The 284,033-nt window shown below is 46.5% G+C and overlaps 10 protein-coding genes, 2 long non-coding RNA genes and 1 other non-coding gene across 22 annotated transcripts; 9 read left to right on the top strand and 4 right to left on the bottom strand.

Moving 5' to 3' along the window:
* Window positions 1–30,794: 30,794 nt before the first annotated feature.
* LOC104697954 (cbp/p300-interacting transactivator 3) lies at window positions 30,795–32,989 on the top strand. The gene has a single exon (XM_010413024.3). The coding sequence runs from the start codon at window positions 31,108–31,110 to the stop codon at window positions 31,729–31,731; it is 624 nt and encodes a 207-aa protein (XP_010411326.3). The 5' UTR covers window positions 30,795–31,107; the 3' UTR covers window positions 31,732–32,989.
* Window positions 32,990–43,060: 10,071 nt separating this feature from the next.
* Window positions 43,061–45,402, top strand: LOC109146413. The gene is made up of 2 exons (XR_002048403.2): window positions 43,061–43,636; window positions 44,184–45,402. It is a non-coding gene; the product is annotated as an uncharacterized LOC109146413 (long non-coding RNA).
* Window positions 45,403–47,279: 1,877 nt separating this feature from the next.
* Window positions 47,280–91,300, top strand: PPP1R8 (protein phosphatase 1 regulatory subunit 8). Its single transcript, XM_039564496.1, has 14 exons — window positions 47,280–47,417; window positions 50,946–51,015; window positions 52,814–52,913; window positions 54,690–54,827; window positions 55,702–55,745; window positions 57,578–57,683; window positions 58,130–58,202; window positions 58,373–58,455; window positions 77,029–77,089; window positions 83,723–83,876; window positions 84,458–84,678; window positions 86,412–86,556; window positions 87,670–87,734; window positions 88,830–91,300. The coding sequence occupies exons 8-14, from the start codon at window positions 58,388–58,390 to the stop codon at window positions 89,181–89,183; spliced, it is 1,068 nt and encodes a 355-aa protein (XP_039420430.1). The 5' UTR covers window positions 47,280–47,417; window positions 50,946–51,015; window positions 52,814–52,913; window positions 54,690–54,827; window positions 55,702–55,745; window positions 57,578–57,683; window positions 58,130–58,202; window positions 58,373–58,387; the 3' UTR covers window positions 89,184–91,300.
* Window positions 80,262–80,426, top strand: LOC120411228. The gene has a single exon (XR_005603610.1).
* A 3,651-nt stretch (window positions 91,301–94,951) lies between the features above and the next one.
* Window positions 94,952–101,329, bottom strand: SMPDL3B (sphingomyelin phosphodiesterase acid like 3B). Its single transcript, XM_010413027.3, is given in 8 exon segments — window positions 94,952–95,933; window positions 96,989–97,122; window positions 97,697–97,877; window positions 98,023–98,195; window positions 98,762–98,905; window positions 99,425–99,522; window positions 100,979–101,128; window positions 101,130–101,329. Coding segments are annotated over 8 exon segments (1,395 nt in total). The 5' UTR covers window positions 101,261–101,329; the 3' UTR covers window positions 94,952–95,549.
* A 235-nt stretch (window positions 101,330–101,564) lies between these two features.
* RPA2 (replication protein A2) lies at window positions 101,565–106,087 on the top strand. Of its 2 annotated transcripts, none has more exons than XM_039564700.1 (9): window positions 101,565–101,646; window positions 101,798–101,910; window positions 101,983–102,084; window positions 102,164–102,277; window positions 102,965–103,039; window positions 104,094–104,207; window positions 104,493–104,603; window positions 104,692–104,786; window positions 105,467–106,087. In XM_039564700.1, exons 1-9 carry the CDS (start codon window positions 101,631–101,633, stop codon window positions 105,549–105,551), a joined length of 825 nt encoding a protein of 274 aa, XP_039420634.1. In that variant the 5' UTR covers window positions 101,565–101,630; the 3' UTR covers window positions 105,552–106,087. The 2 variants fall into 2 exon arrangements, with proteins under 2 accessions (XP_039420634.1, XP_039420635.1); XM_039564701.1 differs by having other exon boundaries at window positions 101,566–101,646; window positions 102,025–102,084.
* Window positions 106,088–108,882: 2,795 nt separating this feature from the next.
* XKR8 (XK related 8) lies at window positions 108,883–116,969 on the top strand. 3 transcript variants are annotated; one of them, XR_005603581.1, is made up of 4 exons: window positions 108,883–109,212; window positions 109,835–110,031; window positions 110,757–111,693; window positions 116,508–116,594. XR_005603581.1 is itself a non-coding variant. In XM_039564552.1 (4 exons), the coding sequence occupies exons 1-4, from the start codon at window positions 108,917–108,919 to the stop codon at window positions 116,615–116,617; spliced, it is 1,164 nt and encodes a 387-aa protein (XP_039420486.1). In that variant the 5' UTR covers window positions 108,883–108,916; the 3' UTR covers window positions 116,618–116,969. The 3 variants fall into 3 exon arrangements, 2 of the variants coding, with proteins under 2 accessions (XP_039420486.1, XP_039420485.1); XM_039564552.1 differs by having other exon boundaries at window positions 110,757–111,317; window positions 116,508–116,969; XM_039564551.1 differs by lacking the exon at window positions 116,508–116,594 and having other exon boundaries at window positions 110,757–111,801.
* EYA3 (EYA transcriptional coactivator and phosphatase 3) lies at window positions 114,025–172,558 on the bottom strand. 5 transcript variants are annotated; one of them, XM_039564546.1, is made up of 19 exons: window positions 172,475–172,521; window positions 154,209–154,336; window positions 151,758–151,852; window positions 145,498–145,541; window positions 143,366–143,445; window positions 140,717–140,783; window positions 139,791–139,933; window positions 134,368–134,505; window positions 129,682–129,764; window positions 128,093–128,276; window positions 125,460–125,599; window positions 124,030–124,113; window positions 123,311–123,400; window positions 121,917–121,975; window positions 120,785–120,942; window positions 119,098–119,212; window positions 118,586–118,707; window positions 118,227–118,327; window positions 114,025–117,365 (listed from the first exon to the last, which is right to left on the bottom strand). In XM_039564546.1, the coding sequence occupies exons 3-19, from the start codon at window positions 151,788–151,790 to the stop codon at window positions 117,285–117,287; spliced, it is 1,722 nt and encodes a 573-aa protein (XP_039420480.1). In that variant the 5' UTR covers window positions 151,791–151,852; window positions 154,209–154,336; window positions 172,475–172,521; the 3' UTR covers window positions 114,025–117,284. The 5 variants fall into 5 exon arrangements, with proteins under 5 accessions (XP_039420480.1, XP_039420479.1, XP_039420481.1 ...); XM_039564545.1 differs by lacking the exon at window positions 154,209–154,336 and having other exon boundaries at window positions 172,475–172,558; XM_039564547.1 differs by lacking the exons at window positions 134,368–134,505; window positions 154,209–154,336 and having other exon boundaries at window positions 172,475–172,558.
* A 1,764-nt stretch (window positions 172,559–174,322) lies between these two features.
* PTAFR (platelet activating factor receptor) lies at window positions 174,323–181,685 on the bottom strand. Its single transcript, XM_019293974.3, is given in 4 exon segments — window positions 174,323–177,847; window positions 177,849–177,896; window positions 181,579–181,599; window positions 181,602–181,685. Coding segments are annotated over 4 exon segments (1,212 nt in total). The 5' UTR covers window positions 181,671–181,685; the 3' UTR covers window positions 174,323–176,773.
* An 11,683-nt stretch (window positions 181,686–193,368) lies between these two features.
* DNAJC8 (DnaJ heat shock protein family (Hsp40) member C8) lies at window positions 193,369–204,807 on the bottom strand. The gene is made up of 9 exons (XM_039564640.1): window positions 204,703–204,807; window positions 203,652–203,753; window positions 201,822–201,878; window positions 200,140–200,206; window positions 199,412–199,506; window positions 198,506–198,577; window positions 197,286–197,377; window positions 196,242–196,317; window positions 193,369–194,149 (listed from the first exon to the last, which is right to left on the bottom strand). The coding sequence occupies exons 1-9, from the start codon at window positions 204,772–204,774 to the stop codon at window positions 194,027–194,029; spliced, it is 756 nt and encodes a 251-aa protein (XP_039420574.1). The 5' UTR covers window positions 204,775–204,807; the 3' UTR covers window positions 193,369–194,026.
* A 50-nt stretch (window positions 204,808–204,857) lies between these two features.
* On the top strand, window positions 204,858–205,850 carry ATP5IF1 (ATP synthase inhibitory factor subunit 1). Its single transcript, XM_039564578.1, has 4 exons — window positions 204,858–204,871; window positions 204,907–205,129; window positions 205,335–205,447; window positions 205,573–205,850. Exons 1-4 carry the CDS (start codon window positions 204,858–204,860, stop codon window positions 205,706–205,708), a joined length of 486 nt encoding a protein of 161 aa, XP_039420512.1. The 3' UTR covers window positions 205,709–205,850.
* A 10,289-nt stretch (window positions 205,851–216,139) lies between these two features.
* HNRNPR (heterogeneous nuclear ribonucleoprotein R) lies at window positions 216,140–244,814 on the top strand. 3 transcript variants are annotated; one of them, XM_039564719.1, is made up of 11 exons: window positions 216,140–216,251; window positions 222,449–222,617; window positions 224,902–225,020; window positions 225,444–225,551; window positions 226,102–226,215; window positions 234,094–234,270; window positions 236,196–236,331; window positions 237,422–237,627; window positions 238,331–238,480; window positions 240,560–240,681; window positions 240,874–244,814. In XM_039564719.1, exons 1-11 carry the CDS (start codon window positions 216,177–216,179, stop codon window positions 241,484–241,486), a joined length of 1,989 nt encoding a protein of 662 aa, XP_039420653.1. In that variant the 5' UTR covers window positions 216,140–216,176; the 3' UTR covers window positions 241,487–244,814. The 3 variants fall into 3 exon arrangements, with proteins under 3 accessions (XP_039420653.1, XP_039420654.1, XP_039420655.1); XM_039564720.1 differs by having other exon boundaries at window positions 222,452–222,617; XM_039564721.1 differs by lacking the exon at window positions 222,449–222,617 and having other exon boundaries at window positions 216,142–216,251.
* Window positions 244,815–246,685: 1,871 nt separating this feature from the next.
* On the top strand, window positions 246,686–261,374 carry LOC109146412. Its single transcript, XR_002048402.3, has 2 exons — window positions 246,686–257,902; window positions 260,025–261,374. It is a non-coding gene; the product is annotated as an uncharacterized LOC109146412 (long non-coding RNA).
* The last annotated feature ends 22,659 nt before the right edge of the window (window positions 261,375–284,033 follow it).

Here is a 284,033-nt window from a genome sequence, read left to right on the forward strand (position 1 = left end):
TCTCCTGCCCACAGCCATTGCTGGCCTCTCTGCCTGCCCCATGGAAACAGGGAGTGGCAGAGAGTGCCTGGATTCCATAAGAAGCTGAGATCCTCATATAGGCAGCATTAACTGCAACTTTTAACCTTTAATTATAGGTTCCCTTGGTTTCCACGGTGTATTTTCAGCTGATTGCCTCTGTGTTTCCATAGCTCAGACATGAACTCACAGTCTAGCAATGGCAGAACCACTCCAAGTGACCCAGGCCAGTTTGTGACCTTAATGATCTGCCATCCATTTACGGGCACCTAGAGAGAGCCCAGGTGAGGAGCCAAGTGTTCCCCACCAATTTCATCCCCTGTTACAGCATCATGTCCTCAAAAATGGCCTCAAGTGGTTTAGGAGAAAAAGAGTCTCCTTGAAATCAGCAGAGTTGGAGAGTTGAGGCTTTGGGGCCAGTAATCCACAGGGAAGATGGGTTTCAGTCACACAAGATACTGGTCCAGTGGAGCTCCTTCTAAATGGACTGCCAAAAAGATCTGATCATATGCAAAAATATGCAGATGGAGCTGATTGCTCTGAGTCACACCCTGTGTGCTTCTCCCAATGCCTACAGTTTCACAGGAAGGCACGAGGCAGGGACAGCACAGAGACTTACCTGTGAGAACTGAGTCATATCATGACAGGTCCCATCCACATTCCTTCGCTGCAGCTCCCTGCTCCCTTGCCAGTCTCTGCTGTATGGAACTGTTTGGGGGTGATACAAGCTGCCAGGATGGGTTTGTACTCCCCTTGGAGCAGCATGGCTCCAGGCCTGGAGGGAACCAATGGCAGGGCCCAGCAAGAAGGGAGTATCTTTGTTTCTGCACTAATTCCAGCACTCTTCCAGGAAGCTGGACCTGCAGATCTGGGCCTTAATTAGGACTTTGAACACCCCTCTGAGCACTGAATGTCCATTATCTTTGCTGTGAGGGAGGCAGCTGCTTCCTTCAGATGAATGATGGGTTGTGTGACCCAGAACAAGAGCCTGTGGCATATTTTGTAAGATCAACCATTTTCCCCTGAAGATCCTCCCTCAGAGCTTGCCAAAGGGACAGGTCCGACTGGACAGGAGGCACCTGGCCATTCCCAGAACCAGGCGTGATCTGCACAAATGTGCCCTGTCCTGCCCTCCCAAACACAGCCTCGTGCAGAGCCACTCCCTGCCTTCCCTGGAAGTGAGCTGCCATGGCAAGGACGTGCCTGTGGGATGAGTGCACAAGAGCTCCATGCTACAATGGTGAGGAGCAATGAGCTGAATCCACCTTTAGAAGGCAGGAAGCAGCACTCAGCCTTACCCAGCTTCCCAGGACAGCCTGGCCAGGCCCTAGCCTCTGTAAGCCTTTTTCACCCTGGCATTGGGCATCACAAAATCACCTGCAGATGCTTCCTCCAGTCTTTTCCCATGGGTTATACCTACCCCCACTGCAGAGGGCTTGGAAACCTCCTTCTATCTTATCACATCTCATGCACAAACACCAGCTGGCTCAAGGAAAACAGCAGAAAAGTAGCCCAGCTGCCCGTGCTCCTGAGACCACCCGTGCTGCCAGGAGCACACGTGTTCCCAGACTGGCAACCTGCTTCCCACAGCAAGACCCCCCAGGGCCCCATAGCAGCCCTGTGATTCCCATTCCTCCAGCAGCACCAGAGCTGCTGCATTAGTTAGGGCAACTTGGAAAGAGAAAGAACCAGGGGAGTTCATCTCATGGGGCTTAGCGCTCTGTGGTTCTGGGCCCCCTGAAGCCTGCACATCACAGTACCAGTAGTTACAAAAATGACTTCATTTCTTTGAGGGAAGAAGGAGATACAGCACAGTAGAAATGTGACTGCTCCCTCCAGCACTCTGCCCTACTTGGAGACAGACAAGATAAATCCTACTGGCTCCCAGCTCCCTCTCCTCCTGCTCTGCATTTGCTCAGGCTGGCACACCGATACCAACACGCAGCAGTCTGCACTGCCTGCTCACTGTCAGCTGCAGCTGCATAAGGCTGGCCTCAGAAGAGCTACAATATCCCTGCAGCTGGGGTCTTTTATCTAAACTACTTTACAAACCACACAAGGATCCATCCCCTCCAAGATGGTAGGGGACAAACCCCACCACTGGGGTGTGTAGGTGGGAATGCAACAGCCTCAGTCCCATCACACTGTGCAGCAAAGGTGGTGGATGAGGCCCAGAATCTCTGCCAAGAAGCATGGTCCAGGCTGATACCACATTCTGCAGCACCATGTAAGGGGACAAACCCAAGCCCCTCTGCATGCCTCAGGTTCTGTCTCCTAAAAATGGGGACAATCATAATTAACTGCTTTGGGAAAGTTCCAGCCTGGGTATGAGGTTTTGTGTGTGAGTCTTGTTAGCCTTCTTGAAACATCTCCTGGGGACTGTCTCCTAAGACTCAAGCATCTTGAAGGGGAGTGTGGCTGCCGCCTGGAGCAGGACCCAGGACAGCTTGCCTGGAAACCCTAGCCTCTCCTCTCGGTGTTGGTCATCTGGTGGCACCAAGTAGCGGGGTTGTCTGATACCATCACTGGTATTACGAGCCCTTCTTCTCACTGCAGAAACAAGCTGCCGCAGAACCATGACACTCGAGAATCCACCTCTCCTCCATCACTTTCTTGTCCAAGTCAGTCAATGACAGGCCCCAACGTAGATGGTCGCAGCAGGACATTGCTTAACCCCTCTGCTGTTCCCCAAGGACAGATCCTTTGCATTCTGGCTTAATGTCACAGAATAGTCATCCAGGGAGTCATTCAGCCTTGGGCAACACCTGTCCAAGCACAGAGTTGGTGTCCAGTCCTTAGGGCAATATACAGCCATGCCTGGGAGACAGAGTAGGACATGCTGGGGCACAGCACATAGACCATCCTGTCCTTAAACATCAACCAAATAACGGGCCCAGGGACAGGTGTGTCTGCCCCTGGCAGGTGGCACCAACTGGCTCCTCTGCAGCTTGGAGGCAAATGTCCACACGACTGTGAAAAGTCATCTCAGCCCTGACGACTGGGTGGAGAATAAAGGAAGAAAGTATCAATCCCATCCATCAGACTGGAGCCTTCTCTCCTGTTAGGCCTCCATGCATTATCCCTTGGCCAGGTTATACAGGCGTGGGGGCATCAGGGGCTGCTGCTCTGCTTGCACAACCAGCCCTGCATGTGCAGGGGCAGGGACAGGGGGCTCAGGATGGAACCCCCTCCAGCCTCCTCTCTCTGGCTGTGCCTGGTAATGCACAGGCTCCAAGTGCCCCAGTGCTGTTTGCATCTCACCTCAGCTGGTACACCAGCCAGATGCCTCCCAGCTGGGATGCAGCCCACAGCTCCTGGCAGAGCCATATTCCTGGGGCAGGCTGCAAAGGGCCAGCAGCACAGATGGGTGACAGAATCACAGGATCATTTAACTTGAAAAAGACCTCCAGGATCATCAAGTCCAACCTGTGACCACTCCCCACCTTGTCACCCCACAGTGAGTGCCCCATTCAGAGTTCCTTGGACACCTTCAGGGATGGGGACTCCACCACTTTCCTGGGCAGCCCCTTCTAATGCCTGACCACCCTTTCGGTGAAGAAATTCTTCCTGCTATTCAACCTGAACCTCCCCCGGTGCAACTTGAGGCTATGTCCTCCTCTCCTGTCATCAGTTGCCTGGCAGAAGAAGCAGACCCACACCTTGCTACAATCTCTTGTCAGGTAGTCATGAGAGTAATCCCCAAACCTTGTGGGACCTGAGTAGTGACTCCACTGGGTACAGCAGGTCTCCCTGGCTTACCAGAGACCTGTACCTGGGATCAGGCTGTTGGCATCACCACAGAAAGGCCAGCCTGAAAATTTCTCACCAGAGCTGATAACAAGGTGCACAGGCACACATGGCTCCCTCCCAGAGAACCGCCCCAGGGCAGCTCCACATACCGTGTGTTCCAGCAACACATCTCACAGGACAGCAACAGGGCTGGGGAGGAACCAGAGGAACCACACCAGCCGTGCCATGCCAACTCTTTCCTGGCTGCCTCACCCCAGCCACTCATCCCAGCTGCTGCTGGGACATCCTGAATCACTGCAGGACACCACCCAAGGGGCACTTTGCAGTGTGACTATCCATGTGATGGATGTTTCTGCTACACCTGCCCAGACTCTCCAATTCCCAAGGGCTTTCTCTTTCTTCTGCCCCGCCAGTAACTCCAATGCTGAGCCCTGCAGCCTGTGGTCCCTGGGAATAGCCAGGTCTTCCCCATCACAGCACCTCATCCCTCATCCCAGCCCTCTCATGCACAAGCTTTAAACTACTTCCCTGTGGCTCAGCCTGTTTACACTCACCATGGCCACAGACTTCACTCAGCTCCTTAACTCGCACCACACTGGGTGTTGCTTTGTATCCAAAATTGCAGGATGCTTTTAAGCGAGGTGTTGTCCAGCTCTCATTAGAGCCAGAACAAGAACCACTCTGGCCTTGGGAGGATCCAGATGAATCCTCTCTGGGTTCTCTGTCTATACACAAGCTCATTCTTTAGCTCAGCCAGTCCCAAGGGGTTTCATTCCCATGTAGGGAAATTACCACATTTGCCTGCGTCTGTTACAAACATCAGAATAAAACTCTTCAAATTCCATCTTAATGGGATCATGCCCCTAAGGGCCTAAAACCTTTTCTTCACAGCCGTCTCTGTCTGAGCCATGCATGAGCACTTGGAGACCTTCCCAGTGTTTAACCTGAATCTGGGAATAGCTGCCATTCAGTTGGACTGTATGAAGTTAAAGCCCTTATTAGACATTTCACCAGAGCAGTCCATGGAGGCTGATCTACTCTGGGTGCGTTCTGCCCACCCAACCTGCCCGGGTTGCAGCCCATGGAGGAGCTGGTCCTTTGCTCTGTCTCCTGCTCCCACTGGGCAAGCAGGATACCAGAGTCTCTGCAGAGAACAGGGGTCAGACCTTTGGCCCTACAACTCTTAGACCTCTGTGTTGCTTTGGCTTGAACCAAACTCCGACCCATCACATTACATAATTCAAACTCCACGTGTGATTTTCCAGGGTAATAAAAGGGGAAACTATGGACATTGGTATAATCCAAGTTGATCTGAATGTTGAGAAACTAAATCGCACATGAATATTATCCCTGACAGCCACAGGACAACATAATTATTATTATCAATAATCAATATCAATTATATTGATTGTACTAATGGGACCACTGAGGCCCAGAGCATCACATGCCTGCAATGGTGGAGACCTCTGATTCATGTGCAGCAGCAGCCAAATACTCCATCCCACAGCTTCAGCAGAGAAGCCACCCCCAGGGGTTAGAGTCAGAGAATGGCTTGGGTTGGAAGGGACCTTAAAGCTCATCTCGTTCCACCCTCTGTCATGAGCAGGGACGCCTTCCACCTTCCACTATCCCAGGGTGCTCCAAGCCCCGTCCAACCTGGCCTTGAACACTGCCAGGGAATGGGGCAGCCACAGCTTCTCTGGGAAACAGAACCACAGGATCACAGAATTGTTAAGGGAACCTCTGGAGATCATGCAGCCCAACATCCCCCAAGGCAGGGTCATCTCGAGCAGGTACACAGGAACACATCCAGGAGCATTTGGAATGTTTCGAGAAAGGGAGACTCCATGACCTCCCTGAGCAGCTGTTCCAAACAGAGACTGGCTTAGCAACAACCTCTGCCAGCTCTGTCAGCACCCATGGGTGAATCCCAGGAGGGCCCACGGATTTAAGGGTGTCAAGTCTGCCTGGCTGATCTCTAACCCAACTGTCTCTGCCCAAGGGGAAGTCTTCCTTTCTTAAGCCTTCTTCTCTAACTCTGAGGTCTGCGACTCCTGAGAGCCAACCTCAGCAGTAAAGACTGAGGCAAATGAGGCATTCAAGAATTCCACCTTCCCTGTGTCTTCCCTGTGCCAGGGCCTCCCCACTCCCACAGGGAAGAATTTCTTCCTAATATGTCATCTAACCCTGCCCTGTCCCAGTTTGAAGCCATTCTCTGTTGTCCTATGATGGGGTTCAGGCACTCCTGACTGTTCAGGGCATTTCCTGGAAACCAGCATACAACCATCTGGCAAAGACAGAAGCAGGGGCTTGAAGGGTGTCAGACACCTCCCACCTAGGGCAGGTCAGGGTCAGGCTGCCAATGACTGAGAGACTGAAAACGATGCCAGTTGAGGAGGGGCCTGTCCCTGCCCTGATTCGTGCTGTGCATTTCTGAAAATTCAAGGAGCCACTGGCTGGACAGTGAAGAACCCCCATTTCCTTGCACCTCACTGGTGCCTCTGCTTCCCGAGAGGCTCATGTCTTTTCCTAGCTTCACCTGATGAACAACTGCCCCTTCCCAGTCTGTTTCTCAGCAGCAAAAAGACAGCAGATGATTTGTAATGAAGGAATTAAGGACAAGATTTTAAGTGAGCCAGAGGGAATTTGCAATCCACAGTCCACTGCAGTTCAAACCTGTTGCTTTCAAGCAGAAAAATCCTTTCAGCAGCACCAGCACAGTGTCTGACTTTGCTTCCAGTGATGAGAACAAGCCCTTTGCTTTCCCCATGGGGGTCAGTCCCATCGACACCACACCCCGGCTGTGCAAATGGGGTTCAACCTGTGCCCAACTTCTACCAAGTGCATTCAAAACCGACATGATAAAAGGTTTAGATGTCATGTTCTGCTGCATTATGTCACATTAAGTCATGTGTTGTCACCCCACACTATGTCAGCTCACAAAGCAGCTGTGTCCTGGTGACTCAGTCATTTAGGCTGAAATACAGTCTGCTCTCCCAAGGGGACATTCATGTCTGGGTGACATCTGAAGAACACATAATATTCTGTAATTCTCTGAGTAACTGTTTTCTAGGTGCAAAAATGAAATTTCTGAAAATTTACAAGAAAATTATTTATTAGCACATGAGATAACATTAACACAGAGAATACCCATTATAGAAGTGTCTGACTGGTGTCAGGGAGCATGTCCACCACTGATCCTATGAGTGAAACAGCACACACTCGCAGCCTCTGATACAGATGAAATTCTCTAGAATCTCAGGGAGACATCACATTTCAATAATATTTTCTCAGAAATAACAGACCTTTCTGCCTCTAGTACTCTCTGAGAAATTTCCTTCTGCAACAGCTATCACTCTTCCTGACATTCACTGTGTCACTCCTTCTTACTCTCAATTAGTGTGAAGCCATTGCACTGTTATTAGGAAAGCTCATCTCTCAGAAGGGTCACTGCAATTTAAACCTAACTTTAGCCCTGACTTTCCCATTTACTACAACTGAGTATAAGTAACTTCTGAAAATGTTTTATCATCAATTTTTGAATCTGGGCACCCCATCTAAGCAGACTTTCCTGGATGGTCCCCATCCAGAGGTCTTTACACCCCCGCTGTTTGTGCTGGCCTGTGCAGTGCTGCTCTCACAGGTGGGATTGCTCTGTGGGTAGGTGAGAGTTGCTCTCACTTTTCACATGCTGCACCAGAGCTGCCTGAGCACAGCCAAGGAGCATTGGCACTGCTGATGAGCTGGAAAAGAGTCACAAAGCTGATTATAGTCTGTCAGCCTCCCTAACCACTTCCAGCAATTAGATTTAAGGACTTTCTTACTAAATTTACAGAAATTGCTTCCTTTCCTCCTGTTCCTCTGAGCAAAATCAGCAGAGCCTGATCCCAGATCTGCCCACTTGCATTGTCAGGACAAACAGTCCCAATGCATCCTGGTCAAACCACACATCCAGGCTGCTCAGGCAGACCTAGAATCAACTCCCCCAGGACCCTGACCTTTACCAAAAACCCAAGCAAGAAAGCAAGGTTATTTACCTTCAAGCCAGGTGCATGTCATTCAGCAGTTGAAGCAGCCTCAGCTCACAGGTGGTGGGTGCAGGACTCGGGTCAGGGACTGCTTGGATTGATGCCAGCCAACTGGCACAAATCCCACAAGGGATTTGTGGACTAATTTCTTCCCCTTTCTCCTCAACCCCATGCAGTCAGTCCTCTTGCAATTTAAACCCCTCTAATTCTGCCAAGGCAGGACATGCCTTCCCAGCCTCTGTGAAACAGCCCCTTCCCTTGCACCAGGCACTGTCTCTGGCCATGCAAACAGCCATCACACGGGGCTGATTTGGCCCAAGGCAAAGCACATTTGCAAGGTTATTTTTCCCTGAATTAGCTCAGCCAGCACTGGCACAGGGGCAACCAGGAAGATGCCACCAAGGGCAGGAGCCCTGGCAGGGTCATGGAAGCCTCCACTCGGATTAGCTCCAGCCATGGAGTGAAATGGAGGCATGAAAAAGAAGATCTGTGTAGGGGACAGTTCATCCCCTCCCTGCCACACTCAGTGTTCCTTCCCTTCATTCTGTCCTTGGCATAACACAAGCTGTTCCTTTCCACTGCAGAACACGTATTTTTTTCCTCTTGCAAAGAACCAGGCAGCCCTGTGACACCAGGCAGGAGGCAGAAGCTGTACCAGAGTCCTTGTCCCCAGGAGACAGACCACCTGACACCCTGCAGAAGAGTACAATCCATGGTGTGTCCTTTGCATATCACACACAGAGAATGAAGAAACAGAGCTTCTAGAAACATTCCCAAATCACGGGGATGGCAGAAATCCACCCAGAGCCTGAGTGGATGAACAGGGACCTGCACGGGCAAGAGCTTCGGGGACCTTTTGGGCTGGAGAGTGTGGGGAGGAACCTAAAGGTCTGTCCTCCTGCTCAGTTTTCCAAAGAAAACTGCAAGTCTAACAAAGCTGTCTCTCAGCTTATCCTGTTTCTTGCAAGGCAAGTGGGAAGCCAGGAGTGATTTCTCATGCACTATTTTGCCATCAGCTACTCTGCAAAGAAGAGGCAATGGATGTCTGAGAAATGGGGCTGTATGGCAATGCGCAGAGAAGACCAAGTGCTGCTACCACTTCCCAGAAGAGAACTGTAGTTACAGCAGTTCTCATTATTTGCTTTTTAGCTGTTTTACTTAGCACATATGTTCAGCTGGCAGGAAAGCTCTTCACCCCAGAGTAACTTAGTGATGGGCTCAGGAAACCTCCCATCCTCTGATCTTGACAAAACACAAGCAGAGACTCAAATTGCCCTCCCGTCTCTTCAGCTTTCCCTCAAAGGGAACCTGGTCAGTGGAAGAGTTCTGGATGGTTTCTTCACACTTCCCTGGCTCCTGTCCCCATCTGACACATTTGTCCCACTTCATGGGGAAACACAACCAGGCTGGACCACAACCACGACTGAAGCCCCAGCACAGGGGCCTTCTCCCCATGAGGGCTATGCTGTGGATCAGCTTTTTTTCCTCTCTGTGCCAATTCCCCACATTCCCTTGTCTTAGGAAATGCAGTACTTACAATCTAGAAACATTCTGTCAAACCATATCAATTTTGGCAGTTTTTCAATTTAAAAATCTGTCACTTTCTTCCCCCTGCCTCACCTGATCCCTGCTCCCATGTCAAGTCTGCTTTTTAGCTGCAAACAGAACGCTGCCACTTCCAGTCAAACCAAAATATCCTCTGTATCCTCAAATTGGCTTGAAGATAATTTAGAGTATAATTTTAAAAAATTATGGGGAAATTAGCTTGGTGTACTTTGCCATCTATTCTTGAGCCTGAAAAGGTTCGTTTCTGTCCAAGTGTCTCCACCCAAGACCCTTTATCATAGGTGACAGCTGAGGCTCAACTTGGCATCTGCTCTGGATGGATCTTCCTTGGGGACCAGAGCTTGCATGAGTACAGATTTTGTTTTCAAGTTGAGCCCTGGGGCTTCCCAAGTGCAAAACCTCAGGCAAGTTCCTCTCACAATGGCATGCAACATCAGCTGGGTGCTTCCTTCTGACTTGGGTTCTGCCTGATGTAGGAGAACCCAGAGCACACCCATGCAAATACGGCAAACCATGAGCTGGAGAGCAGGAGACGCGATGTGCTTGGCAGGCTGAGGAAAGGGATTATCTGCCCTGTGTGGGACTACACCTGGAATATGGGGACCAGTGGACCCCAGTTCAGGAGGGACATGAAGAAACTGGGGAGGGTCAGGTCCAGGAAGTCAGAGCACAGAGCTCAAGGAAGAGGCTGAGCAAGCGAGGCTGAGCCAGCGTGGCAAAGAGAAGGCTGAGGGCAACCTAACCGCCCACATGGAAAAAGGGAGATCTTCATCCCATCCTCATCTCAGAATTTTTCAAAACTAAGCAAGGCAGACACAACCAGCTTGACCCAGTGCTGGGAATAGTCCTGCTGTGGATAGTCCTGCTCCAAGTGTGAGGCTGGGCTGAAGACCTTCAGACACTGACATCACCACTTCAGTGATTCTGCAAGCCTCCTTACCCCTGCTCTGAACCACTCAGTGACACTCAAAAATGTTAGAGAGGAACCCAAACAGCTGTGTCCCTCAAAAATGCTGTCAGGATTTTATCAGTCTCCCAGGCTGCAACACTGCTCAATAGGTACAAAATATTGCAGAGAAATATTGGAGAGGCATGAAGAGTACAAAAACTTTTTTTGTGGTGTCCACAAATGGACCAGGCAGATCTCCCCAGCCTCTGGGGGATGAAGGGCAGGGGAGAATTGAAGAGACCGAGTGCTTCCCACAATCCCAGCACATGCTCACCTGGGCAGTGCATCCTGAAATACCCACAGCAGCACCACCATGGGGACAGGGCTCTGGCCAGTCCTTTTACCCAACCCAGTTCCCAAGAGAGAGATCCCGTTTGAACACATCCCATGTGCAACATGGGTCGCACAGTGGGGCCCAGTGCCCGCCCTGGAGCGTGCCCACGTTCCCCAGTCTGCCCAGCAGCAGTAGGGCTCCTCCACACAGCCCAGTGGCAGCAGCACCAGCTTCCCCTGAGGCCCCAGGTCAGCTGCTCTGACAGCCTGGACATCACTGCAGAAACAACTGTGCAAAGCCAAAGAGCTGGCAGCACTGGAAGCAGACAGAGGAGATCGCAGAGACTATCCAGAACCTGGCTGGAGCCTTCACACCATCAGTGTAGCCCCAGAGAACATTCAGCAGCCTTGGAGTCTGCTGAGGACAGCACGGGGTGGCCTGGGGATGTCTCACCAGGTACTTCCATCACCAGTTCGTAGGCTGGGAACAATCACCCCTGACACATTGTCTGTTCCTGTCTGGGAGCAATGCTTCCTCAACAGCTGTCAGAGATATGTGCAAGTCAAACCCATTGCAGCCACCCTAAAAGCCTCTCTCCAGGAGTGCCACCTCCTGCATCATTCAAAGCATCTTCTCACCCTCGGTCAGACAAGGGCTGCGACTGCCCCCAGCAGAACCTTGCTGTCAGCTCCTGAATGCTCACCCTCCTCCCCCTGCCTCGACTCCCAGAAAGACCCCATGGCTTCCCCACATGCTGCTTTCTAGAAATGCTGAAATACAGCCAGTCCAACATGGAGCAACCGGGCCTGGCTCTGCCACTTGGGCTGGATGGAAGTGGCCAGTCCTGCCTGGGGAAGAGGGGGGCTCTGTATGGTACAGTGTGCCTCCCAGTCCCTGCCCCCCAACTCACGCACTGCCTGCACCCTGAGGCTGCTGCTGCCTCCTCCCCAGCGGGGAAACAGCTTCCTCCTCACAGAGCCCACAGGAAGCACCGTGGTATTTATAGAGCCCTGAGAGCGTCGTGCACAAACTCGGGGAAAAACCTACACTCAGTCAAAAACAACCTCCTGCACCCAGAGCTGCACTGGAAGTTGGTGCCTCGGGACTTGTTCCCAGCACTTTCCTGGGCCCACAGGTCCTGGAAGGAGGTTATAGGACCTTCCCCACCATACAGACGGGATGTGGAGCCTTTCCAGGACTATTTCTGACTTTCTCTGCTGTCTCTTCCTCATGTGTCTCCTTCCATCTCCCACCATTTTAGTCATATTCCTCCCTCATCCATCTTTCTCTACTTTTCTCCTCATGATCTGTGTGATCAAAGCTGCTCCCACCTGGCCACATGCACTAAGCAAGGAAAGCAACCACCAAAACACAGAGGACTCTGCTGCACAGGAGGGGAGAACAAATCTGCTGCCCTGCACGGGGTGAAGAAAAGCAGAAGAGTCAGAGCTACTCATTGACAAGTGGCAACATGTGCTCATCTCTCTGGAACATCTCTCTGTAAGTGGCATAGAGTGCAAAGAACCCTTCCACCAGGAATTTCAAGATGTCAGAGTTTGACTTCCATCTCAATTTTTGAAAACAAAATTTTGCATTCATTATTTTAGAGAATTCCAAGTTTCCATTTCTGTTCTGAACTTGAGGTCATTTTCTACTATCACAAAAAGCAGGAAAATATTGAGATTTCAAAATATCCACTTCAAAACAAAACCTGGAAGTGTTTAATTCTGAAAGAGCTCTGAAACAGGTTCAGTTACAACCCTGAACTTTCCTGAATCAATTCTGATTCATCTGGCCAAGTTCCATGACTTCTTAGTAAGTTTGTATAAGCCGAGGCAATAGCAGTTCCAGGAAATTTTTCCCAGCCACTTCTGGTCCTAACATGAGTCCACTTACAAACCCAGTAATGTTCATTTCCATCTGACCTGGAGGTATCCTTGCCCTTGGCTTTGTCCTGCAGTCAGCCCTCTAAGCAGCCTACAAGACAGAACGGGTGATGGTCTTCCTCGCACCTCACTGCAGATGACCCCACCGGTACTTTTGCTCCGCTTCTTTCAGTCAGCTAGCCAAGTGTGCCCAGCAAAGCTCTCCTGTGGATGGGAGAGGGACACAGCCAAGATTATCCGCCTTCCATTCCAGAGGGATGCAGGGGCACACAGATCCCAGTCTGGGTGTGCTCGGAGCAGCAGACCCCTTGGAGGAGCTAAACTGCTGGATCCTTCCCAAGGCTGTCCCTCACCAAGAAAGCTGCAAGCCAGAGGTGACCCATTGGTAGCTGGCTGTGCCAAATCTGTGTCTGGCAGTGCTGCTGTTACCTAAAAATCATTCAGGGAACCAGTGCTGCCTCAGGCACAGGAAAGTAGAGCCTTTGCTAAATCGCTCCGCTGAGGAGACAAACCACTTATTCCTTGTTCCTCCACCATGAATGTGGAATTGGTTCTCCCAGATGAACTGGAAATGGCCAGCATGGGCTGGGTCCACTGGAGCCATGAGCCTTCCTGAGCTGTTCCACAGGAATCAGACCTATTTTTAGGGACAGGCAGGCTCTCATGTTTAACAAACCTGCTGTGGTTGAAAACTTAGTCCACCAGAAAAGTGCTCTTTGCTCACCTCTCCTGTGTCCCACCTCTGCAGCAGCACAAGGAGAGTAAGCAGAGAGAGCTCTACCAGCATCAGCCCAAGGGGCAGAAGCAACAACAGCATCAGTGAGCAGCTGTGCAGAGACCAAGGCTGGAGTTTACCTTCCAAAAAGGATCTCTACAGCCAATGTGTGTGCAATGGGGAAAATGTTTACTTTAAGGTCACTATCTGCTCTGCAGAGCTTTCAAACAGTGCTTTCTGCAGAGCAGAAGGCAGAACAGGAGAAAACTCTATCTTCCCATTCCAGGGCACGAACAATTCCTAAGAAATCAGCAGCATTGAGTGAGACCAGGCATTTAGTAACAGTCTCTGCATTCAGCTGGCATGATTGTGGTGGTATAAGATTTGTCCCATCTCTCATGGCTCCACTTGCTCCCTCCCAAATACCAAGGTGGCGCATCCGTGCCCAGCAGAGGTCAACCAAGCCTTGCTCTGAGGGATTAACATTCATCCCATGTTTCTCCATCAGCATTCCCAGGCACTGGCAGCTTGGCAGTGCAGCTGGCTCCTGGCAGTGTGGTCAGACACTGAGCACAGCCTGCCTGTCCGTAGCCACACCAGGACTGGGTGCAGTGCTCATGAGCCTCCCACAGACATTTTGGAAGTGCCACTGAGCTGATTTTGGATGTCAGATCATTACAGCACTGCTTCTGAGGATGTCAGACCTAAAGCAGTGCTGCTGGTTCAGGAGTGAGCCCTAACAATCTCCCATTCTCATGTGAAATCAGACCATGCTCAAGGCCCACCAGGACAGGTCCAAGAGTTTCATTTCTGGAGGGCTGCAATCTTCAAACTTGTTTACATGCAGTTTTTGTTTGCACTGAAGCCCAGAGCTGGTTCCAGCCCACATGGCTGGAAAAGAAACACATTCACAAGATCACCAAAGATGAGAGAGAAAAAGAAATCAACTCAATTGCTTTCTCAAGCAGGAAAGGAATCAGGAACAAAAAGCCAATCAATGCAAGCCAAGGGCCAGCCAAGTGCAGGCAGCTCTAACAGCTCCACTCTTTCCCCAGGGCAGCAAGAAGTAACAGTCACAGCACTCAGCCCTGCAAGGGGACAGTGCAGGCACACAGGGACCGGCTCCCACCTCTGCACTGGTGGCTCCTGGACCTTCACACGACCACCAACACTTCCATCACCGCTGTATCCCCGCCAGGCAAGAAAGAGTTTCTGTTCCCACTCACACCTCAGATCCTGGGGTCAGTTTTGGGCCCCTCAGGACAAGACAGACATTGAGAGGTTGGAGTATGTCCAGGGAAGGGAACGGAACTGGGCAAGGGTCTGGAGCACCAGGAGCGGCTGAGGAAGCTGGGAAAGGGGCTCAGCCTGGAGCAAAGGAGGCTCAGGGGGGACCTTGTGGCTCTCTATGACTCCCTGACAGGAGGGGACAGGTGGGGATGGGTCAACCTCTTCTGCCATGTCTTAAGTGAAAGGTCAAGAGGAAACTGCTTTAAGTTGCACTAGGGGAGGTTCAGATTATATATCAGATATTAGGGGAAAAATTTCACTGAAAGCAGAGTCAGACACTGGAATAAGTTGCCCAGGGTGGTGGTGGAGTCACGATCTCTGGAAGTGTTCAAGAGCTATCTGGATGTGACACTTGGGAATATGGTTTAGGGGTGATTGTGGTGGTGCTGTGTTGACAGCTAGACTTGAAAGTTTCTTCCAACCTTGATGATTCTGTGATTTCATGATATTGCAAGATGCTGGGTCCTCAGGAGGATCAAGGTAAATGTTCAGCACTGGGGCATCTTGTCTTAAAATACGCAGCTGCATAACTCCTGACACCATTGCCTCAGTCCACAGGGCCACTTAACTGTGACACCTGACACTTTCAGCAGCCATAGATATGGGAGAACTGGACAAGCTTTGGCAAGGACCAAGCATGTTCAAATCTGAGCCACCCTCAGCTATCTGCTCTGGCTGATGATTTCCTCCTTGGTACCTCTGAATGGTCATTCACAGAGTGAATTCATCTCCAGGGGAGCCCCCAGGCTGCACGATTTCGTGACTGCCTCTGACAGCACCACTGCAGGAAGCCCTGAGGCTTGCGCTGCTTCAGAGAAAGGAGGTGGCAGATGACTAAGTCCATCTGCACTCTCTCCACTCATCCCACCCCACCACATCCCATCCCAGCCCATCACATCCTATGCGATCCCACTCCATCCCAGCCCATCAATAGTGTCAGGGACACAAACAAGGAAACCAAGAAGGACTACACTAAATAGCATTTTACTTTACAGGCACAATGCATGAAATATATATTAAATCTGTGCTACAGCTCCATATTCAGGACTTTTTTTGGATTAGCAGAACCCATTGTCATAGCTGCAATGAGCTGTCAGTTCCAAAATACCAGCAGGGAACATGGAAAAGATTTTTGATGTGACAGAACTCAAACTGGCATGGATTTTGCCATTTTGCTAGTGCCATTCCTCAAAGCTGAGCCCACAGGGACTGTCAACAAACACACCATACACCCTGCTTTAGCCTGCTGCCCTTCTCTCTGTGTATATGTGCAGATGTGTTGCCTGAAAATTCTTGTTTGTGTCTGGGAGATGCAGAGGATGAAGCACTGGAGCACAGGAGCAGCTTTCCCTGACCCCAGGTTCTCCTGGCAGAGTGCTGAGATGATCCATCTTTGCCTGTAAACCATTCTCCATCCTCTCTGGGACACCCAAGCTGTGGCAGCATCTTGGAGATAACTTCTAATAGGAATATTTGTAGAGTTCTCTCTCCTGGAGCCAGGCCAAGCTGCCTGCGGTTTGTGGCCAGCAATAACAAACGTTACAGCAGAAGACAGTATTTGTTTAACTGCTCGTTCTGTCAATACTGCAGCTTGCAAAAGCCCAATTGCACAGCCAGAGCTGGCAACATGTTGGAAATCATCTGTTCTTGCACCAAGAGTAGGGGCTATTTTCCTGCAAGGTGGGATTCTGCCAGGCTCCACTGCTCTGGAGACCAGAGGGTGAGAGAGTGGGATGGGAAGGGGGTGTACCTCCTTTCCAGAAGAGGTGGCTCTGCTTCCCTGTTACACTCTGAGCTTGCAAGTTTCCAGCACAAAACTGTGCCCTGCCCTGCCTGCATCTGACCATTCCTTCAGCAGAAGCTTCTGCACCTCGGGTCTTGCCTTGTGGAAACCCAGAGCTCTGGCTGTGGGACAGTCCGTGAGCCAGGCAGCTCCTATCCAGCTGCATCAGTGTGAAGCCGACAGCAGCAACCCCCAAGATACATGGCAAATAATGACAAGTCTTGGGTGGCACAGCTATCTGCACAGACTTTTTTCTGCCCTCAAGGAAGCTCCCTCAGGATGTTCCATGTGGCAGCAAGCAGCTTGGTCCTCTCTGGGCCTGAACTGTAAAACTACGCACAGTGACTTGCAAAGGGCAGGTGCTTCACTCTGGATACTCAGCACACCCTGCCACAAGAGACCCTACAGACCACAGAATCTCACCTGATGTGGCATCACCTTGAGACTAGAAGGGACTTTGGATGAAGACAGGCCTGCCCTCTAGTTTCAGGTAGCTCAGCTATCCTTGCATTGTCCTATTTTAAAGTTCTTACAAGATGAAGAGCTGTCTCCAGGCAGGAGGATCCTCCTTGAGATCCACCTGAGTCCTCCTTCCTGCAGCTGAAGCCTCTTAGTCATGATGCACACCATGATCATGGCAGAAAGATCCATCCTCCACCTTCCCTGTAGATTTGAAGACTTCTCCTGCCTTTGTCTGCTGTCCATTCTCCAGAGTAAACTTCAGCACCTCCAGCTGTCAGGGCTCTGCTGATGATTGCTCACCTCAAAATACTCTCCAGTCCATACAATGCGTATCTTTCCCAAAGTGCTGAGGTTTCGGCAATTCCCTTCCCGAGGGCTTCCCCATTCACAGCCATCCCATCAGATCTGCTCCACTGTGCCAGGACAACACTGAGCCAAAAATCACCACACATGTTTGTGGGGTTTCAGCACTGCAGCACAGTTTGGCCCAGGTTCATACCCCAGAGCAGGGAAGGAGCAGCATCCAGAAGTCCCAGTACAGGGCTGACACTTTGGCCAGAGGCACAGGGTGAAGTCTGAGAAAACCTACAGCAGATACCCCTGCACTCCTTTCAGCTCCTGCTCTCCTGCTAAGGGTTTCCTCAGCATCTGGCTGAGATACAACACAGATCCAGATGAAGTGTTATCCATTGGTATTAGTACAAAGCCTAGAGCCCTGGAATGGCACAGGTTGCAGAAGCAGAGGAAATCAGAAGCCATGTGTTTTCTGGCATAGCAGGTGTAGCAGGTAGCTGTGTCTGTGTGCTCCTGCCGCGATGCAGGTAGGTTTGCTGGTGGAGCTTAGGAGTTCAAGAAGCACTTGGACAACACTCTCAGGCACAGGGTGAGATACTTAGGCCTGTCCTGTGCAGGGCCAGGAGTTGGACTCGATGATCCTTGTGGGTTCCTTCCAGCTCAGGAGAATCTCTAGGAGGAGGTAAGCACAGTGAGGGAGGCAGGCAGCCCCTGGCACCCAAGACCCTGACTCTGTACAGCACTTCCATGGCCGGCTTTGCAGCCCAGTCCCACTTTCCTCTCTGTAAAAGGCTTCAGGTTTCTTTTTGTGATGGCTCAAGTTTGTTGTGAACCAGAATTGAAGTGTTGAGCTGGAAAAGCTGCTGGATTCATTGCTCCTCAGAATAGCAGTTCTATTTCCTAAGCCTTATTTATAAATTGCTGCTGTTTGGGGTTTTTATGACAAAGATAGTGAGTTCAGGAAAGCAGCAGTGGTTTTTGTTATCTGGAGCACAGCCACATGAAAGAGGGAAGAGGGTGTCACACTCCAGGAGCCTGTTCATGGAAACTAGTATCTCATTGCTTTGCCCCTTGAGCACCAGATATTTATAATCCCTCACACTTCCTCTTCCTGCTCCTTGCTGTCACCAGCTCCAAAACTTGCTCATACTTTTCAACCCACAAAAGGACTAGCATGGGAAGGCCACCTCTCTCCACTTCCTTCACTTCCATGTGTAATTCATTGTTCACACATTGCACAGAACAACACAGAACAGTTGCAGCAGCTCAGGTTGTCTCCAGTGGACCTTCCCACCAGTGGTGTGCTTTGTCCTGGCCTTTGGAGTTCCCCCATCAACCCAGGTACACCTCTCATTCCTGCCCAGGCACAGCTCAGGTCCACACAAACCCTGACATGCCCCACACTTCTCGGGCAGCTCAGAGCCCACAGCAGGAGGGTACAGTGAGAAGCAGTAGGGGAATGCACAGCACATGGGGCACCTGGCTGCCCCAGGGCAGGCAGATCCCAAGGATCACGGTGGTTGCAGCATAAGGACATGGGCACCCATAGTGGCTCCAGCTCCCCAATGCAGATTGCAAATATAACAGTGAGACATCAGCAGCACAACCCTCCAAGGCATTCCCAAAGGAAGAGGAGGTGCTTGGAAGCCCAAGGGGATCTCAAGATCTCCAAGAAGCCCAGAAACTGATGCACAAACTGCAATACAGAAAAGATGTGGAGTTACTGGAGCAGACAGGGCCAAAAAATGAAGGGATTGGAGCATCTCCTCTATGAGGAGAGGCTGAGAGAGCTGGGACCCTTCAGGTCGAAGAGATGTCCATTCCCTGCAGCACAGAGTTGATGAGGACAGATGATCTGGCCCAAGTAGAGTAGCTCATGGAGGCAAAGGACAAGGCAGGGATGCCACTGCAAGGCTTGTCAAGCTGGAAGACTTTAGAGCTCACAGCAGGCTGCCTCTGCCTGTGAGACTTGTGCACCCTGTCCTGCCATCACAGCGAGTGTGGGCAGCCCCAGTGAGCAGTGCAGACCTTCGCAGTGATTCAGACCTTGATCTGCAGGTTTGGAGCAGTTTGTTCGAACGCAATGCTCCAGGGTGCAGCCACAGGATTTGCCATATCCCAGGTACAATATCCTAAGGCAACTGCTCTGGGGACAACACTTAAGTGGGCGCCCTGAGAGAGTGGCAAGTGCATTCAGCTACCAGAAAAGCTACCTGTGCACAGACCCCCTCATCTGCCTCATCCTCCCCTTCCCCCAACATCACCTGGTCCAGCACACACCCAGAGCTGAGGAACCCAAAGGCTGCACAGTCCAAAACATGGGCAACACCTGCCACATTCCTGAGCAGTGACACTGGGTCACCCAGTCACAAGCTCAGAAGCATTCCCCTGTGGCCATGAAGCAAAAACTATGAAACACTTGCTGAAATCTAGATGAACCCATGGAACACATGCATTTCCCATCAGTGAATGCTGATTATTCCAGGAGTGCCTGCAAAGTCTGTGGGCTGTGTCACCTGCTCCCACACCTTGAGAAGGAAACTGCATTGCTCATACAACTTTGGGAAAGGGGATCTTAGCTGGGAATGCTGCAGAAACCTGTGCAGCTTGGATCAGCTCCTCATGTGGGCAGAGCAGCAGCAGTTCTCTGCTGCCTTGGGCTACTTTGCAGGGCCCACATCCATGCCAGACCTTGCCAGTCCTCTCGAGTCCAAACCCAGTCCAAATCCTCCTACCTGACAACAACCAGCTGAAAATGCCCAGAGGAGATCTCAGACACTAGCAGGGCTGCACTGCTCTGGACACAACATGGCTCCTGCTGTTTCTCCTCCTGGTTGCTCCAGCCAGGTGCTCCTCTTTGCTCAGCTCTGGGGAAGCTCAGCTCCTGAGGCACAAGGCCCTTGGAACTTCTCATTGAGACTCTCATGGCTGAAGCACAGCTGGCAGGGGACTGCGGTGCCACCAAGGTGGAAGCTTAAAGCTGGTCCAGATTGCTCTCCAAGGGTGCATTGCATGAGATATAGTGGACCAGATTAATGCCACATATCCATAGCAAGAAGGAGACCTTGCTTCCCACCCCAATGCCCTTCTTCCCCGCTTATCAAGAGCTCCAGCACTAGATGAACTCCTGTGTGTGCTGCTGGAAGTCCCTAAAGCATCAGATAACTACACCAGCGAGAAGGCAATTCAGCTGCCTGCAGAAATGCAGCCATGGAGCACAATTCCACATGTTGTTTCCTCAGGACAACACTAACACAGCCACCTCACTCCAAGATACGGGAATGCTTTCACAGTGCTGCTGAAAAGTGCAGCACAACCAAGCCACAGCCAGGAACACAGGAAGAGTTGTGGTAGCCTAAATCTCACCCAAAACCTCCACCTTTGTCCCAGGTGAGAGGCCTGTAACTCCATGCAGAGCTGTCCCCCAGCCTTACGCTGGTGTCTCTAGGGAGCTGCAGTTTTTAAATGTGGATTTTCCCATTTCAGACCCTCAACTTTTCCCTAAACTTATTTCATGTTTTCAACTGCAGAGCCCAACTCAGACCTTGCCAAGGCCAGAACTGGCAGCACTTGTGGTCACTGGTGTCAGGAAATGAGATATTTAAAGGGTGCCAGTATATGACTGGCACCATCTCATGTCTCTGCTGGGTGCATCAGGGAGAAGCCAGTGACAGGAGAACCTCAGAGTCTGGCCTTGGCACTTCTTCACTGAGATATGCAGGAGCACCCCTTGAGACAACCCTGCCATGTACAACCCTGTCCATAGACTCAGCAGCAGAGAGAGATGGATGGGACAAGTGGAGGAGGGTGGGAGAGGAGTGAGGGATGCTGCTCCAACTCCTCCTGTACCCCCCCATACCCATAGCACCAACTATCCCAACACCACTGTCCCTGAAGCCCAGGCAGGAGGCTTCTACAAACTACAAACACCTTTCACAAGCCCACAGCATGGCCATGGCAGCAGGAGGAGGGTTCCTCTCCCACCTGGCAATCATCTACTTTCACCAGCTTGTCCCTTAGACAACAGATGCCTTCAGCAGTCAGTGTTCCCAAAAAGGGCAATTGAGTTTTAATCCTGACAATGGCAGCAGCAACAAGAGCTGTTTTCCTAACATCACATATGCCAATAGCTCCCATGGATTTCAGTGGATACCGGCCAGCAACATGCATTTTCGGATAGCACGTATTTTCAGTTTACTCCCAATAAAAGAATAATTCAGACTGTTTTCTTCATGTAAAAAGAAAACCTGTCCACATGAGAACTGGCCTTCCTTCAGCCACAAACCCCTTTGCTTTGTCTGATCTCCATGTACACCGCACCAGGCCAGCAGTGCTGCCTGAGCCACTGACACACAACCCTGGTGACATGACAAGATGACTAAAGCTCAGGCGGGCAGCAGCAGCAGGGCTGCTCAGTGAGATAGGCACAGCTATGCTTCTCTCACCACAAACACCAACAGCTGTTTTTTTCTGTATTTCTAAGATCAGAAGCAGGTCCTGCTCCCTGTCAGCTTTTACCATGATAAAAAGGAGAACAGATGATGCAAGAAAAAATTGTTTCTTTATTTCTTCAAAATAGAACATTTTCCTGTAACTGGTTTGCTATTAAGCAAAAAATTACCTATCAGTTAAACCCCTGGTTTAGCTGGCAGGTTTTTCTGCTGAAGCTTGGCCTAAAAAGAAATGTCCAGCTCCAGAAAGATGTTGCAGATGAAGGAAACAGCATTGTCCTGCCACAAGTACCTTCTCCCCAGAACTGTCTGCAGCCTCCCGAGGTTGTTCAGGCTCTGTCATCAGCCTGTTGCCAGTTCTTTCTCTTCTCCATATAACCAGCAGTTTCTCACACATCAGTGACTCTGTCCTGTCCTACCCCAACACAGTGGCAACTCAGGGATCATCATCAGCCCACAGCCTGAGCCAGGGGCCAGCAAAGCTCACCTCTGCTGCAGGAGGAGGCCAGCTGGAGAACAAAACCCAGGGGCTTTTGTTCCAAAGACCAGTGAAGGGTATAGAGGAGAAGCAATATGAGGAGCAGCTGAGGTCACTTGACTTGTTCAGCTGGACCAGAGGAGACTGAAGGCAGAGCACACAGAGAGCTGCTCACAAGGGGCAGAGCAGGGGCAGCTCCAATCTCTGTACTCTGACCAGGGACAGAACCCAGGGAACAGCTGGAGCTGGGCCAGGGCAGGCTCAGGCTGGAGAGCAGGGAAAGGTTCTTCCCCCAGAGGCTGCTGGGCACTGCCCAGGCTCCCCAGGGAATGGGCACGGCCCCGAGGCTGCCAGAGCTCCAGGAGCGTTTGGGCAGCGCTGCCAGGGATACCCAGGGTGGGGTTTGGGGTGTCTGTGCAGGGCCTGGAGATGGGCTCCATGATCCTTGTGGGTCCCTTCCAGCTCAGGAAGGTTCTACAGTTCTATGAAGTCCCTGCTGCAGGCTCAGCCCACAGCCACCACACACAAAACACAGACACACATGACAGAGTCTGAAGGTCTCCTCTGACAGCAAAGGCTGTGGTGCTTTGCCCTGGCTTTGGAGGAGCTGGTGGGGGGCAGGTCTCCAGACAGTACCAGGGCTCTTGCAGGGGCACAGCCCAAGAGGAGCAGCTCTGGCTGGAGGCAGCGACAGGACTGGCACAGCTGCACGTGGCCACAGCAGAGTCAAAATGCAGTCACTGCAGAGCTGAGATCCAGCCACCCAAACAGGCTCTGCACGCAGGACACTCTCCATGCTCTGATGCCTATGATGCCAATCAGGTGACAACAACACAATTTGTTTTCAGGAATACTGAGCTAGTGAATAACAAAAATAGGAACCTGACAAACAGGTCCCAGCGACCTGGATCCCAGGCAGCTCTCCCAGGACAAAACTTTCAGTTGCCCTGAGTCACCCGCCCTGATCCTCCCCTGGCCACGCGAACCAGAGCTGCCAGCACCCAGCCCATTCACAAGCTTGCATCTTCCCAGGGCTTTGCTGTAGTCCCTGCTCAACACCTGGACTCATTACTGGAGTGGAAAAGTACTCGGGGATCCTAATACAGTCAGGGGAGTGAGAGGGGCAGGTGTGACATTGGATCTTACAGCCATGAGGGTCTGGAAATACCAGGAAGAGTTTTGTTGCTACATCAATCCTGGAAAAACAGCCACTGACATCTCAAAAGGAGGTTGCATAACATGAAGGAAAGAGAAGGCAGATAAACAGCAACAGCTATTCCTAAAGATAATGAAAGAAACACCACTCTACAGCCCCTCCAAAGACTCACCACCACAGGCCCAACTACCCCAAACTTCAAATGCAAGTCAGTTGCATGAGGCAACAGCAGACCAGAGAAACCGCCACAGCTAATCTGCCTCAGCACAGCAGCAGTGCAGGTGCCCAGAGATAACAAGAAATAACCCCAAGCCTCTCTGGCTCCCTGCCCCAGAGAAAGGTGGGTCTCACAGGAGCAGCACTTGAGTGAAAAAGCCCCACTGCTGTCCATCTCCACTGACCCCACCAACACACCGGGTCCTGGGAGCATGGCAGGGGGACCCAAGAGGAGGCAGTCTTGACCCATGATGAGACAGGACACAGTAGGCTTCCTGCCAGAGAAACCACAGCCCTGCTCTGCCCACCTGTGCCTCAAACCCAGCCTGAGGGAAATCATGGTGACCAGGACATCCAGAAAGGCCATGCAGTGATGACCATAAGCCTGGGCAGCGACATGAGCCAGGCCTTGGGCAAAGCAGCTTCTCACCCTGAAGCAGATCTGCAGGTCACTCACATGAGAGGGGATGACTCCTTTGCTTGTCTTTAGAAGGGAAAGAACATGCTGGGGGACCTGGGAAGGACAGCCATGGGACTGATGGGACCATGCAAGAGCAGAGCCCCATGACTTGGCAAGTGGACCATCCCTTGGACACCAGAGCCAGCTAGTTGATAATCTGTGGACCACAGACTCCATACAGAAACCTGGAAAACTCCCAGGTGGAAAGGAAGAATAGAAGTGGGAAACACCAAGAGAGTACAAGCAAGGCCTGTGCAGGCCGGTGGCCCAGCTGTGGCCAGCAGCAGGACAGGGTCAGTGCCTCAGTTTCCCCAGCTGCACCAAGCCACAGAACTGTGCTGGGGAGGGATGACAGCACGGGGAAGAGGTGAATGGTGACACGTGCACCACTCCCGCTGAGGCAGGAGCTGGTGACACTTGTGGCCCTGTAGCATGTGAGAGGCTGTGCAGGCAGACTGGTCTGGCAGGCTGCCTGTTCCTACCATGCTTGGAGCAGCACCTGGAGCCCTTTGGGCCGGGCTCAGGCTACACATCCATGGCTGAGTGGTGCTTGGGCTGACAGCCCTCTCCAAAGCAGGATGGATTTTCTGTTGTCAGATCCTCTATGGAGGTCCCTGAGGGCTCAAGGGGCAATAACTAGAATCTCTGGGCAGAGTAGGGGCAGGCAGCTGAAAGGGCTGGGGCTCAGGTACCACACCACCTCTATTGGGGTTGACTCTGCCACAGGACAAGAACCCCTTTGGGCCTTTGAGGCTGAAGTGCAGCCCACGCCAGCCCTAAACCCAAAGCAGCTGCCCTGGCACAAGTGCTGCCAGGAAAGAGCCAGGATGCAGAGCAGGAGCTCACCAAGTGCCAGCCCTACTCTGCAGGGCATCAGTGAGGAGAGCCCAGACCCCACTGCCCCTCCTGCTTCCTGCCAGCATCCCAGCCCCAGCCCCACAGGGACATCCCAGGAAGCACAAGGTGGTGCTGAGCTTGGTCTGGTCACTCTCCTTGAGATCAGGAACCAGGAGCAATGAGCAGAGCAGGAAGCAGGCCCAGAGGAAAGCAAACAAGAGAAAGCAATTGAGGAAGCTCGTGTCTCATTCATGTGCGTCTCAGCCAAAGTCCAAAGAAGGAGGCTCTTGCAAAGGACACTGGAAAAATTCCAGTGATGTTATCTGCCCCCACAGAGCAAGATTAGCCCAGAGGAAAAAAAAAAAAAAAAAAAAAAGTTGTTTACAAGCTGGGCAAGCCAGCTTGGTGGTTGGAGCACACAGGGTGCTGGGATCAGCTGCATCTGCCACTCCCGGGGGAGCACCAACCCCTCCTGCCTGGCTCTGGCCTCAGTCACCTCTGCACTCTTTAGTGGCCCTGGCGGGTGAGGTGCTGCTGAGGGGCAAGTGGGCCCACATCAGTGCATACAGGAAGCTGTGTGCCCAGCACACATGTGCAAGGAGCTTGCACACCCACCACCTGCACATTTGGCAGGCTCCCACAGAGCTGAGAGGAGGCCCAGCCTTCCCATCCTTGGCATCCCAGCAGGGTTAATGGCTCCCCAGAGCTGGCCATTGGCTGCAGACCAGTCCCTGCACCCAGTGGGGCTGTCAGGGTTCAACTCACCTTTTGCCCCCTCCAGCGGGCTGTTTGCATCCCTTGGCTCTGCCTAGCACCTTCTGCCTTTTATGAAGTGTTTCCATCTAAATGTCGATGAGAATCACAGGCTAATGTAGCACCCAGATTCTGCTCTCCTGGAGGACCCTTTTACCAGGCAGAAATCAGGGAGAGGAGATTTGGGGTTGCTGTTGGGTGAATGCTTGTGTGGCTGCTGTGTGGCTGTGCAGTTACTTGTTCCCAGAGAGGAGCCACACCTGAGCTCTTTCCTTTTCCTCCTTAATATCTGGGGGGTTTTTAAGTCTTAATGAAAAATCTTTCCTGCTGCATACCCATAGATGTTCTCAGAGAAACCCACACTCATCCTATCTCCCTCATCAAGAGGCATTTGCTCAAAGAAGCTCCATGCTGGCACGAGCCTGTTCCTGCCCTACATGTACTGAGGGATGGTACAACACCATGACTATGCGGGCAAAGTCCTTCCCTGTAAATCACCTGTGGGGTGACAACTCCACAGACCCATCACCAGGCAGGCAGTGTCTGGGGCACCTTCCCAGGAGATGTTGCTCTGCCCTGTTCACAGCCACCAGGGAGCCCAGATCTACCACACCTCCTTACTGGGCCATGCTGGTACCCACGGCCCTGATGGCACCACAGACTACCCACATCCTGCCCAGTGAATGGTGCTTGTCACTTTAATTGTCCATGTCAGACCCATCTGGGGACAAGAAATAGGTTTGGTAACAGGGTGTCTCAAAGAATTTGCTGTTGGCCAGTTCTCTTTCTCAGAGACATCTGTAAGTGTAACTCAGTGTCAAGAAGATTAATATTTAATTTAACTTCTAAATCTTGCCTTGTTGACATACTTATTTAAAGCCAAATTGAAGACATTCCATCAGAATTTGCTCCTGGTTCAGTATTTATAGCACCATAGTCTCTGCTAGACATCTCAACTTCAAAACTGAGGTTTGCAAACTGTGATGGTCCTTAAACAAACAAAAAATGACAGTGCATTGCAGCCCCTTCTCATCTCCTGGTTGTCAATAAACGAATCTGCTGGGAAAGCATTAGATGTGCAGCACAGACTCCCTAGGATCCTTTCAGATCTGGTATAAAAACCTATAGCAGCTGATAGTGAATATTTTATTAGAGTGTATGTCCCAAAATAGTCAAACATTAGGTAGACAAACTTTCAACCCCTTGGCAGTGCAGGGAGGGGCAGCAGATGTGCCCCCAGGAAGGACTTAGAGGAATCAGATTGTGTCAACCCTTCCACCAGAAAGGGAAAAGCAGGCCTTGTGGGGTGGGCAATGTGGGCTCTAGGACTCTCCAAGTCCAACAGATCTGTTTAGCCTCCCTGTGCCTGGTTAATGGCCCCTCTTTCCTCCCAGGAGCCTGAACCACCAGCAAGGAGCTGGCTACAGGCTGGTGAGCTGCTGTAGCATCTCCACCACCTTCCTCAGGGACCCCTCCTGCCCTTGCTTTTCCAAGTACCCAAAATGTAGGTGCCACCTTGGCATGATGAGGACAGATCAAGTGAGGACAGAAAGTTTATGGAGAAAAAGGCAGGTGGGAGTTGGTTGCTGCCGCACATGATGACTGCCTGGTGTTCAACAGCTGATCTTGCCAGCAGTGTGTGCCATTGACATTCTCCACCCCTCAGGGAACAGTGAGTGCTTTAGCAAAGCAGCTCTGGACTCATCTAGCCCAGGATCTTCCCAAATGCCACAGTCTACCAGCTGCTGGGCCCATGGGAGCTACTGCAAGAGGAGCATCTTGCCTGACACCCACCATGTTCTGGAAAAACAATACTTCAGGAATACTTCATTGTGATACAGCAGAGAGCTGCAAGGAGTTTAAGCGGATGTGGAGGTGAGTTATGCACATGTGCCCACAGCAAGACCCAGGTACAGCAACATCAGCCAGTTATACCTGATGGATCTCAGTCTAGGTCACACTTCTACAGACTTCCAGTCTCCTACTGTGCATTTCTACTCTCTGTATTTGTCCCTCAGTGAGTGGGGACTGCAAAGGGGCTTCTGCTGGACATTTGTCCCTCAAAGCCAAGCTTCTCCCCTAACATGATATTCCAAATTGCTTTAGCACTTATCTGCACACCTCAATTGTTTTGAAACCTGCAGGAGCTCTGTAGGACCAAGCATTGACTTAACTGGGCATCCAGGAGTCTTTGAATAATGAGGGTTCTCAGATCCTTCCATGTACACCCAAACACATAGCTCACATCACTCCTCAAATTCTTCTGCAATCTCCACACAAATCAAATTCTTCTGCAATCTCTCACACCCCACAGCTGAGGGTGGGTTGTAAACTGAAATGCATAGTAAGAATCGTTTGGTCTGAGGTAAAAAGTCCTCCTCCCCAAAAAGTCCTTTACCCACTCTCCATTCATCACTACATCTTGCATTCTACAAAGCTCTTTATAAAAATGTTCTTCCAACCCCCTGCCCCAGAACTAAGCATCTCAGACTCTTGCAAAACAAAAGATTTTGTACTTGAGATCAGCAACTGCAATTAGCAAGAACCAGTTCTGATACACACAAAACCTTGCAAGATAAAAGTCTTTGCATCTCTGCTTACAAAAAGCACATGCCTATGCCACCGCTCATCCCTGGGGAGCTTGGGGGCAGGATTTTACCACCAGAATACCACTGGAGCTGCACAGTCAATGCATGATGATCAGGGATCAAATATGTGGAGGAACATCTCACATAAACAAAGTCTAGGTAACACGGAGCTGTGCATCAGGCTGCCTCCTAAGAGGGAAAAGAGAAGATCTGCAATGTGTTGGTGGTCAGATCCCTGAACTGCTGCCCACCCACATGGATGCCTTGACCTGGGACACAGACACATGGGCAGTGCTGCCACATCCCCAGTCATACTGAGGCAAACTGGTGCCACTGGAGCAACAATCTGATTCATTCCCAGCCTGGGTAATGCACCCTTGATAACACAGGGCTGATGATACCAGTACAGCCAGCCTGGGGAAGTCCCATGTCAGGAAGCCATGAATGACATGCTGCTGGAGGTGGCTGATGTGGTGACTTCAATCAGGGCTCACTGACCAACAGCCCAAGGGCTGGTTCTGGCAGTTTATCTGCTTTCCCAGAAAGACCAGTCTGTCCATGGGCTGATGACAGATGGCAGGGCAGAGGGGAGAGACACAAGCCTGAGGTTAGATGGGTCACACGCAGTATAAATATGGCTGCAGTGGTTTGGGTCCTTAATGCTCAAGACCTCAGCACAACAAGGACCCACTGGTTGTTCTGGGCCAAAAAGAGCAGTGAGAGGGATGCTACCAGAACTGGTCAGCCCTTTCTCAGCTCTGCCCCCAGCCACCAGCTGGGCAGTGTGAATTGCAGCAGGCCAGTCTTAGCTGGTCCCTGTGAAATAAAACATTAATAGTTCAAGAACAGGGAGCCCTCAGGACACAGAGCACAGGAAGTTGGCACACATGGCAAACAGGGAGGCTGTGGATCTGTGGACACCTCTGCCCACTGCAATGCTTCCCATCCTCCCATCCCCCTGTGCCCTTCCATTCCTGCAGGCACTGGTTCTTCTCAAACACCCCAGGTCATGCTGGGGAAACATTTAGGGACAATGGCACAAAGCTGGCACATAGCTCTATTTCTGGTCAAACTATTTTCAAACTGGATGAGTAGCTGATTGGTCTTACCCTTCCAGGAGACAGGCATGAGTGAGGATAGAGATAGAGGAGGCCTTCCCATTTGTGTTCAGCAAGAGTGCTCTCTCATCTACTAATTTGTTTCCAAAATGAAGGGCAATTTACTACCTTTGGGGTATTCTGTTTCTCTTTCCCACCTGTTACACCTGTCCAAGAATTCCTGCCCCTGCCCAGGTCTTGCAGGACACACCACACCTCTCCTCCAAGTGAGAGATGTTTTCATGGCTGGATGCCTCTGAAAAGACAAGGGCAGACACTCCCCTAGCATTTATTCCTCACCTGGGTGTGCATCTGCATGTGAGCTTATAGGAGGCAGGTATATGTATGTGAGTGTGTGTTTATTTGTACTAAAAATGCATTTGTCAAAATCTCCACAGTTAAAAAACAATCATTAGGTAATTATATTGAACAATTAACCAACTGATTCATCAGCTAGAGGCTCACCAACAACACCTGAAATCTATCCCAGCCACTTAGCAAGGCAGAAGGTGGCACAAACAAAAGCAACTCCCAGAATGTCCTGGAGATTTATGGCCCTCTGCTCTGTCCTGGTAAGAGAAGACACTTTCCATTCCTGGCTGCTGGCATCTCAGAGCTGAAGGCTCCCAGGTGTTATCTGCTCTGAGCTTCTGGTTTAAAGTGTTTTGATACAAAAATTTCCTTATAAGTAACCCTTCAGGTCAGTACCAGGGCTCAGAACTCACCTAAGGTGCCCACACTGCCTGTCTTAGTCCCTTCGTGGTAGCATGTACTTAGACCTTTCCTCTGCTCATCAGGGTCTGCAAGCACCACAAACATGCAGAACACTTAAAACTCCATGAAACAACCTGCTCCAAGCAGGCAGGAAAGATCTGTCTGTCACTGCCAGACCCACGGTCTGTAATGCTGTGGTTAAGGGTTGTCTGGGAGAGGACAATGAGGAGAGGAATGAAGTTGGGGAAGCAAGCTGAACTTTGTCATTCCCTGCCTTCCAAGCAGGTAACTATGCAACACTAACATCTTTCAAAAGGAAGTCTCTAGGTTCCTTCAAAACACAAAGCAGACAAGGAAGATCACCACCGTTCTTTCATACACTACTGGAAAGCATCACGTCCTGCAGAGAGCACCAGAGCTGCTGTAGTCTAGGCCCATGGTGAAATAATTTGGCTAGCAGAGCTCAGCAGGTAGGCATGTGGACTGCATCGGGACCCCGTGAGACAAAGCTCACCTCAGAGGTGAAAAAGACACTGCTGCAGACAGTTATACCAGCAAGCCCCTGTGTGTAACAATACCCTCAGTACCATCTGTGTTTGGAAGGTTGGCACATCCTTGCTAGGAAGATGCTGCCGGCCGAGTAACCAACCACCCAGCTGATGCCACCCATCTTAGCCCTGGGAGCACCTGACAAAGGCGCACCCTTCAGCATAAACAGGGAGATCAGCACAAGCTCCGCGGTGGGACCTGAGGCCCGGCCAGCCAGCGTGTTAGCGGGTACAAAGACTTGGGCAGTGGCACTGTGAGGAGGAAGGTGAGGAGAGCTGACAGCGCGCCGTTTGCAGTGTCAGAGGGGTGCGGTGCCGCGCCGCCCCGAGCCGGGCACGAGCCCGCCGCACGCCCTCCCTCCTCCGCCCCCCGCCCACGGGGCCGGGCCGCCCGCCCGCGCTCCAATGGGCGCCGGGGGCCGCCCCCACCCGCCCCGCCCGCAGCGCTATAAGTGCGGGAGCGCGGCTGAGTCGAGTTGCGGGAGTTGAGTTCAGCTCGGCTAAGTTAGCGGTGCTGCCGGAGAGGGGAGCCACTGCCCGCCAGAGCCCCGGACCGGTGCGTACCGCGCAGGCACTGCCCGGCTTCTGCTGGGGCCGTGCCGAGGGTCCCCGCGCTCCACGCAGCTTCCCCCGCCAGCGGACTCCTGCGGAGGGAGCGGAGCGGTGCCTTGCCCCCGGGCGGAGGTGGGGGCTCTCCGGGATCTTCTGTCGGAGCCGGCTCGGCGGGAGCGGGACCCGGTGCCCTCCCCGGGAGCCGTGCCCGAGCCGCTGTTATCTCCCAGGGACCTGGGGCCATGGCCGAGCATATGATGATGCCGATGAGCCACGGTGGCGCCGGGCTGCAGAGCTACCGCATAGGAGTGAGCGGGCTGCAGGGACCCCCGCAGCACGGGCAGCATGTGCTGAGGACGCTGCCTGCCGCCGCTCAAATGATGCCCTACGGAGGGGCCGGCATGGATGCACCGGCCGGTGCGATGAGGCCAAGACCCAGCCTCAGCGGACAGATGGGCCACCACCAGATGCAGAACTCAATGATGTTCAATGGCCCAGGTCAGCAGCAGCAGTACATGGGGCCGGTGGGCACCCAGCAGCTCATGGCCAGCATGCACCTACAGAAACTCAACACCCAGTACCAGGGCCACCCGCTGGGCATGAGCAACGGGCCCATGGCAGCTGGTGCCCAGCAGTACAGAGTGGGGCCGGGCCAGCACCCAGGCATGCAGCACGTGCCCTCACCAGCGCTGACATTGAATGTTATGGACACTGATCTCATAGATGAGGAGGTCTTGACATCCCTTGTCCTGGAACTGGGGTTGGACCGGATTCAGGAGCTGCCAGAGTTATTCTTGGGACAGAACGAGTTCGACTTCATTTCAGACTTTGTTAGCAAACAGCAGCCCAGTGCCATCAGTTGCTGAGGGGCTTTGAGCTCCTCCTTGTGTCTTGGTGGTTTTGAGTTTGTTTCTAACTTTTCCCCACCTGCCGCTCTCGTCCCTTCCCCTGCCTTGCCTTGTCCTGGATTCCTGCCCTCCCCAAAGGGACAATCATCGGACACTGACTTGCAATGGATTGCTTTTCTCTTCTGTGGTTTGTTTTTTTTTTTTTTTCTGTGTGGGAGTTCCTGGAGAGGGGTTTGGTGCACCCCAAACAGAGAGCAGATCAAGAGCTCCTGCTGTAGAACTGCCTCTAAATGACATTAACAGGATTTCTGGCTTAAGTAGAAATAATGGACTTACGACTTTCCTCAACTAGGCTTGGAGCACAAGAAGCGATAGGCAGCTGGCAGCCCTGCTGGTAGCTGGATTTGCTCATGGATTCTGTGGTGCCAGTGGAGTTGAAGGATCCTGAGAGAGGATTGTCTCCCTGGTGCACGGTTTGAACCAGTTTCCCCTTGCAAACATGGGTGGGGTTAGTTATTTGTTGGGATGTTTTACTGTGACAGTAAATAGGTCTTCAGTTCATGTCTGTTCAGCTCGGGAGGGGGCACTTCCCCATAGCAGGCTTTTTTCTAACTTGGAAAAATAAAGTATGCCTTGGGGAAGGGTGTGCATATGTGGCTAAATGTTCATCTCCGTGGAACTTCAGATCTCTGACCTGTACTGCTAATCAGCTGTAAAATTTACCAAGTGTTTGAGGTTGATTCAGGCATGAGGCTTAAAGCTGCAGTCTGGCTCCACTTTTTTTCCACCTCTGAAACCAAATAAAGACCATGTAACTGTATATATCAGTTCTAATCTTATTTATTTTCATGTGATTATTTATTTGCAAGGACTTCTTTTGTTATTTGGCTTTGGGACTGCTGGGAAAGATGCCTGGAGAGTACTGCAGCTTTAAGATGCTGGCTTTGGGAAAAGCAAGCCTGGGGTAGTTTTCAAGCCGCTCTGCAGAATAGTCACTTCAACTCAAGATAGTTATGCTGAACGCACAGGACTCTAAATCCAACACCTTTCTGAATGTGATAAAGATGACTCGATTTCCAATTCCCTTGCTCAGAGAAGGTGAGATGTAAAAGCCGGCGGCGTTTGGTTTCCTCCGCTGGCTCCTGTTTCCAGGCGCTGGGGAAGCTCCGGTGACTCCTGGTTGCTGCTGCCCCCTGGTGCTGCCGGCCCCGGGCAGCTGCCACTCGGCGAGTCGGAATGTACAGATGGGTTTCCGAATAAAAGCTGAAGTATCTCCCGTGTGCGTTTGTTCGGTGCCCGTCTCCGGACTGGTGCAGTGTGGACCACTGGGAGAAGTGTTGCCTTTGCTCCTGCTGGTGGGCTGTGGGCCCCGGTCGCTTGTGTCCCCCACCTGATACACTAGTTGTGGAAGGATTGGGTTTCTAGTTTAATGTTTGGAGCTAAGTCTCTGAAGTGTGGTTGGGATGATGAGATGCTCCTTCTGTGTACTGAGGAGAAATTACAGATGTGGATGGTGTTGCTCTGTTGCAGAATGGCTGCTTTTGCTGGCTGACCCAGATCACAGAATCATGGAATGGTTTGGATTGGAAAGGACTTAAAGATCATCTAGAGTTGCTTGGACAAGCGGGTGGTGACTCCTTCCATACTGAGTGCACATCTGACAGCTGGGCTACAGCCCTGCTAGCAGCTCTCTGCTTCTATACCACAAAGGCTGTAAAAATCAAGACAGTCTTTGCTCTCCTACTCTTCCAGGGCTTAGATTTTTCTTTTTAAAGGGTTTCCAGCCAGTTCCTTTGCAGAGTTCAGAGATATTCCCAAGTGTTCCTTCCCTGCCCTGTAGTAATGGGGCTGTGGATGCTAATATTGGAATGGCTGAACCACTTTGAACTGTCTGTCAATGGTCCCCTGGCTTTCTTTGCACAACTCAAGACCAGTTGTTAAAGTCCCATCCTTTTGGTGGTTATGCCTGTACAGTCTGAAGAGCTGGTCAAAAAATAACTGGTGTGGCTTTTGTTGAAGGTGGAAGAGCCCTGCTCAGGCTGTCAGCTCTGTGGCAATGGGCTGTTGGAGTCCTGGAAGAACTGTGTTGTTTCTGTGCAGCTGCAGGTTTTAGGTAAACAGTAAAGAGTTGGCAACCTCAGAATAAAAGTAATTCAATCACAAAATAAGAATGTTCTGGGCTGTCAGTTCTTGTTGGGGGGGTTGTAGGCTCTCAGGTACACACCACTGTGACCTACAGTCTCCCAGTTACAAGTGGGGAGCTATGTCCAGCCCACAGATGAGGACTCTCAACTCAGCAATTTCTGCAGAGCTTTCCCAGGAACAGTTTCTGTGTGATAAGCGCTTGGCGTTTAATGGCCAGAGGAACATGTCTGTATATCCTCTCAGAGGGCTGTGCAGTGCACTGGGAAAGGCACTGTTGATTTAAGTCAGAGTATGTGAACTGATAATACTGGAGATGTGGAATGACTGGGGGTTCGCAGTCAGGATTTTCTTGGGAGTCTGTCCCAGCAGGCTCAGTTGAGATTATTTTCAATGCTTCTTGATGCCCCTTCACTTCCCCAAAAGACCCTGTTAATTGTGGTCAGTCTCTGTGATTTTTCTAGAAAACCCAGGCCAAAACTACTTATTATACTAAAGTTCTATTGCTTCTGTCTGGGTTGGACTGGACGAGTGTGCTGTGATCACCTCCTTTGTAATGCTTTCTTAGTTTAGGTGTGGTTTGCCCCCCTGCACCTTTGTGCTGCAGGCTCTGTATGCCTTTTATCAGGCACACAGGACCTGCTACAGCAGCACAAGCTGCAGCTTGGACAGCTCAGGTCTCCCTTTCCACTCAGCTGTGTGGTGCAACCTGCCTGCCCGGGTCCCCTGGCAGGGTGATTGGCCCCACACTGTGAACAGAGGTGCCAGGTGGCACAATGGGGCAACCCAGCTACCTGGGTCTGCAGGTGAGTTTCTCAAAGGTCACCAAAAACATAACAGGGTTGAGTTCTGCTTTTCCCATCCAGCTGACACTGAGCTCTCCATCCCATACCAGGCAGGAGGGCAGCAGGATGATCCCCAAAACTCCGGTAGGAGCTGACAGGCTCTGCAGCATACCTTACACTGCTGTTGAATGACAGTGCCCATCAGTTTGGGAGCTTTGAGGACATATAAGTGAACTCCTCACATGGAGAGTTTGTGTTTACAGACAAGCACCTCTCCTGTGAGGTACCAGATTATTTTCTGTATTGTGGAAGAAGGAAAATTCTCAAACCCCACCCTGTCCCCTCACCTAGACCGGATCCTCTGTAATGCTCCAAATAGGTTTTGTAGCTATTTGTGTATTGTCCAGGGCTTGAAGCAGCCTCTGGGAGCACGTGAGTGTAAAAGCACAGAAAGACAAGGCCTTTCTCTACATCCCTGTCTCTGACCACGTGCTCTTGGGTGATGAAGTTTGTTGATAGCGCAAGGTGAAAGTATGGTGCAGAGCTGGTGAAGGATCTGCTAACAGTGAGTGCCCAGGCAATAACATCAGCAATGCCTGGTAAATACAAAATGAAGGCTAGAGGGTTAATCTTCCTTGACTTCACACAGTGCTGGGCTCTAAACTAGCTACAGCCACTCAGCAAAGATCTTAGTGTTACAATGAATGTTCCTATGAAAAATCTCAGCTTGCTGTTCAGGAGGAGCCAGACAAGCAAAAGGAAGGCTAGAAAATCATTAAAAGAGGAATGAAAAGTAAAATCAAACAGTGAATGCCCTACAGAAACAACAGACAATTCAGCTGCATCCTGTGCACTGCCCATGATGGTGAATTGTCAAAAATTCTGGTCTGTTTATAGAAAAATGATAATGTAAAACTAGAGAAATGGTAGAGAAAGGAGAAACAGCTGAGGCAGAGTAATGTTTCTCAAAAGAAGCCATAGAATAGCTTGGTAGTCCTCAGTCAGGAAGAAGCTGGGCAACAGAAGTTTATAATGTAAGTGAAAGGGGAAGGTGACAGGAAATTATTTTCCACCAGTGTGATGGGAGATATCTGTTGATCTCTGCAAATTTAGGTAGCAGAGGCCAGGGTCAAACCCAAGTGAACAGAGGTGTTTCTGCAGGCAATGTGTAGCTCATTGAAGCTGTTTCTGACAGTATGGGAGGTACGTGGACACTCGGGGATACCTGAACATTTCTGTATGACCAAAACCACTGATCTGTGGCTCAAAAGATCTTCTGAATCAAAAGTTCATGACTCAGAAACGGGGGTTTTTTTGTTGTTTTTTCTTTTTACTTCATAGAAACATTTTCCTTCAGTGATGTCTTGTGCCACTGAAATCCACAGGGGAGAAATCAAGGTCTTTGTAAGAAGCTTAACCTCTCTAAGCTCCTCTTCATTTTAAACCTGCTGCCCCCTTACTTTTTTTGGTGTCTCCAAATTCCCAATCATTTCATGTTCATCTCCACATTAGTAATGATTTTGTAGCTCTTGAGATGTTCCCTCCTGAATGTTTCCCTGTTCAAAAATCATTGTGTGTTGTAGATCATAGATTGTGATCACCTTTTTCTGCCCTGTCTCTGGCTTTATGGGATGGGGGAGGGAACAGCACTGGTTTAAGCTGTAGATGTCTCATGGATTTCTCCAATGCTATAATTAGGTCTGGTTGTTCTATATTTCAAACATCCATCACAGAACCACAGAAATATTTAGAGTGGAAGGGACCTTTGGAGGTCACTCAGTCCAATCCCCCGCTCCAAGTAGGACTGCATTCAAAGGCAGGGCAGGCTGCCCAGGGCTTTGTCCAGACAGATTTTGAAAATGTGAGTGGATGGGATTTCTCTGGAACCTTGTTTCAGTGCTGTACTGCTCTTATTTCTTTCCTAATTTCTCCCTTTCCCTTGGCTCCTGGCTGGCACAGGCACTTACCTACTATTTTTGGAGACCTGTGCAGAGATTCCAGATATCTCTCCCAAGGGTTAATACTGTACTGTAGCCATGTTTGCATGTATTGGCGGGGTTCTCTCTTACTCTTGGCCTAGGAGGTGGTGTATGGCCACCTCCACATCTAAAATACAAGTGCCAGTGTTGCCCAAATAGCCATTTCCTAAAAACTGTGCCCTAGTGCTTCCCTTGGTTTCCTCACAAGCTGGACAACTCCCAGGGTCATCCTCAATGAAGACATTCTGCCACCCACACTGCAGCTGCCAATGTGCACAGACCAACCCATCTTGCCATGAGCCATTCCTCCCTCTCTGCTGCTCATGGGGTGGTATGACACAGTTCTTCCTTGAGACTCCCCTCAACGAACCTTCCTCCCTGTGCCCTTCCACCCTGGCTTCAGGAGACAGCGCTCTTCCTGTGAGATCGTGGATGGCTTCCATCATGTGATATGTATTCAAGGAACGAGTAGTCATACCTGTCACATTCAGGGTGACACACTCCTGAGCTCAAGGCTGGATTTCATTTTAGTTTTAGGGCTCAATTTCTTCATTCTTTTAAGCCCTGTATTGCTGGGTTTACATTTGCCTCAAAAGTTTGGAATGAGGAGTCCCATCTGCTCCTCTTCTTCATGCTGCCATCTTGGGACCTCAGAGTTTCTGCACTGCTGTCTCCTCAAGCCTTTAGAGAAAAGCCTGAGTTTGCTTGAGCAGGGGTAAGCTTTGCTCTGTTTCTCTACAGCACAGTTCTGGGGGTGGTTTGTTCCTACCCCAAACAGCCAGAGTAAGAACACAGTTTGTTCTTGTGACATCTTGACTCTACTCCAGAATCTTCTGGACTACCAGAGTAGTGAGGTAGAAAGGGGATTTTACAATTTACTTCACCCTCAAACTCCAAAACACAGTTACTAAGAAATATTCAGTCAAATAGCTTTCACATTCTTAGCTACAACAGAACTGTCTCAGATGTGGTTTTCTCCTCTAGAAAACTGGAGATGCTCCTGGTCAAATACTGGTGACTTGTAAAAATAAAACTATGGCTATGCCTGATATCATCCTGTGCAATTCCCAAAACAAGTCACAGCACCTGCCTCGAATACAAGCTGGCTGCTAAGGACACCCATCACACAAACACTGGAACCTGCAGCAGGGTCCAGGGAATGCGCTGCACGTCAGCTCCAGTCCTGTCTTACAGGTAAGTCCCTCCCTATGTCCCAGCGCTACTCCTGGGGTATATAGCAAGAGGCAGAGTCAAGTATCAGCTCCCAAGGAAAGCATTACTCCACCACCTCCAACTCCATCACACCGTGTTTGGACAGCACTGAGCCCCTTGATTATTGCCTGTTAGCATGAGCCCTGACAATCACATTGCCTCACTGCATTGTCAAGGAAAAGGAGCAATTTGGATTCAAGAAGCCAACGGCAAAGAGAAGACAAAGGTCTCACAGCCTCTACAATGAGGCAGAATGCCTTCAGGTGAGGGGACCAGGCAGGGCATCCCACATACCTTTATTGTTCACAACAGGAACCAGAGTTAAGTCTGGCTATATGAATGCCAGAAACATCTGTTGTTCCCTCTTCCAGATCCTCAAGTCACAAGCACATGCTGATGAGGATATCTCTGAGATCCTACATGCGATTAGCTTTGGTAGACCAGTGGAATAAGAGGTCTGTGATTGTAGCAAAGGATGCCAGAGGCTTTCTTGGCTCCTTCTGTAAGAGCTGAATCTTTAGAATGGAGGGCTTGGGGCTTTCCAGCAAACAGCTTATTTCAAATAAAAAAAACGTATCTGCCTGGTGCAGTGGACTGTGAGGGCTGGTGACTGCCATGGCTCTGGGTAGGAATGAGAAAGCCAGAGGCAGGCAAAGGTCATAGATTGAACATACCCAGGAGCATCCTCCTTCAGCTGCTGATACATCCAGCAGCAGCCTGAGGCTGACAATGTTCTTTTCTCCTTTTCCTGACCTCTGCCATCCATGGAAGTGCCATGTGTGAGGAAATTCCCCATGCTTGGATGCACCTCATACACTGCATTCAAAAGGCAGCCTGCTCCTTTCCTTTCCTCTTCCTGGGTTTACCCTGCAATGCCAGCAGCAGGGCAAAGAACCAGGCAACAGGGGTGTCCAGGGAAAACAGCATGAGAAATAGGTAACAATTCACCTCTTTGTTATTAACAATGCACCAAATGGAATCTGGAGTTACAACAGGGCAGATCTGGCCCTTTGCAAAACATGGGCTCTCAGGTAGGAACCAATACACAGTGAAGTGCAGTATCTGTGTGTGACACGGGGAAGAGCTGGCACACATCTCTGGCACATCATAGAAAGTGCCCCATGATGCTCAAGACTGGGGACAAAGTGGGATGCCCTCCTCCTGCACCTCCTCCACCATCTGCACAGAGAAGCAATGCTGTAGGGGCGGGGGAAGCTCAGCTACAGCCTGCCACCACTCATCTATGTGTGCCCATCTACCATCCAGAGGAGCCAGCTGAGGCCTCAGTGTATGGATACACAGACAAGGCTCTGGCTCATGCTTGCTGACTTGCAGTTTCATCTCTCAGGTGTCTGGATCGTGGGGAAGGACATCCCAGTTAGAAAGAGCAATGCAAGGGGCTCTATATCACTTCCCAGGGCCAGGCAGGCTGGCTGGAGGCCCTTGAGGATCCCACTGGGGAGTATTCCCACTTTGCTGAACCCAAGTCCCTAGGGCAGCAGGGATTCCCAGGAGCCTCCACGTGTCTCTGCATGAATAGGGATTAGGGAAAGTAGCTCTTTGCCAAATCCAAGTGATATTCCAGAGAAAAAGGACTAAGCCCATAGTAAAAGCTTTGCAAGTGACTGCTTTTGAAAGCATCTGATCCCAGCCCAATTCCCAGATCAGCCTTTGCCCTGAAGAAGAGGGAAAACGGGGATCTGCACCTCAAGTCTTTGATAACATGCTGTTGTTTAGAAAGCCAGCGGTCACAGTGTGCTCCATCTCAGCAGTATTTGCATGCTGAGGGCTCTTCTGGGGCATGTCGTTGTTCAGCACATTACAACACTCCTGATTTCCAGATGCTGGTTACAGTCTGCCGTTAGGTTGCTTCATAATTGCTACACCAAGGTATGGACCAAGTCCTGCTTTTCCTGTTTCAACTGTAAATACAAAAGTCAGTTGACTGCAAGGCACTGTAGCGAGTTGAGGACAGTTTTGACAAGTCAGCCAAGTTGTATGTGTGCAGCTCAGAGGCAATGGGACCTTTCCATGTGCAGGGGCTGTGCTGCATCCTGCAGCCTCCGGATGGATTATTATTTCCTTTCCAGATTTGCCAGAAATATCCCTGAGTTCACATCTCCAGGGAATTCTGCAAGTTCAGCCTGCTACAAACATTCATGACCTGCTCATGACCACTGAAATATCAGGGGGGTGAAGAGACCTCAATGCAACAGTTTTCTGATCTCCCACACTGTTGGCTCTGAGCCATGGTCCATCCTCTCTGCTTCAGCCGTATTTGGAGTGCAGAACCCCATGGAAATCTGTCTCTCCCTGAATGGCTGAAGAGCTGTGTGTCTGCCCCATCCTCTCCCCATCCCTCTGCACACCTCTGCCTTTCTTCAACAGCACAAAACAAACTCCAGAAGGGGACAGAGGGTTTTATTTAATTCTTTAATTCTCGGCCAAACCCCTGTGCCAGGAGTTTTGCCGGGCACACTGGCCTTCTATGCCAGAGCCACAACCAAAATCCATCACATCTCTACAGGCAGGAGAATACAGGTAATGCTGCAGTACTGTAAGCAGTGCCAAGAGCAAACCTGGTTTGTCAAGAGGGCACAGCTATGTAAGGGAAGGATCAGTAGTTTTAATAACTAAACCTAGCTGTAGCTTCCTCGGAGTTTCTGGCAGGGTTCAAAAGAGGATCCCAGTGCCCCTGAAGAGGAGCTCGGCACTGTTCACAGAGCCACTGGCCTGCTGGGGGGAAAAAACAGGGAGTGAGGGAGATCCCAACACAAACTGGGTAAAATCCAAAGAAAGGCATCTCATGGAGAAGAGATTTGAAGGTGCCTATTTCTCTCCTTTCATAGGTGTTGGGAGGAATGGGTTAAAAGAAAAAAACTGGTGAGGAGGATTGTAAAGGCTCAATTGACCTTGCAGCTGGGAATAAACCTTGATAAAGCAGTGTGAGCAGCAGACCAGTGTTCCTCCAGCATGGACCAAGTTTATGTACCTCTGCCTGGATGTTGCCTTCGGGATCCCTGGGACAGCTCAGTAGTGGGAATAAATTTGGTCTTTGTGCTTGAGCCATGGGTTTGTGGCTGTCCCGGCTGCCTGCATGTGCTGACTCACACAACAAAGAAGCAAAGTTAGCCAAGGCTCCAAGGCTGTGTTTTAGGCATCTTGGAGCAGCCAAATCCCACCTCTAATGTGTGGATGCAGTGAACACTGCACTGTTCAGCAGCTTGGAAAGATAGAGCTACAAGTGCTCCTGATTTCTGCCCATGCACCAGAGGTACATGTCCCTTTGGACAAGCCCAGCTGTGTCACAATTTAAAGGCACGACTGCCACAAATGGCCAATTTCTCCTGCAAAGCCTTTGTAAGAATTCAGGGCTGTGAACAGCACCAACTGCAAGGGATTTAGGGCTGAATTAGGTACTCGCTGGAGACTGACATTTCCAAAGAGTTACTACAAGCTGTCGGTACTGGAGCATGCCTCCAGCAGATGGGCAGCAAGACCTGCTCTATTCACTCCTGTCTGAAGGATGTCTGGGTGAGCTCAAGGCAGCAAAAGAAAAGCTGCAAGAGTCCCTGCCCCCCTGCAAGGGAAGGCTCGGCACCACAGGCTGTTTATAAATAGCCAGTTTCAGGAAAAGGCCCTTTCCGTTCTGGTGTCAGTACGCTGTAAAGAATAAACAGCTTTCAGAGCTGAAAAAAGCCCTCCTTATCTTCCCATGCAAAACCTGCCTCCATGTGCTCAGCAAGCTCCAGCATTTAGGGCACAGCTGGGGTCCCCCCAGCCAACGGGGAGGCAGGCAGGAGACCCTGAGTCACATCCTCCACAGAAATGTTTGTGGCAGTTTTGATGTGGCCACCAGGCAGAAGACAAGCTCGTTAGCACAGGATGTGCAATCAGGGACCTCATTTCTGGACTGCTGACCTGGGTTACCTGGGATCTCAGAAGAACAAGAGGAGTTGAGTATGCTGGAATAGTGCCCAGGGTGTGAGGGCACAGCCTCTCATTAAAGAACATTACCACACTTCCACAAATCACCTGAGCTGGACTACGGGCTAAAATACATGGTATTCCAGAGGAAAAACAGATGAATACTCTGCCAGTGTGAGACTGGCAACAACAGAGGTAGGAGCAATGGGAGGGAGCCTGCAGCTTCTGCTCTGAGAACTGGGCAGCTCAGCCCAGCAGAGCCCCACGGGAACTTCTTTATGGACTTTGTCTAACTCAGAATAGCTCTCAGACCTCTCCAGTGAAGACAACAGTTTCTGGAATCTTGGCAGTTTCTGGAAAGCACACCCTGACTTTTCCGTTTGTCTTTATCCCCGGGAACCCAGGCCTATTCTTATGCCCAGTGCAAAGGGGTTGGAAGGGACAGGAGAGGAATGCCATTGGTAGGAGTGGAGGGGAAGCAAAGCCCTGTATATAGCTGGGTCCAATTCCAAGGCAGCATCTTGAAGTCAGCTCTTTGGAGTAGCCAGTGTAAAGCAGAAAAGAGTATGGACAGGGTGTGGTCAGCCTGTCCTCCCCATCCCAGCATAGCAGTCCCCAAATGAAGAGGGATGCCCAGGTGCTGCGGAGCGATTGCTTGGGGCCCATCGGCGGTGACCTCGCCCTCGTACAGGCACCGCTAATCAGCCGGGGTGCTGACAGAGCCAGCGTGGGCAGGAAGGGTCCCCGACACCCGGGACCACCCGGGACCACTCGGGGCCAGCCGGGAACTCCCACGGGGCGCTGCTGCCCCCTCGCGGTACTGGGCGAGAAGCACCGCCCGGTCCGGCCCAGCGCTGCGGAAGCGGGAGCGGGGAGCGGGTGAGGGGAGCGGGGAACGGGGTGAGGGGAACGGGGAGCGGGGTGAGGGGAGCGGGGAACGGGGAACGGGGTGAGGGGAGCGGGGAGCGGGGTGAGGGGAGCGGGGGAACGGGGTGAGGGGAACGGGGAGCGGGGAACGGGGTGAGGGGAAGGGGGATGCGGGGTGAGGGGAGCGGGGAGCGGGGAACGGGGTGAGGGGAGCGGGAGCTGGGTGAGGGAACGGGGAGCGGGGTGAGGGGAGCGGGGAGCTGGGTGTGGGGTGTGGGGAGCGGGGTGCGGGGAGCGGGGAGCTGGTGCGGGGTGCGGGGAACGGGGAGCGGGGTGCCAGGTACTGGGTGCTGAGCGGTGGGTGCGGGGAGCTGGGTGCCAGGTGCTGAGCGGTGGGGTGATGGGTGCGGGGTGCAGGGTGCTGGGTGCCAGGTACTGGGTGCTGAGCGGTGGGTGCGAGGTGGTGGGGTGCAGGGAGCTGGGTGCCAGGGACTGGGTGCTGAGCGGTGGGTGCTGGCTGCGGGGTGCAGGGTGCTGGGAGCCAGGGACTGGGTGCTGAGTGGTGGGTGCGGGGTGCAGGGTGCTGGGAGCTGGATGCCAGGTACTGGGTGCTGAGCGGTGGATGCTGGGTGTGGGGTGCTGGGTGCCAGGTACTGGGTGCTGAGCAGTGGATGCGGGGTGTGGGGTGCAGGGAGCTGGATGCCAGGTACTGGGTGCTGAGCGGTGGATGCTGGGTGCAGGATGCTGGATGCCAGGTGCGGGATATGGGGTGCCAGGTGCTGGGTGCCAGGTGCTGAGTGCTGGGTGCGGGGTTCGGGGAGCGGGGTGGTGGAGTTGGGAGCAAATCCAAATTAGATTTATCTCGGTGAAGTTTTTTGAAGACTCTCATGAACAGGCATTACAGGCACTCTGGACCTGCTAGTTGTTTTCTGCTATGATTGGACTTAGCACATGAAGAAGAAAGATCCTAAATTCATGCCAGCAGCATGCAAGCTGGTGACTTCTGTTATGGTAATGCAGTGCAGATAACTCTGTGTGATCCAGCCTATCCTTGCTCATCTCACATGGATATGTTCTTGCTGCCACCCTCTGTTGCTACCCACAACAGTTTCTCGGGGGAGAATGATCCCATCAGTCCCAGGAGAAATCTGCCACTGAGAAAGGACTAATCTCTCCTGGAGGGCTGGGGAATTTTTTTTTAGGATGAATCTACACTGCTGAGTCCATAGGTAGAAATGCAGTGCAGGTGCAGTCCCAAAGGGATTGTGAAGCAGCAAGTGCAGGTGAAGGACTTGTGTGTCACCCTGCACTGCATGTGCCGTGAACTGCCTTGCACTTTAGAGTGACCTCGGTGGTCTGTGAGTCATTCCTCTTCTACTGCTCATTTGTCTGCAGGATTCATTTCTCTGTAGCTGGTCCCATTTCATTGAAGAAGCGTGAGAAAAAAGATACTGCAATTCTGCATTTAAAGAATTGGTTCTTCTAACACTGAATAAATCCCTCAACTTAAAACCACTGTAAACCTTTTTCTTATAACCAGGCTTTACTTCTTCTACAGGGATGGACAGAATTGGAGCTGGGAGATCCAGGAACACAATGCAGACTGATTTTGCCTGCTGGTGATGGATGTGTATAGAGTGGGAAATAGCCAGCATGAAGCTTGAACTGTGCTCCTTTCCTCCCCCATAGGTCAGTCCATGTTGCCATGAAATCATGACCCAGACATTTCCTTCTTTTAGAATTAACGTTTTTATTAACCTTCCCAAAAAACCCTCACCAAACCCCAACTTCCAGGGCACAAAAGCACCTAGAGAAGATGCTGGTGCTGTTCAGCCAAACAATACTGTGTGCAAATTATTAGGCCAGAAATTTGCACAATAAAGCATGCCCATCTTCAAGCAACTGGCTTTGTGTCTGCCACCTCTTCTAAGGTGACACTGAAAAAGCAGATGAAAAGAGAAAGAAAAAGATCTCTTCTTCTTACAAATGAGTGTCATTATTCTTCAAAGCAAGGGAGGAGTGTGGGACTTTAGCACCACAAACGTACCACACTAACATGGACACCCTTTCAGAGGAACAGCTCATCCAGGAGAACATACTGTACATCCAGTTGCAGCCAAACAATTCCAGCCTCATTACATATCTTCAGGAAGCATGAATCCAATGCAACCAAGACAGGGATCTGGATTTTTCCAGTAGCCTTCTGTCAAGAGATAAAGCTCCACTTTTAAAGTGCAACGTCTTTTCTTTAACGTGTATTTTCATCTCCTGACAATAGTTTGTTTATTTAGTGTATGTAAGAGACCACTTGCAGTCCAAATTACTTGCTACTGCAGTCCAAAACCCCCACACGTTTCTTTTACTTCCATTTATTTTACAAAGCTTTCCTTAGGAATATAATTTTTGAGGAATGAGCATTATTTCTTCTAGAATACTTCTGAAGCTGAAAGCAAATTCCAGTTTGTTAATGCAACTTCTAGTTTTTTAATGCTCTTAAACAGAGTAAAACGCATTGCCTCACTAAAATGTGTAGTACTGTTTATTGGGATTTACTACATTCTATTTCAAATTAGTTTCTGTCCCAAGTGGTGCCCTCTCCAATGCTGGCCTTCTTTGTAATAAACCCTATTTGTGCTCACCAAAGATTTGTTGAATTTGAACAAGTGTTTTAACAGTTCAGGATGTGAAAATATTTCCCTCCAGGCTGCTTCAATCAAACCAGCTTCAACAAACTGCCCATGTGCATCAAGTTGAATAAATACCTATTTATACAGTCACAGAATTGTTTGGGTTGAAAGAGACCTTAAGATTCATCTCATTCCCACCCCCTGCCATGGGCAGGGACACCTTCCACTGTCCCAGGCTGCTCCAAGCCCTGTCCACCCTGGCCTTGGGCACTTCCAGGGATCCAGGGGCAGCCACAGCTTCTCCGGGCAGCCTGTGCCAGGGCCTCCCCACCCTCACAGGGAAGAATTTCTTCCTAATATCCCACCTAACCCTGCACTGTGACAGTGGGAAGCCATTCCCCTTTGTCCTGTCCCTCCATCCTCCACCCAAAGTCCCTCTCCAGCTTTCCTGGAGCCCCTTCAGGCACTGGAAGGCCACAATAAGGTCACCCTGGAGCCTTCTCTTACTCTATTATACAAGTTTCATCCATGGCCCTGCTCCATATTTACCATCATTTTGACCTGTTGTGGATGCTTCTGGAATTAGAAATTTGTTGTTGTATCAAGCATTTCTCAAAGAAATATTTACACTCTACTCACGCTGACTTCTTAAGTTCTTACAGGGCATGACCCCAGGTTTTTTATTCAAAGATTGGATGTACTTTCCTTAAAATACTACAACTCCTGCAGCAGGGAGCAGAAAGGGATCTTCTCTTAAATTCCTTTACTCTTGATTTGCAAGCATTTGCATTATTGCTGGTGGGACTGCTCGGTACTGGAAGCACGGCTCCTCCTCACCCCAGGCCAGGCTGTCACTCCAGCCCTCACCCTGGCTGAGGTTGTTTGTCCTGTATCAAGAACAGTGTACCCAGCAGGGCCAGGGAAGGGACTCTGCCCCTGCACTTGGCCTTGGTGAGGCCACACCATGAGTACTGTGATCAGTTCTGGGCCCCTCACTTCCAAAAGGACATTTAGGTGCTGGAGCGTGAGCAGAGAAGGACAACAAGGCTTGTGAAGGCTCTAGAAAAACATGTCTTATGAAGAACTGGATTTGTTTAGCCTAGAGGAGGCTCAGGGGGATGACATCGCTCTCTACAACTCCCCAAGAGGTTGTAGTGAGGTGGGTGCTGGTCTCATCTGCTGTGCCTGCAGTGAGAGGACAGGAGGAAATGGCCTTAAGCTGAGACAGTGGAGATTCAGATGAGATATTAGAAAAGATGTTCTCACTCTCAGGTATTGGAAGGGGCTGCCCAGAGTCGGGAAAATCCACAAACGCCAGAGGCTTATGTCCAAAAAAGAGACAGAGGAGTCCTTCAACTTTATTCGAATAAAGGGAGAGAGTCCACCAGGGCACGTGCAAGCACAGATTTCTCTCGGGATTTCAGAGGGTGCAGCCTCCTTTGATCCTAAGCTCCCGGCCGCATGTTGCCCTCTTCCTTTCCCCATCGGCTGAGGTACCAAGAAGGTACAGCCTTCCTGAACCGCCTACCACATATCCCCCCTTGAACCTGTCATTTTACCCCAAAGTTCAGAAGTTCAGGCTTGTGCAGACCATTGTCTATTTGAGGAGCCAAGCTGTCTGGGAGCTGCAACAAAGCTGCTGCCCAAAGTCAGCAGAGATATTAAGGCCCATTTCAAAGATGTTTACACCCATACCTTCACCCATCAAATTATTTGTAAAGACATTAGTATACATCTTTCCTATCCCCAGGGAGGTGGTGGAGTCACCACCCCTGGAGATGTTCAAGAGCCGACGTGATCTGGCGCCGAGTGATGTTTTAGTGATTTAGAGGTTACAGTGGCAGTGCTGGGTGGACGGTGGGCCTGCATGATGTTCCAGAGCTCTTGACGACTCCCTGGTTCCTCACTCCAGCCCTCGCACCCCTCACGCCGGCCGCGCCCGCGGCTGCCCGCGCTCTCAGTCCCCCACAGCACGCAGGCGCGGCGGCCGCGCAGGCGCGGCGTGGCCGGGCGCTGTCAGCGGGGCCCGCGGTCGCTCCGCTCCGGCCCGGCCATGTCGTACGGGCCGCTCGACCCGCGCGGCCCCGGGGCGCCGCCGCCGCCCCGGGACTTCGGCGGCATCATCCAGACATGCAGCGGCAACGTGCAGCGCATTGCGCAGTACAGTGAGTGCGCGGCCGGGGAGGGACGGGGCGGCCCGGCGCGGCAGCGCCCCGGGGCCGGGAGCGCGGGGGTGCGGCAGGAGCCGGGGTGGGCAGAGGCTCCCCGGAGCGGTTCCGGGCAGGGGTGCCCGGGGCAGGCGGACTCGGGGCGGGCTCCCCCCCCGGGCCGGGCACACGGCGGGTGCTGGGCGCGGTGATGCCCAGCCCGGCTGCAGGGCGGGGTGAACGCTGCGGGCGCTCTCGGTGAGTGTCTGTCCCTGTCACCGAGCGTCCCCTTCCCTGCGGCAGTGGCACTACGGCCAGTCCGGCCGCTCGCTGGCATTGGATGTCCTCAGTGAGGGGCTCCGGGGGCAACAGGAGCCCGAGGTGTCACCGCGCTCGGGAGCAGCTGCTGTCCCAGGGATCTCGAATGGGGATGAGAACGTGCGGCTTCCCCCCTCGCTGTGCTCGCAGCGTCCTGCTCCCGGGCAGGATGTGCCTAAGGTGTTGCAGTTTCTTGGTCGCGTGATTGTCATTAGAGAGAGTTACCGATATTGTATGATAATCACAGAAATCTCAGTACTGATCCCTGAAATGCTGCTCATAAAAGCAGTCACGTCCTGAAGAGTCTTTGATAAAATGCTTCCTAAGGATACAGTCTTTGCTAAAAGAGACATTAATTGTTTGAGTGCCCATGCAATTTTTTTAAGGGCAAGATCAGTTGAACGTGTTGGTTCCTTAGAAAGTTGATGACTTCTCTGATGATACAAAGCTATTTATGTTACTGAAAATGCTTTGTTCAGTCATGTTCATTTCCCCTTGGTGTAGGCATTGTTAAATTGCTTCAAAGTTTGCCAAATAGCATGGCGTGTTGAGTTTTTTTTCCTTTTGTCCTCTTTTTATTTTTTCCTTTACCCTCCTTCTTTCTCCCTTCCACAGCATTTCTTTAAGCCTCCTGTTCTAAGCAGCTCAGCTTCTCTCTCTCATAGGACAGGCTTCCGCTGTCTCATGACCTGCAGCCATCCTATCTTCATGTGCTGCCTATCTCAAATTAAACAAATAGCCTTACAGTTTTATCGAGGTGGGTGGGAACACACAGAATATTTGTAACATCATTAATGTTACAGTAGTTAACTTTATTACACACTGTATAAAAGCTTTCCATTCAAGCCTAAGAGAAAAAGATATATTGAAGCCTTAAGGCTGTCCTCATTTCTTCTTCCCCTATAAGGAAAAGAGCAAACAGTATGCACAGCTGAGTATTATTCACTTCTTTGGGGAGTCTGTGGAGTGAGCATTTCACACAAAATGTACAGAAAACCAGTGGCCTGAGCTGGCTAAACTGTTGTTTGCTCAGTAATGTAACAGTCTTGCAGCTAGAGCAAAGATTGAAGCGTTTCAAGAAATCTTAGCTGTCAGATAGTGAGTATGTGGAAGGCTCTACAGCCTGAAATTAAAAGGGCTTGGAGACAGAAAGCTGTTGACTGAGGAGGCTCCGTGTGTTGGTACATACCCCCTATCCAAAGAATAAAGAGCTCCATCCTCTTCCTTTCATTTCCCAGACACTTTCCTCTCATTTTCTGTAGACTGTGTGTTGCTGTTGGCTGAGATAAACTAAGAAAAGCAAACTGCTGAACCTGGCAAGGGCAGGACAGACAGCACATTGCCTGGCCTGCAAATGGGACTGTGCAAGAATCTCCCCATGCAGAGAAAAATAAGTCCCAGAGTGCCTGAACATTATGGCACAAATGCTGTTTGCCAAGTCCTCGGCATCCGCACTCAGAGTGCAGTCCGTGTGCCGTTTGTCACCAGCTTGACTATGAATTTTTCTGACCTTCCTGTGTCTGACAGAGCTGTGAAATATGTGCAGTCTTGCTTGCTGGAAGCCAAGCTCAGTATACGAGGAGTTGCCAACCAGCTCTTCTCTGCATAACCTAATAGAAGTCTGAAATTCTAGGTTAGGATACACTTGGTGGATGTAAAAGCTAATTACTGGCTAATTACTGATTAACTCATATTGCAGCTTTAGCTGAGATGCACTTGTTATAAGCCACTGGACATCCCTTTAAAAGAAGTGGCCGTGGTAGGGATCAGATGCTTCTCCAGCAACATATTTATTCAACTGCAGAGGCTCCGGGCTGAAAGTAGAAGTTACACAGAAGGGTGTCTCTGAATTGGAAGAAACTCTTGTTAAACTTGTGGGATAATTCAGTTCAATTCAGTTGCCTGTGGAACTGTATTACGGTGTTCCTCCTTGGCCTTGCCTCTCACTGCATGATGCGACAGTATAGATTTCATGATCGATTTGGGACAATCAATCTTTGTGCTGCTGTTATGAGTGCTGAGCCCAGCATGTCAGTATTGATAAAAACTGTGCTGCTGCAGAATAAAGTGGATCAGCTTCTTGATCTGTCAAAGAAGTATTCTAAGATAGAGGGAGTGGGAAGAGAAAATGTACTTGCTTTTCAGGTAGATTAATGGTTTGATGTGATTCATTGTGTGGTTTCATGATCAGAGTGCCTATACAAGGAAAATAGTGGGAAAACATTGGAGATAAGGGAGAAGGAGGTCTAAAATATCTCTCTGCGCTACAACGTGATTTCGAATTGACAAAGGCCAACTGTGAGGTGCACATTGCTATCTGTTGTTCTTGAAAGACTGTTTGTGCCAGTATTATGAAAGGTTTGGACTATCATGAGTAGAAAAATGCAGGTCTGGGGGAGTTTTTTGAAACTAATAGCAACACTTGTCATTTTCTTTTTATTTTTTTTAACAGAGCACTAATAATTTAAGTAACTTTAAAATAATGTAAAAGTGGCAACACAGCATAGTGAAGTTATTCTGCAGCAGTGATAGCCTAAAATACTGAAATAGCAAGGCTGGTAGAAACAGCTCTGTTAGTTGGTCTAAAAAGGTTGAGGAAGAGGCGTGCATAAGCTTTTAGCTCCACTGACTTCTCTTCAGGGTACCTATGCCTCACTATCACTTTCTTGTCTGAAAGTTAGTTTGTTAGGCTGGATCATGTATAGGTGGGGATGTTTAAAATACACTTTGCATTTCACAGAATCCCAAAACTATTGAGTTTGGAATGGACCTCTGGAGTTCATCTGGTCCAGCCCCTGGTAAAGCAGGTTCCCCCCAAGCAGGTTGTGCAGGATGGCATCCAGGCAGGGTTTGAATACCTCCAGGGAAGGAGACTCCACAGCTTCTGTGGGCAGCCCATTCCAGGGCTTTGTCACCCTCTCAGCAAAATAATTTTTCCTCATATTTAGATGGAACTTCCTGTGTTTCAGTTGTGGCTGTTGTCCCATGTGCTGTCTCTGGACACCAGTGAGAAGAGTCTGGTCCACATCCTCTTGGCATCCACCAATAAATACTTGTATATATTTAAAGCAAAGAATTTAAGTGTTGCCTTACTAGGTTAAGTCAGACATTGAAATAAATTTAGCTTTTAGCTTTCTTTTGGGGAAAGCTAAAAGAATACATTCAAGAAGGAATAAAATATATTTGAACTTGTCTTACTAACTCATCCTGTGATCTCTTTATCTTCAGCTGCTCAAATAAAGAATTTGATGAGCCAGCTGGGAACCAAGCAGGATTCCAGCAAGCTTCAGGAAAATTTGTGAGTATTAAATGAGCAACCATTGGTATAGATGTTCTTCCATTTCTGTCTGTGTTCTTAGGGAAAGTGGGTTACTCGCTTTGGGGAGATGCTTTATTAGATAAATTTAATACAGTCCTACAAACCCAGAATGACTAGCTGCATTAAGTAGTTTACTGGACAAATTAAGGTGTTTCTGCAGGACTCTGGAGAAGCCATTCAAAACTTCTAAGTAGGAACAGTTCTTTCTATAGTTTCTATATAGTTTTTCTATAGTTTCTTTAAAAAGCAGTAGTACATCAGCCATGCATTAGCATTAGCTGTCCTCTGAGGAGTAGTCATAGTAGCTTCACTCATGGTTTAGAAGAAATGAATGCCATACCAGGTATTTGGTCCTCACATGAGACAAGTAAGGAAAAACAGTAAGGAAGCCCCATAACTGGTGAAAAAGTAGCTTGTAGTACAGATCGATTTAGGCAGCAGAAAGATTAGCAATCATATATAGCAGCCAAAATGTCATATGTAATTTCAGAAGAATAATATGCCAGTGGGGGACAATGTAGAAGACATTTAAACAGGTATAGTTCAAACTGACCCCTGGAGAGACTGTACAGGGGCTCTCTGTGTCTGAGCATCTTTTACAAATTCGTGAAGCATAAATAGCACGTTATGGAAAGAATAATTTTTGAGGTCGTCAAAGAAAACTTCAAAGTACTTTCTTCCACTCTATTCATGTGACAGTACCTTGAATCTCTGAATGCACAATTATTCTGGTTTTTATAATGTCGATTTTTTGATAAGTTCATGACTTGTGGTGGAAGATATACATACTTTATTTGAAGGATGAGATCAGAGTCCAATTGGGAGAGAAAGGGATTTGTTTCCTTGAGCTGCTCAGTTGACTCAATCTCTGTTTAATCAGTAGATTAAAGAACTAATCACTGGTGACCAAACAAATGCCTGCCCATTTAACATCACTGTAGAAATTGCATAATCTCTCCTCTTTGGGGTGAGTGGCTGCACCCCACAAATTGTCAGCTGCCATACAAACTTAACAAAAGGCATGGATGTTTTGTTCAGTTTACATATACAGCTCATACAATAATGGTACCTGAATGCCTTGATTTGTGTGTCTGTTGGGCCAAGTAAGTGACTTTCACTTAAGCATCTTGTACCCACTGAATGCAAAAGAAATTGCTTCTGGTTTTAGTATTTTTTTTCCTAGTTTACAGTATAGTTTTTATATATTAGTATTAGATACTTCACAACAATAGCTTCATATTGCAATGTTGTTGGACACCATAAAGGCTCAAGGGAAAGCCTTGCGATTCTGAAGTAGAAGCTGGATTGTTCTTCTTTCTGACCACCGTTTTTCACAAAAGTGAAGAATTTTATATCAGAATCTCTGTACTTTTATCAAATGTACATTTAACCAATGAAGTTGGTGGTTGTCAAGTGAAGAGTTAGTTACTGATTGGTATCATAAGGAATTCACCCTAAAAGAGGTATTATATTCACTAAATAAAGTTGTTTCTCTCTTATGCCATTGGAGAAAAAGATATTTTTAAAGCTATTGAATTATACTAGTTAGCAGGGAGCAAAGAAGTTATTTGAATCTTTTTTTAAAAATGTAGTCCAGAGTCAAGTTGATTTAAAAAAAAAAAAACAAAGTACATCTCTGATCCTTTAGGTTGGAAAAAACCTACTGTAAGGCTGTGTGATCTCAGAACCCCTATTTAGTCATCATTCTGGACACTAAATGCTCAGTGGCTGCTTTTTAGGTAGATCTTGTATAATTGCCTTTGAACTTCTATTTCAGACAACAGCTGCAGCACTCTGCAAACCGCCTTGCCAAAGAGACCAATGAATATCTAAAGGAGTTGGGGTCTCTGCCACTTCCCCTGTCTGCTTCTGAACAGGTAGGCAGGCAGAATTTTCTGGACATACTTCTAGATGACTCATTTCATTAATCTAGGGTAGACTACAACCTCACAAATCCTGAACTGGCACAGCTGAAGAGACAGCAGCATTTTGAAATGAAGGATGATGGTGAAATAGAGAAGCTCATTAAGCTGGCTGCATCCTGGCTGCTTATATGACACTGGGAAAACTATGTTTCCCAGGAGCAAATAGGTACAAAACTTTCCCACATGAGAATAAGAGGCCCTAAATGTTTGGGGAGAACTCAGTGTGCAATTCTGGTGTTCTGAGTAAATTTCTGAAAAACAATCTTGTTTACAAAGCGCCTGGTGGTGCAAGGTAGTGTTTTAGGATAAGAATTCAGAGCACACTGCCTATCAGTATGAAATGTGAGCATGCCAGTAAGCTTTCTCTTGCATGTGATTTATTGGGGGGGCGGGTAGGGGAAGCTGGCTCACTTTGCTTATATTTGAATAAAGCAAAATATGATGAGGCAAAGATTATGATTGTCTCTTACCAAATAATAGTTTGAGTTCCTGCTCCCTGTGGGAAAGGGAAGGAACAGTCCTCTGCTGCTAGTGTCAATTCACCACTGCCTGCTTTTGGGATACTGTTGTAGGATGATCTGGGGATGTGGGTCAGCAGATGTTGTCTTGGTCTAATTCTGTATTTAAGGTTTATATGTCAGTTGGAAGCATGTCCATGTTTTGCTGGTTTGTTCAGCAAATATTTTTCAGTTAATCTTCTGTGGTGAACAAAATCCTGTCATGTGCATCTCACTGAATGTAACCCACGGAAAGTTCAGTCAAAATCTGCAGGAGCTGGAATCAGAATGCTGAGGATCTGCTCTGGCAGAAGGGTTGTTGCTTCCAGAGGGTTCAGATGGAAGCTTCAATGTATTATGAGGCTGCTGTAGTGGCTTTTTATAGAAAAAAAAATAATTGAAAATATTTATTTCCTTGAAATGATTGTTGAATTGGTACAAGCTCATTGCAGGATTACAGTCCTGGAAATCCCACAGTTTGAGCCAGCTGTTGCAAATCTCTCTATCAGAAAACATAGGACCTGACCTAGCATTGTCCTTGGGACAAGCTTTTCCACAACTTCTTATTTCACATTACTGGAATGTCACAACAGTCAAAGAAGATGTCCTGTGGAGGCTAAATAAATTGATATTGTAAAACGAGGATGAAAAGGATTATTGCAATTAATGTATTTGGAGAAAAGATAAACTGAAATGGTTATCAGGACTAAGGATGTTATCTGATCTAATAATAACAGGCTTGTAGTGTGGCATGGTTGGGAGAGACACCTTAGGAGACTGGGACAGTGGGTGTTGTCATTAGCTCTGGAAGTGTGGGGTTTCCTGTGTTTGTGAGAAGTTTAAGTACTATGAGGTTGGCTAAGTGAAGGAATGGTGGGAAAAAGCACTGTAGGTAACCAAATGGTATGTAGTTAAATGTGGTGAATTATTGGAATGTGATTAGAATAAAAGTAATGGCATACTTCAGACTTTAAAACTAGATTGAAATTGGAGAGCCTTGTTGCACAAAACTGTCCTGCATTTGGCAAGGCATGGAGCATTGGTTTAAGGAATTAAAACATGGTGGGCTTTTTGTTCTATCCAGCGCCCCAGACCGCTGGCACCAGAAGATCACTGAATGCCAGCATTCTTTGTTGTTGTTGTTGTTGTGGTTATGATGGTTTTCTAAGGGTCTGACAGTCACTTTATAATGAATGGGAATGTCTAAACTCTTTGTGTTTCGATTCTTCAGCGCCAACAGAGGCTTCAGAAAGAACGATTAATGAATGACTTCTCCACAGCCTTAAATAATTTCCAGGCAGTACAGAGGCGAGTGTCAGAGAAGGAAAAAGAGACCATAGCAAGGGCGAGAGCTGGCTCCCGTATCTCTGTAAGTATTATGGGAATTTGGAGTGATATAGTGAGCTACGAGTCTTCTGAGAGATCTTGTACTTGCCTTCCAACCTCATACCTGTCTACTGACACCTTACTGAGTGCAGCTGAGGCATTGGTGCAGTACTTTTGCCATTGCAGGTGTTGGAAGTAACCTCTCAATTCAGTGTGCTCCAGTGTCAGTATAGAGGAGGGAAGGAATCCTGGTAGTTGCAAATGTTGCAGGAGATGAGATGGGAAGTCAAAGTATAGTGAATAGGAAAGTATTTTAGGCTGCTCTTCACTTGGTGTCAGCCCTATGCTATAAATTTTAAGAGTTCAGATGGAAGCTTAACACACCTTAAATTACACTCACAGTGTGTTGCTTTATATTCCTATAGCTTCTGTCCTGCTAATATCTCCAATGTATGTTCACTGTTACGTTTTGACAAACCCCTGTGGCTACTAAGAATTCATAATAAAATGGCCAGTGAAAGCATTTCTCTCCTTTTGCCTCAGGGCTTTCTGCTAGTTCTGCGTTCTTAATTTCTGCAAGGGAACACATTTATCCATTGGATTATGCTCTAAATTTTTTGCTTCATGTTGGGAAAGGAGATTACAGACATTGACAGCTGATTCGAGAACTGGACTGGCTGCTTTTGATCATTCAGTTGCCTCTGATTGGCAGAGACAATCTGAATCTAAAAATTAAATCTAAAGATGAAGCTAAAACTAATCTTACATAACCCGAGTTTAATCTGAAAGCTGCAGTGACAGTGGCATTCTCCAAGAACTCTCTGGACAGTATATGCCTTGGTCTTCAAGATACTGCTGGTGATTTTGTGCATGGTCCTGGTAGTCTGTGAGAGTAGTGACTCCTTTATCTCTTCCAGGCTGATGAGCGGTTCAGAGAAGAACAGCTTGTTTCATTTGATAGGTAATAACTTTGTACTCTTGAGGATTTCATTACATATAACTAAAGTTTGTATGGTATGGTATGTTACTGTAATTCAGGCCAGACTCTGCTGGCTGGATGCAAAGCAAAAAGAGTTGAAAAGCAATTATTACAGCACATGTAATATACTATGTAAGAAACTGCATATGACAGTATTTTATCCTCCTTAAGTACAGACTCTGTGATTATTACCCTGAGGGGAATAGTAGTGCCCTTAGGATGTGGCAGCTGGAGCTCCTGGTGTTCAGGCCTGTAAACACAAGATTACCAGACAGGATTTCACTCACTGTGACTCTTTCCACAGAGTGCTGTGTATTTATATCATGGGTTTAGATGTTCTCTAGCAGCCCAATTGAAGCTACAGCAGAATAGCAGATGAGGCTGCCTAAAATTCAGAAGTCCTGGACATTGTGCACTGGCAAACTAATCCTAGAATGTGCACAACAAGACAGCATTACTGTCACCTGTCAGACAGTTGTACTGCTTCTGCAGTAACAGTGTGCCTGTGTGGTAGACGGCTTTGTAAAATGTTGCATCAACTCTACAGTGTGGTAAAGAGAGTCTGAGCCCCTCCAGAAGTACCTGTGATTAATGTGTCAACTGGTCTGAAATCTGTTGGCCCTGTCTGTATAAATCCTTTCACTTTCTGAATCAAGAGACCTTGGTGACCTGTCTTATCCTCCCTCTGCAAACTGCCCTTCATCTGCTCAGCTGCTTGGTGTGTGTCCCTTCATTAGCCCTGGGCTTTCACTCTGAGCAGGGGTGAAACCCCAGGTGTTCAGTTATGCAGGTGCTGGGATGGGTTTGAAGGCCTTGCACACTAAAGCAGTGGGACCCAGAGGCTCTTAGCACAGTGAGAGATGATGGCACACAGCAGCTATTCCACTTTCAAAGCTGTTCTTGTGTGCTATGTGTCAGAAACTTCTGCTTTTGAGATCTGCAGACCCTATGGTCATCTCAGAGCTGAATTACTGGAATGGTCAGCTGTGTCTGACCTACTCATGTAGTTTATTTTCATTTCTTTAGGCACTTTTAAGACTTTAAAACTTACTATTTAGTGTTGTACCGAACACTGGACTGGTACACTGCTTTCTGGTGCACTTCTCTATTGAAAAGATGGAGATGTTGCCCTTGAAGAACTTTTTAAGCTGAACATAGAGATGGCCTTGTATTATAGGTGCTGGCTCCACTCTAATTGGTGTAACTTCTGCAGCAGTTGTGAAGAACCAGCTCATCAGGAGAGGGGTAGACTGGGATGCAGAGTTACTTGAGTTTTAATACCTCTTTTGGTGGGTAATTTAATTCAAAGTTCTTACTAGACTAATGAATTGAAATACTAAAACACTGTAGTCTTATCTCCAAATGCCAGATAAGCAAGAAGCTTTGAATCCAGAGGTTTGTCAGGTGTTCTTCTGTTCTGTTAATGTGCTTGCAGGCTGCTCTCTATCAGAACTTTCACCCTGATTTCTCCTTTTTGGAGGGATGGTAAGAAGCAAGGAATGTACAAGTATTTCTTAAAAAAGCAGAACTGAAATAAGCAGGTTTCTTCTATAATGCTGTAGATAACTGTTACATTCTTGAACTGAGTGTTCTATGCATGTAACTGCTTTCCAGTTTCTTCACATTGCCTGATCTGTGCCTTTTTTCAATTGTCACAACAGTCACAAATTGGTCCTGCCCTTGTACACAGTGACAGGGCCAAGAACCTGGGGGTTGTTCTGTAGAAAACTCTTCAAACTTAATTCATTTTGCCATAAAATGCAGCATTGAAGTACCTACAGTCAGGGAGAGACTGACTTTCCCTCTCTTTCTAGTGGTGAAGATTGGAATCAGATGCAGTCTCAGGAAGAAGATGTGGCAATAACTGAACAGGACCTTGAACTCATTAAAGAAAGAGAAACCGCAATCAGGCAATTAGAGGTGACCAGTCGATCCTGCACAGTTAACAGTACTGGGAGATAAAGGAGTCGTGCAGTGCTAATTAATGGGATGGGCTGAGGAGAGCTGATGGTGGAGGAATAGATTCTTGTAGAGAGGATTGATGCGAATATAATCTCCCTGCTCCTGTTGAAGGAGGTATATTTTCCCTCAGTGTTGACTGGTGATCCTTCAGAGATGGCAGGATCAATTCATGTTACAGCGTTCATATTGTGCTAATTGCTAATGTGATGAAACAAATATTCAGTAGCAGGAGTATTGTAGGCTCCCATTGTTAATCCCAAGGTGGTAACATCAAGTCACCTCAGTCAGTGAATGCTGGTGTCTATTCTGATGCTTTGAGTGATGGTCAGAAGAGGTGCTAAGAGGGAGGATTAGAAAAAATTGTACGCAGTGTTTGTTGTAACTTGTTAAACTGTTGTCTTCAGGCAGACATTTTGGATGTCAATCAGATATTTAAGGATTTAGCCATGATGATTCATGACCAAGGAGATATGATTGGTAAGTGCATTTGGATAATAAGAAGTTTTTTCTTGATTCAGTTACATGTTTTGTGTACATGGATTAAATTTTTCAGTATTTTGCATTAAAAATATTGTATTTCTGGTTATAATTTTTAAACACTGAAGCTCTGAAATATTTTGCAATGAGTTCTCCTGCTTTTTCCATAGATAGCATAGAGGCAAATGTGGAAAGTGCAGAAGTCCATGTGGAAAGAGCCAGTGAGCAGTTACAGAGAGCTGCCTATTATCAGGTAAATTCTATGTGCTTGCTTGATTGTCAGTGTATAGTTGAGCAATAATGAAACAGGCTGAGCAAGACACTGAGGACTGCAGCACACCAGACTAGTTATTAAAACCAGCTCGTGCAAGCTGGCATTCACTCAAAATTGACTGCAAGGAATATATAAAGCACTTGAGTCTAAAACATGATACTGAAATTCACCTTGTACTTTAGAGTAGATAGAGTCTGGCCTTTCACAGTTTGCAAGCCTAAGTGTTTACCTGTCTTTGTTGTTGTTAGGAGTTAGCAGAAGAAACAAGAACAAATTCTGATGTTGTATCCAACTTGTAAACATATCAGCCAAGACACTGATATGCAAAAATTTATGCCCAGACTCAGGTAACTTCTGGTGACCAGGATTTGCAACACTTCTGTCCAGCTGCTGAGTTTCTATCCCATAGTCTGGGCTCCCTGTCCCATCACATCTCTTGCAGTGGGTCTCACAGCTGTATAGTAGCCAGTGTTTTCTGTAGCTTCCTTTCAGCATCCTTGTCCCTGTAGGTCTGACTTCTGTGAAGGGGTAAGGGTTCTGCTTTAGTCAGTCCCATTACTGCTGGGACTTCAGGCTTCCACACAAGATAAATACTGGACTCTTCCAAGCTGTTAAGTGGGAGATACTGGAAGGCAATAAAACTCCAATGCTGTTGAGTGCAAGGGTCGGAAGTTGCCTTTACCATCTGGCAGCGTGTAGTAGTAGTCTCTCTCTCCATGGCTTCCTTACCAAAGTTCTGAGGTATTTATAAATCTAAGTTTGGGAGCTGTTGGACATGTTTTGCATGTGGTTTTTTTTTTCTGGATGGAGAAGGAAGTGGTTATATATAACTACCCTCAAATCCTTAGATGCCAAGTTAAAAATGTTTGGTGTATATGGATGGTAGTTTCCTGTGATGAATAAAGTGAGGAAAGCTGTAAAATCCAGGTCCATGTACATGAAATAATTTAAAATGTACAAATGCAACACCAAGCCCAAGTGGCCATGGGAAGATTGTGTCGGAGAGCTGCTCAGGAGTTTGATTAGGATTACCTGAAAAATCTAAATAGCTAGAAAGGTTTGGTCTTCTCTGAGACTTGTATTTTCCTTAAGAGAAAAGAGAAGCAAAACCTGTCACATTTTGACTTAACTGCATCTCTCAGACCACTGAACTCCTAAAATTAACAACATTCATCTGTAGAATCATGGAGTTTAAGAAACATATAAAAGCGTTCAGACCACACTAGTTACTTCTCTCAAATAACTGTGGGTATCAAGTGCTCTTGTTCACCCAAGTTAGTAATGTGAATGGTAGCCTTGCTTTTTCCTCAAGTGTTTCTGGTGTCAGTGGCTTTTTTTTTTCTCTTATTAGAAGAAATCCCGTAAGAAGATCTGTATCCTGATTCTTGGCCTTGCTGTGGCCTGTATAATCATAGGACTCCTTATCTGGCTGACAAAAAAATGAAATCTTCCCATGGAACCCAGTCTCACTGCTGAGATATTTTCTCTCAGAGCAAACAGGCTGACTAGTCTCGGAGATGAATTGACCACCCTGAGAGAGCACAAGCTGGAACTCCTTCTAGTAATAGATATTAGCAACTAATGTGCAGATAACTAGTATTTGGAATTAGTGACCCATGGAGACAGTATTTATCAGTTAATATACAAATTATATTGCTTTATGTAACTAAAATCTTGTGGTTTTGCTTTCTGTAATGTGTTATGCCCTGTCCCAGCTGTATGCTGAAGTGTGATCAATAATTGGAGATGTCTTGTTTTTGACAAGTCGCACAACTTTAACATTTTGTATGTGTAGGTAAATTTGTTGGACTGGAATGAGAATGACACTCAAAAACAGCACACCACCAAGTCACATTATGTAAATCCAGCAGTTTCTAAAGTCTCCAGTATCTGCCCCATGGTTTTATTGTCTCCAGGTGGCTGTGGTTATAGATTCTCTTGAAGAAAAGGATGTTATTACAGATTTGAGAGGCAAGGAGGGTATGCATGGATGATAATTTGAATCTCTGCATGCTGGTCAGTTTAGCCTTGAGACTCATAACTGTGTTGTTTAAATTTTTTGGGTGTGGTTGGGGTTGTTTTTTCACAAAATGCATCACTTGAGGAGAGAATGTTCTTTGACTTAGAATCTCACAGTGCAACCTCCTTAGACAAACTAGCTGGTCGCTTACTAGTGGAGAAATAAATCTCTTCCGATGCTGACTCAAGCGCTAAGTATAAAAAGTTCAGCTGCTCACTCTCAATTGTTTTTAGAAGCTTCCAGGGAGAAAAACACTTAAAAATGAGGAAGTGGGCACCTAAGTTTACAAGCTAGCAAGATTAGTGAAGAGTGTTAGCAGAAATCTTGCTTCTGAAGAAGTGCTCTTGAAGCTCACTTGTAGTGTTCTAGTAAGTATTATGTGTGGCTTGTGAACATTTGGTATTTTCAATTCTTTATGAAACAGAAAGTGCAGAAACTGGCTGAGTGAAGTGCTAGGATTTTCAGACTGAGAATGTGTGTGCAAATGAAAAAGATTGCTGCTTCCAGCTCATAGGGTTGAGCAGAACAAGCAGCCACTCCCCACTTCGATGTAGCTCTGAACTGACGTGCACTGAGGGAACAGTAATCTGTCCAAAGCCCAAGGGGGGGTGGTAAATGCAGCATACTGACCCATTTTGTATTTAATCCTTAATCCTCATTCCATGTCTCTTCTGTAATAAAGTAAACGTGAAAGCTGGGAAGGGAGTGTTCTCCCAATTGCACAGTGGTTTGCACTATTGCGCCATCATTCCATCTAATAATCATCAATAAACACTTTTAAAAGCCTCTGTCAGAGCTCCTTTCTCTTGCAGTTTAGACATTGGCACATGTGTGTTTGCAGTTCCCTCTCTAAGCAGAGTAGAAGACTTTATATCAGTACAGTAGTGTTTCCTGCAGCTTTAGTTCTGTGGTCCTTGATTTTTCAGAATGAAACTACCTGAAAACACAAAATTCATTTCACAAGGACATACACAATACTTCTATGCAGAGTCCTGTACAATAGCTGATGCCAGGAAAATGAATCTCTTACCTCAGCAGCATTGAGTCAGCTCTTGAGTATTTGCCTTTTACTAGAATGTGGAGCCATTGGTGATCTGACTTGAAAGCAAGGGAACTCAGTGTTGTTCTGCTCCTTTTTTGAAGTTTTCCTTGGAAATGGTAGAAGCTATTGATTTGTGCATGCCCACTGCCAGGCAGAATCCTTTGGGTGTCACGCTGCCGTATAAGAACAAAAACACTTAGCTCCTCACCAGGCCTAAAAGGGAGCATTATTTGTAGGCTCTATCCTTCTTCTAGCCTGTTTTAGTCCTCTGGAAACTGGAATTGAGGACACAGCTACAGGTGGCTGAGCTCAGGGTTTCTGTAACTGCTTGACTCCTCTCTCCTCTCTGCACATCATTGATCGTGGCAGTAGAACTGCTGCAGACACTATTTTTAAAGTCTTCACTAATGTTCCCAAGGTTGAAAAGTCACCGTCAGAAACTCCCGTGCCTGTTGCTGCAGTATTCTGGCACGGTGTGCCTGGCTCTCGGATGTGTGTTCTACCGCTCCGGAGTTGCTGGAAACATTCTGGGGAGCCTGGCTTGCCGTGAGAGCCCGGGCAGTGAGCGAGCGTGGCTGTGCCTGCGGCGCTCGGGGTGGGGGCTCCGAGCACAGCCCTGGGGCAGCTGCGGCCTCCGGGCTGATACCGGAGAGAGGCGGCTTTTGGCTCGTACCGGCTCAGCTGTGTCTGCTTGTACCGCAGCCGTACCCCGGCTCTGCTTGGCCAGAGGCGCTGTCCCCGCGTTACAGGGGCGGGACCGGGGCTGTCCTCGCCTTATAGAGGCGGGACCGGGGCCGTTCCCCCGTTACAGAGCCGGGACCGGGGCCGTTCCCGCGTGACAGGGGCGGGACCGGGGCCGTTCCCGCGTGACACGGGCGGGACCGGGGCCGTTCCCCCGTGACAGGGGCGGGACCGGGGCTGTCCCCGCCTTACACGGACGGTACCGGGGCCGTTCCCCCGTTACAGAGCCGGGACCGGCGCCGTTCCCCCGTGACACGGGCGGGACCGGGGCTGTCCCCGCCTTACACGGACGGTACCGGGGCCGTTCCCCCGTTACAGAGCCGGGACCGGCGCCGTTCCCCCGTGACAGGGGCGGGACCGGGGCCGTTCCCCCGTGACACGGGCGGGACTGGGGCCGTTCTCCCGTTACAGAGCCGGGACCGGGGCCGTTCCCCCGTGACACGGGCGGGACTGGGGCCGTTCCCGCGTTACAGAGCCGGGACCGGGGCCGTTCCCCCGTGACACGGGCGGGACTGGGGCCGTTCCCCCGTGACACGGGCGGGACCGGGGCCGTTCCCCCGTTACAGAGCCGGGACCGGGGCCGTTCTCCGTTACAGGGGGGCCCGGGGGACCGGCGCTGTTCCCGCGTTACAGGGGCGGGACCGGGGCCGTTCTCCTTTACAGGGGCGGGACCGGGGCCGTTCCCGCGTTACAGGGGTGGGACCGGGGCCGTTCTCCGTTACAGGGGCGGGGCCGGCTCGAGCCCTCGGGGCGGGGCACCATTAGGCCCCGCCCATCACGGCGCCGCGCGGGGCGCGCCGGGATAGCCGCGCGCCGATCCCCGCCTCCCATGGTGCCCCGCGCGGGCTGAATGGGGCAGAGCCAAGATGGCGGCGAGCGCGGCCTCGGCGGGCGGTGGGTCCCTGTTCGAGTGCCCGAGCTGGTGAGCGGCGGCCGAGGGGAATGAGGGGTGCGGGGCTGCGCTCCCTGGGGCCGCAGAGTGCTGGCCGGACCGATGGGGTCTGGGCCCGGGCGCGGCCCTGCGGGTACCGCCATCGACAGCATCGGGGGTGGCCCCGGGCCCTCCCCGGTTTGCCGGGGCTTTTCCCAAGAGCTCAGACAGAATATGCGGTGTGGTAGAAATTAAATATCCTGCTCAAGGGATGTATCTGGTGGGGGAAATCTGTCAGGTTGAAAGTAGCCTGGGGGGTTTATTATCGTGAGTTAAGAACTCAGGGCTGAGTGAGGTGTCGGAGAAGAAGCATCGCGACCATGCATTTGGCTGGGTTAGAAGTGGGAAAGCCCGCGGTGGAAGGGATCCCTGAAAATGTCCTGCCTCGCCCTCCTGCCGGGAGTAGAGCTTTGGATCAGGGTATCCTTGTTCGTTTGTGATGCATCAGTGAAGAGATCTTGGCTCTGCTGTCTTCTTTGGGTGCCAGAGCATTGGGATGGCTACCCAGTGCTCTAGCACTTGTATTTTAAATCGCACAGGCACACCACTGCACCTGAGAACTAGAGCAGTTTTGTGGTCCAGCTCTGCCTGTCCCTGCAGAGCCCGGGCTGTCCCTGCACACTCAGCTGTGTTATGCCTCTCAGTGCTTTGTGGTAGTGCTCAGTGCATGAGTGCGTTTTAATTTAGACCTGGTTTATAAGTGCCTGCTTTAGTTAGTACAGCCATTTAACTCTCTCATGGAAAAGAAATCGTCATTATTTTAAGGTCTTTCTTGTGCTGAATATACACAATAATAAACATCTACATGAGACAGGATGGTGTTCCATAAGATGATGACACAGTTGACTAGATAAAGCCAAAAATTATTCTGGGTATTCAACTTGCAATTTAAAGTATCATCTATTTTACTTTTTTCCTAGTGTTTTTGTACAACAGTAATCACAATATGCGTTATATTCCGTGGTAAATTGGAATTACTTGTACCTTTGAAAGCTGTAGATGGAGCAGCTGGGGAAGTACAGCTTGTGAAATGCTCAGTCTCAGCGGCTTGCGTGCTATTGCAGAAGAATTCGTAAAGAAATCCCATCTGGAAGGGAGAACTCTAACACCTGTAACTGTGAGGGCCTCTTCAGGTACCTGTTTTATGTCTTTAGCTGCAGCAGGGCAGGGTCTGACAGAGAGAGTTTTCCTCTGTTCCTGCCCTGATTTGGTTCTGAAGCACAATCTTGTGCTGGATGAGAAATGAGGTTGAATCTGGGAGATGATCCAAACCCAGGAGTAAGGGGAGCGTGTTTGGGTGCCAGGTCCTGTTCTGTTCTCACATTTTTAAGATTTTTTTGTAATTCACTTATTGCAACCTGAATGTCCTTTTACAATAATATTCCAAAATTGTTCTCAGGTACAGCAAAGTTCCTGTCTGGACTCTCTCCTTATACATTGTAAGGAAACTTTTCATTTTCTCTTGGACTCAGTTGTATGTTTGTGCATTGTAATGGTTTTAGGGACCAAGTTGGGCCATTTGTGTGTTTTTACCTGTGAAGTAAAGGAGTGCCTGATACAGTTTGATCTTGGCCAGCTGGCACGTGCAGACATGGCAGCTAATACCAGGGAAAGCTTTGTGGTTTTCCTTCATGCTCCTTTTGAAACCCAAAAGCTGTTGTTTCATAAGAATAAAAATAAAAGAGTGAACTAGCAGGGAGCCAGTCTGGAGAGCTTCCAGTCACAGTGTTTGTGTTCTGCTGAATAGTGAACCCAAAATGGGAAGTGTTGGGTGATGCTGGCTGCTGATAACCATGGCCTCATCCTGTAGAAGTGAGGAGCGCTCCTACCAGGTAGATTTATTTATTTCTGGTTATTTTTCTGTTCTGCAAAATAAGTAGACTATATTTCACACTAAAGCTCTGGATGCCTTCTGCTGACATCTACTGAGCTGCAGATTCCAGCTCATGGTTTTAAAGTATTTGTTCCTTTCAGAGCCAACCGAAGAGTGCACAGGTATAAGGTGGAATCAGTGATGGGCCTTTCCCAGGTAGGATTCTCCAGAGTGGAGGTGGTTTGCAGTAGCAGGTGCCAATAGTGGTGTTACTCAAAGCTCTGACTTAAAAGGGTGTAAAGGGTATCCTGCAGGAAGCTTAGTCTTGCACAAGCACCAAAAAGTATCCTGTGTAGGCAGCATTGTAGGGCTTCATTCCAAGAGCTTTGGGTGACCAAAAGCATGGAGTTGCAGAGAGTCTTCACAGTCAGAAGCAGATTCTTCTGTAGTGAATTATCTTCAGCCTCATCGACCTTTATTAAAATCAAAATCACAGTCTTCACCTATCTATTTGTTTTCCTGCTTCTAAGGAAAGCTGGCTGGGGCCTGTGAACACCAATCATATGAGAAATACATTTCAGATATAATCAAAAGGAGTAGCTTTTTTCCTTGCCTTTAAGTTATTGCCCATGCTTTTGAAATTTGCTTCCATCATTGTACCTGTTCTCCCATAACTTGGATAGTATTTGAGAAAAGACTTCTGCACTGAAATTCCCAGTTTTCTTCAGTTTTAAGTTGTGGCTTTGATTTAGTTTTGTGCTGTTATAGGTTACTTCTTCATAATCCATAAAATATTTATTATTTCTTTCCTTGTGTTTCCAGCAGCTAAACTTGCTTAAGACAGATGAAAAACAGTGGTTGCCATCTGAATAGTGCTTGCCGATGCCAGAATGTGTCTGTGCATGTACTGTAACTCCTCTGTACACGTTAGCGAAGATTTAGGCTGTGCATTTACAGTTGGAATAAAGATGGTGCCCATACTTCCTGTAGATTCAAATGTAGCTATACCATGAGATGAGAAAATGTCTTTAGATAACAATTACACATCTTAGTTTGATTAAGACTTTTGCGAACCTTCTGAGCTGGTTTTAGGGAGTAAAAGTGATTTTTCTGAGGTACAGAGTATCTGGTGTATAGTTTCAAAGTGACCATCAGATGTTTAATGGATACTGCCTGGCTGTACTTTTGTCCTAATGTAACTTGTGTTTGGAATTGTGACTCTTTCTTTACTCTGTCTTGACACACCAGTAGTGGGGATGTCAGGTTTGTCCTGGAATGGACATACATTAGAAATAGTTTGTTTGAAGGCAGCAATTCTTTCTCGTTAGTTTCTTTGGCCAAGAACTGGCTATTCCTGGCAATGCTTTTACACAGATTTCTGGAGAGTGTGAGCTTCAGACTTCTGCAAATTCCACCCTGTCCTTGAAGTTGGACATGAAGGTATGTACAGTAGTCACAGAGGCCAAGATTTTTAGGAAGTGGCTAAATTTAGGTTCTGAGTCCACATTTAGAAACCCAAATAATTGACCTAATTTTAAGCTAACACAATAGAATTATGGCTGTCCTGTCTATGTCCTTAATAGCAACAACTCAAAATTTCTTGTAGTAACTTACTTCAGTCAGGCTTCTGAGTTTCAGCTGGATTTAGATATTGTAACCTTGTTGGGCATGTCAGCATTGAATCTGCCCTGTGGAAGAGATCCTGATTTGTAAAACTTCAGTTCTCTTCCTTGGCACATTCCAAAGTGTTAATGGCCTTGGCCTTCTTTTCCAAAATGGTTTTTCTTTGTTACATGGATACGGCCTGGCCTGTGGAGCATGAGGTGAAGAAAGCAAGGAAACACAATTTTCTGTTTCTAGTACAGAAGAAAGATTTCTTTGCTTGTGGGTATTTAAATGTTTTTAAAACCTGTGCCGAAACTTGGTTTTGTTCAGTGGTATCCCTTGTAAATATTTAATTGCTGATCATTGTAAGCAGTTGATGTCTTCTATAAGGCCAGCTAATCCATGCATGCAGCTGCTGTGGGAAATCTCCAGCGTCACCATGTCCAGCTGCTCAGGCATGTAGGGAAGGGACTAATTATTCAAAGCAGGGAAGCAGAGGTGCTGTGTCTGCGAAAGGCTGTCAGATGGACCATCTCTCTTCAAGACTGTTTCTCACAGGACACACAGGAGATGATCATTTTAAGACACAGTGGAGGATTCATACAAGAGCCATGCACTTATAAAGAATTGACTTTGAAGAGTTGAATAGTCTGTGGGCCGACCCTATTAGTATTGGGTTTCTTTATTACTTACCTTGACAAAAGTGACTACAATACTTGTTAGTGACATAAGTGTGATCAGCATAGAGACCAGAGACTTATCCAATCCTTTTGGTATAATATGAAGACCAGGACAGTAAAAACAAGATAAAATGCAGAAGTGTATAGTGGAAAATGGAGACTAAGAGCAAGAACTTCTTGAAGCCAGAAAATAACCATTCAGAAGTAAAAGGAGCCAAGTTTATATTCAGAAATAAAAGAACAGATACACAAGTATATAGTCTAAGCACAGGGTGACCATCAGTCACCAGCAATACACAACTGTTCAAAAACCAATGAAAACACTACTACTGTACCTGATGGATAATAATTTGGGGCAGTCCCAAGCACATCTACAGGCTGGGTGGAGAATGGATGGAGAGCAGCCCTTAGGAGGACTTGGGGGTGTTGCTTGATGAGAAGCTCAACATGCCCCACCCATGTGTGCTGGCGCCCAGAACCACCCCACCGTGTCCTGGGCACATCCCCCAGCGTGGGCAGCAGGGGAGGGGAGATTCTGCCCCTCCGCCCTGCTCAGGTGAGACCCCACCTGCAGAGCTGCCTCCAGCACTGGCATCCCAGCGCAGGACATGGAGCTGTAGGAGCAAGTCCAGAGGAGCCCATGGAGATGCTGCAAGGGCTGGAACCCAGCTGCTCTGGAGCCAGGCTGGGAGAGCTGGTAGTGTTCACTTGAAGAGAAGGCTGCAGGGAGACCTCAGAGCCCCTTCCAGTGCCTAAGGGGGGACTTTGGACAAGGGGTGGAGGGACAGGACAAGGGGGAATGTCTTCCCACTGCTAGAGGGCAGGGTTAGATAGGATTTTGGTAAGGAATTCTTCCCCGTGAGAGTGGTGAGGCCCTGGCACAGGCTACCTAGAGAAGCTGTAGCTGCCCCATCCCTGGAAATGTCCAAGGCCAGGTTGGATGGGGCTTGGAGCAACCTGGGCTAGTCCCTGCCCATGGCAGGGGGTGGGACTGGATGATCTTTAAGGTCCCTTTCAACCCAAACCATTCTGGGATTCTGCATGTGAGCTAGAGAAGTGTCAGTGCTGTTGTAAAAGATGCTCATGAAAATGCGTAGTCTTGTGTTACATGTACTTAATGAAGCTTACCTTTACTTTAAAAAGGGAATATTTTTTATAACTGAAGGGAAAGAATAAGAAGAATTATGTGATAAAAAAATTGTGTGGAAATCCAGCTGTCAGAATACAAATGTCTTCCTGGTAGGCATAAACGCTACAGTCCTGTCTCCCTCTGATTTCTGCAAGTGAGTTACACTTCCAGTATATCTGCTCTCGCTCTGGAAATGTAGGAATAATCTTATGAAACAATTGTTCCATTGTTGCTCACTACTTAATACTAATTTTCCTATTTAATTCAGTGTAATTTGAATTAATTTTTGATGTCATAAAACCTGAAGTTGTCTCTAATAGAATATTTATGGCCTTGCTCTCAATTAAATTTTTTATACAATTTCCAAATTTCACTGTATTCCATGAAGACTTTGTTCCTGAGTAAGTAACCAAGGGAACCAAAGCAAGCTAGTAAAACCTAGTTCTGTGTGGAACTGCACTGTAACAAGAAAAGGTGCATACTGCCAAAGTGAAATTGGGCAAATGCTTTAATCCAAGTGGAATGCTTTGTTCAATCGAAGCAGGCACGTTTCTAATCAGAAATCTTCCTGAAAACACAGTGCAATTTATTTTTGTTTGTTTGTTTGTTTTAAATTCAGGGAAGGTCTGTAATCATCCAGTCTGAACCATAGGCTTTTTAAGCTGTGTTTCTTGCAACTGGAAGTTTAGCAAGAATGATGCTTCTAAGAAGCAGAGGAAATTGTCACCTAATCCAATTCCAGTGCTGGCTTGGGCTCAGTTCCTGTGGTGTGTGTTGTGCTTTGAGAAGGGCACATCACTCATTTCCATTAGTGGTGCACACGATGAGCAACAGCTTTGTGATCAACAAATATCTTGGTAAGAGGAGAATTTTATTTATTCTGATTTCTTTTTATAGAAAAGAGCATAAAACTGGCTGAAATCTTTGAAAACAACAGCTTAGAGGGTTTCCTGTCACAGTGTGGTAGTGACCAGTAACTTACGCATGTCTGAAGTATTCCGTCCTCTTGTGTGCACTCTGGGCTTTGGCCATCAGGCACAAAGGGATTTGAGGACCTGAAGGCTCTGTCTGGGTGATCATGTTTAACATTAAAACCAGACCTAATCTCCACAAATTTTGTAAGTTTCCTTTGTTAAATTAAAATTTTATCCCATCACGCTGAGTGACAGCGCAAATGATGTAAGTATTGGAAAAGACACTCAGATCCAGAGCTGGTTTTTGATCCAGGGCTCCTTGCTTCTTGTGTTTCACATGACAGTGTATACTCTAGTTTTGCCCTGCTCATTGAGGGGACAAAGAGAATGGATACTTATCATGTTTTTTCCAAGCTTTTGAAGGTATGTTCTCCATTATTTTTTTCTCTCTTGCCATCCATGAAGCCATCCATCCTGGTTATCACCCTAGCATCTCCTTCTTCACAAGAGAACAAGAGCTAATACAGCATTCATGATGTTAAATCATTACGCATTTATAGTTTCTTCCTTCTGATACCATTGCTGTGTCAGCTGTTGAGGAGTGTTCCTCTGATTCCTTCTGAACATGGTCACACGGCTCTGGATCTTTCCTGAGTGGCAGTAAGGAGCCTGGAACTTCTGTTGTGTTTGTGTGGTTCAGGTGGTGTATTCTAGCATGGATTCAGCAGTGCCAAATCCCAACTACTTGAGGATGTTATCTCAAGCAGTAGTTCAGTATCATGAGATTCATTTGTAGCATTTGAATCTGACTTGAGTTTCCCGCATAACTGTTGTCATCAGTGATTTTCCTCATTTGTTTGTTAGCTCTTTCCTTTCAGACTGCATATAAAGAAACCAGAGCCCTCACAGAGCCCTCCTTTTTCCTGACTCTAAGTAATTTGCATTCGCCTGCTGGTCTAGTCTTTCCCCATCACACCTTAATTTCCACAGGACCATTTCATAATTTGGTCAAAAGCTTTTTTTAAAAACAACAGTGTAGAAACCTTGTTTACATCCTCCTGTTTGTCTTCAGTAATTCTGGTAGATTCATAGTGATGCCTTTTCTTGGTCCTAAAATCAAGAGTCAAACATGGTTAGAAGGGAAAAAGGGATTTTACCTTGGTATTTATTTTAAGGATCTTTAGGTGCACACGTCCAGGTCGAATGCACCAAAATGCACACCACAATGCACCCCCAAAAGATCTGGTATATCATTATAGGTCTTACTAATTAGCATATCTATCAAAAATTCCCCAATGAGAAGCTTGAATGAGCCCCCCTCCCCAAGGAGCCTTCCCCTGGATGGTTCTATCTGAGTTTACAGAATGTGTTCTGGAGAGGACCTTGGGCTCTGGGGCACACTATCCTCTACCTCCGAAGCTTCTAAAATGTTGAGTCTCTCAGCTTGGCAAACAAGTCCAAGAATGGAGGCAAAAAGCACTAAGAATACAGAAGTTGTAACAAGGTATAACAGGGGTGTAAAAGAAAAGGTAAAAAAAACATCATGGCATCAGTAGAATCCCAGAATGGTTTGGGTTGGAAGGGACCCTAAAGTTCATCTTACTCCACCCCCTGCCATGGGCAGGGACACCGTCCACTATCCCAGCTTGCTCCAAGCCCCGTCTAACCTGGCCTTGGACGCTTCCAGGGATCCAGGGGCAGCCACAGCTGCTCTGGGCAACCTGTGCCAGGGGCCCCACCACCCTCACAGGGAACAGTTTTCTCCTTATACCTAGTCTAACCCTGCCCTCCTTCAGCCTCAGGCCATTCAAAACCCGTGTGAATGCCTTTTCTCAAGTATTATTTTTAAGTATTATCTTAATCAGAGATACAGGAAGCTGTACTAGAGATACTTAGCCCAGCCTGCTCTTCAGTCTGGAAAGGAACAGCTGAGAGAGGTGTTGGGTGTCTTGAATAGTGAGCTGAGGTTCTGCAGGAAATGCGTTTCCTGTCCTTTTGAGGAGAAGGACAAGAGTTTGCAAAATGAAATTAATAGCAAGCAGATCTGTGGCCAAATAGTGGAGAAGGTGCTTCAGCTATTGCTAGATGATCTATGAAATTATTTGCGTAAAATTCTGTGAATGCATCGTTTACGTGGTTTCTAAAAGCAGTTCAGTTACGTGGCTGTTTTAAGTGGTTGGCAAGCATGGCTCAGGAAGTCTTTGAGTTGGTAACTGATGGAAACTGGGAGAGTTTCCCTGTGTGAGGCACCTGATACTGGTTACTGAAGGCAGTTTTTATTTTGCAGAAGGTTCCTTGCTCTGAGTTTGTCACTTTCATCTGCTTGATACAATTCCACAAGAATGTGAAAGATAAGTAAAGTTCTTGACACCCCACAGCAGCAGCACTGCCCTCCTGATTGAATAGTGCTTTCCTTTTCTAGGAGAAATGGTGTTGAGAAACATGAATACAGGATTATGGGCCACTGTGTAAATAGTTTGCCACTTGTATGCAGGTTTTGAAGAGTATAATTTTAATCAAAGTTCATCTTGCAATAAGAAAACAAAAACAAAATGCACACACAAAAAAAAAAAAAAAAAAAAACACAAAAACAAACACCAATAAACCACGAAAAAACAACACCAAAACCTCAACACCCCATTAAAAATATTTAGAGTATGAAAACAGCCCATTTTGTAACTCCCCATCCATTGTACAGATGGGGAACAACAGTTCTGGAGTAGATGCCAGTCTCAATTCCCTAGTCATTTCTCCTCATGCATGAATATGCCCACTTTCTCTTGCAAAAAGTCAACTTACTTGGCTAATAAACATCAGTTTTACCCAAATACCATGTCAACTCCTTTCCCAGGGCATTTAGCTCTTCTTAAGTAGAACAGAAGCTCATTCAATGCTTGGTTGTATTCTGTCAAACAAGACGTTCTTCCAGCACGGTCATTGTCATCTTGGGATTTTTACCAGGACTGAAAGGAACAGATTATGTCTTTTCCAAAGAAAGGTCCATCTTTAATCCAATAAAAAATGTTTCTCTGGCTTTTGAAGAACCATCATCCCCACGTATCATCAGTTTCCCAAAGGATAAGAAGTGCTGAGTGTTGATGTGCAGACAAGATAGATCCCTGTCCTGGGCTGGCTGTTAATCATTTCCTGTCTCTGCTGGTTCTGCTCAGCAATGCAACCCCTACAGTGTCCTGAGGAGGGAGCATGGAGAGGCAGGTGCTGATCTCTTTTCCCGGGTATCCAGTGACAGCATGTGTGTGAGGTCACATCTGCAGTGCTGTGTCCAGCTCTGGGCTCCTCAGTACGGGAGAGACAAGGACTCCTGGAGCAGGGCCAGCAGAGGCTGCAGAGATGAGGAAGGGCCTGGAGCATCTCCCTGCCAAGGAAAGGCTGAGAGAGCTGGGGTTGTTCAGCCTTGAGAGGAGACACAGCCGAGAGGGGTCCTCAGCCCTGTGTGTCCCTGTCTGCAGGGAGGGCTCCAAGCAGGGCTCAGGCTCTGCTCCATGGGGCCCAGCAATGGCACAAGAGGAACAGGCAGGAACTGATCCCAAGAAGTTCCACCTGGACATGAGGGAGAACCAAGCCCTGGTGCAGTGACCGAGCCCTGGAACAGGCTGCCCAGAGAGGGTGTGGAGTCTCCCTCACTGGAGATATTCCAGAGCCATCTGGACACAATCCTGTGGTTGTGCAGGGAGGTGGGACCAGATGATCCGCTGTGATCCCTTCCAACCTGAATCAGTCTGTGATTCTGTGACAGCTGCATCAGGGGAGGTCCAGACTGGACATTAGGAGACATCTCTTTACTTGAGAGGGTGGTCAGACACTGAACACATTTCTGAGAGAGCTGGTGGGTGCCCCAGGCCTGTCAGGGTTTAGGAGCATTTGGACAGTGCCTTTAATAACATGCTTTTGGTCAGCCCTGGACAGGCCATTGGATTGGCTGATCGTTGTAGGTCCATTCCACATGAAATATTCCACCATTTTCTAGGTCAGAACTTGACTTTGCTGTATGTTGTTTCCAGATCACTCCTGAAATACACTTCAAAATTAGCAGCATCAGTTGATATCTGCGTTTCTGTTGGACAGTGGTTTAAGCAATAGGTTGCTGAACTGTTAAGTGTAGAAAACTGGTATTTGAGTTCTGTTAGAGTGCCTGGCTGAAGGTGCCTAGGGTTTGCAGTTTGTCACTCCTTTTATCAGTTCTTTACTTTCTGACACTTCTTTGAGTTCCTTGAACTCACTGTTAGAGAAGAAAAGCTCTAGTGTGGTATATCCTCTCATCTTTTCTCTGATCCAAAGAATTCCTTTAATGATACTGGTAACGCTCATGTTCTTCTTGCCAGTCAGCTCTGTTAATTCTCTGGAAGATTTCACATCTCCCCGGAAGCTTTGGCAATTCAGGAGACAGTCAGAACATCCTGTGTCTCAGTCAAACTCACCCAACTAGTGACCATCACAATCAGTGCATTCGCAGGTGTTATTTTCAGGTCACTTGCAGGATGCTGCCCTGGGGAGGCACTGGGGACTGTGATGCACCATCTGGAAGGTACGGAAGAGCTGCTTGTTTCTCATTTTCAAACACAAGCACTTGTGCTGGAGCCAAGTTGTGATTGGAGAGCATTGCCCTTGGGGCAGTGCTAAGGGCTATTTCTTGTATGTTCTGTAGAGAGGACAATCTGCTGACCTCAAGTTAATTCTTCATCCCTCAGAACAGTGTAGGAAAATTAGTTCAGTGGAGATTTTAGTACATTAGTTAGTGGAAAAGGACTTTTTTCTTTTAACACTGGACATAAGAGGGGAGAAAACTGCTCTGCTGTAACAGCATAGGGCCAGCTTTCTAACAAACTTTCTTCTAGGAGATTTTTGCTAAAGATTTCCTTTCATGTTTTACTCCTTGATCCATGAGGTGAGAGGTCTGATGGGGCAGAGCATGTGAAGGGTGACTGGTACTTCCAAATCCAGGCATTACTTCTGATATTTGGTGACTCTGGAGCTAATTAGTTTTGAATATAAAACTGGAAAATCTTTCTACTTTTTTCACTAAAAGGCTTTTCAGGTTTCTAACTTGGGCAGCCTGAACTGTCATACTGACTTTAAATATTCCAAAGGAGTTTTCTGTCAGAAATTACTTCTGTAAATTTGTTTTCATGGTATCATAATCAGTATTTACAGCCTTCCTGTGCTCAGTGTTTTGCAAGGATAGGTAGATGGGGGAAATACTGCCTACAAAGGACTCTCAGTTCAAAAGAAGACAGAGTATCGGTAGATTTTTCAGGCACTTTAATTCGTAACTGAAGGCACTACCTTGTAATACTTCTGGGCTTGGTTTATCTGTTCAAAATAAAGTTGAGGGTAAAGGCAGAGGAAAAATAAGAGCAAGGGTGAAACTAAAAGTAGAGGGAGCAATGAAAAAGCAGAGCTGGTATATGGCAAAATATGACCATCAGACAGGATTCAACTGTACTAGAGATCATGGGGGCTCTCCTGTGACCTAACAGGTACAGGGAGGAAGTTGCTAAAATGTGTTAGGACAGGCTGACCATTGAGTATCCAGGAAGAGATCATTGAAAGGAAAAGCAGAGGCCAGACTGAGCAAGAAGCAGACTTGGAAAATGAATTTGTTGAAAGGTTTACCTATTTGGAAAGAAAAAAAAAAAATTGGGGAAGTAGTTGTTTGATCAGAGTAAGGCTGGTGTGTGAAAATTACCAAAAGTTGTGTTGCAGAGTAACCAGAACTTGGCAATTTCAGAGGAAGGGGGGAAAACAAGTTTTCCAGTGCTCAGAGGCAGAAAGAGGGAATACTGAGAAGTGGACAGGAATCCATGAAAGAAACCTGTTGTTCAGTGAACGCTGAGCACTGAGATCTGTGCAGGGAGCACAGCAGGAGAGCAGTGCTTAGGTGTAGCCTGGCTGTAAGTTGCTCAAGCAGTACCTAAGAGGAGGCGCTTCCCTGGCTGTGCTGGAGGGACTTCAGCTCATCACACAGATTTGATCTCACGTTTGAGCCCATTTCTGCTTGGTGGTCTGTCCCCCACATCACCGTAATCCCATTTTAGTGGTCAAGTCACCCCTTCAGCGGATTGTGCTGGAGCTTAGCATCCTCTGCTTTTGCTGCTGCTATTTGTTCATCCAAAACAATAAGAGTCAATATTAACCATAGACTTGTTAGGGTGGTATATCCACAGTCTTTGAGAAGGGCCCGACAAGAAAACTTGTGAAAGTCCCAAGTGGTCAATTCAGAACGGGACAGAGAGATCTGGGCAGGCTGGTGTAATGGATTGAAAACAAGAAAGGAAAATGCTTGGGAAAGAAATGAAGCAGAAATAACAGGAGACTGTATTCTTCTATGAAATTATTGAGGGGAGCTGACCTTGCAACACAAAGAAACCAACAAATGTAAGGCATACCCCAGAAATGTGAACGCCTATATTTAACCCCTTCAAACAACTTCAGCTACCAGTGACCTTTCTTTCTTCTCCAGCCACCCTGAGAACATCAGTGCCCATTGTCACTGTTCTCTGGGCTTGCTTCGTGCACTGAGCAGAATGGGAACATGATCTCTGCGGAGTTCCTCAGCTGGGCAGCAGTGCAGCCGAGAACTAGGTCACTGCTGCTTGCCTGGAAAGCTGGTCCAGCCTTAGAGACAAGCAGCAGAGATGTTATCTGTGAGGAAGTACTAGAGATGCAGATTCTGAGGTACCTAAGCACAAAAAGATCCTTTGCTGCCAAGAGCCCAAGGATCCTGTGTGGTGCAGGGCAAGGTATTGGTACCACAGCAGAGTCCTGGGTTTGAGCACTGTAAATGCCCAGTATGTTTCTGCTAGACCCCATGGGTTCACCTGTGTGCTGGCCTTGCCTTGCTGTGATCTGCTGAGTCCCTCGGACCTCTGAGCTCCCTTTGCACAGGTGGAAATAACACTGCTGGCAGGTGAATCTGCTCCACAGGAGGTGAGCAGGAGCAGTAGGGCTAGGGGAGCTGGTCTGCTGTTTGTGTGGAATGTGATGGGGGAGGACCATGCTGCCAAAGGGCAGGGGTCCCTGTAGGACTGTAGTCTCTTCTGTGTCACCTGTGTTGGCAGGGAAGTGTGATCATAGGTGAGTGTGGAGGAGCACTGGCTATTGGTCAGCACTTTTATAATATTACAGGTGTGCGCAGAGGCCCTTTGAGGTTTTTGCCATTACCAGCCTAGAGGGGAAAGGTGGTAGAAGTTTCTGTTCCTCTCAGCAGCCAAGGGTAGAGATGTGCTATTTTGAGGGTGACATGAGAAAACAGAGTCCTTGAGCAAACAGTCCCGGCCTATCCCCATCTCTAGTTGTTGGTCTCTTGCTGCCTCATATCATGTGCTCTCAGGAGTTGCTCTGTTTCTTGTGTAATCAGATGGTTTTCACCTGGAGAGGTAATGTTTGACATGCTTCATGTCCTGTTACCTTCAATCTTTAAAACCATTGCATTAAAAAATTAATTGTTGATTAAAATCAACCATTAAAAAATCTTGGTTTATGTGTTGTCAGAAGAAATCTGCAGGGAGGAAAAGAAAATTAGGGATTTTCATATTTTCCCCAAAATACATCTGCTAACATTTGTGTAGGTTTGGTCTGTAGCTCAAGCAGCAATAATACTAATAAAATTTTTATTAAATATTTTGATACTATATTTTTCCTTTCTTTATTTTCCAGGGCAGGGAAACCACCACCTGGCTTACACCTGGATGTAGTCAAAGGAGACAAACTCATTGAGGTATGGAAGTAGGGTTTGATGGATTTGGTGTATCATGTACATAGGCATCAGCAGTAGAACATTCCCCATCATTTTCCACACTTACTCATAAGTATTTCCTTTCTCTCATATATTCATTGTCTTCAAATCAGTTTCTTTTGCTCTGAAACAATTAATGAAGTGACTTTTCCCTTGCCTGTCCTTGAAGGCAGCCTCATGCTATGCAGGGCTTCCATCAGTTACACCTCTTCCCTTTGTACGGCCTGTTTTAGAAACCCGTCTGGTCAGTTTATTTTTTATTTTGCATTACAGTCAGCTTAAACAGGCATCCTGTATCTTGCAAGAGTGCTGCTCTGTCCTACAGTATGAAATACAGTTTGATTTTTCCTCCCACATTCAGGATCTGCAAACAGTGTTGTGATCAGCACAGATACAGCGAGTTATTTTTATTACAGCACCACCTCATTCTCTATTTCGTATTTTTTCTTACATTACACTGAAAGTAATAAATAAAGAAAAGTCTCCTTTACCATGGTTGACAGAGAGAACCCAAAACAGTGAATATATTTCGTCTGTGGAGAGACTCCTAACGTGAAGCTGACTGAAAAAGAAATGTTTCTGGGCAGCAAAGCTTTGTAATGAAACAGAATTTAGAAGAAACATAGAGATTTTAGTTATAGGCTAGCTGTGTTGAAATTTGTTAGAATAAGAGTGAGTTCGGGCCCAGCTAGAGTTAATTAAAATAGTTAGTTAAGAAGAGCTGGACCTGAAACGAGTTTTAAGATGTGAGTAACTGATTACTGAATAATTGATCATCTGTCACTTCTATGTTTGTTTAGCTGTGCTTAGAATGAGGAACAGAAACATTTGATAAGTTGGTCTAAGGAACAAGGACAATTACGAATTTCGTCCCTCTCTGAGAACCAATCCAAAAGTCATGCAAGAGGAAATTGGAAGGTCACCAAAGTGATTAGTATTGTCAAAACTCAGAGGGGCAAAAAGGTCAAAATGAGGAAGACAAGTTTTACTTTATCCATTTGGAACTGCTCCCCAAATAAAAGACCACCGACTCCATTCAGAGCACACACTATGGATGCTTAATGACATTTAAGCTAATTTCCATACGAAGCGGAGAATGGGAGGTGTTAATGTTATAAATATGCATTTGTATTTTGGATATTCATAATTTCTGTAGATAAATAAGCTCTGTGTTTGCTGTATCTTTGCACTGTGTATCAGGGAGCTATCCCACGCAGCTGTCGGGCGCTGGAATGAACATACACTTTCTAACTCTAAGCTGTTGGAGAGTCTTTGTCCATCTCATTTGGGTATCGATACTAGATCCCTACCCATCATTTGATAAATCAGTAAAGCTGAGCCAACTTTTCGGAACAAAAATTTGGAAAATGAAGAAATCAGTGTTATATCAAGATCTAGACAGCTTAAGATCTTGGCTGGTATTTAGTGTATGCTACCACATGGAACAGTATTAAGTGTTCCTTTTGGCGTCTAGCAGGAGAGATTTACTGTTTGGAATTTGGTTAAGTTACCAGTGTATTTGCAGTGGATAGGAAAGCAGATAGAGATGTCACAAATAGGTGCCTCACAAATAAACTTGTGTTTTTTCAGGCCAGAAATGAGGTTTTTCTTTATAAACACGGCTTTTCTTTGCAGTCCATTGCTTTTTTGACAGAGTGCTCTTACTCTGGATTTAAAGGCAGAAAACTGACAAAGCCAGTCTTGACCCAAGAGATCTGTGGTCAGCCTTGACTGGAAAGGAGTTAGATAATGCACACAGGTACACAGGTAGTGTACACGTTCACTGCATCTTCAGAGCAGCTCTTTGGCTCATACCAGGCATGGCTGAGTTGGTTCATACCAGCACTCAGGACACTCTCAGCAGCACTTCCCATCACTTCTCAAACTCCTTGCACTGTGTTTGTCTTCAATAAGGGCCGTGTTCTGCCTCCCCTGCCACTGTTACACATTCAGAATCATGTTCTGAGCTCAGAGAGCTGCAGTAGGATTGTTCCTGAGTTCAGTCGTCTCAATGCCATCCTGGCAGCAGCACCTGGGGTAGGGCCTGCTCTTGGCACTGAGTTTTCCAGTATCTCTTTCAGGCCATGAATGAGATTTAAGGAGCAAAGCTACACAGCAGTGACTTTGGGGTTTTTGGTATGTGGTAGGTGACCAAGCATAATGCAGCCTTCCCATGTGAGGGATTGATTCTGTGGAGTTTTTCATGTCATGTTTCTTTTGGATTTTTGAGTGTGGACAGAGCTTTAGAATAAAGAGTTCACACGAATGACTGAATGGCTCCTCAGGTGCCAGGTGAATGTCCATCATGGGAGTCCTGGTCAGGACTGGAAAAAAAAGAAAAATGCCACATGGAAGCTGACGATGCACCACAGGTTTTAGCAATGGATGAGAAAATGTGTTTATAAATTGAGAGCCAGGACCATTGTCCTGGTGCTGTCAGGCTCTGAGGCTGTGCTGCCCACAGCTGACAGGCCCAAGCTGGCTCTGTGAGCCTGGTGTCTGTCTGTTTTGGAAAGGTGGGTGGTACAAGCATCCCAATTCCCTTTTCCTACCATCAGCTCTTGATAACCTGAAGAGCTGCTCTTCGCTGCCACACAGAGCACTGAGCGCTGTTAGCAGCCACTGCCACTCTGCTGTCTGGGTACTCGGAGGTTCAGTGGAGGATGGGATCGCACAGAGGTTGGGGAGTGCCTGTGGAGCTGTGTTTTACCTGCTGCTGTTGGCTGTCAGCGTTGCTGAGCTCGGTGAGGCACAGCTCGCCTGCCCTCAGCGTGCCAGGCTGGCTCAGCGCAGGACCTGTGTGTGCCACAGAGGCCTGGTTGGCTGCCACTCTTGGGGCTGTGAGGCACCGTGGGAAGAGCTGGCTCTGTGGGCAGCTCTGGCAGGCTGTTCCATGGAGCACACACGCCTGCCTGCATAGCTGCATTGTGGCCTTGCACTGTGTACATGTGATGGCTTTAATCCTCTAGTCTGTGGTGGTTACCTGAAACAAGTTCCTGTGTGTATGCGTGGCAAGTGTGCAGCAATGAACAGAACTTGGATGTGATCCTTGTGTTTCCCTGTTTAATACAGGTGGCAGAGAGTTTTTCATTTCTGTCTTTTCTGGTAGCCAGCAGAAACCAAGGAAGACCATTGTTAAATCCTGTGGGTTACTGAGCACTTGATACTAACCGAGCCATCAGTGTCCCAGCCTCGTGCAGAGGCCTGAGGGTCACCCTGTGATCGCTGGGTCTGCAAAGTGCAACAGCAAAACAAGCCATGCAGTGTTTAAGCTCAGTGTGTGAAGGAAGACACTGGGTTATAGCTCAGAGGCACAGAACATTTTGGAAACATTATCTTGAATTAAAGGCAATAAAATTATTTTCTCTGTTGATGATTTGTTGCAATATTTCCATGAATTTGTGTCTTTGCGAAATCTCTTGGAAGTGCTGGCCAGTCAGGGCAGTATTGTTTATGTGTAACAGGTGCAAATCAAAACTTAAAGGATGCTTTTGGTTTCAGTTGTGGGCAATTATGAGAAATAGTTTGATCAATTTTTATGGTAATTGAAATTGTGAGATAACTGCTTGCAGAGCTGAGCACTGTGGAGAAATAAATCAGCTTCCACGTGTTATCAGAGCTGTTTATATAGGACTTACTTTCAAATTTGCAATTAAAGGAAAAGTTAATACTCATCTTTTTTACAGTGTGGAATCATAGAATTCACTAGTGCAAAGGTGTTGAGCATGAGAAGAGTCAGAGTGCTAAACTGAATGAGTAAGGAACTCCAGATTATGGGATATAAATCCAATGCTGGGAAATTAAATCCCCAGAAAACCTAACCAGGGCTCCTTAAAAGATGTGATGTAACAAACAGTTACGGTGTTCATGGATCAACAGCTGGATGAAACAACTCTAATCTTAAGGGAAAATACCAGTAAGACACATGGATTGATGGTTAAGAAATGCAAGGAAAAGCCTCACAAAGGCACACTGATGTCTAGAGCATACAGGGAGGAAGTGGAGGGGTCTCTTTACAGGTGGAATAAAAAATGAAATAAAATTAAAACAGAAAGGATTGAGGAGACTACATACTAGTTTAAGATCTTCATCTGTGGCTTATACTTTCTGGTTAACTCTGAGGGGTCTTGTGAAAACCAGCATTTGTGAAGAGACAGAAAGTGATAAAGTGGGCAGGTGAGAGCAGAACCCAATGAACTCAATATAGTGATTTCTCATGGTTTAAATCTGAATGTACTGAGGCTTTGAGATGCATTGCTCTGCACCAGACCAACCGATTCAGGGGAGACACCTGCATGTTTTACATCTCCCAGCTGGAAGAAAATCACTTGCATTTTGCATTTGCACTTCATTTGTCAATAGAACGTGTACTTGCACGTGAATTGTCAATTGAAGTGTCATTGCTGCCTTATTAAATGAGATGTGGACTCACAAAGATTTTTTTTTTTGTGGTTGAAGTCTAAGTATTGGCACTCTTTGGGATTTTCTGCCAGCCTGTGTGTCACTGAGGGGATTGATGGAGTTACCATTCTATCTAGCTGATTGTTTTCACAGAATTGCTTGAAATTTAATAATCTTGTAGTGCTGGTTGAAACTAGCCGAAGGTTTAGAAGTTATTTGGTTTAGTAGTAGGTGTCAGAGCTGATAAATATACATACCTTGATCACCTAAATACTCTTTTTTTAAGACAGGAGGCCAAAATATGTTATTCAGTAGATTACACAAAGCAGTCACTGTCACGAATTGGTGCTTAAATTGTATACCTTGAGTTGGTGGGGAATAAGACATTTAACAGAGTATTACCTGAGGGACCAATCAATTGTAAAATTGTCATGATGTATACAAGTGTGGAGTCAGGTTGTTCAATTAATTCTTCTAAACATGCAGAAATAAATGCTTATTACTGAATACCAGATGGTGAGAACTTGCAGCATGGGGCCTGACAGATACTGAGCAGAACGCCGGAAAGTCCAACCTGGAAAATACAGAGCACATGTATGGAGGAAAAAATCAGAAAAAAAACCAGTGAAAAAGTGACATGTGATTGTAGCAGTGCTAAAACCTTGGAGTTCATAGTTGGTAGGCAAGTAAATAGATGTGATTTGCAAGGTGATCTGTAGGAGAAGCTGAGGTCCATATGGGATTTTTGACCTTGCAGATAAGGCAGGGGAGTATAAATACTGCATCTTGTTCCACTCTGTCTCCTTATTTTCTGTATGACTTGGTGGTGCCCCAGAATGAGTGACTTTGTGGGTGCTCGTGTCATCTGATGGCTCAGAAAACCCCCAGACCAGCCCCCTGGACCTGGCCACACAGTGGCTGGATGTAACTGAGCAGATGGTTTGTAACTAGCAAAGTGAGGAGCAAACTCCTGCCTGGCTGTAATGCTGCTGCCAGAGAGAGAGAGATCCTTGGCATCACCCACCGTAGTGCCTGGAATCCAGTTCTTCCGTGGAGCAGCTGGGACATGCGTCTGGCCAAAGAGACTAATCCAGCCCACTCAAATGGGGAAAGATTAACGCAGGGAAAAAAAGGCTTCTCAGGCCAAAAACTTTGCTCAGACACGTGCCAGTGGGATTGAGGAGAGGATTGAATAGCTGGGAATGCAGGGAGACGGGGAGAAATCCAGGTGCTCAAGTAGTCAGATTGTTCGTTCATCTGAGACCATCTCATGGAAGCAATGCTCTCCTGAACCAAGACATGGGTTTTTTTCAATGGAAGATGTATCCTCAGCATTCCCTGGATGATGCTATTGAAACATGTGGGCTTTGGTAAATGTTTCAAAAAGCAGGAGAAGCCTGTTAACAGATGTGGAATGTACTGCCAGCCTTTGCCTTGTGCAGCTGGAGCAGGAGAGTACAGATTAGATGAAGTTCTTGGGATCCAGTGAGAAAGTTCTGCACATGCCCCACTCAGTACTGCAGCATTCAGGTGCAAGGAGTTTCTTCAACAATATGGTCTGGTGACATAAATACTGTAGGACTTTGTCAACGTGTCCCTCACTTTATAGAGATGTTTTATGTAACCGATACTAAGGTTTGTAAGATCTTTTTTAACTAAGAGATTAGAACTAGGATGTATAAAGAAGAAATACCTGAAATTAATGGTTTACTTGAATAGTAACCCATATTCAGTATAGTTTTGCATCTTTATACCAGAGGCCTGAAATGTCCTGTAGGTCCTTTTCTGTACAGAAGTGTATTTTTGATGTCCTGTATCAGACCAGAGATCACCGAGCAGGGGTTCCTACCTTAGACAAAGCCTGAGGTCATTCATCGAGGAATGTGTTAAAATCTCTGGGAGCAGATGTCAAGAGAACATCTCTTGTGTGAGGTAATCTAATGCTTTGAAGAGTGACTGTCCTTCCCAGACTGTCCAGTGTTGGCTGGTAAAGAAGGGAAAACTGGGACTCTCCCCTGTTCAGCTGTTCTGATTTTATAAAGAGCAGATTTGAGTTTACATATTTAACAGTGCCAGACTAAACTGAAATATTGATGAACTGTTGATGCTTTGTTTTGAATTTGCTCTATTTATTCATGTTCTTGAATTTTTTTCAGGAAGATCCAAAAGATTCTAGCAGTCTAATATGCTTCTCTGTTTGATATTCTACCTCAGAAACTCATCATTGATGAGAAGAAATACTATCTCTTTGGGAGAAATCCTGATCTGTGCGATTTTACCATTGACCACCAGTCTTGCTCTCGGGTCCATGCTGCCTTGGTCTATCACAAACATCTCAAGAGGGTTTTCCTCATTGATCTGAACAGCAGTAAGTAGTGTGGCATTTAACCAGACAGAAGGGCTATACTTCAGTGTTTAAACATTCTGAATCTGAAGCACTTTTTCCTTTTCCGTTGTTGTCTGCACTGTGGGCAAATGGATATAATCGGAATTTGCATCATAAGGAAAGACAAGGGTTCGGGCAAAGGAGTGTTTGCTCCAGTCAGCCTACAGCTGCCTCACTGGGTGTTTCAAAAATTTCTAACTTGTAAGAGGCCTAAGGAGAGGAGGAAAGTGACTTGACCTTCCCGTCACAATTTTAGTGAAGCCTTCTCTTCTGAGGGTGATTTCTCAAGGTCTGAAACCTGTCAGGTGGTTTTTTGCACTGTACATTGGGACCTGCAGGAATACAGAAAACAAAAGGTGTTTGTAATTTATTTCCAGTGACTTTTTGAGGATTTCTGGTGTGTGTTATCTCAGTGTGTGAGATGGTGGGTCTACACAGCTGATGCTTTCAGCAGTCACTCAGTGCCTTGTATCTTGGAACAATTGTTACAGTTTCTGAGATTCTCGAACTGGAATACCATGATCCCAAGCTCAACAGACTATTTTGCATTTTGATGTCCTCAGCACATGGCACATTCTTGGGTCATATCCGTTTGGAAGCTCACAAACCCCAACAGATCCCCATTGACTCCACGGTTTCATTTGGAGCCTCCACCCGTGCGTACACTCTGCGAGAGAAGCCGCAGACGCTGCCGTCAGCAGTGAAAGGGGACGAGAAGATGGGGGGTGAGGATGAGGAGCTCAAGGGTTTGCTGGGGCTGCCAGAGGAGGAGACAGAACTGGACGTGAGTATGATGGCACACTGCCTTGATGGCATTTCCAGCTAGGACAGCATTCTGCACTCATTTGCTTAGAGTCATGGAATCATTTAGGTTGGAAAAGACCTTTAAGATCATCAAGTCCATAAATCTAACACTACCAAACTGTTATGACCCACCCCTGAAGACAAGGTTAACTCAGGTTCTTGTTAATAGATCTCTTGGGGCAGATTGGAGTGAAACAATGCTGAATGACCAAAGTTTATAAATAAATATATATAGGGTTTATTTTAGAACCATTAGGTTGCAATGGAAAGGAGGTAGGTAGCCATTTTGGTTATAATTATCTATAATAATATAGAAAAATAAAATTATAAAAGTAACACTTAAGAAAATATATAACGAAAAGAAAGGATGTGAGTAGAAAGATCTCATCACCCGTGGGTCCAGCAACAAGACTTGATGTCCATTGGTTGAAGTCTTGATCCATGAGGGTGAGGAAAGCCCTCAAAACAGTTTAATGGCTTCCTCTGGGAAGGGGAAGTTTTACACTGTTTGTTGCAAGACTGTGGATCTCGTGCAGTCCTCTGGTGAAAGGTCCAGAAATGAGTTCTGGGGCACCTCGGGAGTCTTTGATGGTTTATGACCCTTCCAACACATGACCCTGCCTCTCACGTCAGCGCAGTTGAGCCAGTTATGCCCCATCAGAGGGAAGAAAACCTTCAGCTCTAGGTGGGAATGGGAATGTCCCGGTACCTTCCCCAGTGGGGGAGGGATCAGAGAGTTGGGGAGTGTAGTTTTACAACTGAGCCATTGTGTAAGGCAGGACATTGTCCTGATAAAAAGCACTGTCCCACCTCACAGGATCTGCTTCTCATGGGCCTTTTCCCTTAATCTGGTTCAAAACCCAGCTTGTTGCTAAACACATACTGATTTGACATAGTTATCCTCTGGTGTTCATGCCCTCTGTGCCTGGGCTGTTCCTTTGTGCATCAAAGGAACAGCACCCACTGTGTTTGCAAATGGCCAGTTGTTTAAGCCATTGACATTTCAGTCTGTCACGCAGGCCCACAAGACCCTAAACCAAGTCCTTAAGCGCCATGTCTAAATGTCTTTTAAGTATCTCCAGGAACGGTGACCAAACAACTTCCCTGGGTAATACTTCCTTAGGTTCAGGTTCTTAATTTCTTGGCTTTGAAGATAGTCTGAGGTGCCTTCTGCTGTCAGATACACCCAAACCATCTTATCTGCAATGATAAACCTGTGATCATGCTGCTTCCCAGAATCATGGACCTAATAATCTTACTACTATGCCAGTGATCCTCTTACCAAGGTTTGCCAGGGACGTGCTTTCCAGCTAACATTGCCCCAGGCTGGAGTGGTTTCCCACACTGTTTCCATGGCCAGATACCTGTGAATGCTGCCCTGTTCCCTAAGTTAGCTAATGAAGAGGGAGAGACAGTGTTTGTGGCATTCACAGATTGTGGATATGGGAAGGGACCTCTCAGAATCATCAACCAGCTCAAGAAGGGCCACCTGGAGTAGGCTGCCCAGGATTGTGCTCCATTCTAAATATCTCTGCAGAGACCCTGCAGCCTCTCAGGGAAGCTCATTGCAGCCCTGAACCTCTGCTTGTTCCTCAGGGTCTGAAGTTGAAACTAAACAATGTCCTGTGGTCTCCTGATGTGCACAGTCATGTGATTAAGTCAGATTTCATACACTAGTTGCTGAAACTCTTTCGTTTCTAACTTTGCCATCAGAATCTGACAGAGTTTAATACAGCCCATAACAAAAGGATCTCCACACTGACTATTGAGGAAGGGAACTTGGACATCCAGAGGCCAAAGCGAAAACGGAAGAACTCCAGAGTGACATTCAGTGATGATGATGAAATCATCAATCCAGGTAAGGAGTTTGCTTTAATCCTCAGCTGATGCCTTTCAGGACCTCCTTCCAGTATGCTTGCAGGGATTCCGCATGGTTGCATATGGATAAGGAGAAAAGAAATTTGGCAGTCAGTATTTGGGATCTGCTGTTTCACAGAAGCTGCCGCCATGTCTCACTCAAGTCTGTGACCTCTTTCTGTCTCTTCTGGTCTACCTGTAGAGTAACTGCATGCTCTGAGCAGGATGGGGATATCAGACTCCGCTTCATTGTTCAGTACTCCATCCGATACTGGAGAAATGTCATGGGTCCAAAAGGAGGAAGGTGGTTTACACTTTTGCCTTCTTTAGAATCTCAGTGGGAACAGAACTTGTTTGCTTTTCATCTGTCCTTTAATGCTTTCTTTACCTGTTGCCTCTGGGATGTCTTGAGCTCAGAGTTTTTGCTACTTTTCTGCACATCTGAACCAAGTCATCCCTAATCCTCATTCAAACTGATGCATTTGAGGATGTATCCAATTCCAAATTACTCTTTTTTTCTCCCTTAGCTCTTCTGTATTAATGGCATTCTTATCAATCATACCTTATACGGATAATATTCCTGTTAATAAGAGCAGCTAATTAATGGGCAGGCTCAGAACATCCTAATGCAAACACCAGTCATTCTCATCGCAAAAAAAAATAATTTTTCTGGACTTTCAAACACACTGACTGCTTCTGACTCCTGCTTCAAGGCCCCCCCAAGGACTTTAGGGACTGGCTGCTGTGCCTTTAGCACATGCAATGCCTTGTCAGCAGCAGCTTTCAGCCCAGACTCCAGCCTGTCTGATCCCAAACTGCCCATCTATCTGCTCCCATTGTCCATTTGAGGAAAAGCCTTCCATTCCTGGGAAAGCCAGGATGCCTGATGAGCCACCAGGAGACCAAGCCTCTGAGTGTTCCCCTGAGCCCTTCTCTTTATTTGGTCACACTTGTGCTTACTGGGAGCTGCTGGAGTGCTGGCTTTGGGAGAAGAAGGTCTGTTCCAGTTTTTCGTATAGATTCCTTTACCCCACAGAGGTTCTGTTTTTCCATGTGCTCACTAAAGGCATCACTGGTTGTGCTCACTGAAAGCATCGCTGTTCTTGCTTTGCAGAGGACGTGGACCCATCTGTGGGGCGGTTCCGGAACATGGTACAGACAGCAGTGGTCCCTGTTAAGGTACAGGGTGACTCCCTACTTTCTCATTAACACATTACTTTGATGAACTCACTTTATGATTTATAAATTGCACCTTAGAAACAGAATACTCCCATGTGGAAAGTGTTTCATTGTTAAGAAGAAGTCATGTGTGTGTTTCACAATTGTCTTTTTTAGCAAATTTGACCAATTCCCTTTGAACCCAGCTTTAGCTCTTTTCTTTAATAATACATGGGATCAATGGTGATTGGTTTTTTCCTCCCAAAAAGAAGCACTTTCTAGAAATTCAGTTCATTAGTTCCAGGCATCAGATAAAATTGTGGGAAATGTGGAAAATAGAAGGGAAAAATGAAAGTTTGTTTATTTAAATACTGTGTTCGACGTTTCATAAGTTTGTGTACTAGAACAAGCAGGTTTAGGCTTTGCTCCAAGATGAGTATGCTGACAGTGTTCTATTTAATTGGAATATGCAAGGAGGAAGAAAGATCTGCAGAACTTTAGAGCAGCTAAGCCACTGTGTAACAGCAGTTTCACTTGTTGCTGGTATAGACTAAATAACATCATGTGGAGAAGGATAATATTCCATAAACCCAGACTGCAGGAGAAGATTCCAATGATCAGGAGCAAAATTACCCCCAGTCATCTAGAAGCTGCAGTTTCTTTCTGTGGGGGAGGGAAGGTTTGTGTTATAATGCTCTCAGGCACAGGGTGGGATTCTTGGGGTGTCTTCTGCAGGGCCAGGAGTTGGACTCGATGAGCCTTGTGGGTCCGTTCCAACTCAGGACATTCTGTGACCTACTCAGTCTTTGTTCAGGACAAGCTCAAGACTGGCAGGACTGTATAGGAAGTGAAGAGGTGCTCAGACTTCATCTAAGTTACACCTGAGTGTCAGCTTTTGACACCCTTCCTGCACTGTGCACCTCTAAAAGTTTATTGTTGTGGTTTTCAAGGGAACCCAGAAGAAACCTTGTAGGACAAAGACTGGGACATGATCTGTAAGCACTTTGTATGTGGCAGATTTAGGTGCCTTTTGGGGGAAATGGCCTTGCCACCCAGTTTAAATAGGTTGATGGTTCAGTGCATTGTGAATAACTCTTTAACTTCTTCTGTCTACAGAAGAAGCGCATGGAGAACGCGGGCTCACTGACCACAGATGACTCTGCGTCACGGCGCATGCAGAGCTTCCCCTACAGCGGAGGATTGTACGGGGGGCTGCCCCCCACCCACAATGAGGCAGGGTCACAGTCGCATGGCGTCCACGGGACCGCACTCATCGGGGGGCTGCCCATGCCCTACCCCAACCTTGCCCCCGACGTGGACTTGACTCCAGTTGTGCCCTCCACAGTGAACATGAACCCAGCTCCAAACCCCGCTGTCTTCAACCCTGAAGCTGTGAATGAACCCAAGAAGAAGAAATATGCCAAGGAGGCCTGGCCGGGCAAGAAGCCGACCCCGTCTCTGCTGATCTGAGGCTGGGTTGAGGGAGGGTGGGAGTTACCAGCTCCAGAAACTTTTCATGTGCGGTATCGTCTTTTTAAAATTTCAGTGTCCTAACCGATGTAATACCAAGATTGGAGGAGTGAAATATCCTTTAAAGATCCGTCTTCAAATGTTTTTATATGTCTGTTAAAAAAAAAAAAATACAGCTCCCATCTCCTTTTGAACCAAAACCCTTATAGCCTTTTCTTAGCCACCACTGTTCCAGAGATCTTTATGCTGCATTTGGATCCACAAGTGAAAGGGGCAATCACACAATTATCACTTACGGCATGACCCTGCAGGTCCATGTGTTTCAGTGCTGGGCTTGCTGTGGTGACACTGTTCGTGCTGGACATGCTCACAGCAAGGCAGCTCTGTCAGGAGGAAATGTTTGTGGGGCCAAGCCTTACAAAATCCCATTGGTAGGAGTTGTAAAACTTGCAGAATATAGGTCAGCTTTTATTTTTTTTTATTTTCAAAACTCCACCAATGTGGGGCATTCTCTTTTTTTTCTTTTTTTTTTTTTTTTTAAATAATGTTTGGCTACTAATTAGCTTGTTTTAATTTCCACATAAAACACTAGAGCATCCCATGAGTCATGAGTTGAGATGGATAAGCAACAGGTGGGTTCCTTAGCTTTGTTCCAGTGCTGCAGGATGGGGTCTGTGGGATGGATACAGAGTGCACGGATGGAGGGTCAGAGCGTCCAAAAGGAACAGGCACTGTCTGCACTGTGCCATGATGACTCCCCTGGATAACTCAGGGTGAAGTTAACACAGTGGAGTTTCTTTTAGACTCGGTAGCCCCTGTAACTTAAATAGTTTCATTTTTATTTGCAAACGGAACTTGTAAGCTTAGAGTATATGAGATTCAACAAGACAAAAAGCTGAGAGGACTGGCATGTTCCCCACACAAATATTTTGGCTGCTGGGAACAGCAGGTGAGAATCGAGTGCTACTGAGCGCCAGAATAGGAATTCCCAGTGGACTTGGGTTGTTGCTCAAGCCCTTTAGTTCCTTGGTTTTAGATATGAAAATGATTCACATATTCAGACACTGTGGCTGTACTTTACACAAGGTAAGGCCAGAGCTCTATTATTCTAAACTTTAGTCTGGATTTTTGTACACTCTCTAATGCAGTTCAGCTACAAGTCACATTCCTTTGCTGTTTGCGGGATCCAGGAAACATGCACCAAAATGAGAGCATGTACGTGGCTGTTCACTGTGTGCAGGACTGCAGCTACCTGGGGAAGTAGTGGCAGGTTGCTGGGGCAGGGCTGTGTTCCAGTGAGCTGGGGTACTGGATGGTGCTGGATCAGCGCTCTGTTCCTGTGAGCTGGGGCGCTGGATGCACCAGACCTGTTTCGGACAGGTGCTCCAAAATTTGTGTGAGGTCTGCTCCGCAGTGATTGCTTCTGTCATGTCCCTGAGGTGCCAGCCAGCAGCTGCCCAGCTCACAAGAGCCATGGCTTTGGAGACTGCTCTGTTCCCTCCCCACACCATCACATCTACTAGCTCAGACTATTCCTTGCGTGGATTCAGCACCTGCTCCATGATCCAGCTGCACTGCTCTGTGTTTAAGTTGCCATTGATGATTCAGCTGTTGGGCATTTGTTCTGCCTCCCAGTGCTCCTACAATAACTCAAAATCTTCCTCTCTTTAGTCTGGCCTGTAGGATTTTCATTTCCCAGCCAGTTGCTTTCTGAAGGCAACTCTTTAGGGTAAGACTAGTCGGGACAAACAAAAGTTGAGCAGGTTTTCTTCTTTTTGTTTTGGGGCTTTTTTGTTTTATTTTGGGGGAAGGGGGTTGGGTTTGGGGTTGGTTTTTTGGGGTTTTTTTTGCAAGTGGCTCTTCGCAAGATTTTTCTTGACAAGGGAAACTTCACTGCTCGTTGTTTTTTAAAGCTCTTCTCCTCCCTGACTCTGAACCAGCTCTTACTATTTCAGAGTTTACAGGCCACAGCTGGCCAGGAGGGAACAGGAACATCGAGGGGCTTTGTACAGACATTTGTACACTTGTGTAATATGTAATAGGCCTTTTCACACTTCTGTTGAGCTTTTTACCTGTAACCTTTACTATGTTGTAAATTAAATGCAGATTTTGCCAGGTTGGAGAGTGTAGTGTGTTCATTCCAGTCTGCACCAGTACAGCTGAGACTGCCCATGTGCTGTGGACTCATGGGAGGATCCTGCCATGGCAAAGTGCTCTTCTCCCTGCAGGCCGTGTCCTTGGGCTGCCTCAGGCTGCAACTCCTAAAGCTGTCCCAGCTGCTTTGCTTGTGACCTGCTGTGCTGCCTCATGCTGCACTTTGGCACACAAGTGACACTTGCTTAACAGTGGATTTTGAACAGTGGTTGCTTTTGTTTTCTGAGTCAAGTTTTATCTGGTTCAAGCATAATCCTCTTTTTAAGTTGTACTCCAGAGCCCAGCTCTGCTGCTCTCATTGCCCAGCCTGCTCCTCCAACAGAGCGTGGCTTTGGGCAGGCTGCAGGCACCATCCCCTGTCCCTGGATCTGCAGCCTGCCCTGGGCTCGCTGGGGACAGCTGCAGTGACAAACAGCAAAATGGGTACAGGTAACCACAGGGCCTGCAGTGTAGGGTTGAGAAGAACTCCCCAGCTTTGCTGAATTCAGTAATATTTAGGCTATACATAATTTTTTTCCCAATGCAGCAGCAGCTGGGGCAGGTGCATTTGCACTGCAGTGTCGACAGAAGGCTGTAGTTCACAGTTCATGTGCCAGCTGCTTGCCTGCCACAGGCGGAAATAGCTGGAAGAAGTAAAGGTGTTCCCTCTGTGGTCTGACACTGTCAGTTTGGGTGTGTTCACCTCCTGTATTAAATGAAGGATTAAAAGGGAGGAAAGTTGCAGAATAATCTGAAGCCCTCTGCAGTGGGAATGCTGAGACGGAAACAAAGTGGAGACTAGTTTGCAGCTGAATCAATGAGCTAAAGAAAATGGTAGTAGTGTCCAGGAACATCTGTCCTTACAGAATTTCCTGGGTTATCACTGTAACCCCTCCTCCCCAGTTTGGAAGTATATAAATAAATAAAGGGTGCAGCATCCAGCAGGCAGCCCAAGAGCTTGACGTGAGGTACCTCATGGACACTGAGGTACCAACACATCAGCCCCTGTGCTGACAAGCCTGAAAGCAGCACTTGTTGGGGTGGAGCTGAGATCTTCCTGGGGTCCTTCAGGAGAGCAGGAATAGCTTCCAGTGCAGAACAGGTGAAGTGTTGTAAGAGACGGTCTGAAGATCCCTCATCTGCCTCACGATCATCGTCGAGGAGAGAGACTGAACACAGCAGTCCTGGCCTGGCTGAGGTGGGATGTCTGCCAAGTGTTGCCTGCAGGTGTGCCCGCTGGGAACTGGTACGCATTCCTGAGGGAATTAGTGCAGGTCCCGATGGACTGCGCCGTTCTTGCTGCCCAGGCGGGAAGGACTGCGCTGAAGCGGAAAGGAATGACCTGTCCTGTACACCCGTCCTGTACACCTGTCCTGTACACGTTTTCCCAAAACGACGGGCCCCATAACAACGGCTGTAGATTTCCCCCACCTCTTGGCCAGTTGCCCCTCGCTTCTGAAAAGGACTATAAAGGGACTTTCTGAAATAACTGAGCTTGAGATCTCCCCATGGAAAGCAGACAAATCTATTGGCAGAAGACCATGAGAACCTCGTCTCATCCGTTGGTAGCTATTGCCCCCCTTTTTCTTCCTCTCTACTCCTTTTTGTTTGTCTTTATCTCTCTCTTTTTCTCCTCTATCGCATTACCGTGTTGTGGGCACTTAATAAAGGTGCACTGTTTTGATTAAAACTGAAATCCCTTGTGTCCTTTTGCACTCTGAGATCTATAAATGAACCATCACGACCCTTGCTTGTATTAGCGGATCATGACAAGTGTGCACTTCTGCAATTACACCAAGAGCTTTGAAACCTCAATGGCACCAGGAGAGACGACATGACTGCAAGACATAGCTTGGGCCAAGCCAAGGACCTGGGGCTGTGCAATGGCTGGTGCTTGGCTCAGATGTCAATTGCTGTTTTTTCAAAAGCAGGCAAATACAGTCAGATCATCTTTGATCTCAGAAGTCTCAATCTAGCAGTGGTAGGTAAAGGGGGAGCAGTGTTTCTGCTTTCACTTCTCAACACCACGTACAGGTCTTCACCCGTAGCAGCTGTGTGGTATCACTGGGCCTTACCTGCTGGCTGTGTGAGAGGGAATACTGGAGAAAGGGAGAATGTGAAATAAGAGCCTGGAGCGAGTTCAGGATCAACAACTGCAGGGTTTGGGTTGCAGTTGTTAAATGACCTTTCCCCAAATCTGTCATCTGTAAAGCAGTAAGAGGTATCTGACATTCCAGCATCACAATTAGTGCCTGAAAATAACCCTGATGCTTCTCCTGCCTCCCTCAGAGGAGAGCAGCAGCTTTCCAGAAGCACTGGTGGTGAATTTGGTTCTTTTGTTTTGTATGAATTTTCCAGAACTGATGTCCTTCTCAGAGAAGCTTTAAGAGACAAGCAGCTAAAGAGCATGAATCTCTGCTCTCCACCCCTTGTACGCCCTTGCTGTCTCTCATCACAGAATCTGACAAACATCAGGGAAAGGTTTCAAGCACAGTTGCAGAACGGTAGCGGAGGGGGAAGCCATAAATACTAAACCTTAAATACTGCCGGGGCCCACACAGGGCAGGTGTAGGCAGGCTGGCCCCAGAAAGGCCCACGGGTGAGAGTAGGGAGCTGGCGCATGTCCCGGGGGCTGCTACCAGCATTCCTCATGTCGGCACACACTTCTCACGGGGGGGACAGAGTCACCCTACCCGCCCCTCTCTCCTGCACCCCGGGCCCTCGGGGCCGGCCCCAGCATCTCTACGGGGTAACTCCCGTGCCCCGCGGGCGGCCCCCTCCCCGCAGCCGCAGCCCCCGGCGGTGCCTCGGGCGGTGAAGAGCCGCTCCGGCGCCATCCCTCGAAGCAGCCCCTACCCACTCGTCCCGCGGGGCCCCGCGCCCCGCACGGCTCTTGCAGCGGTTCTGCTACGCCGGGGCAGAGCCGCCCCCAGCCCTGCAGCCCCGGACTCGCGTGTCCCCCGTAGCTCCTGCCCACGCTCGGAGGTGCTTCAGAACGAACCTGGTCTCAAAGCGGCCCGGTTGGGATCCGCCAGCTCAGTCCTCCCGCTGCAAACAGGAGGATTTCAAGACAAGCAACACCGGCAACTACCGCGTGTCTCCCACCGTTCCCTCTCAGACCTGCGTTTGCTCTAGGGAGCTCTGGCGACACAGAGCTGGAGGGGACAGGGCCGGGGGCTGCGAGCCCTGCAGCCCTGGAGCAGAGTGGGGTGTTCACAGCGAAGTGAGGTGTGTTCCTATGGGCAGTGAGGTACCAACACATCAGACCCTGCGCTGACAGGCCCGCAGTGCATCCCGGCCCTTAACTGGGTGTTCGAGCACCCATAGCACCGCTCCACACACACACTGAGGTGGTCCCAGGGCAAACACCAACGCCAGCAAAAAAAGCACGACTTACCCTCCCCGTCAGACCCCTGGGAGAGCCCAGAGCCACCTTCACACAGCACAGAGCACTCATCCTGCGCCCCCTCCACCCATACCTGGAGTCCAATACCAGCACTGTGTACTGGTTCCCTCCAGGGTCTTAGAGCAGCTGGCAAACCCAAGGCTGTAAATCACCACCTCAGATCTCACTGGCAAAGTGGCCCAGATCAGCTGCCAAGCCCAGCTGAGAGAGGGAACTCAGTGGAGGCGAGTGAAGAGAGCACAGAAGAGAGAGCGAAGAGAGCTATTTATGCTCAGCAACTGAGGGGGAAATAATTATCAGTACCTCATCTTCAGCACTGAAACACCAAAGTTTGCTGAAGTCCAGGCACTGCCACCCCACCTGGCTTTGCTCATAAGCCACAGGCTGCTGTGGAACAAAGCCACCATAACAAGATTTCCTGAGTCACCAGCTGTACAGACTTGCAGAAGTGTGTGCCAACATATGGAATGCTGGCAGCAGCCTCTGGAACATGTGGCAGCTCCCTACCCTCACCAGTTGCCAGTTCATGTCCACAGGGAGGCCTGGTCTTCATCTGATCTGTGAGGTTGCTCCAGCAGTCCCAGCAGAGGGGAGACAGACTACTCATTGCAATCAGTTTGGCGTAACAAGGCACTCAAAAACATTGCCCTTCACACATCAAGCTTATCTAGAAAATTTCAAATCAGCTTCACAGGGCTTTTAGTAAACATCAACAGTTTTGTCCTGGTTTCCAAGCAAGTTCTCAATGCCAAAACCACTGATTCACATCCAGTGTAGTGTGATCTCATGCCCTCCTCCCTTTCTCTTGCTCTTGGCCATCACAGCGCTCACTGAGGACTGAGAAATCCTAAGAACATGCAGAAAACCAAAAGCCAAACACTGCTGGCAGCAGACGCAGAGCTGTTGGTTTTCACACACTCATTGTACTTTGTAAAATCAACTTCCCTGATGGCACACAGGTGATCCACACGGCATTCCTGCTTGCACGGCTCGAGGTCGTATCTGGCAGAGTTAAACTCATAGTACAGCTGCAGGTAGTGTGGGTCCCTCGAGATCCTCTCCAGCACCGTCTGCATGGAGCGGGCAGAGCCATCAGGGACCTGGAAGGCTTCTGTCAGCCTGTACTCTTCTTCCCACACTGGGAACTCTTCGTCCCATGGTGAGGCCATCAGGTTGGCACGAGTAAGGTTCAAGTAGTAGGTCACCATATCCTGAGAAGGAGAAAAACAGAATTGAAGAGACATCAGGACAAGATTGGCCCTGGAGTGAGACACTGGGCTGGGCTAGGCCCCCTCTGCAGCACTCTCCACTAAGGGCCCAGCTGCCACTGACAGGGCTTCCTACCAAGATGGGCACCTGGGAACACCTCAGGTGAAAGCCTCCAGAACCCACCCCAAACAGAGCCTGTTTCATAAGGGGTGAAGGGGTGGCTTTGCTCTGCTTGACTTTGATCTCCAAACATCAGAAACTTTGAGCCTGGCCTACTTCATACAACAGTTAGTTACTATCACCACTATCCAGCAGCAGAAGCAAGGGCTGCAGGAGTGTTACTTCCTGAGCAAAGTTATTTTCTCAGCTGTGAACAAACTGAAGAATAAAGTTTTTCACAACTTCTGTTCTCAGTCTCTTGCCCTTTTTTCTCTCCACTTCACTGGCTCCCCAGCCTTGCACAGCATATTTTAGCATTTACTTCTATGCTAAAAACATGTAAACAGAGCAACTATAGAGAACTTCATCCACTACAAAGGAGGGCATAAGCACCCGTCCTTCACCTCCTGGCAAACAAGAGGTGGGAAACAGAAGCTGCCCCTACAATTCACCTCAATTCAGATCCACTCCAAATGCATCATTTTAGCAAGTAGAGGGACACAAATAATTTTTCAGATGGGTTAAAGGTTTTGGAGAGGGTCTGACAAGTCTGTTATTACTCAAAGAGTAGTTCTGTGATCCACATTATCTGGGGAGCAAAACAAGTATCAAGGGAAACTCGCTAAGGACATGAAGAACACCACAAAAACTGTCTGACCCTTCCCTGGGGAACTCATCCTAGCAGGATGCACTGGCTGCCAGGGCCATGCTTTGACTCACTGACACTCTGACTAAATCTTTGTGTCAGACACAAGGCTGAAATATCATGGGTCAGAGTCCTCTCCCACACAGCCACTCAGTCCTGTGGACTCAGAAATACTGAAAAGCCCGTTCCAGCTACAGAGGGGAATTAAAGTTCTTCCAGAGCTGTGGTGTGGTGCACACAGGGATTCCCTACCAAGACCTGAAGGGTGTCCCGATCATAGTCGATCACCCGGATCCCAGGGTTGTTGGCTCCATTGCTCACTCCAGGTAATGTTGTTTTCCAGGGAGTCACTCCAGGGGCCAGGAACATGACATTGATTGGACTACCTTCACAGAAATGCAAAGCAAACCATGACTGGAGACCTTGGCTTGTCCCACACCATCTCCCCATCACACCCTGGAGCAGATTGCGCTGCCAAAAGCACCTTTGTCACCAGCTCCTGGTACCACCACACAGACAAAGATTAACACAGTACTGAGGACTGAGCACAGGGCTGCTGCAGCCAGGAGTGGGCTTTCCAATGCTGGCAAGGGCTTTGGCAGTGAGGGTGGCCAGGGAACGACACTCAGCAAAGGTGTTCACCCAGAGCACCCCACACACACACAGATTCAGCACTGCTCCCTCAGCAGTGCCCAAACCCCTCAAGAGGGAACAGGCAAGAAGTTGCCAGGCATTCAGGGGAAACAACAACATTTGAGGGAGAATGGGAAGGAGGGCAGGAGCTACAGATTGGGGATAGAGATGAGAACCATTGTTGCCTCTTGTTGCCCAAAGCATTTCAGAAGCTTTTGCTGGCTTCTTAGCTGCTTTCAGCCAACAGCCTCTGAAAACTCTCATGGACAGTGATTCTGAGAGCTGGCAGAGCTGTCACACAAGTGCTTGGGTGACCAGAACGGGTACCTGTGTCACTGTAGAACATGCGAAAGCTGTCCGTGTGATGGTGCCCAAAGAACTGGGCAGAGATCACCCTGTGGTGCTTCTGCACAATTCCCAGGTACCGCTCATTAAAGCCCCTCCGGAACCACGGCTTGCCCCGTTTCTTCTCAAAGAAGCCAGGGGGCACATGTCCCACAATGTAGACCTAGAGAAGAAAGAGCTGCCCTGAGCACAGAGCCCACGCTGCCCATGGAGCACCAGCCAGTTGTGACTGCACCCAGAGGGAGCAGAGCAGGAAGAGCTTCCAGGCTGGGGAGAAGCCCAGGTTGTTTATTCAGTCTTTTTAATACCATTTCATCTGCTCTAGAGGCGTTGGTCAGTGTTTCTTCCAGCCACTGGAACTGCCCCCCAGGATCCTCCTCACCAGCTGTCTCATCATTCTGGTCATAGTACAGGTTGGTGTTGAGGACAACCATCCGCCCCCTCATCCCTGGGCCAGGCAGCTTCTCGCTGTAGAAACCTCCTTAAAAATGCAACCGACGGAGAAAGAGCTGGAGGTCTGGTCACACTGGTGCCTGTGATCCCATATCCCTTTGTCTCCACCTCTCTCTGCTCTCCTTAGCAATAGCCACAGCAGGGTCACTGCCTGGAACAGTGCTCTGACCACTCCAGGATGTGGATTTGGAGTGACTCTTCCCTGTGTGTCTCTTGTAATTCTCGTGCCTCTCCCGAGGAAGGGAGAACTGAATGGGTACCATGGGCACACCAGGAGCTGGGAAGCTCTGGAGAGCCACAGCACTGCCTGCACCAGCTGCTACCTTTAAAGATATTTTTCCTCCCTCTGCAGGTCACCACTCTGCATTCCTTCCAGTAACTTGACAATGGCAGGAGAGACTAAAGTATAAAATAACTTCTCTTCTTGCAAGCAGAACTCTAAGACAGAAATCAGCATTAAATTGGACCCTACCTCTGCAATATGCTATGAATACTGTTGCTCTGAGCATAGAAGCAAGGAAAATTGTTCATGGTATTCCCCTACCCCTCCTCATATCCCCAGCATGCTCTAAACATGAGCCAGTGGTGCCAGACCTGCTCTGAAGAGAGGAAGGGAAGCATCACTCAGCCAGGGCCGCCACAGTTCTGCTGTTTGGTTGTAGATCCTGTGCTCCTTCCCAGGAAACTGATTCTTGGGGTGGAAGTCATGATTGCCCATCGCTGCATAGACCTTAGTACCTGGAGACAGAGCAAAGGAGGCGCAGGGGAGGTCAGTGCTGCAGAGCTCCTCCAAGCTCCCCAAGGCACTCCTGGCCTTGGAAAGAGCAGCACAACCTAGAGCTTTGCCAAGGCCAGTCACCTTCCGTCCCTGGGGCCACACTGCCCGGGGGCACCACACAGCTCTGACCCGCCCTTGGGACAAGCCACCCACAGCCAAGTGACTGAGCTGTCACCAGCAGTGATACTCCTTGCCCCCTGCTGACACAGGTTATGTCTGAGAGTATCTTGCAGCCTTTTCTGCCTTAATGACTAATGACAGAAACCTTTCTTTTCCTCTCTCCTGAGTGAGCTAACCTGAAACATGATTGTGCATCAGTGCTGTATGGCACAGCAAAATTGAGGCCACTGAAAGAACACAAACAAGTCCCAGTGACCACAGCCCTTCTGTGCCTTTCCTTGTCCCAGTTCTGTAATTTCTCCATCCTGGTTAGCCCTTCCCATGAGTCTCTGTGCCCTTCTCATCCCCGCAAATCCTACCTGGAAATGTCTGTTTTATCAGAAAAGTCAGATTTGCTATTATGTGCAGAACCTTTTCTTCTCCGAGCTGCTCATTGGGGACATGGGGAGTGTCATCTCTAGAAAAAGAGAAGCAGCACAGTCACTGTCTGGGACTAACAGGACCTGTGCTTACAGCAACGAGCAAGGCAGAGAAACTTGCCAACTCCTCTCTAGAAGAGAGTGCCTCCTGGAAGAGAAAGTTTACGCTTTTGTGTGCAGAAGTCAGTGCTATGTTGACTGGCCAAGACACTGAGGGAGTTTCAAGAAATTGCTCACAGGGAAAATGAACTCCACTCCAAACTTGCCAGAGTCAAGGAGTGTTCAGACAACGCTCTCAGGGATGCACAGGGTGGGATTGTTCAGGTGTCTGTGCAGGGCCAGGAGATGGAATCCATGATCCTTGTGGGTCCCTTCCAGCTCAGGATATTCTGTGATTCTATGATTCACTTTACCTTAAAACCCCTATGCACAAGGGTGTAAGGGGAGGCTCTCTCTGCCTTGGGGCGTGTCACAGGCACTAAAGCTGCCTGGAAATATTGCAAGGATCAGCACTTTGCAATCTGAGGGCATCTGACGTGCAATAATGAAGCAGAGCTGTTTGCACAACTGTGATCACCATTAAACAAGGGAATGCTTCCAGTAAGACAGCAATCTGCTCCACATCTGTGTTTGCACTAACGTGCTTACGGCATTTGTAGACTATGCTGGGCTGTCCACAAGCCCACTGGAGAGAGAAGAAGATTCAAAACCATGTCAAAGGACTGAGGAAAATTGCTTAAGGGGAAAAGAATACTCAATATAAGGTCACAAGGACCAATAACTACATCTAAGCAGGAACAGCCATCTGCAGGGACAGAAAATGAAAACATGAGACAGGCAATAGTCCTGCAAACTGGGACTGGAGGTTACAGCAAACTGAGGTTGCACTATCAGAAGAAAGACCATACACACAATCACCATGCAAAATAAAGTTTTGACCATCTGTAAGTGCTGTTGAGGCTTCCCATAGGACAGGGGACCCACCCCTGGAAGCCATACCAGGAGAGAACATCCTCCACTGGGGAGGTTCCTCTGACTCCTAAAGCAAAACTGCCCCTTCTTGAATCAGGTCTCCCAGGTGCCTCATAGCAGCCACAAGAAATGCTGCAAGCCTGGTTTACAAGGCTCTCCTCCCACTCCTCTGACCGGCAGCACCGGACGCACAGACACACAGCCCACAGCTCCTTCCCCTGAGCATTGCAGTTACTCGGAGTCACTGGGGAGTCAGACACGGCTGGACAGGAGGCACAAAGGATGGACAGTGATCCTTTTGTCACCTCACTGCAACGAGCTTCTTACCAGTGTCGAGAGCCCTCGCTGGGGTTGTGCTCTTCTCCAAACCCCTGGTTTGCATTACGAGGCACATCCTCCCCTCTCCTTTTCAAAGCGGGGACCATGGAAAGAGCCCTGACACCCCACGAGCTCCCTATGGGCTCCACTGCCCTTCTCCCGCCTAGCCCTGGTGTCCCTCCAGGCGGACCCGGCCCCTCTTACCCGGTCCAGAGCACGAAGTCCGGCCTGGCCAGGCGGCCCTGCATGGCCCGGGCGGCCGAACCGAGCAGGCTCCAGGGCGCGTCGCACAGGTAGCTGCCCCACGGCCCGGCGGGCCCGGCCCGACCGCCGCCCGAGGGGCACGGCCGTCCCGGCCGCCGCCGCCTCGTACCCGGGGTCCCAGTGCAGATCCGTGAGGTGCCAGAACCTGCCAGAGCCGCCGCCCGCACCGGGCAGAGCCACGGCCAGCGGGCACAGCAAGAGCAGCACCACGAGCCGGCCCATGGGCTGCAGAGAGCGCTGCCGAGAACGCTGCCCAGAGCGCTGCCCTGACTGCGCTGCCCTGACTGCGCTGCCCTGACTGCGCTGCCCTGACTGCGCTGCCCTGACTGCGCTGCCCTGACTGCGCCCCGCCCCCCACCTGCGCCCGGCCCCGCCCTTCGGCCCCGCCCCCACCCGTGCGAGGCTGGGCAGCGCCCACTCTCAAAATGGCGGCGGCGGCTTCCCCGCGGCCTCCTCCTATTGGAAGGAGCCAGAAGACGGAGGGACGCGATTGGCTGCCGGCGGGCAGAGCGGCGCTCCCGGATTGGGCGGGAGGCGGCGGCGCGCGAGGGCTGGCGCGCGGGCGGGTGGCGGCAGGTTCCGGGCCGGCGCCATGTGGGGCGGACACGGTGCGCGCGGGGCCGGGCGGGCCGCACTCAGCGGGGCGCGGGGGATGCGGGGCCCGAGGCCGCCGCCGCCGCTCACCCTGATAGCGGCAGCGGTGAAGAAGGGGCCCGCGTCCCCGCCACCGCCTCACGGTCCCTCTCTCCCCCCGCTTAGGGAACTTCGATGGCGGGTACGGCACCGTGAGCGGCGTGGGACCCCCGGGCGGCTACACGCAGTCCCCAGGCGGGTTCGGGTCGCCCGCCGGCGCGCAGGCGGAGAAGAAGCAGGTAGGCTGGGCGGGGCCACGGGAGGGGCCGCGGTGCCGGGGTCGGCTCTGACGGCCCCTCCGCCCCTGGCAGCGGAGCCGCTCCCAGAACATCGTGCCCTGCACCGTGTCGCAGCTGCTGGCGGCGGAGCAGGTCGACGAGACCTTCCGGATCTGCGATGTGGAGATCTCGCAGGTGGGCGCCGGGGCGGTCGCGGCCGGGGCGGACCCCTGGCCCGCGGCCGGCCCAGGCAACCCTTCCTCCTGCGCCGCAGGTCACCGTTGTGGGCATCGTCCGGCACGCGGAGAAGGCGCCCACCAACATCCTCTACAAAGTGGACGACATGACGGCAGCCCCGATGGACGTCAGGCAGTGGGTTGATACCGATGTAAGCATTGGATTTCCTATGAACAGGCTTTAGCAGCTTTTGAGAGCAGTGGGTAGAGAAAAGTTACAGAACTATACAGTGTCTCAACTGGAAGAAACCCATAAGGATCACTGATCAACACCAACTCCCTACTTCTCACAGAGCTTTTTTAATCCAAAAGATGTGGCTTTTCTGAAACGTGTTTTAGGGTAATGTCCCTGAAATCCAAGGGAGATGCTGCTGTAGCAGAGGTCACTGGTGTTGTATATGACTGTCTGCCTGTTTAGTATAGCTGAGTTCAGCTGAACAGTTTTGGGGGGGTCATCAGGCTGATGTTCAGTTGCCTTACTGTGAGTTTAGCTTGAGTTCAAAACCGGCTCTGGCCCACCCCATCCCCCCAGGCAGATTATGAATTCAAGACCTAATTTTTACTATTAGAGGTTCCTTTCCTCTTGTTGCACTGTGAGAATCTCTCATAAGTGGACAGAGACAGCAGAGCAGACAACTGACACTGCTCTGAAATGTATACTGGTGTTGTTCTTTATTTTTTGTTTACAGCTATGTTTCTCTAACTGCTCTTACTGGACATAGGAATGCACATTGTTTGTGCTTGCTTGAGATGAGCCTGCTTTGCTAAGTTGTTTATTGTGCTAATTGAGAAATGGAAACATGAATCAGCAAACCTCTCTTTTTTCCCCTCTCTGTTAGGAGGCAGGAGGTGAGAATGTTGTGGTCCCTCCAGGAACCTATGTCAAAGTAGCTGGTCACCTTCGGTCATTCCAGGTAAGGTCATGTTATCTGTGTGTGAGTCCTGGCCATGAGGCTGGAGCAGGGGTGTGAAGGATTGGTGATCTGGCTTAGTGCTAGGGGGCTACTTTAGAATATCCACTTAATCGTGGTCGCTGGACAAATCCTTCAATGTCTCTGCCAGGGTTGTATTTAATAACACTAATTGTTCCTGAATGCTAATAGTCCTGAATGCGGACTATTTAAAATGAGAATCCTTTCAAAATTCCCCTTGTCATCAGCATGTTTTCAGCAGAGCAGAGTTCTGGCCACCAGGTTCTGGGGTGTTGGTACTGTCAAGCTTAGACCTAGTTCTGGTTCATGGGGAGACTTCTTGTAGCACTTCATGTAGGACACGTGGTTTAAATATTCAAATAATGGTTCATGCATTAAGGCAAGGTGCAGGTAATTCCCAGCTGGTTAGAAAGAGGAGTGACTCTGTCTCCATTGTCTTTCAAAATCACATCCCTCCCCTCCTCCTTGCTCACTCCCAGTGGGATGGGGGGGAATCAGAAGGGTCAAAGTGAGAAAACGTATGAGTTCAGATGAAGGCAGTTTAATAAGTAAAGCAAAACAAGGAATTCATTCCACTCTTGCTATGGACAGGCAGGTGTGCCTCTTCCTCGCCCTTTCACCAGTTTTATGACTGAGCATAACCACTGGCTGGTCTGGGTTCTCCCTTGGGGCAGTGGGGGTCCCAGCTGTTTCCCCTCACAGCTCCTTGTCCCCTCCCAGCCTAATACTGGTGGAGCTGTGTGAGAAGCAGGAAAGCCCATGGCTCTGTGCAAGGGTTGATGAGCAATGACTAAAACATCCCTGTGATATCAACACTCCAGCACAAGTCCAAAACTAGCCCATGCTACTGTACCCCAGCCAAAACCAGCACAAGATGTAGGTCAGAACGTTTTGGACTAGCTGCATGCAGAGAAGCTCTCTCCCCACTGCTATCCTACTCCTGGAGGGAATGGCTGGGTTGGCTGTTAGGCATCTTTGTGTTGCTGTGTTGTAAATTGTTTTCTTTGTTTTCTGTTTGGTTTTGTCCCACTGAAAGAATAAGAAGAGCTTGGTAGCATTTAAGATCATGCCTCTGGAAAATATGAATGAGTTCACCACACACATACTAGAAATTGTCAATGCACATATGATCCTCAGAAAAAATCTTATGGTACGTACAAAGATCCTGATTCCATCATGGCCCTTCCTGACTGGTGATCTCCCAAAGAGAGACCTTTCGCTGGGAAAATTGCCTAACTGTGGGGCTGGAAAGCTTAAAGCTGGGCAACACTGAATGTTTAACAGGAGTCCTGACTTCCTTGGAGAGAGATTGTGTTGCAATCCACTTCCATAAGAAGATGTTTTTACTTACTGGCTTAAAAGTAACAAAGAGTGTTTAACACTGTGGGCTTGGTCAGCCTGGGTAACCACAACACTTTTATTCTCATAATTCCAGTCAGCATCAAGAGTGCCACAGTCATTTTCCTCCACTGGGATAAGTGACATGGGGGGCTACGGAGGAGGTGGCAGCCTGCCAGTGAACGGGCTCACGGCGCACCAGAGCCAGGTGGGTGCCAGCAGCTTTTCTGGAAGCACAGCAGTGGCAGCGGAGGCTCTTCCAATGTGATTTAGTGTGGTGGTTCTTGTTCCTCCAGGTACTGAACTTGATCAAAAGCTGCCATGTCCCAGAGGGGATGAGTCTACAGGACTTGAAACTTCAGCTCCACAGTATGAGTATGTCAACAATCAAGTAAGTGTGTAGAAATGAAGGATGCTATGGAAATCCAGGCAGTCCTTCCAGAGGCAGAGAGGACAATGGACAAGCCCAGACACTGACCTGTGAATCAGAGTGGGTAATTCAGGTGGTCCCAGCAGTACAGGAGCCAGAGCTTTTGAAAGTTTCACTGCCCTGAATGAGCTGTTGCCAGTTGCTTTGTTCCCTGTTTTCAAAACAAGCTGTTCATCAGTTCAGTGGCAATGTACTGCAGTGCCTCAGTAATATTTTTCCTGTTCAAGGACTACCTTGCTCTCTGCACACTGATAAAAAATTTAGGAATAGTCTGTTCTATTCTACTTCACTGTCTCTCATAACTTCTTCTTGAGACTTACAAAAATAGTCATTAGCTTCCATGACCTTTGTATGTTCTGTCCCCTGTGGAACACAGTAGTGGATGCTACCTGGGCAGTGCAGAGTGGTGACTCAGGCAGAGTCTGAGCGGCAGGGGGAGCACATTGCCATAGCTTTGGAGAAACTTCCTGTGTCACACTGCCCACGGGACAGAGACACCAAGAGCTTCCCTTGGCAGCTGCCAGGAGGGACCTGTGGGGATAGGGTCTGTAAATGGGAATTATCTGGCAGAAAGGTGGTGACTTATCTCCCTTTGCTAACTAATTGCTAGCTCGTTACCAACTGTGTGGTTTTTCTTCAAGGCAAGCCGTGGAATTCCTCAGCAGCGAGGGACACATCTACTCTACAGTGGATGATGATCACTATAAGTCAACGGATGCCGAGTAAAGTTCTTTACATCTGATTTTAGTTCCAAGCAAATGTTTGTCCATGTTTCAAGATACCTTGCTGAGCTCTGTGACGTGGAGGGTGACCTTTGCTCTTTGTGGAAATTCCTGGTTACTCTGTGAATGCCAACTCCTTGGAATTAAAGGATGAGCAGAAAGTGTGTGATTCTGGTAATTGGACCTGATTCTATGCTGTGACCATGTGACTGAAAGCATGAAGAGACACAGGAAAACTGAACTCCTCAAAGCTTCAGAGCCTTCACTTTGTTTTGGCTCCTTAGAGGGTGCCTGTTAGAAAGAAGAGCTTCTTTATGATTTGTCCTTTATTTCTAGAGCTGTTTCTCCTAACTCAGCTTCCATTCCATTTCCTTCACAAAGTGGGTAGCCAAGAGTAATCTTCCACTAGTGTACAGCAATCATGAAAAGATGTTCTTATTGTTTAGTTTGTGCATTTAAATCTATATTTGTACTAGAGCTGATCTTGTTACTAGAGCTTTTGAACATTTCCAATAAAATGTTAACTTGGGGCGCCTTGCATCATGTGTGACTCTAGAGGCTTTTCTGCCTTGAAGAAGAAAACATCTGCTTGACAAAACCTGGGGGTAAAAGCACAGCTCATACTTTCAGTTTAACTTTCCTTATTTTTTCCTTAGCTTTTTGCTTTGAAGGTTCAAACTGAAGTGAATGTCTGGCCAGTAAGAAATTAAATAATTTTACTACTGAAGAAAACATGTTGTCTCAGTGTTCCAAATAGGGCCAGAACCATTTCTGCTGCCAAAACAGACTCCCCAGGGAAGGGGTCATGGCCCCAAGGCTGCCAGAGCACAAGAATTGGACAACACACTCAGGCACAGGATGGGATTGTTGGGGTGTCCTGTGCAGGGCCAGGAGTTGGACTTGAGGATCCTTGTGTGTCTCTTCCAACTCGGAACATGGTATGCTGTGCCGAAAGACATGCGTGCTGTGCTTTCAGCTGAAGCTCAAATGAATTACACTGTGTGAAAAAAGGTTTTATTCTTTAAACCATTTTTAAAGCCTAACAGAAAAACAGTTGGGATACAGGTTGATACTGGTGGTGGACTGAGATGGAGAAAAGGGATTTGTGTTTCCTATTTCTCTGCACCCCCTGCCTTGTTCAGGAGGCTGCGGGGTGGCTGCTGCAGGGTGTACTTGTTGAGCTTTTGACAGGGTACCCTTCTCGGACCAGGGTAAGAGAGCAGAGGAGGCTGCTGTTCTGCTAAGTTCTTTATTTCCTAGTCTCACAGCTTTCTTGAAGGCAGAGTTCAAAGGGGGTTACATGATATATGATACATGATTACAAGCAGCAACAGCAAACAGGCAAAACCAGCTGCTTCTTCTTCTATATGCTCTATATTTTTTCTTGCAGAAGTGTGGATTATATTTGTTAACTGACCAATAAGATTAACACACGATTCCAGTTTTTCTTAACCTATCCTGGTCTAATTCTAACAGTCGTAAGCCTTACACAAGTGCTACATAGGTATTACACAGATTTGCGTGTACAGTTTCTATCGGCTCTTATTGTTTGTGTGAACACTATCTAAAAAATGTGAACAGTATAATTCTATCTATATTTTGTCTAAAGTAAAGAAATTCTGTGAAAAGGTAACACTCCTGCAGCAAGAACTGTGTTTAAGGTCTCTGCTACAGCTTTTTAATGTTTAAGGCAGTTAGCATATATTTCTACTAAAGGTTAAAAAATCTGTATTTCTATTTCACTTTGGTGTGACTTCATGTATCTCAGCTTATCCAAAGGTTTTAATTCAACCCCTGTGCTTTGGCTTCCCTCTGGGCCTGAGTCCAGAGGAGCTTTCACTCTAACATGCACTGTCCCTGCAGTCAATGGTGAGCTTCCTGTCATAGGAAACAGATGTGGCTGGTGATTGTTTTGAATTTGTAATGGGAGCAGTTCAAGAGTCATAAATATTAAAGAACATTTCACGTGTGTAATGTAGGTGTTCCCACAGAAGGTACTGCGGCTTTCGTGGTGAAGGCGTTGCTGAAAAGCAGGACCCAGATCTTACAAGCTGAACTGCTGAGACGCTGAACTGCTGGGTGGGAGCTGCTGTGCTGTGCTGAACTGTCCTTCAACTGCAGCTTGCTAAATGCCCAGGGACATGGGGCCTGCTAGAATAGCAGCATGCGCACATAGGACTCGAGTCAGAGAGCTCACAGTCTGGTGAACTCTGGGTGTTCAGGAACTGCAAGGGTAGGGCAGGGTTTCTGTTGCCTGGGACTCGAAAAGTGACCTAGGTTTGCAAAAGAAGCTCCTTGTGGGCACATCCATGGGGCTGGCTGGGGGACCCAGGGCCTCTGCTCTGCTTTGTTGTGCTCTGCCAGGCGTTACTGCTGGGGCAAATCCCAGTATCCCGCTTGGGTTCAGTGGCCCAGCTGTAGCCCGTGGTGCACCTCTGTGGATAAATCATGCAGTAGGTGTGTAACAGGTGAACATTTGGCTATGGAGTTCAGCGTATCTAGAAGCCAAAAGTACTGTAATATCGTTTCTGTAGGAGGTGTGCAGGTTAGGAAGAGAATTGCTGAGGATTTTTGGAGGTGAAAATGAGTGGAATTGCTTGCAGTAAGGAGAGTAGTTGTGCAATTGGATAACACAGTCCTGTGCCGGCGGTGCTGAGGGTGATTGAAGGCAGGGGACCCCCCAGCTCTGCGTGGTGCTGTGCTGGCTGGACCGATGCTCCAGCCTGTCCTACCCTGGCTGCCCCTGTAGCACAGCCCCCGTGTCCCAGCCTGCTCTGACCCTCTGTGGCGAGCCCAGAGCTAAGGTGCTATGGAACAGGGTGGGCTGGGGGGAGCAGCCAGAGGCAGAGAAGGGCCGTGTGCGAGCAGCCCTTCCCCGTTCCGAGCACCCGGGCACCTCAACCCCGCTTCCTCCTGCGGTGAGACCTCGCACAGCCCCTCGTGCCCTGGCCGTGCCTGGCAGTCGGCGGGTCAGTACTGCATGTCACGGTGGCAGCCGCCAGGGGAGCATGGGCAGAGGCTATGGAGGGACACGCGAGTCCGGGGCTGCAGCTCTTGGGGTGGCTCTGCCACGGTGTAGCAAAACCGCTGCGGGAGACGTGTGGGGCGCGGGGCCCCGCGGGGCTGCGGCCGAGAGGAGCGGGCAGGCGCGGATGCTGCTCTGCCCCCGCCCGAGACACTGCCGGGGGCCAGGGGAAAGGGCCGGGCCAAGCCCCAGCCGCCGGCGGGAGGGGAGCCGGGGCCGCCGGTCCGAGGCGGGACACACAGCCCGGGGCGGGGCCTGCCCGGGGCGGGCCCTGTCAGGCGGTGGGTCCGGCCCGTGCCGGTGCCGCCGCCGCCGCCGGTTCCGGACCGGGCCGTGGGGCCCCGATGTCTCCGCGAGCTGCCCCGCCGCGGTTCGGGCCGCTGCAGTTGGCGCTGGCGGCGGCGGGGACGGCGGCGGCGGCGCTGGATCTGTGCATGGACGGGTGGGTGGCGGCGGAGTACGCGCGGCGCGGGCAGCCCGGCTGGGCTGCGCTGTCGCTGTCGCTGCTCGCCGCCGCCTCGGCCGCCGCCCAGGCCTGCAGCTGGCTCTGGCTGCGCTCCGACCCGCCCGCGCTGCGCCCCGCCGTGCCCGTGGCGCTGCTCGCCGCCCTCCACCTCCTACAGCTCGGCTTTTTCTTTAGGTACGGCAGCCCCGCACCGAGTTCCCCGCGCGTCCCCGGGCATGACCCGCTGCGCCTCAGCCTCCCCGCGGGTGCCCGACCCTCTGCAGCTGCCTCTCGGCCCCTCCTGGCACCCGGGGACGGGGGTGGGCGGTGCCTTGGATGTCGGGAGGGCCAGGAGGTTCCCGGGCAGAGCGGTTCGGCCCAGTCCCGCGCTGGAGCCGGATGAAATGTGTCGGTGGGAGCCACCTTTGTCCCTGCAACTGAAGTTTCCCTCCGGCTCTGCTTTGTCTCCCGGTGCTGTTGCCGCTGCCCTCGGGACAAACGGAACAGCGCCCCGAAGCCTCGTCACGGCCTTGGCGCTCCCGGCAGTTCAAGGGAGCAGCGAGGCCTAGCCGGGGGAAGGGAATAATCCAGGCAGTCCCCTGAGGTCGATGCTGTTTTACACCTGCACTTCACCCATGGCTGGGCATCGTGTGACTACTGTGGTGCGTGGTTTGGGCAGGGAGAAGGAGGGCTTTGGACATAAATCAGTGGGGTTTGTTGTCCTGTCAGGAGTTCGTTGACCTTGTCAGGGCAGCGTGAGGACTAAGGTGTGTGGTGCCTTGCGTGGGCCCTCACCACCAGCTGGGTCCCCACACAGGTGCCTCCATGCTCTGAAAGTGGGCTGGAAGGTGTGCTGGGCAAAGGCAGAGGAGGAGGATGAGCAGAGACACATGGCGTTCCTCTCCCACGACATCAGCATGCTGCGTCTCTTCGAGACCTTCCTGGAGAACACCCCACAGCTCACCCTGCTCCTCTACATTATTCTGCGGACAAACAAGGCTGAGCTCTCCCAAGGTGAGGGGTCTGGGGCCAAGGGAGGGGGCTGCGGGGGTGCAGGCTTGGAGTCAGAGTGGGCTTGGATGAGGCAGACTGGAGAGGCTGTCCAGGGACTGGAAGACCCAGCAAGACACTTGTAGTGTCATTCTGCTCCTATGTCACTCCTTCCTTTGACATGTCACACTATAGGGTGGACCCCTGTCCTGCACTCACATGCCACAGTGGACCATGCTGGGCTTGGGGTGGGAAGGTTGAAGCTGGGGGACCACTGTGGTCATTCTCTTATGTGCCCCAGGAGAGGCTGAGGGTCAGGTGAGAAATCAGGCGCCCTCTGCAGAGTGGAGAGGTGCTGATGTTGGAATGGGTGGAGCATAGGCTGCTGAGCAGGTGCTGTGGTGCCCTTCCTGGGGTGGGGAGTAGGTGTCACTGCAGGGAAATGGGGAGCCCAACAACGTGAGAGCCAGCATTCACCTGCCTCTGTGGGCTGGGGGCTTCCACGCCTGGGAGATGGGCTCTCTCCCAGCACTTCTTCCCCATCTGAGCAAGGCCAGGCACCAGCCTCCTTGTCCTCGGGGAGGGCAGAAGGCAAGGAGAGAAATGTGGGTGCTGATGCTCTGAGCCCCTCAAAAAGCAGCTGCTTTTTGAGCTGGGGGGAAGCTCATTTTAGCAGTACTGGGCAGAGAGAGGTTTGAGCCGGGCTGGGCCACCCTCCCCCCTCAGCATCTTCACCTCTGTATTTGCAGGCCTGGGAATCGGCACCGCATTCCTGTGTGTGTCCTGGTCTCTGCTGGACTACCACCAGTCCCTGCGCTCCTTCCTACAGGACAAGTATGAGCTGAGCCTGGGCTCTTCTATCATCTACTTCCTATGGAACCTCTTCCTCATCTGCCCCCGCATCCTGGTGGTTGCCCTCTTCGCCCTGCTCTGGCCCTATGGTGTGGCTCTCCATTTCCCACTTGTGTGGCTGGCCATGTTCCTCTGGGTCAGCCTTCAGGGCACGGACTTCATGGAATCATCCGGCCCCGAGCAGCTTTACCGGGCCATGGTGGCTGTGATCCTCTACTTCAGCTGGTTCAATGTGGCACAGGGGAGGACACTGTACCGCAGCATCATCTACCATGGCTTCATCCTCGTGGACAGCACCCTGCTGACCCTTGCCTGGCTCTGGGGCTGGGCTCCCTCTGAGGAGTACTCATACCTCCTCCCAGTGGTCTCTGCTGCCCTGCCCTGCTACCTCCTGGGGCTGGGGCTGAGGGTCACCTACTACAAGTGGCTGCACCCCAACATGCAGGTGCAGCAGGAAGGTAGCTACGACGAGGTGGATGCCAGTGGAGGGAGTGGTGGGCTGGAGTTTCGCTCGTTCTTGGAACCAGACCTTGTGAACAGGCGGATGCAGTGGCTCGCCCAGACCCAGTTCCCCTTGTCCCAGCCAGCACGGCAGCACTTCGTGAATGGGGCTGCTGCTGTGGAGTCTGCTGTCTGAGGGCAGGCCCTCTAAAGGGACATGAGGGGGAGGTAGACTTGTTGGTTGTGCCCCTGGTTGTACATCCCAGGCTGTTGTTTTTGACAGCCACAGGGACTTGGCAGAAACGAGGGGTGATGTGGAAACACCTGATGAGTCCCATGGCACTCAGCATGGCTGCCACGGCTGTACCCTCAAGGAAAGCCACAGTGTTTGTGGTGAGTCCAGCACATTGTGGCATATGGCTGCACTGCTGTGTCAGCTTTTCTTGTTATTTATTACTAGCTTTTTCAAAAAAGAAAAATGAAAACAAGAGCACTGGTTTATTTTCTCTGTGCCTCTCCTGGGCCTGCTGCTGCCATTGCTGTGCACGGATCTGGGTGGCAGGGCAGGGAGAACTTGTTTCCTCTATGGTTGTGGCTATCTGACCTGTCTGTTTCCAGCCAGGATTTTCCTTCTTGTGTTAGTTTTGGTGTCAAGGTCAAAGCTCACCTGTTATTGTGTGTTCAGGAAGGGATGGGGAAGGAGGCCTGTGCTGGGAAAGTGGCTGTAGGGTGGCTCAGAGCTTCTGGCTTATTACGGACACCTCATGCTCCCTTGGCTGCCATTCCCACCACCACAGCCTGGGCAGCGCTCCCAAGGCTGTGACCAGGTGTAGTGGTTTGGTCCAAAATACTCATTACTTACTTATTTACCTTCTGTGAGATAAGAATTAGGAGAAAGCAAAGCAGGCACAAAACTTAAAAGAATATAAAGAAGTTTATTAACAGACCTAAAAGGAAGGGGAAAAAAAATCAGACCACACCTTCAGAACACTTCTCCCCCCACCTTTCTCCCTTCTCCCACTGACAATATAAAAAGACAACCCTTGAGATTTTCAGTCAGTTTACCACTTCTATAATAATCTTTTTCAGTTCACTTAGGGAGAGGAGCCTCTCTTGCTCATGCTATGGAGACATCTCCACAAGAAATTCTCTCATGGCTTCAGTATCACAGCAAGACAGCTGCCCGGGTTGGTTCTCTGCTCACATCATGTGAGAGTCCCCTCCCCTGACTTGCAGCTTTCCTCACAACTGCTTTCAAGGGTCCAATCTTGAGCTACTGGGGTACCATTGTAAGGTTGAGCCGTTCAGAAACAAAGGTTCTCTTCACCCATCTCTGGGAGTATCTTCATCTCTAGGTATAGAGGCCCTCCTCCTTCCCTGGGAGCAAAAGGGTCCTCATCAAATTACAGCTACTGTCATTTGCTCATTTCAGCACAAGTACTTCTGCTCACAGTTACAGTCTGAACACTCCAACCCCCATGCTTTCATGAAATTACAGCGGGTACTCTGATACATCATAGTCCATCACCACCATAGCTTTACAACAGAATTTCAGCTTCTAAGCATCTCCTCTTTCTCCTCCCTCAGGGTTTCAGCTCTTCCTTCTTCACTGACTTTGGTGTCTCTATGATGTTTTCTTCACCTTCCCTCTTCCTCAGACTTGGAAGAGGATTAATGCCTGCAGGCTTCATCTGTTCTGGAGGAAATTTACAGCACTAAAGGGTTAATCTCACCCTGGCCTTGCAGCTGGAGTTCGCTTATTGCTGTTGGTCACATGATCTTTGCCAGGCAGTGGGCACCTTCAGCTGAATCTTCACCCGCACTGGGGCTGCCTGCAGGGAGCAGGGCTGTGAGGGGAGGGCTGCAGATGGAACAGGGCCGCATGGCCCCCCCCACACAGTTACCTGTCCCAAGGCTGGAAGCAAGAGAGAGCTTTCCTGGGGTTTGTTTGTTCATTCTTAAATGTGGACCACAGAGGCATGTCAAGCTCTTTAAGTGGCTTAGAAAGTTGTCAATATTCAAACTAGCCAGTTGATAGGTTCTGTCAGGTCACAGAGGAAGCTGTAAGCACCTCTTTGCAAGAGAATCACTTCTGTAGCTATGCTAACCCATGACACCAGGCTGGAGTTGGCCACAGCCAGTTTCTCAGCCATAGGTGGCTGTTGATGTGGTCAGTGGGGTCAGTAGTGAGGTCAGTGCTGTGCTGGCTCCTGGGCACAGACACCCACCCCGGAGCAGCGCCTGCCTTTTGCTGTTGCCCAGCTGGCAGCTGTGGCATGTCCTGGCTGCCAACAGCACTGACCTTTGGCTCCTTGCCCTCACCTCCATCAGATCCTTCCCAGCACGCCATCCCAGGAGAGAACCTCCATACCTGGGAAGGCAGCGGGATGCCGCTGGAAGAGCAGCTGAAATGCTGTTTCACAGCTGCTCCTATAAAAAGCTCAGCCCTGCCCAGGGCCAGCAGCACTGCAGCAGAAGGTGGGAGAGTGGCATGCAAAAGAAAATGGGAAAGTTTGTGCAGGAAGCACCATGTGCCTCCCCATGGCACCTCAGCAGAGCCCAGGAGCAGGTCCCTGCCCCACTGGCTCCCCAGGGGCATGGGGGCTCTGGTGGCTGCACTGTGACCTGTGGCACCCTGAATGCTCCTGGTGGCACCAAGCCTGGCTCGGGCTGTCACAGGGGTGGGGACTGACACAGGGGCAGAGAACAGGCTGAAGCACTGACTATAGAAAATAAAGACTTTATTATTTTTTTCCAGTTCACAGGACAGTTCCCATTACAGACCATGAACAGGCAAAGGTCCCACAGCCAGCAGCACCCAGGACTCACCCCTTGTAGTGCAGCAAGAGGTGGTGTGGGCTCCAGGGGTCCTACTGCTTCCCACCACTGCCAGCATAGACATCCCCTCAAGGGCTGTTGGAGGCAACAAATATTAGTGGATCAGGTGGTTTTTAAAGCCTCCGTGGCTGTGTTGAAGCTGAAGGGGAGGCCAGCAGCACCCAGGTGAGCTCAGGTGCTCTAAGCCTGCAGGCTGACTGTCCTTCAGGTGTTCAGGTTTGCTCTCCCATTACCCCTGACCTGACTGTAGCTGAACTGGTGACAGAGACAGGAGAAAATCAATGCTTGGATAGAGGTGCTGTTCCTGCCTCAAGAGAGACGGGAAAAGGCTTAAATTCAGCCAGTAGAGGAAAAAATAAAATAGCCAGGTCACCCCTTTATTAACAAAACACAGAAATGTACCATCAACCTCCTGTTATAAAAGTACTTTACATACATTCAAGGAAACATCATATAAATATCAGTATGAAATGTCAGTGGCTGCGAGTTCCACACTCAGCTAAAATTTTACCAACGTCTTAAAATTTCCCTAAAACATTTAAAGTAAACAAACACAAAGCACAGCCAGCTACCAGGCAGCTCAGGCCCGCAGGTCCAGCACCTGCTGCCAGTGCCTGGGCAAACCCAGCCCCTCTCTAGCATGGCTCTGGTCAGCTGCTTCCGATGAGAGCAAAGCACAGGGGCTGCTTGGCCATGCCAGTGTTGGGAGGTTAAGGCACAGCTTTTAATCCCAAAGTTCAGCCAGTTGGAGTACAAGATGTGCTCCCAAACCTGCTTGCAGGAGACCTTTGGATAGGCTGGGAACCTGCTGAGGGATGTTCAGCATCAGCACAGACTCTTTGACTACAACTGAGTTCTGATCCTCTGGTGACATTTCCAATCCTGGGAGCAGTGAGGCTCCTCACCACAGCTCTGGCACTTCACAAGGACCCCAGAGGAACTGGACTCTATGGACCCAGCAGTAAGGGAGCTGGAGCTGCCCCAGGTGCCTTGGAACAGGTGCAAACACACCTGAGGTCTCCATTTGGTGTAGACAGAGAACTTCCCTGGGTCCTGCTCCCCTTTCCAAATCCACTGCTGAGCACTCCCAGCACAGCCTGTTTGCCCCCCAGGCTCTGCTGGGCCAGCAGCCCCCAAGGCAGCCAAGCACCTTTATCTCTGCTGAGCTGCCCAGTGACACCCACAGCAGAGTCCTCAGATCCTCCTCATGGGATGAGCAGTTACGCTGCTGGCGGGCAGGAACTCCCACATGTATTTGTGTGCATATTTGAGCTGCAGAGCTCCTGGGGAAATACACAGACCCAGTATCCATCTGGGATCACACCTGGCAAGGAGCTGAAATGGAAAGCAGATCACTCCTGACTCCAGTGACCACCCTGGAGAAAGAGAATTGCCTTTGATTCCAATTTAATTATTAAAAAAAAAAAAAAAGAAACAACAAAGGGAAACTGGAGCTGGTACCATGTGAAATAGACCTCCCGGGTCCAGTCCCTGAGCATGAGGTATCCAAACCCCTGCCTCTAGGCACCTTCTGCCCCATGGTCACTGGAGCTGGCCCAGGAACAGATGCTCCCAGGGCACAGCAGAGCCTGTGCCAAGCAGGCCCAGCAGCTCCCCCTGCACTGATGGAAATTAACCCTCAGTAATTAATGCTATGAAAGAAATGTAGCAAACACATCCCTGCCTGTATGGGCACAGCAAATGGGTCTGTGTCTTCCCTGCAGTGACAGACTTTCAGCCCAGTGTCCCGATGGTGATATGGGGCTGGTGACCACAATCTGGAGAGGTCTGGGTGCAGCCACAGGGCTGGCTCTGCAGGAGCAGCAGTGGCAGGTTCTGGGGCACAGCACACACCTGTCCTCAGGGCACCTGCTGATCTGGTGCCATCGGGGTACATGGGGGAGACCACCAAACACAGCCTGAGTTGGCACAAAACCAACTGGGCTGGCCCCTGTGCCAGCCCCAGTCCCTAGCTGGCTGTTCCTGGCCAGAGGAGCTGCAGGCCAGTGACTCCAGCCTCTATACTGAGACAGGAGCAGAAAAATCCCTCCCAAGTGCTCCATGCTGCCAAGTCACAGTGTCTTAGAAAATTAAGTCCCTCTTAACAAGGCATTTGTTTCTCACTATGTAGTTAGGCTAATGTAAAGAATATAAGAAAATTGAATCTGATTCTACTAAAAGGAACTTATAAACGGAGTCAGGAAGGCAGAGATGAAGGTTATACCATAGCCAGAGCCTTCTCTTCAACATTCATGAGGATTTAGGAATTAGATTATTCCTAGTCCAGGTGAGGACTCTGTTCACATCTGAGCAGTCTGCACCAGTCTGCTGTACCTCATGTTCACAGGCGGTTTCATTTTTCTTTACAGGGAAAATCTGTGGGATCTACAGTCCAGACCAAGGCTGGAATCCAGTGATCTCAAGGCTGGAATCCAGTGATCTCCTGCTGGCTAACAGGGCTTGTGCACACATTGACTAGAAGCCACTGGGATCAACTCGGAACACCAATACTTGCCTCTACAATGAACCACATATCCCAGATGCATTCCCTTACCTTTATATTTTCCAGTAATCCCACACTGAGGAAATAACATAAGGACATTGTAATAAATTAACTGTTTTGAATACCCAGGGAAGGAGAGAGGACACATTTTACAGCAATAGAGGTATTTTTGACATTTTCATTAATATTTCCTATGAAAAAAAACATAGCTCTTCGGCTTTGCAAAACAAGGGAGGTTTAAGCTCTGCCATCAGCATTTTCCTATAAAAATAAAGTTTTGTGTTTACTTGGGTTCTACAACTAAGCTGAATAGAAAGGAGAAGGCTCTTACAAATACATCTGCTGTTTTATGGCCCCTCCCTCTGGAGACACCTGCCAGAGGCATTCAGCTGGCTCTGTAAGTCCCTTCTGCAGACAAGCTCTAGCTCTGCTGAGTCTAGGGCTTCATTACAGGACACCTCTGGACTTGGCAGGGGCTATGCTCCCGAGGAACGACCTGCTGTCATATTCCACTGTACAGTTTGCATTAAATATGTTTTCTTCATCAAGCTGAAAAGTGAGTCCCCAAACATGTGAGATTTCTGCCCCCCCCAGTAATGGAGAGGGCTTGCAGGAGCTTCAGTCATGTCTTTGCTCCAACTTCTTACAGGAAGTCTAACTCGAGGGCTTGGTGAAGGGACACGAGGTCGGCGTGATTTGTGATCCTCCAGAACGGCATGTTGTGCTGTAACAGAGGACAGTCAGGTTTATGCAGGGATTTTCAGCTGAGGTTGAAGCAGGCTGAGTAGAGCTGCAGGGCTGTGCAGTGTGGTGGTTCTGAGCACGCCATGCTCAGGAGGGACCTCGGCCACATGCACATCCATATCTGGAGCCCATCTTATGTGCGCATCTGTGTGTGACAGGCATCAGCACTGTCAGCTGCTCATGATGGAAACCTTGGCTGTGAGCTGCTGCTGCACCCAGGAATGCCTGTCCAGGGCCCCCAGGAAACCTGCATGGGCAACAGCTCTGGCACGTGGCAGAACACGTGAAGCCTGCGGAGTCAAGGTCCTGACAGTCATCGTTGCACTTCACTGCTAATTAGCACAACTGAACGACCCGTCTAGGCCTGTCCAAATCAATCAAACTCTGCTCCTTGTTTATAATCCAGCCTAATGGCAGGCACTGTATTGACCTGCTGCTGTTCCTGCACCCTGAATCCTCTGTGCTCCTGAGAAACTGCATTATCCTGATAGTCACAGGCTATGATCAGGATACAGAACCATAGAATCATCAAGGGTGGAAGGGACCTCCAAGATCACGGAGTCCAACCTTTCAACATGCTATATCCAACATGATATGCTAAGACTCTGCTGACAGGGACAGTGTTATATGCAATCCTAAACAATAGTAAAAGAGAAACTTTAAACACCTAGGAGCCGGAAAACTGCCCATCTTAACACAAAGGAAGATCTCTTGCATCAAAGACAAACTTTGCTCCTGGTTGCCCTGGCCTGAAGAGCTCAGCCTTGGAACAAGAGTTCTTGTAGGCAAAGCCTGCCAGCAACTTCCCTTTGCATTGCCCCACCTCTGCAGTCAGACCCACCTGCTTGGCTGCGACCTCCTCATCACGCCCGTCTCCAATCACCACGTAAGTGACCTTCTTTCCAAACCGTGACACGATCCTCTCGAAGCAGCTCTCTTTACCTGCCAAAGACAATCCTCCTGTAAGGACCCTCAGGCAGAGAGAAATAGAGCCTGAAAAGGTCCCTTCCTCCCAGTATGGAAACACTTCTTGTCTTACTAGGCAGGGGTAGCACCCAGTTCAGCTCCCAAGGCCAGAAGCCTCGACCAGCTGGACCACAGCATGGGGCTCCTCAGCTGCAGAAATGGCAGTTCCCCATATAAAAATCCCAGCTTATCCCCAGCAGATGCTGCAGTGCCAGACTTGGCACAACCCCTTACCTATTTTTGTAGCACTATAAATATTTTCAATGGGAAACACCTCGCCCAATCCATACAGGAGAACTTTGGCAAGAGCTGGCATCAGTTGGGTGGTTGTGATCAGGATGTTCTCACAGTTTTTTCTAAAAGAAGAAAAACACTTGTAACAGCACATCTACAGGCAGCGGTGCCAGGACTGCTCTGGGCAGTCTGATCAGCTTCCCCAGGTGCCAGGTGCTTTGCTGTCCTGCTTTCAGGAGGCATTTTAGGACAAGGTTTCGTAATTTTTGCTCATTTGCTTCTGGCAGAATTCTCTGTCAGAAAAACCATTTGGTGAGCATGGGGACCTTACTAACTACAGGTGTTTCAACAGAGAAACAGGGGTGGAGTTCTTGCCCTCAGTCACTTGGCCTCTCGGTGCCTGTGCCCAACAGCAGCAGCGTGATGGGGGCAGTGCCCAGCACAGCGCTGCACGTGAACCCGAGGGCGAGAAAGGGCTGAGAAAACCTCGCATGCACTTCCAGGTTCCATACCTGGACTGGATAAGCAGAAGGGATTTTAATGCAGTTTCCAGCCAGGAATCTGTCAGCACTTCTATGTCGGTCCTCAGTCGCTGCAGAGCTTCCCTCTTCTGTGGGCTAAGCAGGCCTGGAAGATAGGGAACACATGTTTGCCTGGCACATCTGACACGGGGAGAGCTGTCCCCCAGTGCACCAGCTGCCTGCTCTGCAATAAATAACAGAACTGAATGCCTCTGGAAGCTGGACTGTCTATCTCAAAGCAACTAAAGAAACCAGCTCCCAGTGACATGAATGAGCCCAGACATCCATCCAGGAGTCTGACCATGGAGAACTGGGCAGATACTTTTCTGCGATTATTTCAAAGCATTTCTCAGGATACATTTCTCAGGCAATCAAAGGCACTTCTCTCGTACAAAGCACTCACAGTAGCAGGGATCCAAGGCCACAGAGCAGGGGAAGGAACTCCTACAATCACTCTCTCTGACTTTCTGCTTTCCAAGGACCCTTTCCACTTTAAGCCCTTTTACACACCTTTTTTTAAACCACCCCCCCTTCTTTTATTCCCATGTTTGTAATTGCTTTTAGATATAATTTTCTTCAAGCCTCTGGTTTTGAATTAAAAGCAAACAGAAGTGGAGCCCATTTCTGCTCTTGACAGTAAACACAGCAAGAAAGGAGCACATGGATCCTGCACGTCTTTTCAATTTCCATCCATGACGTAGGAGCCCCCCTCACTCCAGCCGTCTGTTACACCAGTCCTCTGCAGTGAGGCCACGGAGGGACCCACAGCAGGCTGCACTGACAGCTACTTCATCATGTAGCTTTCCACAGGTACTGAAAAACTCTGTATCCAGGTTTCCCATGTGCAAAATACAAAATCATGGTCTGATCCCTACAAGAAATCCAGTAACTGCAGCACACCAAACTGCAGACCTATACTAGCAGATTTTTAATGCTCAAAGTTGTAGCTTTGAACACCTGGTTTTTAGAAAATATGTCCAAAAAAAACATCTATCAAGGTTTTTGCGTAGGCAAAGGGTACCCAAACCCACAACCAACCAGGCCAAGTCACCCTACCAGGTGAGCTGCTCCAGCAGCGTCCCTTTTCCAGGGATGGCAATGCCAAGATTCAGACTAAACAGAAAATGAATCTCCATTTGCTCACTATGGTTTGCATGATTATGACAGCTTTGGAGTTGAAAGGGAAGCAAAACTAGAAGGCTTTAAGTGACTTTGTGAAGAGAGATCAGAGAAGTCATGTCAGACTGTGGACCTGAGAGCCCAGGGGTGACCACTGTATTTCCTGACAATGGCCTGACCATGGCAGACTTAGTGGAAACATGAATGAGACCTCCTGAGCAGCAGGGCACATCAGTCATTCAGGCCGCTGCTGAGCAGAGTCCCAGGCAGCCTTTCATACCAAATTAGCAAAGGGATACTATCTGCACCAAAACTGTTGTCTCTAGGACTGAGTGACCATCCTTATCTCCACGATAAATCACAGCCTGCACTGGCACACTGTTCAGTTTTGGAAGACGTACCCTCCTAGATTCCATGGAAATTTGATCCCACTTAGCACTGGGAGAATGGTTTATTTCTCATGTCCACACATCAGGAAAGCCAAAGCTCTGAGGAAGGATGGAGTCTGGCCCCACAAACTCTGTTCGGTGCTCAGACCTCGGTGCAGGTGATCACTCACCTCCAACGTTGGTTTTGTATTTGTTGTAGATCTCGCGTACCCTGCGGTAGCGGAAGGCCAGTTTCCTCATCCAGTCCACTCCTTGCACACCCACTGAGGAGCTGTGGTTTGCGTTGCTTCCCGAGCCACTGAACCCATCCGTGGAGAAGTTGTAGTTGCTGTTCCAGGAAAGCAGATGTGTTAGGTGTGCCACAGCAGCAGAACCACTGAGGCATTTCTGGCAGGGCTGCCAATGGCAGCGCTGACAGCAGCTGGAAAACACTTTGGAGAGGAGCTGCACAAGCACCACAGCACCTGGAGAGTGGAGCCTGGCTCCTGTGGGAATGCATGCTGACATCCAACTACAGCTGCTGCTCTGAACTGCTGCACTGATACAACTCCTTTCCCATCCTCCACTACAAAACCGTCCTTTGCTCTTTGGCTGTTCACTCCTCTGCCATATAGAGCATCCTTCCCACTGACCCCTTCCTCATCCTGCAGCAATAAACCCCAGCACATCTTCCAAACACAACATCCATGCCTTTACATCACAACTGCAGCTCCACAAGCAGATGAGCTGCTTCACCAGCTTATGACTGCAGGAAGCAAGTCCTGCTTCACCACTTTCTCTGTATTTCTTTCTCCCTGACAGACCTTTCTCAGAATTTTTCATGAGCCAGTTCAGCTCAGTACAAAACCTACCTCACCCTGTTTGATAGTGAGCACCATAAGCTCTCAGGGATGCAAACCACAGGGAGACTTTCGAAGGTCAAGATCATGGAATCAGAGGATGATTTAAGCTGGATAGGATCTTCAAGATCATCTCATTCTAAACCCCTGCCATAGGCAGGGACTTTTTCCACTAGATCAGGTAACTAATCTAGTGCTGTCATGAGATCTGAAGTGTTGGTTCTCCATTCCTCACTTGTTCTTGAGCACAGAGGCAGCATTCAACAGTGGACAATATAATTCACAATATAATTTCAGAACTCTTAATGCTTTGTAGGTCTTCAAAGAAATTGCAAACAAACATTTTACCAGGTTTCATCCCCTGCACAATGCTGACCTCCATCCCTTAACCCCATCTGCATTTGAAGTCTTCACAAAACCTGATTACATCAGCAATACATTCCTGCATTCATCAGTACAACACCTTAGATCTTGGCCATTGTCATCAGATGCCACATCTTCTATGTGTACCTGGTCACACTCCTGTTAAAGACAAAAAAACCCCCAAAATAAAGTCATGTTGTGGTAATCCAGAAACACACTGAAATTTGCAGATTAAAGAAACTGTGATAGAAACCAATCTCTTCACACTTCCCAACAGCAACAAGCCATGCCACAGTGCCTCCACAAACCCACAGAGGTTCCACTAGCTCCTCTGCCAGTGCTGGGTTTTACTTCCCAGCCCCTAGAGGTCCTTGCCCAGCCTGGGATCTGAAGTACCAGACAGGATTGAAAAAAAGCACATTTCTATGGTATTTTGAGTTGTCTGCAGAAAAAGAACTTCAACACTCACTGAATAGGTTGGACTCAAAGCTCACTTGTCACTTGAAATCCTTCTGCCATTTCAAAAAAGCAAACAAACCAAAACAAAAATACCCCAAAACCACATTATCTGGTGAAACATTGCTATTCTATTTTCTCAAAAAATGTGCTGGCACTGCTGTGGCTCTGGTGCTTAGTGCAGCTGATTTAACTCACTAAACAACACCTACAGCAGTACATGTTGTGGCTGAGCACACAGCTAACACAGCCGTGACGCTCCTTCCAGCACAAGAGACTATTTGGCATTTTCATTTGGTTTTTGTTGCTTTTTTCCCTGAAGCACGGAGGTAACTCATTACCACCTTCGCAAAGTTCACTGCTGCCAGTAGTCACAGCCACAATGGAAATATCATTTAAGTCTCTGTTTGCATCAACAAAACCATCCTGCTTTTCCACTATGTGCATCAGTGATACACCTACACCTAACTGGTCCCTGTTCATATTCAGCCTTCCTAAGCCTCAAACTAGTGCTGTCAATTCTGCAAATTACATTGAGTGGAGTTACATCAAAGACAACACAATAGAAAAAGGGAGAGTGTTGTGTGTCCTCCATGGGTACAGCCTGCTTGTTTATGCAGCATGTCCTTCAAGCTGTTCCACAGCCAAAGTCACCTCCTGTATTCTGTCCTTGACTTAGTCACAGCCCTTGAGAACGGACATCCTCAAGACTGCCTTTTCCTCACATCTCTGGTCTCCATTTCAAAAGAGTATCAGTGGAAGCGAAGTGCTCACCAGTCCAGAAACGCAAATACAGGATGGAGCAGACATCACTCTTTTAATTTGTATGGGTTCAAGCAGAAACCCAGCAGAAACTGAGAGAGCTCCTGACACTAGAAGGCTGCAGAATGCCTGTCTCAGTTAAGAGTGCACCCCTGATTTGGCTGTGCTTACAACAAGCAGTAAGAGGCTCTGAAACACAGAGCCCTCACAAACAGTGCAGTGTAATTCTGACGCGGTAACATGGAGTTCTGCCTTCCAAACACATTTGCCATGTACCTCCAAGTCATTGAAAAACAAGTGAGTATCAGCAACTTCAAAAATCATCTCCTCCATGGACAGACCTGAGCCAATCACTAGCGTTGGATCCTGGAAAAATACAAAAAGAAAATGTAAATGCACCATGGATACAGGCAGAAGGGAATTGTCATGAATCTCTCATCAATTAAACCTCACAGAGTTTTCCACTGTATAGCAAACCTGGCATAATTCCAGCTACATTCAATGGTGTGAACTACAATTTCCCTAGTATTTTAAGCAACTCAATAAAAAAAAAAAAAAAAAAGAAAGAAAACCAAAGAAAGATCCACATTCTGATAATACATTGACCCAAAAGTAACAGAACACTTCAGTACTCCACAGGAGAGACTGATGCATTTTTACAGTCAGCACATACAAAACATTCAAAAATCTACAATGTATTTTGAAGGAGAAAAAAACATTTCCTTTCCCTATGTGCCAGGACCTCAGTAATTCCCAGTGAGGATAAAACTAGTTTGACAGACTTGCATTTTAAGAAGGGACATGTTGGTGGATGTCCATCTCCTAGCTCTGTATAAAGCCAAATTTAGTACTTTCCCTGCCCCAAACTGCCAACAAATTAGAAGTACCACCCCTTACAGAGTTTAAAAAAAAAAAAATCTATTCCTTTTCCAAAGACTAACATTTCATTCTGCATGACAGAAATGGGTTTTCTTCCATGGAAAAGACAGTATTACCTTGCCATATTTTTGAGCATAAGACCCTGTAAGAAGGGAATGGAAGATGATGATGGTCTCATCCAGGTCCCAGAGAAACACCCGCTGCAGAGAGAACAAGAGCTTTGGTACAGAAGGACTTTGATATTGAGAGCCAGGCCAACATGTGGGGCGGAATAACCCCTCACACTGGTCCAGGCTGAAGAAGCTGGAGGGCATACTGGACACCAGTATAAGCCAGTAGCACTCTCTGGATAAGATGACCATCCTGCTGAAATGTGCCACATGTGCCAGAAAGGAGGTGCTGTCTCAACCCAGCTGGCACTGGGAAGGTTACCCCAGATTGCATTCCTGGTCCCAGAGATCTGTGAGGAAATGAGAGTTGCCAGCAAAATGCTATCGAGATGGTCAGCAGCCCAGAGGAGAGGAGAGGCTAAGGATGGCTTATTTCAGCAAAGAGGAGACTCAGGGATATATAACAGGAGACCACAACTAATTGAAAGGGAACTTCAAAGGAGATAGAGATAAATTCTTCTCAACAGTGGCAGATGGAAAATTGCTGTGGAAGAAGAAGGGGAAATTTGCAGCATGGGCAATTCCAACTGGAGACAGAAAACCTTCTTCCCTGGCTGGATGTGGTAGTGCTGGGACAGATCTCTAGGGACAGGATCTCACTGTCTAGGTACAGGATCTTCAGCTTTAGAGGCTCTTTGTGGCTCAGGCAGACAAAGCCATAGCCCCAGTGCTGGGAACAGCCCTGCTCTGAGCATGGGGCTGTAGTAGAGACACCCGGATGTCTCCTCAATGACACCACTAGGATTCCAAGACCCATTTAAGTGATGCTTTGGGTTTGAAGGGGACTTTGAAAGCCATCCAGTTCCATCCCCTCTGCCATGGGCAGGGACACCTTCCATTAGACCAGGTTGCTCCAATCCCCATCCAACCTAGCCTTGGACACTTCCAGGGAGGGGGCAGCCATTAATTTCCTGGGCAGCCTGTGCCAGGGCCTTCCCACCCTCACAGGGAAGACATTTTTTCCTAATATCAAATCTAAACCTATTCTCTTTCAATTTGAACCCATGGGGACAGAACTTTTAGTAGGGCCTGTAGTGATAGAACAAGGGGGAATGGTTTTAAACCCAAAGAGAGTAAATTTCGACTAGATGTAAAGAAGACACTGGCACATGTTGCCCAGAGAGGTGGTGGATGCCCCATCCCTGAAAACATTCAAGACCAGGTTGGATAGAGCTCTGAGCAACCTGACCTACTTGAACATGTCCCTGTTCATTGCATGGTGATTGGACTAGATGACCCTGAAAGGTCTCTTCAAACCCAAACCATTCTATAATCCCCTTCCATTTCCATGGAGACAGAATGAAAAAAAGGGAGGAAAATGTTCACCATCACACTATTCTGCAATGCTACCTCTAGAAAAGAGGATCTCTATTTACCTCCAGTTCACTGTCCTGTGAGGAGGAGGTATCTGCTTTCCTCTTCCCTCTGTTCTTTCCAGGGATGTTTTTTCTTGCTTGCTCATCTAACTCTTTACTTGCTGTTGCTCTTGGTAGCAAAGGACTTGTGGATGCATCTCCTAGAAGAAAGAAATCACACAGCTCTCATCCCCCCATGTCTCAAAATAAACACCAATACAGCAATGGCCACAAACCACCTTAGCAAAAGGTAAGACGTTACTTTACTATGTGGATGCAGTAGTAGTTGAACGCTGATTAGAACATAAACCATGATTTCTTTATCCCATCATTTCATAACAGCTGTCTCCTCAATTCAGTCCCCCAGGACTGAGCTATTGCAAGAGCTATTGCCTACAGAGCAAAGCCAGAGCAGAGCACCCTCCATCCTAAAGCCTGGAACCCCTCAGTCATTTCACTACCCTGGAACTACTTTATTACTCAACTGTTTTATTTACTAGACAGTTGAATATAAAAGAATAACAGCAATGATGTTGGCTCTGGAGACACAGCCTTGGTCAAGCAGCATGGCCACGACTAAGGGGGACACAAGATGGAGCCTGTTCTGCTACTGGTAAGAATGCCCTTCCCAGGGAAACAGTACACCACCTCCATAAAAATCACTAATTCTGATGTGCAGAGTATAAGGACCATGATGGGAGATACTCTATGAATCCTTTATTACAGCTCAGGGAGAAGAATTAACATCCCAGACATCTGCCTAGCTAGTTCCAAAATAGAACCAGACCTGTAGCAGGAAGGCAGAGGGTACAGGGGGCTTGGAAGAGCTTTAATTCAGTCTGGGGCCTGAAGATAAGACACTGCAATTCCTATGAAAATCAGTGCAAAATGGCGAACCTGGAGAATTCCTGAGCTAAGAAAATGGCACTGAAAACATCAAAAACTGGGCTATTCCCATGACCTTGAAATAACAGGTCAGTTCCTCAGGTTTGGTTTTCAGCAGCAAATGAGAACTAATTCTCATGAATAAATCTTCTGTTGCTCACCTCAACTAGAGGGCAACTGTTTCCTGAAAGAGGAAAAGTACTTGGAATACCACACTTCTTGATGGACAACATCACCCACATCAATAGCATCCCATCAGGTAAAGTGGAGAGGGGTCACTGAGCCCCAGACTACAGATTTGTATGCTTGGCTCACTGGCAGCCACCCATCCCTGCTTGCAGGTTGTGTGACTGAGCTGGAGGACTTGGCTGAGCTCAGGTACTCCTGATGGACCTGGGGAAGATGCACAAGGCAAAGTGCTGCAAAGGCAATCAATCAGCACCTCCCCCAGCAGGCTGACACCCAGCCCCTCTCCGAGCAAGACCCACCCTAGAAGCCACACCCCACACACCCACCTCTTCCTCTACTTCAGTTTTTATTGCTGAACATGCTATTATATAGTATGGAAAATCCCTTTAGTCAGCTCATGTCAGCTGTCCCAGCTGCATCCCCTTCAAGGGTCTTGCGTATCTCAAGTCTGCTTGCTGGGAGTGTGGAGGGGAGGAAGCCCTGACCCTGTACAGGGATTGTTCAGCAGGAGCAAAAACACTCTGCGTTATCAGCATTGCTTTAGCTAGGAATCCAAAGCACAGCACCAGCACAGCTGCTGGGAAGAAAGTTTCCTCCAGCCTGGCCAGATGCAGGGCACCAACAAAAATGACTGGAATCTGGATTTTTTTTCCCTCAACCTTCAAATCTGCAACAGGCAGCAGATTTCAATTTAAAACTGCTCAACAACACAGGAACAATCTCCTAACTCCTTGTGCAAGACACTGGAAGAAAACACTAAGTTTTTGCTCTTGTCCTTGATACATTTAAGAAACTCTCTTTTTCAAGAAACTTTAGCCTACACTCCTGAGGGTGGGACACAACCCAGCACTGGTGGAAATGACCTAAGGTGTGACTTCTCTAGAACAGGCAATTACACCTTTTCAATACACTTTCTACTTCCCTTACCAGCTCAAATCTTCTCTACCAGACAAGTGCCAGTGACTGACTGCTCTGCAGATGCGCCCACAGCAAAGCACAGCAGAGCAGCTGTTTGCAATGATGAGGCAGAGGAAAGGAAAGCATGTACTGCTGGGCACATCAGAGACAGCTCAGTGAGAGGGGATGGCTGAACCACAGCTCTTGAAAATGCAGGAGCAGTCCCGGAGGACTCCCGTAACTGGGACTGGCAGCTAGGTACTCTGCCAGGTACCTGCCAGGTACTCTGAACACCTGGCTGCAGGAGAGAAAGATGTGGCAGGAGCTACTGAGACCGAATACAAGCAACTGCCCTGTAAGCCCAAGTGAACACCCAGTCCCCAGGGAGCTGCTGCTGGCAACTCCTCAAGTGACCCCTCACACTCCCTTTCCCTGGGGCACACAGAGTACATGGCAGGTGTCCTGGAATTGCAGCAGTAGAAGGCTTCTGATACATAAGTATGGCTGGCCCACCATAATACTGTGCACACCAGTGAGACCAGTCTGACACGGAAGGCAAGCGTCCCATCTGGCCCAGCATGAAAAGATGCTGCAGGTACCTTTTGGAGATGTTTCCCCACACCTGCCCCCTGCACTGTTTAGCAGAGGTATTTTGCAGCCATCCTTTACAGACCCCGCCTCACCGGAGGAAGGTCTCTGCACCGCCCGTGCCGGCACCAGGGCATTTGGTTTCTCAGCTGGGTACGTGGTCGTGGCTAATACCATGCTTTCTGTGTTGCTGTCTGCTGGTGGCACCACTCCGAAGCCTGAGCTTGGGTAACAGGTCTGGTACTGACTCTGGCCAAGGATCGTGTACGTAGGATACTCCTGTTGGAGGAAAGAGTTAGTGATGGTAGGACACTGCATTCCGAAAACAGTCTGAATCAGGATGACTTTTGTATTAGAATATCCTGTCCAAGAAAAATCCCAGCAAGAGCACAGTCTGACTTTATGCTGTTTCATTCTGCACATGTAAGACATTCCCAAAAAGGGCTGAGAGCTCTAGTTGCCCAATGGCCCCTGCACAGGCAGGTTTTGCAGAGGAGACCAGCGATCACAGGGCCATTCCTCTGCTTCCACTGTCTGCAAAAATTAATTAATAATGAATGATGTGATAGTAACAGGGGGAGCTGAGTAGATGCCAAGACATCAGTGCGCTCTGTGCTCTGGAATGTGTGGTTTTGTCTTGCATTTGACTTCCTGATATCAGATGTACTGACAGTGACAGAAAGTGACCTTGGCCCTCGCTGAGGGCACAACTACAGGATAAATGGCCCTTACTCATGTCCTGACTTCATCAAGCAATAATTCTGCATGCTGTGCTGGAAGGTATTCATTTATGAAAACTACTTAATTCATTTAGGAGATCACTGAGCACCTGGAGCTGTGCTTGAGGATTATAACTTGTGCTACTGACAGTAAAAAAAGCAGCAACCCCAAATGTCACATCACACTGTTCTGGTACACTGCGCTCTCCTGATTTCCTTGAAGAGCAGCCTGGGTTTGTAAACCAGGTACCTTGGTCTGAAATACTAAAAGAAAATCTTTTTTTCCCTTTATGGTTCCAAGCAAGTTCATGCTTAAAAAGCAACAGCATTAGCACAAAAGGATTTTTGTGCATCCATTGCATTTTCCACACTTCCTGTATTCTCTTTCTGAAAAGCTGAACGCTGAAGGCTTGCTTTGTATAACCAAGTACTCAGAATGGCAATTAACCACCCACAGAGGTAAAAGGCAGGGGGAAATGGTCTTTGCTAGCTTGCAGTGCTGTTTCACTTTGTTCTAGTCTACCATCAGAATGCACACCCTACTTTATTGGGTTGGTGTTCTATTTGTGTACAACCTCATTTCCTATTCTTGCTGAGGGAGAACAAAGGCGTCCAAAAAACATCCATGTCTAATCCTCCCTGTAGGTTTAGTCCTCAAAATAGCTGAATTGTTTCTTCCCCTCCCTCTCTCTTGCAGAGATCTCAGTTTAAGATTCGCCTCACAATTTGCAGATGAGGCAACTGCTTTGAACAGATGAAGTGAGTTTGTTGCAAAGACCAAAGGGAGAAGCATCATGGTCAAAGAGATAGAAGGAGTGATTTGGTGACTTTGAGTTACACACTGAGCCCCACAGCTCCAGTACCACTGTGCTCCATTTGAAGTGACATTCCCAGGTTAGTTTTGAGCAATGTGTTAAACAAAGGTAAAGGAGATGGTGCACATAAATTTACCAAGGAAGTTTTACCTGTGAGATGCTGGCTACTGCTGAAGTGGAAATATTTACAACACTTGAGGATGTAGAGACTGGACTGGCATTGGTAGTTGATGCTGTAAAATTCAGAATTACTGCATTAAATATTCTAGAAAAGCATAAGAAATTAGAAGTTGTGAAATAAATACTTACTAGGCAAATGTGCAAGCATTTGTGCTTCCAGCAGCACTCTGCTACTAAGAGCCAAAAAAGGACTGGGCTGTATTTTGACACCAGTCACATTTCAATTGGTCTTACAGGGAAGGAGAGCTAGTACTTCTTTAAAAACAGTCCTTTCAAATGGTTCAGAAACCTTTTCCCTCCATGGCTGCTAAGCAATTAGTGTAGAATTAAAAAGGTTTTACATCTTTACCACATGTTTTGATAAGACAACAATCCCATTCTGATGGTCAATCAGTAGCAGTTGAAAATGAATCAGAATAAATCAAGAAAAAGGACATGAATGTGTTTAACTCAGTTCTGTTAAAAAAAATCTCTGCATCAAACTTAGCATTTTTAGTCTAATTAGATTTAAAATCTAAGGAAACATTAAGAATGTTTTAAATAGTAGAAGAAGAGTGTTTCCTGCTGGAGAAAGTGAACATCTCTCCCAACATCCCTGTGTCTAGAACTGCTTTTTGGAGACTTTCTGAAACAATCTGTCAACAGCTCATAGGACAAATTCTTAGAGATGTGTAGCTGTTAGTATCAACTTGAAGATGTTTCACAGCCTTCATGTCACTGCATTCAGTTCTCCCAAAACACAGAAAAGGATGCTAGAGCAGCACTTGGGAACGCCAGTCATTTAGCAGTTTTGGGGGGGTTGCAGACACAGGGCCACTCCATTAAACACTCCTCAACACGGGGTTTTGGGACTCAAAAGGATAACAACAAATAATTAAATCAGCATGAACAAAACCAGAATGTACAAATCCAGAGGCCACCAAGAACTATTCTTTTCTAAACCACCTTTCTCTGCACACAAATAAAACCAAAAAAATCACTTTTAGATGCTTATGTAAAGACTTGAAGAAATCCACAGTATCCCTACTTTACCATCACTCTGAGAAAAACCCTCATTTTCTGCAAATGCCACCATGAAGAATTCACCCCAAGAACTCATGCTTCTGAAGGCTTCAGTCCTGCTGCTCCAGGGAAACAGACCCACCATGAACTTTTAACCAGTGTATGTTGTGCTATGGCAAGCACCGATACTGCCTGGTGCCTCCTGGAAAGAGGAATGGATCCAAAATAGGCCTCAAGAAAGGTAAGCAAACAAAAGAAGCAGATCTTAAAGGACATGTAGAAATACACAGTATTTACAGGAGGTGAGAAATATGAAGGGTATCATCTCTGTGGAAGCAGAAACAAAGGGAAGTAATTAGCCCCAGAAACATTAAGAGAGACAAAAGGGCTGCACTGAATAGCAATAATGGCAATGAAGACACACAAGGACCTACAGTAGCTCCACAGCTACTTGAAGCCCAGCTGTGAGAGCCAAGGAACCTGTCACAGACACTTCTCATAAGCAACTGCTTGAAAACAGGGGGCAGTTTCCAAATAAAACTCCTTCCAACTACACATTATGGAACCTATCAAGGCTATTATGACTGTAAGAGAAGATCCCTTCCTAGGCCCCTATGAAACCCATCTCTCCAGAAAAGACCCTTGCTAACCCAACAAACCTGCCATGCAGCTGGGGAACAGCAACTCCCTGGAAGACAGATTGTTACACCACTGCTCTCAGGATTATTATGGAGAGGAAACAGAAAGTGATTCTTATCTGTAGTGCTCTGCAGAGGCTGCTTCTCCACTGAGATTGATTACAGAAGTTAAGAAATGAGAAAAAAGATTTCAAGGTTTGGCATTCCCTCATATGAACTTCATTGTTTACCTTAACTCTGGTCTCCCTCCAACATGCCTTTTTAATAATCCTGTATCTAAACAGTGCTACATACCAGATTTTTTCAAACAGTTCCCACCACATGGATGAACCAATTCTTTCTGCACTGTGGGACACTTCCTTTTACCTGTCAATGGGCCAGAACCATGCAAAAATATTTGGCACGGATTTGCCAAACATGACTTCAAGGTCTGAGGTGTAAAATGACCAGCAACCACAAGTACTGCATTAAAGGTGCTCTGACTCTTTTCCTCTTTTCTTTATCCCCCACTTCACACCTCATCCTCAGAGATTACATCCCTGCCTCCCCTACCTTCTTAATCCCAATCTGCTTTGCTTCAATCATTTTCAAAGAGCCAAAACCAGAACCATGCACTGAAATTCCCCTCCAGTGGGTCAGCATCATTGTACAACTTTGTCTCACCCTGCTACTCTGAGTGGAGAGAAAAGACAGATATTCCAGGGATTACTATTAAAAAAACTCTGCCCATCCTTCCAGCTTCTGCTCTCTACCACCTCCCTGGCACCAGCCCCTGTACTGACCTGACCCCTTGGTGGGCTGCTTGAGAAGGAAACACAGCAAATGTGAAAAAGGAAAAGTTTCCTGCCAGTCTGCAAAAGGTTTTTCCAAAAAGCAACAGCATTTGTACAATTGGGGTGACTTTTGCACACTTGGGGGTGACTTGTGCACACTTTCAGAGAGCAGCCTGCAGGAAAACTTCTCATATCACACATTCTCCCAGCAGCACAGATTAAAATTCTTCTCCTGTGTGAAAACCTGACAAAGATGGGGTTGTGCAGTTTGCAAAGGAGAAGGCTTCAGGGAGACTTTAGAACCCCTTCCAGCAATCAGAGGGGCTCAGAGAGAGTTGGAGAAGGACTTTGGACAAGGGATGAAGTGACAGGATAAGGGGGAATGGCTTCCCACTGCCAGAGGGCAAGGTTAGACAGAATACTGCAAAGGAATTCTTGGTTGTGAGGGTGCCCAGAGAAGCTGTGGCTGCCCCCTCCCTGGAAGTGTCCAAGGCCAGGTTGGACAGGGCTTGCAGCGAGCTGGTCTAGTGGAAGGTGTCCCTGACCATGGCAGAGGGGTTGGAAGTGGATGATCTTCAAGGTCCCTTCCAGCCCAAACCAGTCTGTGATTTTATAGCTCTTCTACAGAGCGAGGCCTGACATGGGTCTGTCACCTCACCAATCCCCAGGGATCCACCTGCTCCCCATGGGATATCACTGGGAAATCTGGCAGGGGTCATGTTGTGTAGAACCATTCCTGACCCTTGGCAGTTAAAGCCGGTGCTGTAAGACCCATTAAGTCATTCTGCTGGTGGGAGTATGGGAAGAACAGTCATGCTGGAAGGAAGGGAGTATTTCCAGTATTGCTTTCCTTGTGTTATGAATGTGGAAAGTGAATTAAGGATAAATATTACACTAGGCCATTGACTGTCACAATAATGCAAGCTGAGGAAGTATCATGACATACCACGTGACTTTCCTCGGTGAGAGACATGCTAAAACCCCACTCGCTGCTAATTTTAAGAACTATCCTCCTTTTCTTGGCTCTCATGAGACCACATCTGGTTATTGGGATTCAGTTTGGAGCCTCAAGCACAAGAAATATGTTGATAAAATTCAGTGAGTCTGGTAAAGAGACACCAAGCCAGTCAGGGATCTGGAGAAAATGCCCTGCAAGGGGCATTTCAGGGGAGAGGGACTGTCCAGCCAGGAGAGGAGGTGGCTTTGGGGACCTGATGCAGCCTGCTGGTACCTGCATGGACATTAGTGAGAGGACAGACACAGGCTCTTTTTGCAGGTATGCAGCAGCAGGAGGAGAGAAATGGTCAGAACATGAAAGAGGGAAAGCTCTGAGTTGACAAAAGGAAAAAAAATTTCATCATAGTGACAGTCAGGTTCTGGAACTGGCAAAATTTCCATCGTTGGAGGTTTTGGACACACAACTAGATAAAGCTCTGCAACCTGGTTCTGAATTCTGTATCAACTACTCTTTGAGCAGGAAGCGGAACTAAAAATCTCCTTAAGTCCCTGAATAATTCTGTAAAATTATTCCACAAGAAATATATTACCAATTCCTGAAATGCTTTATAAAATCCTCAGAGAAAGAGACAAATTTTCACAATTCGTCATCAAAACGTAAGTGGCAAAATCCAGCCTCAAGAAAGCTATCAATTCACACATAGGTGCCATAAGCAACAATATTCCATTATTCAGCTATCTGGCACATTCACTCCTAAAAACTGCTGTGGAAACTGGCGAAATTTAGCACCTGCCTTCTTAGATGTGGCACATCCAGCAACTATAATATTTGTATGGTAGTTCTATACTGAGAAATTCACTTCCTAGCAGATCTACCAACCCAGTGGGTGTAATATGCAAGAGCCATCTACCTCCAGAAGGAATTAAAAACAAATGTTTAAAAATCTCACTTCGGTCAGTGTATTTCCTGACATCAAGCTAAAGACCACAAACAAAGAGAAATGCAAGAGCATTCCCAGTAAAGCATGCAAGAACACAGCATTTAGTCTCCTTTCCCCTTCCCATTTGCTCCTCACCCTGTTCAGCCCAGCAGCATGGCACCAATGAGCCAGCCTGGTGCACACACAGGTATGAGGCAAATACAAACCCAGACAGACACAGGCACAAAGAAAAAAGAGGCAAAGCATGAAGAAGCATGCACAAACCAAGGACAAGCGTGCAAGCCTCTCTGGTATCTGGACTCGGTTAGGTGGAGAGAGATGCAGATAAAAACCATGCCAAGTTACCTTCAATGGAATAAGAATAATGTGCTGGGCTGGGCTGGCTTGTGGTTAACCCTGTAGTGCAGGTAAGAACACTGTGCTGACTTGTAGATGGAGTCTGAATTAAACCACTTTCAGGTTTCATACCTGGCCACAGTGCACCTGAATCAGATAAATTGGACCAGTTACAAACAAATATGCTGGGACCAAACAGCATGCTCCTACCTCAGATTAAGATTTTGCTCTTCACAAAAGCCAAGTAACAAATGACACATGGAAAATGTTTCATTTCGGCAATAGCAAGTGCTGACTGTCAGGCTGTGCAGGGATTAGAGCTGGTGACAAAAAGGCTGAAAAAGAGAAAATTAAAAGCACCAAGAAGGCTAATTTGCAAAGCTTTTAACTAAAAATCTGCTTGTGTCACTAAGTTTCACTGCCCATGCAGATAAAGGACCTGCCAAATGCTGTGATTTTGGGCTGAGCTGCACAGCACTGCAAGTGACATCAGCTGTTACACAGTGAGGCCGAAGCCAGGATCTATGAAGGCCAAGCTTAACGCTTCCACTACTTCACTGGGCTTTGGGATGAGTATTTTAAAACAAGCCAAAAGTCAGTAATTTTCCTATACTGACAACAAATATAGAGCTAAAAAAGAAATTAAAAATCCGAACGTTTCTTCCAGATTTACTGTTGTTTTGGAATGCTTTTGTAACAATCCTGGGCACAGCAGAGAGAGCAGAGTGACTGTAATTATGTGTACAGGGCACACTTAGCATGTGGTTCAGCTCAGGTGCCATGTTAAGATCGAGGTCTCTGCACTGTTGGGTGCCAACAGTGTCCAACTAAGGCAGTTCAGCTCAGGCCTCACTCTTCAGGGCTCTTCAGGCTTTCATTTGAGTGTCTCCAAATCTACAGCCAAAGTCAAAGACAGTTCTCCCTGGCCCTGGTTAGAAAGCAGAAATATTTTGAGAGGATCTACTTAAAAACAAGCAGGAGTGTGCAAAGCAGAGGGACAAAGAACGTTCAGAGCTAGACAGAGTTCAGGGCCATCAGAAAGACCACCCTCCTTTTTAAACATCCCAAAAACAGTACCAAGGCTGCAGAAGCCACCTGCAGCCCTTCACCCACTCTAGCAGGATTGAGCCATGGGCTATGAGCTTTAGGTTTCTTACCTAGAAGACTCCATCAAGCTAGACATGAGCAGCAGCTCCAAGAGGTTGCTCCATGCTGGAGCTTTGTCAGAATTAAATTCTGCAACGGCCCTTTTGATTTATTCACATACCTGATCTCAAACTGACACCTATGAGCCAATAATAATAAATCACCCCCCTCTATACAGCCACCCCAGGGTTTGACTCTTCAACTCTCAAACTGCATCTTTGTTAAGGTTTCAAACCTCCAGAACCTCAATAATTAGCAAAAAAAAAGGAAAGGCTGATTTAAGAAAGACTGTAGATACACTGCAGAAACTCCAGAACAAAATATATGGGAAACAGATCCTCTAAGTAGAGTGGGAGCAGCTGTGTTTTAGTCTGGAAAGGGAGTGCCACCATCTCCAAATGGGTGAGCAGTTTCTATAGGGGACAGTAACCAGAAGCTCCTTAGGGCACAAGAGAGGGACAAGGAGCAGACAGCACCACAATGTGATGGTCTCGTGACATGCAGAAGTGCCAATCAACCTGACAGTGAAACACAAACCCACCCTGAATGCTACAGGATAATGCCCACACCGGGAGTGTGGCACCAGGTCAGACACACGCAGAGGCGCTGGCAGCGCTGGCTGGGTGCCAGCACAGGAGCTGATTCAGGTCATGTGCTAAGGCATCTTTCAGCCCCTCCCTTCCATGACTCTGTTGCTACAGATGTGTCCTACTTTCTATACAGCAAGGCACACTCCTGGACTGGTGGTATTTGTCCTTCCCCTCTCATTCTGCAGGACAGCATTATGAGCTAGCACAGTCTCAAGGATGATAGAGAAGAAGCTGTAAGAGGGGGAATGACTCTTCCATGTCCAGTGGCAGCACTGTATGTCACAGAATGTCACAGCATACATCTAACATACGTGGAAAGGCCCCACACAGGACATCCCATCACTTGTAGGTTTTTCTTGAGTTAATGTAAGCCATCACATCCATGGTGTTTCTAATACCAACTTACAGCTACACATATGCAGCCTGGATGTCACTACTCTTATTTTAATGCTTCTTTAAAAAAAAAAAAAAAATCTCTCCAGACCACAAGGGCATCTCATGCAGAACAATGCACTGAACACTAAGAGAGGTGACAAATCAGCAAGAGCATAGGTCATGCCTTCTCTAAAAGCAGCATCCTGACGTCAGCCACCTCAAGACTATGCTTGTGTTTGTCAGCTTGCTTGAATTTCATGCTGGTTTGTTCCAATTAGATCATCCATGGTGCCTTCTTTCTGGCATAGAAACAAATACACAGTAGAAAGACACACCAACCCCTGTAACAAGCCCTCTGGTGCTGGTAAAACATCTGACCAAGTTGTTGGCCCTCACCTGCTCACTGGAGATTTTGTGAGCAGAAACAATTTCCAGAATTCTCTCTGCAATGTGCACGTTCCATCCTCTACCCTCTATCTCTCCGTCACACCATGCAAGGTCCATCTTCTCAGTATGACTCAGCAGGTACCACTCCAGTATGATTTCCATTACTGGAAATAATGACTTTTACCATCTTCCTAACACTTGATTTCACACTAAAAATTCAGGTGTTAAACAACAGACCTCAAAATCCACAGCATCCAAAACATTTTGGATGTTTTACAGACAAAAGCTCCTTTGAAATCAATAGAAAATGCAGATCTCCTTCCAGGTCTTCAGAAGAATTACTAGTGTTACATTTAGAGTATAATACTGAAGCAGCTGAGGTACCCCTGCATTCCAGAACCTTTGGATTTAAAAAAAGGAACACTCCCCCCAAACACAGTCATCACTGCTGCCACCAACAAAACATCACTCACACAACACACTAACAAAACACCTACACCCTCCCTCCCTCCCAAATTGTAGAATTAAATCTAAGCCACCTTTTTAAACAACTTCACTGGAGCACTCCACATATTTACAAATATTTGCCTTTAAAAAACCAACATGTGACACATTAAAACATGCAACAGCACACCAAGCAGCCTCAGCGCACCATGCACAACAAACTGTCGGGAAACACCAAATAAATGAAGCAAAGGAAACCATCAGCCACTGTTCAGATACAGCAAAAAACAGTGCAACAAGACCCTGAAACTGAAGTGCAGGCACCCAGTGAGGAAGAGTATGTTCCAGTAACCATTAGTAAGTACAGTATTAGTAATTTAACTTATGTTTAACAAAGCCAAGTCTGGATTTATTATCTTTCCTACACCATCTTTCAAATATATCATGACAAATCAATTGTTCTGTAATCTTTATAAAAGCCCATGCTCTGTCAGCAGCTAACAAAAGCCAGAAATATAGCTGCTTTTATTCAAAGACATCTAATTTTTTAACTATAGAAAAATTCATCCTTACACACACCAAAGTACTAAGATTTTAGCACTACAGATAAATCTGCAAGAGGCTCAGTGCATATGGTTGTGCAGTACAACCACAAGCCCCTGAGACATATCACAGAACTGTAAAAGCTGGAAAAGACCTTTAAGATCAAGTCCAACCATTAACCCAGCAGCACCACCATGTCCACCACTAAACCATGTCCTCAAGTGCCATATCCATGTTTTTTGAACGCTCTAAGGGGAGGTGACTCCACCACTTCCATAGGCAGGCGGGGTGCTCCCCCAGGTTCCCTGCACAGTGGGGTGATGCTCTCCCCTTTCATCAGTGTTGCATGCTAAGGGATAAAACAGCCTCTGCTATCTTCCATTTTCTGAGATCTGGCAACATTGTACAATATTTACATATGAAACCAAGGTAGGCAACATTGAAAATGGAAAGAGAAGTTAAAGTGTTCATTTTTAACAATCAGTTATAAAATTTGGCATGTGTGTGGGGCTGGTCAGTCACAGGTTTGGTTTTTTTTTTTCCCCAGTGCCTGACACTTTAATGTCCTGGCTGCTTAGACACAGTGGGGAACAAGGGGCTGGAGAGCAGCCTGAGGAAAGGGACCTGGGGGTCCTGGTCAATGGCCAGTTGAACATGAGTCATCTGTGCCCTGGAAGCCAGGAGGGACATTCATGTCCTGGGGGCATCAGGAACAGGGAGGGATTGTCCTGCTCTGCTCTGTGCTGGGGTGGCCTCACCTTGAGTGCTTGGGCAGTTTTGGGTGCCTCAATACATAACGGATGTAAAGCTATTAGAGTATCCAAAGGAGGGCCATGAGGATGGTGAATGGTCTGGAGGCACCACAGGAGGAGCAGCTGAGGGCTCTTGGTGTGTCCAGCTGGAGCAGAGGACACGGAGGGCAGAGCTCAGCGGGGCTGCAGCTCCTCCCGAGGGGCAGCTCCGATCTCTGCTCCTGGGACAGGGACAGCACCCAGGGAGCGGCTGGAGCTGGGCCAGGGCAGGCTCAGGCTGAGAGCAGGGAAAGGTTCTTCCCCCAGAGGCTGCTGGGCACTGCCCAGGCTCCCCAGGGAATGGGCACGGCCCCGAGGCTGCCAGAGCTCCAGGAGCGTTTGGGCAGCGCTGCCAGGGATGCCCGGGGTGGGGTTGTTGAGGTGTCTGGGCATGGCCAGGAGTTGAACTCAGTGATCCTTGAGGGTCCCTTCCAGCTCAGTACACTCTATGATTCTAATATACAGAATACAAGGAAAGACCAGGCAGTCTTTCACTAGCTAACCCACCCAGAAGTTACATATTTTTCTATCTGCACTACTCATCTTCAGCTCCCTTTATACACCATGGAGAAAACCCAGAGGTGTTTCCCCACCCATGCACAGGGTGGATAGCTCAAACCCTGTAATGGAGCTTTAGTGACAACACAAGTCTGACCCTTCAAGCATTTGCAAAGACTGCAATAGCTATCAAGAGGTCTCAGTTTTTAGAGCAAATTAAGCAAATTATTTGCCTAGTAAACTTGGACACATTTTAGCATGAGCTCTCACTTGGTGAAAGATGAAATAAAAAGTCTTAATCTTGGACAACAAAAAGGAAAGGAAAAAGCAGAGAAGTTGTAGTATGGGGTGTTGTGTCATTTCACTAACAAAGAAACTGCACAAACACAGCCATATCACAACTGAAGACAATTATGAACCCAAGCCAAGAACCATATAACAAACTTCATGGGGAGAACCAAAGTAACAGCTTTGTAAGAAATCTTGTAAGTTGAAGTCCCATCATGAGATCAGTGCCCATCTACAATTTAAGCTAGGCACGTGGTCTCCTACAAACTCTTCTCTCCAACACACCTGGTTAAGCTTAACATTGGCTTTTTAATGAGACATAAAACAGTAATTGCAGGCACCAAGAAGTCTTTGAAAAGTCACTTTTTACCGAAAGGAGGTAGTCCGTAGGTCTGAGTGGTCTGGGGGTAGATGGTGTAGGGCTGGGACTGCTGTAGTGCTTGGTACTGAGGCTGACCAGGGTAAGGGCTCATTGTTTCCGATACTGGTACAGAAAGGATATGTGCATATGGCCTTAGTGAAAAGAGAGAACAAAAGTCAGAAAGAACTATTTACATTATGCATCTTTCAGCCTTCAAACCAGAAGACACATCAAAAAATTGCTCCAGAAAGGAGAAACTTCTCAGACTGACACATCCTCTTAGTGCAATAAGCTCCTTGTGCTTCCCAAGGCAAGCTCTTGAGTTAATAGATGCTGCCAGCTTCCTGCAGTGACACCAGGGAAACTCCCTCCTCCATGATGCCACAGTACCAGTGCTCATCCAGGACTGCAACGGCAGGGTGAGTTGGGAAGGACAAACTCCCCATTCCAACAGGCACAAGTAGTTAGTCCCATTTATCATGCCTTACTACACCAGACCCTAAAGCTACTGTAATAAAGCCGTATCTGTAAGAACCAATGGGACACACACAGAGACTACACAAAAACCAAGCAGCAGGGGCTAAAACCTATCCTGCTCCAACGGGCAGAATTACAAAGATCCATAAACACAGTGAATGATGAGAAAATCTTATATTCCCCTTGTACTTATCTATGTTTAATTTGTTTATTTGGCAAATATTATGTGCACTATTCACTATCATGTTAATTACTTGAAGGGGCTCATTTATCTTTGTGAACATAAAACAACAGTAACTAAAGTCAAAGGGTGAATTCTGTAAATTCAGTGTCCTCAGCAATGAGTATCTGTTGCCAGTAGTGGGATTTACAGCATTAGAGAAATGCATAAAGATACAAAAAGATTACTTCAGAAAGAAGTAAGAGTTACAGAACTGAGTAACAATTTCTTGACTTACTTTGCAGAATACATTTGTGAGGTATAATCATTTGATGACCTTGGGATATAATCAGTGCATGTCATAACTGAAAAAAAAATAGTTTGTGTAATTACAGAGGTGCTTTCAAAACCCAACAAATAAATACAAATATCAATACTTATGGTACATTTTAGTCAACACACAGGATTTACAAAGAGTTTTAGTGCCCTGAATATTTGTTTCAAAGCAAATTCTCAAAAACACACTGTTAAACTGGCACAAAAATGTTCTGCCAGCTCACAGCAGGTAGATCAGTCAAGCACACTATTCCTCCCTGTGTAACAGTGCTCTTTATCAGCTGGTACTATAATTTTTTTGCAACTGTCGTAAAAAAAATTTGATTTCAGTCCATCCCAAAACCCTGCATATTTGCCAAAGGGGCTTCATCCACACCAAGCGTAACATTTCTGCGTCCTGGAGCAGAGACCAAATGCCTGTTTTGCCAAGCTTTCCTCTTCCTCTACGTACTCTACCCATGCACGGCTCCAGCAAACTGTCTTTCCTGTAAAAAGGAACAGCTCCAGCTCAATGAACTTAATCACACACAACCAGTGAAGCACAGCTGCAGTGCACATGGCCCAGAGATTCCTCTAAAGTAATCTGGTAGTTACATTCAACCAGATGTTTCTATTTTTCTGCTTGAATAAATCCACAACAATTGTACTCTGAAACTGGTAAGACAGAGCGGCTCAGCTGGCAACTCACAGAGGAAATGTTTCAAACGTTCTCACTCAGCACAGCCTGTGGCTCTAGTACACCTTGTGTGAGACAGCTGTTACAGCATTCCAGGTTGGGGTAGAGAAGGGGGCTTGGGCTCCTATGGCTTAATCCAAGAGCCATTAAACACCCCCTAGATTCACATGAACTGACCTGATTAAATACTCTGCTGTCCATCAAACTAGGAAAGCAACGATGGGCAGGACCCCAGCACTGAATTTGGCCCCGGGGCAGCCTGTCTGGCACATACCACCACCACAGTGCAGTATGCTGCTGGGAGCTACAACTTCTGTGACTGTGTATCTGCACGGTACATGGATTTATCAATTCAGATCTAGAAGCACCATACCCAAACCCTTAGCAAACACGGCTGCACTGCTGTGGATCCAGCTGATTCCCCTTTGAAAGCAGACAAAGCACCCAGGGCTTGCCCAAGAGGTAAGCCAGGCTAACTGTATCCCCTTGTGTGGGCCCAGGGGCCCCACTCCTCTACCCCTACCATTGCAAGAGACCACACTTCCCTCTCCCTCTGGAGTGACTCAATTAACAGCCTTCAAAACAGCACAGGGTCATGGATAACAGCATACTCTACTCTGGGATTTGATCCAGATGCCAATAATGTGTTCAGAAAAGTTGGGCTTTCCGTATCAGACTTACATTATCATTCTTGTATGGCCACATAGTTAACTCTCCTGAGTTACACTGAGGAAAGCAAGACAGTCGCTACAGGCAACCCTAACCCTAATGTGCATTCTGCCACCTCAATAACCTTCTCTTTGTGTAATCTGAACACAAGCAGCTGAGCGGTACAAACCATCAAACCACACGTGCTGAACCTCCCAAATGAACCATGAATCACCTTCCTCTGCTCCTCAGTGTTTGCCCTTACTCATAGTGTGAAGCCCATGCAGCACAAGGATACAACACAGAAACACAGGGAACTTTTGGAACTAAAGGCTTTCCTTTAACACTTGTCAGTTCCCACATCCCTCCTGCAAAAATGTTTAGGATTTGTAGGGTTTTTTTAAAAAATGTCAATATTCATCTGAATAATTATGTAGTAATTATATTTCTAGAATTCCTGTTTATAAAAGTGCATATGAAGAATTAGGCAATGGTGTAAAAAAGCAAAAAATTCCACAATAACACTGCATGCAGTTTCTGGGATTTGTAAATGGCTTATCCAGTTAGGCAGCAGGTTCTGCAGGCTGAAATTTCTCCTAACTCCTGCAACATCACAGTACCTGGATTAAAATAGCAAAGATCAAATCAATTACAATGGAAAGTTACACCTTACATACCTTCAGCTAAGCTGAGCTGATTTACACTTTGAAATATGTATTGGCAGTCAAAGGTATTCCACGTAGGAATCTGACCTTCCTAATAACCTCCAGCCCTCTTTTTCCAAAAGAATGGATACACTCCACTTTTCATTTATTATGCAATCTTTGTATTCCCTGCCTGTTTCCTCTCTGTTTATTTCCTAGGAGCTTTCTACAGACATTCAATACAGTTCAGAGTCCAAGATGAAGTGTATGGCATATTGCTACAAAGGACCCAACCAGCTGTGTGGAGATAATGATTTTTAAAACATGTTTACAATAGGCATTATAATTGATGTTGACTCAACCCTCAAGAAGAATCATGTCTAAGGCAGATAAGACACGGCAGTACTCAGAAGCACCCAACAGCAAGCTGGGGGGTAGTGACACAAAAATACTTGTTAGAAACAGATATTTCCTTACCATCAGGCATTAACATTTTGCAAACACTACAGCAAACATTTATTTTACAACTGATAGTGAGGGCAGGCTAAGGATTACAAGGAGAAGACAAAGATTAAGGTTGATGAAGCGTGGTACCAGGGAAAGACGCGAGGAAAGACAACTGGAAAATTCCAGAGATACTCACTCTCACTGGACATGGGAAGGTTTGAACCAAGGTTTGAAGATTCAGTTTTCTGATCGCTGACTTCTGTGTTGCTCACATGACTGCCAGGACAACAAAGGCTCAGTATTAGCATTATGAACTCTTAAATTAACATCCTTGGGCATCATAACCCCAGGTTCAACCCTTCTGACCAAGGCAAACTAACTCTTCACAGAACCTAGCCCTGTGCTCTTTGCTATTTCATGAAGAGATTCTGAGAGAGAGATCTGCAGCTGGAATTAGACATCAAACTATATGGGGTTTGAGTGGCCAGGGCTTGGTAGAGGGGGGACTGCAGGGGTGGCTTCTGTGAGAAACACCCCTTGGAGCCTCCATTCCATCAGGCTGCAGCAGCCGAGGAACTGCTGCCAGCAGTGGTGTGTGGCCCTGCTGCCACAGGCTCCCCTGCCCATGGGCATTGCCTCGCTGCTGGGTTTGTCCCTGAAGACCAGTGCTGAAACATCCTTGAACTGGGGGTCACTTCTGTACTTAAATATTTGCAGGTTACTGGATTATTTTGGATTTCTCCCACACTGTTTCAGTTCCATGTCAATGTTGCTTTGTTCACATATAGAGTAGAAAGTACAGGTAATTCCTGATTGAAATTGTTTTTTCCTTGCTGATTACCTTCCTGGCTTCAGTTTTATTAATGCTAGTTCTGCAACACATCTTTTCATGAGGCTTTCAGCCATCTGTGTGCTGTTCTGATATTCTGAGACTGAAGTTTCTCAAGGTAAAGGAGCCAAGGTAACTGTTTGCTGCTGCTGAAGGGGTACTTCCACTTGTAGATCAGGTGTGCACCAAGCATGGTGCTCCGTGCCTCCCTCCATGACCCGACTCTACTCAGCATCCCAACAAAAAACAACTGCACAGTTTTGTGTTGGATGAGCAAATTAAACTCTCAGGAAGAGCCTAAAGGTGCCTGAGCTGACCTGCACAGGGAGCAGGAGGCTGTATGAGAAATAAACCCAAATCTTACCACACCTTCCCCCACCCCACCCTGCTTTCTGGGCCCAACTTCTGATTTTCTCTCCCTCCTCCACCCCCCGCAGTGCAGGGGAATGGGAGAAACAGGTCCAATAACTTCTTTTAAACTAATCCATTGGTCAAACCTAAAATCATGTATATTTATCAAAACAGAGCCAGAATATTTAAACAGTATATTTAATTGAGTTAGAAATGCAACTTTATCCCTCCCCATCTTCTATTTTTAAATACTGGATGTCTACAATTTTAAAATACAAGGATGTTTACACTCAAATCTTGAGCTCGCTGTGCCTGCAGGGAAGCTGTTGTCATGCTGAGGCAGGGTGACTCAGAGGTAGAAGGGAGAGCACCTCAACATGTTCAGACGTGCCCATGCTGCCCTCGGGTCCTTTCTACCCAAGAGAGGGGAAAAAACCCTCCCTAGGATGTGACTCCTCTGATCTCAGATGGGCCAGAAAGGGAGCTTGGGTGATTAGCTCAAATTTCTAACTTTTAGAATATACCATGTCCACTCCTGCAGAAATGGCATGTTTCCTCCTTGCTCCTATTGGAATGGCAGAGACTCCAAAGAGAAATCTTTCTTCACTGTATTTGCTGCTACTCAGAGAAAGAGAAAAAATCCTAATATAGCTATTCTCATTATAAGTAGTAATAATAATAGTTAATTCCTAAATACAATACCCATCAGAAAGCATCTACTGAGGCTAAAAATAGTATCACACAACAGCTTTAAATAGGAGACGCTACCAAATCAAGAGTTTCATTTCTCAAAGCAGTTTTCCACACAGGTTCACTAAGAATAGTAGCACAGATATTATTAAAATATCCCGAGTCTCACCAAATTAAACACATGTTATGTGCAGTACGTGACAGTCTCAATCTGTGAAAGATGGGCATGATGATGCCTTTAAGACTCTGTGTAGCCACTTTCATAAAAGCTTTATACTGTAGGGGCAGCTAATTATTTTTTATTGGGAACTTAATATTATACCAAATACAAATGCAGCTACATTTGCCGTAGATCTGTAAAAAATAAATCAAGAGGCAAATTTCTAAAATGAAAGCTTTATAATTGTAAAAGACCATAAAGAACTGTTCCACACTAAAATCAAATTTAAATCCCATACCTCAGGCTCTGTTCTCTGGATTCCTGCATCTTGGCTTTTTTCACCTGCGAAGACAAAAACGTTCAGAGCTACAACTAACACAGGCTGGAGGGTTCACAGTGGTGGCTAAATACGCAGCCTTGTCCTGCACTCCAGAATTCACCAGTGGGCTCTTCACCTCTAAACAAGCCTTTTCCTAATTAGAAAACAAGGGCTGACACTGGATCTTTTATAGCGGAATTGTCATGTTAGTTATGTAATTAACAGGTGCTGAGATATACAGCCACAAAAACAGCTGGTAAGGACAATTCTGTGGAAATTGAATAAAAAAGTCATAAATTTTAACAAAATCTTATTCTGCATGGATTCAGCCATAACCTTTGCTCTCTTCCCCCTATATTCTAATCTTGCACAAAAATAGGAACATGAATGCTTTTGCTGTAATAAATTAGGAGTTTTGACTCCTGACTAAAACCAATACAGCATTTATTGTCATTTTGTAGGTTCCAGCTGGATCCTGTTCCTGTACCGGGTATTACATCACAGACAGCACTGCCTTGAACACAAATTCGGTTTTTGCAGGCTACAAACATTACTGTGAAACCCTCAGGAGGATGCCAGGGTCAGTGCCTGGATACACAGGCTTCTTTTTCCACACCTTCTCCCTCTAAGCAGGAAGTTTTACAGCCTTCCACATTTCCTGAGCAGGTTTAGATGCCAGACTTGCACCATCAGTATCATCCCAGCCCCTACAGGGCACTCAAGCACTGTTTAGCAGGTCTTCTGTGAAAAGGGGTCTGGGAAGGTACATGCTAGGTACCAGACTGCATGGACTCCAAAGAATAAACCTTTCACCATGTTATTCACATTTTCTTTCTCGGGTGAATATAAATAAAAGGTGAGGGAAATGCAATTTGACCATGAGAGGTCAAAATGTGCTTTAAAAAAAGAAGTAGTAACATACAAGTGAATTCCTGTTGGGCAAGAGGAGCTGGGAGGCAGGGGGGCAAAAAAGGCTCAAGGTCACAAGGGGAAAGGATGGGAAGGAGAAAGCTGAAAGGGCAATCTTCTCTCCCTGAGGAAGTTACCAGTATTCCAGAGCTCAGTCTGCTTTCATCTCTGTACTAGTCTCAGTGTCTCTTCCCTCTGGCACTCACTGCAGAACACTACAAACTTCAATAGCACTCATTACACCACAGAGAAGGCAAAGGAATGACAAGACTATGGCAGTACAATGATATCATACAGCCTCAAACCTCCTGCACTTTTAACTTCAACTTGAGCAAAGAGCTGGTCACAGTCATTGACATGAACTCCTGGGGTGGTTCTCTAGCCCACAGCTTCACAGACTTCTCCAGAGTCCTCCTCCTGCCTGCCCAGGAACACATATTACTTCTGGTCCACATCACCACAAGGTCCTGCACCCAAAGGGTCTGCACCAGTCTTCCCCACCCAAAGACAATGTCAACTACAACACTATGGGAAAGCAGACATATGTTACCCCAGCTGTCTCAGGCACCAAGTTACCAGCTATCATCCATTCATGGCGCCTCTCAACTCCTCCTGTCATCCTTCTGCCTTGCAGCAAATGCTCCAGCCCTTCCCTGGGACCCTGCCAACCTGCTTCTGAGCAGGGACCTCAGCCATCAACACCAGCAGAAAGCTCAGGATGCCAAACTGCCCACAGGGTTCTTTAGGAAAAGAGACAGAAAAAAACTAGTCACACCAAAAAAAGTAAGGGCAAACTGCTTCAGACCAAAATAACATGGAGGATAAAACTAAAAATTAACTTTAGAGTTGGCAGCTTGAATTTTAGACTTCACAGGATTTTACTGCTGTTTCCAGTCAGGTACTCGATACGATCAGATGTCCGCAACTTCAGTAGTTTGTGGTTTGTTAATATGGAAGGTGAACAGAGAAACCAGCTCACTTAGAAAAATGCCCAAACCAAGCCCTCTGCCCCAAAGGAAGCGAAGTTTTGTATGAACACATCAGTTTTATTGCTGTTTTCACCAAAACTAGAACAGGAGAGCTGTTCCTAAGACACCTCACAGCAGACAGGACTTGAGCTCAAAGCCCCACTCTGCTGCTCTGCCCACTGGACTGGAACTTCTCTCTGAATGAGTATCTACAGCACAAGGCCATCATGGCTTGTTCTCCCACGATGGGAGATCTTCCTCCTCTGCCAAACCATGCCCTCAGTGATGCACAGTGATCAGTATTTTACATTGTTCCATGGCACGGAGTTGGAACTAGATGATTTTTAAGGTCCCATCCAACCCAAACCAGCCTATAATTTTATGATAGGAGTTTAAGTCAATTGTTAAATTCATTAAAAAAAAAAAAATCAGTAAATATCTGGAGATGTTTTCATCCTCTCTTTTTTAAATGGCCCTGGAATGTCATAGCCATTGTGACTGTGCAGCGGAAGTCAAGCCAAACTGCAATTTTGGATGTCAGCTTACCATGTCCTGGCCTCAGCTGGCCAGCCTTGGCTTGTTCCCACCTTGGGAGGTTTTTAAAAGAAATTGTCCCTAATGTCTTAATGCTGTGCAGTAACATTTACAAAATTGTGACACTTCAGTGGGATGCAAACCCAATTTACAAAATCTTGATCCTTCAGTGGGATGCAAACTCACTGTTCTACCCATCACTAATCACTGCAATTTATACTACAAATTGAAGTGGGAGGGAACAGCTTTCAACAGACTTTCATGGCCTTAGAAAGCTTTTTCTTTGTTTCCTGGCACGTCTTAAAACATATTTAATGCAGGAACAGCACCTAGTAACCATAACATAAGGCTGATGTCTGGGGCACAAGGAGGGAGTACTGTCAAGATGTGCTTCTCTCCCACCTGGGTCTTGCCAAGACTCCAACTCCAAACCCTACCTGGGCACCTGTGCATCCTTCTCCTGCATGAACCATAGAAAAGGCTGTAGAAATCTCTTCAAACACCTTCTTTCAACATACACTTCCCCCTGAAAATCTTTGGAGAGATGCAGAAAGGTTTTTTGCTCCCTCTCAAGTGACAAGATCACAGTTCAAAGACTTTTCATAGAATCCCAGAATGGTTTGGGTTGGAAGGGACCTTAAAGTTCATCTTGTTCCAGCCCCTCTGCCATGGGCAGGGACACCTTCCACTATCCCAGGTTGCTCCAAGCCCTGTCCTACCTGGCCTGGGACACTTCCAGGGATGGGGAAGCCACAGCTTCTCTGGGCAGCCTGTGCCAGGGCCTCACCATCCTCACAGGGAAGAGCTTCTTCCTAACATCTAATCTAAATCTAATTTAAACCTACTCTCTTTTAGTTTGAGGCTATTCCCCATGGTCCTGTTCCTACCCTTGCACACAGCTCCTCACCAGACTTCTTATAGGCCCCCTTCAAGTACTGAAAGGATGCAGAAGTGAATTCATTCTTTTTAAAAATAAGGGATGAAAAAAGAGATAAAAAGAAAAAAGAAATTAAAACAAGGAAAAAGATGGGGTCTACCTCAGGGATTCATGTTTCAGCTTTAGCAACTGCAAAGGTTCACTCTCTAAGCTGTTCTGCTGCACTACAAGTGACATGTCTCCTAAGGTACATCTTTTCTCCTACCTTCATCTTCCTATTTCCCACTGGTTTGTGGCTTACATTGATTTTTGTAAGAAAAGAAAAAGAAAGAAAGAAAGAAAAAAAAAGCAGAAAGGGAAAAAAAAGCGCCAAATGGCACATTCTAGCTGATCCTTGCTCCCAAATCACAAATTTCTATCACTGAAAATCCAAGTAATGCTGGAAAGCTCTGTTCCTGCCTCTGAAAGACTGGAGGTCAGTCGTATTTACTGAGCCATACACAAAGTCTTCCTCCCGACATCAAGAGAACAGGTAGTCTACAAATGAATCCAACTCTGACTGACATCCATGGATAATTTCCAAGCCTGAGCAGACACAGGGACACTCCTCACTCCCAGCTCATCACCGAGCAGGGCAATAACTTTGAGACAACGCTGCCCAAGCCGTTGGGGAGCACAGCTGGGCTGCTGTGGCTGGAGCAGGGCACAGCACACATTCAGGGACAAGGGGTATTATTGCCAACCTCTCGCTAATTTCAATTAGGAAAAAACAGTGTGTTTCTGGAGCCCTTTCCAACACATTCCTCTCCCCACCATGGACCCAGGCTTGCCCTCGCTGTCTGATGTGAGTGAGCAGTCATTCCAAACACACAGAGACCCGCTGGGTGTCTGCAGTGAGGCTCGCACAAGTTCACTGTCCTTTATAAAAAACATTTTGTCATTTCCTAGTATTAAGAATTAAAATAAGTATTATAAAAATTAACTACCTCCACCCACAACGCATTCAACAAGTGAGAGATTACTATACAGAATCACTTCTAAAAACTAATCCAGATTAATAATTTATTATAAATTCTGAATCTGTTTTCTAGCCCTGCAGTATGCACAGAAACTGTTTTCATTCTAATACAGACTTGAAGAGGGAAGAAACACTCAAAAACCAGGGACCAAAGCTATGGCCATACAACATGCCAGAGAGCAGTACAGAACTGAGTGATCAGTCTAACACTGAGCTAGAAAAAACACATTTTGGGAGCAATTATTACTATCAGTCCACATCAACATAACAAAACTACCCATCTTTTTTAATTAATTTTTTTTAAAGTAAAATACACTGAACTTGAAGTTCGATGACTTTTCTACAGGCTCCTTTCTGTCTTCAGTTATCAACAGTTTGCCATAAACATTATTTTTTGAAGTAACTTACTAATCTTGTCCCTGTGATTTAAGAAAAACAAAACATTTGGGAAAGAAATTAAGTGTGCACAATACCATCACTGGGTGATTCAGCTGACAGGATTTTGCAAAGCTGACCTCAGTTTCCTTTTATTTTTTTACTTAAAGAAAATTCACATGTTTCAGGAATGGTCTCACTATACAAAAAAGAAAACAAAATTTTCTTTCCATTTCCTCCTGCAAGAATGTTCCACTCTACCCAAAATACTGCCTCACTTATTCATTATGATCCATCTAGTCTTATATTCTGTCACAGAATGACTGACTGGTATCAGATACTTGAAAGAAATTACCAAGAAAATCTTTAGCTGAATATTACAACAGAATCTGCTTAAAGGACACTCCACTGAAAATTAGCTGTACCCTATTGCTTGTGCCCTGAAGAATAAAGACAGTTTTCATGGTATAAGGATGTAATTTCCTTTTTTAGTACATTTTTAAACTCTTCAAATAGCTGGAATACAAACTATATGGTTTTGCTACTTAGTTTCACATTTCATGGATATTACTCAGGCCCATCATCTGCAGATTGTGACAAGCCAGGTTCTAAATAATTTTAAGTTTACATTTCCATTTCATTTGACTTAGTTCCTAAGCCATAAAATTGCATAAATGACATTACAATGTATTTTCTAACTAGTTTAACTGAAGAACATTGAATTCTCACATTAAAAAGGCATCAAAATCTTTTCAATTAGAACACATGCAAAGTGCCCTCAAGCACATTATTCTGTTTCTGTGTGCATTTGACAAGGCCTCCAAGATTACAAGCATCACTCCCATGGTAATTTGGCAATTTCTTGTTGAGTCTGCACCAGGTTTATTTTGGGAACAGAACATTAATACAAATATTTCTGCTTAATTCCTTTGCTATTGTATTTTAGATAGGCAATTTAATTCATCTCGTATTGTATTGATAATTCTCTACCCAACACTCCTGTGCTGTGTTAATATCAGTTATTGATAATGCAAACAGTACTGCAAATACTTCACAAATACGTAGCAACTTTAACCTTCCCACATGCTTCCCTACCCCAACGTACTGTTACATTAGGCATTAAAAAATGCCTTCCACTTGTGGAAACAATGAATTGCGGGATCTTTTCAAGATCTCAAGCATAAGAAGAATTAAAGACTACATACCCTGTAATAACCAGCATGCAGATTTTGTCCCTAAAATAGTAAATTTTATTTTCTCTACAACAGGCTTAAAATAAGTCTGGTTTTCTGAGCATAACAGGTAATCTTTGCATGCATAGAAACATCACAGAGTTCAAGTATACATAACTATTCCTTTATTACTACAGCCTGTACAATTATAGTAAATTAAATGTACAGCACATTTTACAAACAACAAAATGCTTTTTGTCCTCTGGATAAATATACTAAGTATAAGCCTTCTTTTCCAGTATTAGTTAAAATAACTGTATACTGAATTTGTGAGATCACAAATTTGTTTTATATTTTCATTTTTAGTCTTTTTTAAATGTACTTACTGGTTGTTCGGGTAAGTCTTGTGGCTCTTCCATGGGTATTACTATTTTAATGCTTAAATGATTCAAATCGTGTGTTCCTCAGCAGTCTTCAAGTCCTGTTAAAAAAAGGTGTTCATAGCTTTATGTACTTTTGGGGGGTCTTATCATGTAGGCTATCAGAGAATATTAATTGTTATATACTCCTCCCACAAAAGTTGTGTGGCCATCTCCCAAATAAAATACAAAACTCATATATGGAAAGATTTCATAAACAAGGGATTTAGCTTTAAGCTTTGAAGATACAGATTTTTCATGCACATGGTACATTTCTACATCATTTACTCGGACCACACTGACTGCAGAAGCTAATACACTAATCAGACACGTGCACCGTGATTTTAAAGACACTTTAAATGATCAAGTCTGGTCTACTAGGTCAGTAAACAGCATGATTCAATCTAACCTGTTTTAATTTAGAACATTTATATAACAATCAAAAAAAATCAGGACAAGACTGTACACCTAAATGCATTTACACACAGTGCTGTTCCTTGCCAAATTCGCAAAGCAAGTTCTTTATTTCAACTGCACCTTTCAAAAAGAGAAGTTTGATGAAATTTTATAAAATAATTTTTATTTTGGAAGCATTTAGCAGAGAAATCTTATATCTTACACCAAAAAGCTGCTATCTTCCAGGGGCTTAAAATCATGAAAAAGAAATTTTGCAGAATATTTTCACAACCTGATTAACTTTTGCAATTTGCTGGGCAAAAGATAAAGGCCTGCGTCCTCCTGGCTTCCCCCTCTGCCCACATGACGTGCATGAGCAGTATGACCTGTGTTTTTGCTCTTTCCCCTTCTCATTTTGGAGCCATTTTATTAAAATCAACCCCAACCTCTTCAGAGCAGCTTTTCCTGAGCTGCCTCCTCTGCCACCCCAGCAGCGCCTGCTCTGCCACACGCCCACACAGCACAACTTCAGGGGATTACAGAAATTAGAAAAAATGCTGAAAAACACTTAGCGGGTTGGAGAAATTAAATCCAGAGACTTTCTGTGCTGAGGTACAACCAATTCCTGCCTCCACAGCCCCAAAAGTCTGTCTCTAAGTGTCTGTGGAAATGCAAAAGGCCATTTTATCAACTGCTCTTTCTTCTAGGACCTTCTGTTTTCCCATCCTGTTCGGAGCATTCAGGCACCTTCAAATCATGGAACTATCCCCACACAAAGTGACTGACTGAACTAGTTTACAGAAGTAACTTTCTGGTGTCCTAAAAACCATGTCTCTGTCCCCTCCCTGGCTCCTGCCAGACCTACTTAACCTGCCAGCACATGCAGCCCGCCCGCAGCCAAGTCCCACATGCCAGCCGCAGGGATGCTATGCAGCCTGGAATAATTTCATATTACCCACGAAAACACAAAGCGTTTCTCCCTTATCTGAGGACAGGCCTTATGTGCCAGCGTGTATTGTACGTGCCAGGATAAAATTTCATTGAGGGTTTGAGGATTTTGCAAGGCTGCCACCCCTAATCAAAGCTACTTACCCTTATTGCCTGAACTCTAAATCAACTGAATTCACAATTAGTCTCGTCCATAACTCAGGTTCTTTGGAAACGACCCTATTCACAACACACAAGAAAGTCTACAATACAAAGCTCTACTGTTATCTTTACAGTTTTTTCTCCATCAGTTTCAATTGTTTTATTTTAAATATAAATCTTATTTCTTTTATTTTTTGTAGAAATAACAGAGAAAAATCAGGTCCGAAGAGAAACTCTGCCACTGAGAGATTATAAAAAGGAGTACAGAATACAATGGCCAAGAGCAAGAAGATTTGGAATTCATACCTAGAGGTCCTGTCCCTCATCCTTCACTTCTCTTATTTAACCCTGTTTTGTTGTGTAATTTCATAGAAAAATCCCAAACTAAACTCTTCAGTACAGAAAAACATTTTGCATTCCACTGATCCACACAGCAGTAACTTCCCATGCCATGCTTTGCTTAAAGGCTGCGAGTAGTTTTACAATTTTGGTTTTGAGAAGGATCTAAATAGTTACAAAGGCAAAAAGATTCCCAGAGCCCCATTTAATACGTTACATGCATGAAGAAAACACTCTTCCCAAGTAAGTCAGGCACCTTGTAGCACCTGGAAGCAGATGACTGAACCAAAGCAGGTGAACAGTAAGTGCCTGCCTTAATGGCAGGTAGAACTTGGCCTCTGGTGGCTTCATGCCTTCTCCCAGGGAAGTGAGAACTCCAAGTGAGAACTTGGCCTAGGGTGGCTTCATGCCTTCCCTGTACCTCCAGAAACAGCAGCACGGGCAGAGGACACCTCACACTCGAGGTGTGCCCAAGGCTGTCGTTCCACAGACCAAGCAGCAGTGTGTGTCTGGGTGAAATGGAGGCACTGAACTTCACACCTGGGAGCAAGGGGTGAGGGCACCCTCCCCCAGCCAAGGTCAGCAGCAACTTACACTGGTGTGGGAGAAGGGAGAGCTCCTGCCTCTCCCCACCTCCCGCAGCCCACTCCTGCCTGCCTGACACTCCCTCCTTCACGGCCACCAGAGGCTTGTGTGGTTGAACAGCAGTCTGGATGTAGGATCTGCTAAGGGAAAAGAAAGAGAAAGAAAAGAAAAACCAGAGAGACCCAAGCACAATCTTTTCTGCTAAGCTGCTGTCAGGGAGATCAGCTCTGGCCCTGCACAGCCCTGTTCCAGGGGAGCAAGCAGGACGTGGGTCAGAAAAAACATGCAAGCAGAGCACCAGGATGTGCCTTTTCAGCCACAGTCATGGTAAATGAAACCATAATTTTACCATCTACTTGATGTTTCACTTCGATGAAACAGAGACATCAGTCATGGTGATAAACATACAACAGGCTTTTCACCTCTATCACCCACTCAGTCACCGGGTTCTCATGCAGAGCAGGCACACATCTTCTTGTGACTGGGCACAGAAAGCAGCAAGTCCTTGGATCGTGCTATGGCAAGTACCTCTCCCTGCCACTCTCCTCCCGCACTGAGAGGCTGAGTGAAGCTGCTGTCAGCTCCAGGGCCGAATCCACAAGGAGGAGGATCCAGGGAGCAGCTGCTCCTGCCCCGCTCCACCACAGCTAATCCCCAGCTGCCCTTCAGCCAGCCCCAGCCCTTGGCAGGTACAAGCCCCAGGTGCCCGAGCTCCTCCAGGTGCTGTTGGACACCTCCTTACCCAGCAGCACAGGTCTGAACTGCCCAGAGCTTGGCTTTCCCAAAAAACAAACCCAGCATCTTGCACCTGCTCAGCCTGAGCTGCCTCAGAGGAGCACACTGAGCTAGCAGCTCACCAGCAACAAAGATGATTTTTAAAAACTGAAAATACACAACACTGATTTTTTGTTGGGGTTTTTTAGGGGGTTTCCTTGGTTGTTTTTTTTCTTCTTGCACATCAAATTTCAAAATTAGATTTTTAACTTGCATAAAACTCAAGGTAACTGCACTTCAGGTAAGCTTATCACCCATTATTACGGAACATTTTTAAACCCTAAGTGAACACAGCAGCAGAGCTATCAAAGAAGATCTTTGATATGTTCAGTTCTGCAGAGAGCCCAAACTGCTGTGGTCACACCCAAGGGCACTGGTCCCCATCCCACCACGGCCTAGCTCCCCGAGGCAACTGTGCCTGCTGAGCTCCCAGGAGAAGGAAGCGGGGACATACAGCTCTGGGGGCAGCTGGGGCTTGATCAGGGTATATCTGTACATACTTCTGTGTGAAGGAGGTCTCAAAAGCCAATTCAGGTGGTGAGAAGGCTTCTGTGGGCCACTGGGTTTGTGAATGAGAAAAACAGTACAAAATGGAAGCAAGTGTGCAAGAAGCCATTAAATGAGCTGCTGCAATGAAAGAAACATTCAGAAAAATGAGTCCATGGTTCTGCTTCTAAAAACCAGCAAAGTACCACACTTTTTCCCTTTATGGGATGATTTTTGTTAATTACCTGATGAAAACTATTCTGTAATATGTGAATTAAACACCAGTTTTTATTTAATCTAGACTTGTTTTGAATAACCATCCTGTTTAATTCCAACTTGCATGGAACACCAACAACACAAAATATTAAGAATTGGGTGTGTCATTTTATTTTGTTTGCTCAATTTAAGGAGCCATGTTATCTAAACTTCCAACCAGAAGGCACCAGAGCAGAGGACAGGGCTGCAGAATCGCTCTCAGCAGTTGCCTTCTGCTCTGCACAACATCTTGATGCCAGTAATTCACTATTAAAAGCCCTGGCAAGTGAACTCCAGTTTCTTGCACTAAAACATGTATTAAAAATCCTAAAATACAAAGTCCAGCTTGGTCAGACTTTCTCAAACTAGATACTCTGGATAGAATTTCTGAAAGCTGCCCACTATGAACAGAGCCTGGATAGACTGCTATTTACTTTCAGCTTGTGCTTTCCAAGCTCATCTGCCTTGGCTTTGGATATAAACTTTCATGCAAGAAACAGTTCTCCCAAGCTGCAAATAATTAAAGTCAGGATAGTGTGATAAAACCAACACACAGTAATTACCCTGATCAGGAAAAAAAAGCTAATTGACTATGGTTTTGTATTACTTTAAATCAGTCACTACTTCCCTAAGAACAAAGCTTTGATTGGGGTAATGAAGTTACATCTATTAAACAGTGATTTGGAATAAAACCATAGAATCATTTATGTTGGAAAAGACCTCCAAGATCATTAGGTCCAACCAATACCCAGCACTGCCAAGGCCACCACTAACCCATACCCCCAAGTGCCTTGTCTTTTAAATCCCTTGAAGGATGGTGACCACCTCTGCCCTGGGCAGCCTGTGCCAGGGCAGAACAGCCCTTTCAGTGAAGAAATTTTCCCTAATATCCAATCTAAACCTTCCCTGGCACAGCTTGAGGCCATTTTCTCTTGTCCCATCCCTTGTCCCCTGGGAGCAGAGCCTGACCCTGATTGCCTCGAGAGGCCTCCTAGAAACAGAGACAAGACAGGAGTAAGGGAATAAGGCAGGTATTTATTTGAAAGGCCTTCAAAGGTACCCCTGGGGGCCAGAGGCCACTGCCAAGATGGACCCCAAGATGGACAATGGGTCACGAGTTATTCACACTTCTATAGGTTTGGTTCATTTGCCTATCAGGGTTAATTCTCCAATTAAAGCTTCAGTTAATGATGTCATTTCCCCTCAGCTTACCCCCCCTTAGAGGCTCTTTGGTTTATACTTTCTGGGCCTAGGACCCGGAGAGGCTTTGTTATGTCTACCTAGCACGAGAGCACAGAAATTAACAGGCTACAAGAAACTTCAGTTACACACTGGGCAGTGCAGGACTTGGAAAATAGAAAAGTTAAAACCTAAGGCATCAACCCCACCTGGCTCCATCCTCCTGTCACGGAGTTGTGGAGAGCAAGATGATCCTCCCAGGCCTCGCCCAGGCTGAGCCCCACCAGCTTCTCCAGCTGCTCCTCATCAGACTTGTGCTTCAGACCCTTCCCCAGCTCTGCTCCTTTCTCTGGACACGCTCCAGCCCCTCAGTGTCTGTATTCTAGTGAGGGGCCCAAAACTGAACCCAAAGGAGGGGAACAAACACTTCCCTATTCCTGCTTGACACACCATTTTTCACACAGGCCAGGATGCCCTTGGCACACATGCTGGCTCATGTTCAGCAGCTGTCAACCAGCACCCGCAGGTCCTTTCCTGATAGGCCCCCTTCCAGCCATTTTCCTCCTAGCCTGGAGCGTTCCATGGGATTGTTGTGCTTAGGATGCACTCCATCCCCTTGTCCAGAACATTCATAAAGATATTAAGCAGGGCTGGTCCCCAATACTGAACCTTGGGGAACTCCACCAGTGCCCAGCCACAGAAGGATGTAGTACCATTCCCCTTCACCATCTGGGCCCAGCCATCTAGACAGTTTTAAACCCAGCAAAGAGAGCACCTGTCCAAGCCCTGAGCAGCCAGTTTGTCGAGGAGAAATGGTGTCAAAGGGTTTACTAAGGTTCAGGTAGACACATCCACAGCCCCTCCCTTATCCACGATGCAAGTCACCTTGTTGTAGATCATTAGATTGGTCAGGCAGGATCTGCCTCTCCTGGCACGTGCTGGCTGGGACTGACCCCTGGTTGTCCACTATGTGCCATATGATGGCATGCAAGATGGTCTGTTCTATAACCTTCCACACCACTGAGGTCAGGCTGTAGTCCCCAGATCCATTTTCTGACCCTTCTTCTGGATGGGCACTACATTTGCAAGCATCCAGTCAAGTAGGACCTTCCTTGTTAGCCAGGAAGGCTGGGAAATGATGGAAAGTGGCTCAGTGAGCACCTCTGCCAGCTCCTTCACTACCCTGACTGGATTCTATCTGGCCCCAGAGATTTGTCTAAGCGGTGTACTATGTATTTATAGAAACATTTTTTTATTGTCTTTTACAGCAGTAGCTGTAATGTTTTGTACAAGTCATCTCTGCAGTTATTTTCACTCCTTAGTTATTCAAGGACCACCACTTTACAATGAACAGCAACAAAAATACATTAATTAGGCAGAAGAATAGCATAGGCTTCCCATATTTTCTGGTGGGGCATTTCATGACAATGTGTCCCATGCTGCTGCATTAGACACACACAGAATTGGAGCATGCAGCCAAAGCAATCTGAGACATCACCCAACTGGAGCAGAGCTTTTCCTCACAATGTTTTCATTCAGTGCCACTCACCACATGACAAACAGCTTCTGACAGAGAAGAGCAGAACTTGGCAGAGTGCAGTATGGTAGATCTAACCCCCCCCCTTTGTTTTTTTTAGATTTAATTAAAATACCCAAATAAAAACAAAGATAAAAGAGACACATATTGATGTTACTATGCACTGCACAGCTGCTGAGTGCTTTTTATTCTGAAGGTTTGACTTAAGTTTTAATCTTCAGGCAAAATATGCTCTCAGTCATCCCCTGCACTGGCAATGGCCTGTGCTCCTCCACATTACAGTGTAAGCAGGCACACAGATATATTTTATTTTTCCTTGTATCTCAGCACTCCTATATCCAACTATGATAGTATTTCACCTGCCAAGCTGATGAAATATTTCCAACTTATTATTGAACACAGGCTGATCAGTGTTCTGACTATACCAAGGCAGCACATCCAACCTGAGGATCCCTCCTGAGGATTTAGCAAATACAGGCCAACAACAAGAATCTCCCATTTTGCTTTGAAACAGCTTGATTAAAGACCCCAGGAGATTACAGCATCAGCCTGGTTCCTAGTTTATGGAATAAAACAGCCCCTTAAGGAACTGTCAGGAACTGAACAATTTTGTGTACTAAGTTTCATTTTTTTTCTTCCTCCAGGCAAAACCAAGATCATAGGAATTCTTCATGAGTTGTAACATTACAGTGATACAAACAAAATGAGTGAGTAAACTGGTGTGTAAAATGTTCAATCTGGTGAAAATCAAAAAACATTACAGATACTCAAAAGAAAAGGGACTCACCGTAGTAGTGCAACCCTGTGCAGAGACAGGAGAGCGCAGGAGGGGCTCAGTGAGCTTTCCTCCTCCACCACGGAATGAAATACCTCACACAAGTCACTTGCTCTCAGAAGCAGTTGGCAGTAGCACAGTGCATACCCTCGTTCCCATGGTGCGCAGGAGTTCATTTGTAACTGTCAAATTCAGGTTGCACAGTATATGTCTGTGACTGTCATCCCACAGCTTCCAAACCAATGGGAACAGGTACCTTGCTCCAGTGTTTGAAAAACAGCTGAAGTAAGAAGAAAAAGGAAGTGGGATTTCTAACTTCACACTGTGGTGCCAACCCCCCTGTGCCGAGTCCTACTTTCTAATACTATTGACAACTAACTCCTCAAACAGCCTTGCTCTCCAAAACAAGTCTTGAAAATGCCCTCTAAAATCCATCTTCAAGACACCATCCTTCAGGCTTTCTCTTGTTAAATCTACCCCCTTCATGAACAGTTTTCTCCTAGTTTCCTTCTTCAGAAGCAGAGCTGAAAAAGGACTCAAGTTAATGAATGAAAGCTGGGCTACACACCAGCCTGTTGATTCCCTGTCTTGAACAAATCCAGAAGCAGAGCTCACGACAAACATTGATTGATACTCCACTATTGGCTTTTCTCATCCTCCACACACACCCACATGCCCCTAGGTACAACACCCACAGGTATCTTCAAAACACTGCAACAACCAGGAGAATAAACCTTTGCGATGAGTGCTGCTCCATGATTCCCTGCTCTCTCTCCGTGCTCTTTCTTCCCTTCTTTATCAACCAGGAAATTTCAGAATCAAACACTGTAAAAGTTACAAGGAAGGCATTTTGTATGCCCTATTTCTGAAGGTATGGATGGTCATGACAAGCCTCCAAATAATGTCCTGTGGGACTGAAATATCATGGTTTGATTAAAGTCCGTAACCTTAAAATGGAAAGCAAATTGTGTTGCGAGAAATAAAATAAGAAATAAATAGAGTGAGAAAATAACTGAAATTAAACATGGATATACAAATCTCATTTTCCCCTAAGGAATGTCTGTTCCATTGACAGGAATTTCCCCATGATTTTTAGATCCTTGAAGGGCTATCAGTGGTCTGACTGTCTGCAGCTCACTCTGCTTGACTAATGACACATGCTTATTTTCCCAGTTCTTATGCAATGTTTTTTCAATTTGATTTTGAAACACAGCAGGGAAATTTTTAATGGGGAAAAGAACTGTTTTCACAAAAGGAAGATTTGGAAAGAACAACTTCATCCTCAAGAAAAACAACTCCCACTGAGCCCAGAAATCATGTGGCAATTCCTGCTAGACAGAGCCAATGTGCATCGTTCACAGGGCACAAGAACACAGAACTGCTGCTACCTTTCAGTGACAAAACTGAAGTACAGTGATTTACACAAACGTCAGCTAAGTAAAAGAGTTGATTCCCTCCTCTGTTCCTGAGGACATAATCTGCAGTGAGACAGGACAGATTTTTCCCTGAAGGCCACACAGGGTGTGGCACCTGAAATCTCACAGCTCATATACATTTTTGTGTTTCTGGAAATTAATAAACAGATCACAAATTTCTAGAGCTGCAGCCCTAGACAGAAAAAAAAAGCTGTTTGACTTCCATGGCTTTAAAAACAAACTTTCCAAGAGCAGGACACACTGCCTTTAATTCCTAAAAGCCACTTCAGACACATTATAATAGATTAGGACACTTCCTGAACAAAAGACAGAACATTTTAAGCCTCTCTCAGTCAGACAGCAAACCTGCATCACATTAACCGCAAAAAGGAATTACTGACATTATGCAGTTCTAAATTTCCTTTTCAATAAAAGATTTGACTCATACATATCAAAAAGTGATATAACTAGTACCAGAGGCTAGCATGAAATGCACCTACAGTTCTACTAGAGAAACTTTTTCAGTACTCGACCTTCACCACAATTTTATTACAGAGGTTGTGACTACAGTAAATTTACTTTTTTTGTTATTTTGCATTAGGGTCAGACATGGTGTTTATCAGGGTATGATTAGTTCTGAGAACATCTGTAGTTATTCATGTCTTAGCAACACTAGTTGCTAGAATAACCTGCTCAAAAAAAAATCAGGAAAAAAGTATTGGAAATTTGAGATTTTTTTTTTTCTGGGGAAAAAAACAGTTTAAATGATGGTGTTCAACACTCAGCTACTCAGTAGGAGCCATTGCTTTTAAGTAAATGGATTTATTACACCATTTGCTTCACACAGCATCTGTCCTGCTGACAGAGGCAGGGGGAGCCCAGCAACATCTGCTGAGAGCAGACGCATGGTCCGTCTCACCCAGCTACACCGGCAGGACCTGTGTGAGCATGACCACCTCCACCAGGTTTCCAAGGGCTTTCAGTCCTGGTACAGAAGGACTGGGTGAGCAGCTCGGCTTTCAGCACGTCCTCTGCCTTCAGGATTCTGTGAATTCTGTCTCCAAATCAGGCTCCCACCCTTCAGCTCCTCTTGGGTTTTTAAAAATCTGCTCCATCCACTATGGTCATGGTCACTGCCCACTTCAGACACAGCAACCACAGATGCACGTAATACACAAGATGTGGCTGCAACCACAGCTTTACAACCGAGCAGTAAAATGATGTCTCTGTCTGTTGTCCTAAGCCAGCCAGCATCATCAGTGTTTTGTCTGGCTGCTGCTTACACAAGGAATCATTTCAGTGACCCATCGCTGCCCTCAGGTTCCCCTCCTGAAGTCACAATTGCCCATTCTGAGTTCAGCCTCCCGTTAGGCAGGGTTTAGATTGTTTTTCCCCGAGATGAATTACCTTTAATTTAGAAAAAACAATCTAAACCATATTTATTTTCATTATATTAACTTCTTGTAAATTTATCTACACTGAAGTTTTTCCACTGAAGCCATTTTTTGATCACTCAGTCTTGAACTTAAATCATTGGTAACATCAAAATCTTAGAAAATCTTATTGGTCATTCATTCCTCCAGATCACTGGTAAAGATGTTGGACAAACCCAGTTTAAGCACCAATATCCACTGTAAGAGCAATATGGTGGGGTGAACAAAAGTCATGTTTCTCAGTGTATCAAAGATTTTTTTAGGTGGTGATGTAACATGGTAGAAGTTCAAGATCCCAGGAGAAGTGAAGATGACAAGTAAAATAAACAGCCAGCTTATAGTTTGTTCAGAAGACTGATCTGATCTGTACAGTGCTACGGGGGGGCCTGAAGAGGCAACATCTGATCATCAAGGACAGCTTCCCCAAGTGCAAGAGCACATTCCACCCCAACAGGCAAGAAAATGAGCAGACGCAGGGAGAGGACAGTTAGACAGACAACTTCTGACTAAGCTCAAAAAGGAAGAATGTGGGAGGCCAAGCTAAGACCATGTACCTATGAGGACTTCACCAGAACTGCTGAAACACACAGAGATCAAAAGCTTAGCTGTCTCAAATCTGGCAAGGGATACAAAATGCAACAAGAAGGGCTCCTAGGGCTCCTCTGAGCACACTAGTAGCAACAGGCCAAGAAACCTGCTGGTCAGATGCTGAGCAGGCAGGCATCAACTGACCAAGGATACAGGAAAGGCTGAGGGATTCAACGTCTTCCTTTCTTCAGGCTTTACTATCAAGGTCTGCTTTCAGGCCTCCCAAGTCCTTGTGCCTCATGGGAGAGCTTGGAAGGTGAAAGTGTCACCTGTCAGGACCCCCAGAAAATATATCCCATCCTAGGGGTTTGGTTACCTGGGCTCAAGACCAAGACAGTGCAGCTGGTGACCTTGGGGACAGCTTTTCCAGAAAGCACTACTGAAGGCACCAGCAACTCCACTTCCTGTCTTGGGAACTGCTTTTAAGCTGCAGATCTCCCCTCTGGCTCCCACCTGAGCTATAGACCTAACCTCCTAGTTGGAGCACAAAGGTGCCACCTGCCCACTCAAGCTCCTGCCTGACTCCTGCCATCACCCAGTTCTCCCCGTGGGTCCTGAGGGACTGCGCCCTTGCTGCTGCAGCTGCCTGCTGTGCTACCACTCAGTGGCCCTTCCCTGCTGCTCCCAGACACTAACACTGGCACTAACAATGGAAGATGAAGTTAGAGACTGCCTTAGGAAAACTGGACATACACAACTAACACCAGACACGGATGGAGAAGGATCTGCTTCCTATCATTTTAGAAAGGTCACATCAATCTGGAAGGTGACTTATGACTGGAAAAGGGCAAATGTCACCTTCAAGACAGACAATAAGGGAGAGAGAAGCCAGCTGTCTGTTTCATCCCAGTGTCTCAGGGGACTGTGGAGCAAATCCCCATGGAGATCATTCGTACACACACAAAGGACAAGCAAGAAACTGGGAACAAGAAGCATGGATCCACCAAAGCCAAATGGTGCCTGCCCAATCTGACTGCTGCCTCTGATGAAATTATTTGCTCTGGAAAATAAGAGCTATGAATATTCAGTATCTCCCTTCAGTAATGCAGAGTCCTTTGGCATGCTTGCAGCCACACTGGGCAGATATAAACTATGGACAGAGTCCTGTCCACAGGAAAACTGTGTGGATGGCCAGGTTCAAAGGACTGTGACTACATGGCAACAATCTAACTAGTGGCTGGTAACAAAAAGCTACGCACAAGAGATGACAGTGGACACAGTACTAACATCTTCATCATGACAAGTTCAACAGTACAGCACAAGCCTTCAGAGAAAATCCATGGATAAGACCAAAATGGGAGGTGCAATCCAAAAGCCTGGAAAGCAGAGCTGTAATTCAGTTGTGACTTGGCAGGACAGGCTGGCAGGAACCTCAAGAAGTTCAACAGCGGCAAGGGCTACAGGCTGCCCTAGGGACAGGGCAACCCCATGCAACACGACAGGCTGGGAACAAACTGAGAGGCCACAGTTCTGCAGGAAAGAACCTGAACAATCCTGGTGGACAAGTACAACATGAGTCAGCTGTGAGTCCTGGCAGCAACGAAGGCTTGTCTCAATCTAGACTAAAAGATACAGAACACACAGAGCCAGACTCATCTCAAGAGACTAGAAAAAGATGTAATGGTTGTAAACTGCAACAAGGAAAATTCCAGTTCAATGTGAGGAAAAATTTATTCACCATGTGAGAGGTCTACACTACAAGACTGTCCCATAGGGGTGGTGAAACATCCAACCCTGCACATTCTCAAAAGCCCAGTGGTCAAGAGCCTGAGCCACCTGCCTTCTGTGAACAAAAAAGAGGCCACGTCATGAGGTGCCCTGCAGTCCAAATCTCTCCTTCCAGAAGCTTCCATTCATAGAGCACATTTCCTCCAAGCCTGGGGAAACCTCCTTCAATACAGCTTTGTCAAATGTTTTCTGAAAATTTAATTATACCTGTAGCTTCCCCTCTACCCATGCACTCTGAGAACTCCAGGACAATAACAAGGTGGAATTTGCTTGTACAGAAGCCATGCTGACAGCATGCTCACAAGTAAGCAGTGGTTTTGTCCTTTATAACCTTATTACTGTGGAACTCAGTCATCTGTGGTGTTCCCTGGAGGTTCTCTAGGGCCCACCTTTAACTGTGAAAACAAGGAACTCACTGAGCTTTTCCGTTACACGTTACTACCCTCGGGTGCCCATTACTTCATCCTTGGCCACCAAGCAGTCCCACACAATCGCTACCTGGATTCCTGCTCTTGATGAATTTGGAGAATATATTACAACTGGTTTAAGCCTGCTGTGCAAGGCGCTGTTCAACTTATTTTTCACTCTTTTTAATTCTTGTTTTACCTTTTACCTGCCACCATACAGATTTTCCTGTTCTCACCTGCCACACTTTTCATTTTAAATGCTCATCTCTTCCCTATGATTTTTTTTAGCTTTCTTGTTGAGCCATGGAGGGATACTGGGGACACCCCACCACCACCACCCCAATTTGTTTGCTGTTCAGGCTTCTGACAGAATTTTTTAAACAGCCTACAAGTTCCCTATCGGCTGCTCACTTTTGGACAGATCTTTTCATGGTTTGGGGGATTTTCAATCAACTTGTTTCATTTTTAGATATTTTAGTTTCTTGAAATTGAATACCCACGTTCTGGATTTATTTTGGCTGCTGTCCCATTCTAATCAGTTATATCTAATTGTACTGCAGTTGTTACAAGCCTTTCCATTACTAGCGCTTAAATTTGGTTCTATGCACCACAACAATCCAAAAAGCTACTTCTTCTGACAGTTTAAGCTAAAGCAGTCATTCACTGAATTGGAAGAATGTTCCCTCTACCTCGCCTCCTGATAAGGCACTACCTGGTCTTTGTCCAGGTAGGTGGAATCGTCCATCATAAATCTCCCAAATTTGCAGCTTCTCTGATCTCAGTTAAGAGGTCCTGATCATTATCACTGGCCTGATCCAGGGATACCCAGTCTAATCCCAGCAGTACGTTTAAGGTCTGGGATTTCCACCCATACAGACCCAAGAGTGCTTCTCTTCTTCTGTATCTGTAATGCTGTTCCCATTTATAAACTCCTTCACTCACACTGGCCACATCCCACTGTCCCTGGCCCCACTGTTCCTGGATAGAGATACCCTGGCATCACCACATTCCAGGAAAGCCTCCTTTTGTCATCTCCCCAAGACTTCTTACAGCACAGACAGCACAACCCTGGGGTCAGCTCCCTGATCACCACCAAATAGTAATTGCTATGATTACAGGATCTACAACTAGTTAGTACTACAGCATCAAAAATTACCCAAACCAAGAATGAACATGTCCTACTTGGAATTCAACAATTCCAAAATTTACAACCAAATAAAGTCTCAAATAAATGCAGACTTAGATGGTAAATGATTTGTTTCTTGCTGGAGCTCACTGACAAAATCCTTTTCCGTCTTTGTTCTTGGCTGGTCAGCCAACTTTCAAAAAAGAACAAACATCTCACAAACAGCAGCACAGTCTCCTCCACAGGGTACAACTCTGGCCAAAAAATGGCTGATGACTTTTTTTTCAAATCTACCCTAAAGGCCCCATTTCTCCCAACTCTCTTTTTTTTTTTTCATGTTACCTCATGTGCTTTTCAGCATGAACCATAATTAACATATGCTACCAGCGACCAAATCACATGTAAGCAAAAAGTCTGAGTTGATCCTGAGTATGCTGTGCATTATTTTTTATAAAAAAGAAGGCACTGGTATTTTATTTACTGTGAGTGCTCCTCACTTACCTGGAGAGTTACCTCGCAGACCAGGAGAGTCAGCAAAAAAGCTACATTCAAATACTGAGAAATTGCATGAAGTTTCTAAACAGACCTCAAAAGATACTGCAGCCAGGACAACAAAACCTTCAGACTAAAGACATACTCATATTTCCTTACTCTTCCCTGTTGGCCTTCCATCTATTTCCATGTCCTTTTTTTCTCTTTCACACCGTTATTTATTTGAATTATCTAACTGCCAGTCATGTAACTCTTTATATTTAGCTCATATGAAATATTTACAGTTCAAGAGTACTCAAATATATTAACTTCTAAACTCAGTGACTCAGTCAATTAGCAACCCTCTCCTCCAAAAATATACTTCCAGACAACAAAACTGTGGTGACATAAGCTTTCAGTCTTTGGACCATCCTACTTCTTTACTGTAGGGCACTTCTGCTCCCTGCAGAAGTTCTCCCAAGTCTTCTAATGCAGAAGAGAAGTCTGCCGAGCAACCCAGCACGGCTATTGCAAGTAGTGAGACTCTGGGTTCATTCAGAAGCAGTCACCAAATCACAGAATGGGCTGGGGGGACCTTAAAGGCCATCTCGTTCCACTCTCCTACTATAGGTAGGGACACCTTCCACAGTTTGCCCCAAGCCCCATTCAACTTGGCTTTAAACGCTTCCAGGGATTCAGTAATCCCAAATGCATATTCAGCTTCTGCCACATGCACCAAAAGAAAAAAATCATTGGAAGGCCCTGAAGGAATGGGATGACACACACCAAAGACACAAAGGGAAGATGGAGAGAGAGGTCTGATGTTCCTGTACGATAAGCAGCCATTTGAGTGTTCCTGATCACAGGGTCTCCCTCAGACTGCTTTACCAGATTCAGCCAAATGGCAACTGTGTCTATTGCAAAGTGCAACAAGTCAACAGGAGCTGATGGAGAGCCAAAGAAACAAAAAGGCATGTGAAGGTTTTGGGTTCTTTTGGGGGGGAAAGGGGCGGGGGGGAAGACTGTTTTCTTGTTTGTTTGCTTTTCAAGTTACTGCAGTTCCTGAGTTACAGCTTTTAAGGTGAAAAGACAAAGAGGAGGTGAGCTAAAGAAAAGCATCAGATTTCAGAGTTTACACAACTGTGGGCAAATGACGAGACCCGAACTTTGTGTCTGCATCTTTCCACAGCATGCGTTTCCACATGTGCGGTTTACTCTTGTCAACACTTAAAAAACAAGCACAAAAAGTAAGAAAGACAACAAACTACACTGCTTCAAGCATCACATAAACCAGGTCCTCTGACCTTCTGGTACGTGCAAGTGTGGCTCCCAGGAGGAAATGAACAAGATCATGAAGATATCTTCATTGCTATAAATATATTTTCTTCAGACCTTGGCACTGAGAATCAATCCCTAACCAGATAACAAACAAATCCCAGCAAAACCAGTGCTGTATGTCCTGGAAAGCCTGATGACCACAGAAAATCTTGAGCCCAAGATGAAAAGCGGCAGATGAACGACCTGGTCATTGCTTTACTAACGGATCCGTAACTAGTTGACCTGTGGCCAGTAAGAAGATCGTGCACTTTCATTTCAGCTGACACCAGCTGAGAGGCATCACATTACACAAACTCCTGCAGTGGTAATCAAAGCATGTTTAACCCAACACTCCATTAAGTTACAACCAGTTTTATTTGGCAACTGGAACAGGTAAGGAGCAGAGCACAACTCACTTCCACAGCTCTTTGGGGCCTGGCAGCTCTGTCACCTGTGACCACAGGTCTATTTCCAGGGGCTGTGGGAGAGTGAGGAACAGGACTGAAGTTTAGGCAGAACCAGAGGCTGACACACACCTTTGGGCTGAATGACAGCCCAAGGAATCAGTGTCTTCTTTCTTACCATAGGTACCAGGTAACCTGTGGGAAAGAAGAGCCCACAGCACTTTCTGCTGCCTCCTAGCTCTAAAATCTGTCAGTATCAAGACCTTACCCAAAGGGCTGTTGTCTCTGACTTAGGCCTAGTCTGCCAAAAACTAGTCCACTTTTTACTTCCTTCACTGGAAAAAGAAGCTGCATGACATAACACTGGACTCTGCCAGTAGCTCAGTGAAAACTACACTTTCAATAAAGACCAGTTATATTTGGGTTTTTTACAACTGCAGCCACAAAAAAAAATTAATATCATTCATTAGAGAAACTTACATGACAACTTGGTGCTGTTTTTTTATTCAGCATAAAGTTACATTCTTTAGGTGCTGGATAGCTATCATACAGACTAATGATTCACGGAATTACTGTAACTGTTTTTTCTATCTTGTAAAATGCCAACCGCAGTGATACTATTGACTCATGGGGACTTTCTGGCTTTCCTCGGGTCAGGCAAGAATGAGTATTTTGTAACTTCTTTTATTTTCTAAACCAGAAGAATTAATTTTTGCTCATATCCAGAAACATCAACATAGCAGGAGGCTTGGCATGTGAGCTAACTACTGGATAGAATGGGGAAAAAAAAGAAAGTAGAATAAGAAGAATTAAACCTCATGTGTCTTTGTAGTTCTTCAGAATATCAGCCAAGATAATGAAGCGCCCCTGTTAACTCTGAATCACATCTTCTAGAAAGGCCAGCTCCCCTTCCTATACCCCAAAAAGTTCTGGATGGACAGGAAATGGGGATTTAAAGTACACAGAATAATCAAGGCAACAGCTTCTGAAATTTCAAAAGCTGTTGTAAAGGTAGGGAACAAAGCAACAGATATACCCTACACATGGGACCAGACTTGCACGTGAAACTTCAAAGCCCTGAACCAACAGTGTTGTCTTCTGTGACAGTATTTTTCCCAACAGGTAGATAAGAACAACTATGCCTTTACCAAAGGAGCTGCATGAGGAAATCTGAAGTACAGAGAACCAGTATGATTGTTTTTCTACCCAAAACACCTCCATGTGGTTTTGAAAACAGCTGCTACATTCTTTTCTCTTCTGAATAATTAATAATCACCTGGTCCTGAATATTCATTTTTCTACCCTGATCACCTTAAGTCAGTAATATTTAAGGCAGAATTTCTTAAGCTCTCTCAAAAAGAACAGGGCAAAAAAAGAGTCACAGAAAAAACACTAGTATGAGACTGATTTGGAAACTCCCAGAAATGGAATTACACATAATAGCGCACTCTGTATAGAAACAGGAACCATCACCCAAGGTTTAAAGCTGCCACACACTTTATGCCATGTTCCAGCTGGTGACTCTCAGAGAAACAGCACTGTCAGTATTCAAACACAACCAACAAACATTTCAAGATGCAGCAGGAAGCTCCTGGGATGCAAGAATAGCGCTCTGGTCAAGTCTTAACTCAGGAGGGACCCATCTGCTGCTGAACTGAACTCTTCCATCACCTCTGAAATTAGGCTAGACATACCCTTAACCCCAAGTAAAAGTCTATTCAAGAGATGGAAAGAGTCCCCAGTCAGCTCCATCACAGTATTATATTATTTTTCTAAATACAAGGCTGGTTTTCTAGCTAGCTTGTTCAGTTACAGGACTGATGGGTGACAACCTGGAAAAGACAGGGAAGTGACTGGTGTGAATCACAATGACACCATACCCTGAAGAGGCTGCTATGTCCTGCTGTGTCACAGCACTCTCCTAAACATCATGTTGGGTAAAGCATCAGGAGGAGATCCCAGCCCTTGCAACATCACCTTCCCTGAGGCTCTGCTGGCAGAAGCAAGAAGAAAGAAAGGATTTGAAGTTACTCCCTCGGGTACTGGAGTGCCTCCAGTCATGGCATCTGCACAAATTATCCCAGAATCACTGCTAGAGAGGGGCCACCAGAGAATACTGCTGAAGAGATGCTGGTTTGTGGCCTCTTAACTAAGTAAAGGAAAAAAATTCTGGATAAATTAGGATGAAATAAAGAAAATAAATTAAGGGTAAGACAAAGCACAAAAAAGCTGAAAAAGACCTTCCTCAGTGTATAACCAACCAGTGAGTGCCACTGGTCATGGTATAAGGGACAAAACCACCCCCAAGGTCCTGTAAGAAGATGCTGTCTGGAGATAGGTAGTCTGTAGACACTGCTTGGTGCAAGAACATATATAAAATACCAGTTGTTAAGTCCTGACACAATTCCATTTCAGGCTCAAAAGTTTCCACACATCTCCATCCTGGCAGCTCCTCTTCCAATCACAGGGTTTTGCAGACCCAGTAAAAGTTTTATCAAACGTCCCTTTTCTAAGAGCAGATTTCAGGGAAAAAGAGCAGAGACTTGTCAACAGGGAAAAAAATAACCCTACTTCTGCTAACTGAGAGTACAGCCATGGAGCTACTCATGTCCCAACGACATATTATCTGCTTTATGTCTTGGGTACCTTACGTATAGCATGGCTTGCACACAGGAGCACACTACTTGCCTGACTTTTAGTTCAATTAAAGTATTTCAGTATATTTTATCTAGTTTTAGGTTTAGCCATCTATAACCACCTTTTGGTACACAGAAGTTAGGAAATGGTACATTAATCTGCTGTAGAGGGGCTCCAACCCATTCATACAACACATGGAAACCCATTGACAGTGTCCTCTGACATATTCAACTGAAAACTCATTCAGCATCTGGGTATTTCCAGGGCAAAGTTTTGAGAAGTTACAAATTCTTCCAAAGTCACCAATTACTTGGGAATCCCTACAGCTATGGCATACATCCGTGACAGTTTTTCAACCAAATTAATTGAAAAGCAACAATTTTTCAATCAAATGTGTTGCATAACCCAACAATACACAGTTCCCCAGGTGCCACAACTGCTGCTGAGGCTGCAGGGAGAGCTGAGGGGGAGACAAAAGCTGCAGGCAGACACTGCAGGAATTGCAGCAACTTGGAAACTTCAGGACTTCAAGCTCAGCAATGTTTCAAACAGAGCAGGGAGAATGTACTGGCAGATCACTGCTTGTGTGGCAAAAGCTGGATAGCAGAACTCCACAAGTAAAGAAGGATCGCACCACAAGGTGACAAGGAAAATCCCCCAAACACAGTAGGGTCAGCCCAACAAGTCTGTAGGTTTGCAGGCTGAGAAAGCCACTATGTTCATGCATTTTTAAAAGTAACTTATTATGAAACCACTGACTTGAGGCACATAAATTGTGATTCTCAACTAAACATACCTTATTCAGCTTCCGGAATTTAAGATAATCCACAACAGACAAAACTGAAGGAAACCAAACAAGTGGCAGATAAGGCTTCTATGATTATCTTCTATGACTTTTACTGATTATCTTAATCAGTATGTTGACTGTTAATCACCAGTTGGAGGTTACTACACTACAGACGAAGTGTATCACAGAAAGAGAGCTAGCTCCATACTGAAAGCAAACTCCACCATGACTCTTTGTTCGATGTTCCCTCAAGGACTAGCTCTAGTCTGGAAACCATTCAGCCACACCATGCAGCACAGCAGCCAAGCTAACAAAGCATTCTGTTCTGGAGCTGGCTGTACATAAAGCTCCAGCAATTCTGCACAGCATTCCCAGAACAAGGAACATCCATCTGGATCCAACCTCGGTTGTGAAGCCCAAGCTCAGCCCAAACATCCTATCAGACTGCATAAACTTCAGCACAAGCAGCTACACCCACCCAAGAGCGATGCAGGTGTGCTGAACTGTGCCCGCACAGCCTGCGCCCGGCCCCGGGAGCCGCGGTCCCTCCCGCGGGCATCTACCCGAGTCCTGGGCATGTCGCGGGGCGGGCTCTGAATCCAGGTTCCCTCTGGCCGCTCCTCCCTGCCTGGGCGAGCCCAGGGAGCCGGACAGTGCCCCACTGCCCCTCCTGCCTTCCTCCCAGCTCTTCCGCGCACCAGCAGCGGCGAAGACACCTGGACAGCCGGGCACACGCCGCCGGGCTCGGGGGCGGCGAGACGGGGTCCAGCCCCGCGCCACCGGTCTTGCCGCAGCCCCCCGGGCCCGCGCTCTGGCGGGGGCGGGGGCAGGAGCACACGCGTCGGCCTCACCGCCCGCGGCCGAGGAGCCCCGGTCGGCTGGTCCCAACTCGAGCTGGGGAGCAGCTCCGGGGGCTGCGGGGGTACTCCGTGCCCAGGACCCGAGCAGGCTCTTACCGAGAGGCGGCTCCGGAGCCGGGCCCGGGACCCGCAGCGGACATGGCAGCAGCGCCCGCGCTCCCCACCCGCCGCCGGAACAGAGCGCGCGGCGCCGGCAGTGGCGTCACTGCCCCGGGGCGGGGCCGGTGGGGGCCGGGCTGCGCCGGGGCCGGGCTGGGCCGGGCTGCGCCGCGCCCGCGCCGCGAGGGAGCCGCGGGGTGCCGCTGCGCGTGTGGCCAGGGCTGCGTTCCCGGAGCCTCCCCTCCGCTCACTGTCCCAACGGGTATTTAATAGCGGGGCCAGCCCGGCTGGGTGCCACCAAAGCCGCTCCGTCACCGCACTCCTCAGCTGGGTAGGGGAGAGAAAACAGGACCAAGGGTGGTAGGGCGACAGCAGTGCAGGAGAGATCTCTCACCCAGCACCGGTACGGCAAACATGATCCGGCTGGGGGAATCCGTTTAATTTATTGCTAGAGAAATCAGAGTAGGGTAATAAGAAATAAATCCACATCTTAATCCCCCACCCCTCCCTGCTTGTTGGACTCGGCTGTATTCCCGATTCTCTCTCTCCTCCCCACAGCAGTGCTGGGGCCGGGGAATAGGGGATCACACGCTCTCTCCCTGCCTCTCCCTCCTCAAGGGATGGACTCTTCAGTGGACTCTTCAGAATTTTCCCTGCTCCAGCGTGGCATCTTTCCCATGGGGTCAGTCTTCTAGGAACAGGCAGCTCCACTGCCGGTCCCCCATGGGGCCACAAGTCCTGCCAGCAAACCTGCTCCAGCGTGGACTTCTCTCTCCACGGGTCCGCAGGTCCTGCCAAGACTGCTCCAGCTCTGGCTTCCCACGTGGTCACAGTCTCTCGGACATCCCCCTGCTCCGGCGTGGGCTCCTCCAGGGGCTGCAGGTGCATCTCTGCACCCCCGTGCCCTCCATGGGCTGCAGGGGCACAGCTGCCCCACCATGCGCTGCCCCGCCATGGGCTGCAGGGGAATGTCAGCCCCAGCACCTGGAGCAAGTCCTGCCCTCCTTCCCCACTGACACTGGGCTCTGCATGGCTGTTTCTCACATATTCTCACTCTTTTCTTTGGCTACGAATTGCTCCTGTGCAATAACTGTTTTTCCTTCTTTATAATGTTATCCGAAAGGTGCTGCCACCGTCACTGATGGGCTCGGGTCCGCCCTGGAGCCGAATGGCTTTGGCTTCATTGGACACGGGGAAAGCTTCTGATAGCTTCCCAAAAAAAACATCCCTGCAGCCCTCCCCACCCCTCGCCTTCTCCGCTACCACAGCCTAGCCCCGCAAACCCAATCCGTTAAAATGGTTTGTCACATCTGAGCCGCACAATTGTGTTCCAGTGGGGATACTGCAACATACATATATCAAACCAGGAGTCCCGTGGAAAGGAAATATATATGGACAGACAGATTCTTGCTAGCTGTTTCAGAGATGTTTATTTCTCCAGCCGCATGGCCGGAGCTCTGCCGAGGAACTGTTCCAGTCACGGGACCAAGGGTCCTTCTGCCCGCGCAGGGAACACAAACCAACCAATGGGAACGAGGCTGAGCAGGGGCAGGGAAACCCCGTGTCTGTGCCCTCAGGGCCCCTCTCCCAGGGCTCCATGGCGGGGGAGGGATGCCAACACAGTTGGTTTGTATAAATTTCCCATATGCAGGTCAGAGAGTTCAGGGGGTTTTGTCTGGTTGGGTTTTGGAGAGCTCTAGCAGATTTTTCGTAAATTGTTTCCTATCTGAACTTATTTCTTTCCCCTTCCCTTTTAGCAGGTAGAACCTTGCTGAGCCTTTAATTTCACCTCTCCCAAGAGTTCATATGATGGTTATAAAAAAAACCCAAAAGGCACATTGGAGCTGTTTCGGTGTGGTACCAAGGCTTTCCTTCAAGTATAAATACAGAAAGATGAGAAGGTCAGAAAAGTTAAAGGGCAAAACACTTGGAGAACACACTTTATTTAAAAGAACTTTTGAGGATCCATTTCATTGCAAGGTAAAGCAGAGTAATACAACATTGCAGTAAAAACAAGAAAGTAATTCCAGGAACAGAAGTGGCAGCTTAGCCTGGTTTTTAGAAATGCATTTTTACTGACTAATTACTGCAACATCTCCTGAAGTGGCCTTGGGGCTTTTCCCTCCACTTAGCCTTTTCCTGAGATGCAAGTTAATGTTTGTTCCCTGAGCCCACAGTGCTAGCCATGGAATAAAGCCTCTTATGTACCCATGGTGAAGAGCTAAACTATAAACTCTTGCGAGCTTTCCAGGAATTGGTAGATCATGCATCTACCAGCTCTCCATGTAAAATTTCTTTCCATTTCCTCCGATAGTTGCCAAACTCCATCTATTCGGGGGTTTGGGATCTGTGAAATGAGAGCTCCACTATTGCTGGGAGCCAAGGGGGGAAAGCAGGTCCCCCCCTCCCCACCAGCTGCCAAGCTCCTCATCCAGAATATGCCCACAGAACAGTGCAGAAACAGAGGCAGATTCCTCCAGCAAGCCAGATTTAGGCTTTTAAATTACAGAAATTGTTCCCTTCCCGTGTGCTGTGGCTCTGCAGAATCAGGGTGCATCTTTGAACGTGCCTGAGGAGCACGAGGTGCTGGCAAGTGTTTGTTGTGGGTGGCCATTACTGGAACAGAGCCCAGGACTAGGAGGGAGATGCATTCCTATTGTGATCAGACTGTTTCCTCTGTCTGGCACTGGGCCTGGAGTGCAGGGCTGGCCCTGGAAATGGCCTTAGAACAATAAATATCTTCGTTCTTTTCCTCATTGGTACAAATAAGGACACAAGCTGCCTGAGGAGCTCCAGAGCATACATCTGAAGGACCCATATCTCCACTGGATACAGGCAAAGCAGTACAAATATTGGCCCTGTCTTTGAAAAGGCTTGAGCTTATCTCTCCCGTTCTCAGGCAGGTGTGGGAAGGCTGCTGTCCTGCACATGAATAATTGGTGTCACAGGTCAGATACACTCTTCCTGTCATCAACAGACTAGATCATTTAGGGAACCAACAACTGTTGTGAAAACAAGTAAGTTCCCTTCTCTGCCCAATTTCCTGTGCTAGATTGAGCAATTTGGGTCAGAAAAGGAACCCGGAGTGTCTCATGACTGGTAACAGAACTCAGCACCCATGGAAAACCACTTTGCCCTGGGCACCAGTGGACTGCATCCGGCCCTGGGTGAGGGGTCTCCAGTGCTGTTGGAGTGTGTGAATTATTTGTCTGTCAAGTGCCCTGACCTAACACTTCCCTTGCTGTAGATCAAGAACTAATCAGCTTCGTTTCTTTGCAGCAGAACTGGAAAGGCTGGAGGAAGGAATAATGTAATGACTATAACCCCAATTTAAATAAATAAGTACAAAGATCCAGAAGCATTTTAAGCTCTTTTTTCTTATCATAATGCCCATGCTGACAGTAGTCCTCTGTTATCTGGAGCCTCCTGAGCAAGACTGGGTGTCACAAACAGATGCAGTCAGTCAGAAATTACTAAACTGAGTGCATGAGGCCACTGGCTGGCCAGTTCTGCTCTCACACAGGAAGCCAAGGCAGACCATAGTGGCCTTTGGCCATAATGCTGATCTGGTGGAGGGGGAGGGAGTTGTGCTGAGGCACTGCCAATTTCTCTTCCTTTCCTTCCCTACTTTACTGACTCAAGATCTGGAAGCAAAGATTCATAATAGCTACTCCCAGACATCTATTGAGTTTGGATCCCAGAAGACCAGGTGAGTCGGTAAGAAGGGATGAAGGGATCAGAGGTGCAGATCTCTTTGACAGCAGTTGAGGATGTCCATGGACTACGTCCCTTACAGCCACCCAAGAGCTTTGTCAGCTCAGACTCTCTTCACAGGACCATGTAAGCTGCTTAGAAAAGCCACCAGATGATACTCACAGCTCAGTCTGTTCTTCCAGATCTTTTAGAAGTCCCTTACAGCTCTGATACTGGATCCTCTGCGAGAGCTGGGCAGGCAGAGGAGCAGGGATGGGTAATTTTGGCGTGCTCAGCTTCTAGCTGCTCACTGGAGAGGCTCAGTGACATACTTCTTTCACATTAAAGCAGGTCATCTGAGCTGTTCTCAGTGCCCATGAGAACACCAGCCCGGACAGAAGGAGCTTTGCTGCCAGATTACTGCAGGTTCCAGTTCTGCCAATTGCATGTGATAGAAGAAAGGAGTGTCCATTCTTCTATCTAACGGGAAAAAGAAAATATAAAATCCTGGTCCTCTGTTGTGTCCCTTGGCACCTCTTCCTGAGAAAAGATGAGTGAATAATTCACACCTCTCCATGTGCAATCAGAACATGCAGAGTGGCCCTAACAGATCCTAATGGCTTCCTCTTGATGAATGGTGCCCTCGATCACCGTGTCTGTTGTTTGCCTGGAGCACTTGCGACTCCCTTTCATGCTTTTCAGGTTTTCAGAAAGATGCTTCTGGAACTTCTTGGTGAGGAAGCAGTAGATGATCGGGTCCAACACACAGTTTGTACTCAAGAGGCACAAAGTCACCTGGTGAGCATCGTTGAGCTGCTGGCGCAGCTGACAGTTTTCCTTCTTCCACTGCTCCAGAACAGTCAGAGTCCAGGGCAGGTCCACGATGTGATGGGGCACAAAGCTTATGATGAATACAGCCAGCACTGTGCACACCATCCAGAGGGCCCTTTGCTTGACGTGAGTGCTCTTCCGTGGATGCACTGACTTGGAGAACAAGGTCCTGATAATGACAATGTTCCAACCTAGTATTAAAAAGAAAATGATATAGAAGAGGATGCAGATGATTACATGAATGGCGAGAACAGCTGAAACATCACTCGAGGAGTCATAGCGCTCAAAGCACCGCGTGAAATTCCTGGAGTCAACCTCCTCCTGATTAGTATTATTGTCAAAAAGGTAATACAAAGAGCTGCCCACTATTATGATCCAGATAGCTGCTGATAGGTAGATACCTCTCCTCTGGGTGGTCAGCTGAGCAGCTTTAATAGGATTAGTCACAGCTTGGTAACGATTGTATGTGATGACCATCAGAAAGGCAACAGAAGAGTAAGTATTAACAAAAAATAAACACCCAGCCACATTACAGAGGAACTCAGGCATGATCCAGTCTCCATGGTGGTAGTAGTAAACAATCCACATTGGCATTGTAACTAAGAAGAGCAAGTCAGCTACTGTCAGGTTCACCATGAATATCTTGATTTCAGTGAGTTTCTTGGTGGGGTAAATATGGCTGAAAATCCAGAGAACATAGCAGTTGGCAACAAAGCCCAAAATGAAAATAATGCTGTAGAAAACAGTGAAGAGGTTGTAGCGAAACTCGGAGTCTATGTGGCATGAAATGTAGGAATCAGCACTGCTTTCCGCACCCTCTTTGCCCTTTCCAGACATCATGGTGTTGAGTGGGCACATCTAAAGCACAACTTCCTGCTGTAGCTTTTCTTCTTACCTAAAAATAGAAAGCATAAATCAAGCTGATTGGTTTGGCCCCATTGCCAAGCCAAACCCCACCTTTCATTTTCAGCTATGACCATAGGAGTTCTGCTGATGCCTTGGTTCCAGCCAGACACCTGCCCTGTCTCCTTGCTCCTCTCTTTGATCCCATTTCCACAACATACAAAAAAACCCCTCTGTGTCTTCATCCAGCATTGTTTGCTACAATGAGGTCTCAGATCACTCATCTCTAATCTTAAAATACTTTTCTGCATGAGAGTTCTTAGATAAAATAATCTGTTCCTAGCTAAAAATAATATGAGCCCTGTCTCAAGCTTCTTTAATCTTTTACTATAATCAGGACTGTTTTCTATGACTCGTCCTGTCCCTGCATCTGGTTCTCGTTTCTTCCCCTGCCACCTCCCCCATGCCCCTACCTCCCACCATGGTTCCTGATACTTTTTAACTTGTTTATACTTATTTTAAAGTGAAACAATATGTGGTAAAAATGTCTCACAGAATCCCAGAAGAGTTGGGGTTGGAAAAGACCTAGGGAGATCACCTGGCCCAGCCCCTGCTGAAGCAGATTCCCCTGAGAAGGTTGTACAGGATGGCATCCAGATGGGGTTTGAATAACTCCAGGGAAGGAGACTCCACAGCCTCTCTGGGCAGCCCGTTCCAGGGCTTTGTCACCCTCACAGCTAAGTTTTTCTCATATTCAGATCGAACTTCCTGTGTTTCAGTTTGTGCCTGGTGTCCATGTCCTGTTGCTGACCACCACTGAAAAGAGTCTGGTCCTGTTGTCCTCATCCCTCCCTGCAGACACAGACAGACAGGGATGAGGTTCCCTCTCGGAAATCTCTTCTCAAGGCTGAACAGCCCCCGCTCCCTCAGCCTTTCCTCATCAGAGAGATGCTCCAGTCCCCTTCATCATCTCTGCAGCCTCTACTAGACCCAGGAGCTTCATGACTTCCTTGAGGAGTTTAATTCTAGATTGAGGAGCCCAGAAGTGGACACAGCACTCCAGATGTGGCCTCACCTGGGCTGACTAGAGGGGCGGGATCACCTTCTTCAACCTGCTACAGTCTTCCTCATGTGCCCCAGGACACCACTGGCATTCTTGGCCACGAGGGCACACTGCTGGCTCGTGGGAGTCTGTCAGGACCCCCAGGTCCTTCTTACAGAGCTGCTGTCCAGCAGGGCAGCCTCCAGCAGGTACTAGTGCATGGGGTTATTCCTCTCCAGGCACAGGACTCTGCACTTGCCATTGCTGAATGCATGAGGTTCCTCTCCAGCCTGCCCAGGTCTGGATAAATGGCAGCCCAGGGCTGGTGTATCACTACTCCTCCCAGCTCTGTTTCCTCAGCAGACCTGCTGGGCATGGGGTTGTTTCCAGTCACCATCTACCTGTTGTTTTCTGATATTTTCCTGCTTACACTTGTAGAGACTGTGTTTGGTCTCTCAGCTTCCGGCACTGCAGACACCCAACATCCCCTTCACAGGCCACCAGACCTCTCAGTTGTTGTTCTCAGTAAATAATGAGTGATGTTTTGTGCCACATTGTTAATTCTCACCTCAGGGTATCTATCTTAAAGTCTTGGCTATCATCATTTTGAACTCAAGTTGTCATCAAATCAACCTGTCTCCCTTCCCCCCTGCCCCATTTCTTTGTCAGATGCAAGAGGCAGCAGCAGCAATTCTGCACTTCCATGTCAGGCTGTTGGCAAACACTGTCTCTACAGAAACACCTTCAGGGTTTGGTATTAGCAGTCTCCACCTCACTGGGGATTTCTTCAACTCTTGCCTACAGTTTGAACATATCAGTCAGTCCATCCCTGGAAGTCTCCAAGGCCAGGTTGGATGGGGCTTGGAGCAACCCGGGATAGTGGAAAGTGTCGCTGCCCATGATGGGGCAGAATGAGATGAGCCCAAACCAGTCTGTGGTTATGATTCTGTATCAAATTTCTGCATCCTCAATATTGTACATCCCTGTCTCAGTTCTACATGAATCTCATCTAATCCCTTGTATACTTTAACCTGCTGCTTTTACCCTTCAGAGGACGCGCAACCTGCTCCCAGCTCCAGCACTGACTGCCTCTGTGATGCTGGGCAAGCACTTACGTCACCATGACACGCTCCTGCAGGTCTGCATGTTTTTCTCTCCCTGTCCCTTCATGGCAAGACAAGTGGCTGCTGCAGGGAGAGCAGTGGGAGAGCCCTCAGTGGGGCTGCTTGCTGGGGCTGAGACTGCTGAGTTTTTAATGGAATTGTCAGAACACAGTGGTTTTCCTTGAGAGTGAGTAAACTTTACCACCAGTCATGAAGCCTAAACTGGAGTGAGTTATGCTGGGAATGCCGGGTGCTGCTCATTGTACTGGGCTTGCCTCAGCTCCACCAGCCCCATGGAAAACAGGCATTTCCCCAAAGACTTGCTGAGCAGGTGCCCTTCTGCCTCAAAACATTTTGGATCCTCCCCAGCAGCAGGCAGTGCCAGGAACCCCCATCCCATCCTCTGTGGGCTGAGTCCCCCTGGGTGCCCTTGTGCTGTTGTTCCTCATTTACACATTTGCATGTTTGCAATTTTCCTCTGCAAATGGGGAAGTCAGCTGGAGCTAGAGCTTGCTCTCCCTTTTTCCACAGAATTGCACCCCTTGGTACTGCTCTCCAGTCATTAGGAGAGGAAGGTAGCAGTCATCTTCCTGATGTCTTGTTCTTCCTCACGCCTCACAGGTCCCCTAAGGACACGACAATTACAAGATTTGGACCCTCCCAGGCAGCTGCATGCTGGGCAATGCTGGGTTCCAAGTGTCCTTATGATCAGTCTTCCAGCCACAGTCCGTGTGGAATGGACACACAGCTGTGGCAGTAGTGGGAGTTGGCCCCAGGTGACACATGTATTTCTCCTCATTCACCTTGATCTCTGCCACCCTGCTGAGAGCCCCCTGATCTCCAAAGGGCAGTAGATTATTCAGGTGATGGTAGCCAGGAGGACGAGCTAGGATGTGACACAATCAGGGTGTAGCCACAGAGTTTGGCACATCCCTCTGTCACTCACTGCTGCCCTATGGAGGGGATCCAGAGCAGGCAGGGCCCACTCTCTGTCCCCTGTTCTCCTTTGATTCATGCAGAACATAAGGCAAGTCCTGGTCATCTCAGGGATCAGCTTGCACACCCTCGTCTATGATGGATGAGAAGCAGTAATTGTCACAACGTGACCTTGCATCACTGTCTGAGTCTCAGCCCAGCTCTGCCACTCTCTGAGGGGCCATCTCCACTGCAGAGATGTGCTGGGTGGCAGGATTTGCATCTCAGCTTGGGAGGGCACCAGGCAAATATGGACATTCAGGGTAGGGGTGAGACCGTGCAGAGGCAAGACAAACTAGTGGGGAGTGTTATGTTTGATACACTACTCTGACATTAGAATAAGGAATAAAAACCCAAGAAATCCTAATAACCTAAGATCATTAGAGAACTCTTTTTTTTTTTTTTCCAAATCTGCATCATAAATTCACACTGCTGTGACTATCTGCAACACCAGCAAATAGTTCTGGTGCTTAGGGCTGGGATCTTTGCAATGAAAGGTGCTCTATTCCTGTGGCACCAGAGCTGAGTATACCAAGAGTGCGGGGCTGGGGGGAGAAATCAGGTAATGCATCTCTCTAGCAGGATTCATGAGGAGAAGTGCTCACATACAATACCTGGGCACAGCTGTTGTTCACAAAGTCCCTTCAGACAGTGCCCCAGGGCACTGTCCACCTATGCCTCCATTTCTGGTGCTGCACAATGACATGGTGGCCACCAAGCTTTACCCAGGAGCTCTGGTGAACTTTACTGGTCTCCAGACTACACACCAGCTGCCAGATTTAGCAGATGGGGTGGAAGGGAGAGCAAAAATGCATGTCCTCTCCACAGCAGAGTCCTGCACAGAAGGTGGGCTTGAGCCAGAGGGCTGTGCTCTGAAATGGAGAGGTGAGTGTGAGAACATGCTCCGTGACTGCTTCCAGTCTGCTGAAATCTCTGGCAAAGGTGGCCCGCAGGAGAGGGTAGTGCCATCTCCTGGCCCCAGCAGCACCTGGTAGAGCTCACCTATCTTTGCATGAGGAGGCTGTGCTGTTCCAATGCCAGTGTCCTGCACGTAATCACAAGAGAGGTGTTCTTTCCTTCTCATGAGCCAAGTGATATTTTCTACTAAGCACGGCTTGAAGAGAACATAGCACCATTCCCCACAGAATTTACCCAATGCCCAATTCCCTCTTCAGCCTAAGGAACCCAAGCTCATGTCTCTGTACACTTGGGCATGCCCTGAGCCCTGGGCTCTGGAGCACTATACAGGGGCTCTCACTCAGCCTGTCCTGTTGAGGCAGTTCCCCTTTCTCTGAAGCCTGTTCATACTGCCTGTGCCAGCAGAAAGACAAGCAGGCACCATGGGCAGGGTATGGGTGGCTGTTCTCTGCTGCAGCAGCCTGTGCCACCTGGCCAAACCCCCTGAGACCTGCAGCCCAAGCCACTGCCTTGTCCACAGTCCCCCAGCCAGTAATCCCAGGTGGCTTGTATCATCAGCCCCACTGGATGCAGGGCTGAAGGTGGAAGTAATCAGCTGAGCAGCAGAGCATGGCCAGGACACCTGCTGATGCTGCTCCCAGTCTATAGACTCTCCCATGGACCATGCTCTCCCAGTCAGGATTTACTGGCTTATAGATGCAAGCAAGCTCTGCCATCAGCAAGAGTATATTCCAAGAGGAATAGTACTAATAAAGTATATTTTCTGCTTACCAGAGTTGAAAAAATTCAGCACAATATGTCCATCTTCAGCCTTAGTAGCGGTGGGGGTTTCACTGAGGATGCTTGGCTGTCTCCCAGATGTTATTTTCCCTGCCCCGGGGCTGGACAGTCTCCACACTGGCAGCTCTTAAGAACAGGGGACCAGAATGAGAGCAATTGCAGCATGACTGCAGAGTCACTAGAGAAGAGGAAATGTGTGACATCAGCTAAAGGAAATGAGAAATAAAATAAGCTGTAGAGGAAAGACAGCAAAGGTCTGGAAAGTCCTTAAGGCTTTTTCCTCAGAGTATCTCTGCTTCTGATGATCCTGAAAGAGGGCAAAATTGGGATTTTCCTCTAAAGGCAGATTAGGAATCCACTCTGTGTCCCCAGTTAGATTTGGGATTAGACAACTTTTTGAGCATCTTCCTCCCAAACAGATGAATGGCAGAAGAACTTCCACTTAATAACTTCCAGGAAAGGAAGAGACAGGAAACTCATATATGGACAGACTCATTCCCTAGTAGTCTCCTTTACACTTGTGTTGGAGCTAATTCAGGGATTCCAACATCACAAGCCTCCCTTTATCTCGGGCGTATTCAGCAGACAGTGAGACACCACAGCAGGACAGATCGTCACCTGTCCCATACACCATCACATTATGGCCACCGTTACCTGTGGCAGCCTGAAGCTCACTCAGCATGGCGATGCTTATGGCGGGGTGCTCAGAGAGACACCACTGACAAGCAAAGCTGCACGCATGTCCCAGCCAAGCCGTAAATCCCATGTAGCTGTAGCCAATAAATCCCCAGGCTGTAGCTCCCATGGCGATGATTAACCTGCCCTCCATGCCTTCCTCTGCCCTTACACCTGCATGCAGTACAGATGTGAGCTTAGAGCAAAAACCTCACACCTGACACACCTAAAGGAACCAGAGCTCTGAGTCTGGTGCTTGGGCTCACTGTGAAACACACTTGAACAGAGCTGCAGCGTCCATGACCAGGACAAAGGTGTGTCCAAGCCTGCCACAAGGCTGCTGAGGAATGACAGGGGCCCAAGCAACAGCAAAAGAAGCCAGTCTGCACTGGAGTTCCTCTGGAAAGGCTGGGAAAAGCTCTCCTGGCTCTTCTCACGAAATGCCCCCTATGGCAAACATTCCACAGAAGGTCCTGGCCATGTCCGTACTGTGGGGGCACCAGAGACCCCCATGGCATGACTTCATGTCCTGGGAGCCACAAGGACAGGCTGAGGGTTGTGTACCCTGCGCCTCACCACTAAGGACACCAGCCAAACTTCTCCAAGAGCAAGGAGCTGGCACAGACACTGGGACACTTTCAAGTCACACTTTTGTTGTTGGGCTGGTGAGCCCTGGCTCTGAGCTGGAATATGGCAATCTCCTCATCAGTGAAGGAGATGGGGTACTGACAGAGGAGCCAAGGTGGACAGCAGCAGTGCTGCTCTATGCTGGCTTTTGGCTCACCTGGCCTCAGGATTCCCAAGGTTATGGGCTGCACAGTACCAGGGCAGCCAGCACCATGCCAGAACCCACCCACTGTCCATGCCAGTGCCTGGGTGTCTCCAGCCAGGGACAGGCAAAGCCTGGATTGGCTCTCCCCAGAGGGTGCAGGTAGCCTTTCCCAGGGTCACTACAGAGGGAAACACCTGGCGTGCATTTCAGCACAGTGCTCTGCAGGTGTGCATCCAGGTGCCAGGCAGCTGCCAGGAGCCCCAGCTGAGCTCCAGCCAGGCTAGAGACGTGCAAGTGCTCTGCAAACTGCAGGACAATCCTGCTGCTCTGAACCCTGCTCAGGGAGAACTCCAAGACAACCGGAAGTCCATGGACACCACAACTGGCACCACAGCTGGACGTGTCTGAGCTGCTGTGGGGTCACTCTAGTCCCCCACAACAACAGCACAGGGTGGCCAAGGTATCTGGAAGCCCCCTGAGCAGAGTGTAACCCCTGTAATGTGAGGGACCTGCATAGCAACTGCACCACATGGGATGGGAGCCTCAGCAGGGTGGGCTGCACAGGAGGCTGGCATGTGGAGCAAGGGACAGCCAGGCTCTGTCTCTGTCAGGCCAGATCAGGGTGAGCTGAGGCTCTGGCAGTGATGCTCCAGAGCTGTGCTGGGATGGAAGCTGCAGCCATCTCCTTCCTTCTGCCACCAGACATCCTTCCTGCTTTCCCCTTCCCATCAGCCGCTGTAGGGATGAAGGAGCCTGAGCCTTCATGGGCGAGACAAAGCCCCAGCTCTGCCCTTTAGGCTGCTTCTGGGGATTCAAACTTAAAACCAAACAAGAGCAGGCTACGGAGTTTGGCTGACGGCCAGCCCATGTCTCTGGGGAGAGCAGCCAGTGATGTCAGGGGCATGGGGAGTGCTCGCAGGGGATGTAGCAACACTTGACAAATCTTGGCTCACTGTCCTGCCACAATGCAGCCCTTAGAGGAAACGAAAGCCTAGGGGGTTTTGGGCTGGGGAGGAACCTTCAGAAGTCTTCATCCTTCCTCTGCTCAGCCCTGCAGCATGGCCATTCTGCATCAGCAGGTTCCTTTGCCCCCATAGAGCGCCCACAGGTAGCTTCTCCTTTTTACTACCTTCCCTCCTGGGGACCCTCTTTCCCTGCTCTCCTGGCCCTGATGCCAATTTCTGAGCATGTAACTTTGAATCCTATATTGATGCATTTTGCCAGTGGAGGCTAGGCTTGTTCAGCACTCCTGGCAGTCTGACTGCCCTGTGCTTGACACTATTTCCCGCTCTTCCCACCCAGGGAATGCACACACTGGCTGACAGCTCTGACAGCCATGCAAGGCTGAGTTGAGAAAAAAACCAGTCTTGAATATGCCTTTACTTTCATCAAGCCAACTTGCAACCTAATAAAAAATAAATTAACTTCTTTTATTCTGATTCCCATAGATGCTGTTAAGGAGCACTGATAGTCCTTCAGGCTGTTATAAGTGCTGGATCCCAGAGCAGCTGCTCCAAATTCTACTGTCTGGGGATAACCCCACACAGTCTGATTGGTGGGCAGTGGCTGTTCCCCATGGGTCTGGCACCCAGCAGCATTCTCATGGCAGCACATACTGCCATGGCAGATGCCCAGTGCCTCCTGTAAGCACCACCTGCCTCTGGCACATGTCCTTGGGGTTATTTCCTTCTTAGATGGAGCCCGTTTGCAACATACTTGCTTTGGATAACCACATGTAAATTTTGGAGGGATCAGAAACTCTTGATTTTATAAGCAAGTATCCAGAGATTTCTTCCCAAGAGCAAGATACACTGTGTTGGCAGAGAAGAGCTCTCCAAGGAGTGCAAATGGAAGAGCAGCATTTCTGCTGATGGGTCTGTGACTGCCCTGTCAGTGACACAAGCCGCAAACAAGGACAAGATGAAATACCAACATGGAGCTTGTGACAGCACCAGCCACTGGCACACAGACGAGCTTGGTCCCTGCTGGTTCCAGTCCCCAGAACACATTCTTGAGTGCCAGGATGACTCTTTGAAAAAGCATGAAGTTCTTTTGGAGCTGCAGCACGTGCTGAGCTAGTGCTGAGTGTTACTGTCTGTGAGTTCCCACTACTCATGTAACACTCTGCAAAATTTTCTTTTGCTTGTTTCAGGAAAGAAATACTAAATAAACTCAGCTTCCCCCATCATGAGCACTTCAGAGCCGAGCACAGTGTGTCCCCAACTTGTTACCAACGCTGCAGGAATGTGCCCCAGAGCTGGGCTTGCTCAGCAGGAAAACACACCAACCCATCGGCCAGAAGCCACTCCTGGGGCAGTGGCAGCAGCACTTCCTGGGTACCCTCTGGCAGCTGTAAAGGCAGGGCATGGCTTCTGCTGCTGGCTGTGCCACAGAGATTGCCCAGACTGGCAGAGAATGTCACTGCTGGTAGCTGGACAGCCTCACCAGCAGTGGATGAGGCAGGGAGCAGGGCAGCCTCCAGTTGGTTTTGGTTCCTAAGTGCAGCCCTGCTGCACTGGGCAGAGGGGTGAGTTCATGGGCCATCATGTCAGGATTTGTGTGTTACAGCCCCAGGCTGTCACAGCTCTGCTGGAGGCAAAAGCCATGTCCTGCCTGAGCTGCCACAGCTGGGACACTGCTCCTGCTGCTCCCAACTTCAGCGAGACACTTCCTGCCACAGCTGCTGGCCCTCTGCCCCATCTGCCTGCCCAGCCTGGGCAGGGGCTGTGGATGAATGGGATGAGGGACCTGGACTCCTTGAGAGGCTCCAAGCATTGCCTCCTCTTCCTCACAGGAGGAAGGGCCAGGCAGGACTCCTCGCCTTGCTTCACAGCATCCAAGCGAAGCCAGGGTCGTTGTCACTCAGGGGTGGAATAGGAGCTGGGTGGGAGCAGTTCCCCTCCCCACAGCCCCAAAGACACCAGCAGCACCCGCCTGACTCATGCTGTCACAATGCACTTCATCACCTCATCCCTGCTTGCTGGGCATGCAGAACAAGGAGCGTCTTCCCATACCCAGGTTGGGAGGATGAAGATGTCTCTGAAGCCTTTGGCACTGTCTGAGATGCCATGGCTCAGAGATCCATGGGGGATGTTGAGCCAGCCCGTGTCCTGAGTTACCCAGACACAGAAGGAGCTTGTGGAGCTTGGGGAGGGACGCCTGAAAGAGCAAGCAGAAGGGAAAGGAGTGTCTTACCCTCGGGTCACAGAGCCCCTGCTCCAGCTCAGTCACAGACCCCAGCCCGCCAGATCCCTGCCGCAAGTGGAGACACCAGCAGGGCTGAGCCGTCAGTATGCTCCTGCCTGGGAAGAGGCTCCGACAGGAAGAGGGCGTTGTGCTGGCTCCCAGGTGAGTGAGTCACTTCCCTCTTGGCACTTGTGACATGCTTAGCCGTGCCCTGGCTGCACCCTGGAGCTTGACACCAGTTCCTGTGGTCCTTCCTTGGGCAGGCGGTGGAAGGGACACAGTGGTTGAAGCTCCATTCATCGTGAGGGGAATGTCACACTCCTGTGGCACCTGGTGCCTCACAGGCCAGTAGCCCAGCCCTGGAGTAGCTCCAGGTCAGGGGCACTCCCTGGCAGGGCCAGGGGTGCAGAGGTGGTCCCAGGTCAGCAAGGGGGGACCAGTGCCCCTACCAGATCTGTCCTCTGGGCTCTTCATTTCCTTCCAGATCCCAGGGTCAGGCGGCAGAAGAGTGAGTGCTCGTTCCAAGGCTTCCATGATAGGTGGAGAATCATCAGCAAAGTGCCAGGAAGGGCACTGCTCTGCTGTGGGAGACCCATATCAGAAAACATCAGCCAGAAAATACTCCAGGCTGTGGCAGCTCATTCTTGTATCGCTTCTGCAGCAGTATAAATCCCCCTTGGTCCTTGTGCTCCTTCAGCCTGGGAAGAAAGGGTGGTTGGACACATGGGGGACCCACTCCTTCCTGCTGCCACTGGCACTGCTCTGCCCAGGTTCCACATGGGGTTTCCTCTGATATATTCTGTGGCACTGGCATTGCTTGAGGCATGGGCACAACATTCGCCTGAGTCACTCATGTTATAACAAGAAATCACATGTGTTTCTGTCTGCTCCCTTTAGGCCCTGTGGGTTGTTTAACAAGGAAATGTTGTTGGGGTTTCTTTGTTGGTAAGAATTGGCTCTGACAGTGGCAGGAAAGGAAGTGTGAAAAGACAGTCCTGAAGGGCAAGATAGTCACAACTCATAGGTGCACAAAGGACTGCTGCCAGAAGGAACTGGCTGGCTGCACACCCTGGAGCTCCCCAGGCACCCAACTGCAGAGCTGCAGCAAACATCCCAACTTCCCAACCAAACAACCAAGCTGCACCAGTTTAACTATGGCCTTTCCCATCAAAGAAAGTTGCCAGCCAGGTTGTGAATTAAGGCAGCCAGGCTCCGCCAGGAGCACAGCCAGAGAATGAGGACAGTTAATGTCCCCTCTGCATCAGGCTGGTGACACTGCACTTGAACAGCTTGGGCAGCTTAAAAGGGATGTGGAGAACTGGAAAGGCAGAGAGCTGGCACCACAGTCTGAGCTTGGGGCACAGGCTGGAACAGCCCTGAGGTAGAGGGACCATCTGATCACTGCCTGCAGCTCCTGGAAGTGAAGTTGCAGAGGACAGGCATGAACTCTTCTCAGTAGTGACAGTGTGACAATGGGCAAAAGCCACAAACCGAGATGCAAGACAGTCAGGATGCATGTCCATGAAGTATTTTCAGTACAAGGAGTGTTCATCCCTGGGAGAGAAACACAGGGAGGCCAGGGATCTCATCCTTATGCTTGCCCAGATAAAGCCCCAGCTAATCTCACCTATCATTAGTGACAGCCCCACCTCAAACACAAGGTCAAATTAAAGACCTACAGAGGTCTTTCCCCAAAACACTCCAGTTCTGTGATTTGAACTGCAACAATCACGCTGGCACGTGTGTGTTGTTTTCCTTTACAGGTGCCCACCCTGTAATCAAAACACACTCCTGCAACTCCATTCCACCCTGAAAAACTGTTATAAGAGTGCCCATAGACTTTATCCCAGATCATCCCAGAAAGGGAATGTGAATGCAGCAGGCAGCCAGGGAAGGCCAGGAATGCCTCCCAGAGCCCATTTAATGGCTCTGAATGGGCTGCAGCAGAGCTCTGCTACAAAGACCTAATTGCCCCAAGATATGTATCTGTAAGTTCAAAGCCCTCCAGCTGGTGTGAAAGGGAGACTTCCTCACAGGAAGGCTGCTGAGCCTCAACAGTGAAGCAGGCAGCTCAACTACATCCCAGATAAAAGTGCACATGGTGGTCATTGCAGCGCTGAGATCCAAGAGGGATCCCAGCCTAGCAGAGCAGCAGCCTCAAAACATCTTCCCCTTCTTTGCACAACACGAAACCAGGGCTGTGACAGTTGCACCTGCCAAGAAGCACAAGGAGGTAACCCAGATGGGAAGGCCGGGGAGCCTCATCAGCAGATGTACTGCCAGGAGTTCTGAAAAATAAACCTGGCGAGGTTTCCAACCCAGCCAGCACAGCCCTACACAGGGCCAGGCCAAGCATGCTGTGCTGGGGCACAACACAGGGGACAATGCCCCTTTTCTGCTGGTGAGTTGTAGAATCTTAGAATATCCTGAGTTGGAAGGGACCCACAAGGATCATTGAGTCCAACTCCAGGCCCTGCCCAGGACACTCTAGCAATCCCACCCTGTCCCTGAGAGCATTGTCCAAATGCTCCTGGAGCTCTGGCAGCCTTGGAGCTGTAACCCCTTCCCTGGGGAGCCTGTTCAGTGCCTGACACCCTCTGGGGCAAGAACCTTCTCCTGATATCCAACTTAAACCCACCCCAATGTAACTTCATGCCTTCCCTCAGGTTGAGGGAATCCTAGGAATGTAGAACTCAGCTACCAGAGCAGGGGAGGTCTGGCTCACACTGCAGTTTGCAAGAGGAAAAGGAAGACAAGACACCCGATCTCTGTAGCTAACACACGGCTATCACCCAGTTGTTTCTCAGGGAAACCTCCTACATTAAGGCCAACCTCTCACAGTTTCTCTCCAGTTTCAGTTGGTTAAGACAAAGACTAGCAAAAGAAACTCATCTGAAAGGTGAGGAAAGCACAAACCATTGATCTCTCCCACCTGCATCCCTTCACCCAGCACATCACTGGCTTCAGCTAATCCCGAGAACTAGTTACACCCTGAAATACAAATGGCATAAAGTGAAAGAGCTGTTCCTGTCCAGGGAGAAGGAGTTGATGGTGAATTCAGAGCACATCACTGTGTTTGCCAAACTAAGATAAATGTTAAGTAGCACACTGATTTATGTCTTATCAAGAATAGATTTTATCTCTGGCAGATCCCACAGGTGATAACTCAGTCTAGCCTTTACTGAATAGCTGTGCTACCAGGTGAAATCTAGATCTCAGCTTGTCTACACACTCAGAGGATCCTCCATTCTCATTCCTAAACTGCACAGTAGCACCAGACAGGAAAGTTCTGCCCCATTCCCTTTATCTATACATGAGCAGTTGACCTTTTCTATTCTCAGACACAAGAAACCAAGTACCTTGTAAAGGTCCTTCCCCATCTCACAAGTGCTGAACAGCAGATACACCCTTGCCGAGTGTGTAGGGAGGGGAAGGCAAGCTCCCTGCCTCAGACTGGAACAAGGAGCTTCAGATGTGGCCTCTGGATGCCCAGAAAACAAAGCCAAACTTTAGCTGACTCCCCCAGACATTCTGTGGGAACTGGACACAGAGAAGTTATTTCCACAGGAAACCAAAGCCAAGACCCTACTAAAAGGGACTGCTGCAAGTCCCTGGTACTACTTCTCCTGAAAGAAAACAAAATTACTCCTCATTCCCAGCAATGCATTTTCTTGTCCTGTACATCAAGGACGAATAGTTGAGTTTACTGACCCCAAAAGAGCTCCAGCAAGGTAAGAGGCCTAGAGATCCCTCTCTCTACGCATCTCTACCTCTTGAAATTAAACAACATTCCATTCAATCCGCCCTACTGCCGTGACATGTGTGGCAGGGGCCAGGCAATGGCCCAGCCCGCATCCACATTGTGCACTCACTTACTTCCACCGAGGCAATTCAAACCAGTTTGCTTCTACATAGGATACAAAGATCAGAATTAACCTCCCATGTTCCTTCCAGTGGAGCAGAGAAATACCCAGGAAAGCCTCAGGTTCTTCAGTACTGCCCAAGCCCCCCTGGCAGATGGGAAGCTTCTCAGGACTTGGCTGGGTAGATAAGAAAGGAAAAACTGCATATTCAGACACAGAAGCATATCATAGGTAGGGCAGGAAGCCAAGGGAAAAGAAATAGCTAAACTGAGCATGAAACAGCATTGTTGCAAGCTGCACATTTCACTGTCCCAACCCAGTCAGATCCAGTTGAAAACAGTGACTCACAGCAGAAGTGCATGGACCTGGGCCCATGGCTCCAGCTGTACCCCTCAAGAGCCAGTGGTGAGCCACTGCCCTAGGCACGTTCTTGTCAACATACACACAGCTCTGAGCAGCAGAATCAGAGCATAACTGGGTCCTAGAAATTTTACAAGTTCTCACAGGACCCATCCTGAGCTACCTGAAAAAAATGCAAAGAAAACACCTTAAAGAGCATTAAAGACATTACACCATTGGCAAGGAAATACTGCTAGAGACCAGGGTTTCAGTATCAAAGGGAAGGACCCTGGGACAAGAGTGATGGGGACAGATCTCGTAAGCTAGAAATACTTTCACAGGTGAAGAAGAGGCAGGCAGGTTGGAGGGGCAGCATGTCCTCTGGGCACTGAGAAACTGCAGTTGGAAACACTGATGATGTGAGCTGCTACCCAGAGCTGCTTGAGTCTTCCAGCCAGGGAGAGAGACAACAGCATAAGTCAGCTGACATTTCTCCCAGAACAAATGCAGCCAATCGCTGCCTTGACAAGGAAGTTATGTCCTACCAACACATTCCCAGTTACTGGAATAATAGGTTCTGCCCATAAAAAGTAATTTCAGTGCCTGAACAGTTCAGTGGCTCCCAGACCTGTCAGCCCATCTTACCCTGCTGCTAGCTAATGTTTGGCTCATGTTCCACCCAGACATCACCGACATGTTACTTTATAAGCAGTGCCTTGCCCCTCCAGGTTCATCTCAAGTGATCTATTTAGCACATTACACCTCACAGGGCAAATAAGAAACTACATTCCCGTGTTTACGCAGAAAATAGGAACTCGGGTTCTGCTGTGTTAGGAGTTATTTAATGTATAAAGCACCAAAATACCTTCATTTTATAAGGGAAGGACATTTCATTTTACATCTGGCCATACAGACCAGTGCATGAGAGGAAAAGAAAAGAAGGTGAGTGGAGAGCACCAGGCTCCCTTCAGCAGGTTCAGCTAAGTCCCAGTCCCATAAGGAAGCACTGCCTTCCCTGGGAGCTGCTCTTCCTGCAGACACATTTGGGTAACACAGCTCAGTCATGTTGCTCCTCCCCAGTAAGCAGGAATAGGAGGCAGTTCATTAAAACTGGAAGAGCTGGGACACAAGTAGCTGGAGGCACCTTTCCCGGAGCAGCAGAACCAACCTTCCCAGAGTGAGCCGTCGCCAACGCCCAAGACACAAGGAGCAGCACAAAGGATCATGCTTACTTGAAGAGGGCATGTATGAATGCAACATATGAGTGCAAACTCAAGTGAAAGGACCTGGCTAACGGCCATGAGGAGGAAGGAAAGCATCATCTTCATGGAAGCAGCTCTCCACAGGACCCAGGTATGGGGATGGCCATGAGAAGAGCTTGCAGAAAGGTCCCCAGAGAAACCTGCCTGGCACACATGAGTCTGTGGCACATTCCATTTTCAACACCTTGAAACAGCTAAGAATGTCTTTAAAAACTTAAAACACACAGAAAGCAGGAATTTAAAAATCCAAAAGTCATGAGTTTGAGCTCACCTCACAGCTCTGAGGAGTCACGCTCCTCACAGATGCCCAAGTCCTCCCAACGCATCCACCCTCCTCCAAGGCCCAGTCACAAGCTCAGTTCTCAGCACAGATCCTGGCACACCTGCCTCTACCCAGGCAACATCCCAGGAAAAGCCATCTTCTCCCAGCCTCTTGGGTGCCACTCTGAGGATTGTCACTTCCAAACACGAACCAGAGCAGTCTTTGGGATGGCAACAGACCCTTACTAGGGAAAACATTCATGCTGAAGAGCAGCAGCATCTCAGTGACAGCACTCCATTCACACTCTTGCTATTGCATGTTTTAATAATTCCAAGAAAAAAAACCAGTAATTTGGGTAAAAATTTATTTTACATACAGACCATTGCAGCTTAACTATTAATCAAGAGAAGTTATTTTCCTTTACAGGAAGTGACCAGCTGGTCTGAGATTAACAGAAGTCTAAGCCTGAGAGCTGGGATTTTAGTTTGGAAATCAGATCTTGGGGGCAGGTTCCTTCCAAGCACCACTCAATACAGTGAGGAGCTACAGGATTTAACTGCAGGTCAGCTGCACTGCACAGTGCTGGAAGCATATTCCCAGAGTCAGTCCAGATCTTTCCCAAGCTGAACTTGCTGAGAAAGATGGTGCCTGGTAGAGTTTGGATGCATTTCCAATATTTTGTTCAGCTCTCAAACTAGAAACAGAAGTGGTGAAACAGCACAGTCTCTGTGAAGTACAAAACACCAAGTTACAGGGCAGCAGACACACGGGACAGCAGGAATGGCGGGGACTCTCCTAAGCCAAGTGTTCTACGTGTAGCGGGGGCCCTGGCTGGGGTCATTCTCTGGCCCTATTTCAAACAGAGTACAAAAAAATACTTCGACTGGTAATTAATTGTACTGGAAACAAGCAGTCTACTGAAAAGCAAATCTTACTCTAGGTGCCAATGAGTCCTTAAAAGCAGAGAAGGGACTGAGGAGCTGCACTTGGGCAGTGCTTCCAGGATCATTCACGCTGCTCCATTTTTACTTTGGGAGGTCTCAGGAAGGTCCTGTTTTTCTTTTCTTTCTTCCCCTTTGTATTTGCCTGAAAATTTCTCCAGCTGTCTACACGACCATCCCGACTTTCCTGGGAACAACAGGGAAGAATTGGAGAGTTAAAATACAAGAGCCAGAGCACAGGTAGTACATACCAGTTTCAGATCAGTAGCAATTTCCTCTGATCCAGCATGCAGCCCCTGACAGCCAGGACACAAAGACACTGGGAAGAGCCAGAGCAACACAGTGCATTAGAACTATAAGTAAGCTTACACGCACCAGTATAAGCACTCTGCTGGATTCTTGTTTCAGAAACCAGCAGACTGGGTTGGACAGTCCTTACGCTGTACTGAAGCCTCAGAGGAAACAAGAAACCTCTCAAATGGCTGTTCCTAATCCGTCAGCCCAGAATGTGCCATCTCCTTTCTCTGTCTCACCTCCTCACTCTCCTGGTGCTGCAGCTTGGAAGCAGGGAGAACAGAGAAGGGAAATGTACTGCTGCCTTCTCTCATGCTTCTTGCTCAAAGTCTCATCACATTGACAAAATGAGAAAAAAGGCCACTGGTGCACTTCTCTCCTCTCCCTGTCCTACCTGCTGAGCAGCAGAAGCTTTTCCTGAGGAGAACAAAAAACCAAAACAGAAACCAAACTAAACCAAACAAACAAAACCCACAAAAAACCCCCCTAAATCTCCCCACAAAGCCAACCTATGATCTCTACAGGCTGAACGTTTCACAGCAGGACAAAGTCCAGGGATGGTCCATTTCACAGCATGGGATCCATCCGCTCCAGGCCCATCTCAGCAATACCGGTGCTGCAGATGGGCTCTGGCTGCAGCAGCTGTCTGCTTCCCTTCCCCCTTTCCCATGGCAGGATGGGAGAGGGCCCAGCACTAGCAGGGATCTGGATGCTGGGGCACAGTGCAACCCCAACACCTACACCGGTCTTCTCCAGCTTTGCTGGTGACCATTTCATCTATGTGAAAAGATGGTGTCAAAACAAAATGAATCCTTGGCATGCACAAGATTGAGAGGATTATTTCTGCTATGCAGAGATTCAGCTGTCTAGCAGTGGCTGAGGACACGCGGAGCTACAGTATCAATAGTTCTGCAGCTCCTGTTTGCTCAATCCATATTCGGTTGTGTCACTTGCTCCCATGTCCCCAACTGCTGTGCTGTACTGCACCCCTACAGCAGTGACACCCACCTTCTGTGGCCATCCTGGTGTGAGAACACAGAACCTCTGTCAGCAACAAGGCCAGTGACACACTCAACTTACTTCTCTGGCATTAAATAACAAAACCCATAGCACACTCAATACAGCAACATTAAACAAGTTTTCTAGAATACCCAGCTCTTCTATACTTGTTATATGGCACACAACCACAAACTCTTCCAAGCTGAGTCTCCAGACACATCCTAGCTGTCCGCTTTCCACAGGATGCCAGTCCAGCTCATACACTTCTCTCCCAGATATCCCTTTTTTAACGCTCTCTTGAGCATAGACTGGGCTCTGACTTTGGATTAAATGAACACACTAATTCATCCTTTCATGACATCCTGCACATCTTTACCGACATCTTTCCTGCCCACCACTCCCTGCATGCCTCAAGTCTTCAATTCTGGTGTGTAATGAGGGAAGAGTTATAGGCTAGATCGAGTATTTTGGTGGGCTGTAGGCTGGATCCCTAAAATAGCAGCACGACCACCATGAACTACTTCAGATATGCCTAAACCCTGGCTGCAGGGTGGCAGGGTCACTGAGAAGTGACTGTCCATCATGTCTTTGATATTCAGAGGAGACACAGATCCCATAAGTGTTAGGAAGCAGACTGGAAAATACCACCAACAGTCCACACAAACACTTTCCAGATTAAGGTTTAGTGGTCACCAGTGACCTGGGCTAAGCAGCAATTCAATTTTACAACTAAAGACAAGAATGAACTGCTGACAGAGATGAAAAATAGCATACCTCAATTTACCAGACCTGTTTCTGCACAGGTGATACCAAAGCCATATTGATGGGCTCTTCTCCACCCACATGAACAAAAGCCAGGCTGGTGCAGATCTATTAAATTGTCTTACAGACTTGCATACAAAAGGTCTCTCATCTCTCTAGGGGCATTCCCTGCAACATGGACAAGAACTGCTGAGGCCCATTCTGTAAGTTAAACTGCTGAATACCTCAAAGTTCTTCTGCCATTCTCGTTCTCGTTTGGCTTTCTCTTGTGCTTCGATTTCCTCTTCCCTCTGCCGCTTCCTGGAAGGGAAGCCACAAAGAAGTTATGAACCCACAAGCATCTATTTTAAAAAGCAAGGCAATACTTTCAAAACATCTTGGAAAGCTCTTCTAATTTTTTGGCAGATTACAGAATAAGTAAATACACACACCTAAGATAGCACAGCAAACAGAATTTTGTTTCATATTTGGAAGAGCAGCAAGCAGAGAAGATGGTTTGGCCCCACTGACAGCAAGCACATAATTAGTGAGTCGGCTTCTCTTGCTCAGCAAAACAAGCTGGACTTCTTCATCCAAGAAGCTGGATATCACTCTAGTAGTAAGTCTCTAAAACTCTTGAGGATACACATTCTGAGAAGTTAATAACCCCTTCAGCACGCAAAGCAAAAATTAAATTTTTAACCTCCTACTTTTCACCTGTAATCAAAAGCAATGTCCTACAGCCACTTCCCACCTCACTGACCACCGCAGAACCCTCCGGCAGGAAGTGTATCTGCAGTGAGCACTCAAGCAGCATGTGATCAAAACACCTAAAATAGTTCAGGATCACACATGCCACAGGGTATTTCTGTCACTTAAATAAAATTAAAAATCAATCCTTTGCACACTAATAGCATGTAGAATTGTGTCACCATTTCTCTGCTGTGGCTGGCCTCCGTGTGTACACATAAGAGAATACAAGCGTATCAAATATACTGATGTCTTCAACAGAGGAGCACAAATCTCCTGTGTGCTTTTCTCAAGCATAGGGCTCTACAGCACATGGGCTACTCAGAGAAGTAGCGGAATCCACATTATTGGAAATCAGCATGACAACACCCTTGTTAATCTAATCCAAGGCTCTGCTTTCAGCAGAAGGTCTGACCAGATGATCTCCAAAGGTTCATTCCAATTTAGACTGTTCTAAGACTCTCTGATCCTTTATCTTCTCTGAGGAAGCATGAGGGGGAAGAAGAGCCTGAACTGCACAAGAAGAACATCACTTATACCTTTCATGCATTTCTTTTGCTTCTCTTTCTTTCCTCTTAATTTCCAGTTCAGCAAAGAGCTTCATTGTCTGTTTGTATACAGCTTGTTTGAACTGTAAAACACAAATCCAGTCTTAAAATAATGCATATCAACACAGTTAAAGTCTGTTTTACAGACGAATGTAAGAAGCAAAGAAAGCAAACCATAGGTGCGCCCACATAACCTATATCTTGACCTGACAACAGCAGCAGCACACAGGAAGGTATAAACCACTGCTGATTAAATTCTGGCCCTGGCACCAGGAAACAACTAAATATTAATCTCACATTAGTCTCGTTTTAATTTGTATTCATGAAGCTGTGCCTAAAGAGAACTGTTCACTTCAAACCCTCTTGGGTTAAGTCTTGCATTGTTACATGTGACAAAAAAATGGTCACTGTTTTAGAGAGTAACTTTACAGCAGATCATCTTGATGTGTTGTAAAAACCTACCATTGGCTTCCCAGTAGGAAATCAATATGCTTAAACCAATCTTCATTACTAAAGAACAACAAGAATAGGATGGTTATGGGGTTACTGTGGTGATACTGACAGATAAAAATCACTTTCCATGAAAAAAAAGGGTGATGAGACTAATGGAGTCAATGTTTAGCAATCACCTATCATTGTTACAGCCTCTCATATCGCTGGACTTCTCCAGACTAGAACCCAGGTAAGAAGAACTGAGTTATGCCATGCCCTTTCTAATACAAGTGGTTTGTTGCAGAACAGCACATCTGTCCTTCAGTGCTATATGAAAGAAACAGACAAAACAGCTCTCAATAAAAAACATCACAAGCTCATTTTAGCCGTGCTGCAGTGAGTGCTTGCTACACGTGCCTCCGCCAGTAGCAGGAATGCCACAGTTCCAGCAGTCAGAAGACAACAAGAAATTAAATTCAAAAAACAGTGCATGATGCACAAGCAATGAAGACTTGCTTTGAGAAAAGAACAGGGTATTTTGATCTATATAATCTCACAATATATTTACTCTTTACACTACGGTGAAACTATTTTCCAAAGTACACAGGTATCACCTGACACATGATACTCTACAGTGGCTAAGCAGAATTTGTTCTTCTGTAAATATAAGGGTTTACAACATTAACAAGTCTAATAAATACTTCTGCATTGGTTTTGAATCTTAATTCCTCAAAACACATTTTGTACTTCCCAGTTTCTCTGAATATAGTATGACTTACAACTTCAGGATCATCCTCCTCTACAGTGGGAGGTTTTCCATCCTTCTTCAGCTGCTTCTTTTTTTCTTTCACCTAAAGATTAAGAACAAAAATAAGAGCCTTAAAAATTTTATAGGGCTTACATAATTGTATCCAAGTAGTTCTGCATTCCTATTCTAATGTGTAGAAAGAACTCTGCTCTTGACTGGATCGATGTTTTATTTTACACCAAACCCTCCGAGGCCCAGATAAATACATACAAGATTACTATCACGTGAACTGTAATAATTAAAAATACTGTGATGGATTCTATTCCTTCAACATAATCCGTTTTGGTTTTTTGAAGGATGTATTCTTATTCAATATACACCATCCAAACCAGCAGGAAGTTTACTTTGCTTCTTGATATTCAAGTGACTAACAACAAACAGAACATCAAGCGTTCCTTGTGTTAAGAGTATCTGAGTTCTCCTGTATCATCTGCTTCCTCAAGCTTTCTGTGTTTTAATCCACCCACATTACTATAACTTCTTGGCCAATGCAATCCAAGGTCCTTTTCTTATCTTACAGGTCAATATCCCCCAAACTTCCCAGTCTCCTGCTGTCACCACCTATTCTCTTCCACCTACACATATCTGAACTGCATCATTCATTCACAGACTTGGAAAAAAATATTTAGGTCAGATCATGTAGTCTGACCTGATTATTTCAAGTACTGAATTTCACTGAATTATCTTGCACTGAGCTCAACAGCAGTCCTGGACACACCAGACTTGTTTCTGCTGTGAAGAGCTTGGTGCCCACCTGCACAGTACCATTATGGGGTTTGCTCAGTTTAGTGACAAACATGAGGCAAGCGTACCAAAAAGCAAAATATGAATGATTACCACTCACCCCCAACTCTGGACGTTCCCATAGAATACTTACAGTGTGTTCCACATATTCTTTTCCTGCCTGTATCACATCCAAGGCTCTCTTCTTTTGCTCCTGATCTAGCAGCAGCTTGTAAGCTTTATCTACAGCTAACAAAAAGCATCAATATTAATAGCACCAGTAGTCATGTTCACAAGGCATCACAAGACTGCTACTTGTCAGCATTACTAATTTGTCTTCTAGAATTTGTAGAGGTCATTTGTTCGGCAGTGGGTTTTGTTTGGGTTTTTTTTATTAAATACTTCTAGGAAAGTGGTAACATGCATAGTTAAATGAGTTTCGGGGTACAGTAATGGCAGGAACTGTATGATACCTTCTGGAGGGAGCAGGTGAAAGCATCAGTCCTACTGGGCATGAGATGAGTTTAAGGTGCAGAACACCTTACTGTGATGCAAAACACACACCTAAAACCATCACTCTACTCCTGTCCTATAGTCTTTGACTAAAATCTAATGCACAGATTAAACAGTTTTTGTTGAACAATCCCAAAACCCCATGAAGATGTCTGTCCCTGTTGTGACATGATAATGCCATTGTTGCCACCTAGTGCCACCTGCTGAAATGCCACTGTCTCACACAGCTGCTGCTACCACAGCTGCTTCTGCCACAGCTAAAGCACCTCTGCAGCAACCCTTCTGTCCCCTCCACCCTAATGAACATTTAAACCAGCACTAGAAAAGCCGCAACTACTAACCCAAAGCAGCCCAGAGAAAGAGCATTACCTTCAAACGCTTTCTGGGCTCTATCTGCATCATCTTGGTTTTTGTCTGGGTGCACCAATATTGACAGCTGCAAGAGAAAGGATCTTGCTATCAAGATCATGGTGAAAGATGAAGAGTATTTTGGAGATTTTTGAGAGAAGGGAAATAGCATCAGACAGAAAGAATCCAAAGAGATCACATTCCTTTGTACGTGGAAAAACCAGCTGACAACATGCAGAAGTATGTGCCAGTACAAGTCGATAGAACAAACAATCCCTGTAACAAACAGGCTGTCCAAGAAAAGCTGCAGCTTGTGATGTGTGGAACAATTTAAACACCCCTCAACTACAGTGCCTGGGCTGATATGAACACCTTGGTCATTGAAGATTTGTATCCTTGGTCTTGACAAGAAACAGACATAAAAAAATCATCCTCAACCAAAGTCTCTCAAGAAGTTCTCCAGCATCCCCAAGGCTGTCCAAATACCAAACTATTTAAGAGTGGTCATTTTTCCTCAGGCTACTTTACTGAAAGTTAAGAAAACTCCTACCTGTACTCTACCTGGCAGAGACAGGACACGGATCACTACCATCCTGAGGGGAACTTTAACTGGGCTGGAAACCACATGTCCCCACATTCCTCTTTCAGAACGTTATTTCAAACTTTCCCCATACGGCTTCTTTTTTTATTTTTTTTCCAGACCTTTTATTTTTGCCATTGCCATTGCCATTGCCATTACGGAGCAGCAACTGAAACCACACAGTGCTGAAGTCTACAAAATAACTACTTTTGGAACTCTACAGGTGCCAGTTTGTAGCTCCCAAGAAAAGGTTTGCCTTCAGTCCTGAACAGATTTACTTCAGCCAGTGTCTTTTTTTCCCTTTGTTGGCTATTCCACATTCTGCACTTAAGTGTTTGATTTCTGCAATGCGAAATTCCATGCACATTTTTCATTTCATTACCTTGAATTCAAATCATCTCCCCATAGCATTTTACCAGCCCAAAGCAGAGAACATCCCACTTTACTGTCTTGCAGAACTGAGAAGTCAGCAATAGACCAAGAAGTTATCCTCCCACTTCCCACATACAGGAGTAGCCCATATCCTGCTCCTCTGCCACCCAGCATCTTCCTGTCTAAAGGCACCCAATGCTATTAATTCAGATGGAGGCTGCAGCCTCCCAAATACTGTTTCTTTGCTGTGCACTGATTAAACTCAAAATTTTTCCTGCAGGTCTGTCAGCAGAGGGAGGCTGGGGTAATGCTTCCTGTGTTGCAGACCGGCCAGTAAGCAGGGCTGCTACTTTTCCAGGTAACCAAGCCACTAAAAGTGACCACAGAAATTCTTAAAGAAACCTCAGAGAAAATATACTTTTGGATCCAAGTCCATATATTTGATAAAAACAGTTTTTGATCTTCTTTTTGAACTCAGGCTCAAGAGGCTGATTATACATGGCTCTATCAGTTTGCAATAGCCCCATCACACATGGCACAGGCAAAGCAGCCTATCATGCATGGACTGGGGACACTGCTGCAGCTCTCCTCTTGTTGATACAAGCACCGTTCTATGAATTTCTGCCAAAAATAGACACCCCTCTACCTAGATACAGCTTTACTACCATTTTTCTTGTGCCCACACCCAGCGCACAATCTCTACAGCACTTGTAGTTCCCTTCCACGGACTTTGAGTGCAAAAGCTGAATACCTGTCGGAATCTTTTCTTTATCTCTTCATCTGTGGCTTCGGGATCCATTTGCAGCACCTAAAGGAGACCATGAAAGCACAGCACGTTTGATGCTATTCTCCACGTTTCAGGTTCCTGTCAGCAAGCTCTAACACTCTCATGAGGAGTGGCTGAAGTTACTGGGTTTGTTCAGCCTGAACAAGAGGAGGCTGAGCAGAGAAGTCATTACACTCTTACACATCCTTCCAAGGGGCAGCTCAAGGGCAGGTCCCAGTCTCTTCACTCTCATGACATGACAAAACTGCATGAAACTGAGTCAGGGGAGGTTTAGGTTGGGTATCAGGAAAAGGTTCTTCCCCGAGAGCATGTTGTGGCACTGACCAGGCTCTCCAGGGAATGGTCACAGCCCCAATGCTGCCAGAACTCCAGGAGCATTTGGACAACGCTCCCAGGGATGCGCAGGGTGGGACTGTTGGGTGTTTGTGCAGGGCCAGGATTTGGACTGGATGATCCTGATGGGTGCCTTTCAATTCAGCATATTCTACAATTCTGTAACACCGGCACACACCAGAAAGCTTGCCCCACAATGACATGAATTTTCACCCAGTAAAACAGAAACATTTCACACGTTTGTGACACTACTTTTAGCAATGCCAGATTCCTCTGGCTATGCCAGTGTCCTTTCTACGTTCAAGTCTTGTGTAAACAGCTACAATCCATAAACCGGTCTGAACTTTTGACCCATCCCGTAGCAATGCTCAGTCTGACAGAAACAAAAGCATATGGTGGTTTGGGGACAATGTCAGATCATTCATAACTTAGAACTTTGGGCAGGAAATATACTACTTTATATGAATTTATTCATTTTATCATTTTAAAAGAAGACAGTAGAGTTTTACTGTTTGGTTTCCATGAGTGACATCACTTGTTTACTGATCTTTACAGATGCGGCAAAGTTTAGGAACTCTTTCATGAATTAATTTACTGAACAGAAGATTTAAGCAACAAGTGAGCAGATGCATGCAGTCTGACTCTAAGAATCTGTAAATAAAAAACACTCTCCCACAGAAAAGCTACAGTCTACTCTGAAATGGCTTTCTTAATTTACACTTCAAGTCAAGTACTAAGACCTATACAAAACTGAATGCTGTCAAAGTGAATCTGCTGACTCATCTGGCTGACCAGCCCTGAATTGGGACTACAAAAAGCACCTGAGGCTTGAAAAAGGCAGAGAAGATGACATCAGGAAGGAATACGCTCAGGGAAAGCCAACTCCAGATGAACACCAGATTGCTTATTTACCGTCTTCCTCAGGCTTTCCTACCCATTAAGACTTTATAACTGACTGCAACTTGCAGTCACTTATAACCAGAATCAAACACTGTAAAGTGCAAGGGGATTATCCATTACCCAATGGCTCCTCAGAGACTACTCACTGGTGTGACCACTGAGAGACTGTTTCTTACTCTATGCAGTATACAAGTTCAGTGGGATGAACACCCAAAATAAAACACAGAACTAGAAATGCTGAATTAAGAGAGCTATGACCAGAACCTGCCAAGCTGCCACCTCCAGCTACTACCTTCCCATTCAGAAAGTACTCAGCCAAATCTTCCAGTGCTGTTGTATGAGGGAAATGTGACAATATATAGTTTGTGCTGCCATCAAACAGTGAGAAAGATAGTGAACACATATACACCATCCTGCTATCTTCTGCAAACCTTCTGCACAGTAATCTGTACATGAAGAATTCCTTTCTTTCCTTGTCTTGTCTTTTACTGGAATAAATACTCAGGAAATCAGGAAGTTCATACACCAATTTAGAAAGGAGGATAGAATGTTCAAACAAACCTCAAAAGGGTTCAAGTTGAAATACGAAGATCCAGGTCGGGTCAGCCGGTCAATTTGGTTTTTTGATGTTAAAACAGAGTCTCGTTTTTCAATTTGCTTTACCTGAAGAACAAGAGAGACCTGTATTAACTGACCATCACAACACTCTTACCTGTTTTATCCATGTTGTCAGTATACCAGTCATCCTTGTCCTGGACTACAATCATAATACCTCTTGCTTACCCCAAGCCTGTAGTTACTTTACTCAGGCACTAGAAGGCCATATTTTTTAGCCTTTCCTACAGCACAACAGTATTTTTAACATCATGTTTTAACTATAAGAAACACTGTAGAGCAGTTTTGCCTGTTTCTTCTAAGGCTTGCTTTACAGTTTTGTGCCTTCCCCATTCCCCATGCACCTCCAGCAGTACTGTCACTGGGATTCCTTGGAAACCACGGCGTTATTACTTTTAACCCATTGCTGGCAGTGCAGCCCTTTAAACACTTTAAGTGATACTGATGCAAATATACGAGTCCACTTTACTCTAACCACAGGTTATTTAGTTCCGTTCACAGTACTATACCGAACCAAACCATGTATTTCTATTTAATGTTCATCTTTATTTAAAGAAACATGCATCCACCAAACTGGCACGGCGCCTGTGCGGGCAGCTCAGGAAACACGTTCAGACTGTGCCCAAAATAACGGAACCCGGCATACAGAAAGGGGCCCACGCACCCTCCCAAGTGACAGTTTGCCCACACCAAGGCCGAGCAAGAGCACGGCGGGGGCACGCGCTCAGGGCCCGCGAGCGCACACCTCCCACGTTTAGCTGAACGGAACATGGGCCGAACGCAGGGTCCCGTCCCCAGCCACCACCAGGGCTGTCGGAGGGCAGGACCGAGCACGAACTCACCGGCACCCGTCGCTCGCCCACCCCCTGCCCAGCGCCGACAGAGGCTCCGCCCGTCCCGCCCACCGGCGGCCCCCGACCCTGCCACAGCCCGGCTCCGCGCGGCCCGCAGGTCTCGGGGCCGCGGGCGGGCGGGGCCTAGGGGGCGCGGGCGGTACCTCGTTGTAGAAGGTCAAGAACGCGTCCTCGGCCGCGCCCGCGCCGGGCCCCGCCGCCGCCGCCGCCGCCATCGCCACCGACACGTGACCGCGCCGTCACGGCACGTGACCGCGGCGCGCGCCGCAGCAACAAGCCCCGCCCCCTGGCGCGCGGCATGATTAAGACCGCGTGAGGGACCGGGGCCCCGCCTTGTGACGCCATAGATCCCGCCCCGCCCCCGGCGCCGCTGGGCCCCGGCGGCGGGAGGTAGGCGGGGGACGCGGCTGCGCAGGCGCGGCTGGGTGGGCCCGCCCGGCGGCGGCTTGTCCGGCAGTCCAAGGGCAGGCGGCTATGGCGGCCGTGGTAGCGGTGGCGGCGCGGGGCGGCCTGCGTGGGGCTCTGCTGGCGCAGCAGCAGCGCTGGAGCTCGGGATCGGGCGCTGATCAGGTGGGCGCAAGGGCTGGGGGTGTTCCGAGAGTGTTCCTTCTCCCCTCCGTCTGTCCGTCCCTTTTTCCCTCCTCTCCTTTTCCCGCCCGTCTGTCCGTCCGTCCGTCCGTCCGTCCGTCAGTCAGTCTGTCTCTCTCTCTCTTTGTACCTCCGTCCCTCTGCCTGTCCATTTGTCCTTCCGCGCTTACCGCCGTCTCTCCCGCAGCTGGGCGAGCTGGGTAAAGGCGCCGGGAAGGGCGGCGGCGGCGGCGGTTCCATCCGTGAGGCCGGCGGCGCCTTCGGGAAGAAGCAGGCGGCCGAGGAGGAACGGTACTTCAGGTGAGCGGGGCCCGAGGCCTGTAGAGCCACTCCCCACGAGCCCGGGGCAGGGCCCGATCGGTCTCTCCCGTGCCGCTGCCTCCGCTCGGCTGCGGGGCTACACTTCCTGCCGTCCTCTCTTGCAGGGAAAAGGAGCGGGAGCAGCTCTCTGCCTTACGGAAACACCACGAGGAGGAGATCCACCACCACCAGAAAGAGATTGAGCGTCTGCAGAAAGAAATCGAGCGCCATAAGCATAAGATCAAGCAGCTTAAAGACTAAGCTGGTGCTGTTGTTGAATGTGCATGGCCAATCTGATTATGGTGTAAAACAGCGTGAAGACTGTATCTTTTGGTCAACATAATCCAAATCCATCCAATTATACTGTGGTCTGCAACAACATCAAATAAACTACTCAGTCTCACTTTCTTGCTCAGTAACTGTTCAATGAAAACAAAACCAACCAACTTCACTATCTGGTTTTAAACTTAATTTTCTTCCAAAGTAAAGATGCACTCTTGAGTAGGCAAGCCTGTCTAGAACTGAGCTATTTTCTTTAGATTTATGTGAAAGAAATGACCATTTGTGCCTAGTGGGATAACTTTAAAGTTAAAGCTGCGAGAAGAGTTGAGTGACAGTGGTACCTGTGTAGCAAGCCATTCACAGAGAAGTAACTTTGTTTCAAGTAAAATGTCTTTGTGGTCTAGTGGGGTGTTATCTCCACTGAACTAGCAGACGACAAAAAAAGTAAGGTTCACTTACTGCAGTTAGTGTTTAGTGCCATAAACAGAGAGAAAAGTAGTATTCTAAGTTGTGCAGGTGTCACTTATGGTGGTCCTAGGTCCTGGAGCAAGACAACCGAGATCCTGACTTTCATGTGAATGTTCTTTTCCACAATGCCTTTAAATGCCCAGTAGATTGGGGTTTGTTTTATTGTCTCAACTTCTCTCTTCCTTAGCTAAGCCCCTTTCCAAAAATGGATGGATTAAGATTAATTTTATGCCGTTTCAATCACTTTTGACATTTTAATGTAGGAAATTCATCATAGAATACACAGTAAGTGACCTGAAACAATGTGACCTTACTGCAGTAAGCACTGACAAGAAGGTGACTTTATGTAACAACAGGAAAGTAAAGAAAACAGCCTTTCCTTCTATACCCACACTGTCATGTCTGTAAATCTGCCCAAACAGGGTCACTTTGCAGCACTGGTGAAACCCTGCCTGCATTACAGTCATTGAAGGGTGGCAATGACATTGAACTGGCTGTGAATGTGCCTGGAACTGCCCTGTCTGAAAGTGCAGGAAGCAAATGATGCCTTCAATGTTTAAAGTGGTTTGACTAGCTAGCTGAAGGTGTCCCAGTTTCTCCTGTGTTCCCTGATACATCCCCAGCCAGCTGCTCCCTTTGGGCTGCCCTCACTTGATGAATATTGCAGGTAGTGGTACATCTTGTCTGCAGAGTAAATGACACCACTGTCACTCTGATGCCCTTAAAAACTGTTCTTCAGTGAAGATGTCACCCATATGGTCAGCCCTGGAAGAGAAGGTATGGAGTGTCCTTGCCTGATCATGCTCAGTCTGTGAGAAACGGTGGTGAGGTGAGCTCTGCCAAGGCTGTGTACAGAGCTTCGCTGTGGGCTTTGTTCCTTTTAGTCACGGCTAATTAATGAAATACTAGTACCTTCCCCTCCCCACCTCTCTGAACCTGGTGAGACGAACTGCATCATGAAAAGCAATATACTATTGACCTGTTTGGGTTATACCTATTTAAAAATCCATTTTTTTACCTTTTTCAGAATGTTTTTCCTATTGTATCTGTCAGCTGGGGTTGGCTTCCCCAAAAGCTGCAGAGTCGCTAGTGAGAAGTTTGGCATAACAGCTTCAGTGGACTATGGAGAGCTGACATAAATATTAGGACAACTCTGTATTCTGAAGGGAACAGATGAGGGTTTAAATTCATGTCTCTTGAGTTTTATTCTGCATTTTGGTGCACTAACTATGCCATGTAATCTCAGCCACAGAGCCTCTGCCCAAGCACCTGTAAGGGAGGGGATTTGTTGTGAGACTGGGAATGCAGTGATTTGGACCTCTGTGATCTACCACGCCACAGAGAGAGGAGTTACAAACTCTCTGGAGTCCCTCAGGGCTGCGGTGTGCAAGTAGGTACCTTGTTACATCACGCAGCTTTCTTGCCCATCAGCACTCTCTGAAACACGTCTCTCTTTCCTCACCTTTCAACTTTGCATCAGTTTCAAGGGGGATCCTGTTGCAGTGGGGATCCTGCAACACGCATATATCAAACCAGGAGTCCCGTGGAAAGGAAATATATATGGACAGACAGATTCTTGCTACCTGTTTCAGAGATGTTTATTTCTCCAGCCGCATGGCCGGAGCTCTGCCGAGGAACTGTTCCAGTCACGGGACCAAGGGTCCTTCTGCCCGCGCAGGGAACACAAACCAACCAATGGGAACGAGGCTGAGCAGGGGCAGGGAAACCCCGTGTCTGTGCCCTCAGGGCCCCTCTCCCAGGGCTACACGGCGGGGAGGGACCCCAACACCTCACCCGTTTTATTTTAATAAAAGGAGAATGAAAACAACTGGATAAACATAACAAGAAAGTTTCAAAAAAAAAGCCACCCTCCTGAGTCTTTAAATGTCCAATCAGATTCTGTGGAACATCTTAGGGCTGACAGAAGGGAGACAGACTCTCTGAGCATGCTTTGTGGGGAAACTGAGGCAGGAGAGGGTTTAACTTCTTCCCTCCCCCTTTTCATCCCCCACTCGGCATTGGAAAGGGATTTTTGGGGAAACAATTGGCAAAAGCATGGTTTTGTGAGGGAAACCATGGGTGAAAAAACGGATTGGGAATACACTGGGGGTAATAGGACATAGGGTAAAAGGGAAAGGTGGGATTAGGAAAGGGAGACTGTAGGGGGGCTTACAATGGAGATATTGTCTAACATGACTACGATTTTTTGCATATATACTGCCTTTTACAGGAACACCATCAGGCCCAGTGACCTGCGATGCTTGTAACCCTTTTCTCCTAGTATAATTTTGAATTCCACCACTCTCCATCTCCCAAGCTTGGGATGCATTTTTCAGGGTTATTCTTTTTAATAGCAGTTCTATGCACGAATATGTCTTGCTGGTTGTCACACCTTGTTATAAAACCATAATTTTGCTTAACATTATACCATTTTACTATCCCTAAGATCTTAGTTACTATGATCTTTTCCTTTTTCCGAGTGGCTGCTGTTTTCTGTCTCGCTGCGTCTTTGCTCTCTCCTTTGGTCGCTCCCGTGTTGGAATTGTCGGGGCTGCTGGTGCCTGCGCGCTCTTCCCGGGGTCGCGTTCGGGGCTGCGGGCCGGGCCGGGCGCGCCGCTCAGTTCTCCGTGCGTCGCCTCCTCTGGTCGCAGCTTCGCTGCCGCTGCGGCGCTGCACCCACGTCTCGGCCGGGCCCCAGCGACGACTCCCCCGCGCCCTGCTCCAGCGCGCCTTTCGGCTGGGCGCGGCTCATTCCACCATCGCCGCCAGCCGCCGCGCGCGCCCCTCTCGGTCGGGCGTTCACGGGCTCGCTCCACGCGCTGTGGGCCGGGGCAGGCACCGCCGGTCCCGCGCTCCGCCGCTCCGCACCGACACTGCGGCTCGCGTGGCTCCGCCGGCACGGGAACTGCCTCGCTGCTGCTCGCAGAGCGCTCGGTGCACGTGGCCTGGGCCGCACGGTCCCTGCGCCAGGCTTCCCTTCGCCAGGACAGCTGACATTGGGTCAACAGTATAATTCGTCGTCTCCAAATACGATAAATAATATATTCTCGAGAATATTCTTCCATCGGCATATATTTTGACTGCAGTATTAACTGTGTCCAAACGGTTTTCCAAAAGCCCTTGGTAAGAATTAAATCCCAAGAAACATAGAAAAAGTTCTTAAACAACCATGCCAGAAAGTGTTTCAGTTCTTTTTGAGCTTGAATCAAGCTAAAATTTACAAATCGTTGTTCAAGAATCATTTTAAGTTTAAGATAAATATCCATATGCGGCTCTGAGAGCCAAGAGTCTTCCCACCGTTCCTCCATAGTTTAGATACGGAATAGCAAAGCAAAACCAAGAAGAGGAATCCAAAGTTTCCAGGGTTTACTCACACAAATCAGTCGCTTAGGGATCGGGGATCGTTCTGCTCTCAATTCTCCACCATTTGTTGCAGTGGGGATCCTGCAACACGCATATATCAAACCAGGAGTCCCGTGGAAAGGAAATATATATGGACAGACAGATTCTTGCTAGCTGTTTCAGAGATGTTTATTTCTCCAGCCGCATGGCCGGAGCTCTGCCAGGAACTGTTCCAGTCACGGGACCAAGGGTCCTTCTGCCCGCGCAGGGAACACAAACCAACCAATGGGAACGAGGCTGAGCAGGGGCAGGGAAACCCCGTGTCTGTGCCCTCAGGGCCCCTCTCCCAGGGCTACACGGCAGGGGAGGGACCCCAACAGGATCCTACACTGGTAGATGTGTTAGGCCTTACCCCCCAGTTCATCAGCCCATGCCGTTTTCTGGAGAGGAACATCTGGTGAAGTAACTCCTCTGCAGTGACCCTGAACTCCTGTTAGGTTATGGCAGTGGAAGTACACGTGAGGACAGGCAGCTCTAGATCTGATGGAGCAAGAAAGCTGGGAGAGAAACCCCTTTTAGCAGTGGTCTGACTGGCACTTAGTGATTACAAAGCCATGCCCACAGACTGGCTGCTGGAGAGGCTGAATGGATTTAACAGTCCTGTGGCATAAAGCAGTTTCCCTCCTGCTTCCTCCTCTTTTCTCTTTCACTGTCTCAGGCATGTTGGGGAGTCATTCAGCTTGTTACCTCACCAGCCTGTGTTTTTGTTCTGAGCCCCTCTGAGTCTACCTTACCAAGGTGAATGGCTTCTGAGTGAAAAAATGCCCAAATCACCACCAAGCAAATGGAAGAAGTACTGAGAAGGGAGGGAGGTAGGTATCCCATCACTTGATGGGCCCTTTGATAAATTAGAAAAGTCTCTATCTTTATTCAGCTGGCATCATAATTGACTTTGCAGTCATCTTCCCACTAGGAATCCCACTTTGCTGTGAACCTTAGTATGTCTGTTCTATTAGAGTGTCTGTTCAATTCCTCCTCAGGATGAGGTTTCTTTACTGTGATCCACCCACTGACCTCCTCTTCCAGGTAGTCCCAAATCTCCCTGAAACAAGTTTGCTTTAGTTTAATGTCAGTGACACTGGCCATTCCTAGTTAGCAGGCACTGCTTTATTTCCTTGGTGGTGCAAATACCTCTGCCTAGCAAAAGACCCTTCTCCTGAACTTGTTTCTAGAAATCACAAGCACCTCACCCTCCCCTCTTGTGCTGACCAGATGCAATTCTGTGAGCAACTGAGCTCCTACAAGAGCTCCCAGCACCTGTGGTCACAGCACCCTGATTCTTTTCTTGTGCTGGTTCTGGTGTTCTTTAAAACCTTTTATGCACAGACTCCATTTCAGAAATGTCTTTTCCTGTTCCCTGAGGTTGGTAAGAAGCATGAGTTTGTGCCTGACCACTAAAAGATGGCTCAAGGTAAATGCTTGAGGGGGACCTCTGCCTTTTGGCAAAGGAGATGTTAAATCATCTTCTTTTGTGTAGTTTCATTATCAGTGCATCTCTTCAGAAGTATTTTTTTTCTTCTATTGAACTTTGAACTGTTTCGGCAATTACCAAATGACATAGATGTTGCTTGTTCCTGATTCCTGTAACACAGCAGTTACCCAGCACAGGTGAGTGTACTGGGTCTGCTGTGCATGGCTAAAGGTTTTCTCTAAGTGGAGTCAATACCACCAGCTTGCACGCTTGTAACGTGTTCATTTCTGCAGCTCCTTTGACAGTGCTTATGATTAAAACATGAGATGAAATATGTCCAATTTACAGACAGACCTCTTACTAGAAGTGTTTTAACTACAAGACAGAAAAAAAAGATTTAATATTATTTAAGATGCATTTGGTCTGATGGACATTTCACCAGCAGGATTTGGTGTTCTGGAGATCACTGCAATAGCGTAGGGCTCCTGACAAATGACATAAGCACTTGCATGACTTCAGCAAGCAGTTTGGGTTCAGTCACCACTTCCAGGGCCAGTGCATGGAGACCATGCCAGCTACAGACTGTTTGCTGCAGGATTCCAGAGCACGAATGCTGGGGATGTTGGGGATTTAGGAGTTCTTCTGTTTTCTTTTTCTCTTAAAGAATTTTCCCCATACATGTTCCCCATACAGGGGGACAAATTACTGGGTGCTTAAGGAAAACAAAAGACCTGGCCATAGGTGGAGGGGTCCAACTGTACTACTCTCTTTCACCTGGGCTTGTGGGCAGTTAGTTCCCGGCGTTTGGACAGAGAGAGAGAGGCTGTAAGGAATTCGTCAGCACTGGAGACTTCTGCTTTTTTGTCTGTCTTCCTTCTACCGGAGAAACCCCGGGATTCCCAAGTCTGCCTTTCCCTGCCCCGCTGGGAGCTGGGCCATGGCCATCCTGCCCCCGCCGTTGCTTCGAGCCTTCGCTGCTCTGTAGCCCTGCACGCCCTGCCTGCAGAGACCTCTGGGGGGTTCCCACCGCAGCTCCGGAGTTCGATACATCTCGTCTGCCACCCGGGATTTGTGCTCGTCCCTGCCGTTCCAGCCTGCTGTTCCCGAGGATCCAGCCGGACACCGGGATCGGCTGCCCAGGGGTTTGTGAAGCCTTTGTTCCATCCCTTCCCGGGATCCCGGGGCACCAGTGCCGCGTGCTCCCCGAGCTCGCTCTGGAGCGCCCCCTGCAGCCGCAGGGGAACCATCGCACCTGCCCTGCTCACCGGGAGCCGCCAGCGCCCCTGCCGGCTGCGAGCAGAACTGCACCCGAGGGGAAAGGGCCTGACAGCCGAGAAGGCTGGCACTGGGTTTGTGATTGTTTGCTGTTACTGCCATAGTTATTGTTGTTTGTTCGCCCTGTTATACACACATATATATAAAATAGTAAACCACTGTTATTCCTATTCCTCATATCTTTGCCTAAAAGCCCCTTAATTTCAAAATCATCATAATTCAGAGGGAAGGGGGTTGCAATTTTATTTTTCTTCCATTTCAAGGGAGACTCCTGCCTTCCTTGGCAGACACCTGTCTTTCAAACCAAGACAGGGGAGTAAAACAAGATTATACCTTGGACCTTGGTGATTGCTGGGGAGTTAAAAAGGCACAATTTGTCTAGAGACCTTTCCAGGACTCCTCCTCAGTCCATGTGACCTGGAAGGCAGGGCTTAGTTGTCCTTTGGAAAGCTACAAACTGCCATCTGCTTCCAGGCAGTTCTGGTTCAGAGCAACCAAAACCCAAAGCTGATGTTTGAAACTGGTAAGGCTGCAAGGACAGTGATGAACTCAGATAACAGGCCATAGAGGGGCTAATTGTTCTGGGTTTCCTCAATCGCTCTGGAACGGTTGATGGCATGACTAGTCCCCTGCCTTGTCCCACAGGCACAGGGGTACATAAAGGAAGGGATTCTTCTCTCTTCTCTGCCAGGACTGGTGCATCTTGGTTATTTACTAGTTCTCCAGGGTTGAACTGACCCTGTTCACAACACCCTGACTTCCCATAGCCTCCTACAACGCAGCTCCATTAAGAGTTTTACTTCTTGGAGCAGCCTTTATGTCTTCATTGAGATGCTTATCCTTCCTTAACACCAGATCCTCTGTCTGTACTGTGCTTCTAAAGATCCTTGCCCAACACTGCTTGGCCACTGCAGGAGCAAGTGCACTTTGTTTTCTGCTAAAACTGAGCTGGTGATTTTTGCTGCAGCAAACAGAAGCTATTTCCCAAGTTGCTCGCTTTGTGCTGCATCCTACACAAATGTGATGGAAATTGCCAAGAATCCTTGGCTCAGGGATGGGGAAAAAAAGGAAAAGAAAGCAGAGTGAGATCCAAGATCTTTAGCAAGCTGGTTTTAGTGCAAGGCAGTCTAGTCTCTTTGGGCCTTTTTGCCACACTCAACCTCCCCACTCTGGAGCAGATAAAGGGAACGAGGCAAGACAAAGACAAAGCATATGTGTGTGTTTTCCTAAAAATCAAATACACTGGCTATGTACAAGGCAAAATAAACATATGCGCACAGGATAGTAACAGTAGCATAGCCTCTGCAGGCAGAAATTTTCCTGAGCATTTCCCTGCTGTAGAGGTGGTGGAACACACTGGGGGTGCTCAGAAAGTTCCTTACTGATAAATAATGCTTGAAGATTTTTTAAGATAGACCTCTCCCTGGAAGCCTGTGATTCAGCAAACAAGTAAGCTGCATGCAGAGCACCAGAGAACAAGATATTTGCTGGAGGTAAGCACATCTGTGACATACTATCCATAATATGCTGCACTGATGATTGGTCTCGATAAGAAGGCTAGAGCATCAGGAAATGTCATATTCCATATATAAGTTAACGGCTCACATGCAAATTACAGCAGATTCAACTCTGTCATCTTGCCACCGACGTGGAACACACAGGAGTTTCAGTCCAAGTGTGGAAGAGAAGTGACAGACTGATGGGAACATGCTGAGCCTCAGCAAAACTCAACCTCTGGCCCCTGAACATAGGAAAATGTCATCAGGTTGCAGAGCAAATATATAGAGCTACGGAAAAGCTGGATCCCTTCACTTTTTTGCTCTGTCCCCTCACGGGTTTGCTCACCGTTTCCCCCTGCAGGACTCGCATGTGCTGAGGGAGCAGAGCAGGGCAGCCTCCTTGCCAGAGCCAGGCTCTCCCTCTGCATGGTCAGGGGCAGCGGGACTGTCCTGCCCTCCCAGCTCTCAGCAGCTGAGATTAACCCTTTCCTCGGTTCCAAGATGATTTTTGTTCTGCCTTGGCCCAGGACTAAATCAGGTCTTGTGTGTACCTGTTTAGTTCCAATCAAAGAGAGCTGTCAAGTAGTCTCATTCTGGGATTCTCTATCAAAAATTAAAATTGAGAAATCTAGCAAAAAATTAAATTTCCTCTCATCTCAGAGCATCTAGGGCCTCCTCTCAGGCACAGCTTGCTGTCTGGCATTATCCCCAACTACCTGAAGGCTATAGCTTCTTCCTGACTAGAGGTGTCCAAAGATCAGATCATTTTGGGCTGAGGCTGTAGTGTGGAACATGAGACCAAAGAACAGAGCACTGCAAAGCACACAGAACCCAGGGTGGTAGTTGTTGGAGATATTCTGGAAATTATTCTCAATTTATTACACTGCAGAAATGTACATACCTCAATATATATTTTGCTCATTAGCCTCATCATGTTCAGTTGCTAGCTGACAGGACATATGTCATTATACTCCATAATTCACTCCTGGAATCTGTATTATAAAAAATGTAAGAGCCTTGTGGGACATTTATTAAGCACCACTAAAGATGCTCAGCTCCCTCGATTCCTCTCAATATTTGTGTTGCGAGAACTCCTTTAACCCATCATTCTTAACTCCCAGAAAAAACGCTGCAGTGATCTGGGATGGACAAGGCAATGAATGATTACCCCTTCTTCCACCTCTACACCACAGCAGACCCTACGTCCACCACTGAAGAGCTGGCTCTACTGCCAAATCTCAAGAGGGAAGTCACTGAGGCAGTACCAATTCTACAAGAGAAGGAGCATGTCTACCACCAGACAGGTTCAGCAAGACAGACTGAACACCTCCAGAATCTGCACAAGCTTGCCTCCAGCTTCTGGTTTGGAAACGCTGGACATCGCACACCATTTTTTACCATGCCCCACATTACCAGTGGTGGGATATCACACATACATGATTCACCACACAGGCACATGCCATCTTCAGGAGACTAATTTGGGGTTGAAGGTACTGGAAGAACCTTCTCTGAGAGTTATGTGAGCTGCTACTTTTGTTTACCAGACTCCATATGCACAGTTCACATGACCGTATGAAGACATGCAGGTTCTCTGGGTGCAGCTTGACACAGCACTCCGGGACTCAGACTGACCCAACCCAGCATACATTGACTTTCATGTTATGCAACAGCACGTCAAGCACGTGAAGCCAGCACACCATCGGTGCCGACGGGCTGATTTCTTCCTGACTTATGTATTTATTGTGACAAGTCTGCACTCATCGAGAGCCTGATTAAGAAAACCTGGTAAGGAGACAAGTAAGACTTAATCACCGATTAATTACAGATTAGCAGCTGCAGAGCCCCGCACACCAGCGTCCTGAGATGAGCCTAACCCGCAGCTCCTGCAGTCGCATAGCTTCTCCTCCTTGCCTCGTGCTTGCAGGGCAACGCAGCCAGACCCGGTCCGGAGGCTCACACGAGGCACGGCTCGGAAAGCGCGACCACGGGCAGAGAGAGCTGCGTGCGGGGTCCTGGGCGCAGCGCGGGAACCAATGCCCGGCGGAGCCCCAGCTTCGGCTTCGACCCCTCAGCAAAGGCCCCGCCCCGAGCGCACCGGGCGCAGCCGAGTGAGGCAGCCCCACACGCTCCCTTTGTTCGGGCCGCGAGAGGCGCTGCCCCTTTAAATGCCCCCAGTCCGGCCCTACCGGCGCGCCGGGTGGAAAGCGCTCTGTGATTGGTTACGGCGCCTCCCTCTCATTGGCCGCCGGGAGGAATGGCGCGTCCCGCCTCTCGCGCCTCATTGGTGCCGCCGGCTGCCCGTCCAGAGCGCGGGTTCCTGAGTGGGCGAAGCAGCGGTCCCTGGAAACAGTTCCGGGAAACCCCGCGTGCTGCCGGGGTCGCGCCGCCGTCCATGAGGAGAAGGAGGAGCGCGCGCCATTTGCCGTCGCTGCTTGGGCCCGAGCTGCGCCGCGTCGGCCCCGCTCCGGTGAGTGCTGGGGCCGCCCCACGGGGCGGGGGCGCTCCGCGGCCGCGCCGAGCCCTCCTGCATGGGCCCCGCGAGGGGACGGGAAGCGCGGGCTGCGGGTAGGCCCGGCGCGGGCGGGGACAGGCCCGGGGCGCTGGCGCGGCGGAGCAGAGCGGGGCGGGGGCCATTGCAGGGCCGCTCCGCGGGCTAAGCGGGCGGGCGCGGGCGCGGGAGTCGTGCTGGGGAGGGGCTGGGGGCGGGCCCGGCGGGTGGGGGTGGGGGGCGGCCTGCTCCGCCCAGCCGTGCGGATCAGGGTTGCATGTGACGGGCGGCCGGTACGCGCCTTTCCCGTGCTGTGGGTCGGGTCGGTCCCTGCTCGGTCCCTCCGGGCTCTTTAAAGCCGCACCAGCCCCGGTGGCTGAGGCTGTGCCCGGTCCGCTCTGCCCGCGGGCACAGAAGAACGCTCTCAGCAGCAAATGCGTCGCTGTCGCAGCGCGCCCTTAGATCTTAGGTAGCGCATAATGCGGTAGAGCCGGGAGGGACAGCTGCACCCACCCGTAGCGCTCGGGTCTGCGCTTCGTACTTCCATTGTGAGAATGACGCTTGTCAAGTACTTAAAGGAGAAACTATCTAGGGTTTTGTTGTTAAGACTTAGTTTTTCTTAAATTAACTCTTGTCAAAAGCCTCTACTAAGTCTTGAAGAGTTTTGCTTAAATGCATCATTATTGCATATACTTTAAAAATAAGACTTTATTTACTCGGTCTGAGCAGCCTTGTTACCTGTCAGTATTTGAATATGCTACTTAAGTACATAAGCTGTGCTGGACTACTCTTTTTGAAACAGTGTGTTGGGTTCCCTTTCCCATATTTATGGCTCTAAAGGATCCCACCGGCACTTCGTGCTGCAAAGGACATTAATGCTCATGAAGCTGGTGCTTTGGTTTTTTGATTGGTTGCTTTTTTCCTTTGAGACTACACTTTAACACAGTTTTTTGTTGTTGGTTTTTTTTTTTTTCTTGTAAAAGTAATCTAACCAGAATTTTGCATCTTGCGGTGTAAACTTTTTGTAACCTATGCAAAATGTAGTGTTTGTGAACAAGCAGTATCTGCTTGATAATTTTGCATCCTTGAAATTGTATTCCCCACAAGCATTACGTATCCTTACCTCTAGTTTTTCTGTCTAGGTGAACACTATTGAAATAATACTTGAGTCTCCTGTTAACACTCAAGTTCCTAGTTCAATCAAAAACCCGAATACTCCCTGCTTTGTTAGACAGACATCTGCAAAATTCTTTGAGGATAAATTCTTGAGAACAAAGCTCATTTTTGTTGAAGTGTTGCTTGGAACTGGAGTATCAGGAGTGGTGTTTAGTACAACCCAGACAACCAGATGAGGTATGATTTGCCAACTCCAGTGAGAAGTGAGCACGGCCATACTTTATGGTTTAGGTTAGCAAAACGTAGGAGCTATTGGTGCAGTCGTTGTTTTTTAATGGCACTGATGGGCACGTTGCTAACCTGCTGTGTTAAAGTCATCTCCCAATCATAGTTGTGTGGGTACTGAAGCAGAGTTTGTTTTTCTGTGGGCTGTGCTGGTCCCTTGCTTAGCATCATACTGGAGATTCTCAGATTTTTATTTCTTAAGGGGCTGTGGAGTGAGCAAGGCTGAGCTGGAGAGGTGAGGGTGCTAGCTGCATTTTGGCTTACAGGTAGCGAGAAATCCTGGCTACTGCTTAAAGGTCTTCAGGTTGTGATGGCTTCAATATAAGGTTTCTTGTAATTCGTGCTAGGAAACACTTAGCATATCGTAGTTAAGTTTAGCATATCATAATCAAGCTATTAAAATGTACTTTCTGTGATTGAATAAGCTATGGTACAAAAGAAGTTACTATAATGCCTTCATCTACAGAATAAAGGGCCTGCCCTTTTGTACATGCCTTCATGTACAGAAATGTTTCTGAACAAGTAAAGTTTTAATAAAATCTCATTTCAGTCTTTAAATGTGAATTCTTATCTTCTCCCCACTTGTATGTTTATCTTCCTGGCTTGACAAGAACCCTCTTGCAGTGTGAGGCATAACTGTAGGGACTGCACTTATTTTCTTGTGGTCAACTAAAATAACAAAAACAAACAAATGCCCCCCAAACTTCCTTCAGTGTTATTTTTAACATAGTTTAACTTAACTGCTTGACACAGATAATATATTGGTTAGGAGTAGTAACATAAGCAAGTGGAATTACTTTGGTGCAGAGTTTTTATGTATGCATTAATTGGTTTCCTGTGCACCTGAGCTAAACAAGTTCCATTCCTGCATGAAACTAAGTTTTCAGCAGGAGCCCAAAACCAGTATTGGTGTATAATCACTGTGAAGTTGGTTATGGTAGGTTTAGATATTCTCCTTTTGCCAGATATTTTTTTGTTCCTTCTCATTTAAGCTGTTCCTAAGCATGTTTTGAGTTAACTAGACTGAATTTATAATTAATTGGATGGAGTTATACTTAGATAGTCTGTAGGTGGCAACCTCTGTTAGAGTCATGGTATAAGATAAAGGGAATAGTAGCATCATGGCTGTTTAACCAGTGATTGTCAGATTGAGGCTGTGATCAGGTATCTCTTTTCAAGATGCCATACACTGTCAGGATCAGATCTCTGTTAATTCTTTGTTTTCCAGAAAAATAACTAAATGAGCCGTTTGCATTACAAAACACTGGAAGCACCTGTAGTTTTAACTTCCTACTTCTCATATGAGAGCTTAAAAAAGGGACTAGTAATTTTGTAAATTACTCTCGAGATGCAGGAATTTTGGATGAAAGATAGTGAACAGCTAAAAACATGTTTTATGTCATGAAGTACTTATGGTCTTCAGAAAAGCACTGTTTGCAACAACAGTGTGAAACTTGAAACAAGACCCTTTCCCTTTTACACAGTTGGTGAGGCTAGGTAACGCCTTGGGTGCCAGTGAGAATTCTTCTTGCCTAGGTAAAATTGTCCCCGATGTCTATTTATTACTTCTGCTCATTTGGTAAGCATGGTTTTGTGTACACTGTTTTAAATTCATCCATTTCTGCATGTTTTAAAAGCAAATACATATCCCATGTGTACTTATATACATAATTCTTTACTTATAATCCACCCTTGAAGTCTTTCCAATTCAACCAGTCTCCCTCTTTTCTAGATACTTTAATATCTAACTTAATGCAGATGAAAAACTGAGTGTATGCGGGTGCTCTTCTGCGTGGCCTGGTCTGTCATAGGCTGAGTCACATGGACACACTGTGCATGCAAACAGAGATATCACTCCTCTTTAACATGCTTTTAATATTTTTTAGAGCAGAATAAAAATGTTAAAGTAATCATTGTGTGTTTTACTTACTAGATAAAATTTAGTTAAAAATATTTTTCTCGTTAGCTACAACTAGCTGATGTTACCTAGAGGGAGAGCTAAATAGTCTTTTTCAGCTATGACTTTCACCCACATATCTCTGCTGAACTCAGAGTGAAGATTCAGTATTGTAAGAGATGCATTTTTGCTTGTTGGTGATTTCTGAGGAAGAAAAGTCAATTTAATCTCAGATTTCAGGCCAAACTGAATAAGCCATTAGAGGATCTGTTGCTATAACTGTGAAAAGAAATGTATGTCTTCTGGATGCTCTTGGTACCTGAATATTTTGGCATCTGTATCACTTCAGAATTTTCTACGGTATATTTCTTTAGGAAAACCTTTTAAATTAAGTTTGTGTGACAGGAAGTAACTAAAATTTGAACACCCAAACTGAACATGCATTGCATTTGACTTTAGTTCTTTATGAAGATACTAATTCTTAAGCAAAAATAAACCATACAGCTCATGAATTACAAAGCTGAGTATTAATTTAAATTGCCTAAAAGCCTACTTAAAACAGTATTTGAGCTGTGGTGCTGTGTAGTAATCTGATTCGTAGGGGTTAGATATTGCTCCCCACACTGGTGTATGCTTGTGGTGAAGGCTGGTATCTTTTCGTGCTGTGAATCTTGCCTGTCAGAAGTTTGAGTCACTGTACTCTAGGGGAGGTGTTTCTGTCTGGGCAAAGCATAGCTTATCAACCTTTTGTTCAGTTATAGGCAACACTGAAAAAAGTGTTAAAACTTCTGGGTATGTGACACTTGGAAGCTACTCTGGATTAACAAAAAACTGTCCTTGATTGTCGCCATAAACCCTTGTAGTTCAGAAGGTCCTAGTAATTGCACCAAGTAAATTTTCTGTATTTATGTGTTGCTGTAGCCTCTCAGTTGTGGTTTGTTTGGCTTTTTTTTTTTGTGTGTGTGTGTACAGAGAAGACAGTATATGTGTAATGAAATTATTATATAAGGCAGTAGAAAGGTGAAATCAAAAATGCCCTCCTCTTTATTTTTTTTTTAAGTGTCTCAGCTTGTGAGTTTTTGAGAAGAGGGGTTGAGCAAAGCATTTTCCGTGTAATTAAACCCCCTCTGCCCTGCACTGTTTCAAATTTGAGATCTTGCCGAGGCTATCTGGCAAGCAGACACGTAGCTGAGTTTTGCTTTCTGTGATATTTGTAACCTACAGAAAATTGATGTTCATTAGTGTTTTGATAGTTAATACCTGTAAGGGTCGGTAAGCATTATTGTAGCTTCAGGTAGCTTTTTTTTTTTTTTCCTTCTGTAATTAGGCTATAGTTGCTTTTAAGTAAAATGAATTGGTTAGAAAGTAATTTCTCTTTGTCAAGTAACAGAATGTGTGTGTGTGTATATATATATATATATATATATGCGCTGTGTAGCTATGGGAAACTTCCTTTCTTTTCCATGCTAATGGCTTAAAGAAGTGGCATCTGAGAAACAGTGTGAGGCTGCTTTACATCTCTCTAAAATTGCCCGTCAAAATACAACACCTTTAGTAAAATCATGGCTGTCTGAAGAAAAATGATTGGGTTTTTTCCTTCCCTTGCTCTAGCTTTCAGTCTTCATAGGACAGGATATCTTCCAGCCAGTTCATGAGCTGTAGTCTGGAAGGGCTGGGTGTACAAAGGACTGTTAGAGGTGTGCTTATGCTTGGAGACTTGTTTTGCAGCGTAGTAAATAGCTTGAGGCCTTAGCATTTTTTAGAAAACCTCTTCTTGAATCATCTTCATCCCTGTATTCCAGTACTTAATTGCGTTGCTTCAACCATGCTGCACTGTCTACCTGGTTATCATTTCACTGCTGCTCATCGACTTCTGCCCTATCATTTAAAGCCTGAGGCTTGTTTCGTTTCTGAACCTAACAGCTGATCATCCTTAATGTTCTCTGCTGGGTAGTTGAATTGTCTCTTGTCAGCCTTTTTATTTGAAAGCACTAAATATTAGCTGGCTGGCTAATTGAGAAATTGAAACAGTCTTTAATGAATTGGGCAAAGCCCACAGGAATTGTCTGAGAAGATAGTTGTGCATTTTTCAGTGCACATCAGCTTGTTAATTCTGAAAGCAAGTAGATTTTTTAATATAAGAACTGAAGATGCTGCAGTCATGGCTTCCTTTTAAACCAGTAAGGTATATATTATTGAAATAGTAGCTGTGATTTGTACAGCTCCTATTTGAGGGAAACTGAAAGCATGGAAACTGTTGTGTTGCAGCTTCAAATGACAATGTGCATCAAAGTGCGATTTTTCTCTTTCTGTCCTCGAGTTCTGACAGCGTCGTGAGAAAGCATGTGGCTAGTCTTGTGCAGCATGTTGGGTTTGAAGGAAGACATGGCAACAAGCCAAGAAAGTGGAAATAAGTATTAACAAGAAACAAGTATTAACATTTTTATACCTTAAGCTACCCTGCAGGGTTATGTGTTCACTACATTTTAAATGATTGTTTTAAAAGTAGCAGAATGGGAAATGGAAATAACACTAGATCTTCTGAGTCTTTGCTGAAGGATATTACTACTGTGTCCCCGTACATTCTAGCTGCTATGGTAACCAGTTAATGACAATCAGTAGATGAAGTTTAGATATTGTTATGTACATGAAGTAAATTTTTTAAAAGTTATGTAAATTCTTCCATGTACATTTTCCACAATTTTAAGGGTTGTACTTTCTTTTGAAACTTAGATCAGCTGCATCCAAAAAGTATTAAATAAAACTTGATACAGGTGATTTTGCAGCATGTATACAAATTAGTTTAGATAAATCTTGCATTGTCCTACAAACTAGTTATTTCTGGCTTATTGTAATATAGCTCCTGAATTTTTTCCAGCAGCATAATAAAATGGCTAATCAGGTGAATGGTAATGCGGTACAGTTAAAAGAAGAGGAAGAACCAATGGATACTTCCAGTGTAACTCACACAGAACACTACAAGACACTGATAGAGGCAGGCCTCCCACAGAAGGTGGCAGAGAGACTTGATGAAATATTTCAGACAGGTATAATATGCATTTCTTGTTTCTGATTGGTTATGAAAGTGAGGACATACCATTTTCAAATTTTTATAGATTAAGATTTAAAAATTCATTGTTTTTGATCTGTGTAGCTCTGAATGTTTTGCTACTTTGATTTCCCTAAAGGCAAATTGGGTTTGACATTGACTAATTACTTGACACATCCTTGGAGTTGTATGTGATATCTTAGTTGCTTTAGGGCACAGAGCACTAGTTTCTTAGACGTCAAATGAAGATGTATGTTTTCACATACTAAACTGTACTTTTTTTTTTCTTCAATCCAAATCATCATTTTGCTTTTATGTTTCTACTGTCACTGTCACAGTGGTTCTAAAACACTCAAAGGCTGCATAGGTGACTAGTGAGGGAAGCAACTAGCTTGTCTTGCCTGGGACTACATTTGAATTGAGTCTGCCTGTGGATTTTTTGTTCTCTCTAGTTCCGAGTGGACAGTTTAATCCATGTTGGTTATTACACTGAAGTGTTCAGCCTGACACTAACAAAGTTGAGGACTAAGCTATCTAGCAACTCGAGTAATACCTTGCTGGTAGCAAGTGGTCTCTGCAACTTGTAAAGAGGTTTCTTTATATACAGAGGTTTTCCTATTTTGTTTTTATAACCACCCTATTTTATCCTATAGACAGAGGCTTTCTTTTCCTTTTTAGAGTGTGTTCCGTGAACAGATTTACAAGAAGCAGTAGAACTGCTTTATGTGCTGATCTTGAATACCTGGGTGGCAAGATGACAGTTTTTGTTGAAAAGAGTTAAAATTACACTGATCAAATGAAGGCAGTTCAAAACCAATACCTTATCAAGCCTCAGTGTGAAACTGGCTCATGTGGGTGATGTCTTTTGGAAGTCATTCACAGTGAGCTTTCTTCAAGCCTTTACCAGCTTTTATTGGCTTTAGAGAAGCACTTTTCAACCGTGGGTCATGATGATGTGCACTTGATGGTCTGAGAGAAGGTGTAAATAAATACCTGGGCAGAGGAACTCGTGGGTTTCTAACATGTGTTGCAGTTAGGTTGTGTTGTAAGGAGTTCTTAAGGAATTTTAAAGCTTTTCAGCCCAGAACCTGACTACCAAGTATAATTCCACTGCATGAGTAACCTGAAAAGATTTATTCACACTTCATTAATGCCACTGAAGTTTTTTGCATTGTGCAGGGGTTTGTTAGTTGAAGCAAACTACTTTTGGACACTTGAGCCAAATTTGGGGTTGAGTTTAGCAATTTTTTTTATCTGCTGAAGTCTTCCATGAAAGATACAGGTCCCTTCCAATATGCAGGATCACTTCTGAAATGTAGTCCTTGGGCTTGGCACTACTGTGCATTTTCAAAATCAAGTAGCAGTGAAATAATCTGTGTATTTTGGAGATCAAGCTGTTGCAAAGTGTGTGGAGTTTTTGGTATTTGTCCTAAATTTGGATGTATGATTTTAAAAGTGTAAATCTCAGTCTATATGTCTGACTCCACAACTGATGCAAGTGCACTACAAAAGGAAAAAAATAACTTGTAAAGATCCTTAAAAAGAAAATGCTTCAGAACTGGTCCAATGTTTCTTGGGGGAGTCTGTGCCTGTAAAACTAACATTAGCTTTTTTGGGTACATAGCAGGGCTCAAAATAATAGCTTTTTGAATTCTGGCTCTTGGAACTGCATAGAGCAACAAAATGAGTTAAAAAACTCCAAACATTGTTTAAGATATTCATGAAGTCCACTGACTCCTGCTTTTTTGAAGCTGGAGGAAAGAGTGAACAAATCATTGTTGCTTCCTAATATTTTGTGCGGTAGAGCTTCCTAGGTGTTTGATCATCAGTTAGGTAGCTCCTTTTTCCCATGCAATAGGATACCTGTAATGTTCACCTGTCAGTTTACTCGAGAACAGCTCAACTCAAGTAAAGGAAGTGTGGAACTTAAAATGAGGGATAAACAAACAAAATTCAAATTATTAAAAGTGAGCCAGAGTTCATTGTTTCAGACCCTGGTGTGTAATACTGCTTTTATGCAGCAGATTGCATTCCTGAATGCTAGAAAATTGTTACACATGGGCTATAATCTTGCACATCAGTTAGTGTTTAGGTATATACATTTTAATTTAACTTTTTCATTGTACTCATATTCTTTCATATACTTGTGTAGGAATATATAATTAAATGTATAATTCTGTTGCTATGGAATGTAACTTTTTGACTTTAAAAGCAAACTGCATAGTTCTTAGTTTGTATGAAATTCAATAGAAATCTGTAACTTCTTTATCTTTAACTTTTAGGGTTGGTAGCTTATGTCGATCTTGATGAAAGAGCAATTGATGCTCTTAGGGAATTTAATGAAGAAGGAGCCCTCTCTGTATTACAGCAGTTTAAAGAAAGTGACCTGTCGCATGTACAGGTAAGGTGAGAGCTCCAGGAGCGTGAGCACATAAGTATAAATAGTGTTCTGGCACTACTGGCAGGAGAGTTGTTACTTAGAAATTCATTGATGTTGCTGTATTCTTGTATTTCAAACCCAAATAACAAGTCTTTTAAAAATTTCCTTAAATATGTAGGTATTTGAGCACAAAGCAAAAGCTCCCAGATAATAAAAATGCGTGCAATTGAGAAAATAGGTTAAAATGCTGTTTGGAATCTGATGACTTTCTCAATCTGACAAGTTTGTTCAATTAATTATTGTATTTTCCTGAAGGATTCTTTTGACATTTGATTTATTGCATTGACTTGAAGTAGTGACTTCGTGGTATGAAGTGTAAGATTCAGTGGGTTCCCAGGGTTTGTCATATACACAATTGAATTATTTTGTAAATTGTATCTACAGAACAAAAGTGCATTTTTATGTGGAGTTATGAAGACCTACAGGCAAAGAGAGAAACAAGGCAGCAAAGTACAGGAATCAACGAAGGGACCAGATGAAGCAAAGATTAAGGTAACACTGGTTTTTCTGTACTAGCTGATATATTACTTGTACATAGACTGAATATGAACTTAAAAAGTATCAATATCCCCTGGATAAGTATATTCACACTTGGCTTTAAAGAAATGTATGCATGATAGAGATTCTAAAGACAAGGGTTGTTAGGAATGCAGCTCTTTCTGATCACACAGTTGCCAAAATTTAAGCTCTATAAAAACATTGGTATCTGTTTAAGAATTGTCTTAGTGGTCCGGTGTTCTGGACTTCTTCTGGACATATAGAATGGAAAATAAGGGAAAAGACAAACAAGTTCTTTCCAGTGACCTTGTAATATAAAACAAATATTGCTGTTTATGATAGCTTTTTAAACCCACAAAACAGTAGGGGTTTTTGTAGATTCTGTCTCTTCATATACACCTTATCAAGTATGGCAAGGAGCAGATAAAAAAATGCTTATCTTGGAATGCTTTTTTTGTTCTGTATATTTTAACCCACTGCCCTCTCCCTTGCAAGTAGTCTGACGTTTTGGTTTTTGGTTTTTTGTTTTTTTTTTTTTTTTCAGGCTTTGCTAGAGCGGACTGGTTACACTTTGGATGTGACTACAGGACAGAGGAAATATGGGGGTCCTCCTCCAGATACTGTATATTCTGGTGTTCAGCCTGGCATTGGAACTGAGGTTGGTATATGCAGACTAAGCTGATAATTGCTTTGTATGCTTATGCAAACTCATAAATAAGAAATACTTGAAAATAAACTATATTACAAATTTAATGTATTGTAGAGGAAAATATTCTTCTATGTGTGTTTTAATCAGTCTTTCTTACTCCTCAGTATTCTGCAAAAGACAGGAAGATAGGTTAAAGTGGAGAAAAAAGAGGTGGAATATACTAAGAAAGGCTGTGCAAAGTTTCTTAAAATTAAATCATCAGACTTCATGGTTCACCCTAAAATTTATAGTCCATCGCTTGAAAAGTGACCATGGATGCATGAGTAGGTAAACATGTTACTTTGAGGAATTTGACTATTTGCAAGAAATGAAATTTAAGCAACACTAGCTTTGTTTCATATAATGTGCTAAAAATACAAAAGACTTGGGTGTTGTATAAAGGTACTCACATAAAAGTTTTGAAGAGGACAGCTGAGATTGGTAGTAATTAAGGTTTTGTTTATTTGCTTTTGTTTCAATCTATATGAAAAAATCCTTGATGATTGCATGGACCGATAATGAAACTATCACAACTACTACACTGAAAAGAGGCCATGTAGCTTCAGATTTTTGTTGGGTTTTTTTTTTTTTTTTTTCATTTCTGCATTTAGAAAGGTGACTTAGAGGTTGTTTACCAACTTAGTGGTGTTGCCGGGGTGATTATGTGATGTATAAAGTGTTACTTAGTTGCACCATGTCTCACTGACTTAAGGAAGCATCTCTTTACTTGAGAGGGTGGTCAGACATTGAACAGGCTTCCTAGAGAGCTGGTGGGTGCCCCAGGTCTGTCAGGGTTTAGGAGCATTTGGACAGTACTTTTAATAACATGATTTAGCTTTTGGTCAGCCCTGAAGTGGACAGGCCGTTGGACTGGCTGATCACTGTAGGTCCCTTCCTACAGTGACCTACTCTCATGACTGAAAGTCTTTGACTACTGCTCTTAAGTATATTGTCCAGTGATGGTTTGTCTCTTTAGGAATTCACCGGAAAGCCATAAATTTAGCTGCACTTTCATACGATGAAGAATATGTTTTTATATTTTTAAGTTTCCTGAAGCTAGAACAAGCAACTTGTGGAAACTCCCTTAATAGAAGTACTTCTGCCTTGAATCAGCATTAGAAGCTATAGCAGACTCTAGCCAGCTAGTTCTAGAAATGATATTTCTACCAAATGAATGTATTGCTGGCATTTTGTTGGATTTAAGGACTGATTACTGACTTAGACAGGCTGTTTGGTTTGACAGCCTGAGATGCTGAACATGTTGCTGAAACTGGTGTATGCTCTATGAAATGTAGACTTTAGCTCCTGCTGTTGAGCTCTGAGGCATAGCGATAATTTTAAACAGGATCCTAAGATTTTGTGTTAGGTAGAGCGTGTTTGCACGTAAGTGATGAGATCATTGTGGGCACAGTGAGGTGGGTGGGGTTTTGTTTTTTGTTTCCTCTTTTTTTTTTCTTAAGCTTTTGAAGACCACTTCTCGTTCGTTTCCAACACTTCCAGTTACATAGTGGTGTATATGCCCCTTTTCCAGTGTTATGGATAAAACAAATTTTTAAAAGTATTCCTTTGGATTGGGACAGTGCAATCTTTGTATCTGAAACTTACTTAAATAATACTGAAGTGCTTGTAGCTTGTGTCAGCTCAGATATGTTGATGCAGAGCTGTCAGTCATGTGACAGTAATGGCAAACATTCGGTTCTTGAGAATACCCAATTACTGTTACTGATTTGAAGATGCATACTAGGTAGACTTCTTTCCCTGTAAGGTGCATCAGGTGTTTCTACTGTAAGTATTTGTACACCAACTAATTTTTAAAACATAAAGTGGAATTCATTGCATGTTAATTGTAGCTGTAGGTCTCAGGATGTAGGTGAACATCTTGAAAGCTAAAGCTACATTGTGCAATAAAGCTGAAGTATTAATAAATTGTGTTCTCGGTGGTCAGCATGTTGAGCATTAACAGACTGGCACAGTGAACACTTGGCTGAAAGGATTAGGTGGATGAAGCAGTCCCATGTATTTTTTTAAAGTGGATGAGCTTTAAGAGCAGTGGGACTTTTTTGGAATGTGGTTCTGTAATAAAAACAAAGTTACAGCTGTGCAGAAGGTTTTAAAGAAGAAAATAATGGCAATAGGATTTGTTATATAATATTGAGTATTCCTTTTGCAGAAGGACTTGTTGCTTCACTGTAAGGCATTTTGCTTATAGTGAGGTCCTGTGATGTCAATACTTACTTTCTGGGGTGTTTATTTACTTTTTGGGGTGTTTATTGATGAGAATAAAAGCAGTTGTTTGGGTGTTTCCTTCTTTCATTACACTCGGTCATTTGCATCTGTACACACTGAGAACTGCTTATCCTGAGAGGCTTGTGCAGTGCTCCTTTGTTCTGCTTAAAGTTTCTCTGCTTTTTCTTACCTCATGTTAAACCTGCTGTTCTTTTTAAAGTTAAAAGATAGTTGGAAGAGTTTCAAAGACTTTTTAAAAAAATTTTTTTTTTCCTTCCAAAGGACCAAGTCTAGGCTGTAGGCATATTTGGAAATTGAAGATTATGATTGAACCTGTGCATCTTCCTAGCAAGCTGTGAGCAAACTTAGGTTTGGTTATGAAAATGCTTGAACTGTGTATTTCTTCATTTACCTATTCTTCAAGGTTTTAGTCCCTAGCAGATTGTTTTGTAATACATGCTCAACACTTTGAATACTCTGTCACACTGCTGCATGTCTGATAGAGGAGTTCTTTTGGAGATTTTTCTATAAACCACCAGACTAGGTTTGAGAAAACAGTCAATCTCCTTACTGTCTTTCAGTTTATAGATAAGTTTTGCATTCTTTGAGATGCTGAAGCTCTTGGGTTTATTGTCTAGAAGATGGTTAGAGGCATCACAGTAAGGATGGTTTCTAAAGGGAATGTTCATGTTCCATGAAGGAAAATTAATTTAGTGGTGGTGGTAAATAATTAGAATGAATCCTTGAACTGAAAGGTAATAACTGATGCGTGTACCTTCTCAAGCTCTCCTTAGGTCTGTGTGCTCTATGGTAACTAAGGTTTGTCATAGTCATGGTTTAACCCCAGCTGGCAACCAAGCATCACACAGCTGCTTGCTCACTCCCCCTCAACCCTGTGGGATGGGGAGAAGAATCAGAAAAAGAAAAAAGTAGAAGTCATGAGTTGAGATAATAACAGTTAATAGTCAAAACAAAGTAAAATATAATAGTAATAAAGGAAAAGAGAGAGAAGAAAACCCAAGAAAAACAAGTGATTCACAGCACAGTTGCTCACTATCTGCTGACTGATGCCGAGGCTGTCCCTGAGCTGCAAGTGGCCCCCACTTCTGAGTAGCTCCCCCAATTTCCGTATGGGGCATGATCTGTGGTGTGGAATATCCCTCTGGCCAGTTTGAGTCAGCTGTCCCACCATGTTTCCTCCCAGCTTTTTGTGCACTTCCTCACTGGCAGAGCATGAGACCCCAGAAAAGTCCTTGACTTAGGGTACACACTACTCAGCAACAATCAAAACATCAGCACGTCATCAGCATTATTGTCCTACTGACTCTAAAACACAGCCCTGTACTAGCTACTGAGGAAAAATTACCTCTATTTCAGCCAAAATCAGAACAATCATTTCACTAAAGTGTATATGCGAGCAATGCTGAAAAAAGAATTCTTTTGTATTCTTAAATTTTTTATACAAAACTACGTAAAGTAGTCTTACTGTGGTTTAAATAAATCAGTTCTTCAGCAGCATTGGAGGATGCATAGATAACATCTACAGAACCATTTCAGTAACTTTTGAAATTAAGTGCAGTCATAATAAAAGACAGTGTTACAAGTGCTTCATTAAATTCAGTGACAGCAAGGAGGACTTTAAGTGTATAAGGAAAAAAGGAAATTTGGTTGTAAGTGTACTACTAGTCAGGTATGATGAAGTTTCCATGCAAGCAAGACAAGCATTCTGTGTTTCACTTGAATAATACCAAGTGGTAAACGCTGTCTGTTTATGGGGAATATTTAATTATTTAATGAGGTTGAGCTATATTTGCAAAGCAGTTTGAAATACAGTATTTTTCACTCCTGATCTTCAGTCTACCAACTGAGGAGCTTTTAGTTGTTAAATTCAGGAAAATTGAAGGATCCTTATTTCACAGAATCACTGAATAATTAAGGTTGGAAAAGACCTCTGAGATCAAGTCTAATCTGTGACTGAACACCACCTTGTCAACTAGACCATGGGACTGAATGCCATGTCTAGTCTTTCCTTAAACACCTCCAGGGATGGTGACTCCAGCACCTCCCTGGGCAGCTTGTTCCAATGTATATTCACCCCTTCTGTGAAAAAATTCTTCCTAGTGTCCAGCCAAACTGCCGTGATTTATATTTATGTCTATATGTGTGTATATAAATATATATGTGTGTGTGTATATATGTATACATGAAATTTTTGTCTTTTTCATTTAGAGGAGGGAAGCTCCCTCCCCCCCAACATACATATGGCCTGTCCAGACTAGTTACACCAGAAATGAGGGAGGTGACCAATGTGGTACTTGATTTCCCTCCTTCACCTTTTGGTGTAAGCAAATATAATACTGTTTAAGACCTGATTTGAAGAACAGGAGGCTTCAGTGGTAACTGAAATGCCAGCCCTTTACCCCACAACAATAGGAACAGGGGAAAGTACTTGTCAAAATTATCACAGTGCAGCTAACATGAAGACATGTTTAGTACATGCAGCTAACAGTCATCTGTCGTGAGTGATGGGTTGGTTTCAGTTTTATTGAGGGGTATCCAGATAAAGTATGTTCTACTCCTAAAGTTTTGAGAGACTTCTGTTTCAGTATTTTTCAGTGATGTGAACTAAAATTTTGAAAATTCTGTAAATAGATTATTTGCCCATAATTGCTAAGATGATGTTTAAGCTTAGCTATCTGTGTAAGAGTGTAGACTATACAAAATGGAGGAGTTCCCACATGTCCTTTTCAGAGCTGAGATTTACTGGGTAAGTATGTGGTAAACATCTTTGAATGTCATTATCAAGTCCAGAATTTTAGCTCTGTGAACAATAAGTTGGTATTATGTTTGCTCTCTGTGGATGCAGAGTCAGAATTTGTAACAAAAAATCAAGTAAGGGTCGTAAGGCTAACCTGCAGTCTGGAAAATGTTACTAGAAGTGTTGGGGCGATTTAAACTGCTTTATCCACAATAAACGGAATGGGAAGAATTTGGTACTCTGAGAACTAACGTAGAAGCAGTGGTATACTAAATTCAGGAGTTGAAGTGGACCAAGCTGATTTTAGTAAACAAATGGAATGTCGCTTCTGTACTGCAGGAATGGGAGGTTCAAAGGTTTGTGCACTGTGCTAGGATTTTGTCCACTTCTGTTATTTTTCTTTTAAAGGAAGACTTGTAGATTTGGATAAGATGAAGCAGTTGTGCAGCCTATGTTAAATAGCAGTTAAATCTGATATTTAGGAAAAATTGACTGCAAAGTATATGAAGAGGACTGTTGAAAGAATTTGTTGAACGCTGCAGTACACTTCCGTTAGCTTGCATTGACAACAGCAGAGGCTCAGTTGTTGAAATAACTGAAGGACACATCATCTGGAGTGCAGTAGTGGATTGCGCCCCTCAGTAATGCTTTGTAAAATTGTTCAGGAAACTGAAATTAATTACAAAAAGCCTTAACTAAGAAAACTTCAGTCTTCTAAAATGGTAATAAAGAAGTAGTAAAATGGAGTACTTTGTACAAGTCCTTTAGGAAGCAAAACTGGAAAAAGTCAGTCTAATGGTCAGTGATTACAAGAAGAACCCAGAAAAAATGCAATTGCGTCCTTCTGAGGCAAGATCTCTTTTATTGTTTCGTTAATAATGCCTGTTTCCAGAGTTTTTCCACAGTACTCATGTAGAAGTGAAAAATGAAACAAGACATCTGATACTGCGTTCTTTGGTATTTCAGAACTTTAATCAAGCTATCAACGTATCTAAAAAAAAAAACCTATTGCAGATGTTTCTTCTGGCCCATGGAAGATGTTCACCTAGTGTTTAGTATTGTTCTTGTAGTTCTTGTACATACTAAGTATACAGGCTCAAAGCAAATTCCCCTACATGTGAATTTCTCCCACAGTTACCTAGTTCTTACTTTATAAATGGAAGTTACTATAGGATGTAGGTCAGATGTGAATATCTTCCAAGTTAAATCCTTAATTCTGTTTCTCATACTAGCTTCTAGAGTGTATTTCCTGAACTGAACTGTAGTCACAGTCTTGTGAAATTGCCAGGTCTAAAAGTTTGTAGAGAGTGAGCCAAAGAGGCTGCAGAGAAAGTAGAACACAGAAGCTTTCAGGATGGTAATTTTTTGGTAACTTGCTGACAAAATGGACTTTGTATTTGGATTAAGATTTTTTTCTTTTCCTTAAATGTTCTGGTTTGGTGAGTCGCCTTTGGTTTGTGCTGGAAACAGCTGCATCTGAATCAAAGAATTTAATGTGGACTTTTTAAAACCAGTTGGAGTTTGTAGCAAGTTCAGTTGACAGTTTCACTGACTTAGGAGCAAGTTGTAGTTCTTGTGTGTTTCCCTGATGGTATCAGGTTTTGTCTTTAAAAGCTGCAAATGAGTTAGAATTAAGTGTTCTAGAAGTAATGACAATGTAAGTACCTATCTAGAGGAATACCTTAAGCTTTCTAGGGAGATAGCGGGGAAAATCTTTTGGCTCTGCCATTAAACTTTCAGTTAGTGTGATAAAATCAGTTCCTTTCTTTTCTCCCCAATAAGTAATGTTCAGTCAACAGTCACAGTTAACTGAGAGGCTAAGCTTTTTAGAAATGTTCTGGAAACTGAATTTCAGGAATATCTGCATAACATGAAACATCCAGAAGTTCTACCTTGTTCCGTGTTTTTCAGATTAGTCATATTCTCCTCATGGGTTTGTTATATTGGTGCCTACATGGGCATGCTGAATGTCCTTAGTTCTGAAATTCTGCTATGCCTTCAGTGCGAGATGCAATTATGGCAAGGCGTTACTGAGAAAGAAAGCGTTGACTTATGGCTTTTTTTACTACAAAAAATGTTTGAAGTTAAAATAAATGTATTTTGATTTTAATGGGTGTTTGGAATGTTTTGTTTGTATTAACATGGAAGAGGTTTTGAGAATTCAGAGGAGAGCTACAGTGATTAAACAACTGGGGGGGAATCTTTCTAGTGAGACCTCAGCTAAAGAGATTAACTCCTTAACAAAAATTATCCCAAGTTAATTGTAAGGAACAAAACCACAAGAACTCACAGGTTTGCTTAAATAAATACTAAACATTCAGTTGGTGGAAGCTGCAACAAATACATATGAGAAACAAGACTACAGTATATAGTAAAAGTGGAAAATGTACATCAAGCAATTAAAAGGAAATTATTATTATTAAATTATTTTTCCATCTCTGTAGCTTTCTAAGGAGGATTAATTTACAGAGTGAATTGAAAATACTGCAACAGCAAGGAAGTGCTTGGCCTGCTTTAACATATGATACCCAACTAGATAGTCTGTAAGGTCTTAGTGTTTAACTGCCAAAATTTAAACCAGGTAAGAACCATTTATCTCTTCAGCAGGGGAAATTCACAACCTCTTCAATATAAATAACAAATCCAGGTTTTCTGTGTGTAAAGCCTTGTACAAACGGCAGGAGGGTTAGAAGACTTGGGACATACAATAACATTGGCTGCTGTGAAGGCTGCAGTGATGAGTGCAATGTTTCTGCTCTGCTGGTTTATCTGCATTGTTCTTCCTTTCCTAGGAATTTTCAAGCATTAAAAAGAAGCTTGTATTTCTGAAAAAGCTTTATTTCAGGTGTCCTCTTCCTTTTTAGGTTTTTGTTGGTAAAATTCCCCGAGACCTTTATGAAGATGAATTGGTACCACTCTTTGAGAAAGCTGGTCCAATTTGGGATCTGCGTCTCATGATGGATCCTCTTTCTGGTCAAAACAGAGGTTACGCTTTCATTACCTTTTGTAGTAAAGATGCAGCACAAGAAGCAGTCAAACTGGTGAGTTAACTTACTTCCAGACAGGTCAAGATGAAGTAAACAGCCAGCATGTTGGTAATTTCTTAAATAATGAAGTCTTTAAAGCATCTATTGACAGGCTCAAAATTTTACTTTCTTAAAAATTGCCTCCTGATTTCATCTAGTAAGTACAGATACTTACCTTAGAAGACTTTTATCTGCTGTACCTTACTGCAGCCTGTCAGAGTACTTAGGTGATTGTTAGGAGCCTACTTGATTCCAGCTGGAAAATACATTTTTTAAGCTTCAGTGTGTTTTAAGTTTCATCACCGTTTCTGCTCTGAAGAGCTAATTGGAGATGCCTTGTTTAGCTGCTGCTGCCATGGAGGAGGTCTCTGAATTAGTTCCTTTGGTTGTTTACAGTGGCCTTTTGTTCTTTCCAGTGGCAGTCATGCAGTCTGCTCACTGCTTGAAAGCTGACATGCATGCACCTAGGCAGTTTGGGAAGGGACGCGGAGCAATCCTTAGAGGGTTAAAGGGAGAGACAGCAGTCTGATAGTGGCCTTGCCTCTCCCTGAGAGGAAGATGTAGAATTGGGTAGATCAGGGTGTTATCTCCAAAGATTTTGGATGTGGCTGTGAAATACTGTGTGTACTTTGAACCAAAACAGGTGAAATGTCTAATCTCACTTGCCTTAGTGGAATTCAGCTGATCCTGAATGAGGGATGAGGAAGAGGGGTAAAATCTGAACACCTTAGTTAAGTTGGTGGGGGCAGGGAAACCTGAAACCTGGAAAAACTTAAAAGCGGTTAAAACCATGTGAGCCTTCTCCTTGTGTTTGCAGGGCACCAGTGGGAATGGGATTAATTGTAAGCAAAATGGCTTTGCATAAGATACAATGTGAAAAGCAGATTAAGGTTAATAAGTTCATGGCATCAGAACAAAAAGTTTTACTGTGTTAGGAATCACTTTAGTATGTGAAGCAAAATTCTGAAATGCTTTTGTCTTCCTTGAGGTGATCTTGTTTGATAGTCTGTGGTACCTTAACATTTTTCTAGTTCTTCTGGAATATGAAGAGTATTCCTGAAGGTATTGCTGTCATTTGTAGGGCTATGTCTCAGCTAGGGTTAGAATGGCTAAAAACCTGCTTTTAAAGAATTGCATGAGATTTTCAGAAGCTGGCTGATGATGAAACATCCATTCTCTTCTGCTGTGTTTGAAAATTCTGACAAAAAATCCCCCAAAACTGTCTATCTTGAATTTTTTTTTTTAAAGGCTGAATTCTTGTACCTTTAAAGACCTATTGGGAGTCTTGGTGTTCAGAGTAATCCAACTGTGGGTGCAGGCATGAAGCAGTGGGCTAATTTTTTTTTTAATGGAAGTTTTAAATCTTGACAGTAAAATTTTTTAATCTTATCATGTACAAAGTCAAAAACATGCCTGCTGTTGGGGATGGGGTAGAAGCCAGGTCACAGACTGATTTAGACTGTTGATTGTCTCGGCAAACCTTCTCAGTGTTCAAAGCTGTCCAAGGAAAGAGGAAGAACTCACAGTATCTTTAATGCCATGTATTTGCTTACTGATAACAGCTGCAGCAGTTGACTGACAGCAGAGGAACCAGTAACCAGTTGCTAGAAAGATCTTTCAAGTCTGAGATAAACAGTAGGTGAATAAATTTATGCCATGCAATTTGTGTACGTCCCATGTTGTTCCTTTTACTGCAGTTTTTTTGTAGCTTTCCATTCAACAGGACTTCTGAAGTTTGTGGAAATCCTAAGCTTGGCACTGTTCTTCCAAGTGAATGCCAACACAAAAACAGCTGTTCTAGGAATTCTCTTGCAATGCCAATTAAACGTGCTATGTATAAAAGTAGTACATGATGAAGAAAATACCTGATTTTATGATTTGGGGATTTTTTTTTTGCATAGTATTGTGCATAAAGCAAATCAATGGCTTTGTTTTTTCAGTGTGACAACTATGAAATCCGTCCTGGAAAGCACCTTGGAGTATGCATCTCCGTGGCAAACAACAGGTTATTTGTTGGGTCAATTCCAAAGAACAAAACTAAGGAAAACATATTGGAAGAGTTTGGTAAAGTCACAGGTAAGACTTAATGAGTCCCAGAATACCATTCAGTCTCTGTTTTGTGGGTCTAGTTGTTTGATGGATGTGTTCAGGTATCATTTAAACTATTTTCAAGTTGTATTCCAAATTTGATTTTGTTAGAAATTTTACATATGTATTATATCTTAAGGTGGACTCTAAAGGGACTTGTGTTTGTTTTAGTGATTGTTAAATGAATGATGATGTAACTTTACAATTAGAGATGGAAACAGCTCAAAGGGACTCAGAAAAAACAGCACAAATGAACTCAGAGAAAAACAATAGGTCCCAATTCTGTTACCTGATCTAGCCTTCTGTTGAAGGCTCTGTGTTTGTTACTGGATCTACAGGACGTTCTGCTGTCAACATGAAGTTTTTTGGGGAGCCTGAAACAAATGTATTCCTGAGCAGTGAAGGGGAGGAGGGAATACTGAATTGGTTTAGAGGGAATATTATTACAGCAATAGTTAATGACAGACTAATTTTTGTCCCAGTTTTTCAGCATTCTCCAGTATGTGCAGCAAGTAGGAAGAAGAGAAGTCAGCTCATCACTGAAAGGGCGCTTCTGCCTTAGATAAGAGATTGAGTCACTTGCTCTTGTTCCTGTAGGAGAGCTTTAACCTCCTGCTTATTTTTTAGGGTTGCTATTTATAAGTACTTCAGGGAAGTGGTGAAAACAGAAGGTGAATATTCATTTAGTTCTCTCCTCTTTTTGGAGAGATGTGGAAGATGTTCCTTCTGGGTTCCCCAGGAGGCAGGGGAGAGGTCATGTGTTAATGCTGGCTGCCTTTCAAAGATGTAAAAATGATTTTAAAAGTATAGAAAACTTAAACAGTGTGAGTTGCTGAGGTTGATGTTTTACAGAGCCTAATTGTGAGGTAAGTTTGTTCTGGACAACTTCACTTGCTAGGTGACCTGTTTCTGCGTAAATTGGATGGATATCTGCTATTTGTTTTGCTTTTCTTGTGCTCCCACCCCCTTTCAGGTGTAAAATTCAAATTAATTACAAAACACAAGTGAAGGCATTTTAGAGTAGACTCTAGATTTTTCCTTTCCTTTTGAAGCTCAGTACTAAAGATCTGTTTTTCAGAGGGTTTGGTGGATGTAATTTTGTATCATCAACCTGATGATAAAAAGAAGAATCGAGGATTCTGCTTCTTGGAATATGAGGATCACAAGTCAGCAGCACAAGCTCGCCGACGCCTGATGAGTGGGAAAGTAAAAGTCTGGGGAAATGTTGTTACAGTGGAATGGGCTGATCCAGTAGAGGAACCTGATCCAGAAGTCATGGCAAAGGTTAGTAAAGACTTTGCTGGATGCTCTTGTGCTTTGTGAGGAGTTTCTTTATGCCATAGTGACAAAGATTTGTTCCAGCTGAGCAAGGCTAGTTTTGAGGCACAAAAATCTATTAGAGGGCATTTTCACAGTAAGCTATGCAAATGGTGTGGTCCAAGCACTGCAGATGAGTTGCTGTTGGAAGACGTTGGAAACGTGCTGTTACTAACCACTGTTAACATATAAACTAGTAGTATGCAGGGTTATCCTGCTGGATTGACACGTCAAGCTGTGCATTTTCTGCTTTAGCTATAATCAGTACCAGGTAGGTATTGTGTAAAACTATTTTCCAGAGTGAGATGAAGGTGAAGTTCAGCATGGGGAATGATGTGCACTTTATCCCAGTGATTTGGGGTAACTCTTTGCTGTCCTTGAGGTCTGTTACTAAAATTTTGCTGGGATTTGTAGCATCCCAGAAGCAGGAAATCAAAGTTGGATATTCTGGTTATGGAAGGGAACTGTGGAAGGAGAGAAGTTGTAGAAACTTCACACAGGTAACTACAAGGCACTTTTTTAAAAAAAAAACCAAAACAACGATACAGAATTAGTAAAGTTACCCAAATTTCTTAATGCAGCAAAAAAGGAAGTAATATCTTACTAGTTGGTAGTTTTCTTTGAGGTTTGACTTTTAAATATTACAGCTTTGTTCTCATTTTTTCACCAGGTAAAAGTTTTATTTGTAAGAAACTTGGCCACTACTGTGACAGAAGAAATTCTAGAGAAATCCTTTTCTGAATTTGGAAAGCTGGAAAGAGTAAAGAAGTTGAAGGATTATGCTTTTGTTCATTTTGAGGACAGAGGTGCAGCAGTGAAGGTAAGTTGACTATCCTTTCCTAGCTAAGTTGATGAGAGTACTTTATTTTGTATGAATGGTTTTAAGAAATTTATTTATAGTAAATACCTCCATAAGACAAACTGTAGAGCCCATTTAATAAGATTCCCATTGTGAGAATTTTAACGCTAATAATTTTGTTCCTATGATTTCAGTAGCTAGGAGGATGTGAAACTTGAAAGGACAAAACTGTAGCAAGTTAACAAGTAGACTGGAAAAGAGGTGTAGAGCAATGCAGGAGAGTCTAGAGAAGAGGAAAAAAAAAAAGATCAACCTAGACAATTTTTCTGAGGAAACACTGGCAGAAGGTATCAGTTGTCTCTCAAAGAGCCCTATTTAAAGGCCGTGTGTAGTTTTGGAGTGACAAAAGAATCAAATAGAAAGTGGGAGGTAATTAAAAAATGCTTTGTGAAGGAGAGGAGAATGGTGTTGGCAACCCCTAATGCATTACCTGTTCTTAACTACGTATACTTAAGGTTTCTTCTCAATGACTCCTTAAATATTGAAGATCATTATTGTAAGCTTCAAAGTTCTCTTTGTGTCCATGAGCTGTTGAGAAGGTCATTAATATCTGCTGTCTGTGCTTCAGTGTATTGAATTCTGTAAAAATTACTCCTTCTGTTTTTTAAATCCATGGTTCATGGGGGGAAGAAGGAGAGTAGGAAACGTTCTTGCATTTGGGAGTCTTGAAGCAGATATATTGTATGTGGTGTATGTGGCTACATGGACAGTTCAAAGGCTCTGTACTCAATCTTATTAATGATTTTATAGCCATTTAATTTCTTAGGATTTTATTATGCATGAGATTAGGTTTTAGAATACTCTTGAGTATGCCTTTAGGATGAGTGTCACTCATATTTACCGAGGTTGGTTTGGATAAGTTTAGACCATGTCCGAGGGAGGACAAATTGTTGAAACAAAGGGTAAGTCAGCAACACCTCTGGACGTGGTTTTCTGTAGTATGTCTGTAAACACTATCCATCCCTTTCCCAGTACAGCTACCTACTAAATGCTCTGTTAGCTTTCAGCAACTGGAAACTTGTAGCAGTTGAGAAAAAGACAGATCAGATGCATCACTAATGCTCATCTCAAGCTAGAAACTACCACATATAGCCCATGTGACTGCTTCATAGCCACTAAATTGGCTTATGAACTTTCTGAGATATTTTTATGTATGGGCGTGTTTTGGCTTTCAATGAGATTGTTACGGTATTTATGTGTGGAACGCATGAAACTGGCTCGTTGATTCTAGTGTCTACTGATTTTCATACCTTCTTGGAAATACATTGCCATAATTTCTAATGCTTTTGAGGCATGTAGCTGTACAGACACCTAATGTCTTCACTAATACAAATATTAATAATCAAAAATGTTTAATGCAAAGCAGGTAACTCCAAGTAAGGAATTGGGGGGTGTAGTCTTAATTGTACTCTTTGTCTATTTGTATTAAGTTCTCTTTGTGGGTGCTTTTGACAGCAAAAAATTGCACATTAATTTTCTGGAGGATTCGGGCCTTGCCTGATGAGATCACCAAGTTTTAGTAACCTTTTTTGGTTTTTTTCTCCTCAAGTATGTGTCCTCAGAACTACTTGATTTTCTCAGTCACTTGACTCACATTCAGCTACCTGGAAAACCCAAATGTAACAATTCTTTCTCTCGTGTGCACGTGTTCTACCAGGCTTGTAAGTGCAGTGAGTGCTTATGTCAGTATGAGTAGTGAGAACTTGCATATTTCTGAAAGGTTTCTAGGAGATACAGGAACACAAAAACTGATGGTGTTATGTCTGACTTTTTAAAAATAATGCTTGGTATGTTTTAATCCTCTTTTTTACCTTATGATATAAAGAACATATTTTTAAAAAAAATACTGCTTCCCTGTAACTGGTGAATAAAGTGGGACTTGAAAAAGTGATGTGTATCATTCTGTTTATGTAGCACAAAGCAAAGCACATCGCACAGCTCAGCCTGGAGCAGCCCAACCCTCTGGTTTCTTGCAGTAAGTTTTAGTTTCCTTTTGAATGGAAAAAAAATTTAGTTATTTTTCTTTTAATTTTTGTACAGGCTATGAATGAAATGAATGGGAAAGAGATAGAAGGGGAAGAAATTGAAATAGTGTTAGCAAAGCCACCGGATAAGAAAAGGAAAGAACGTCAGGCTGCCAGACAGGCCTCTCGGAGCACTGCGTGAGTGTCACCCTTGCACTGTGGTAATGCTGCAGAGTGAAGTTGTGCTGTGAAACGGGCTGGTTTAGAAGAACCTGAATGACTTGACTTAACTTTTCTATGTGTTGTGCATTGTTAATCAAAGGGCAAATGTATACTTTATTTTGGGTTGCTTTTGGAGATAAATAATTCTGTGTTTCTTTTTCTTACTAGGTATGAAGACTATTATTACTACCCTCCACCTCGCATGCCACCTCCTATTAGAGGCCGAGGCCGTGGAGGGAGAGGTGGATATGGCTATCCCCCAGATTACTATGGCTATGAAGATTATTACGATGATTACTATGGTTATGACTATCATGACTACCGTGGTGGCTATGAAGATCCCTATTACGGCTATGATGATGGCTATGCTATAAGAGGAAGAGGAGGAGGAGGAAGGGGTGGGAGAGGTGCCCCGCCGCCACCTAGGGGGCGGGGAGCACCACCACCAAGAGGTAGAGCTGGCTACTCACAGAGGGGGGCACCCATGGGACCGCCGAGAGGAGCCAGGGGGGGGAGAGGGGGCCCTGCGCAGCAGCAGAGAGGACGCGGTGCTCGTGGAGCCAGGGGCAACCGTGGGGGCAACGTAGGAGGCAAGAGAAAGGCAGATGGGTACAACCAACCTGATTCCAAGCGCCGTCAGACCAACAACCAGCAGAATTGGGGCTCCCAACCCATCGCTCAGCAGCCGCTCCAGCAAGGTGGTGACTATGCCGGTAACTATGGTTACAATAATGACAACCAGGAATTTTATCAGGATACTTATGGGCAACAGTGGAAGTAGACAAGTGAGGAGGGATTGAGAATATTGGAAACATAGAATTGGCTATAGCTCTACATCTTTCAAAAAAAAAAATTGGCTTAATGTTTCATCCTTCAGTAGCGATTGGCTGCCATTTGTATTGGGCTGAAGAATCACTCTATTGTGTATATACTCGAGTCTCTTAGTTTTCTTTTTTCATAAATGCACTTGGACATTACTGGGCTTGCAGAATTCCTGAACTCCATATGGGGTTTCAGTGCTTTTATCATTTTAGGCTTCATTTTAGCAGTTTAAAAGCAGGAATGGCACACTGTTCAATCATGATTTTGCAGAACCTCTGGTTTTGGACAGTTTCTTTTTTTTTTTTTTTTTTTTTTTTTTTTTTTTTTTTTTTTTTTTTTTTGGATTTGGGATAGACTACATAGGAGTATGCTGTACATAAAAGTAAAAGCTAGTGCTTTGTCTTAGTAGTTTTAAGAAATTACAACAAATTAAGTTTTCTTGTATTGAAAATAACATGATTGTATGTTTTGCATTCCTAGAAGTAGGTTAACTGTGTTTTTAAATTGTTATAACTTCACACCTTTTTGAAAATCTGCCCTACAAAATTTGTTTGGCTTAAAACGTCAAAGCCGTGGCAATTTGTTCCTTGATGTGATTGTATTTCCAATTTCTTGTTCATGTAAGATTTCAATAAAACCTAAAAATCTATTCAAAACATTACCTATTTCAAATTCAATTGTGTCCTAAAACATTATTTCATTGGTAATTCTTGTGAAAAATACTGTTTTCAAAGTATAACTGCCTATGTGAGTGATCAAATTTATGCAAAATTTCCTGTGCTTTCCAACATGTAGCACTGTGGACATCAGACTGAAAACTAGGAGAAATTACAGACAGCCCAAAAGACACTCACTGTTTAATTGCTGTTCAATAATTTATCAGCATCTAATTTTGAAACTTTTTTTTTCCCTATTTAAAAGTGTTGAATTGTATCCAAGCATTCACAGAGATCTAATCTAAATCTAGTCTTCTAATGTATTGTGGAGAAGGGAGCAGATCCTACAATGGTGTTAATTTTGTTCCTTTGATGATGTCCTGTGGAGTCCCTGTGGAGGCTGTTCTGGTAGGATCCAGCCTTACTGTATAATTGAGCGTACAAACACACAGGGAAATTATTTTGATCTCAAGCATCTTAGTCTAATCTAAAATAATATTTGACTAGGAATGAAAATTACAAATTGGGTGCTGTGGCACACTAAACTAACTTCTTGCTATGGATAACACAAACATACTCTCCAGATTCTGCTTATTTCTATCTTGACATTTTAATTTGATGTTCTGCCATGATGAACAATTTGCCTTAGAATTCTCCTGCCTTATAATAAAGGCTGTTAAAAAGTTTAAGACATTATCTTTTGAGGGCATTGCTAGCTACATTATATTATGTGTTGCTTTGACCCTTGTCTTGGGCATTCCCAGATGTCAATTTTAACTGGCAAATCATGACATTACTCTTATGTTGCATCTAAGCCATTCTGTACCCCAATGAAGAACATTTGCTTCTCAAGAAAAGAGAGAAACAAACAGATTTATACTTTCTCTAAAGAAAACTATTGCCGGACCTCTAAATGTCCAAATCCAATACATTGCTCGTACTTGATTTATAGCATTCCAAACAGACTATTGAGGAAGTTAAACTTCAGTGGTCATACTCCTCCCTTTGTCTTCTATTCCTGTCTGGTGTCTCAAGTGTGTTATGTCAGAATATACCCAGTAAGATGAGCCTCCCCACACTGCTATGGATCTGGAATGGGATTGCAGGGTTTGAGTTGTGACCTGAATCGAAGATGTCTGTCTGCTTCTCAGAAATGGGTTTGCCCGTGTCAGGCTCTTCCAATTAATAGAATTGGTCATAAGTAGATTAAAAGTGCTTTTTAAAAATCTGTATCTAGTATGTTGGGGTTTGGGGTTTTTTCCCCCCACTTCATAAAGTTAATGGGGCCAAATAATGTCTTCTCTTTTTCTTACCTGAGCAGTGAACTCAGAGGGCTGTTGCCTGGGTATACACCTCAGGCTTTGGCTTGTGATAAGGATCTGGTTTGTAATTCTGTTTTAACACAGTTTAGCTGCCCTATCCGTATGACTTTCTGGTAGTTGTACAGCTCTTGTAGTGCTGAGCAGAACCCTGTAGTCCCAATACGTATTGGCTTTTCAGTATTCATTGTAAAGGGGATCTAGTACAAGGAGCTTAATTGGAAACATGTTTCAAGTCCTCTCCATCTTGGAAGAAGGTAGTGTTCCCATATTGCACATGTTTAGCCTAAGAGAGGTGAGGTGCTAGTACGTACTGTGGGGGGAGTGGGGAGGAAGTGAAACACCTCAGTTATAGTGGTTACAGAACAGCTGAGAAACAAAAATGTTAAAATTGTCTTCCTCAAGAACTGTAAGGCTGCATCTTGTATTTACTTCTGCTCAAATCACTGTTTATACTAATAGTTTTATTAAATATGAGGAGTGAGCTATACATTTTTATAATTGAAAATTATAACAGTTAAACTCAGTAGAAGTTTATATTTATGAGATATACCAATTTCTTTTGATTGAGTTTATGGCTACTCAAATTCACCTTTTAAATTTGCAGCAGTACTTTAATCCTTAGATAAGGTGTGCTGCGGCTTACTCGAATAGTAGTGTGTGCTGCACTTGAAGAACTTAATGAAATGATGGAAAAAATAATTATCAAGCAAAGATACTGTAGTACAGTGGAAAACTACCATGCTTGACTCAAGGAAAGAATTTCCCAGCAGAATTTTGACATCTAGTTAAAAAATAAATTCAAATTTACTCTCGTGCATTTCTTTTGATTGTTTCTTCAGTAAAACTTAGCAGAGATCCTCTATAATATGTTGAAAATGAATTTCAACTTGCACACCAATATTCAGCTTTTATGAGTGTCCTGCTGGCATTGGAGGAGGAGCCATGAAATGGAGTTTTAATAATCATTTGATCACTCATTTACAGCAGTTGCTTAAATGTCTGTATTGATAAGGTGTTTGACTTAAGAAGTAAGTTACCAGATTCCTAGCAGTTTCAAAACTTGAGCAAAATACTTTTACAGCTACTGTGTTATATACTTAATTTCACTTTATTAACAAGTTCAGTTTACTAAACTCAACTTACAATTTTACTATTTAATTCAACATAGTTTGCAATTTTTAAAGTGTTAAAGGCTTAATTTTTTCTAGCAATTGTTTATTTTCAAGTGTCAGCTTCTGTAGTCTGATTATTAAAGAATGACAACTGCATTGCTTAAACCTTTCCAAAATAAACTCAAAGTAGAAGATCACCGCATGATTTTGGTGACTCTGTATAAAAACCTGACTACTTCTTGTCCCTTCTGTGTTTGGACATTAAGCCCATTTCTGTAATTTGAACTACACAGAAAAAAAATACAGAGGGCACTCTTATTATAAGGCTAGGAGAGAAGTAAATATGAAGTGCTGAGCAAAAAGTCTTACACCTCTCAAAAACATTTGGTACCAAGACCTATAGACCCTACTGAATGAATATATTTTCAGCAAGACTTAATTGTTATCCAAAAATGCTGATGGCCCCTCCATAGAACAGCAAGGACCTATCCTAGAAATCTGTCATCAGCAATCTTTGATCATGCATGACTTGAGGTGGAGTATGTGTGTGATTAAGGATTGCTTGTACGGTGGAAGTTGGTCAGTGGAATTCTGTCATTCACATGAACTACATGAGTAGCTCAGAGCCTTATAGAAAGAGTGTACCACGTTGTGTTCCTGTTTTTTCTAAAACAACAAAAAAAAAAGTTAGAGCTTCTGTTAACTTAGAATTTGAATGAAGCTGTTGTAGTCTGTTGGCTTAAATTGTCCTTTAAAACCCAGAGTGGTTTTGTTGAGCATGTGTTAGTTGATAAAATGTGTAGAGGAGGGAGAAAAAAAATCACTTGTACTAAAGGGAAGCCATAAGCTTTTGGTCTCATTCAAATAAAATAGTCAAGGTGGATCTGCGATACTTGGTTGTTGTTCAGGAACTGCTGAAATTTTAGAACAGGAGAATCCCTCTGAAGAAATGTTTTAACAGCTTGGAGGTTACCAGAAGCTCTGAAAGACAGTTCAGAATATATTTTCTGATGTCCAGAAATCTGCAAGTGTCAATTTTGTATTTTAACTCCTTCCTTTTACCTGACTATCAGGGAAGCGTGATTGAGGCTGACCTGACATGTCATGATGTCGACTTGCTAGGTGGGGTTCGCAGGGGACATTAACCTTGGAGTTATCGGTAAGACAACTTTCTTTCTCATTTCCTTCAGTAAGATGAAAGGGTTGGGGTGGGAGGAGGGAGGATATGAACTCCACAGACCTAGGTACTGGAATAGCTTTCAAAATCTGCCATTACCATGGAGAGATTTCAAGTGTGGAAGGTAAAGGTTGAGGTTAAATTTGTCCATGTTCAAGAGAGGTATGGCATAGGTTATTGAAATAAATTTGAAAATAAAGACGACTTGCATTCCGAAGAAAGGTGGATGCTCTTTTAGGGATGCTGGAAGCATAAAACATTTTGAACATTTGAATTTTTCCTCTCTAATTGAATCCCAGGTATGGGTTGGATTTCTTTCCCCAGCTGTGGAAAAGCAAAGAGTTTGCAGCACACTTCTTCAAAGCTTAAGAATGCTGTTAAGAAATGTCTCCAGATAGATCTCTGGAAAATAATAAAATTTTGCCTTGGAAATAATGAAACTGGCATATAATGAGTTCGAATTGTTTATGTATTGAGCATGATAATGCTTAGAAGGCACTAATTAAGAGAGAATTGCTTTTGTACCAAGGGACAGTTGTAGTTGATCCCATTATAAAATCCCCCTGGATTTTAATAATCATCTCTTTTTGTGGAGGGCATATGTTGATTCTAGACAAACAAATAGCAAAAGCTGAAGAACGGGTTTGCAAATAAAACCTAAATAGTCAGACATGTTGAATCCTTCATGGCACTTGCTCATCTTGCACCTTTCCTCAGACAGCAGACTTGTCTTTTCCTGATTGTACATTCATGCAGTACTTGGAAAGGAGCAGAGAAGTTGGAAAAGCTTACTAGGCTAGAGGAGCATTCCAGGTGCAGTCATTGTTTACCGTGGGACTGAATAGCATGCCAGTTCTGACACCAACTGCAGAAGAAATGTGCCTGGTGAGTACAGGTATTTTGTAAGGATTTTTCAGAAATGAAGTATTTGTTTAATTCCAGACAAACTTTACTCAGCATACTGTGAGTTGAGAACACTTACGATCACACAAAGTCATCAATGTTATTCACTTGAAACAGAAAAAAGAGAATCTCTTAATTCTGGATTCTCCAATCTGCATGTCCCATAGAGCTACTGATAGTAAGTGCGGTAGGATGTGTTTCATATGCTCAGGTGGCCTGTCTCTGGGAAAGGAAGCAGATGGCAAGGTCCTTACAGGAGAAAAAACCACTGAATAGATTGGCTTTTGCACATTTGGAGGTAGCTGGAAATAACTGGAATGGGACATGCTCCTTTCATAAAACATCAGTCTCTTATCAGTGAAGTTTATGAGTTTAAAACACAATGTCAACATATATTTATGTGATCGTAAGCTGCCAAATTGCATTAAATGCAAAAAAAAGGGAAAAAGAATGAAAAGCAGACCGAATTCCACTTCTGCCCTCCTTGCTTCAGACACAAGCTTCACTTTCTTCCTTCCTTAGCATCAGTGAGCATACAGTCTTCTCATTGGATTTTCCTGTTGAACTTCCTGCAGAGCTTGTGTAAGTGTAGGATACACAGTTTTTTCTCTCTCTGTTTTTAAATCTTCACAGCAGCCTGTGAGAGGTGGTTGTATTTCCGTTTTAATTTCAAGGAATGAGCATCCATTGCATCAGCACCTGTTCACATGACATTATTCTTTATGACATACCTCCGGACATTTCAGATTTGGTGTGCAGAATGTGCATACCCAGCTGAAATTTCAGAAGGGATGTGGTGTAAGCATTAATTTCATGATAGGAAAGGAATTTAATTCTGGAGAACATTGAGCTGTCTTAGCAATGGATGCTTCTTTCTTTTCTGAAGTTCCCTGCTGTGCTGCTTTAACTGCTGCAGAAAAAGGGAAGTGAAATGCTGCATGGGCTAAAAGGCCTGTGATTAAAAATAGTTCAAGCGCATAATGGAAGATGGTATTGTAATGAGTGTACCTAGGAGACTGAATACGTGTTGCACAGGCAGCAATTTGATGTTTCTAATAGTTTCTGTGCAGTTTGTGGATACAGACTGCTTTCCAAAAGAATTCTTTGAAGCACGTTCTAAGGTGCCATGGTGAACCCTACTTCTAAGTAAACAGATTTTAAAGTTCAGTATATCGAAACAGTGGGACAGAGATTGAGTGTAACTTTTTGCTGCTTATACCTATAGAGCGAACTGCAAAAAGGATAAGAACACCTTGTTTTAAGTTAAAGTATGTTTTAGCAAGACCAGAAATGTTGAACTCATCTTTGTGCATTTCCATTCAAAACCAATTGCAGTTACAATTTTCTCCCCTTTGTTCTGGGTGAGCCCTTTCCTTCTTCTTATTCTGCCCAGTGTTGGCAGTAGCAATACTGGAGATCACAGGCGAGGAATTCTTCCTGCACTCAATATCATGCATACATGAGGTTGTAGTGGCTTGGAAGAACCATTGCAGTGAGCTTTATTTTCATGCAAATCTTTACTGAGTGACTTCTGTAAAATGCAAATACTGGAGGCAGTGTGCAACTTATCTGCAAGAATTTAATATGCAGTTTTGTTTAAATGGTACTGATCTCAACATCCAAACCATCTCAGCTGATATGATTCTCACAGAGAATCTGGCTGAGGTCAGACACTGAGTATGGAGCGTTCCGCTTCAAACAGCAGGAAGAGGTTAGAGGGAACTGAAGACAATTTCATCAGCTGTTGATGAGCAGCTCCACAAAATAGGTTGGAGTTGCTGTTCAGTTATCAGCCATTGGCGCCTCTATTTACCCAGTGAAACCTGGAGCATAAATGATTCTTCCTGTAAGACAGCAGGTCAAGCCTATCAGTTAATATTTTATTTATCACTTGATTTTCCCCTTGAACACCTAGCAGTAGTAGCCGTTCTTAGGGCTTCCCCATGTTTCTTGTTTTCTTTGGTTTTGCTGGCCATTAGTGTACAATCAGTTTGCTTCCAGGTGGAGGAGTACTAGCAAATATGTTCTTCTTATTTTTTTCTCCTGCACATATTAGAAGGAGTTAGAAAACCATATATAGCTGAGGAAGCCCAAACCTGCAGCTCAGCAGCAGCAGCTGTGAGGGATCTTGCATCTAATTAGAAAAAAACTTCTCCTTGCTGCCTTTTCTTCTGATAAACTTTTATCTTGGAGAGCTTGTGCTCTCCATGCCTTTCTCACCAGTCTGTGTTGCAGGACCGTGCTGTAATCTAGCTCAAGTGGCAAGTGTCCTGGAAACTGCTGCTGGGAGGCACTTAAGGCAGATTTATTTTTTACAGTGTGAAGGATTTCTTCTCTTAAATAAAATGACATAGTTAAATGCAGAACAGACTATTCCTGTTGGTGACTTTAGGCAGGTTCTAGATCTTGTGCGTCAAATAAGAACAGTGTGGTGAGATGCCTCTGAGCCAAGCTAAGCCTTCCAGCCAGCTGCACACACATCTTCCAAATCTCAACTAAGTTGTCTGGTGCAAGTGCTCCATGTTAGTGGATCATTTGTACAGGAGAGGCTTTAACATCTTTGTAGTATACTAATCTATAGATAAACATACAGGTGAACTTTTGCACATGATGCCTCAACAATATTAGTTTTTCCTTTGAAAATACATGAAGTCTTTTGACAAAGTAAGAGAGCTTTTAGCTACAGCTAGGTAATACTACATAGACACTTCAGCTCCAATGTCTTTAAAGGGCTGTGTGTGTTCTGACTGATACCACATCTGTGGTGAATTTCATTGAACTAAAGTAGTCCTAATTGGTTTTGAATCTAGTTTTTGAAACTAGTTTTTATCCTGCTGTATATACTCGCAACTTATCTGTTGCTTTGTTGTGAATGGTGTATTGAGAAGATGAAAGCTGTGCACCAAGTACATTGCACACAGATACATTGGCCTGTTCTCTGCCTGGAAGTTACATTCTACCTGCATGATAGAGGATGAGTTCTTGTCTGTCAGCTTCTGAAAAGCTGCTGAGCTTCTATCGGGAATACTTTTGAAACAGAGCAGGGACTTGTCATGCTGGGGTGTACAGACAAACTAACTGGCAGAATCTCCAGACGGGCAAGAAGCAGATTTATCCTTGTGTTTTTAGAACCATTTAAATAATTTCTATTCTTGTGTATAGAAATTATTTCCTTAGAACACTGCGTAAGCAATTGCTTAAGTTTGTTGGCAGAACAGTAACAATGGCATCTTGAAAATACTTTGTTATAAAAAATTTATATGGTTGGGCAAAAAAGGCATTTTCTTCTCCTAATAAGCTTTATTTTAAGAACCTCCATAAAAAACTGAAGGAATATAAGGCAGTTTAGTAATTTGCAGTTTTTATGCACTAGTCTTTTTCCAGTACCCAGAACTGACTACTGGGAGTTTTAGTGCCTTCAGAAAGAGGACTGGGTGAACCTAAATTCTTGCAACTTAAAAAAACAGGTCTTGAAGGACTTTGGTGTGGTTGGAGAGAGAGGAGACCATACTGTTGGGAAGAATCAGGCCCTCAATTTTACCAGTGCCTGATGGTTTACAGAAGTCTGTTTCTAGTCTGTCCTAGTTTCCAGTAGAGTTAATTTCTTCTCATTAGCTGTTACAGCACTGTATTTTGGATTCAGAATGAGAAGGGTGTTGATAACCCACTAATGTTTTGGTTTCTTCAGTAAGTTAAATTCATCCTAAGTCAAGGACTTTTTTTTTATTTCCTTGTCTCATGTTCTGCCAGTATGGAGGTATGCAAAAACCAAACAAAATGGGAGGGAGCATAGCTGGGACAGGTGACCCAAACTGACCAAAGGGGTTCCACACCATAGAATGTCATGGCCAGTGTATAAATTGGGGAGAGTTACCAGGGAGAGCCAATCTGGGTTCTGGAAGGGGCATCTGGCATTGGTCAGTGGGTGCTGAGCAATTGCATTGTGCATCACTTGCTTTTTTTTTTCCTTTTTATTATCATTATTATTATTTACCATAATTATTTTATTTTATTTTAATTTCAATTCTTACGCTGTTCTTATTACAACATATAAGTCTTACTTTGATTCTCCTCCCTATTCCACTAGGGTGGAGTGGGATGTGAAGGGGGTTTAATGAGTGAGTGGCTCTGTGGTGTTCAATCTCCAGCTGGGCTTAAAACCACCATGTAGTCTAACCCTTTTTCAGGGCTTTTCCAGTTTGAAAATGTAGCAGTTTACTAGCTGGAGGTTCCTTGTCTCAGTTGAAGCAACTTGGGAAGTTGGGTCAGATCTCTTAAGTGATACTTGATGGCCTTAGACCTGGAACAGTCATGGATTGTTTTTCCAGTTAGTTAAATTAACATTTAGTGCTTGCAGTTGTTAAAAAAAACCAAAGACAAAACAACCAGCCCTTACAAAAAACCCTAAATTGCAAACAAGGAAAGCCGGCATGGCTGTACCCACAGCACCCTGCAGACTGGGCACCTTTTCCTTTTCTCCCTGGGAAGAGTGGAGGAGTTGCAGTAGTGTCCTTGTAGGTAGGTGGTACCTGGTCAGGTTTGAGAAACACCCCACTAATGCAGCAGTTTAGGAACAGCTGGATCATTTTTCAGTAAACATGAGTTATTGGCAGGGATGGCTCTAGTCCAACATCAGGTCTGGGGCCTCTTACTAAAGTTTGCTGTGTGCCACTCCAAGAAGAGGAAAAGAACTGTCAATTCTTTTTGCTTTCTGTTTTTGCTGGTATGGCCACTTTCCAGTATTTTATAAATCTGTTTGTGCTGCAGTGTGCGGTCTCTTCCCACCTTGGAAGTATCCTTGATGCAGTGTCAGGAAGGTCAGAGTTAAAAGGACTGTGGTGACGTGTTCACGGAATTCTGCTGGGAATCCAGAGATCTTGTACAGTGGTAAAAATTAAGCCAGGAGAATATTAGCACACTAACATTCCTGAGGACAGCAAGTCATGTTCAACAGGGTCAAAAACTGGAGGAGTGTACATCATAAAAAGGTCCTTTAATAGCCAGATAGCTGAGCAGTAAGCTCATAAATAAGGACAGTCATGCTTACTCCAGAAAGTTGAGCAGCCACCTTTATTCTCCTGTTTCCAAACAGTTCTGGATTCAATTAAAAATTTTTGGTGGACACAACTTTAAAAATTACTCTTAATCATAACCATTTCTGTCAAATTTGTTTTTCTGCCCCACGCATTTTCTTTCAGCTATTATTTAGGGGTTCACTACAAAAACCCTATTAACGAATACCTGGTCAGTCTTTATGCCATACATGTTGTTTTGGATTTCTGTAGCTTTGGTTTTCCAAATTGTTGTACCTTTGCAGGATGCTAATACATTGCATTACATCTAATAAGCAGTCTTTAGGCTTTTTGATAGAGCACTGCTGAGCTAAACACATAGGTCAGAGGCAAAATTAAATTTCATATTGAAGAGCAAGTCTTGTAGCAGTATCTCCTGCTGAATTTGCCAGCAGGATTTCTCAGCTGCTTCTCGTTCAGATTCAAAGTGATACTTGACCATCAGTGCTGTTCCCCTTGTTACAATGAGGCTGCTCTCTGGAAGCAGTTCTTGCTACTCTGATATTGTACAAACCAATGAATACTAGTAGAGACATTGAATTTAAGGTTCCTGAGAAATGAGGACGCTTAAACCATTAATGGTAGTGTTGTAGCTTCTCGCTTCTACTCTTCCTTTCCTCTCCCATTGTGTGGGTTGGATGTACACCCGTACTTGTCTCCTTATGCAGAGAGAAAGAGGAGAAAATTTGTTCCCTGCAGTGTCTTGGATGTGTTGAGCCAACAAGCTGCTGGTGCAGGTGCAAAGCCCTGTTGCAAGGTTTGATGTTTTTTTGAGTGGACCTTGCTGTTTTTCAAATGATTTTTTGATGTGGTATGTAAACATAAAAATACTGCAGGTTTCTTCAGATTTCTTTGATATTATTTCTTGTCTACATGAAGTATGAGAACTTGAGTTACTAATTTTGTCAGTATTTCTAGATGATAGATGTTGCACAGAAACGTAGGCATATGCTTAGGAGCTAATTTGCTCGTAAAATCATTTTGTGCAAAAACCATTCATCATTCCTCATGTCTGTGAAGCATTAGAACATATATTTTCTTTAATGTTCTGGTAAACATTAAATCTTCTCTATGTTTCTTTCATGGCAGTTCATAGAAAACAAATGTGCTTTTTTCCCTCTCATTTTTTGCTTGACTGACTCTTGGTTGTAAAGTTTTAGCCTTTTCTCTCATGTCAAATAGATGTTTTTCATCTACATGCCTTAGGAGTCGATTCAGAAGGTTTTGCAGTGTAGCATGTAAAATCTAAAGGTCACAAATTAAATCTATTTCTCTGGGCCAAAGTGGGGTCCGTGCAGTGAAGGCTGCACCTTCCCCACTGTGGGAGGCTGTGTGGCTGGAGAGGGAGGTATCACCACCAATGTAGGTTGTCTTTTTTCCTTCATTGGAAATAGCTTGAAAAATCCTTTTAGCAGCTAGGCTGAGGTTTAAAATAGAAGCAGCTAAAGAACATCAAATGTGTAGCTGTATCAGTAGAAGTTGCTGAAATGAGATACAAATGTGCAAGTATTTGAGTAGCTCTGTGCGATTTTTCTGGTATAAGATGTGTGCAGTGTGGGATGGGCAGCGTGTATCTGTTTATACATATGGAAGAAAACTAATGTGGTTGTTCAGCTCGTAATTACTGTGATTAGCTTCACCCCTTCTTTGACTGAGGAATAAGTAATAATGGAAATTTGCATTTAAGGAATACATGAAAAGCAGTGCTCTTCTGTTATAGCAGAAAGTCTTAGAGTCTAGCATAAGGGCTTAGTGTCCAATTTTGCAGTGGGAATAATCATCCTTCTTCTCAGAGGCAACACTTGGAATGTTTAGTTCTTTAACTTCAGTAATTTTCACTCGTTTGAACATCTTACATTAATTCTGTGTTTTCTGTTCTCTAATTATACAATAGCCATATATTTGAGTTCTTGGGATTCAGGTGTGACAACCTGACTTTCCATGAAGATTATTTCTGCAGGGTAGAGTTTTTTGGCATTCTGAAGAAAATTGCTTAATTTTTTTGTAGACTTACCTTGTTTGAACTGTCAAGTGCGACTGCAAGCATGTGTCTGCAGATATGATCTGAGCATTTCCTGCTGAGATAGGCTATTTTCAGTGTTGTTTTTATGTGAGCAAAGAGTGGAAGTGAATTAGCTCAGAAAGTTTTCTACTCAATACTTCTACAGAATGGCTGATCTTTGGAAAAAGAGGGGACATCAGACATTTAGGAAAACAGTTGTACATTAGACCAGTATAGTCAGTCACCACTTCACTAATGGACTTTATTCTCCCTTCTGAAGGTCTCTTAGTAGTGAAGAGTGGAGTTTGTCTCAGAGGTCTGTAATTTGTTTGAGCTGGCTGAAACAAATATTTTATGTTTGAGTGCACACAGGTCCTTGAAGTCAAAGCTGACTTCATTAATTTCTCACACTAACACTCTGGTTTCTGGTTTGGCCACAGTGCAGGTTTTGTTTAGGATTGGGAATGAAAGCTAGGGAAGGGCCAGGATACTGCTTTTTGTGTGCTTGAGGTAGATGGCTGTAGGAGAATAAATCATACAAAAGGGTTAAGTATGGTGGATCCCATCATTTACCACATGACTTTCCAAATGAGAAACACTTCTGCTAGTCTGATTTTACTGGGAGAGTGTTGGTTACATCTCCTTGGTATTATGTGTGGCCATGTTTCCATACTAGGCTGGCAGCTATTCCGTGCCAGAATGAGTAGCTACATTAAAGGAACCATAAAGAACTTCCCAGGAAGTGAGCAGGAAGGCCAAGACAGTGAAATACGTGAAATGATTTCAGGTGTCCATCTTAAGATGTAGGTGGGTAGTGATGGACCATTCGCCAGCTGAGGGCAACTGCTGGCAAGTTATTTGTAGGTTTTCCTTTCAATTAAAGTAATCTGGTGATAATGTCCATATACAAGGCTAGGAGAAATGAGTGATGCGTGTGATATGCAGATAGTGGCTGCTTCTACTAGCTGTAGACAGGGAATAAAGCACGTGACACAGATCTGTGTGGGTGAGCCGGGGAATTCCACCCAAAGACTGGAAAGACGTAGCACTCCTTGTGCATTACAGGATCTTGTTGAAGGACTGTTCTGTCTAAGTGTGCTATGGAGTTGTCTGGCAGGCAGCATGCTGGAGACGCTTGCTGTTTGACTTCAATCTCCCTGTAATATCTCTGAAGAACACATTTGGGCTGTGCTCCTGGAGTGGGTCATCTTGCTTTCCCGAAAACGTGCCCATCACGGACCGGTAGACTCCACTTCTGAGATGTGCATATCTGGCAAGTAAAGTCATCTTAGGTTTTTGAAGCAAAAATGTATATGAAGTCTAAAACCCTGAATTGAAGTAAAAGTTTCCAGAGGAATTTTGCATAGGCAGTTAAAGGACAACTTGCGGTAATATCAAAGTTGCATTAAAAGAAATCCGATGTAGTCTGGTGATGTGTTCTCGGTCTTCTGTGTTATATCTTAAATTTTTCTAAATATGATGACTCAGTGCAAAGTAGCAGTAGTATTTAGGTAGGGAGAAGAAACCTGGTAAAGCTGCTGGTTGTTTTTTAAGAAAGTAACATAAGCCTTTTTTTTGTTAAGAGAATGCTTGCAGTGGGCTGTATCTTCCCATTTTCATCTTTTCCTCTCAGCTCGATTAGCCCCACAAGGAGTGCACCCTTTGGAGGAAGGATACAGGATAAAACTGCTTTACAAGTGTATGGCAGCAATGGAACAGCTTTTTCCTAGCATGAAATCCAAATCCAAAGTAGCGACTTGCTTGTAGTCTGGGTAACCAGGAGAGGAGTAGGAAGTACTAACACTAAATGATATCTGTGCTGTCTTCTGTGGCTGTTTCAGTTTTGAGCTCCTAAAAGCTTGAAATGCAAAGAAGTTGAGTGTTTTACATCTTTTTAACCATTATGTATTTCTTACAAAGCCTCTAGTAATGAGTTAATTAATGCAGGACAGACCACAGGGATGTTTGGTGTAACTTTTTTTTCTATTCATAAATACATGTTTTTCAGATACTGAGCTGGATCTGGCCATAGAGATTGTGAACTTTGCTCTTGATGTAACAGAAACATGGGGTACATAATTCACATTGATTCTCTATTGTCAGGTACTGTGTTGGTAGATGAAAATTAGATAATGATGCCTGAATTGATTAATCCTCTGGGCCCTGAGAAACTGCAGTGTATAAATACGTAAGAAGACCTCCAGGAGGAAGCGTGGGATTGGCAAAGCTAGGTGAATCTCAAGCAAAGACAGACTCCTTTTTGATGCACAGAGCCTCTGCTTGTGTTAGCAAAAAATTCTTCTCTGTTCCAAACTGAGACCACAAAATCTTTGGTGAGAAAAAACCCCACAATTAGACTTGAATACCAAGAGCCTGAGAATGATTGCAGTTACTTACAGAGATAGGATTGCTTGATGAAAATTGAGATATAAGTGTGATTAGATGTTCATTCCGTGTTGTTACACTCATGGTTCAGTCCTGTCGTTAAAACAGTTCAGCCAGTGCAGGTGTCTTACAGGCTGCCTGTAAGAAGATGGCTGATGGCAGAATGAAAGGAGAAGCAAAGCCTGGGGCTGTGTAAATGTGCACTTTTTTTTTCTCTATTAGTTATCTAAATAAGCTATTTTAGAAACTATAGTTATTAACAGCAGTCAGAAATCAGGCTCTGAAAAAGTTAAAACTCATTTTTATATCCTCAGTACACAAGTGCCTGGACCCCTTTATCTACTAATAATGTTTTAGCTTCCAGTCTCATCTCATCTCATCTCATCTCTCATAATCCTTGAAGAACATTCATGATACTGTATGAATTGAATTGGTAAGTTACCTCTCCTTGTGCATGTGGAGAAGTTTGATTGTTGGCTTTCCTGAAAGGATTTCAGGACTTCATTTATGCCATCTGGTATTACAGCCTCTACACACACACTAGGATACTAAAGCTGTGTCACAGTATCAAGTCAGTTGGAGCCTGGATATGCTTTTAAATTTACTAAAAACTAGCAAAATTCCTATTTCCCTGTAAGTGACCCTTCGCCTGTGGCAGTGCTGTGGGTTGTAGCCTGCAGGGCAATGCTGCTCTTCACCTCCTGACTGATGCAGCTGCTGGCTGATGTCTGGCAGAGCAGGAAACAGGTGGAAAGGGATACAATTACATCCTGGATTCTTGTGCTGGGTACCATGCTCTTAAACTTGTTAGAATAGTACCTGGAATAATCAAGCTATGCTCCACTACTCGAATCAAGTTTATTTTTAGCCCAGTGGTTTTTGAATTGAAACTGCTCAGGCAAAACTTGTTTTTGAAGTATTTATAATTGCTTCTTACAGTGTTGCACACAAATTTCAGCTGAATCTGGACTGAAGGAATTTGGGCATACCAGTAGATGGCTTCTCGGTGCCTCTTTGTGACCTTACACTGGGGGAAAAATGAAAAAAAAAAAAGAAGAAGAAATAACTGACAAGTAGAGAAGTTGACAGAAGATTATATGACTCCTCAGTTTCTTTTCAATATTTATTGTTACATTTTTTCCTTTTCTAGGTGTTTTCTACGTTTCCTGGACTTAGGCTTTGTCCCTCTCAATCTCTTATGGTTCATCATGCACCAATAGTCAGCGTGGTCAGAAGGCTTGGCTCGTACTTACCTCACAGTTTAGAACTGATTCTCCTTGAAAACATTTAGGAAGCAAAAAAAAAAAAAAAAAGAAACTAGTAGTTCACATTTTTCTGGTTTTCTATATATTAAATTGAAGTGATTTGGAAGCTGGGTTTTAATGAGCTTTTAGTAGAGGTGAGATAGAGAAGTTTTTGTGAGATAGAAAAGTTTTGCTCACTATATTTGTCTGAAAACACCTTTCTGGGTGTCACCTGACTCAGTGCCTTCTCAGGTACCTGCTGTTTTGCAAGACTCAGGTAGAATATTTGTGAGACTGACACAACAAGAGAGGCAGAGTAGGATGAAAATCAATTGTGTTCTCAGAAATGGGGCTCAATGCCTGCTTTTTTCACATGTGATTTGGGTTGGGAGAAGAATTGAACCAAATAGTTCTGGTGTTTTGTTCATTGATAGCTGATGAAGAGCAGCACAGAGCTGCATGACCTGGCTGAAGGAGGGCAGCCCTTGGGAGCTGGAGAGAGGTAAGGCATTGGTACACCTTTTCCTTGTTCAACCCTTGCTTTCCTTGTGTTTGACCTATGCCTATAGCCTCTCTCTCTTTGGTCACAAAGGTGTCAGGCCCCATACACCTGCATCCTTTCCAGTTTCTCTCAGGGAAGTTCCTGGTCTTGCCAAAATCCAGACAAAAAGTGTAGCTTTGCCTGCAGCTTTTCAGCTGTTACATGTTTTGTTGTGGAGGTCTGTGCTTGGCTCTTTGTGTTTCCACTGTGTGTGACTCTTTCCCCTTTGGGCTCGGACCTTTTTCCCTTTTCATGATGGCTCTTCAAGACTTGGTCTTCCAGCCTCCTACCCAGTTTATGTTTACAATATGTAAAATATTTTCAGTCCTTTTGTTCATTTTGGTGGGTTTTGTCCATGAATAGGACCTCCTGACATCACTCAGAATTTAGGGTAATGTCTGAGGTGTGGAAGTAGTAGGTGATGTTTGAGGTGTTGCTGATAGAGGTGATTCTGCTTCATTGACTCTAAAAACCTTCCCATTCTGTTGAGGTGTTCCCATCTCTGTAGTACTGCCTTCCTAGCGCTGCTGAGTTGGAAGAGTTTCCATCTTCCAGAGCAGGAAGGACAAGATCAAGCCTTTTTTGGCTTTGGGGCTTTGCTCTGTTGTCTGAGCCCTTTCTGATAAAAATTGCACGTCTTGTGACCCAAGAGTTTTAGGTCCAGAAGTCAGCTTGGTTTGAGTGAGCTTTAGAGCTTTATATCAGCACACTGATGGCAGGACCCCATCAACCTTCCCTGTTTCTTGCAACAGTGTTATTTGTTGGTTGCATTTGAGGCGAGTGATTTTTGTCTGGGTTCTTTGATCTCTGGTCTCTGGAGTGTGCTGGATCATCAGCCTGGCTTAGCTAATGCCTCTTAATCTCTTCAGGGTTCATTCATTTTTTAGAGAAACAGGACATTGTGATCACAGTTCTTGAATCTTAAAATCTCTAGTTTCTCTGGAGTTGGTGGCTGTTTGGTATTCATGGCTTTTGGCTGTTGGTCTTAGAAAGTGCTCTTGGGGAGCATGGTAGTGCACTGCCTCCCGCAATAGCACCTTGTTGGTGACACCTTGACAGGTATCATCACTTACACTTGCATAAGCAACATGAAATCTTGCAGCCTGTTTATTCATCATTCATGTGAGTAGATCAGAGTAATTTAGGACTTCAAATCCTTGCCTTGTCTTGAAAAAAGAGTAAGTAAACACCATTTAATGTCACTGCTGCACAACATTATGAATTGCCTGAGCAGATGTTAGTGAAGTGACTGTTGCATTTTATTTCATCTGCAGGATGTTCAGGTTGATCCCTCTTTGAACAGTTTCTCTCTCCTTAATAGGCAGTTTGGAAAAGATCATGATCTGTTCCAGAATAGCTGGGTTTTCTTTTTATTATGCATGCTTAAGAGAAGCATCTAAAAAATCGCAGGAGGAACAGAGTTAAAAAGAAGAAAGCCTTACTGCTAAACTCAAGAAACATGGATATACATTACTTACCATGGACCAAACCTCCGAACTGGTATTCAAAAACTGAAGTGTCAAAATAGCTGAAATCAGCTCTGGCAGTATGTCACATTTCTTTTAGTGACCTGAAGCAGTAGCTCAGGTGAGCATCACCTGCATTCTTGTTTCCAGATTGAGTCCTAAGTTTTAGCTTATAGATAATTGTACAGGTGCAAGGAGTTGTAGCTTATTTTGAAAAAAAAAAAAAAAAAGGATTTTTCCAAGTCTGCCTCAGTAATTTGGGACATTTGGTGGCATGTGAAATAGGTGACTTTGTTTCACTTACCTTTGGCTTTATAGAGAGGCAGGAGGATGGTGTAACACCTGCTCATGCTCACTGCAGTTCTGTAAACAAGTGTGTGTGAGAGTTGATTAACTATTTGCATAGTAATATTACTACCTAGCAGTCTCAGATAATTCACCGTGTTAATGAAGAGCCTTTTCTGAGATTGTGAATTCTATTTTATTCATGTTTGCTGCTTTTGTATCTTCTAAATGCCAGCTCTGTCTTTTCCATGGGGTAGGATTGCAAGATCTATGCTCTTTGTTTTAATAACTGTCTCCTCCTTGAAATGCCATTATTTCTGGTCTGTTTTTAGATGATGAAGGATAGACACTGTGATGGGCACTAAAGCATGGACTTGAAGTGTGCACTCTGGTGGCAGGTACTCTATCTGGTCCCGATGGTCTGACGTATGTGCGGAAGGCTTAGGTGCTGTGTGTCTTAGCTGTGGTTTTCTCCATTTATTAATTTCAGTGTTGATTGAAATATTTGTCTTTATTTATAGCATATCCAACAGCTGTGTTGCAACAGAGAAGGTAAGTTTAGAGCTTGGGATTGGGGGCAAAGGGGTTGACAGCCAAGCTCTGGACAGTTAATCTGTTTCTAATTTTTTTCTGATACAATCCTTAAAGTTTATGGACAGATGTTGGGTTTATGGGCATTTGTCAGATTGATCAGACAGCTGCTAAAACTATTACAAAATGGCAAGAAACAGGGCATTTATTATACATTATATGGGGAGGAGAAGAGACTAATTTAATAAATTAGATTTTTAACCATTCTTGGAGTATTTATTTGTCCTTTAATTTACAGATGCAGATGCAAATTCACCAATCTGTTCAGTGAGATATTTTTCTTGTTCATTTTCCTGATTGAGAATTAGCATTAGTGTCGCACTTGTTGCTAGAAACTATTGAGCTGGTCGTGCTCATTTTTCTCTGTTGAGCTCAGTGAGTTGTGCTTCCCACTCTGTGATGGGGAATTGCTGGTTGCTCTTAGCTTTGCTTTAAAGATATGAGTTCCTGGGTTTGGTCAAGTTTAGGATATGTTTTTTCTAAAGCCTAATAAAATTAGCTAATACATATCTCGATTCTTTGATGTGGGTTATAAAGGACTTGCCTGTGAATACATATGAATTACCTTGTTTTGACAGGTAATTAAATCTGGATCTCTTCCTTAGGTAACAAAGCAAACAGTCTCAGATATGCTTTGCTAGGCTGAATCATGTGTAGACAGCAAGGTTTTATTACCTGTAGGGAAAAATGCATTGTAAGAACATGAAATCTGGATGACCTTGAATGAAAACAAAAAAAGAAAATTTTATGAGATACAGTATATTAATGCCCCAGCTTGGATGTAGGAATTCCTGAATATGAATTTTGTTTTAACTGTCATTAAAGCTCTGTGTACAATCTGTACTTCTGCAGGAAATGTGAAACATCCCAGGGATTGGCAGGCTGCCTGAAGAACCCCAGCACCTGCCTTTCATGGCAAGGGACCTGAGCATTGACATGCCCATGGTAGCAGTTCCAGGTGGGTGTGTTACCTGTATTTGCAGACTTTTCTTGTTCTCTGCATTGTACAAGAAACTGCACGTGCCTTGTACAATCTGTTTGGTCCTCTTGTAATGTCCAATTTTCCTAATAAACATCTTTTGAAGTCTTTGCTTTGTGGCTGATTTCCAAGGGTCCAAGTGTTCCCATGTGTTAGGTACATCCTTCTTATGTATTCTTTGGATCATGCATGCTTCCCTTGAATAAAAACCTTATTTAAAGCTGCTACGTCCACACAAGACCTTTGCTAGTAGTTTCTCTGTTTTGAATATTTTCTTGGAGTGTCCTGATGCTTAAGATCAGACAGAAAACCATTGTAAGCAAAATCAAAGAGATTTCTCATTAAGAAAAAATAATTCTGAATTTGTTTGGGAAATGATGGTGAAACAAATGGGAAGTTGTGATCTTGGGCTTTTGTTCCTGTGAAGTGCCAAGTCCTGTGGGAAAACTTCAGCCATATGAATGTGAGCTACCTTGCACTTACATGAACACCTAAGAGTTTGGGTTCATGCTGGCTTGCTAGTTTTTGTTTCAAAGGAGGACTGAGAAGAGAGCAGAATGCACCCAGTGATCTTTAATGCACTTCCCTGTGTTTTCAATATGCTTCCGTTTGTTTCTTTCCAGGGAGGAGAGAAGGTAGCCTGTGTGCCTGTGCAGATCTGTTTTCAAGAGGTGAAAATTTGTGTGTGTGCATATGTGTATTAACTTCAAAATCCCTTTCTTCTATAGCAGTGTTCTGGCATGTCCTGGAGTTCAGTTTGGCTTTGTTTTTCAGTTCAGCTGGGCAGACATTACCAGAATCCCTCAGAAAGACACTCTTTTTTTCCCATGCTTAATCCTTTTTACATGCAGTATTGTACTAATCTTGCTGAATAGCAGGAATGTACATTTCCTAACAACAGCTACTACAGAAGTGTAAATTAAGAAGCTGGCATGAGATTATTTTGGAGACTTGGTCAAGAAAACAGGACTAGAGTTAATCCTGTAACAAATATGTATGGCAGCTTAAAAAAACATCCAAACCTAAACATGTTTGTCAACTTAAAATCCAAAAGTTTTGAAGTTTGATCCAGCTCTAACCCTCCTCAAACAAACAAAATCTTCTCAAATGTCTCATTTTGGCACATTGCGGTGTCAGTGCTGTGTGTGCAGTCCCTGAGCACAGCTCCCTGCTCCTCCATGGTGTGGCCTGATGGCAGGCAGCTTGCTCCCTGGGAACAGGATGGTGTTGATGTTGCAGTCAATCAAAATTCAGTGAACATCTCCTATTACGGAAAATGCTTTATCCTGTGAATAACCAAGCACGTCACTTTCATGGGGAGAGGGGAGACACTTTTCAACTAGGAACTGGCCTGAAGGAGTCATTGGCTACAGATGAGGAGCCATCCCCAGCCCCGCGAGTCCACCAGAACAGGAATAAACTTGCTTTATGTTTGTGTTTGATTGTGTGAATTCCTGCTTTTTCTAAAGGCACCTGTGATTTGGAAATTAATCTCGTGTGTAAGTTGTATTCATGTGAGACCCTACCTGCAGTGCTGCATCCCCATCTGTGAGGTCTCCAGCACAAGGAGGACAAGGAGCTGCTGGACAGAGTCCAGCTCTTGAGATGCTCTGAAGGTTGGAGCCCCTCTGCTCTGGAGCCAGGCTGGGAGAGCTGGGGGTATTCACTTGGAGAAGGCTTGGAGGAGACTCAGAGCCCCTTCCTGTGCTTAAAGGGGCTCCAAGAGAGCTAGAACAGAGTTATGTTCTCTTTTTTTTTTTTTATGTTCTCTTTTTTTTATGTTTACCTTTTTTTTTGCCCCCAACAATTTAACTTGGTCAGTCATAGCCAAAATTCTTCATGGCATGCAGCTCTTGCATTTTAAAAATTAAAAAGCAGTGCTTTACAGGGGATTTTATTGCCACCTGCTGGAGTTCAAATAAAAATTCAGATTTTTTTTTTATATTTTGGCTACCTGAAATGCCCTTGGATGAGGGATGTACTTAAAGAAATGCAGGCTAACCTGTCCCTTTACCAAACCACTCATTGACCCATTATTCTGTTTGTAAAGATCAACTGACAAAACAACCGAAGGCAATATTTGCATTTTATCTTTATAAGGAAATCAGAAAAACTTGACAGTAGACAGAACTGGAAAATAGTGTGCAAATGTCAGTGCTGTCAGCTGAGGTGGCAGATGCAACCTGGGCTGCAGCATTGGGAATGGGGACAGCACAGAGACAGGGCAGTGCTGGGAAACTCTGACCTGCAGCTCCAGAAACAAATGTTTCCAGACAACTGCAGCAGCCTTGGTGATAATTTTGGGGATTTTTGCATTCCTGGGCCTGCCCTTCATCCAAGAGGGGCTTTGGAATGGAATTGGACAACTCTGCAGTATAAATTTGTTACTAATCCTTTCTCCTGATTTGCTGCTCTTAACTCCGCTGGTCAGACTCTGCAGGAGCCAACGCTGCTGGCAGCCTGGGTCACTGGGAGTTGGTTATGTTGGTGCCGTTGATTTTTGGGTGGCTGTGGAAGATGTGCTTGGAAAGCACGCTCTAGCCAGGATCGCTAAAACTTAGCTTGTCCCATTGTGACCTGGGGGCATACCAGGAGAGTGAGTGCAAAGTTTCGTGGCATGGATGGCTTGGAGAAACCTGAACCACCTGCAACTGATGTAAAAACATTAAAGGACAGCAGCTGACAAGGATTACTTTTGTGTTGATAATGTAATGAACTGTCAGTTGTGATCTGGTTTAAACGTGTGCCCTGTGATCACTCCCAGTGCTCCAAAAATTTTATGCTTGGTTTCTGCCTTAGACTTCACTGTTTCCGCTAATGATTTCTGATGCTTTTTCATGTATTTTCTCCCTATGCAGCTTCTTTTTGCTTTATGATGAAATTGATTTCCTATAGAGTCTTGCAAAACAAGAAAAATAATTAAAATCTCTTTGGTCATGACCCCCCCAGAACACACCTCAGGTTTTAGCTGTAGCTACTACAGTCCCCTCTACCTGTCCCTCATGGACTGTGTTTCCAGAAATACTGTGAGTGGGCTGTGCCCAGAGATGGGCTGGATTAGGCAAGGAGCTGGTGTGAAGAGGGAATGCAGATGAGGCCACAGAGATGCTCTGAGGGCTGGAGCACCTGTGCTATGGAAACAGGCTGGAAGAGCTGAGGCTGTTCAGCCTGGAGAAGAGAAGGCTCCAGGGAGAGCCCCTTCCAGTGCCTAATGGGGCTTCAAGAGAGATGAGATGGACTTTAGACAAGGGTCTGGAGGGACAGGACAAGGGGGAATGGCTTCCCACTGCCAGAGGGCAGGGTTAGATGGGATGTTGGGGAGGCCCCGGCACAGGTTGCCCAGAGAAGCTGTGGCTGCCCCATTCCTGGAAGTGTTCAAGACCAAGCTGGATGGGGCTTGGAGCAACCTGGGATAGTTGAAGGTGTCCCTGCCCATGGCAGGGGGTGGAATGAGATGATCTTTAAGGTCCCTTCCAACCCAAACCATTCTGTGATTTTATGTGGTACAGGAACTCCGGGGCTCTCCTGGATGAGGAAGGCTTTTGGAGATTTGGAGTATGTTGTGCATTCTTAGGACAAATGCATAAGGCAGCAAAAACAAGGACATGGCATCCTAGGGCCCATGCTGTGATGCAGGGTGGGAACTGGGACCACATCTGCTTTCCAGGGCTTGCCTTGTCCTGGCACACAGCCTGCACCCTTCCTGCATGGCTTCCCCTTACCTGGAAGAGAGGTGCTGGAGCTGGGTGTCACTGGGCCCTGCTCAGGTGCGGTGGAGGGCTTTCTGTGCCCAGGAAGGCACTGCCTTGATAAGATATATTGCTGGGACTGATGAAAGATTGCAGGGAATGAGCTTTGAATTATGAAAATGAGATTGAAAAAGCCTCATTATATGTGTTAATTAATTAAAGTGGGAGTTAAAAGCATTCCCACCAGAGCAGCCAAGCCATGGGAGTGTTGTGCTCTGCTTCCAGAGCAGTATCACACTGCTGGACCCAGCTGTAGGATGCAGACTGGTCCCATCCTGCCTTTGGGCTAATGGGGAGGGATGGGGGCTGCAGGTGAAACGTTGGGTGGGAGTTGGCTCTGCAGGGCCCCCCACGCATGCCCCCAGGGATTGCAGGCTCTCACCATTGCAATTCCTCAGGATGGTGTTTGTTCCCCCTGTGCAGCTGTGCAGCCACTGCAAAGAGCCAAGAGCAGGGGCAGGAGATCTCCAGGTGCCCACCTCTCCACCTGGTTCAGGTCCAGGTAGGACACAGAACCATCAACTCACATTTTTAGTTGTCTCCTGCTTTGTGCTTTTGGAGACTGCAGCTACATATGGTTGACCTTGCATGATGCCTCCTGAGAGACAAAGGGAACAGTGGAGAGGGATCAGTGTAGGACCTGTGTTGTGGTTTCTTTGGCATCTTGGTACAGGTGGTGCTGGGCAGTGGGCCTCAAGGGAAGGAAAGATATTTGGGTTATTGAGGAATAATATTTTTCTTTATGCATCACAAAGAAGCTAAACTGGATATAAGCCATTTCTTTTCTATCTGCATTGAGTCGAATAGCTGGTAGCATTGTGGAAGTACGTGTAGCCCAACCGCAGCATGAAGTACCTATCTGTCCTGTGGGCCTGCTTGGAGCCAGTCCTATATCATCCTTCCTGTAATTCCTAGATAGCTTCAGGTTGGGGATCAAGCTTAAGCTTTGGTGCTGTCCTGTGCAGAGCCAGGAGCTGGACTTGATGATTCTTGTGGGTCCCTTCCAACTCAAGATATTCCATGATTTTAAGTTAACTCCACAACAGACAGCTCCATTGCTCTTTATTGTACCTCATGTACAAAGTTTGCTGTTGGAGTAACCTCCATGATTAACTGGAAGCTGATCATTAGTAACATCCAAAAGCTGGCAGTAAAATAACTGCACATGCATGCGTGCATGTGCATGACAGTCTGCCAGTCCAGGTTAGAAACCAGAGCACACCTGGTCCTGAACTTCAGTGGACTCCCATCATCCCCTCTGTGAAACCACCCACACCCATGTGACAGCTCTTCCACCTGAGTATTGCCTGCTGTGATGATTTGTCTCATTATCTGTCTGCCATGGCTGCTGTCATTACCTCCCACATCTGAGTTCTACCACTGAGCTCCCTCCTACATCTAAACTTTCAGAGCCTTCAAGGGAGGTCTTCACACTGAAATTCTGTGAAGTCTGGTTATTTCTGTGCCCTGGCTGCCTTGGCTGGGACCCTGTAGCTCTGCCTGCATTTTGCTTTGGGAACCTCCAGTCTGGGGGTTTCCTGGCTCCTTGCACCCCTGTGCAAGCTGGAGCCACCTCCTGTGGGGCAGCAGGTGTCTCAGATTAGAGATCCTGAGGCCCCTTGAGTGCATTAAAACACTTGGGGATTCATGATTTAAGTATGAAATTGCCCTCATCTTCCTTGTGGACAATGTGGGAATGATTTCATGCACCCTGTGTACCAGTACCTGGTGCTGTGGGAGGTTGGGATGCAGCAGGGCTGCTTCCCAGCCCCTCATCCAGGGCTCACAGCTGGCCTCCCTTGAGAGCAGCCCTGGAGAGACCCACTCCAGCCCCAGAGTAAATCCCTGCTGGGGCTAGTGCTCTGGTTTTTCTCTGTTGCTTACTAGCAAAAATAATTGTTTTCCTGGTGGGCAGAAAGTATGGCCTCCAGCTGCAGCAGGCAGAGGGGCTGCTGTGGGATCTGCCCAGAAAGAGATAAATATATTCAGATGTAGATCTGATACGCATGTGCTAAACCCAGAGAGGCTCCTGTTCCAGGCAAAGCTCAGCTGGTGGCTGTGCCTGGAGAACTGCCCAAGCCAGGCCCTGCAGTCAAGGACCGCCTCTCCCAGTGTGCTTCCCTTTCAATCGTGCTGTAGTAAGTATTCTGTGACTCAGTGGACTGGATGGTCTAGATGTCCTTGTATTTCTAAAAGCATGGGACATACTGTGTTCCTACAAGATGAATGCTGGACCCAGCTGTCACCTCTGAAGCAGGGGTATCCTTGCAGTTGCTGGTCCAAATGCAGCCAGTGGTGACCCTGCCAGACCTCTTCCCCAAGGACCAGTTTTCCTCAGAGGCTAGGCTGGGGACAGCTGTTCCCACCTGCAGGCTTTTGGAGGACTCTCTTTCCCTTTCCTGGTGGAGGTGTATCCCTTTGCACAGGTGTGGCTGTGGGAGGGCTTGGGACTGCAGAAATGGCTCTGGACTGCAGTCCTGAGCAGCAGGGTCCTGGCAGGAGGTAATTGCTGATGGGATAACGTGAGCAGTGAGGATGCTCTTTCCAGAGACATACGTGCAATGGATATGCTGTGACCTGAACACACAACTCCAGTGCTTGGCTGGAGGCAGGACATGACTCTATGTTCTCCAGCCAGGCTGAGACCTGCTGAAGAGAATCAAGTGGGGAGGTTTTTCTCCTGGGATCTGACTTCTTGGCACATTCAGAAACTTCTGTATAGGACAAGAAGTATACGCAGGGTCTGTGTGTCCCCTCAGAGATACTGTTTCATTGAAGCATGGCCTTGGCATCTCGCTCGAATATGAGCACAGGACCCCTGCTACTGCTCTCCTGGCTCTCCAGGGCAGAGGAGCTCCACCCCTGTGCTGCCCTAGGCCTTTTGGTTACAGGCTTGGAGGAAGCCACACTCCTGCTGTGGGAGGTTTGTGTGAAACATAGACATATCCTGGTGGTACCGTTCCTGAGAACTGGCTCAGTTGGCAGCAGCTGGGGTTGTTGCTGCTTTACCAGGCATTCCCACTAAACACTTCTGTGCAGAGGAGAGGAATGGAGTACGCTGGACTCACAGCCTGAGTCCCATGTTCGTTATCCCTGTACGAACTGTGCAGGACTGTTGCAGCCATCACATGTCATAGATGTTGTCCAACTGTAACAAATACCATTTGCCCAAGACAGTGAGGCTAAAGAAATCCACCAATCTTGGCTGGTTAGAAATCTTCAATGATTGCTCCTAGTGAGGGGAATGACTTTGCAAACTCCCTAGGACACACATACAGAAAAACCTCTGCAGCCTGCAGGACCAGGCATCCTGGCACTGTGCATGGTGACTGCTGTGAGCAGCCAGCAGGAAGTATCCTAATATCACCCTTGCACTAGCTAGACTAGTGACTGGAGGCTGTATCCTGGGGAAGGCACGAGCCCTGTCCTGTTGCTGCCCTAGAGGCACTGGACAGGACACAACTGGCCATCTGTGTTCTTGGTGGCTGTCAGGATATGCGACACTTCCTGCAAGAGTCCCTGGGTCCTCACAGCTTGTAGCAATCACTAACCTACCTGTTCAACTGCTCAAAGGTTGTGGAATTCAGCACAACAACCCACTATTTGGCTACAGTTTTCTGCTCTCAGTTACTGGTTTCTGAAGTTTCATGGTAAATACGTATCGGGGGTGAGACAGAGCTCAGCCTGGCTGCAGTCAGCTGGGCTGTGCCAGCTGTAGGCAGCACCAGCCGGTCAGTGCTCATTGCAGGCACAACACCCTGAAGTTTTGCTTTTTAGTATAATTTTTTCTTACTTTTTAAAAAAGTTGTACAGAAAAGCTGTAAAATAAAACTTAGGTATTGTTCATGTTCATATTTTGCCTCTTCTTAGGGCTCTGTCCAGGTGAATTGGGGTGAAGTGAAATCAGAGCAGACGTGAGTTTGGGGGAGTTCCTGATGCAGGGTAGGATCTTAAAATATTTTCTGTGTGGTCCTGACATACTCTGCTCAAATGCTGTGGTATAGCATCCTGGGGAGGGTGGTACTGCATATCAGAGAGGAGGAATTTGATGATTTTTAGGTCTACAGGAATAGAAGTAGGACAAATGCATATGTGCTGAGTGAAAGGATGGTCCCTTCGCAGAATGATTTTTGCACCATCCTGGGTCGGGAATGTGACACCTTCCAAACAGGCACTTTTGAAAACAATTATAAAATGCATTTGCCCACAAGGCTTATGCTACAGCCATCTTTGTACTGGCACATCTACCTGATCTAAGGTTTACAGAGACCCTTGGGAGCATTCTGAGGAGCTCATGGGAAGGTTTGGGTCATTGATGTTAAACAGCAGATAAGGAAGGCTCTGTCTGAGCAGTATCTGCAGTGGGAGCAAACTGGCACAGTGGCCAAGGGGTGCGTGAGTTGCACAGGAAGGCTGAGGAAGCCCATCCCATGGAGCCATGCCCTCCCACGTGCCGCTCCTGAGATGACAAGTTGGCAAACTATGGAAAAGGTCTGGGAATTGATGCAGAAAGCAAGCATCAGCAGAATTAGCTGCAGATGAAACATGAAGAAACCATTCCTTGTCCTGTAGCTGCTGTGTGCCTTGGGAAGAGACTGCTAGGTGCACTTGGGCAAAGGAGACCTTTGCTGTCACTGTCTTGGACAACTCAGGTGTTCCTGTCACCTCTGCTAGTCTTGTGCTAGGCCAGATTGTTCTCGGTCATTGTTCTGGCCATGGGCTTCAGGATTTCAGACTGGCTTTCTGCTGTGAGCAAGAGTCTGTCTTTTGCCAGGATCAGGACATGGTGTAGGAGACTTGTCCCCATGGTCTGTGTCCCAGTGGGTCAGGTATGGTTGGGTCTGGAGTGCTCTGCTGCCTGGGGGTTCCAACAAGGACTGGGGAGATCCTGGCTCTGGTGCATGCAGGGATGTGATGGGAGGACAATGACCGAGTTGCCACCGTAGAGACTTTCCAGCAGTTCCTGGGCTGGTCTGGGAGGTGTCCACAAGTCAGGCATCAAATAGCACAGGGTTATGCTGCATCCAGAGGAAGAGGTTTCCGTATGGGAGAGGAGACAAACTCACTTGGAACTTGCACTTAGATTCAGGCTGACATACAAGCAGAGTCAGGAGACAAGGAAGCGCCAGGACAGGGTCTGCAACCATGGCACACGCAGCCCTCCAGAGCCCTCTAACACGTGCTGGGCCACCAGTGCACATGCCCTGCACAGCACACACATTCTTCACCTTTTATGCCAGGTGGGCAGTGGCAGGGCTTTTATCTTCTATTTCCAAGGCATTTACTCTGCTAATGCTTATCCCAGGAAGATACTTATCTGTCGCCCTGGGGTATTCATGTTGCTGTGCTGAGTGCTGTGGTGAAAAGCTGGCAGGTGCTGGGAGAAAAAGGAGTGGCTATGATTTCCTGCACTGAGGAATGAAAGGATGGTCGCAGGGAGGAAATCTCCTGCTGCTTATGCTGCAGAAATTGCTAGGTCTGCTTTAGGCAGAGCAAGTGTGAGGGATCAATGCTGAGGACAAATTTATGTGGTTGTAGTTCAAAGTCAGCCACTGGGATTTAAAAAACTTATTTGATTTAGGAGCAGCACTCTATGATGGCCAATGGAATGTAGACAGTCATGTGAGGCTCTTGGATAATGGAATCCCAAGTTACAGGAGCTGTGATGGTTCACATTTCACAGAATCACAGAATCACAGAATAACGAGATTGGAAGAGACCTCCAAGATCATTGAGTCCAACCCATGTCCTAACACCTCAACTAGACTATGGCACCAAGTGCCATGTCCAGTCTTTTTTTAAGCACATCCAGAGATGGTGACTCTACCACCTCCCTGGGCAGACCATTCCAGTACTTTATTCTTTCCATGAAAAACCTTTTCCTAATATCCAGCCTATGCCTTCCTTGACGTAGCTTGAGACAGTGTCCTCTTGTTCTGTCAGTTGTTGCCTGGTGGAAGAGACCAACCCCTGCCTGTCTACAACCTCCTTTCAGGAAGTTGGAGAGAGCGATAAGGCCCACTATCCCCTGAAGTGTCTGATTCTTCCTCACAGATGTCAGAAGAGAAGAGCTGAAATCCTACTTTTAAATGAGGACACCAGAAAGCATATTACATCAGCCACCTGGTGCAAGGAAGTCACTCTGATGCTAGGATGCATGATATGTAACACATCTCATGTGTCATGTGGTGCCATCTACTAAGGGAACATTGAAGTCACATTAGTCAAATAAGTGGTTCAACAAATAACACAAGGCCCTTTTGGAATGAAGTTACAGGCCTAAAATCTAAAGGAACATTTAGAGCTGGCTCGGGACACAGAGGGACATTGGAAAGGCTGAAAGCAAGAAGGGTGACTTCTTTGTAGCACAGAGTATAACCCACAAGAGAAGTGACTTTTGACATGGCCTGGTTTGGCACAGGGTTTGATTCGCCTTGTGCAGGGGCAGTGAAATGACAAAGTCATATGCAGTAGTGTTTGATGAAAAATGAAAACAAAAAGTCTTGTTAAAGATGAAATGAAAGAACAGACCAAAGGGTACAATACTTACAGAAGGTGTGAAGCCTGTTTGAAGATAACATAGCGGAGACCTCTGCCTTTTTTTATTAAAGCCCTGATGACTATGCAGCAAGGCTAGGAAAGTTACTGCAAGTGAGATGCTATCAGTATAAGAAAAGTGATCCTGATTTTGCCCAGACAGCAAGGGCTCTAAATTTGACTCAGATGCTAGAAACTAAGAAAAGTGCTTAAAAAGAATATAAGGCATGTGTTTGCAATGCTCTTTAAATCCCTGGCCTGTCCATATAGTGATGCTGTCTACAGAATCTGTTTGAAGGTAAACTTGGAGGGGGGAGTTCAGAAAGGAGCAGCAAAGATAACAGAAATTAAGGAATAACTTTTGTGAGAGAAGCGGCTGAATAGATCAGGACAGTTCAAACTGCACAGAAGATGCCTCAGGAGTGTGGTCAGAATTATCCCATTTAGACTGAAGGACTCAGACCTCCCAGAATAAGAGCTGGCGATGTCAGAAGAAACTAGGGGATGTGGACCAAACCACAGCTAGTCCCTTCTCCTGGCACACAGTGAAACACGTAGACATGGCTGGTTGGGGTAATATGGAGGGTGAGGGCTCACATGTTCTTGGAAAACAATTTGAGAAGAAAACCCTGTTACACAGACAACATCTCCAGTCCAGGAGCCCCTGAGCCCTAGATGGGTTCCAGAGAAGGGTCCTTTGGGGAAGCATCACAAAGTGCTGCCTACATGATACTGGTCAGCTGAGCTGCTTCACAGAGGCAGAGGATGCTGCGACCCACATGTCATCCCAAGAGAACACTGTAACTTGAAAGCTGACCATTGCCAGTGGTGGGGGAAGAAAGGAGCCTGTGCAGCCATGAGCCAGATGAGAGAAGCTCCTCCAGCTGCTTCCTCTTCCAGCTGATCGAGGAGGTCAGTGTAGCATCTGAGAGGGAGGTCTCCCAAGTAGCCTTCATGCTAGGGGAAGGTTGTCTTACTGGAAAGTGGGTCATGCTCTTCTCTGTGATCTGGGGGCTACAGCCCAACATGTGGCAGGGCACGATGTCTAGATGTGCAGTAAGAACTTGGAGAAGAAAAGCTTCTTCTCCAAGGAGTGCAACCCTGGGCCATCCAGAGCTGGGTTAGACAACGCCATGGCCAACCTGAGCTGGTTTGGGGGATAGACCTACTCCACGTGGGAGGGTAGACTGATGACCTCCAGGGTTCCCACTACAGCACTGCTGTAATTCTGTGACTTGCCCCTTTGGGTGAGACTCAGTGGGCTCAGAGGATTGTGTGAGAGGGAGAATGGAGGGCTCAGCTAACCTGGGTTAGTGGAGATCCTCAGGCAGCTGAGACACCACTGGATGTTGGTGTACAAGGGTGTTTTCAGGCTGTCCCCTGCCTGCTGCCTGGTTAGAACCAGCCCTGAACACATCCTGCAGTACCAGACCCATGTCTGCAAGTGGCACCTGAGGTGTGTTATTTCCAGGCTGCAGAGATGGTGCCTTGTGTGTGAACCTGGGGGACACCCAACTCTCATGTCTCAGTCCCTCAAACAGAAGCTTTAACTGGATGTTTTCCACAATGTTCCTCTGTCCCAGACATCTCCAGAGCCATAGGAAGTTGGTTCTAAGATGACAACTTGGATAAATGAAAGTGTATTGTAACCGCACTATGTTAAATAATGCAGCATATGGACAGCATGGAAGTTAATTTTTAAAAGGTTTGTCTGCAACTAGGTTTCCTGATTGCTTTCTCATCTGTGGCATATTCTCTGACTCTCTTCCTTTCCATGTTACTCAGATGCTCGTTTCATGAGAATTTCTCAGAGTTATTGCTACTTTAATGTATTTTTTCCTATATATAATCACCGTTAATTTCTTTCTGCATTAAAAATAAGATAATTTTGTAATTTTTCAACATAATATCTTGGTTTCTTATGAGGGAACAGTCATTGATTTAAATTATTGATGAAGGTAATATTACTCCTGCTAGAAAGTGCCGTGACAGCCAGTGAGTATGTCTGAATTGCTTAGAATTGATAATGGGGTTTTGTCATGCTGTAGTGGTTTGGTCCAAAATACTCATTACTGTTTATCTTCTGTGAGATAAGAATTAGGAGAAACGCAAAGCAGGCACCAAACTTGAAAGAATATAAAGAAGTTTATTAACAGACCTAAAAGAGGGAAAAAAAATTTTACCATACCTTCAGAACTCTCCTCCTCCCCCCACCTTCCTCCCTTCTCCCACTGACAATGTAAAAAGACAACCCTTAAGATGTTCAGTCTGTTTACCACTTCCATAATAACCTTGTTCAGTCCATTTAGAAAGAGAAGTCTCTTCTTGCTCGTGCTATGAAAACATTATCACAACGAGACAGCCGCCCACTTCCAAATATTGTTCAGTCCATTTAGGAAGAGGAGTCTCTCTGCTCGCATGCGAGTCCCTTCCCCCGACTTGCAGCTTTTCCCACAACTGCTTTCGAGGGTCCACTCTTGAAGTTTTTGGGGTACATTTTTAAGGTTGAGCCGTTCAGAAACAAAACTTCTCTTCACCCATCTCTGGGAGCATTTCATCTCTAAGAACAGAGGCCCTTCTCCTTCCCTGGGAGCAAAGGGTCCTCCTCATCTTCATCATTAGGACTATCTCTGGGAGCATCTCTAGGAACTGAGGTTTTCTCCTTTCCCCTGTGGAGCAAAAGTCCTCATCGCTTCCATCTCTCCCTGTCCAAACTTCTCATGAAATTACAGCTGCGTCAGCATCTGCCTATCTCGGCGCAGGTGCTTTTGCTCACGAGTTGAACACTCCACCCCCCAGATCTTCATGAAATTACAACGGGATACTCTGATATATCATAGCTTCACAACAGACTTTCAGCTTTAAGCATCTCCTCTTTCTCTTCCCTCAGGTTTTCAGCTCTTCACAGCACTAAAAGGGTTAATCTCACCTCGGCCTTGCAGCTGGAATGTCCCTTATCGCTGTTGGTTACCTGACCTCTGCCGGACAGAGGTTCGACTTTTGCTGAAATCTTGGCCGAAGTGGAGAGGGGGTGGTTCCGAGCCGCTCTGGCTGCCCACAGCCCTGCTGGGGGGGTCATCCTGGAGCCATGGCCTGGCCCAAGCAGGGCCTGGGCCAGGCCCGCTGGCCCCCACACGGGGCCTGCAGCCACCTGTCCCAGCGCCGGAAACGAGAGAGAGCTTGGGGAGGAGTTTGTCTGTTCTTAAGTGTGGATCACAGAGGCAGTCACAACTTTAAGTGGCTTAAAGAATTGTCCATATTCAAACTGGCCAGCTGATAGGTTCTATCAGGTCCCAGAGGAAGCTGTAAGCTTCCTTACAGCTGTAAGCTGTAAGGTGGACATCCCTTCCAGGACTATGCTTGCTAACCTATGACACATGCCCTCAGTGTTCAGTGTTGACCTGGAGCCCAGGAGCTGTCACATGCTGGGTAACTGTGGGACAATGTCAGCCCAGTGGAGCAGCAGCTCTGCTCCCATCACATCTCTACCCTCAAAGGTTTGTGTTACCACCTCAGGGTCATGCGAGCTTCTGAAGGAGATACTGGGATGAAAGGAGGAATGGTCCAAGAGCTACACCTTGGGAATGAGCAGCCAGGAGGAGAGGAGGTAACAGCAGCATGTGGTCTGGTCAGCTCAACCATCCCAGCTCCTGCACTATCAGGGTCAGTTGCTGCAGATGTTTCAGCCCTTGGCCAGGCCTTAGTGGAGAAGCTGTACTCCAAGGGTGGACACTCATGGCCAGAGCAGAAGGGTGCATGGAAAAGGGTGGCCTGGATGAGTTCATCCCTCATCCACTCCTGTTAATAATCAGTGCCATTGCAGAAGACGTAATATGGAGCAGGCAGTAATTTGAAAAAGGCATTAAGTTATGAGAAACTGTAAAGACAAGATTAAAGTTCCAGCTTACATGGACAAACTGGAGATCTATCTGAAAGCAATTGGATGATCTTTGGGAGATATGCAGCCTGTTGTCTTCCCATCACTGGAGTAATCAATGCATAAGGACAGAATAGGAAACACTGGTTTGGGGAGCAACCTGATGGAAAGCATAGATTTATTGTGGACCTCCAATTGCAGATAAAACAGATGGATCATGCCAATGTGGAAATGGCAGGCACAAAATTATCTTCCTTTGCAACCAGAAGGGAACCCAGAACCTGCCAGTGGGCAGCTTTTGTGCGCCCAAGGACATGGCCTGGGGAGCCCCTCAGCATAACTGGGGATCCCACAGCTCTGGGGCGAGGGCTGTGGGGTGAAGGCCTGAGGGTTTCATTGGTTGAGCTAGTGAGAGGGAAAGGGCAGGTGGATAGTTGGATCCATCATGTCCTTGCTGAGTTAACTAACCCTGGTCACAGCTCCTGGGCTAGAGAGCTCCAGTACTCTTCCCCTCAGTAGTCCTTCAGTGCACATCTCAACACAAAACCAGGTCAGGGTTTGCTGCAGGCAAAGCACCAATTCAAGCACAGTGACACCAATTCCATGAAGTTTGCAAGGCATGCAGCCCTTCAATTTGTTTCATTCAAATATTAATATCTAGTTTATTTTAACATCCACTTACTGAGTCTGAGGAATAAGGACTTTTGAGGAGAGACAACAGTGCCGTAGGTGTGATGGCTCGCGTGGTGCGGGCAGGGAGGGACAGGGCTAGGGTGGGTGCTCTGTGCACAGCTGGGCTTGGGGACAGGTGATGGGCCAGCAAGAGCTGGTTGGTGAGGCTCAGAGGATGGACCCACGCAGATCAAGGAAAAGAAGCAAGTGAAACCTTTGGTGCTGATCAGGAACCTCGCCCACCCCAATGGTGCAGAGGGGCAGCGGGGCTGGGTGCAGTCAGTCCAGGAGACCACCTCTCTGTGCTGGGAATCAGTGAGAACCTGGAATCAGTGAGAACCTGGAATCAGTGGGAGCCAGGAGATGCACTGCTGGCTCTGTGTCATGGTTTAGCACAGCTTGGGTTTTAGTTAAGGAGAACTCCACGGAAGTGATTCTTTTACAAAGGGGTGCTGACAGCTTCCTCTAGACCCGACAGAACCAATCAACTGGCTAGTTTGAATATTGGCAACTCTGTTAGGCCACTTAAGAAGCTTGACATGCCTCTGTGATCCACATTTAAGAACGAACAAAGCCTCGGAGAGCTCTCTTGCTTCTAGCTTTTGGACAGGTGGCTGGGGTACCCGTGCGGCCCGGTGCAGGCCGGCACCGCGGCGCGGCTCGGCTGAAAACCTCAGCCGCTTCTGTTCCATCAGAGTAGCCCCCCAGCGCGGCCGCTGAAATGAAACGCTGCACTGGAACGAGCTCCGGCCGCCGCCCGGCAAAGATCATGTGACAAACAGCGAGAAACAAATTCCAGCTGCAAGGCCCGGGTAAGATTAACTCTTTCAGCGCTGTAAGAGTCCTCAGAACAGATGAAACTTGCAGACATCAATCCTCTCCCAACTCAAAGGAAAGGGAAAGGTGAAGGCACGTAAAGAAAACACCATAGAGGCACCAAAGTCAGTGAGGAAGGAAGAGCTGAAGCCCAGAGGAGAAAGGAGATGCTTCAAACTTAGAAGCTGAAATTCTTTTGTAAGGCTGTGGTGATGGACTATAATACCTCAGAATACCCCCTGTAATTCATGAAAAGCATGGGGGGATGGAGTGTTCAAACAGCAACCATGAGCAAAGGCACCTGTGCTGAAACAAGCAAATGTTGAAGTAGCTGTGATCTAATGAGAAGCTGGAACAGAGAAAGATGAGAGTAATGAAGACCCTTGCCCCACGGAAAGGGAAGACCTCTGTTCCCAGAAATGAAAATGATCCCAAAGATACATGAAGAGAACCTTTGCTTCTGAACAGCCCATCCTTAAAATGGTACCCCAGTAGCTCAAGATTGAACCCTCGAAAACAGTTGTGGGGAAAGCTGTAAGTCTAGGGAAGGGACTTTCACATACAAGCAGAGAACCAACCCAGGCGGCTGTCTTGCTGTGATATTAAGGCCACGAGAGAACTGTTTCTTGAGGAGATGTCTCCATAGCATGAGCAAGAGACTCCTCTCCCTAAGTGAACTGAAGAAAGACTAGTATAGAGGTGGTAAACTGAGTGGGAAAATCCCAAATTTTGTCTCTTTACACTGTCAGTAGAAGAAGAGAGGAGACTTGGGGAGAGGAGAAGTGTTCTGAAGGTTTATTCTGACTTTTTTTTTTCTTTTCTTTTTAGTTCCATTAATAAACTTCTTTATATTCTAAGTTTTGTGCCTGCTTTGCTTTCTCCTAATTCTTACCTCACAGAAGAAAAATAAGTAAGTAATGGATTTTGAACAAAACCACTACAGTCTGTCACTTGGGTACAAGGAAGAACTGGTGGAGATCAGCCTTTGCAAATAGCAGCAGAATCTGTAAGATCATGGAGTTTAACATCCTGAGAGAAGGGAGCAAGGCAAATACAGAATTACAGCTGTGTACATGAGCCCTGTGGAAAGTGTTTTGTCACAGCATGTTCTTTGGACCCATGTGACTAATTAAGGAAGGATTTATTCCTAGGGATGAGATTCCTTGTCTTTCTCATCCTGTCTCTGATTATCTGGGACTGTTAGGCTGGGAAAGCCTTCCCTCTGGTAATGCTCAAGTGTAACAGGAAATAAGAAGGTCCAAAAGGTTCCAGGGAGGTATGGGCTTCCGGTCCTCCAGGCATCTCTAGAGGGAACCTTGGGCCTTGGAAACAAATTCAGCAGTTTGGCTGCTGAAAGTCACTCTGATTTTCCACTTGAATGGTTTCACATTGTTAAGTTCAGCTGCCGCAGGTGCTGCCTGGTGTCTGACTGCCTCTGAAACAGGACCAGATGCTGCCACTTTGGGCCTGAGTGTAGCATTTACAGTGGAAAATGGTGGTCTTGGAGAGGCAGTGGATATGTGGTAAAGAAGTGCTCAGTAAAGCCCCAAATGGGTTAGCCTTGTCACAGTTTGCCCAAAGTAAACATGGTTAAAGAGCACTGCTCCCCTTCCCATGCTCACATCCTCATGCTTTTCTCTCCCCAGGCTGTGCTGGGACCTTTGAGTCCCACGGACTGCAATGCTGTTGGTGGGCTTGCCCCAGGGTCTGCCTCACAAACAGTGCTGGCTTTGGTGTCCCCAAGTCAAATTGAGCGTGGAGAGCCTGGTTGCTCAGTGCCCAGATGCTGCAGGTGTGGTGTGGGGGTTGGCGGTGGGGAAGGTCAGTGGGGGCTGCATGACTCAAGGGTTTGTGGGGGAGGAAGAGACCTTGGTGTGAAGAAGACCAGGCAGCATGTCCTGAACCACAGTGAGTACTGGGGTCCTGTCTCAGTTTTGAAAGACAGGTGTCTGCTAAGGAAGGCAGAAGCCCCCCCTTGAAGTGGCAGATATAACCCCTTTTTCCCTCTAAGTTATTATATTTTGAAATCAAGGGCCTTTAGGCGACGATGTGGGAAATAGGAATAACAGTTCTTTACTCTATATATATATGTATATAACCAGTCAAACAAAACAACAACAACTATGGCAGTAACAGCAAACACAAACCCAGTGCCAGCCTTCTCGGCTGTCAGGCCCTTTCCCCTCGGGTGCAGTTCCGCTCGCAGCCGGCAGGGGCGCTGGCGGCTCCCGGTGAGCAGGGCAGGTGCGATGGTTCCCCCGCGGCTGCAGGGGGCGCTCCGGAGCGAGCTCGGGGAGCACGCGGCACCGGTGCCCTGGGATCCCGGGAAGGGATGGGACAAAGGCTTCACAAACCCCTGGGCAGCCGATCCCGGGCTCTCGGGAACAGCAGGCTGGAATGGCAGGCTAGAGCGGCAGGCTGGAGCGGCAGGGACGAACGCAAATCCCGGGTGGCAGGCGAGATGTATCCAGATGGGAAAACCCCACGGAGGCCCAGGCAGGCAGGGCAAGCAGGGCTACAGCGTAGTGAAAGCTCGAAGCAGCAGCGGAGCAGGGCAGCCACAGCTCGGTCTCCAGCAGGGCAGGGAAAGCGGCTTTTGGGGTCCCGGCGTTGCTTCCAGCAGAAAGAAAGAACGGCCAAAAAGAAAGAAGCAGCAGCTCCTTTCTCTGCAGCTTCTCTCTCCGGACGCTCAGAGCGAACTGACCCCACACCCAGGTGTAGACAAAGGAGTAGCCAGGCCCACCCCACTCCCCTTTTTGTCTTTCTTAAGTACAGCTATTTGTCCCCTAGCAACATGCATATGAGAGAAAATTCCTTTAACAGGAAAAAACTAAGACTAAACTAAAACCCCAACAGGTCCAAGGACTGATCTCTTCTTTTGGGTAGAAATTACTGTTCTTCACCCTGCTTTCTCCCCAGAGAAAAAACTGTGCCCAAGGCAGCTGTAATCACCATGAGGGTGGAATACAAGAGTGTGTCTGGGAGACAGTGAGGGGAAAAAACCCTTGGAATGAGATGCATAGGTGCATCCACAGGGGAGAAAGGGGTATTCGAGGACCCTGCCCTCTTCCTCCTGACTCAGCATCCCAAAGAGGCCAGAGCAGACTCTGCCCAGAAACATCTCTTCTCCTGGCTGGGGCCCATGGGGCCAGCCTGCATTGGGGCTGGAGCTGTACAGTGGGCAACCAAGAACACAGTCTGAGTAGTAAAGACAGCAGATATAGAAATGAAAAAAAGCAGGAAAAAGAAAGAAATGGTGACTAACTCTTACAGTCTAGTCCTTGAAGGGGACATGTGATGGCTGGAAGGAGCATGCTTGGCAGCAATGGGGCCAGTGGGTGCAGCTCCTAGAGCAGGCTGCAGCTGGCATCACTTGTGAATTCAGTGGGGGGAACCATTGAGCCCTTCTTTTGATGACTGGCAAGTATAAGCAAAGAGAGGCAAAACAGAAAAGAGCAGCACAACATAAGTATTGAGACAACTGGTGCCTGAGGGACACCTGGAGGGTCAGATTCTGTGGGCAGAAAGGGCAGAGAATATCCCAGGTGGATGCTGTGCTCCCTGCTTTGGTAACTGAGTTCAGCTCAGGGACAGTGCTGGCAGGTTTGGATTAAACTCACAGGCACTTTAAGGTGTATTTAAGTCACACATATATATTTCTGAAAACCAGTGTCTAGGTTTTGAAAGACAGGTGTCTGCTAAGGAAGGCAGAGGCCCCCCTTGAAGTGGCAGATATAACCCCTTTTCCCTCCAAGTTATTATATTTTGAAATCAAGGGCCTTTAGGCAAAGATGTGGGAAATAGGAATAACAGTTCTTTACTCTCTCTCTATATACATGTATATAACCAGTCAAACAAAACAACAACAACTATGGCAGTAACAGCAAACACAAACCCAGTGCCAGCCTTCTCGGCTGTCAGGCCCTTTCCCCTCGGGTGCAGTTCCGCTCGCAGCCGGCAGGGGCGCTGGCGGCTCCCGGTGAGCAGGGCAGGTGCGATGGTTCCCCCGCGGCTGCAGGGGGCGCTCCGGAGCGAGCTCGGGGAGCATGCGGCCCCGGTGCCCTGGGATCCCGGGAAGGGATGGGACAAAGGCTTCACAACCCCCTGGGCAGCTGATCCCGGACTCTCAGGAACAGCAGGTTGGAACAGCAGGCTGGAGCGGCAGGCTAGAACGGCAGGCTGGAGCGGCAGGGACGAACGCAAATCCCGGGTGGCAGACGAGATGTATCCAGATGGGAAAAAAACCCACGGAGGCCCAGGCAGGCAGGGCGAGCAGGGCTAGAGCGTACCGAAAGCTGAAAGCAGGAGGGGAGCGGGGCAGCCACAGCTCGGTCTCCAGCAGGGCAGGGAAAAGCGGCTTTTGGGGTCCCGGCGTTGTTTCCAGCAGGAAGAAAGAACGGCCAAAAAGAAAGAAGCAGCAGCTCCTTTCTCTGCAGCTTCTCTCTCCGGACGCTCAGAGCGAACTGACCCCACACCCAGGTGTAGACAAAGGAGTAGCCAGGCCCACCCCACTCCCCTTTTTGTCTTTCTTAAGTACAGCTATTTGTCCCCTAGCAACATGCATATGAGAGAAAATTCCTTTAACAGGAAAAAACTAAGACTAAACTAAAACCCCAATATTATCCACCCCGAATTTTTTCCCATACTAACATGTTACATGAAACTTAACTTTTTTAACCATACAAATCTATGCATTACCCAAATTATATACAAACATACATGCTGATACTGATACAAGTACAGAGCCATGGGTAGTTCACCCTAAAACAAGGTCCCCTTGAGGTAAGCATTGGGTCTCTCCATCCTTTTGCATCACCCACCAGGTGCAACCTGGTCCCTGAGCAAAAACAACCCCACGGATGGGTTTGTCTTTGCTCAAGGCAGACTTTACCCAAACAGTTTTTCCAAGCATACCTCTCATGTGCACCACTGGAACCTTATCTCCATCTGTTGTTTGTAGGGGTTCGGATTGGGCAGGGCCTGCTCGGCTGGTGGAGCCTCAAGTGTTAACTAACCAGGTGGCTCTTGCTAAATGCATCTCTCAGTTTTTGAAAGTCCCCCCACCCAGTGCCTTCAAGGTGGTCTTAAGCAGTCCATTACACCGCTCAACCTTCCCAGCTGCTGGTGCATGGTAAGGGATGTGGTACACCCACTCAATGCCATGTTCTCTAGCCCAGGTGTTTATAAGGCTGTTCTTGAAATGAGTCCCATTTTCAGACTCGATTCTCTCAGGGGTGCCATGCCTCCAAAGGACTTGCTTTTCCAGGCCCAGGATGGTGTTCCGGGCTGTAGCATGAGGCACAGGGTAGGTCTCCAGCCACCCAGTGGTGGCTTCTACCACTGTGAGCACATAGCGCTTGCCTTGGCGGGTTTGAGGCAGTGTGATGTAATCAATCTGCCAGGCCTCCCCATACTTGTATTTGGACCATCGCCCACCATACCACAGAGGCTTCACCCGCTTGGCCTGCTTGATCGCAGCGCATGTCTCACAATCATGGATAACCTGGGAGATACTGTCCATGGTTAGATCCACCCCTCGGTCTCGTGCCCACTTATAGGTGGCATCTCTGCCCTGATGACCTGAGGCATCATGGGCCCATCGAGCTAGGAACAGTTCTCCTTTATGTTACCAATCCAAGTCTATCTGGGACACCTCTATTTTCGCAGCCTGATCTACCTGTTTGTTGTTACGATGTTCTTCATTAGCCCGGCTCTTGGGGATGTGAGCATCTACATGAAGGACCTTCACGGATAGCTTCTCTACCCGAGTGGCAATGTCTTTCCACTCTTCAGCAGCCCAGATTGGTTTTCCTCTGCGCTGCCAGTTTGCCTTATTCCACCTTTCCAGCCAACCCCACAGAGCATTGGCTACCATCCATGAATCAGTGTAGAGGTAGAGCTTTGGCCACTTCTCTCTTTCAGCTATGTCCAGAGCTAATTGGACAGCTTTGAGCTCAGCAAATTGGCTCGATCCACCTTCTCCTTCAGTAGCCTGTGCAACTTGTTGTGTGGGGCTCCATACAGCGGCTTTCCATTTCCGGCTAGCGCCTACAATTTGGCAGGAACCATCAGTGAAGAGGGCGTATTGCCTTTCACTCTCTGGTAGCTCGTTATATGGTGGGGCTTCTTCGGCACGTGTCACCTGCTCCTCTTCTTCTTCAGAAGATAACCCAAAAGTCTCACCTTCCGGCCAGTTCTTAATTATTTCCAAGATCCCAGGGCGACTTGGGTTTCCAATTCGGGCGCGCTGCGTGATGAGGGCAATCCATTTGCTCCAAGTAGCGTCGGTGGCGTGATGCGTGGAGGGAACCTTTCCTCTGAACATCCACCCCAGCACTGGTAGTCGGGGTGCCAGGAGGAGTTGTGCCTCTGTGCCGATTACTTCTGAGGCAGCCTGGACTCCTTCATAAGCTGCCAGGATTTCCTTCTCTGTGGGAGTGTAGTTGGCTTCAGATCCTCTGTAGCTTCGGCTCCAGAATCCCAGTGGTCGGCCCCGAGTCTCACCAGGCACCTTCTGCCAGAGGCTCCAGGACAGACCATTGTTCCCGGCTGCAGAGTAGAGCATGTTCTTCACCTCTGGTCCTGTCCTGACTGGGCCAAGGGCTACGGCGTGAGCAATTTCCTGTTTGATCTGGGTGAAGGCTTGCTGCTGTTCAGGGCCCCAGTGGAAATCATTCTTCTTGCGGGTAACCAGGTAGAGAGGACTCACGATCTGGCTGTACTCGGGAATGTGCATCCTCCAGAAACCTATAGCGCCTAGGAATGCTTGTGTTTCCTTCTTGTTGGTCGGTGGAGACATTGCTGTGATCTTATTGATGACCTCAGTGGGAATCTGATGTCGTCCATCTTGCTACTTTACTCCCAGGAACTGGATCTCTTGGGCAGGTCCCTTGACTTTGCTCTTCTTGATGGCAAAACCAGCTTGCAGGAGAATTTGAATTATTCTCTCTCCTTTCTCAAACACTTCGGTTGCGGTGTTCCCCCACACAGTGATGTCATCAATGTACTGCAGATGTTCTGGAGCCTCACCCTTTTCTAGTGCAGTCTGGATCAGTCCATGGCAGATGGTGGGACTGTGCTTCCACCCCTGGGGCAGTCGGTTCCAGGTGTACTGCACACC

The sequence above is a fragment of the Corvus cornix genome, chromosome 23 (assembly GCF_000738735.6).
Source record: "Corvus cornix cornix isolate S_Up_H32 chromosome 23, ASM73873v5, whole genome shotgun sequence".
Classification (NCBI taxonomy): Eukaryota; Metazoa; Chordata; class Aves; order Passeriformes; family Corvidae; genus Corvus; species Corvus cornix.

Coding starts and splice junctions, on each gene's coding strand:
- DNAJC8 (XM_039564640.1), bottom strand. CDS start 204,774: ATGGCGGCGGCGGCGGCGGCGGGGCCCGGCGCGGGCGCGGCCGAGGAC. Junction 199,507..200,139: donor AGCCCAGAAAGCGTTTGAAG/GTAATGCTCTTT, acceptor GCTTTTTGTTAG/CTGTAGATAAAGCTTACAAG. Junction 196,318..197,285: donor GCAAAAGAAATGCATGAAAG/GTATAAGTGATG, acceptor CTTCCCTTCCAG/GAAGCGGCAGAGGGAAGAGG.
- HNRNPR (XM_039564719.1), top strand. CDS start 216,177: ATGAGGAGAAGGAGGAGCGCGCGCCATTTGCCGTCGCTGCTTGGGCCC. Junction 225,552..226,101: donor CAGATGAAGCAAAGATTAAG/GTAACACTGGTT, acceptor TTTTTTTTTCAG/GCTTTGCTAGAGCGGACTGG. Junction 234,271..236,195: donor CACAAGAAGCAGTCAAACTG/GTGAGTTAACTT, acceptor TTGTTTTTTCAG/TGTGACAACTATGAAATCCG.
- ATP5IF1 (XM_039564578.1), top strand. Junction 205,130..205,334: donor CGGGATCGGGCGCTGATCAG/GTGGGCGCAAGG, acceptor TCTCTCCCGCAG/CTGGGCGAGCTGGGTAAAGG. Junction 205,448..205,572: donor GAGGAGGAACGGTACTTCAG/GTGAGCGGGGCC, acceptor CCTCTCTTGCAG/GGAAAAGGAGCGGGAGCAGC.
- RPA2 (XM_039564700.1), top strand. Junction 102,278..102,964: donor GGCAGTGGGTTGATACCGAT/GTAAGCATTGGA, acceptor CCTCTCTGTTAG/GAGGCAGGAGGTGAGAATGT. Junction 103,040..104,093: donor GTCACCTTCGGTCATTCCAG/GTAAGGTCATGT, acceptor TCCCACTGAAAG/AATAAGAAGAGCTTGGTAGC.
- XKR8 (XM_039564551.1), top strand. CDS start 108,917: ATGTCTCCGCGAGCTGCCCCGCCGCGGTTCGGGCCGCTGCAGTTGGCG. Junction 109,213..109,834: donor CAGCTCGGCTTTTTCTTTAG/GTACGGCAGCCC, acceptor GTCCCCACACAG/GTGCCTCCATGCTCTGAAAG. Junction 110,032..110,756: donor CAAGGCTGAGCTCTCCCAAG/GTGAGGGGTCTG, acceptor CTGTATTTGCAG/GCCTGGGAATCGGCACCGCA.
- LOC104697954 (XM_010413024.3), top strand. CDS start 31,108: ATGGCCGAGCATATGATGATGCCGATGAGCCACGGTGGCGCCGGGCTG.
- PPP1R8 (XM_039564496.1), top strand. CDS start 58,388: ATGTGGAAAGTGCAGAAGTCCATGTGGAAAGAGCCAGTGAGCAGTTAC. Junction 58,456..77,028: donor AGAGAGCTGCCTATTATCAG/GTAAATTCTATG, acceptor TTTATTTTCCAG/GGCAGGGAAACCACCACCTG. Junction 83,877..84,457: donor CCTCATTGATCTGAACAGCA/GTAAGTAGTGTG, acceptor TGATGTCCTCAG/CACATGGCACATTCTTGGGT.
- EYA3 (XM_039564545.1), bottom strand. CDS start 151,790: ATGGAAGAGCCACAAGACTTACCCGAACAACCA. Junction 134,506..139,790: donor CTACGGACTACCTCCTTTCG/GTAAAAAGTGAC, acceptor TATCTGATTCAG/GTGCACTGTGGCCAGGTATG. Junction 121,976..123,310: donor TGTTTTTCAATGACTTGGAG/GTACATGGCAAA, acceptor TGTCTTTAACAG/GAGTGTGACCAGGTACACAT.